A 288,358-nucleotide genomic window follows, 5' to 3' on the forward strand; every position below is an offset into this window, starting at 1 on the left:
AGAGAGAGAGAATTTTAGTGTTTATTTTTTAGTTTTTGGTGGACACAACATCTTTGTATGTGGTGCTGAGGATCGAACCCGGGTCGCACGCATGCCAGGCGGGCACGCTACCGCTTGAGCCACATCCCTAGCCCCTAAAATATATTTTTAAAATAATTTTATTTCCTCCCAGCAATAATACAACAGATTTTCAAATGTATTGGCATTTTACTTAATATTTGGGTTGTGGGGAAATTAACTTCTCTGTGTTATGTAAAGAATAAGGAATAGTCACAGTAAAAAAAAAAAAAATAGTCTTACAGAGACTGTACTAGATGACTGATCAGATCCCTTCCAGGCTACAGTACTGCAGAATGTAGGTTGTTTCTTGTGAGCCTGATCCACCAGCAATGACAGCTTTGGATACCAGACCCAGCCAGACCCAAATGCTACCCAAGTTCTCACCATATTGCTTGAATTACCTAGCTCAGTGATTCTCAACCATTGTGTCCAGAGTTACTGGATGTGTTCTGAAGTACCTAGATGCCTGGACTCTACTCCAGACATGACATCTTAGAGTGACTCTAATGTGCAGTCACGGTTAAGAATCATGACATCATCCGCCCCAAACATGGCAGCTTATGTTCCTCTCAGACTCTCTCACTGGCTTGCCACCTTCTTCAAATTAAGGCCCTCTGTGTTATTCCAACAGCAAACCTTCCAAGTATCCTCAAGCACTTTGCAGCAGGTACAGGGACACTGGAGCCTGGAAAGGACTTAAGCCATCACTTAGTACAAACTTTAGAAAGACTATTTATTACCATGGTTATTTCTTATTCTTTATGTAATGCAGAGAAATTAATTTCCCCACTACCCAAATATTGAGTAAAATGTCAATACATGTGAAAATCTCTTGTAATATTGCTGAGAGAACGGTTTGTTCACATAATTATGAGATTGCAAATCATTATTATGTGCTTAAGTTCCCTGAGGGCCAGTGCTGGGAACTTGATTAGTTTCATTAAACATGTGCAAGAAATATAACTGAATTTATTTTAAAACATCATATGATTTAGAGGCTTCTGCTAATTTAGATGTGTTTTCCCCAAGTTATACCAAATCAGTGAGGCTGAAAAATAATAGTAATTTGTAAAACAAATAGTTTACTTTTATCAAAGATACTTAGGAGTATATTTGTAATAGTCTAAAATGAAACATGGATAACTCTGAGCAGGAATTGGTTTTCAGATAAGATGTTTGAATAATTATTCAGATGAATCATCCTACTTGAACCAAAATTCTGAATAAAATATTATTTCTTATAAGTATTGAATAACAGAGTGTTCAGGATGATATGGACAAAAATCTAAACAAAAAGAGACAGACACTTGGAAAAATGCCCAGAGCACTGAAGCTCTGTTGCGCGAGGGCATTTGCCAAACAAGCTTCCCTTTTGGTTTGTTGGCTTCCCAGAACAGGGATAAAAAGTCAAAACCTAGGACATGCCCAAGGTGGAAGGACTTCACCTCTGTGAAGCTCAGACCTCTAAGTGCTTCAGCTTCCAGAGTAAGGAAAACCAAGGGAACATCTCCTAACTCCTCGTCAGGAGACACACACACACATATACCTTGGGCACACTCCGTGAGCACACACCTCAAAGTGGCTAACAAGATTTGACCACATGCCAGCCACCCATAAAGTCACAGCCAGTGTTTGCATTACCTGGGGGCGGGTGGGGGGAATAGGAAATCTGAACAGACCTAGAGTTACTTTCAGAAATTCATTTCAACAGAATATAAATGCCCTAGAAATTAGGTACAGGCCATATCCACACAATTTCAATAAAACATTTCTCTAAGTGTACCTTCAACCATGCTAAAACCTATTAATTACATTATACTATGCAATTCTTTCATTCCTTAAAATATGTTGAAGATGTCTTTTTCCTCTAATTCTATCTAGTCTTCTATATTGCTCACTCACATCATTGATTGCCATTACTCTTACGTTATTTAATGTTTGAGCATTTTAGAAAATGTTGTAAAATCTATAAAGTATTTACTTCCAAGAATCACAATCACAGTATATCATGATTGCCAAATGATGATAAGTCCCTTGACTATAATAAAATAATAATTTAATTAATACTAACATTTTAATAATCATCATTTAACAACTAGTCTGTCTTATTGGTAATAAAAATTATTCAAGTCCATTTTTCTTTGACTTATCCAAAAGACATTTTAGTTTGCATCAAATTATTAAAAAGTATGCCAATTCACAATTCTGGGTTGTTTACCAATACATGTAGTTAATGCTATTTGCCACGTGGTCCTTTTTTTCCCATTAGTTACATTGTGTTTTAAGATTGGCACTAAGGAAACTTTCATAATTATCTACATGCATATTTATAATCTGTGCCTGTAGAATCCCAGGGAGCGAGGTGAAGTATGTGACAAATATTATTAGAATAAGTAATATGATTAAAATTGGGGCTGAGCTGTGGCTCAGTGGAAGAACACTTGCCTCACAAGTGTGAGGGATGGTTCCATCCTCAAGCACTACATTAAAATAAAGGTATTGTGTCCATCCACAACTAGATTTTTTTAAAATGTTTAAAATTAAGATTTTTACATTGTAGCAAGGCAAGTTTCCCCAAATAAGTACATATTTGAATGAGTCCCTTTTTGAAGGCCAAAGTTAAAGAAAAATACCCAGTACAAAATTATACCTGAGCACTCTAGGTCAAAAAAATAATAATAATAACTAAAGTCAGAGCTACTGCTGTATGGAGGGAGTTTAAGTTGTCTTGATTATATAAGATGATGTATACTCAGTGCCAAGGTCAGCACATCAGCACTCCATTTTAAGTATTTCCTTTTCGTGAGTGGTGACAGGCTATATAGTTTTGCCTGTTGTGTATGTGAATGAATGCACGCGAGCGCGCACACACACACACACACACACATACATAGAGCACTTAATGAGTTCCTTTCTATGGTGGAAGGACAAAAGAAGGGCACTTTTTAAAGGATGACATATTTAATGACCTGGTTTCATGGAAGGATTGTTGCTATCAATAGAACAAAGAGCAGAGCTGTTAAGTAAAGCAATAATGAATGGAAATGGCAGAAAGAACCATTAGTAGTAAGTCATAAATCTATTATCATAAGTTTAATGTAATTTGAGAGAGGCAAGTGCTTCAAAATTCTAAGGAAAATGTATAGTTAAGTGAGAGAGATAATTATGCTACTGTAACTAATCATCAGGAAACAAAAAACACATAGTAATCTGAAGAGTGGAGTCTTAATAAAAAGAATTTTGTACTAAAACAGAGAAGTAGACTCACAAGGGATTGGCTGGTACTTAAGTTAATAAATTTTCCTCTACTTAAGTTAATAAATTAACCTGTTATTATTTAATGGATGACATCCATGGGTTAGAGACAAAGAATTTTTATCACCTATGACCCAGAAAGCAATAGAGGTATCATGTTCAGGTCAATTCTCCTAGCATCTTAAGTCTCACAGGAACAATACAGAGAACTCCACCCAGGTGAGAATCCACTGAGTCAGGAAATCTACTCCTTTGTAATCAGCAGTAGGTAACCCTGCTCTTTGTTCTCTGGGTTTCTTACTACAAACACAACCCTGGGAAATGAGCCAGGTAAATTTGTAGTGGACCTGTGGCAAATTGCCTCTGTCCTTCCTCCTGCAATTCCTCCAGCACCATCTATTGACCATACATTGTGCTAGCTGCGAAGGAGAAAAGGACCCATATCCATTTTCACGGAGCAGGTGATAAAGGTTGGATACGGAGATGAGAAGCAATAAATTGAGAACTGGCAGATATGATTATCAGTAATACAAGGCACAACTGAGTTAAGATATTGTCTGAGAATATAGAACAAAAAGGAAGAGTGATTCAATTCATTTTAACACACACACACACACACACACACACACACACACAGCTGCTATATTCTGAGAGTTAAAGTAATAAAAGACATGGTCCCTAACCCTAAGAGACCTTAAGGAGCTCACAGCCTAGGGCACAGAAAACTAACCATAAAATAATGTCTCAGGTAGTCTTTTTTTACATCAATGATTTCCTTTCATAAAAAAGAGGTAAAGAAGGGAAACACTTTAGTAAAAAAAGAAATGTGCTGTAGATAATTGCCCTACAAGAAGATGAGTAATAAATCAGATTATGAGGCCTTAGGAGAATTCAGAGGAAGAAGTATGATAACTAAGATTTTAAAAATATGACTCTCTTCAACAATCATTGAACCCCAAATAATGTATTAAGATTTATTACACAAACTTAAACTTATATGGGTAGCAAGCATTTTCATAAATTAGTTCAGTTGGACTGAGGCTGTAGCTCAGTGGTAGAGCCCTTGCCTAGCCCTTGTGAGGCACTGGGTTCAATCCTCAGCACCACATAAAAATAAATAAATAAAATAAAGCTATTTTTAAAAAGAAATCAGTTCAGTTAAGGTTAGTAGACATTTATTGAAGACCTAGAAAATAACAATTAAAAAATGCAATAAATTTTGTTAAATGACTAACAAATTTATAATCCTTTTCTCCTACATTTTCTGTTGCTCACTTATTGATCACCTCTTCATATGGCAGCAGATTTCTAATATTTTCCACAGAGAGAACGGGAAGGTAATTTACTTTCTTCTAGCATGGTTGATCATAATTTATTATCAACAATTTCAGCTTCACAACCTGCTATTGATAATGTCTTGTCAATTTTAGAACTATTACCAAATTGGGGGGAAACACATTCCTTTCACATGTGAGCGCTGTTTCTCCTCTATCTTCCCATACTGCTCTGCTTTCTTTACTTTTAAGGCATATTGCTATCAGGATAACGACCCCTGGCCCTGCACCTTCATGCCATTACCTAAGTCAGTTCAATAGCAATAACTTCATGGTACATGAAAGTAAGGTACTGACAAGGGACCACTGATTTTTGTCAATAGGCAGTTTCTACAAAGCAGAAACTGTTGTCTTGGTAAATGCTTGATGGCTGACTCTGTGGGGATAAAAATAATCTAGGATTTTTACCATCTGCTAATTTTAATGGTATAAATACTACCCCCAACACTAGGCCCAATTTCCAGCTATCAATATGATATCACTAAATGCAAAGTTGGGAGGTGACAGGCACAATTGGGGGTCCTGAGCCAGCGCTCCTGGGTTCCAGCCCACCAGGGAGTAGGAGGATCAGCACACCATGGCTCTGCACTGAGGACAATGGGGAACAAGTAACGAGAGCGATTTCTCCAGAAAAAAATAATAATAATAATGAATCTAAGTTCTGATGAGACTGTAATTTTATTGATCCTCACACATACACACAATAACTTCAGCTTTCTTTTTCTTTTTTATTTACTCTTTTTTAGATATACATGACAGTAGAGTATATTTTGACATATTATAAATACATGGAGTAAAACTTATTCTAATTAGGATCCCCTTCTTGTGTCTGTACATGATGTGGAGTTTCACAACTTACTTATTTTTAAAGCATCTGAAAAGCAGCTAGATTTTTTTCCCCTGTTAAATCATGAGTCATGCATGCTGTCAACAAAGCAAAAAGAATTTAAATGCTAAAAAATTGTTTTATCCTTTAAAACATGAAGCAGTCTTCTGAGAGTCACAAAAACATGACATGTGAAAAAAAACATGCTGGGTTTGATCATTTCCCTTACATTTCCAGAGAGTGCTAGTAGTTTCTGCCCCACTTTGATATTCGTCTAACCAAGTTGACACCTCACTGCATCAGGGAGGGAGTGAACTAATGCTGCTGCCCAATCCCAGGGCATAAGAAAGCACCCTCCTCATGATTTACATGCAGTAACCCAATTTAAAAGTGGCAGAGACTTGAAAGCAACTAACAAAAAGGAATATCAAAATAGCCAATAAAAAATATGCAAAAGGAGCTCAAAATCATTAATCAGTAGGTAAATGCAAGTTAAATCTGTGACAGCACCAAACATCACACTAAAATAGATAAAAATTTTAAAAGATTGGTAATACCAAGTATTGGTGAGAATAGAGCAATTAAAACTCTTACGCATTAGGGTGGGAAATTAAATCAACATAATCACTTTGTTTAAAAAAAAATGCTTTCTAGAACCTACTGATAATTTTACTCTAGATATATGCCCAGTGGAAATAAGTGCCCATCAAAAGACATGAACAAAAATGTTCATAGCAAGCCTGGCTCAGTGGCGCATGCCTGTAATCCCAGTGACTTGGGAGGCTGAGACAGGAGAATCGCGAGTTCAAAGCCAGCCTCAGCAATTTAGTGAGGCACTAAGCAATTCAGTGAGACCCTGTTTCTAAATAAAATACAAAATAGGGCTGGGGATATTGCTCAGTGGTCAAGTGCCCTGAGTTCAATCCTTGGTACAAAAAAAAAAAAAATGTTCTTAGCAGTTTAAAGTAGAAATAAACCCAATGTCTGTCGACAGGAAAAAGAATAAATAAACTGTGGTCTTTCCCCACCCCCAGTACTGGAGATTGAAACCCAGGACTTCATTCATAGTAGGCAAACACTCTACCACTAATCTACATTCCCAGCTCTTTCTATTTTATTTTGAGACAGTGTCTTACTAAGTTGCCTAGTCTGGCCTTGAACTTTAATTCCTCCTGCCTCAGCCTCTCAAGTAACTCCCAAAGAAATATAGGCCTGTGCCACCACACCAGGATCTTAACTGTGGCATGTTGATACAAAATGAATTACTACTTATCCATAAAAAAGAACCAACTGCTAATTTGTACCAAAACATGATGACTCTCAAAGATATAATGCTCGATGAAAAACACACACACACACACACACAAAAGAGTACGTGCTTATATGTTTTTTAATGCTTCCATGGATATAAAATTCAACAAGAAGCAAAACTGACTTTTACTGTTGGAGAAGGGTGTGTGGATGTGGATATGAAAGGGAAAAAACTAAAATGTGGTATTGAATCGGAATTAGTATAAACTCATGACTTTCAAAATAGATAATAGAGAAATAAGTGTGTGTATATGTGTGTGTGTTTGTGTGTGTGTGTGTGTGTGTGTGTGTGTGTGTGTGTGTGGAGAGAGAGAGAGAGAGAGAGAGAGAGAGACAGATATATGATAGACTAGCAGATATCCCTAGGTCCATCTAGTGAAAGCCTGGTAACCACCTTATGTTAAGGTGTTGTCTTCTAAATATCATTTTCTACCAAAAGGAATGAAAGATCTTGGCAAAATGGCTGATTTCACAGCTGGAGTAGGGAAAATGAAAAGCAAACACGTAACAACCAACTATGCCAAAAAAAAAAAATGAAATTGAGCTCAAAGAATGATAAAGGTAGGTCAGAAGGTCACAGAATCCACTTGGATGGGGCTTCCACAGGCCAAATTGGAGATAATATTGAGAAATTGCTGTGACACCATTTTTGAGAAACCAGCCTCTACCTCAGAGCAAAGCCTGTCCAAGGAAGGGGGCGTGACCCTTGTCCTCGGAAAAACCCACAGAGCACTCCTAGGCACATACCCACCCTGCTGAGTTGTTTGTCTACAAAGAACAAGAGAGATCTGCGGAGCCAGGTGTCCCTGACTCATTCAGGCTAGGTGAGGACCCATAGCACCCCCTAGCAACCTCCAATCAGCATGAGACAGGGAAAATTCCTGGGATGCCAGATGACCCCTCACTAGTTTATGGTGGTTGATAACATGTTGGGAAACCATGTAGTTCAGCATGTACTCCCTTCGCGGCCTAAACCAAACAGGACATTTATTGTCCTGTAAGTCTTTGAAAATATTGTTTTAATGATTCTTTGTGCCAAAGTATGTTATAAAATATTATTATCATAATATTTCAAATACTATTTTTTAAATATTGTGGCCTAAACCACAGTCCCAGCCCTCTTGTACTAACCAATCACCCCTACCCAACTTGTTCCCACCAGTGAATGTGCTAATCAATGTTAAGAGTTATTGTTTGACTTTCCCGTGATGTGAAATGATTTGCTGTGTGATGTTGTGACACACAGACTATCCCCCAAAAAAGCCTATAAAATCTCACTGAACAAAGGGCCGGGGACTCACTCCCTGGGACCACTGTGTTGGAAATGATTGTGAGTCCAGGCTTGAGCTTGCAATAAAGACTCTTGTGTAATTGCATCGGATTCAGCTCCTGGAGGTTTATTGGGGTCCCATGAACCTGCATTACAATATCAGCAGATAAATTAGAGTAATAAACTATAACAATTTGAATAAAATAGGAATTCATACAGATTAAAAGTTTTTCTGTGGACCAAGATGTTTATACATCTCCCCTTCAAATATTTCTTTATTCCAAAGGTCAAAGAGCAACTCTATTATTGAGAAGACTAACAGACACCTCTTTAATCAAGTGATCAAAGTGAATTCATCACTTTGTAAGTGAATAAATAAAAATCTTATGTCTAAACTACAGAGACAGTAAAAAAGATATCATTTCCCTAAGTACACGTATAAAGACACGAATGATGTGAATATCCTTTGTATACAACCAGAGATATGAAAAAATGTGCTCTATATGTGTAATATGAATTGTAATGCATTCTACTCTTATTATATAACAAGTTAGAATTTAAAAAATAAAAATAAAAATATATTTGAATGCCAGGAGTTGGGGGTTGGGAGGGATAAACAGGTGGAACACAAGGGATTTTTAAGGCAGTGAAACTATTCTGCATATTATAATACAGAATATATTATATAAAATATTAAAATATAATATTATAAAGGTAGATATAGGTTTTTTTGTTTTGTTTTTAACATGTGTCCAAACCCACAGAATGTACCACACTAAGAGGAAACTCTAATGTAAAGTATGGACGGACTTCTGATGAACTTGTCAATGTAGATTCATCAATGGTAACAAATATACCACTGGGGCCAGGGATGTGGTAATGAGAGATTTGTGAGCATGGGGAGCATTATAAAAACTCTCAAAACCTTTTGCTCAAATTTCCTGTCATCTCTAAAAAAGTATCTATAGTATCTATTTTTTAAAAATCTAATCCACATGATAGGATGAATGAGAACACAGCAACATTTTCATGATATTCTTGCCAAATATGCATCATCTGAATCTAATCATGGGAAAAATCAGACAAATTAAAATGGAGGGTCATCCTAAAAACCAACTAACTTGGGATTTTCAAATGTGCAAAGGCATGAGAGTTGAGGAAAGATTGAATAACGTACTACAGGGATACTGCCACATCAATGTTCATAGCAGCACAATTCACAATAGCTAGACTGTGGAACCAACCCAGATGCCCTTCAATAGATGAATGGATAAAAAAAAAATGTGGCATTTATACACAATGGAGTATTACGCAGCACTAAAAAATGACAAAATCATGGAATTTGCAGGGAAATGGATGGCACTAGAGCAGATTATGCTAAGTGAAGCTAGCCAATCCCTAAAAAACAAATGCCAAATGTCTTCTTTGATATAATGAGAGCAACTAAGAACAGAGCAGGGAGGAAGAGCAGGAGGAAAAGATTAACATTAAACAGAGACATGAGGTGGGAGGGAAAGGTAGAGAAAAGGGAAATTGCATGGAAATGGAAGGAGACCCTCATTGTTATACAAAATTACATATAAGAGGTTATGAGGGGAATGGAAAAAAAAAACAAGGAGAGAAATGAATTACAGTAGATGGGGTAGAGAGAGAAGATGGGAGGGGAGGGGAGGGGGGATAGTAGAGGATAGGAAAGGTAGCAGAATACAACAGTCACTAATATGGCATTATGTAAAAATGTGGATGTGTAACGGATGTGATTCTGCAATCTGTATTTGGGATAAAAATGGGAGTTCATAACCCACTTGAATCTAATGTATGAAATATGATATGTCAAGAGTTTTGTAAAGTTTTGAACAACCAATAAAAAAAAAGATTGAATAACCTCACCACACTGAAGGCACAAGAAACATCACAACTTTAACGTATTGAACCCTTTGGATGGAACGCAAGGCCTCATGCATGCTCAGCAAGTTCTCCTCCACTGAACTACATGCCTGGCCCATGGAACTAATGCTTTGCCTTCCTCAAGATGCCCAAGGAACATTAGTGTGGCTGAAAATCACCAAAAAAGAGATAACCACTGAAAACAGCACATCTAGTCTCGGACTTGCCAATGTCAGCTTCTCTGCATATTAACCCTCAAATCTTCATCTCAGGAACAGGAGATATGAGCTTATGAGAATGATCCATATTTGAGATATTGCAAATGAAGCAGACAAAAATTTAGTCTCCATTTTTTCCCTTGGGGAAATTCTTAGAAGAAAATTGATACCCTTCCATGGGGAAGAGATAAGCCAAGGTGAGCACGTGGAAAAAAGCGTTAGATGTGCGAAATTACCATTTTTATGAGTTTGAGGAGATGTTCGCATTAAAATATCTTGCTAGTGTTGAGACAAACGAAGAGAAAGCTTATTTTTCATATAGTTATGGTTTCCAGGGCAGAGGAAATGTTAAAAGGAGCTGGGGTCAAAGGAGGTGCGAAGATGCACAGAACTTTTTAAAGTTAAAACCTGAAAAAAAAAAATCAAGAGACCAAGAAGAGGTTAATTTATGCTGAATATTCTATTTCCCTAGCCTACCGTCTACCTTGTTCCACTTAAATAAGTCTCTATCCCTGACCTGTATTAAATATTCTGTCCTTGGCATCATTTCTTAGCCTTTAGAGCATGTTGATACTGGGAGCAGCCACATCTGCCTACATGAAGTCTCCCATGACTCAATCATGAGAGCAATTTACATCTTATTTAGAATTTTGTGGGCAAAAAAATTCCACATTTATTGTCCTGTAAGTCTTTGAAAATATTATTTCAATGATTCTTTGTGCCAAAGTATGTTATAAAATATTATTTTCAAATATTATTTTAAAAATATTTTGAACCACTAACAACCATCTCCACTGTTCTTTCTAAGAAACCTTAAGTTCACAAGTCAAAGAGAAGTAGCTACTTTCTGACAGCATCAAGATCATTTCAGAGCAATTAGAGAAACAAAATATCTGAATACAGTATTTCAAATCTACATTTAAATTATTTTTTCTTAGTTGTTGATAGATCTTTATTTTATTTATTTATATGTGGTCCTGAGAATCAAACCCAATACCTCACACACGACAGGCAAGTGTGCGTTACTGCTGAACCACAGTCCCAGCCCTCAAATCTACATTTTAAGAAAAGAATCTTTCCTTCTCCCTTTCCCTTAAAATGTTTATTTATTCACGGAAACATGGGCAGCTTCTTGGAGAAATTCAATATTTCTTAAAGGGAATATTTTCTTCTCTCAAAATCCTGTGTATACCATAGAAAATGATTTGATTGTTCCTTTCAACCCTAAAAATGGATTACGATCCATTTTGGCACTCTTGGTGTTACTCATAGTGTCCCAGAGAAATGAAGACTTATTTTCACACAGGAACTTGTACGTGAATGTTCACAACAGCTTTATGGACCAACACTGGAAATGACCTAAATGTCCTGCAATTGGTGAACAATTAAACAAACTGTGATACATCCATACCAGGGAATACTACCCAGCAATAAAAAGGGACCAAGTCTTGATACATGTAACAACCTGGATGAACCTCAAGGAAATTATGCAGAGTTAAAAGAAAAAAGCCAATCCCAAAAGGATACATATGATATGGTTCTATTTATGTAACCTCCAAAAAATAACATAATTATAGAGGTGAAGAACAGATCTGTGACCACCAGAGGTTAGAGATGGTGGGGAGGGGAAATATGGGTATAAAGGAATGATGACAGAGTAGAGGACCTTGATTGGGGTCGGGGTCACACAAGGTTTTGTATGTGATAAAATTGCATCAAGCTACCCATATGTGCACGCGCAAATGTATATGTAACTAGTGAGATCTGTATAAACAGTACGGATTATATCAGTGTCAATCCCTACCGCTATGATATTTTCTTACAGTTGTAAGATGTTACTAGTAAGATGTTAATGTTGTAGGAGGCTGGGGGAAAGTACATTTCTTTGCAACACTCTATTCATCTCTAATTATTTTAAAATTAAAAGCAACCCTCCCCCCCACAAAAAAAAAAAAAAACCATTGCACAAACATTAAATCTTTCAGTTTAATGTGGTTTCTTAGAAATACAAAACCAGCAGGAGAGCAGGAAGGGGACTGCTAGTGTGGTCATGCACTCCCTGTGTTCACCATGGCAACATGGTAGCACTTCCTATGTGTAAGGTATTTTGTACACATTAACCAGGATTATACAATGTGTTCTGTATTTAGGTCTAGCCTTAGGGCTTAAAAGACCTTATGTAGCCTGGGTGTGTTAGGGCCTCAGGTGTGGTTCGTACCTGCTGTCTTCCTAAGGCTCTTAGGATAACTGAACTCTAGGGACAGGTCTTGGGACTTCTGACCACTTGGTCCCTATGAGCCTGTGTGTTTATGACAGAATGTTGTCATTTATCTGTTCTGCTCCTTACTTACTATTTTCACTCTTTCAGAAGATGTCCCTCAAATGGTAACAACTTTGTCCTAGGTTCCAAATAGATCTCATTATTGGGCATTTTTTAATAACATAAAAGCAGCATTATATATTCTTTTTTAAAAGAAAAAATTAAGTTTAATTCATTGTTATATATGCATACATCACACAATATAACTATATAATTTGGTCACTATCAGTTCCCAGTATTTCTCCTAAATACTCGTGACAGTTTGCCTATCTTTCAACACTGACTTTTTTCCCTGCTCTTATTTTTTTCTACTCCCTTTGGCATGCTTCTCCTCTGCACTTTTCAAGAGAGGAATATCTTTAATTCTTTTTAGCCTTAGAGGACAGAGTCAGAGGTTTTAAAATTATTAACACAAATTACTGGGACAAGGCATAGCATTTGGTCATTGTGTGTTTTCTAGTGAAGGCAAGAGAGGTTTTTTTTTAAAATCAATTTTCAGATAAAGTATGTTCTTAGGTGTGAGCAAAAATAACCAAAACAGGTTTTGGCAGCACAGTGAAATCATAAATAACCAGGACAGGAGCAGACTTCATAGATCAGCAATGCTTTTACTCAGCAGCAGAGTCAGGCATCAGAGGGGCTTACTTTCTGGGTACAAAATGGCTCCTGGTTACAGAAGGGGTCTTGGTTTTCATAGGTTACATTGAGAGGTGACTTAATTATTGACATAACGTGTCGGTTTGGGCACTCAGGGAATAGATTGTGAGAACCTGAAACTTGTTTTTACTGGGCAAGGATGGAGGGTCCAGAGGTCAGCATTCAGTGCTTATTTTTTTCCTTGGGGGTCTATTGTCACTGGGAAAGAATTTACTGAGAAAGGATTAATATTTGTCCTGTTCCCAGGGATGTCATTTTAGGATTTATGTTCACCTCCTTCCCAGGGATTATCTTGTCACTGGGAAAGGATTTATTGGGGAAGAATCAATGTTTTGCCTTCTTCTTCCTTTCATCATCCTGGGTCATACTACTGTCTTTGGAGGTTGTCATTTTCCATATCCTTCATTAGGTGTATTCAGAACACAGGTAAGTCAGAAATTTTACCTAAGGCTATTTATGAAACAAAGAAAAAACTTTGATCACATAAATAAGTAGATGTAATCATGGTTTTATGATAATTTTTAATCAAATTTTCTGAAATGTTAATCAAGAAAATCGGACTAAATGTAAAAATGAATGTGCATAGGTTTATTGTTAATTGAGGCAAAATTCATATAACATAAAGTTAACTATTTTAAAATGAACAATTCAGTATTATTTAGTACTAATAATGTATAACCACCTCCTCTATCTCATCATCTGGTTCCAAAACATTTTCATCAACCACAAAGAAACACCCACACCCAGTAAGCAGTTACTCCCCATCCCTCCCACCCTACCCCAGCTCCTAGAAATTGCCATTCTACTTTCCATTTCTATAGATTTGCCTTTTCCAAATATTTCCTATAAACGGAACTTCAGACTTCTTTCACTTAGCATGTTTTCCAGATTCATCTGTTATAACATGTATGAAGAATGAAGTATTCACTTCATTCCTTTTTGTGGCTAAACAATATTCCATTGTACATATATAACACAATTTGTCCATCCATGGACATTGGAGTTGCTTCCTTTTGCCTATTGTGAAGAGTGCTGCTATTGTATTCTGAAATGAGTACCTGTTCTCAATTCTTTGGAGTCTCTATACATGAATAGAATTGCTTGGTCATATGTTACTTCTATGTGTTTTTAAAAGAACCCACCAGACTGGTTTCCAAGAAACAGAGCTGTTTTACATTCCCATGCATGGGCTTTTAAATAAAAGTATGAATCTTTTAAAATGAAACATGTTTCCTATCTGCTTCCTTGGGTTTGGCATCCTCTAGGATAAGTCAGTGGTTCTTGACTCTGGACCTACAGCACAAAAAGTGTAAAACAAGAAGAACAAGAGAATGAAGATGATGGGGGAGAAACAGGAGGAAAAGGAGAAGACAGAAGAGGTAATTGGTGGCCATTGCCAGGCTCCAACTCTAGAAATTCTATTTATATTTAATAAATGTGGGTTAAGCCCAACACACCTCAAGTGACCATCAAGTAATTCTAATGGCAACCAGGACTGAGAACTATAGCTATTCTATATGACCTCAGAATTAGCAATGCAAAGTTTCCCCCTAGAGAATAGGAACTATTAAATTGTCATGAGACCAGAACGAATTTTAATTGCTCAATTTCCTTGGTTCTTGAATCATAGCCATATAACTGAAGCTAGAATCTTGATTGGCACATAACTGGGCAAAAATACTGGCTGATGTTGAATACCCAATTTTATTTAAAGCTTAAAATCAATCAACATATCGCCAGGCAGTGGCACACACCTGTAATCCTAGTGGCTTGGGAGGCTGAGGCAGGAGGATCTTGAGTTCCAAGCCAGTCTCAGCAACTTAGTGAGGCACTAAGCAACTCTGCAGACCCTGTCTCTAAATAAAATGCAAAAAAGGACTGGGGATGTGGCTCAGTGGTTAATTGCCCCTGAATTCGGTCCCCGGTACCAATAAATAAATAATCAATATAACAGCAATTACTAATTATTAAACGATATCAATAATTTTAGTCACCAATATTAAGTAAGAAACCAGAGGGGAAAATGGAAACCTTCTGATCAGATAATATTTTTAACATACTGTCTTTCTTTTGTTAATAATAGCTATGTTTATTCGACTTTTTGTATAATATTGGGAGACAACTATTTTTTCAAATAGCTATCACTTTAACATATGCAAGCCTAAATAATAAGTTGAAGGCAAAAATATAAGATGATCAAACAATATTGGCATTCATTAGAATTGTAGTTGTTAGACCACGATGCAAGAAAAGACCACTGATTCCAATTAAGATCAAATTAAAGCAAGCTTATTATTTCGACTGGCTGGGCTGCCTCTCCCAACAAAAACTGTGGGAACAAGACAGACTGCAGTTTCTTGCAGCCTAGCTTTATAGCCCAAAAAAGTTACACAAAGGGGGGTTACAGATAACAAAACTCTGACAAGCATAACACAAATGCTAGTTTCCATTTTTGCCTGCCCCGACATCAGAATTTATGAAGGTAATTAGAGCCTCAGAGAGGGTCGTTATCTGGCCAGGGAAGGCCAGGATTTATGAGGCGTCACTAAGGTTTAGGAAAGGGTTGTAATCTGGTCAGGGAAAACCGGGCATGGGTGAATTCAGGGCTCGGGCAGGCATTCCAAGCAGCTTTACAACATCAACTTATGGCCAGGCTATACAGACATCCTAATGTTTTTACAGGAAACTGTGACAAGCTGGCTTCTGATCTAAAGAGAGAATTAGGCTAGGTATATCATAGTATACAACAAAAAATTTTTCTGCATTTACATTCGTTTATTTTTAAAATTGATAATTCTACCTAAATTTTCCAGTTTTGCGTTTAGTTTTAAATGTCATTATTCCATCCCCAATTTTACACCATTCTGTTTTCTCTTCAATCTTGGAAATTCTTCTTTCTCTCTCTCTCTCTTCTCATTTTTTCCCGACTTGCAGCAAACTGTTATTAATGTTTCAGTATCTTTCTGTTGAGCTCCATGCAGTCCTTACCAGTTTTTAGAGCAGATTCTGGCAAATACTTCTTCATGATGTCATCCTTTTCCAATTCCCTCTGAGAATTGCTATCACAGATATTTATTTATAGGTAAAATAAGCAATTTTAACTTATTTAACTTACAAAAATAAAAGCTCTGGGTTCTATAGAATTACTTCCCACCCCGTGTGTTAGGAGCTGCTCTGGAAATACAGGCTTAAGTCCTAAGCAAGAGATACTGAACAATTATTGCGCCCCACAATAACTTGGGCTTTACCTACTAGAATAATGAGGTGTGGCTCCAGGAGTAGGCATCAACCAGTGGGGTTGAGTTACACTCACCTGTTCCTTTGTCATCCTACCCCTTGCCCTTTTTCAGATAGAATGGTCTAAGAAACAGTGTCCCCCAATAAAAGCCAGCTCCAGCACCCCCCCTCTCTCTCGTCAGCCTCTCATGACTTTTTCTTGCCCCTCTTGTGGGAGCTGGGGAAGCTGTCCTGAAGCTCATATAAAAAGGTATTCCATGTCTGCGTGGTATTTTATGTCACCCCAAATTCACACGAGTGACTGTGGTTCAGTTGCCCGCGCTAGACAGGGGTGCACCCATGCACATGCACATGCAGGTTGTATAATACCTTGACTAACTCTTTAGTGACTACATTGACTATCTCTCGTAAATGGACACCAGACCCTTTCCCAGTTGGACAGGCTTCATCGTGTACCTGGCTCTAAAGTTTTAGAAAGGGAAGCTGGATTTCCCTTCTTTTCCCCAAATTATAATTACAAAAGGTGATATTGGTAAGTAAAGACTCAAGCATTTCCCAAAGAGCATCATAAATAAAAATATCTTTACTAACAAGTTTCAAATTAAATTTTTTCACATAATTAAAATCTTCTTAAATTAAAAAAAAATAGGGGCTGGGGCTGGGGCTCAGTGGTAACACACTTGCCTGGTAAGTGTGAGGCACTGGGTTCGATTCTCAGCACCACGTATAAATAAATCAAAATAAAGATCTATCAACAACTAAAAAATATTTTTAAAAAATAACTGGCCAAAATCTGAAGAGATTTTCTGCAGTTAAAAACAAAAAGCTACATATATTCATTTGTTAGAGAATCTAAAACATGTATCAACAAAGACTGGATCATCAGGAAATACTGGTGTCTAGTGTTTTATTACAGGGAGAATATGAAAGGAAAAGAGGAAGAAATGATATTAGATCTAGATTATTCAAATCTTTAGCTTAATTTCACAGGGTTGAGGCCACATTTGCTGAAGTAAAGATTCTGTCCATTGAATTTCAGTGGCTTCTTCCCATTTTCCTTTTCATAATAAAGGTAACATACCCCCAGTGGCTCAGGAGGCTGCAGTAGGAGAATTGCAAGTTCAAAGTCAGCCTCAGCAATTTAGTGAGACCCTGAGCAACTTAAACGATATCAGTAATTTTAGTCACCAATATAATAAACATAACTACTTAAGAATTCTAGCAGTTTAAGAGTGGATCTTGATGACCTCATCAAGGTCACCTGTATCTTGACGCCTCAACTGTTAAATAGTGGGTATTATTTGCCAAACAAACAAGGAATATGAATGAATGAATAAATGACCCTAATGTCTCATTCTAGGACTGTCCAGCAATGGTGGCACATGTAGACCACAGGTAGTCTGTAAGGGTTTAGCATCAGGTGCTAAACAGATTTCTCAAATGCAAGATTAACAGGGACAATGACCAGTGTCTAGTTGGGTGAGGAGGGTGTAAGCCACCTGAAAACTTAAAGTCTAAAATAATTAGTGACGAACAAAAGAGCCAGAAATATATTTGCAAAAGAAGAGCCTCTGATAGATCCAGTCCACACTAGAGCAGGAACTAGACAAAGAAAAGATGGCTCTGGTGGTTGATTTAAGGGGGTACATCAAAGGCAGGGATGAGGTTTCAAGGGAGGAGTCTTCCCTCGTGATGTCTTGCAGTCAGCAGGTTGATTGGCATCTTGGCAGGTCACACCCACCTCAGGTGCTGTGTGGGACATGGCAGAGTGGGACAGAAATTCACAATGTCTCTGGGCAATTGACCAGGAAAATTGACCACTGGTCATTCCCAGAAACCAGATGTTTCTATCCACTAGGGTTTGATCAGCAGTGACCTACACACAACCCTTAGACGGCTCCTGACAGAATATGGCAGGGCGGGGGGGTGACAAGACACTGGCATCTCCCCAGATCATGAATCTGAGTGGGAGTGGTGATGCTGGCCTTGACCATGCCACAGGCTAGGCGGGCATCAGATATGGTACTCACGGTGATGGGAAGGAAAACAGACTCTTGGGGTGTCAGACTGGACTTTAGAATTAGAATACTTGGATTGGAAATTTGTTTTCTGAAACTTAGCAACAATGGACAGAGCCTAGATATTGATAATAACTACCCACTGATTATCAGACAGTGGAAGAAAAGTACAGGAATGCACCCCATATCCCTAGTCTCTGAACTGACCACTCAGGGCTTTGGGCATGCAAAGCCAAGAGGCTCAGGTTTCCATCTTGAATAAGGAAAGGAAGAAAATGTAGACAGCACAGCACCAGGCACTAGGAATGTTCCTCAAAAACACTTAATCATATATCAGGGATAGAAAGGAACCAAAATCACTTAATCCAGCTCCCTCTGTATGAGTTAGGATTTGTTTAACTAATAGTGATTTAACAAGATATTGGTTTGTTTTTATATATATCAAATGAGCTCATATAAATAAATGGCTCTAGAAAATAGCCATAACAACAATAAATTGTTATAATTACAAAAAGATAAGGGCAGCAGCACAAAGAATCAAACTCAGCACTGAAACAAGCAGGGGAAACTTCTGGATCCATGACACAATGGTCCAAAGTTCAGAGAGCTGAATATTTCTTTATTATAATCCTTTTTTTTAATATTTAGTTTTTAGTGGCAGTTGGACACAATACCTTTTTATTTTTTTATTTTTATGTGGTGCTGAGGATCGAACCCAGGGTCTCACACATGCTAAGCGAGTGCTCTACCGCTGAGCCATTACCCCAGTCCCCTCTTTATTCTAATCTTAAAAGGTCTTGCTATGAAAATTAGGGTTCAGTTGGGAGCTGGGAGAGCAATAGCCCTCATCTCCAATGTCTGTTCAGTTATTATATTAGATCTGCTTGGAAGAACTTTGAACTTTATGTTTAGTCCTCAAGTGTAGATACTTTGGACAAAAAAAAAAAATATTCACTTTGGATTAAGCATCAAAGTAAAATGAATTCCAGAAACCTAGCTCTAATAAGAGAGACAACTTTGTTCCATGGAGAGTGTAAAGGATAAAAGAAAAAAAAAGTTTCAGGTTACCAGTTTATGCTTTAAAATTACAAATTAGAGCAGGGCACAGCGGCACATGCCTGTAATCCCAGCAACTCAGAAGGCTGAGGCAGGAGGATCATGAGATCAAAGCCAGCCTCAGCAACTTAGCAAGGTCCTGAGCAACTTAGCAAGACTCTGTCTCAAAATAAAACATAAAAAGGGTGGGAGCTGGGGATGTGGCTCAGCTGTGAAGCATCCCTGGGTTCAATCCCCTGTACCAAAAGGCAAACAAACAAAAATTATATTAAATCAAAAACTAAACATAGAAGATAAAAGAAATTTTCTGATGATTATTCCCCTTCTCAAAACATGCTATTGGAAGGATTCAATTTTGGTTTTGCCAGATTGGGGCAAAGAGGAGACCTGCTTGAATGGGAATTTTACATTCTGACATGTTGTGTTAGTGTGCTTTGTCATTGTTATGACCAAAATACCTGACCAGAACAAATTAGAGGAGGAAAAGTTATTTGGGGCTCACAGTTTCAGAAGTTCAGTCCCTGGTTGATGGAGTCTATTGCTCTGGACCCAAGATGAGGTGGAGCATCATGGGAGAAGGGCCCGATGGAAGCAGGTGGTGGGGGTTGGAGAGGTGAGGAGAGGAAGCTGTTCAGTTTTCAGTGGGGTCAGGAAGCAGAGAGGGTGTGAAGGGACCGCAGGAAATATACACCCTTCCAGGACACATGCCCAGTGAACCCAGCCATACCCCACCTGCCTACAATTACCACCCATACCCAGTTAGTCCATTGAAACTAGGATGGACTGATTAGGTAACAGCTCTCACAATTCAATCACTTTACTTCCAAACATTTCTGCATTAACACTAGAGCTTTTGGGGGACAAGTTATATCCAAACCATGGCATGTGTCAAATGGGCACTCTGACCCACTAAAATTATAAACATGAAACAGTACTAGGCTCTAGGGGTAGTAAATATGATCATGATTATATCTACTTATTCCATGTCCCTCTTAAACCATGAGTGTAGCCATCACTTTCTGGGGTATTTCAGAAAGTGAAATGGGGATTTTCCAGTCGTGGCTGTGTTATGCCAGACATAGTTTCTCTGTTAGAAGATCTTTCTCAAATGCTCCTTGATGGGTGGGCGGTGACTGGTCTTTCCAACAAGTTCTTTTCAATACCATCAATTTGAGCTCCACAGCACAGAGCCTATGACTGACTTTTTTTTTACAATATTATATTTTTGGGACTCATCTATATTAAGATACACATTTTACCTGTTAAATAGTATTTCTTTTTTTTTTTTTTTTTTTGATAATAACTAGAGGAGTGGTTAGGAGCTCCATAAGACAGAGCCTGTGATTGTCCTGCTATAGAGATATTTATATTCTCTAATATGGATCCTAATCTAATAAGTAAGCATTTACATAGGTTCCTGTTGCTCCTTTCATTGGTGACAAGCTCATTAAGAATGATTCTGAAAGCATAAAGTTAAAAGATCTGTCTTCCTTCATTGTCTTCATGACTGAAAGAAAACAGGCCACTTAACAGAAGCGCAGAGAGTTAAAGTAATTTTCCTGTAGTGACACAGCTACTAAGCATAGTAATAGCATCAGGATTTAAACCCAGTTAACCAAGCTCTGGTGCCCTGGCTCCTAACTACTCTTATGTGCTGCTTGTGCAAATAAAAATGTACATTGTAAGCATTTTTTAATTTAAAGTAAAAAAAAAATGGTAGAAACAATGTACATCACAAGAATGTTTATACAAATTGTGATAGTCATACAATGAAATCCTATTTAACAGGTAAAATGTATATATTAATATAGATGAGTCCCAAAAATATAATATTGTGAAAAATAGCATGTTTTAAAGACATAATTCAGTATATATATAGTTTTATATATGTATATGTAAAAACATATATATATATATATTTGTATATATATGGTTTAGAATATATATATATAAAATCATATATATACTATAAAATATGTCAAACTAGTCTATATATATTATTTCCAGACATATATGACCATATACGTGTATGTTTTGCTATAAACACACACATACACACACACACACACACAAAAACTGTTCATCATTTACCATCCACACCCAAACTATTATTAATCCAGACCTTGAACTTGATTTTTTAAATGCAAGGCCCAAAATTCCTTACTACAAAATGATATTACTAAAAATTAGCCATGAGTTTTTTTAAGCCAAAGTAAATCAACATCACTTATATATTGAAAGAAATATGTCTCTATGAGTGGCCTATTACACATCATATTAGCCCTGTAGTTACTTAAGTACACACCTGTAATTGAACAAATTGGTTTCATTCATTCCAGGGAGAGAGAATGCTAACCCTGGGGCATCTCAGTAAGAGGGTTTTAGAACCTATTATAGGATTTGGATATTTTGGGGGTGATTGGGGGAGAGTTCAAGGAAGCAGAGGTTCATTGTAAATTGAGTTCTGGAAGAAAATGAGGACAAGTCTGTGACTAGCTAGCTCAACAAATCTTGTCTCTAGGGAAGGCAGAACAGAGCGAAGCTAAAGCTGAAATTGGTATTTAGTCACCAGTGCTTATAATAACTAGTGATAAAATAGCTGTTTGGAAAGTAATTGTAATAATAAAATATTTACTAAGTAATGTGCTTAAAGAATAATTATTTTACTGAGAATTTTATAAAACTCAACATAGCAATTTTAAATAAGAACTTAAGACATTAATATGACCCCCCCCAAATGATAAATTTTTTTCTAAGATTAATTATTGTTACTTTTAAAAGTTTTTTTTTCCTTTACTATTTTGGGGTATTAGGCATCAAACCCAGGGACTCACGCAAACTAAACAGGTACTCTACCACTGAGCTGTACCCCAGCCCTGTGGAGGTGACTTTCTGATAAAATATGAAATTCTTATCTATGTTTTACTTAGATTCACCAACTGTTTATATAAATTTAGAGACACTTTGTCTCTTTACCTTAAATACCTATATGCATTTTCCTGAGAACTTGGATATTTTCTTATATAACTACAACACAGTTATGGGAATAAAGAAATGTAACACTGATACAAAACTATTATCTTTTCTTTCTTTATTTATATATTTGGTAGTGGGGAGTGAATCCAGGGGCACTTAACCACTGAGCCACATACCCAGCCCTTTTTTGTATTTTGAGACAAGGTTTCACTGAGTTGCTCAGCGGCTCACTAAATTGCTGAGACTGGCTTTGAACTCCTGGCTTCACCTCCTGAGCCACTGAGATTACAGGCGTGCACCACCATGCCCAGCCACCAAAACTATTTTCTAATCAGTTGTCTATGTTTAAATTTCATCAATTATCCCTATAATGTTCTTTATAGGTACCATTTTTCACCTGCAGCAAGATCCAGTCCAAGATTATATATTACATTTCGTTTTCATGTTGCTTTAGTTTTTTTATTTTTATTTTTTAAATTTTGATACAGCTCCTTTGCCTTTTTTGTTACTTAGCCTTGAAATTTTTAAAGAAACAAAGTCAGTTCTGGTTTTTTGTTTCTTTTTGTCTTTTTGGTGGTGCTGGAGATGGAACCAAGGGCCCTGTGCATGCTAGGCAAGCGCTGTAACACTGAGCTGCACCCCCCAGGCTTTTTTAAAAACTTCATTTTGGACAGGATCTCACTAAGTGGCCCAGGCTGGCTTCAAACTTGTGATCCTCCTGCTTCAGTGTCCTGAGTAGCTGGGATTACAGGAGTGCGTCACCATGCCCAGCCTAGAAACTTCATGTGTTCATTAACTTTTTTTCTAAAACAAAGCATAAATTAGGGCCTCCTAGTGTCAGGGGAGTAAAGGAGGGAGGAAAAACAGAGAAACTCTACATAACAATAAAGGCTACATGTTGAGGAAGGATATTGGCCAAATTATATTGTTATATTGTGTGCCTGTATAAATATGTAACAACCAATCATTATGTGTAACTATAATGCACCAACAAAAAAAATGTGGAAAGAGAAAAACAATGTGGATCAAATGCAAAAACAAAGTTGCCAGAGATTCTTTAAAAATGCTACATAAACAGATTCTCTTATAAAAATATTTCTACATGCCAACAATATTTACTACCCCAAACATCTAATAAAATATGTTGAGCAATATGTTTTAAGCTTCAAATGCATAAAATTGTCTTAAAAGTTAAACCCATAAGATAATTATAATTTTACATACATGAGTAAGTCAAAAGATGGTAAGCTTTTCTTAAAAAAAATACAGGATTGTGGAGTGTATGTGCACATATGTACATAAAGAAGAAAGGAAAGAGGAAGGAATAAGAAAACAGCCCAGAAAACCTTTCTCAAAGCTGAACCACGAATCTAAACAAAAGATGCACAAGTTAGAAAAGTTGTCCTTCAAATGCTTTCAGATAAGCAGAAAAGAAAAATCCAGTTATTGCTATTTTATAAGCCTTGCAGCATTCTAAAAAGAAACATCCAATAGCATGGTGGGCAGCATCGCATTCGACTTCAATCCCAGGTCAAATTTTCTACAGAAAATACCTTGAATTTTTTCTGATCTTTTCATTTTTACTGCCAATACTCTGATAGAGCCCGTAAATTAGACCTGCAGGCATTCAAGGTCCCTCCAGCTTGAGCCCCCAAGGCCAGCATATTTGAAAAGGTATCAATCCTCAAAACCTGAGTTTGTTTCACTATGCCTTTGTTTTTAGACTGATCTGTCTGGAATGCCCATTCTAACCTCTTCTCTGTCATCCAAGCCTTCCTCATTCTTCAATGCCTATGTCAAATGTCCTCAATGTTTTAAAGCTTTTCCCGAGTCCCTTCTTATACCTCATTCCACTGATATCAACCCTTCCTCCTGTACTTGCCATTCATTTCCTTTATATTGAGTTTCAAGTCACTCTAGAGCATGGCACTTGACAAGGGCTCAAAGAACCTCAAGTGTTGAATTGAAGGGCTCATTATATTTTAAATAACTTTTTAATTATAGAAACTTTCAAACATAGTAAGACTAGACAAAATGGTGCTCTAATAAATTCCCATGTGACTATTCCTTGTCTTTCTTTTTTCTTTTTATTTTAGTAGAGCTTTATAGTTATACATAGCCCATCTTTAAAATTAACATTTTTCTGCACAAGCCAGAAACCTGAGTCCTACCTGATTTATAATGTTTTAAATTTGTTTCCTTCTGTTTATTATCTATGCAAGAGTGTAGCTTCTTGAAGACTGACCAGGTGTCCTTTGATCTCTGTACCTGGCATGGGGGAGTGTCTGGTATACAAGAAGTTAAACAAATACTTGCTGACTGAAAAACAGTTCTATACAAATGTCAATGTGGTCATTCCACTTCATTTTCAAATTGACAATAGTCATAGTCTAAAAATTGCTTATCACTTGCAACATTCCACAACCCCTCATCCCAAACTCAGAAATACAGTCCACTAGACTCTTGACATTATTGACTTTAGAGACCTTAGTGAACATGCTCTCATGAATATGTCAACATTTGTACAGGTTTCTAGCCTTCTATTTAATTACCTGTCCACTCTGATGCATAAAGCTGTTTTTTTTTTCTCCACTTGAGAACTATTTGCCACAAAGGAATAAATTTAACTCACTTATTAATTTATATGATAACATATGGAATAAAACAAATTCCAAGCGGGTTGCAAATGCCAGACAGAAAACTAAGCTTGCTCAGTAGGTAAATGACTTTGATGCCACACACCATTCTCAAAATTTATGATAAAAATACCACGTTCAGCAAAATTACTAATTCCCATACTTGGTGGCCTTTCAGAGTCATTAGCAAACTGCAGAGACTACAAATGTTAGATCTATAAATGTTAATTGGGTAAGTTTGCTTTTTTAAAAATTTTTTTAGTGGATGGACACAATACCTTTATTTGATTGATTGATTGATTGATTGTGGTGCTTGAACCCAGAGCTTTGTGCATGCAGGACAAGCATTCTACCAACTGAGCTATATCCCCAGCACTAATTATTTATTTTTATGTGGTTATGAGGATCAAACCCAGTGCCTCACACATGTGAGACAAGCACTCTACCACTGAGCCACAACCCCAGACCATGGGTAAATTTTCTTACATGTTAAAAGAAAACAAATGTACTATGCACAATAATGTGTCAACTTTTTGGAATTCTTCGTTGGAAGAATTCCAAAAACAATTATTTTACTGTTTAATTATCTTAATCATTGAAAATCAATTGGCCACAGATGTACAGTTTTGTTTCTCTCAAATTCATTGATCCATGTATCTATCTTTTTTTTTTAAATTTTTTATTGTTGGCTGTTCAAAACATTACATAGTTCTTGATATATCATATTTCACACTTTGATTCAAGTGGGTTATGAGCTCCCATTTTTACCCCATATACAGCTTGCAGAATCACATCAGTTACACATCCATTGATTTACATATTGCCATACTAGTGTCTGTTGTGTTCTGCTGCCTTTCCTATCCTCTACTATCCCCCCCCCCATGTATCTATCTTAATGCCAGTACCACATTGTTTTAATTACTAAAGCTTGTACTAAGTTTGAAATGTGAGAATGTTAGTTTTCCAAATTTGTTGTTCTTTTCCAGGATTGTTTTGAATGCCCTTGAAATTCTTGTTTAACTATGATGATCTATTGGATACCATTGATGAGTCTACACTGACATATTTTTATTACCCAAAGTTCTTAGTTTGTATTGGGATTTACTCTGAGTGTTGTACCTTCTGTGGGTTTTGACAAATGTATAATGGTGTGTATTCACCACAGCAGGATTGTATAGAATAGTTTCACTGTCCTAAAAATCCTGTTCTTGGCCTATTCATCTTTCCCTCCCCACTAACATCTGGCAATCACCAACTATAATGCCTGTAGCTTTATCTCTTCCAGAATGTCATATAATTAGAGACATATGATATAGAGCCTTGTCAGACTGGCTTCTTTCATTTAGCAATTTGCCTTTAAGACCCCTCCACATCTTCATTATTTAATCTCTCATTTCTTTTTAGCACTGAATAAATTTCATTGTCTGGATATACTATAGATTATTTACCCATTCACCTATTGAAGAACATCTTGATTTCTTCCAAGTTTTAGCAATTGTGAATAAAATTGCTATAAACATCTATGTGCAGGTTTTTTTGTGAACATAAGTTTTCAGTTCATTTTGGTAAATACCAAGAAGCATGATTTCTGGATCGTGTGGTAAGAATATGTGTAGTTGTGTAAGAAACTGACACACTATCTTCCAAAGTAGCCATATCACCCTGCATTCCCACCAACAACAAATGAGTATTCCTCTGGCTTCACTTCCTCATCAGCATTTGGTATTTTCAATGTTTTGGATTTTGGCCATTCTAATAGGATTTGTAGTGGTTATTTTAATTTTCAATTCCCAAATGACAGAATTTTCCTTTTTTTTTTTTTTTTTGGCACTGGGAGCACTCCACTGAGCCTCATCCCCAGCCCTATTTTGTATTTTATTTAGAGACAGGGTCTCATTGAGTTGCCTAGTGTCTCACCATTGCTGAGGCTGGCTTTGAACTCATGATCCTCCCATTTCAGCCTCCTGAGCTGCTGGGATTACAGGTGTGCACCACCGCACCCAGCTCCAAATGACAACATTTTTTTAGTCTTTGTCATCTGGATGTCTTCTTCTTCTTTTTTTTTTTAAAGAGAGAGAGAGAGAGAATTTTAATATTTAGTTTTTAGTTTTTAGTTTTCAGCGGACACAACATCTTTGTTTGTATGTGGTGCTGAGGATTGAACCCGGGCCGCATGCATGCCAGGCGAGCGTGCTACCACTTGAGCCACATCCCTAGCCCTGGATGTCTTCTTTAGTGAGGTGTCTGTTCAGGTCTTTAACACACTTTAAAATCAGGTTGTTTATTTTCTTATTGCTGGGTTTTGAGAGTTCTTTAAACATTTTTTATAACAATCCTTTATCAACGTGTATTTTGCAAATATTTTCTCCCAGTCTGTGGTTTGTCTTCCCCATTCTTTTAACATGGTCTTTGAGCAGAGTTTATTTTTTAATTTTAATGAAATCCAGTATGTTATTATTTCTTTCTTGGATCATGACTTTGATGTTATATCTAAAAAGTCATAATTATACCCAAGATCATCTAAATTCTCTCCCATATTATCTTCTAGGAGTTTTATAGTTTTGCATTTAACATTTAGGCCTGTGATCCATTTGGGGTTAATATTTGTGACAGATCTCTGTCTAGATTCATCTTGCTTGCTTGTGGATATCCAGTTGTTTCAGCACTATATGTTGAAAAGAATATTTTTGCTCCATTATATTGCTTTCATAGAGTTAACTATTCTGAGCCTTTTGCCTCTCCCTATTATCTTTAGAATTAGTTCATTCACAAAACAACTCCCTAGGATTTTTGATTGAGATTGCACTGAATCTCTAGATCATGTTAGGGAAAAGTGACATCTAACAATTCTGAGTCTTCCTATTCATGAACATGGACTCTCTATTTAGTTATTCTTTTATATCTTTCATCAATCCATTTTCTTCATATAGATCTTGCACATATTTTGTTAGATTTATAGCTATGTATTTCATTTCAGAGGTGCTAATAGTATCGTTTTTAATTTCAAATTCAATTTGTTCATTGCTAATATATAGGAAAGTGATTAACATTGTATTTTGAAAACTTGCTATAATCGCTTATTAGTTCAGGGTATATTTTTAGTTTTAGGGTTTTTGTTTTGGTTTGTTTTTTGTCCATTCTTTCATATTATCTATACAGACAATCATATCACCTGCAAAGAAAAACACGTATTTTTCTTCTTTTCCCGTCTACCCTTTATTTCTTTTCTTATTGAATTAGCCAGCACTGCCATTATGATGTTGAAATAGGGGGCAAGAGGAGACATCATTGCCTTGTTCCTGACCTTAGGAAAGCTTCAGGTTTCTCATCACAATGTTGACAGCTGGGGTGTGGGGGGCATGGATAACTTTCTTTATTAAGTTGGGAAATTCCCTTCAATTCCTAGTTTATTAAAAATTTTAATGAGTGGATATTAGATGTTCTCAAACACTTTTTTGGCATCTACTGATATTTGGATCATATGATTTTTCTTTAACCTATCAATATGGCTTAAATCAATTGCTCTCCTTTGTGGAATCAGTTTTGCATACCTGAGAAATTCCACTTAATTATGGCATATAACACTTTTTATACATTGTTGGATTCAACTTGCTAATATAGTATTGAGAATTTTGCATTTATGTTCATAAGAAATACTGGCCTGAATCAGGCATGGTGATATACACCTGTAATCCCAGCAACTCAGGAGGCAGAGGCAGGAGAACTGCGAGTTCCAGGTCAGCCTCAGCAACTTAGATACTCAGCAACTTAGTGAGACCCTGTCTCAAAAAATAAAAGGACAGGGGATGTAGCTCATTGATAAAACATCTCTCGGTTCAATCCCCAGTGTGCATGTGCGTGTGTGTGTGTTTCTTATTATGGTTTTGTTTGGGTTTCGTATTGGTGTAATGCTGATCTCTCGAATAAGTTTGAAAGAACCCCTCTATTTCTATTTCCTGAAAGAGACTGTCTTTTGGATGGACTGTGTAGGAATATTTGGCCCATGAGACAATCCTTTCCTATTAGCCAACATTTTGTTTCTCTTTTTCTTTTCTTTCTTCCCCGACCCTTCCCTATCCGGCTTTAACTTCTCTGCTCCCCTTCTGCATACACCGGGTTTTTAGCCACTGGCGGTTCAAAAGCAGCAGCATTCCAGGGCTCACAGAGCCCGCCTCCCCGGGACGAGTCTCTGGATTTCATCCAATCAGAGCCCAGGCAGGAAGAGGAGTCACTGCAAGACCCCGGGACGCCCAATTTATAGGGACTTAACTCCGCCCATGTCATGTGACTGAAGCCACGTCTCCCACCTTTCCCCCGAAGTGGTGGGCTCCTTCGAGTCCCCGCCCCTCCGGGCCCCGCCCTCATATGGAGCTCGGGGATTGGTCTCTGCTCGCTCGGTCTCCTGGGTGACGGGAACGCGGTAGCCCTCTTGAAGGAGACCCGGTGCGCCTGCGCACTTTCTAAATCGCGCGGCTGCTGGAGCTTTGAGATGAAGGTAAGTAACTTACAAATCCTGGGGGTGGGAAGACGCGACCACTGACCCTTCATCAGACCCTCTAAGCGTCCCAGCGAGGAGAGGGTCTGTGCCCCCTTCCCTTCTCTGGAGTTGTGGGGAGGGCAGGGGCGAAATTGAAGGAAGCAGGGGAAAGAAAACAGCAGAGAAGAAGGCGGGGAGAGAGGCCTCTCTTTGCTGGAACCGCGAACCGAGTAGAGGTGCGGGAAGAGGGAACCCCGCCACGGCTTGTAATGAGCAGACTGGGTCTGAAGACACCCGAACTTCACGGCGGAAAGAGGGGGCCACGGTGAAGTTGACTCGATCGGGTTTCATGATCTGCATCATTTCGTGGGGCTAATCCCCTGGCAAGCCGTGCAACTGCCCAGCGACCTAAAAAGAATGAAAAGTCTCCGAAAGAATAGTCTTAAATTGCATCGCCGGTGACTGGTCCAATTTACAGATTGCCTGGTAGCGAGAGCACTGTATTCACCTAGAAATCAGCACCCGCACGCGCACGTCTCGGGCGCATCATCCTCTGCACGCAGGTTTTCTAGTCTTGGGCTTCTCATAATCCCCATTCCCCAATCACTGGCTACAGCTGCCTCACCCTTCCGATTTACTGCAGCAATACCTCCCGTCCTCCTCCGTCAAAGACCTGGAAGGCTCAATTTAAAATTAATTTAGATGTCCAACCCTTCTTTGTGGCTATTAGCGTGGAAATTGGAATTGACAGATTGGTGATCATAACTCATATTTCTAAAGCTGATACTTTCTAATACTTCACAATTTATGAAGTATTAGAAGTAAGGAAGTATTCTCGATTTACAGTTGAGAATTCTATGCTTGAAGTAATTTCAGTGACTTGCTTTAAAGTCCCACAGTTAATAAGCGAGAAACAAAATTTAAATCTTGTTTTTTTGGTTGTGAAGCTAGTACTTTTTCCTCTGCATTGTACTTAGAGTATCTATAGAGCTCCACAGAAGAAAAATAATGTGTAAGATCACAGCCAGAGGCAGGTCTGCCATGAAGGTAATAAAATTCAAATTTAAGGACTCCTCGCTAGTATAAAGGGTTTTCCAGCTAATGCAGTCACAAATTGCAAAAGTAAGACTTTAGAAATACTCTTGTTTTCCCCTTCATGAGTCTCCATGCACTACCAAACCTGAATGATTTAGCAGGTTTCTGCTTTCAATAGAGATGTATTTCCTCTTGTCTTTGGCATAGGAAATGCTCACTGGTGTTTAGAGGATTGAAAATTTTGTGTTGCACTGATTCGTGTTTCCTGCAGTAGTAGTAGTGGTAGTGATAGTACGCCTAGATACAGGGCATCATTGTTTAATCTGTAACTTAGTATTAAAATCTAATTTTTTCACTCAAGTTTATGTTCCTAGATCAGCACTGTTTGATAGTAAGTATAACTTGAGTCAATGTAATTTCAAATTTTTAGTAGCCACATTAAAAATTAGAAAGAAGGGCTGGGGTTGTGGCTCAGCGGTAGAGCACTCGCCTCGCACGTGCGAGACTCTGGGTTCGATCCTCAGCACCACATAAAAATATATGTATAAAATAAAAGTATTGTGTCCAACTACAACTAAAAACTAAATATTTAAGAAAAATGACAAAGAAATGGATAAAACTAATTTTAGTAATATGTTTTTATCTTGCCTGGTATATCCAAAATGTTATTTCAGCATGTAGTCAATATAAAAATTATCAATAAGATAGTTTGCAATCTTTTTTCATACTCTTTGAAATCTGATGTGTATTTTAAACTTATATCACATGTAAATTTGGATTACCCATATTACAAATCCTCAATAGTTACCTGTGGTTTGTGGCTTCCATATTTGACACACCACTTCTAGATTAGACAAATGAAAATTTTTCATTTGATATACTGTCCACCCAATAGCCAAGTTAAACACTTAATAATGAAGTAAACAAAAGGTAGTGAGAGAATAAAGAAAGAAAATATAGACATTTTTATGTCTATCTTAAAAATCATTTATGTTTTTTCAAAAAGCAATTTTGTTAAATATAATTCCCAAGAGTTCAATGGATAATCAACTAAATTCAAACTTAAGTTATTTTGATCTCTATCAACTATAAAATTTAAATTATACATTTTTGTAAATTTAACATTCAAAAACATTTTTTAAAAGGCTATCCTGGTGCAGTGGTGCACTCCTGTCATCAGGAAAATCACAAGTTCAAGGTCAGCCTGGACAACTTAGGAAAATTCATCTCAGAAAAGGAAAAAGTTTTATAATAAGTATTCTCTTATACCTTGAGGCCCATACTGTATTAACCACTTGTGTTTGGTTGTGTTTTGGTGTTTTCTTTTGTGTTTTTATTGCTTTTGGCAGGGAGAAGAGGCAGGGATAAGCACTAACATAAGATTTCACCAACCTTTACCCTAGTGTTTTCATGATCACATTTTGACATATTTTCTGACCAACACTTTATTGTATATGTTTTAAAAATATAAAAATTGTGTTTATTTTTTAGCGTGTTTTCTCTCTACTAGAAAAGACATGGCTTGGCTCACCGATACTGTTTACCTGGCAAAAATCATCAGGAAACTATCTTGCAGCAACAGGGTAAGAATCAGTGAATGTTTTAAGTAATTCTATTATGCCCATATAACCAAACCACCTGTTCTACCAGTAGAAGTTCTTGTGTGACAGTAGTATGGTGGGAAAATGAATATTTTCTCTCTGTTAACATCACAGTTCATAGAACCTTTTCTCTGGCAATAACTTTTTAGATACAAATTATGAAAGTACCATGAAAGAATGCTGAAATCATTTGAGTGGCAACTTAATTTTTTAATATACTTAGATAAATAAAAGAAATAATCAAATCATGTCTTCATATTCTAATTGTTTCCAGAGCTGATCATACAGTAAAAATCTTTGATCGCCATGGCCAAAAAAAAAGTGAAATTAACTTACCTGGGTAAGTACAAGCTTTGTTGCCTAAAATATATATATATATATATATATATATATATATATATATATATATATATATATATTTTTTTTTTTTAATTTGCTAAAAATATTCTTTTAAAAAACATAGTACTTTCTTAAAACTATAATCAAATAAAATTATATATCCTATATATAACCCTCATCTTTTGCCTTCTCCATTTACAGAGCAATTTGTTTTCTTCTAATTACTGAATGCTAACTGGTTGCACAACTGGAGCCCCAAAAGAATTTATTTTCTTTATGACATAGTAGTTAATGAGATATGCAGAATCATAAATGAGTCCAAAATAAGGATTTTCAGATTAGAGATGCTCAACCTGCATCTATTTTAGTAATTTTCTCTCCAATAAGTTGGAAAATAGTTACTTTCCACATTCTTTTATCCATTTTCAGGAAATCATAAGTATAATTTAGGCATTTTTTAATATTTATTTTTAGTTGTAGTTGAACACAATATCTTTATTTTATTTATTTATTTTTATGTGGTGCTGAGGATCGAACCCAGGGCCTCACACATTCAAGGCAAGCACTCTACTGCTGAGCCACAACCCCAGCCCCCAATTTAGGCATTTTTAATGATTCACTGTAATCGTTACCTGTATCAGTTATTCTGCTGATAGTCTTGGTAGTTAAGATTATGTATGTATGTGTAGAGTCCTTCACCGAAATGACCTTTTGCTTCTATGCTTTTAAAATTCACATGTTTTCTGTGGTTTATTGACCATTTTTTGCAAACCAGGTAGTTTTATTTCTCTCGGTCTCAGCCTTTCACACCTCCTGCTCTGCCGCACTCACGTAGTGGGCTACCATTTTGGAATTCGCAATTCTCTCAGTTGTTGATTCTGATTTCTACAATCTGGGAAACAAGAGATCAGAGCAGTCACAGTCTTTATGTCTAAAATAAGGCACTCCGTGAAAAACGTTTTTGAGTAAATCACATGAATTTAATTGCCTAATCTCTAACATCAGGTTTGGTTACACAATGGCATCATTTCTTCTGAATTCTTTTGCTGTATTTATGATAGTTGAATTTGACCAAAATTATCTCCAGATAAATAAGTTGCTATTATACATTAAGTCTTTAATGGGCAGGTGATTTTATCAACAATGTTAAAGCTTCCCTCTTCCATTCTTCCAAGATTTCTAAGGATGTTATGGAAAATTTAAATTTTAAGGGGTTGGGATTGTGGCTCTGTGGTAGAGCACTTGCCTAATTGAGACATTGAATTCAAGCCTTAGCACCACATAAAATAATTAAAAATAAAGTAAAAGATATTGTGTCCACCTATAACTAAAAAAAAAAAATTTTTTTAAAGAAGTAATCCCCAACTTAAATGTAAATCAAAACATGGCTTGGCCAATACCCAAGAGCAAAGAGCCTCAACATGAAAAATAGCATTAGGGAGGAAAAGTTCTATTTTCTTAAGAATTTAATGAATTTCAAAGTTTTAAAATTATAGCAAATGGGCTGGGGCTGTAGCTCAGTGGCAGAGCACTTGCCTACCACATGTGAGGCACTGGGTTCGATCCTCAGCACCAAGTAAAAATAAACAAATAAAGGCATGCTGTCCATCTACATCTACAAAAAAAAATTTTTTTTAATTATAGCAAACATTTTGGAATAATATTAAAGAATCATTTTAAATAGAGCATTTACAGTTTATAACTCTGTTGTGACCTCAAGTGAATCACTATTCTTATTCTATCAAGATATAAAATGAAAATAACATTTCTTACTACTTCAGAATTCAGTCTTCACATTGTTTGTGATCTTACATCTGCATGACCTTGATCTACTTTATTTTCAACTTCTTTATACATAACTTTATTTCTTATCAGTATCTTTATCTCTTTGTAAATCTGAAACAAACTTTCAAAACTTGATTGTAACAATTACCTGTTGATTCTAGGCATGATTTGATGGAGGTGTTTGATGAGTATGTTTTCCCAGAAGGCCAGGTTCTTTATAGGATTCAAGAAAATCTGTTAATTCATTAGGTATAATTATATTAAATTAAATGGTATTAACAATAAAATTTAAAATTTTTTTCAACAAAAATCTGAAGTTAGTATTAGCTAAACAGTCAATAGAGAGTTACATTTCTCATTTTGGAGTTATGACCTGTTCAAAATAGATTGAATGGTTTTGTGGTAAACAAAAGTCACAAATAGGTCTTTCAATTTCTTTCCCCCTACTTAAGAAAAAATGTACAGAAATGTTTTGCTCTCTCTCTTTTTTTTTTAAAGTAACTGTGTTGCCATGGATTGGGATAAAGATGGAGATATCCTAGCAGTGATTGCTGAGAAATCCAGCTGCATTTATCTCTGGGATGCCAACACAAATAAAACCAGCCAACTAGACAGTGGCATTAGGTAAGGATAACCTACCTTCCTTTCTTTCTTTCTTTCTTTATTTTTCTTTCTTTCTTTCCTTCTTTCTTTCTTTATTTATTTAAGTGGTGATCTCAGTTCTTTGGTTTTACTTTATTTTTTGACTAACATCGATTAATTGAATATATAATTGGAGTATAGCATGAAATTTCAACACAAGCATACAGCATGCACTGACCAAATCAGGGTAATTAGCATTTACCAACATTTTTATTTTGTTAATATTCACTTATAAACATGATCATCTGTAAGTTTGATGCCAGCAGTTCATTTTAAAGATGACTTGAGTTACTTTCTTATAAATGAAAAATCTCATTTCATTCTGTTATTATTGTTATATAATCCTAACCTAAACCAGCTGTGTGTTATGGCCAGGCATGAAATTAAGACCTGAAGAAATGGTAGATGTTATTGTAATTGTCATTAAGATAAAATTTAGGATTTTTGCTCTTGGTATTAATATTTAATGTCTAAAGAACTTTTATATATACAAATATATAGCTGCTACTTTTTGATCTTTATGTAAAGGCAAATCCTGTGTATGTATGTATGTTAAGGTGAAACTCTTAAGTTGGAATATCAAAATTTTGTAAATTTTTTTTTCAACTTACATGCCCTTAAATATTTTAGATTCCATCTACAAATTTGATCTGAAATTATTCTTTTGAGCACTTCAAATACCTTAAACAGTATACAAAACATTCAAATAGGATTATTAAAAACTTACTATGATGCTACTTAACTAAAAAAACTGTTTTAACATCATTTCTTCATTCTTGCTGTCTATATTTTTATATCTTCTTAGGATTAAACCAGTATTTACTCTGATACTGGCCTACAGCAGTAATCAGTTAGATAATTGAGATACAGCCATCTTTCCAGAGAGAACCCTACATAAAACATCTGGTTCATCAACCAACCTATTCTTGGCTAGATCATGGCACATGGTTGCCTCTCCCAAGGCAACCCAGCCCTGACTACTGGTTATCTTGCTCAGTCTGTTTTTTGATTGATCTTCAATTGTCATATCATCAGTAAGATTCTTCTAAACCCACACCTTCCATAGAAGTTGCAGGGTTTTGTAGTCTGTGCTTTTCTCTAGAATTACCTGTCTTTTTTTTTTCCCCCTAGTACTGGGGTATACATTCTAGCCAAATGCTGTATCACTAAGCTACATGCCTCACTCAAGTGATTACTGTTTGAAGTTTTTCTTGACCATAGATAACATAAGAGTATTCTACATTGGCATGATCTGTTAATATTATTGGGAATTTATGTATGTTTTTCTTTTTATAAATTATAGGCCCCTCTAGAGACCTTATCTCCTAAGAGAAGAAGGACAGAGCCTGTTCAGTTAGCTCTTTGTTTCAGGACATCCAGTTCCTTGATTTTCTTAGAACTCCCTGTTTACCCTCTTTATCGGGGGTGGTTGTGTGATGGTTGGTTCTGATCGACTGTTGAATAGACCAGTGTTACATTACTCCTGATGCTGATCAGACCTTGGTTGTGTGATGGTTGGTTCTGATCGACTGTTGAATAGACCAGTGTTACATTACTCCTGATGCTGATCAGACCTTGTTCTTATTACACATGCCCTCTTGTCTGTTACTATTTAACTCGATCACAATTCTTTTTATTCATGTGATCTGAGAAACAGATTCCAAGATGTCATTAACTGGATAAGAGATTTACTAAGGGAACACCTATGAGAGGACCTGGGGGGCGGGGAGAGAAGACATTAGAAGAGCTGTGAGACCCCAGTGCCTATCTAGCCCTAGGGAAAGAGAGGGAAGGAAGGATGAATAGAGACATCTTTGACTGTAGCATAGTTCTGAGACAGTTCCGCTGGGCCTAGGGGGAATCTTTGAAGCTAAGGAGTCCTGGGTCTCCAGGAATGGGCCTTGGAGTATCCCTGTCTTGTTCAGTCATTATCTAGAAACAGTCCATGGCAAAGCATAGCTCCACTCATGGAGGTGATAGATTCCAGTGCTGAGCAGCTGGGGCCCTAGATCAGTTACACTCTGCAGCCAGAGATCTGAGAGACAGTCACATGGCTGCTACACCTGCTTAAACAGGTAGAGAAAAATTCATGTTTGTCTTTTATAAAATATATAGTTAATAGAAGAACCCAGCAGTCTGGTATATTAGCACTCCCTTTACTTACTGAAATTAATTTTTAACTAAACATTTTGTCATATTCACATGTTATTAAAACTAACTTTTCATATACTTATTCTTATCATACTTTTATGATCTTTTACAAACTTATATCAATTAAGTATATAATTTGAGGCGGGGGGCGGTACTGGAAATTGAACTCACGGGCACTCAACCCTGAGCCACATCCCCAGCCCTATTTTGTATTTTATTTAGAGACAGGGTCTCACTGAGTTGCTTGCACCTCCCTTTTGCTGAGGCTGGCTTTGAACTCTTGATCCTCCTGCCTCAGCCTCCCAAACTGCTGGGATTACAGGCGTGTGCACCCCGCCCAGCTTAAGTATATAATTTTTGATGCTCAAATTCTCCTAATTTAGCTTGAGAAGTCCTCTTTAAGCTTACTCTTTTAATTACTACCCTCAACATTCTTGGGAGGAGTGCTCTTCCTGAAAACAGGAGCATGGTCTGTCAGTGGTGTTCAAAATGTAGCTGCATCAGAGGGCTTATTAAAACACATATAGCCAGGTAACACTACCACCACCCCAGCCATGCCCAAGTTTTTCACTGAGTGGTTCGAGGTTGTCATCTGACATCTGGCATTTCTAATAAGTTCCCAGGTGATGCTGCTGGTTCTGGGTTTGAAAGCTGCTGATCTAGACCCATTGTGGTTTCTTTTCTCAATATGTGGAATGAGCTATTTCCCAAAGAGTCCTTGATTACCTTTCACAGGGAATTATATAAAAGTCCAACCCATGAATCTTAGATTGCATATTATAACTGGTGGCAGGTAAAAGTGCTGTCTACCTGCTTCTGAGCTATTCTTAATAGTGACAGAGCCAGCAAAAAGATATATCTTTTTTTAAAGTCACAAATTCCCAGTGATTTTTCCAATTCAGTATATCATGTTATTTTACTACTACTTTGTGAAAGCACAAAGTTTCATCATCCATTAAGATTTTTACAACAATTAATGGTAAACCCATCATTAGTGAAGTAATGTCAAGAGTCATTCCATGAAATTTGAGGTTACATCATAACCAACTAGAAGTCTATATTCATTATATATTTATATTTTGAGTCTGATCCTAAGATCATCTTATAGCATCTCCAAAATTTCTTTAGCACTCAATTTTTGTCCTTAAGCATTAAGTTATAATTTCATGCTTTAGCTTCTGAGCAGAGGTTAAGATTATTTCATGAAGTACATTTTGAAAGGATTATTTAGAGGTCATAATGGTGAATTGTTTAGTAATTTGTATCTTAATGTTACAGGGATCAAATGTCTTTCCTTCTTTGGGCAAAAGTTGGAAGTTTCCTGGCTGTTGGAACTATTAAAGGAAATTTGCTAATTTATAATCATCAGACATCTCGAAAGATTCCTGTCCTTGGTAGGTTGTAGCTGGAAACACTGCCGAATATTTGAGATGCTTTACCTAAATGTAAATTTTTTGCCTCATATTCTCTTGATATTGCAAAGGAAATTTTGTAACAGGAAGGCCCTCCCTGCTTCAGTCTCACAGCTAGTTAAACAAGAAAATCCTTCTTCACTGCTTACTAAGAATTTCCCAGGGTTAAGGTCAGCTGATGTCTTTGAGCAACAAGACAATAATGATATGGATTCCATTTGTCCTTTTCTCACCCAGCTTGTATCTTTCAAGGTGAACTTTAGTTATGTTATAATGTAACAATTTTAGTCCATGTAGTAGGTGAACCAAAACATTTGGTAATTGTTTAAGTGAAGTATATTCAGATTCCTAATTCTGACACCTCACTCTGTCCAAACACCAATTAAATCTAGATGTTGAGGGTTTGGAATTGTGGCACTTGCCTAGTAAGTGTGAGGCACTGGGTTCAATCCTCTGCACCACATAAAAAAATAAATAAAACAAAGGTTTGTGTACATCTATAATTTAAAAAAAATAATAAATTTAGGGGCTGGGCTGAGTTCTGTTTGCCTCAGGTATGTGGCTAGGAGTGTTTGTTTCTTGTCTGACCTAGTTTCAGGCTCTTTGAATCCCCCACCCTTTGGTCACCTGGCCTGTGCCCTCTGAATACCCTTGAAGATGCAGTATTGGTTCTTTTCAGTTAACATCATGCTGCTGACTTGTGGAACTATTGGGCTTAATGCAGGTGGCCAGAAAAAGTTATAACTTACTGCTAACAAAGGTATTAAACTCCAGAGGTAGTGGCACCTACAGAATACTTGAGTACCTTTCCATTAAGGACAGTTAATCCTTTCAAATTATTTTCACCTTTATGTATCTCTTTAATATTAATTTTAATCCTACAGCTAAACAGTAATGTCATTGACCTATTTGAAAGATTAAACTAAAATTTTTGAAGTTACAAAGATCAAATTTATCATATAAATTATCTGTTTGACTTGAGTAGGCATTTTTTTATTTCCCACTTATCTGCAGGTAGATCTCATCAGCTAATTTTTAAGCCCCAGAAATTGTGACACTCATGGTATAAGAAAATAATTGCCCATGATTATTTTTTAATAAGGCATTTGACATGTATACGTTATTTTGCTCTTCAATTTAATATGAATATTGATGCTGCTTACTTCCTTATTTAATAACTATGTAAAATGGACCTTAAGAGATGCAGATTAATTACAGATTTTGGGTCCTTTAGTTAAACTTAAACCTGCCTTTCTCACAGGTGACTGTGACTTGTGACTCTGCTTTTTTTTTCTAACTTGCTTTCTAAAACCCAGCCATCCCATTTCTAATAGCAGCTGATGGTTGCATGAGATGTCAACACTTTGCAGTAACTAAGGATCTATGACCTTGTTCCAAGTTGCACTTACTTTTCTTGAACTAGACAAGATACAAGCAGTTCTTGCTTTGCCTGGTTCAAATATGCATGAATCCAAGTTAGAAGAGTTTAATTAAATGATGCCAGTTTCCTGTAACACAGTTCCCATCTCAGTTACATAGTATGTTAATTGTGAGTTAATGTTAATTAAATGAGTTGATAATATGTAAAGTGCCCTGAGCACTACAAGTGGGGACAGAGGTTGGCTTTTATCGTAAGGCTAACCCGAGTTCTGAGCACTGGAAGCAAAAGGGCCTTTGGGTTTATAGGAAGAAAGAGGGAAGACCTTCTTCTTCCTTTCTTGCGTAAGGAAAGGAGTTTGTCTTGGGCATCTTTCCACCTTCCTCACATAGTCCTTTTCCCTCCCCTGTATACCAGAGTCCCTCAGTATACAATCAGCAAAATCTCTGTTTCTCCAGTCTGTTCTCTGAATGTTCTCTTCACGTCGGTGCTCTGGTCTCCTGATTTGAAATACTCCCTGTATCCTGAAAACTCCTTAACTTATCTCTCTTCCATACCACACATTCATACATCCAGCTGCTTCCTCAACATCTTCAAAGAGATGTCAAGTACATGCTTCAGATTTAATATCTCCAAAACCCTCTTGGCCCACAGCGTCCCTCTTCTTGCTGATGACATTTTATCATTTCAAATTGTGAGGCCAAACTTTACATTACCCTTGACCCTTTTCTTTCTCATACTTTCCATGTCTCGTTTATCAGAAACTCTGGTTTCTACCTCCAAATATCCCCAGATTCCTGCCTGTCTCATTACCTCTCCTGCTGCTATCAGGGCATGGGCCTTCGTATTTTCCATCTGAATTTCTGTAGTCTCCTCTTCTTTGGTCTCCCTGCCTAAGCTCTTGCCCTGCCATAGAATACAGTTGGCCCTCCATATTTGGGGGTTCTACATCCTCAGGCTCACCCAGCCACAAATCAAATATATTCAGAAAAAAAAATCTATCTATACTAAGCATGTACATATTTTTTTCATTTCATTATTCTTTTATTATTTCAGAGAGAGAGAGAGAGTTATTGTGCTGACTGGAAAGCTCAGAGAAAGTTTCTGATCCTTAGTGGTTATCTACTATTACTAGCTAAGAAACTCAGGTTCATTCATATTTTCGCCTTAGCATTACCATGAAGTATCATGAGTGATTAAAACTATGAGTGTTCTTTCTACTTCATGATTTACCAGACCATGGTAAATTGTGGAGCTGATTATAAGTAAAGATGATATCACTGCTTTGGGATTTACTTCTCTTAAGGACATTATTGTTACAGGCTTTATTAGTTGTAAACAAACAAAATTTGTCAAGGATCAGAATATCTTTTTATGTGCTTAAATCCAGATAAAAAGTTGGAAAGAGCATTAACCTTATGTACCTTTTTCTTGATTTACAACTTAGTAATAAACTGTTTTAAATAAGGTTGTACAGACACTAACTGCTTTGAAGATATTCTAAATTCTTTGTTATTGAATCCCATGGTATATCACCTAAATTTTCAGACTGGCGTCACAGATTCATTTATTTATTTATTTATTTTGAGAACTCCATGTGGCTATACAAAAATTATCTTTTTTTTTTTCCTTAGGAAAACATACCAAAAGAATCACATGTGGATGTTGGAGTACAGAAAATCTGCTTGCTTTAGGTGGTGAAGATAAAATAATTACAGTTAGTAACCAGGAGGGGGACACAATAAGACAGGTAATATAGTAATGTCTCTGTGGTCTGATATATTCAAATTTTTCCTCAAAATAGTTTGTCTATTGGGCTGGGGTTATGACTCAGCGGTAAAGTGTTCACCTAGCACATGCAAGGTCCTGGGTTCAATCCTCAGCACCACATAAAAATAAATAAATAAAATAAATGTATTGTGTCCAACTACAACTAAAAAATAAATATTAAAAAAAAAATAGTTTGTCAGGGCTGGGGATGTAGCTCAGTTGGTAGAGTGCTTGCCTCACATGAACAAGGCCCTGGGTTCAATCACTAACACCACCAAAAAAATAAAAATAAAAAAATAAATAGTTTGTCTATCAAACTAATCTATAAAATTTTAAAGTCTCTGTGTTGTTTATGTGTGCAATAATTTTATGTTTTAAGTGTCAAAAAACTTTCTCTTCATGTAATATTAGGACATTTTTCTTTAGTATGAATACTAATTCAGATATCCTCCTGTGTGTATTTCCCTGTTGTATTAGCATAGATTATCAGCTGTGGTTATAGTAGTATGTTCGTGAACTAACTCGTATTTTATATATGTGTATTGACAATATAAATGTGATAACTGGTGGATCTTAATCAGACTTGCCTGATTCTAAAGTCCATATCTTTACCAAACATGTTAAATTACTTCCAAAGTAATCCTGATTACATTTAATTTCAAGATTAAAATTTTACTACCATTTAAATTTCCCAAGATTGATTAGATTTTTAGAGGTTCTCTCCATGAGAGAATTTGGTTGCCAATAGGTACATAATCAATAGGAGAAATAACCAACAGGAAAATTTTGCTTTGGACTACTGTTTACAATTTAGTAATGCTAGAGAAATATCGACTAACACCTTTTCCGGACTATCTGTCAGGTATACAGTACTGCTATGGATAGAAGCAGTATAAAATATGACTCTGGATTAGCCAACTATTATACATAATAAATTAGTTCAAAATGAAGTAGCTTAAACATCTGTTATTTCATAGTTTTGTGGACGAGGAATCCAGACACAGCTTCTCTGGGTGCCTCTATGTCAAGGTCTCTCACAAGCCTGTGAGCATGTTGCCAGACAGGGCTGCAGTCTCCTCTGAAGGCCTTACAGAGAGGTGGGATCTGCTTCTAACCTCACTCATGTGATTGTTGATAGAGTTCAATTCCTTATGGGTTGCTATACTTGGGGTCTTAGTACCTCTTCACTGGAAGTCTTCCTCATTTTTTTGCCCCAAGGATCTCTGCATGGAATATGCTGTGATTTGAATGTGGTTTGAATGACCCTCAAAGGGTCATGTGATGGAAGATTGGTCCCCAGTGTGACAATGTTGGGAGATAATGGGAGGCAACAGAGTCTCAGAGGACAGAAAGAAATTAATGTAGTCCTCAAGGGACCCTGGTTAGCCCTCATGAGAAGGGTTATAACAGAGTTGCTCTCTGGCTTCCTGTCTCACCATGTGATTTCTCATCCTCTCCACATTCCCACCATGAAGCCAGAGGCTGCTGGCAATAGGGCCCCACCTCAAGAAGACGTCACTAATCATCTAAAACATGCATGACCTTACATTATGAGTTGTCAAATTTTGTGATATAATTTGCAAGTCCTATAGCATTTAGGAGATGGAGAAAATCAATGAAAGTTGGATTGTGAATCTTTAAAAGACAGAAGGCTAAAATGTTAACAAAGAGACCCCAAATTATAGAGACTGTAAGAATATGGCCGTTTGGGTGTTTTTTTGTTTTTTTCCCCCCTCTCTCTTTCTCTTACTCATGTAACAGCAGAGAGATGGGCAGGCCATCTAGGTACCACTGCCTCACAAAGTTGAGCAGAATCCCAGTTTCCTTCCATCTTAGTTATCTGCCATTTTGTAGGATGTCATGTTCTCTGTTAAAGCTGGTGCACCAGGATTATATCTGTATTTCAGTCACAGAGAAGGGAGAAAGAGAAGTGACATGCAAGAAATCTGTATAGGACTTAATCTGGAAGGTGCTTGTTTTATTTCCATTCATATTATGATGACTAGAACCTAGTTATATGGCCACTATCACTCTTGCCTGGGAAGCTGCAAATTTAGTCCACAGAGGACTGCTAAAACTTGTTTTAATGAATAATGCAAAGCATTTAGCAGTATCTGTCATTCCATCTGAGCAGAACAACATGAACAGAGATAGGAAGGGACACTTCTTATAGTTTGTCCTAGTATAACTGAAGGTGTGGGTTTTGACTGAGAAAGTGAGACAGAAGAAAGTTGGTTCTGTATCTGGAAAGCTCAAAGTTGGGCAGAAGTAAGTTCTATCATGCTGAGCATCACCATAGCATGATTAAAATGGATCTTCAGGAAGATTAATCTAGCATAAAACTTGTTTACTATGACATAATTTTATAAACCTTATAATTCTGATCATTCTATTTGAATGCCCTTTAGAAATAGAATGGAATACAAATGCTACAATGCCTCTGTCCCACCATGTACCCATATCAGACATCACGAATAAATAATTGGATTTTTTTCCTCCACTGACCCAATGCAAGAGCTTATTTTTTTCCACAGAGCATCCCAGTAATTCACTATGGTTTAGCCACTATTCACACAAGATAACTGTTTCACATTTCTGCTCCCTAAGAAGTCTCCTTCCAAATTTAGACATACTGCTTAAGTCATCACGTGGTAGGAGATGTATGTATAAGTATTGCTTCATCTGGTTTACTTCAGAACTTTGTTATTCTGCATATCACTCCATTATTACTTGTATGAATTTTTTTTATCCAACATTAGTCAGAAATAAAAGCAATATATCTGTTTTGTTAACATTCAGAATTTGTGCATGTGGTATTTTGTTTTGTATTTTGAGGTTTTGGGAATTAGATCCAGGGCCTTGTTAGATCCATAAGCCCCAAGTCCTCTAGAAAGAATTTGAATATTGGGTTTGTTCACAGTGATGATATCTTTATCCTTATAGACATCGGTGAGATCAGAGCCAAGCCACATGCAATTTGCCACGATAAAGACCAGCGACCAAAGTGCTGCTACTGAAAACACAGTAAGAATTCTAAATCAAACCCATGCCCAAGTCATTGTGGTAATTTTGTAGAATATAGCTATTTCCTTTTCTTGGATGGGTTTTGAAAAATAAATTATGTTTGTCACTTATTAATCCAAAGTAGGGCTCAGTCTCGCAGGCCTGAAAATTGCTTTTGCCTCTGCTGACCTCTGGTATCACAGAAAATGAGAATAACTTCCTGTTCCAGTTGGTGCTGTTGCTCTGTTCATTCATGTGGTAACAAAAACAGGGGAGATTAGTGATTTCTCTGTGACTTTTTTTCTTTACGAGTGGGTGAACAGATCTCAAAAGTTGTAATTTTTCATTCCTTAATACCTAGTTACATTTTCCTTTCTACATTTTAATATTCCAAAATCCAGATGATTTGCATAATCAACATGCATATATTTGATGAAGTAATGTGTCTTTATTTCCTATAAAGCAATTTTTATGTTGATATTGACTACTATTGTTGACATCTTAGAATCAGGGAATATATCAAAGTGTCACTCTTGATGAAGTCAAATAAACAAACATGCTCTTTTTTCTCCCCAACACAAATATACCTTCCACTGAGAATTATGTTAAGTGTTAACTTGTGTTAGTAGCAGAGGAATGCTAGTTTAGCCATGCTCACCTACAAGTGATGGAAGTAATGATATAAAAAGCCAGGCTAGATCATCCATAGAAGTGTGGGGATCTGTAATCCCCAGTGGCTCAAAAGCAGATTGGCCTCTTAGAATGGAAGACTCTTTAAACTCTGAATATGAAATAAGTTCAGTGAAACTATGTCAGACTTATACTCCCACATTGCATAGTGTTCCAAGGAGAGGTGTAGAGTTTAAGAGTCTATTCCAGCTGGGTGTGGTGGTGTACACTTATAATCCCAACAACTTGCGAGTTTGAAGCCAGCCTCAGCATCTTAGCAAGACCCTGTCCCAAAACAAACTCAGTGGTTAAGCACCCTTGGGTTCAATCCCTGGTACCAAAAGAAAAAGAAAAAGAGGCTATTCCACAAAGGTATTTTAGAATATTTCAAAGGATATGTTAAAGATGTGTAAAGCCAAGGACCCTTACCAAAATATACCTCACTAGATGTATTTTTTGTTAAGTCACATTATCATGCTAATGTAGCACATGGAAATTTGGTTTATTGTTTTCCTAAATTAGGTTCAGCTGTTTGGATTTGCTTATTGGTCTTTTCAAGAACTACTAAGTAATTTATTTCACAATCTCCTGATCTTTTCTGACAGATAAGTGCGGTGATTGGCAAGAAAACTTTGTGTATTTTTAATATAAATGATCCAGATTGCCCAATTGATCTAGAATTTCAGCAGCGCTATGGCAGTATTGTCTGCTATAGTTGGTATGTACCAAAAGCTCATTATAGAAAGAAATCCATTGTTTTTCCATACTAATTATATGTATAAAGTTTTGCCTGTAACATTCTGTATAGAGCATTTCTGAGTTACAATCTGTGATTAAGTATGTGAAACTGCCTAGCATATTATCTGATATTTAGTTGGCCCTTGATAAATTATATTCTTTAAGGTATTTGCTGATTTCCCATATTACCAGTAATACATGAGTCTCCTTTTTTAAAAATTTCTTTTTCTTTACCATATTTTTGCCTTTGTTGCTGCAGGTTTGGTGATGGCTACATCATGATTGGTTTTTCACGTGGCATTTTCGTGGCCATTTCTACATACTTCCAAGAAATTGGGCATGAGGTATTTCAGACTCGCAACCATAAAGATAATCTAACCAGTATTGCAATATCACAGACTCTTAACAAAGCTGCCACATGTGGAGATAACTGGTAAGTCATATTCTCATATCGCTAGGAAAGTTTATATAGAGAATACTCAAGAAAATCAATAAGACTTTGGTAACTGATAAATCTGACATTGATACTTTCTTGGACTCTGAGAATGTGTTTATAATTGCAGATTTCTAAAACTCTTTCATCCTCTGCTGCCTTTAACACCCAGGGCAAAAATATAATATGGAATATTCTAGAAAATCAATCTTAAAAATAGTATAGGCAATCTCAGGTAACCAGGTCAGCACTTTGCACCCTGTCTCTCCTACCGTACACAGCTGTAAAACCTAGAGAGAATGATGGAGCAGCTATTTAAGGTCTCTGAAATGTAAATATTAGCAGGTCAGAATTCAAAGTACCACAGAACCAACAATGAGGCTTCCTTTCTCCTCCACTCTCTCTCAGGCAGGACTCAAGGTAGCCCAAATCCTAGAAGCAGGCATCAGAGCACAGAGAGCTGTAAAACATTGAAGGAAAGGAAAGACCTAATGATCAGAGGCAATTGGGGAAATGTCCTGATTTTTGAGTTTTCATTCTTGTTTTTCTCTCCTGCCCTGGCCACCAAGTAGCCTGCAAGAGCATTAGCACCAAGGACCCACAGGCACCTCAAGCTTTGACGGAGGGTACCCTCCTTCATCTGTTAGAGGACCTGTGGTCCCAAGGAAGCGGAACAAATCCCTGTTGCTTATTTTTCTTTCTGCCCACAGATGCTGGTGCAGTTGTAGGGACTACAACAGAGTACAGGGTATCTAGACCCCCAGGGTTCCCAGAGGACCAAAAAGGGAACCCCAAGGAACCAGAAAACAAAGAGGGAGGGACTCAGGAAAGCAATCTGAAACAGATGTTTATTAACTCCTAGGTTTACCCCTCAGCTTGTATGTGTAAATCGTTTTTTTAACTTTATTTTATTATTATTATTTTTTTATGTGGTGCTGAGGATCTAACCCAGTCCAGTGCCTCACACATGCTAGGCAAGCACTCCATCACTGAGCCACAACCCCAGCCCCTGTAAATCTTATTCTAAACATTTACCAAAGACTTTGAGCATTGAACTGAGATCCAATACTAGCCACTGAGTGGGCCGTGCATGGACACATATAAATTCTACTGCAGAAGCTTAGAAAATAGAGCTGTCATTGAAGCCATAACCCTCAGTTATTGCCTACTAGAATAACCAAATGGGTTGATTGCCTACTAGAACAAAAATATTAACCCTCTCCAAAGGAATTAGGTTAGACACAGATTCTCAAAACATAATGTTTAAAATGTCCAGAATATAACCCCAAATTACCTGGCATCTGAAGAATCAAAAAAAGTTCCACTCACTTGGGAAAGGGCAATCAGAGGACAACAATGCCAAGAAAGTACAGAGGCAGCTATTACTGAAATACTCTCAAAGGGCTAATAATCTAAAATTGGATGGGGCAAAGAGAAGTGGGGAAGGGAGGCAAGAGGGTAAGAAAGATGGTAGAATGAGACGGACATCATTATCCCAGGTACATGTGTGATTTCACGAATGGTGTGACTCTTCTTCATGTACAATTAGAGAAGCAAAAAATTCTGTTCCATTTGTGTACAATGAATCAAAGACCTTTCTACTGTCATGTATAACTGATTAGAACTAATTTTTCTAAAAAGCATGATAGATAAATTAAAATGGAATACTAAAAAAAAAATCAAATATAAATGAAGAAAAGAAAAGGAGAACAGGAACAAAAGATAGAGGAGACAAACAAGACAAATGCCATAGATCTACATTCAAACCTACCTAGACTACATTAAATATAAACGATACAGTTATATCATTTATAGGCCGTTAGAATGGATTTTTAAATGACCATATTATATGCTGCCTGTAAGAAACTCACTTCAAATATAACTAAGAAAAAAAGTAAAAGGATGAAAAAAGTTAAAACCTTCCAATGCTAATCAAAAGAACTCTCAGCAATATGAATATGTAACAACAGATCCCACCATTATGTACTACTATAATGCACCAATGCAAACAAGAAACCCCAGCAAAAGAAAGATGGGGCTGGGGAGGAAGGAGGCAACATAAAGGGTCCTGTAGTCATGGACTATCTATATCCTCATTGTGGTTGTGGACCTCAGGTTTCTCACATTAGAATATTACATAGAACTAACACACACACACACACACACACACACACACACACACACACACACACACACTTCTACTGGGTACCAGTAGAACTGGGGACATCTAAATAAGGTTTGCGGAGTATGTCAGTGTCAGTAACCTGATTGTGATATTATGCTATAATTTTCCAAGATGTCACCACTGGGGGGAGGGGTTTTCGGACTCTTGGGATCACTTCTGAAAACTGCATGTGGGTCTATAATTTTCTCAAAATAAAAAGATTAACTAATGAAAAGAACAGGGGGGAAATGTAAGGGGAAAAACACTAGGAGGGAGGAGGAAGAGGGAGACACAGAGGAAAGAAATTTGATGCTTATTGGGCTCCAGTATTGTACTATACGACTTTCATTTTCATGGACCTATTTATTCTTCCCAGTCAGCTGAGGAAGTGATATTATGTCCCCATTTTTTTCAGCGCTTTCAACCTAGACCTTGTGATTCCAAATCTAATGCACTTTCTGTTGTACCTCCCCACTCTTTATATGAACCAGTTCTGGGCAGGGGAGAAAGGTGACCTGTTATAAAGAGCACTTGTGTCATCTTACAATAATTAAACTGCTCACCTAGGTACACGTATGAAGACACGAATGGGGTGACTCTACTTTGTGTACAACCAGAAAAATGAAAAAATTGTGTTCCATTTGGGTGCTATCAATCAAGATGCATTCTGCTGTCATATATAACTAATTAGAACAAACAAATAAATAAATATTTTTAAAAACTGCTCAGAAGAAGGTTCTCCTATTCAAACTTCATCAGAACAATATTAACTTCCCTTTGTAGTAGCTATATAGATCAGAGAATTAAGTGGGATACTGCTCCCCTTCCTGTGCCCACACATGCTCAAATAAGCAAACAAACCTAACCAGAAGAAAATTTTAATATTATCTTACCTTAACCCACTAGATTATCCTATATGTCCTATTTGGGAGACCTCTGATCTATTCCACAGTTTATAATTTTTTTGTGAACTAAAACAATTTTACATAGAGCTCATATATATTTAAAATATCCTCTTTTTTTTCCAGCATTAAAATTCATGACTTGGCAGAATTAAAAGACATGTATGCTATAGTCAACCTGGATGATGAAAATAAAGGTATTGATTTTCCTGAAGCAGTTGACATCTTCTCATTTCAATTATAGAGAGTAATTCTGTGTTTGTTATTGTGTAATATGCATTCATTGTAGGAGGAATAAAATTAACACCTTTCATTAGAGTTCCCTAAAATAGTCTCCTTATTTTAGTAATTATGTTAAATCATTCTACTTGACTAACAGAATATTAGCACACTTAAAACCAGAGATTTAAAGTGAATTGGATCCTGATCCTAGTTGGAAAATTAATATATATTTTCCATTTGAGCCATATTGGATGAGTTTGCACTCATATTCTTATGCTCATCCATGGTGAATTCCCTATTTTAAATAAATACTATATTTGAAAAAAAAATATATAAAGTTTTTTTAAGCCCCTGGTAGCTTAAGTAAAAATATGTGCTTACCATGCAATTTCCCTTCTCTCTCCCTTTCCCTCCCACCTCTCATCCCTACTAAATGTTAATCTTCTTCTCCTGCTCTTCGTCCCTACTCTGATCTTAGTTACTCTCCTTATATCAAAGAAGACATTTGGCATTTGTTTTTTAGGGATTGGCTAGCTTCACTTAGCATAATCTGCTCTAGATATGTCAAGAAATTTGTAATGTTTTGAACAACCCACAATAAAAAATAAAAAATAAAAAATATGTGCTTACTTGCCTGCAACTGTAAATTGTTTTTTTTAATTGTTTGTGTTGTGAATTTTTTCAGGGTTGGGTACCTTGTCCTGGACAGATGATGGCCAGTTGCTGGCATTGTCTACCCAAAGGGGCTCACTCCACGTTTTCCTGACCAAGCTTCCCATACTGGGGGCTGCCTGCAGCACAAGGATTGCATATCTCACCTCCCTCCTTGAGGTCACCGTAGCCAACCTTGTTGAAGGAGTATGAAAATGGTGTTATTTTTATTTTATTTATTAATAAAGCAAAACAGTTTTAACAGCTGATTTACCACTCTTACTTCTCTGTGTTATAGGAGACACCAATCACAGTCTCAGTTGATGTGGAACCCAACTTTATAGCAGTAGGTCTCTATCATCTGGCCGTGGGAATGAACAATCGAGCCTGGTTTTATGTTCTTGGAGAGAACGGCAAGTCGACATCCATTTGTTGCATTGTTATCTAGCATATAATTTCTGTATAACACTGGAAGTTTCTCTTAAGACCAAGTCTTTCACTCATTTTTGTCCAAACATCTCTTTCTTAACTTGAATGGCTTTGTGAATCCTCTAAAAATTTTGTGTGATTTTTAGAAAGATTTTCTTCTTTACCTTTGGAGTGAAAATAGCATGGTATAGTGGGTAGACTGGAATTAGAGAGGGGCTGGGTTCAATTCCTCTTCTGCTTCTGTAAGCTAAGTGAACTGTAGCCTATGTACTCTACCCCTGTGAGCTTTGGTTCACTCATCTGGAAAATGAGGCTACTCTATGTGTAAGGGATCATGAGGCAGATTTTTTTTTTTTTTTTTTTGCATACATGACAATAGTGGAATGCATTACACTCATTATTACCCATTCACAGCACAATTTTTCGTAACTCTGTATATAAAGTATGTTCACACCAAATTATGCCATTATACACTACATGTACTCTCTCTTTTTTTTTTCATTACAATTCTTAATACACATATATACCACAATTTATCATCTCTGTTTATATATAAGGTATGTTGACACCAAATTCAGATCTTCATACATGTATTTTGTATAATGATGACCATCACTTTTCACCATCCTTGCTATTTTCCTTCCCCCTCCCTTTCCCTCCCACCCTTCTTCCCTATCTAGAAATAATCTTCCTCCCATGCTCTCCCTCCCTATCCCACTTTGATTCACCTCCCCTTATATCAGAGAAAACATTTGGCATTTGTTTGGGGGGGGGGGGGTTGGCTAACTTCACTTAGCATAATCTTCTCTAATGCCATCCATTTACCTGCAAATGCCATGATCTTGTTCTTTTTTAGTGCTGAGTAATATTCCATTGTGTATAAATGCCACATTTTTTAATCCATTCATCCACTGAAGGACATCTAGGTTGGCTCCACAGTTTAGCTATTGTGAATTGTGCTGCTATAAACATTGATGTGATTATGTCCCTGTAGTATGCTGTTTTTAGGTCCTTTGGGTATAGTCTGAGAAGAGGAATAGCTGGGTCAAATGGTGATTCCATTCCCAGATTTCCATGGAATCTCCATACTGCTTTCCAAATTGGCTGTCCCACCAGCAATGTATGAGTGAACTTTTTTCCCCACATCCTCACCAACACTTATTGTTGTTTGTCTTCATAATAGCTGCCATTCTTACTGGAGTGAAATAAAATCTTAGAGTAGTTTTGATTTGCATTTCTCTGATTGCTAGAGATTATGAGCATTTTTTTATACATTTGTTGATTGATTGTATATCCTCTTCTGAGAAGGGTCTGTTCATGTCCTTGGCCCATTTATTGATTGGATTATTTGTTTTTTGGTGCTTAGCTTGTTAAGTTCTTTATATACCCTAGAGATTAGTGCTTCATCTGATGTGTGAGGGGTAAAGATTTGCTCCCAGGATGTAGGCTCCCTGTTTACCTCACAGATTATTTCTTTTGCTGAGAAAAAACTTTTTAGTTTGAATCCATCCCATTTCTTGATTCTTGGTTCTCATTTTACACAGTGGCTTTGTTAGGCACACCTATGCCTCGTAGCTTAACAAACTATGGGTCCCTCTCCCCTTTTATTCTTTGAGTAATGTCTAATATCATGTGAAGAAAGCTTTCCCTCCCTCTTCCTCTCCACTTTTTTCCCCCACTCTAGATCAGATAACTTTCAGGAAAAGACCTGAGAAGTAACCTGTAGAATAGAAAACCCCATTAAGCTTCTTGTGACTTAAGGTTTAATTCACTTATTTTCTCTTGTTTCATATGAACCATTATGGAATTCCCGAAAGCAAATTTATTTGGCTACTACGATTTTCTTTACAATAGCTGAAATAAGATTTAAGTTCAGAAGATTTTTACAAAGACACACATTTAAAAATTATTTGCAAATACTTGTATGAGGTAGTTTTGCCTAATTTCAGCATGTTCATTTTTTACATTGCTACAGGTGTAAAAAAATTAAAAGACGTAGAATATCTTGGAACAGTAGCTAGCATTTGTCTTCATTCTGACTATGCTTCCGCACTTTTTGAAGGCAAAGTCCAGTTACATTTGGTAAGTATAATTCTGATATCTTGGAAATCTGCTAGTTTAAGTAGTAATAATGAATAACCTCATGTCTCACTATCAAGAACCTTGGTCAGGCAGCAAGTATATAAAGCCTAGCTAGAAAGCCAGGTATGGGTAAGGGTGAACAAAACTCTTCCCCTTCTGTATGAGATGTTCAAGTGACATTTTAGCCCTGTTCTCTAGAACCTTGATAAATAGCAACAGTGCTCTTTACCACATTGCTTATAGTAAAAATAACTCAGTTGGTAAATTGCATCTAGAAGGAACTACAAATGAACCATAAACCTCTGGGCTTTCTGCAATGCAGTGACTCTTAGATTTGTGCATGTTACATGTGAGGATCCTCAAAATTATGTCCATTGACTCATTCAACAAATATTGGCACCTGCTATGACAGGACTTCTAAATCAGGGCATCTGCCACATAAATAACTTTTCATTCTTTTCTTTTCTTTTTTCTTTTTTTTTTTTTTTTTTTGGTACGAGGATTGAACCCAGGGGCAGTTACCTACAGAACCACATCCCCATCCCTTTTTTTTTTTTTAATATTTATTTTTTAGTTTTTGGTGGACACAACACCTTTGTTTTATTTTTATGTGGTGCTGAGGATCAAACCCTGCGCTCTGCGCATGCCAGGCGAGCATGCTACCGCTTGAGCCACATTCCCAGCCCCCCCCATCCCTTTTTTAAATATTTTATTTAGAGACGGGGACTCACTGAGTTGCTTAGGGCCTCACTAAATTGCTGAGGCTGGCTTTGAACTCACGGTCTTCCTGTCTTAGCCTCCCGAGCTGCTGGGATTACAGGCGTGTGCCACCGTACCCAGCACACATAAATATCTTGACTCCTCTCATCTGGGGAGCCAAAGAGGTTGGTGGGAACACCTCATGTGGGCCCTGCAGGCCAGCTGTGGTTGCTGTCAGGTATATTTCTAAGTAGGCTCAAGGTAGTCTTGAGATTCCAAATGTGTAGTTGAACTTGAGAAAAAGGACACTTTGCACATTTATGCAAACAATCTTTACATTTTAGATAGAAAGTGAAATCTCCAATGCTCAAGAAGAACGTGAGACTCGACTCTTCCCAGCAGTGGACGATAAATGCCGTATTTTATGTCATGCCTTAACTGGTGATTTCCTCATCTATGGGACAGATGTATGTATTGTCTTTTTTAATATAGAGCATAGAGGATTTCTAATTTTTACTTTGTGACTTAGACTTTTTCCTACTATTGTTTTTCTATGTATTTTTCGTTATTGAATTCCATATGAGGAACGAAGTTATCTGTGATTAATCATACACTTATGCAGAATATAGATGGTATGATCTGCTAGTATAAGCATCTTGTGATTTTTAAGCAATTTCTTAATTTATGAAATTGAAAGGGCAGACTTGGCATGGTGCCATCACTAAAAGCAGGTAAAAAGCTGATTCATGACAACTTCCCACAAGACAGAGAGGTGAATGAGAAATGACTTGGGACAGCTCTTCTCCAGGCTGCCTGCTCTGTCATGTCCCTGTCCAACTAGATTTGAGCCTCACCTCTGTGCCTGTGTGAATGTTGCAAAGTAGCCATGGTGTTATGGTGGAGCTCTCCCCCCTGGGCCTGGACTTTTCTTTACAAGACCATTTTAAACTACAAATTCAATGGTGTCAGTAGAAAGCAAGCTATTCAGGTTATCTGTTTTTATTCATTAGTGAACTTGGATACTTTGTGTCTTTGAAGGAATGCGTCCATCTAAGTTATGGCATGAAATTATACTATTCCTTATTATTCTTTTAATAGTTGTAGATCTGTAGCAATATCACTCGTCTCATTTCTGATGTCGTAATTTGTGTTTTTTTCCTCTGATTGGTCTACCCAGAGGTTTATCAATTGTGTTGATCTTTTCAAATAAATAGCTTTTTTGGTGTTTTTTTTTGTTGTTGTTTGTTTGTTTGTTTGGTTGGTTTTTCTCTACTGTTTTCCTGTTTCCTCTTTCATTGATTTCTGCTCCATTATTTATCCTACTGATTTGGGTATTAATCTGTTCTTTTTTTAGTTTTTAGGACAGGAGTTGATTTCATTTACTTGAGATCATTCTTCTCTTCTAACATAAGCCCTTCAGTGGGAGGAAATTTCCCGTATGTCCTACTTTAGCAGCATCCCCCAAATTTTGGTATATTGTATTTTTTGTTTTTATTCAGTTCAAAATCTTTAGAATTTCCCTTTTGATTTTTTATTTTATTCATGGGTTTTTAAATACAGTGTTGATAAATTTGCAGACAACTGAGATTTTTTTCAGACATCTTTCTGTTACTGAATTCTGATTTCATTCTATTATGGTTAAGGAATATAATTTGTCTGACAAATTATTTTAAATTTGTGAGACTTATTTTATGGTACTGAAAGTGATCCACTTGGTAAATATTCCTTTTGTAACTGGAAGGAATATATATGCTATTCTAGAGATGAAGTTGGTTGATAACATTCAAGACTTCTGTACCCTTTCTGATTTTATATTTCTTTATTCCGTCAATTATTGAGAGCTACAATTGTGAATCTGCCTATTTATCTCTTTGTGTTTTCTGTTCTCTAAGCGTTTTCTGTATATTGAAGCTCTCTTGTGAGGTATCTAACCATTCTGGATTGTTTTATTTTCTTGACAGATTAGCCACTTTATCATTTTGAAATGACCTTTTAAAATCTCTGGTAATAGTTTTGCTCTGAAATCTATTTTTCCTGATAGTAACACAGCCATTTCAGCCTTCCAGAATGTTATCCTGCTGTATCTTTTTCCATTTTTGACTTTTTTGTATCTTCATATGTAAACTATTTTCTTATAAGTAGCAGATAGTTGGATCCCACAGTCAGACAGTCTCTCTGCCTTTTAGCTGGGGAGTTTAGACTTTTAAGTATAATGAATTACCTACCTGTTTAGGTTTCAGTCTGTTATCCTGACATTTTCTACTTGTCCCATCTGCTTTCCGTTGCCGTTTTCTTCCTCCTTTACCTTCCTTCGGACTGTGTATTTTATTATTTTATCTCATCTGGTGACTTATTAATTATAACCTTTGATATCTGGGGTTTGGTCTATGCCTGTATTCGAGTGATGGTGTACCATGTAATGCTCCCCTCCAACCTCAGTGCCACTGCCACCGTCTTGCTTTAACAGTTATCATAAACCCCTTGGTGCTTTGTTATTAGTTTTGTTTAAACAATCACCTATCCTTTAAAGAGATTTAAGAAAGAAGTAGCTTAAATATTTATTCATGTGGTTGACATTTTTGGTGCTCTTCATTCCATTGTGTGAATCCATGTTTCCACCTGGTATCTTTTTCTTTTGCCTGAAGGTTTAATTTATCATTATTCATCATACTGGTTTCCTGTCCATGAATTCTTTTCGCTTTGGACTGAAAATGTCCTTGTTTCACCTTTATTTATTTATTTTTTTAAGGTGTCTTCACTGGGTGTAGAATTCTAGGCTGACCACTTCTTTCTTTCGGTACTGTTTCTGCCTCGCTGTCTTCTCACTTGCATTTTTTCCAACAAGAAATCTGTCATCTTGATCTTGTTCCTCTGTGTGCAGTGTTTTTGCTCTGTTTTTACTATTTCATCTTGATCACTGCTTTTGAGCAATTTGATTGTAATGTGTCATGATGTCGTTTTCTTCCTTTTTCCTGAGCTTGAAATTGTTGACCTTCTTGAATCTGAGAGTTTACAGTTTTAATCAAACTTGGAGCCTTTTAGCTGTAATATCTTTAAATTTGTGCTGCCACTCTCTAATCACAGGGATTCTACCTACCTGTATATTGCGGTGCTAAAAGTGTCTCACAGATAAAACTCTTTACGTTTTTAAATTCTCTTTCTTCTTTTTCATTTGCAATAGTTTCTACTGCTGTATTTTCAAAAAATCACTAACCTTTGTTTTATCATGTCTGAGCTGCCATTAATCTCATCCAATTGTTTTAAATTTTAAACATGGTGATTTTCATCCATAAAAGATCTATTTGGGTTTTTAAAATGTCTTCCATGTCTCCAATTAGCTTTGAAACACATGCTTTACAGTTATAATCATCTTTAATGATCTTATCCACTAATTCTAATATCTGGGTCCATTTTGGGTCAGTTCTGATTGATCATTCTCATTATGGGTCATATTTTTCTGTATGTCTGATAATTTTACCTTTTGGGGTTCTGGATATATTTGTATTCCCCTAAATATTCTTGAACTTTGATGTGGGGTACAGTTAATTTATTTTAAAAGAGTTTGACTCATCTGAGTCTTGCTTTTATCATTTTTTAAAATAGATTTTTAGTTGTCAACGGACCTTTATTTTATTTATTTGTATGTGGGCTGAAAATTGAACCCAGTTCAGTGCCTTACACATGCTAGGCAAGCACTCTACCACTGAGCTACAACCCCAGCCCTTATCATTTGTTTTTGGCAGGTATGAAATAGTGCTCAGTTACAGCCAATTATTTCCCATTCCTGCAGCATGGCTTTCCTGAGTACTCTACCCAAGGCCCCTGTGGATTTTAAGTTTTTAGAGTGTGGACCACTTTGTTTCTTTTGGATGGTTCTTTCCTGGCCTCAGTACCACCTGAGTCAAGATGGACCCCTCTCTATAGATCTCCAACTTCTCTTTCTCTTTGCAGCTTTGTCCTTTCTTGGACTCTATCCCGTCAACTCTAGCCACTGTTTTCTTCTCCCTGTGCTCTCAGCTCCATCTCCACAACTGCATGCTCCACCTGCAGCCCCAACCCCCTTGCCATGATTTGAAATCTCTCTGAAAGCAATAGCTGGAGTTGTCATAGGACTCGCCTTTTGCCCCTCTCTCAGAGATCAATGTCCTTTGTTGCCTAATTTCAGCATCTTGAGAATGGTTGTTTCATGCACTTTGTTTATATATGTATAAAAAAAAATACAAGTCGTTGTTTTGGATAGAAAAGAAAATCCAGTGTCTCACTCCGTCTTGGCCTAAGTGAAGTCCAAGATGTTATCATGTATTTTTATTTCAATTAATTTTTATTAGAATGATGTTAAATGTATATAGTTAGGAAAATTAACATTTCTACTATGGTGGTCTTCTAATACATTATGAATATAGCGTTTTGTATTTAATGTTTTGTAATTTTCAGCATGAAAATCCTATGCATGTTTTGTTACATTTACACCCAGATATATAAATGTAGATTATCCCTTATCCAAAATGTTTGAGACCAGAAAGAAATGTTTCGGGTTTTGTTTTGTTTCACTGGGGATATTTACATAGATATCACTAGTTGAGCATCCCTAACCTGAAAATCTGAAATCTGAAGTACTCCAATGTCTGAAAACTTCTGAGTGTCATGTTGGCACACAGAAAATTTCAATTTCAGATTTTCAGATTAGGGATGTTCAGCCTTTATTGTGTTTTCAATTTTGAGATGTGCAAGTTCATTGCTAATATATAGAAATACAGTTGATTGTATCAGGTAAGGTTTTTGTTTTGTTTTTATCTTAAAACTAATTTTCTAGTTTACTAATTAACAGAAAAAATATTTGAAAAAACACAATCTGAAAGTTTCTCTTCAGCAACAAGGGTATTTCAGCAAGTAAGAAATACTATGAATTAATTATTTCATGTCATTAAAAGCATATGAATTAATAGAATATTGAGTCACTTGTATATTCTCATTGCATTTATTTTTAGGGATCTGTACACTGCATACATACTAAATATTGTTAGGCCTCTCCTTCATCAAAAATAATGATGCAGGCTGGGCATGGTGGTACACGCTTGTAGTCCCAGCAGCTAGGGAGGCTGAGACAGGAGAATTGCCGAGTTCAAAGCCAGCCTTAGCAAAAAGCGAGGTGTTAAGCAACTCAGTAAGACCCTATCTCTAAATAAAATACAAAATAGGCCTGGGGATGTGGCCCAGTAATTGAGTGCCCCTGAGTTCAATCCCTGGTACAAAATAATAATAATAATAATAATAATGCTCTAAAAATTAGGAAGTGTATTTAACTTGAACATGGAAAGTCAGTATTTCCTTGACCACCCCTTACATTTCCATAACTGGATTTTTTTTTTTTTTAGACTGGCGTCATTCAATATTTTTATATTGAAGACTGGCAATATGTTAATGATTATCGACATCCTGTTGGTGTGAAAAAGATTTTTCCTGACCCAAATGGGACCAAATTAATTTTCATTGATGAAAAAAGTGATGGATTTGTTTACTGTCCAGTAAGTCTAGAAATTTTTTAAATGTTTGTTTAAATAAATGTAATATAAGAAAAAGGTGTTATTAAAGTAGAGCTCATGTAAAATTTTCCTACACAGTATCAAAGATTATGCAACTTGCTATCACCTATCGCGTTGTTACATTTCATTCAACTTTTAACCTTGTTACTGCACGGTATTATCATTACAGTCTACCTTCCTGCACATGAGTTTTCTCTCTAGATGTGCAGGAAGCCTCAGAAGGCAGAGGCTATACCCTGTCCTTTCTGCCCATCTTAGTTGATTCTTAAAAATGGATGGACCTATCCAAAAAGTCAGTTACTCCTATTTTTGGACATCCTTCACGTTTTTGAAAATAGATTTAGAAAGAGGAAATGTGTTTTATGATCATTACCATACTGGGGCTTTTTATTTATTTTTGACTCACCCTTAATGGTCTCCCGAATGCTGGGTCCCGGCTCACACCCCGCAGCGGCTCCTGGACTCAACTTAATGTGGCTCCCGGGTGTCTGTTCTGCCTAGTGTCTGCCCAGTGAAGGCGCTTTCTGTCCCTACCGTACCTTCCTTGGTATGAAGATTTCATTCCTCCTCCCTCCCTCCTTCCTTTCTTCCTTTCCTCTCCTCTCTTCTCTTCTCCTTTTCCTTTCCTTTCTTTGAAAAATATAACAAGAAGCCTGGATTATTTATGCCAGATTCCCATTGTGGACTTCCCACTCAACTCATTCCCCTCCCGTCCCATAACAGAGGAGGAAGAATAATATAAACATGAAGAGAACATCCTGTTCCCTCCACTTAACTGGCACAGGTTCCCCTGGTTACCAGGTGCCAATCAGAGCTGCCTCCCCCCACGCCGTCCCCATGGGCTCACCCACTGCTTTGACAGGGTATCTGGAGGTGGCAGGACCAGTGGGGTATCTATCAGGAGGTCAGGTCAGTGCCTGGCGATGACTGCTAGGGAACCGGTGGAGAGTAAGAACAACCATAAATAAGTGGATGCCATTTATCGTTCTCCTTTCATAGTTCTCTTTTCCTTGATCATTTATGTGAAAGAGCTGAGTAACTGGATTCCCAGTTTCCCTGTATTTCTAGATGGAGATGGTTCTAACACTCTGTGGGGTCATTGGATGACAACTAAATGGGATGATGTGTGTAGGTTTTTGTATATAATAGGTGCTACACAAATGGCTACACTTAAAAAAAAAAAATCCTGTATCCTCCATCTGCTGTGCTCATCCATGTAAACTGAGCCTCAGTATAACCTAGAGGTTAGAAGCATAGACTCTGGAGCAGGCTGGGGTTCAAACCCTGGCTCTTCAACTAATTAGCTGTGTGACTTTGGGCTGATTATTCTGTGCCTGAGTTTCCTCATTTGAAAAGTGGGGCTAATTACAGTACCTGTCTTGGAGAGAATAATGTTACAATTAAATGAGTTTACACATATAGGTATATAATTATGAGTAGATAATTTAGTACCTTTTAGTAGTACTGTCAAATTGGAATTTAATGTGAACCACATAGAGAATTTTTAATTTTCTACTAGCCAGATTTTTTAAAAAGATAAAAAGAAATAAATGGAATTTTTTTTTTTTTTTGCAAAGCAGGGGATCAAAACATGAATTTAATTTTCATGTATTTAATATAACCTAACATCATTTCAATATGTAGCTAAACATAAAATTATTAATGAGATGCTTTACATTTCTTTTTTGCTTTGAGATCTAGTATGTGTTGATTGGTTTAGGCACATTTGAGTGCTCAATAGCTTTAGATGGATATGTTATCTAGGCCCAGGTTAGAGGCTACTTGAGTTCTGACTAACTGGGTTTAGTTGCCTGCCCACATCAGTGAAAAGAGAAAGCTATATAAAAAGGAAAAATGAATTAATTGCAGTTTGGCCCAAACTAGGAAGACAGTTAATCTACTTTCCTCGTGCTACAGAAATGTCACAATTGGTAGGAACAAAAAGCCAGGAAATATGCATACATAGATTCAGCCAGGCTGTGCTAGCCGGAGGTAGATTGCAGTTCCAGTTTTCTGATTTTCACCAGGGCTTTGGGGGTGGTTTCATCTCCCATTCTCAGCATGAGATGATGGACTGTAGAAAGCTGGGGGCAGGAAATGCTTGCACAGATTAGTAGGAAATGGATAAGAAAAACAATTTGGAGCTTCTGATTTTAAATGGGCCCATTACAGATATTATAATAGCAGCTATCATATCATATAACACAGCTCTGTAGTATCAGTTATTATTTGGAAGAATCATAAATATCATTCTCATTTTGAGAGAAGATGGACTAGGAAGAACACACGGTTCTCCATTTAAGATGTATGTAACCCTATCTGCTTAAGTTCACAGAAATTATGTGGATTTTAAATGTTTATGTCATTATAGTATTATATTTATAGATTTTTGAAATAAAGCATCCCCAGTATAATTTTTGTAAATTTCAAATCGTGCATGAATAACTTCTGTTTCTTAACACCTGTGTTATTTACTACCCATTATTATTTAAAAGTTCCTGGGGTTATAGCCTAGCATGGTGAGGCCCTGGGTTCTATCACCAACAACACACACGTGCGCGCGCACACACACACACGTCTGGAAACAGGTGTGTTTGTGGTGTAAACTTCTGCATCTTGAGCAGCTTCTACATGTTATTCTTAACCTGAAGCCATTGTTTTTAGACTTGTAGTTTCCTATAAATTCCCCATAGTTTAGATCAAACCCTTGATTTGCCAGATAGCTGGGGTTTTTCCAAGTCTGCTGTGGTATAGGACTAGGAAGAGGAACTTCCCTTCCTGCTGTGGTTGGAGTAACTTTGGGTCTAGTTGGGGGTTGGGGAAGCTCTGCCAGTTAAGGCTGTAGATAGGCTCCTGCCAAGGCAAATGATAATGATCTAAACACAGACGTGGGTGACTCTATAAACCCTATTTTGTAGGTTAATGATGCTACCTATGAGATTTCAGATTTCTCACCAACCATTAAAGGTGTTCTTTGGGAAAACTGGCCGATGGATAAAGGCGTATTTATTGCTTATGATGACGATAAAGTGTACACTTATGTCTTTCATAAGGACACCATACAAGGTACTGAATCACTTTTTTGTACGTTCATTGGTAAATCAATTTCCATTGCAAAGAAATCAAAACCTTCCTTTCTGATGTTTGTGCTAAGTATTCACTTTTGTCATTAAGAGGTCTGCTTTATGATATAGGATCCAAGGTTATTTTGGCTGGTAGCACCAAAGTTCCCTTCTCTCATAAACCTCTGCTGTTGTACAATGGTGAGCTGACCTGCCAGACAGAGAGTGGAAAAATCAACAGCATCTTCCTCAGCACCCACGGCTTCCTCCACAGTTTAAAAGACAAGTCGCCTAACGAACTGAGACAAATGTTGGCCCAGACTTTAATGCTCAAAAGGTAGGGTTGCAGACACTTGGCTTGGAGCTTCTCATGTGCTTTTGTGATTTTTCAAGGTCAAACCCAATTCAGTAGATATGTTATAACACTACTGGCTTACTTCACAAGGCTGTTATGAGGCTCAGATATAATAATGAATAGAAAAATATATATAAATTCCAAGGAAGTACCACTATCGGATGTTATAGCTAAAAGTATTGTTTACAAGAAAAACCCTTCAGAATAAAAAAGTTTCTAAGGATCTATGTAGCCCAGGTGTTATGAAATTCTAATAAACTGAATTATTTCGACAATATCGACTTTATCATAACGAAGTCTGACTTTGCCTTGCTTCAAGATTTCCTTTTCCTGCTGTTTTCTTTTATGTCTTGGGACCACCGTGAATTCTTTGGTGGTTCTGTTTCTTCTAACCATCTCTGAAGTGGTGCTGTTTTTAGCATCCCCATGAGCTCCTTTATTGTCTTCTCACTCTGTTTCTCCTGAGCAAATCATCTCTTACTTCCAAAGCATCAATACAGTCCATGTGAGGCTGATGTCAAAATCTGTCTTCATCTTAAACCTGTGTTTACAACTGCTTTCAGATCTCCACAGCTCCTCAAACTTGCCTGCCTAACACCGAGCTCTCCTTCTTCCCCCATCCCTGTCTTGATCAACTTGTCCAATACACACACACACACACACACACACAAGCACCTCGACTTCAAGATCATCTTCTCCTCTCGTTCTCCTATGTCTTCATTCAGATACTGACTTGGAACGATGTACAATATGACCACTTGCTAACTGGTTCTTTCCAGATAGCCTCATGAAGATCTGTCCTGTTTGCACACAGTTTTCTTTTCTTTTTTTCTTTTTTTAGTTGTTGATGGACCTTTATTTTATTTATTTGTATGTGGTGCTGAGAATCGAACCCAGTGCCTCACGCATGCTAGGCAAGCGCTCTACCACTGAGCCACCACCCCAGCCCCTTCACACAGTTTTAAAAATATGAATCGGATCCTCTCGTTCCTCTGTTCAAGATCTTTCAGTGGGCATGGCTGTGTAGCTCAGTGGTAGAGCACTTGCCTAGCATGCACAAAGGTCCCATGTTCAAATCCAAGCATGAAAAGAGAGAGAGAGAAAGAGAGAGACTGACTGACTCTTGACTAAACTGTAAAATTAAAAAAAAAAAAAAAATTCAGTTGACTTACAATTGTCTTTAGGAAAAAAAATCCAAATTCCTCAGGGATCCCAGTATGGCACACTCAGCTCTTGATTTAATCCGAGCCACAACTGCTTCAACTGGCCCCACTCAGCTCCCTTTCTGTTCCACTGGCAGCTTAAATTAATTATTTTTCATGCTTCTTCCTGGAATGCCCTTCCCCCATCTCTGGAGGACAAAACTCGTCATTCTTTAGCCACCAGGCAGCCATCTCCTCCAGGAAGCCTTCCCTGACTCCCCCCCACCATGAAGTCCCAGCTGGGGGTTTTGTGGCATGTGCCTCAGGGCCAGGATGAAGTGCCTCTAGTGCTTCAGAACACTTCACTACTTACCACCGCTGTGTGACTTGAGCCAGTCTCCTAAGGCGCCTAAGCTCACTTCTTCATCAGTAAAGGAGAAGTAACAATTTGTAGTGGGTGAGGTTGTCGGGGTGGTATAATAGAATGTGTGCAAACAGCACAAAGAGTCACGTACCCAGAGCACTTGGTTCCTTCTGTCGCACCATGTGGGGCTCATTTGTTCACTTCCCTGTCTCTTCCTCCTTCCGGGTCATAGCTGCCCTAAGGGCAGTGACTGTGTGTTTGACCTTGTATCTTGGTTCTAAGCACAGTTCCTGGCACATAGCACAGAGGTGCTCAGTAAATGTGTGCTGGATAGAAAAATGGACAGGCGGGCAGGTGGATGGCTGAGTAGGTGGGTGCGTGTGAGGTTTTCACTGCGGCAGATTCTATGAAATTGAGTTGGCATGTGTGTTCATGTTTTAAGCCAGAGATCAGCAAACGTTTTCTGCTATGGGCCAAATTGTAAATATTTCAGGCTTAAGGGCCACAGGGTCTCAGTCACAGCTGCTCAGCTGACTCTTGGAGCACAGAAGCATCCAGAGAGAGTCCAGACAGGAGCAGACTGCCAAGTCACCCTGTTTTACTCAGACTTTACACCAAAAGCTAAAAGCAGATTGGGCTTATCCTTTTGGCCAGTTTACTGACCCGTTTTCCCCTTCTAAATTTATAGGACTTTATTAGGTTTAAGTGTAAACAAAAACAATTTTCATCTATGTGTGAAATAAAAGTACAAAAAAAAAAAAGAATTAGTTTAGTTAATTGAGGCAGAAGGGCTGGTTACAGAGAGTTGATTCAAATTAATTTTTAAAAAGGCAAGGGAAAACATTTGTCATACAAAAAAAGAAAGTTTATATATTTTTTCATTAACAAGTGACAATTATAGGTTAAAAAATGTTTTGCAAAGTTTATTTAGCACATGATAATAGATGATATGTAATCTGTAAATTGCCAAATAGGTGGCAGTGGCGCTCTCCAATTAAGTGTGTATACTCAAATCCCAGGTTTTCTGATGCTTGGGACATATGCAAGATTCTGAATGATCATGCTGCCTGGAATGATTTGGCCAAAGCTTGCCTGCATCACATGGAAGTGGAGTTTGCAATCCGGGTTTATCGGGCAATTGGAAACGTCGGCATGGTGATGTCCCTAGAAGAAATAAAGGTATACAGCATTTTATGAGAATTATCAGATTAAGATTTAAATGTTATTTCTTCAAATATTTTATTTCCTTAAGTTAATGTTACCTAACTCATAAACAAGCAAATAGAACATTGCCACTTCCTACTGAGCACAGTCTTTTTAAAAATGGAGTTAAACCTCTGTATTTCTTCTTATCAAAACTGCTTTTCTTTGCAGGGAATAGAGGACTACAATCTTTTGGCAGGACATCTTGCCATGTTTATGAATGACTTCAACCTGGCTCAGGACCTGTACCTTGCATCCAGCTGTCCCGTGGCTGCCCTAGAGGTATGGCTTTAAATAAGGAGGGAAAGAATGTGCAGAGAAGGAGGTCTCCCCTTCTTTCTGGTTAAAACTTCTTAGTTCCAGACACCATATGCCTTCCCCCTCCTAAAATGTAAACATTTAAGCTTTTAAGAATCCCTGAGTAGCCAGGCACAGTGGTGCATGCCTGTAATCCCAGCAACTCGGGAGGCTGAGACAGGAATATCACAAGTTGGAGGCCAGCCTCAAGCAATTTAGCAAGGCCCTAAGCAACTTAGTGAGACCCTGTCTCAAAAAACAAAAAGGGCTGGAGGATGTGACTAAGAGGTAAAGCACCTGTGGGTTCAAGCCCCAGCACACACACACACACCAAAAAAAAAAAAAAATCCCAAAGTACCATTAGCTTGAAAATATTTTCATTCTTCATTTGGGAGCAGCATAAAAGGCATGGTATTATAACATTACTAAATAATTTAAAGTCTAAATGTGCCCCAAGAAAACAGATTGTATAACTTACAAAAATATTTGCAAAGAAAAATAGCTACCATTTCTTGAATGCTCACAGGTGCCAGGCAGTTTTCTAAGCACTTGACATTTATTAGCTCATTTAACTCTCACAAAAATCCTATAAGATGGTACTATTATTTTCTCTATTTTCTGCCTGGGAGAACTAAGGCACATTTATCTTTTATCTGTTTATGAAATTCTCCTATGTATCAAGAGTTGTAGGAGAGGAATTGGAATAGAATGAAGGACCAAGTTCAAGGGCAGAGTGGAAGAAGACATAACAATATAGAAAAGTGATCAAGAGCACAGACTCAAGAGAAAAACACTTCTGGGCTCAAATCCCAGCTCTGTATGACCTTGGATGAATTATTCAACCTTTTCAGCCCCAGGTCCCTCTTCTTTAGAGTAAGGATAACTATATCCAGCCCGCAGGATACTTGTAAAATATCTTCAAAGGGAATTAGATCTTTTAGCACAGTGACGGATCAGTAGACACAAAATAGTAGTTATTGTAATTATTAATGTTCTTCCAGCCCAAAGCAGCATTTCTACAACTATATAAAAGGGGTAGTTTTGAAAATATATTTGTTACTAATTTCACAGCTTTTCTTTTTCATATTGTTCTACAGCAAATTTTCATTTTTCTTTTATGCAATGCTGGGATCCATCCTAGGGCTTCCTACATGCTTGGCAGGCACTCTACCACTGAGCCACATCCTCAGCCCTAAATTTTTATTTGCACTTTACATTGATGTTTCATTTTTATTTTTACAGCAAATTTTCATTTTTGTTTTCATTATAAGTAAACTAAATTCATTCATTTTAAGAAAAAAAAAAAAAAAACTAAGGTTATATTACCCTATTATTTGAGATAACTGGGGACACCCTGAGAAATTTTCAAAGCTTGGATGGGTACTGACTTAAGTAAGAATGTGACTACAGTGAGTAAAGGCAGTGCCGTCATCTTGGCTCTTCTGCATTTACCTGTGGACACCTGTGCCCCTAGCTTTGTAAAGGATTTGAGGGATGGCTTCAGAATGAGGGGTAATTGCAGTCTGTTATTCTTTAACTTCATTCTGAGTGGTAAGTTAGCCAGTGGAGAGGGCAGGGGCAGAGCCCTATTACTGGCTCTGTCACGAACTGGCCGTGTAGACTGTGTCAAAACTAGTCTCTCTTTGACTCAGAGTCTGGATCTCTAAAATGACAAGTTGATTGTGAAAGGGTAGAAGTGAAAAGTAAAATAAGCTAATGCCCTAGACCAGTGTCTGGCAAAGAATAACACTTGAAAAATGTTAGCTATTCTTAATTCTTCATAAAGTGTACATAGGGCGAGGAACAAACTTTTTTAAAAGATTCTGTAATGATAAGTTTGTATTTGGAATTGTGTAACTGACCACAGGAACCACAGACACTGGTAAAAGATAAAAGGAACCAGGAAGGAAGAAAGTTTACATTTTACTTACGTTTTCTGTTATTTCTGTTGCCATGTAGCTTGAAATTATCTAATAAAATAACATTAATTCCTATAGTAAAGTGTTTCCCAACTTTTTTGTCATTGCCCCTCAAAGATGAAAAATTAAATTTAATTGACTGCATTAATTTTTATTGGTACATTATGATCATACATAATAGTGGGATTCATTATGCCATACTCAAACACATGTATAGCATAATTTGATCAATCTCATTCCTCAGTACCTTCCATTTCTATCCCCTCCTCCCTCCCCAATCCATGTACTCTACTGATCTCCCTTCTATTATCATTTTTCAACTAGTGCATTATAATTATATATATATATATATATATATATATATATATATATATATATATATATAATATTAATTTTAATTTACCCCTACTGAGAAAAACCAAATACTAAGGAATAAGGTTTTTTTTAGGTAGGATTGAGTATGGGGAGGGCTACAAACCACTGTAATAGCTAAATTTAGGGCTCTGTTACCACCATTGAGACTGCAGAAAATACTAGTTATCCTTGTAAATGCCAAGTTTCACTGTTAAAAAAAAAACAAAACTTTTTTTTGAAATTACTTTTATTAAAACTGGCACTATATTATAACTTTGCAAAATAGTTTGCTCTTTTGAAATCAAGGTCTCTTCCTAACAGATGAGAAGGGATTTACAGCATTGGGACAGTGCTCTCCAACTGGCAAAACGTTTGGCCCCAGAGCAAATACCATTTATATCAAAAGAATATGCTATTCAGCTTGAATTCACGTAAGTCCTCCTTGTTACATTTTTTTATGGGGGTGAGGGCACCAGGGATACTTAACCATTGAGCCACATCCCCAGCCCTTTCTTTTTTTTTTTGAGACAAGGTCTTACTAATTTGCTTAGGATCTCACTGAATTGCTAAAGCTGGCTTCGAACTTGCAATCTTCCTGCCTCAACTTCCCAAGCCATTGGGATTATAGGCATGTGCCACTGCACCTAGCCATCATTATGTTTTCATAGGTAGCTTATTGCTACATATTTTCATTTTTTAAATATTTTTTAGTTGTAGATGGACACACATATCTTTATTTATTTTTTAATTTTTAATTTTTATTTTTTTTAAGAGAGAGAATTTTTTTAATATTTATTTTTTAGTTTTCGGTGGGCACAACATCTTTATTTTATTTTTATGTGGTGTTGAAGATCGAACCCAATGCCTCACACATGCAAAGCAAGCACTTATCAGCTACAGCCCCAGCCTCTACATATTTTCATTTTAAACTGCCTTTAATTATAAGGTTCTCCCTTGACTTAATAATTGCTTTTTAGAGAGAAAAAAATGATGCTTACCATATATTCAAAAAACATTTAGCTGTGCATGGTGGCACACACTTGTAATCCTAGTGGCTCCAGTGGATGAAGCAGGAGGATCACAAGTTCAAAAACAGCCTCAGCAATTTAGCAAGGCCCTAGCAACTTAGCGAGACCCTGTCCCAAGATAAAAAAAAAAAAAAACAGGGCTGGGGATGTTGCTTAGATTACACACTGAAGGTTCAATCCCTGGTACCAAAAAAAAAAAAAAAAAAAGTTTTAGCTGACTAATGATATCCTATCCATACATTTATCCACTTTGATTTTCAGCATCAAAATCTAAGTTTGGGTCTAAGCCTTTTCAGCATGGAGAGTGATACACTGTTTCATAACCTGTGTGCAGGAGCCTGACCTCCTTTAACACTTTGAGGATTTGCAATGTAATTTCAAGGCAGAATGAAAAATGCTGAATTTTAGTCTATGTCTTAGTCCATTTGTGTAGCTATAACAGGATACCTGAGACTGGGTAACTTATGAAGAACGGAAATTTATTTCTCACAGTTCTGGAGGCCAGGAAGTCCAAGATCAAAGAGAGTTCTCCCTTCTACCTTTGTCCTGATGACTTTATCACCTCCCAATACCATCACTTTGGCAATTAAGTTTCAATATATATGAACATGTGCCATAGCAGTCTGCATCTCTATTAGCTTAAAATTATAGATTTTTCTTTTTAAAATTGAATTGCATATGGATGAAAAATAGTATTGAAAGTCAAGAGAAAAGCTTTTCACAGAGTGATGCTCGGTGCTTGAGTAGTAAACCTTTTTGGTACATCAGTAGGCTTTGCAAATCTCTCCTACCTTTGGAAATTCCATAATCTATGCTGGGAAATTTAGAATTTTCTTATTCTCTTAATTGTTAGCCCATCTTATTTGCCCTAAATTTTGTTTGTTTGTTTGGTACTGGGGATTGAACCCAGGGGTGCTTTACCATTGAGCTACATCCCCAGTCCTTTTTGTTCTGAGACATGGTCTTGCTAAATTGCTGAAGCTGTTCTCAAATTTAGGAAACTCCTGCCTCAGCCTCCCGAGTTGTTGGGATGATAGGTATGTACTATCATGCCCAGTTGTCATAGTCTTAATCAATAGACACTACATTTTTATTTCAGTGCTGTATAAAACTGTAAATGTAGAGGCACTCAGCATCTAGTTTTAAGTTAACATTCAGTTGTGGTTATTTCTACCAACACAAATAGCTACAAAGACTATAAATGAATAACGTATTTGCAAATATAAGTTCACACAGTTCACACATGCATGTGTATGTGCAATGACAGTATCACAACTGGGTAATTTCTCCTGACATATATTATAAGATACATTCAAATTTCAAAAATATTAGAATGTAGAAAAATCCTGGTCTTTGACAAAGAAAGAAAATATGTTTTAACATTTGACTATTACAAAAATGTTATGTAGTTACACTTTTATTTTCATACAGATTTTGGATTGTGAGACTATTGACCTCCAAATTTTGGTTGTAGAAATTATTTTATCAAAAAGTATTCATTTTTGTTCAGAATAACTAATTTTAAATTTTCTTTTCTCCAATAAAAAGCTTTTTGGAGGCGTTATTTCTTCAGAGTCAGTCTTGATTTAAATTTGCCTCATTTCTGTCCTTAAGTTATTCCAGGGGTTGGGGGTGTAGCTCAGTGATAGAGTCTGTGCTTTATCAAGTATAAGGCCCTGGGTTCAATCCCCAGCACCACCCTGCCCCCAAAAAATCCATATACCAAATTGTATTAGAATCTTAGAATCAGAGACAAGGCCCTAAATGCCTTGGCCCTCCATCTCCATCCTAAGAGTGTATCTTAGAGTATAAAACTTCTGCACCGAAGAGAAAAAAAATGATCCACCATTTCCTGACAGAAAACAAACAGAAAGTTTCCAGAAGCCTCAGGAAATTGATGCTCTTGGAGCAAACTCAAACGAGCTAAGGTCAATTGAAGGCCTAAGCTTCCTTGTTTTGAGTGGTGGTCGTGGCAGTTGCTTTAATCCTTTCTGCTTGACAGTTGACCCTGGATCTACCATTCTCAAAGGCTTCACTGCTAATTTATATGCAGACCTTTTGACCCTGGTCTCATACATTCCAGCCCCCAACCATCAGAATAGTTTCTCTTGTGTTAATAGTGACTTGCCCCGTGGCATGAAGGTGCATGCCTAGAATCCCAGCAACTTGAGAGGCTGAGGCAGGAGGATAGCAAGTTTAAGGCTAGCCTCAGCAATCTAGCAAGGCTCTAAGGACTTAGAAAGATCCTGTCTCAAAATAAAGCATTAAAAAAGGCTGAGGATGTGACTCAGTGGTTAAATAACCATGTGTTCAATCCCCAGTATCAAAAAAATAAAATAAAATAAAATCATGACTTTCCTAAGTGTGTCCTATCATGAGGTATCAACTACTGATTTTGAGGCCTACAGCCCAAGGCCTGTGCTCAGTTCCCAGTCTATTTCATTATTATATCCAAGACATTGATTAGGTCAGAGCAAGGCCAAATTTATTCAGTCTGGAAGAGATTTAGCTCTCCAGTGTGAGATTAGACTAATGAGCTAGATCCATGTGAGAATAAAATAATAAAGCAAGGTAACTAATATAACATAAATCAGAGTTCCAGAATCTCAATTTAGCATCTACTAATTGAGCAGGCTCCCCGAAAAGGAACTGTCATTTCTCTTGTCCCTAGGTGGGTTGATATAGTTGGACCCAAATTAGAAATTTCTATTCAGGAATATTGCAAAGCCCTGGGCTGACCAATAGAAAGTTCTCAATCATCCTTGTGTATCAGTAGTTGAGGAAACTGAGTGAGGCCTAGACAGGTTGAATAACTTGCCTAATCTGATAAAGTGGCGCTAAGATAGATCCCAAACGATGCCATTTTCAGAGATGATTATACAAAAAGAGATGGTTTCTCAGAGGAAGACGGGTCTCAGCAAAAAGGTCTTAAGCAAATCATCGTCCTAAATAATGAAAATTAATTGATATAATAAATTTGTCTTCTAGATATGCAGATCTATGTTAGTATTCGTCATGGGAACAGAGCCTATATTAATTATTGATATGGTTAGGATCGTAAACGTCCCCCAAAGGTCATGTGGTAAAGGCTTGGTCACCAGCCTGTAGTGCTGTTGAGAGGTGGTGGAACTCTTAGGAGGTGAGGCCTAGTGAGAGGTCACTGGAGTGTGCCCTCGAAGGGGATATTGGGGCCCCAAGGTCCTCCTCACTTGCTTCCTGGCTGCCGTGAGGTGAGAGGCTTAGCTCCGCTGCACATCCCCTGCCACGACACTCTGCCTCACCACAGGCCCGAAGTAAAGGGTCCAAGGGACCATGAACTGCTCTGAACTGTGAGCCAAAATCAACTTTTCCTCAGGTTTCTTATTCTCAGCTATTTTGTCATAATGAAGGAAAACTGATTAACACAATTATATCAAGAATGATACATTTTATTAAAGTAAGAACCAGCGCCCTCAATATTGTAATACCCAGGGTGTTCTTCCATGTCTATCTTTAATAAACTGATGGTAACCCAGATTCTCTCAATACATATTCTTCTTATGAATATTGGGTCTTTGGAAGAAAGCATTAGTTTTTACGGTCACATGATTTGTCATTTCATGCCCTAAAGGAAATAATTAACCAAAGGTAGCTCATAAAATTTGCTGTACCTCTCACAAATGCCTAGCAAGTCCCTTACAGTGCAGCGTGATCCATTTTAATATTTTTAAAGTGACAAAATAATGATGGGCTGCGCTCTGAAAGAATGCTTGCATCTATGTTGTTTATCACATCTTTCATGAACTTAAGCAACTCAGAGATTATCTTTTAAGTTTTGTACATATAAATAAGATACATAAATATGAATTGAATTCACTCTGATTTTTCTTTCAGGGGTGATTATGTAAATGCTTTGGCTCATTATGAAAAAGGAATAACAGGTGAAAATAAGGTAATCTCAAATAAAGATCTTTATCCTGCTCTTATTTGCATTGTACTTATTCAATATCTAGTAGGTGACCTGTTTTTCTGTTCATTAGCACATTTGCAAAAACATAGTTAAATTATTTTAAACACTTTTTAAACTCTTAAAAACTAAAGATGGCAATATTTTTACCCATCTAAAAAGAAATGTTTTCTACTACAGCCTAAATATAAGCTTCTAATTAAGACTGGAAGTTAAAAAGTGGCATATAACTTTCCCATTTATAGGCCAATATAATTCAATAAGAAAATGAATGAAAAAATTAGAGTACATCCTAACAATGTAACATTAGAGGACTAAAACAGATTCATATGTATTGACGTGGAAAGTCTCTGAACAGGCAAAATGCTTTGCACAGAGTAGATACCAACTCAAGAAGCTCAATTTTGGAATAAAATTAGTGTTTTTTAATTTAGTTGGTCTTATAAAGATTGAATCTTTTTTTTTCTATTTATATCTAAGTTATTACAAAAGGAATGCAAGTTCATCATACTCAATTTTTAAAAATCACCCAAGGATGTTAATGTGAGAAGTGAGAGTCCAATATTCACTCCTCCGTCTACACCCTGTAATGATTCCATATGTTGACACCCTGAATCTTATGGAGCTCACAAATATGTATGTCATACAGGGTTTCTGCTAAACATAAAATCACTCCTTCAACAGCAAAGGGTAGCTGTTGTCCACTCTGTAACATAGCATTTTGCTTGCTCCCGATCTTTCCAAGTCAATATATATGAATCTGTTTATCCTTTGAGAGAGTTTATGTTCCATTTCTTGAATATACCATAATATTTCATCTACTCCATGTTAAATAGGGTTTTCTTTCCCTATTTTCAAAAATACTGCAAACACTACAATGACTGTCCCACCCTGTACATATTTTTTTAGCTACCAAAAATGGTATTTCTGAAGGATATATTCTTACAAGTGAAATTTCTAGGCTATAAAATGTGCTTTTAATTTTTGATATTGCTAAATTGCTCTCAAAAAGAAATTATAGTAATTCATGCATATATTGTTCATGTATGAACATATTCTCAACATCAGTGAACCATTTAGTCAATTTGATAAGCACATATATATATATAATTTTATTTTTTGTGTATTTGAGTGAAGTTGAGCATGTTTTTATTTATTTATTGGCCAGTTATATTTTTTATTAATTACTTGATCATATCCTTTACTAATTTATCTCTTGGGTTTTTTATATTTTTGGGGGCTACCTCTGCTTTACTTTATTCTTTATGTGCTCTATCAAATACATTAACCACTAGCTACATGTAACTGTTCGAATTAATTATCTAATCTACAAATTGAAAATTCAGTTCCTCTTTCACACTCGCCATATTTCAAATGCCCAATAGGCACTTGTAACTATTGGCTACCATGTTGGACAGGGCAGACACAGATTCCCATCCTCACAGAATGTTCTACTGTACATCTGCTTCAGATGAAATAGGATCTGACTCGTTAGTCTTTGCTCCATCATTTCAGGAGCACGATGAAGTGTGCCTGGCTGGAGTGGCCCAGATGTCCATAAGAATGGGAGACATACGCAGAGGGGTCAACCAAGCCCTCAAGCACCCCAGCAGGGTTCTTAAAAGAGACTGTGGAGCCATATTGGAAAATATGAAGGTAGTCCTTTCTCTGCACAAATGTTCACGTGGTTCTTACACGTAACAAATTTAGTACCTTAATGATCCTGTATTATTTTAGCAATTTTCAGAAGCAGCTCAACTGTATGAAAAAGGCCAGTACTATGACAAAGCAGCCTCTGTTTACATCCGCTGTAAGAACTGGTAAGAGCTGGTGATGGTTCGTTTCCAGGCAGGTTTGGAAATTAATGTGTTGGGGTTTTCCCACTTGTCTCCTTGTCAGTCTTCCTACCTGACATTCTGTTCATACCCCAACTGCACCTGCCATCTTGTTTTTACTACTTATATTTAAGTTTACATGAATAGCCTTTGCCCAAAGAACAGCACATTTTGCTGATTTTGTATGAGAATGTCCCTAATCAGATAAATTACAAGGAAAAAAAAACAAACAAAACCCAAGAGAGTTAATTAACTAACCTTTATCTTCCCACATAGGGAACTATCAGGAGGCAAAGCAATTAAGTTTACTTTTTCCTTTTGCAGCCAAGATTTTTGAAAGATCATAACTGTTTTTTCGTTTTTGTTTTTGGCACCAAGAATTGAGCCCAGGGGCAGGGGTGCTCTTCCACTGCACTATATCCCCAGCCATTTTTGTTAGCCCAGACTGGCCTCAAACTTTGCGAGGCCACAGCCTCCTGCACAGCCTCCCAAATCACTGGTATTACAGGCATATGCCATTGTGCCCAGCAGATAATTGTTTTTTGAATCCTAAAATCTAGCATTTGTTTGTATGCTGCTACTTGAGGGAGCACAGTGCTGACATCATTCCTTGTGTCTACTTCTCTAGGGCAAAGGTTGGCGAGCTTCTGCCTCATGTTTCTTCTCCTAAGATCCACTTACAGTATGCCAAAGCTAAAGAAGCAGACGGAAGGTTTGTACGATTTCTTAAATTTATACAAACTTAAAGAAGTTTGATAAATTCATCATTAACATTTATAACGCTCTAAGAAAGACAAAGCAGAGAAAGAAAACATCCTTTATATATAACCTTTGCAGGTCTGAAATGACAGTCTTCAACATCTTTCTACATCTCATACCTCATGCCTTTTTTTATGTATTCAGATATAGACTGGGATATCTTTGTATTTGAAGGTAAATGGAGGAAGTGGAAATTTGGCCTAATGAGGCATGAAAATGGAATTAAGTGATCATCATTTTATTAAGGAGGATAACTTAGAGATATAGAAGGAAAGAAAAGTAAAGAACCATGAATTCCACACACAAGACTGGCTGTGCTGTTTAAACCATAAAACAGTATGAAAAGCTAGAAATGAATAATGAATATTAAATGCGCCAAGATCTTCTCCAGCTTAAAATAGTACAAGAAACTCAAAAACACTAATATTGGAAAAGAGGCTCAAGACAAGAAGGCAAGTCTCGGAGGAAATACAGTTATGAAATCGCATGTGTGTAAACATGAAAAAGTTTCACCCCATGAATAGTAATAAAACTGACACCGTATTTGGAAAATGTATTTTAAACTAATAACCATACTGTGAAAATGCACTTACTTTACATGACTGATGGAAGTGTAGATTTCACTTTGGAAGTTTAAACTAAGAGACTTTTAAGTGTTAGTGATACCCTTCACTTTTTGAAAAGTAACTTAGGAAATGGAGAGATACACTAATAGTCTTGTTGAGATGGAAAGAGTTGGAGAATTAGTTCAAGCCGAAAAGAAGTCCTGAGCGCCATCTAGAGGTCAACACACAAAGACTTTATATCATTGTTAGGCATATATAATTGTGAAAAATTATTATGTTATCTAAAAAAATCCTCTATTGCTATTATAATATTCTCACTCAAAAAGGAAAAAAAACAGTAACATATAAAGAAATTATATAACTTTGATTCAAGTGAAAAAATACAATTCAATATTGGCCTTTTACTGTTTATCAAACCCTTACAAAGAACATATTTTAGTGGGAGAGTTCCTGCTGTTTTTTCTGATGAAATAAAAGGATGTTTAAGGAAAACAAGCAACGATTGCAACACAGTAGGAAAGTGACCCAAACACTTATTGTTATTTCCCTCCTAAACTGACAGTGTTGGGAAAGTTTATCTCAACCAAGTATTTCTTACAGATACAAAGAAGCTGTCCTGGCTTATGAGAACGCCAAGCAGTGGAACAGTGTGATCCGCATCTATCTGGATCACCTCAACAACCCGGAGAAGGCCGTCAGCATCGTCAGAGAGACCCAGTCTCTGGACGGGGCCAAGATGGTAGCCAGGTAACATAGCACATTCACACTTTTGGACTTCCAAAAGCTAACTGTAAAAGAAGGACCCTGCCTCCACTCGTCAAATACTTAAATTTGAAAAGAATATTTATTCTTTTTGATTTTTTAAATCAGCTCTAGGTATTTAAATCCAAAGGTTATTTGTGAATGGTCAGCATGAGCATTTGATTGTCTAGTATCATAAGCATATAATGAGGACTGCAGTTTATGTAATAAAGTTTTATTTTTAAGTGATTTCTCCTGATTAAAAATGATTTTATTTTGTAAAGCACAGACTTATTTTATATGAGGGTCAAGCTAATTGAAGTACTTTATTCTAGGTTTTTTCTACAGCTGGGTGACTATGGGTCTGCCATCCAGTTTCTTGTCATGTCCAAATGTAACAATGAAGCTTTCACCCTGGCCCAGCAACACAACAAAATGGAAATTTATGCAGACATTATTGGTAAATATCATTGTTTCCCTATGTTCTCTAAAAGCTTTTATCATAGAAACACTTTGACTCTTACCATCTAATTATCAGAATGGTGTAGGCCTAACCACACTGTCGTAAATGTGTACCACGTAGACACACACGTGAATGTTATTGCTAGATTTCAAGATTCCTACAACTTCAAAGTGAGATTGAGTTATAAGACTATGTGATTATTGCAAGGTGTGGTGGTCTACTCCTATAATCCCAGAGGCTCAGGAGGCTAAGATAGGAGGATTTCAAGTTCAAATCCAACCTCAGCAACTTAGGGAGGCCCTAAGCAACTGAGTGCGACCCTGTCTCAAAAGATGAAAAAAGGCTGGGGATGTGGCTCAATGGTAAAAAAAAAAAAAAAAAAAAAAGAAAAGAAAAAAGAATATATGATTACTAAAGCTAGGCACTGAAGGCCTGTAGTCCCAACTACTCAGGAGACTAAAGCAGGAGGACTGCAAGTTTAAGGCCAGCCTCAACAACTTAGTGAAATCCTGTCTTTAAAAGAAAGAAAGAAAGATATATGAGTGTATATGATTATTTTGATGAAAAGTAATATTTTTTGGCATGCTTGTCACTGTTCTTAGAAATTATTGAAATAATTTTTAGACCTTTATATCATGAACCATATAATTTATTTGTGTTGTCTTTCTTTAGCCTTTTTTCATTGTGGTAAAATAGACCTTACCTAAAATTTCCATTTAAAAAGCTCGGTTCTGGGGCTGGGGATGTGGCTCAGTGGCACTTGCCTTGTGAGCACTGAGCACATGCTTTACCACCCACTGAGCTGCACCACAGTGCTCAACCTTGAAATCTTGAAATCATTTCTCTCCACACCTGTCACTGTCACTGTCTTCCTTCACACTTGCAGGTGTGAGGCCCTGGGTTCGATTTCCAGCATTAAGTACATTCACATTGTAGTGCAACTGTCACTACCACCCATTTATGGAGCTACTTCATCATCGAATTCTAAAACTCTGTACCCATTGTACTCCCCCCCACATTCCCCTCCTGGTAACCACTTTCTACTTTGTGAATTTGACTATTCGTGGTACCTCATGAAAATGGAATCAGAAAATATTTGTCTTTTTGTGTTTTTTTCTTTTTTAAAATTCACAAAATGACCCTAAATTGTTAAAACTCATGAGAAATTTTCTGTCTCCATCTTTAAGAGAACATTTGTTGGGAAGTCATGAAGATAATTGGTGGAAATAAAAAGCTAAAGAGAACAAAGAAGTAGAGATAAAAGCAACTTTAGACCTGCCAGTGTTTCACTTGACGCATGTTTGTCCTAACATTATAAGTGACCATTGCACTAAATCATCTAAGTTTTCATAGATAGAGAGATAGAGATGTAGATAGATAGAGATGGAGAGAGAGAGAGAGAGAGAGGATCCTCCCATAGGGTTCAGTGTCCAACCTTTCTCTTGGAAACTCTGTATCTGCCTTGGGCTGGACTTGTAGGGCTATTGTTACCCACTGAGCTGCCATGGGTAAGTGTATGTAATGAGTTGGAACCTGTGGAGCTGTGGAGCCCTTCTTCCTCTGTGCTTAATAAATTTAAAAGCCCTAAACCAAAAGAAAACAGTAAGAGAAGAACAGTAATAATGGTAACTACCCTCATTGGCCATTTTGGATACCCTCTTTCCCTGCTGTCTGGCACACACAGACTGCTGTTCAAACCAGTCCGTGCTGGGAAAGGGAGGTGGGTCACGTCTGTGTTGGGTTGACTCGGCCTCTGAAACTCTAGGCAGATTGTGGTCATAGTCATCGTGGTTCCTGTTGTTTTAGGAATTGAGATTTCAAGACTCAAAGAATGACAAAAAGCTCAAAGGCTAATAATGAATCATAACCTGGATTCATCATTTTCTCTCCCAAGTCCTGTTTAGAGTGAAACAAAGATGGAGCAGAGTTAATATCCAGGGTGATGATGATGAATGTCTTCTGATGAAAACAGACACTAAGGGGTTTAGTCTCCAGTTTTTAGACCACTTCTTAGAATTTTTTTTTCATAGCAATAAAAGGTAAACAAGTTCTGCTCACGTATTTTACTCAACCAACTTATGTTGTAGGTTCCGAAGACACGACTAACGAAGACTACCAAAGCATCGCCTTGTACTTTGAAGGAGAAAAGAGACATTTTCAGGCTGGAAAATTCTTCTTGCTATGTGGCCAGTATTCCCGAGTTAGTATTTGCCAAGAACACATTCCTGGACTCCACAGGAATGATTATGGGAGTTGTTTTAAAATGCTAATATGCTTCCAAACACCCAGATTTGGGATCTGTCCTCCTTTTTGGTTGTCCTTGGCCCAGGGGTTTGTACCCAGGGCCTTGTGCACACTGAGCACATGCTCTACCACCCACTGAGCTGCACCACTCAACCTTGAAATCGTCTCTCTCCACAAACTGTCACCCTCTTCCTAAAATCTCTCACATCTGTCCCTTTCATTCTAACTGCCATCAACCCAGAGCCCAGATGATCTTTCTTCTGATTATTCTGATAGTTTCCTACTTTCCCTATTTTTAGTTTCTCTGCCTGAAACTCATCCTTCATTTCATTACTCCCCAAACCTTGCTTTGCCTCAGGCGGGGAAACTGTCCAAACAAGAGACACCATGAGTTCAGCTCGGGGGTGAAGCTGAGTGTTGACTGTCAAGGCTGGCTGGCACGTAGCTTGTCTGAAGGGGACAGCCGCTGCCCACCTCCAGCACATCAGGGCCATTCAGGAGTCTGAGTCCAGCAGTATACCAGATCATATGATGCTTCAAGAGAAACAGAAGTCTGGGTCTGCCAGTCTTAAAATCTGGGTCCAGATATTTGCAGAATACCTCACAGGCCAGAGAAAACACGTGTGTGAATTTCGCCTACAGGCCACAGTTTACTATTTCTGCCTCTTAGAAAAAGGCCCACCTCCTCAGCTGGCACTCAAAAGGAATTTCCAGAATTTGACCAGCCAGCCTGAGCCTCCCAATCTGGCTCCAGCTGTTTCATGGAAGCACCACACTAGGTTCTCACAGCCAGCCCTTTACCAACCCCCTTCTCCCTCTGGCTCCTCTCTGTCCCTTCACCAACAACCACACACCCATCCATCCTGCAGGCCTCTCCCACCTCTGCCACCTTTGGACTGTCCCCACGCAAAACCATCTTAGCTTCTCAGAGCACTTAAAATACCAACTGGCCACACCTGTCTTTTAAGCTTTTTAATTTCTTTATGGGTCTGATGTTCTGGAATTGGGCAATTGGGACTTAAAATAATTGGTTCCTTTTATTATCACATCACACAGATCTCTCCCCAGTTAGATGGTGCCTAACATAAGAAGCGGGGCCGCACACACCAGAGCATTCCTGCTATACACCGATCTCCCACAGCCCCACATAGTTACAAGTGATCAATAAATATTTGTTGAAAGAATGAATGAAAGTCACTAGATCTTCCTCCTACAAGAGGGCATAGTTTGCATTTGCATTTCATCAAAAGTCAGAATAAGATTCTTCAGAGGGTTAACTGGATCCTTCCATTTCTTTTAAATTCCACCCAATCTTTGAAGTTTATATTTAAGATCCAGCACTGTGCAGGCCCCTGGTGAGATGAAGATTTTTTTCACAAACTAATTAATTTGTATGTGGAAATGTTGTTTTTCCTATTGTGAGCTCAGTCTAAAAACGTTTAATTGCTGTACGTTTCCCATTTTAGGCACTGAAACATTTCCTGAAATGCCCTAGCTCAGAAGATAATATGGCAATAGAAATGGCAATAGAAACTGTAAGTAAACTCTACAATGAAACCTTCAAGAATGCCAGTGTTTTTAAAAACTCTTTGAAGAAATTTCCAAATATATGCAGAAGGAGACCAAACAGTGTAACAAACTCCCACACCCGACAGCTGCCCACACATGGACAGTACTATTTTATTCATGCTCCACCTTCTTTCCTTGGATTATTTTAAAGTAGATCACCGTCATCACATCACTTCCATTCTGGATAAAAATCTTTGTCTAAAAGATAAGAACCTGGGCTGGTCAGGTAGCTCAGTGGTAGAGTGCTTGCCTAGTGGGTCTGAGGCCCTGAGTTTGCTCCCCAGCATCACAAAAAGAAAGACCCTGTGGGTTTTCTTTAGTTGCAGTTTGCATAACAGTGACGTTCACAGAGCCTGTGTGTACAACTTGATCAATATTTTCCTACATGTCAACCTGGGTGACCCTCACAGATCTTCAGTTCTACTACAAAAGGCGCCCTCATGTCACCTCCCAGTCAGCACCCTCACCCAGGGCAACAATCCTGACTCCTGTCCTTATAGTTTTACCTGTGATGAACTTCATACAAATGGAGACAGGCATGTGTATCCTTTTGTGTTGAGTTTCTTTGAATCAGTGTTATGTAGGGGAATGTGTCTCCTGTTGCAGGTAGCAATGGGCCATTCTTATTCACTGCTGTGTAGTAGTCTACTATATAACTATGTCACAATTTATTTATCCCTTACACTGTTAGTGGGCATTTGGGTTATCTCTAGCTTGGGCTTATTATAAATAAAGCTGCTGCCTTAAGCAGTTCATACCTTTTGGTGGACATAACACTCAGTTTTATTAGGTATGCCTCCAGGAAAACTATCAGTTATAGGGTATACATGTTTTTAGCAATAGTGGATACTGCCAAGCAGTTTTTTTTCAAGGCGGTCATACCAATTTACATTCTAGTGAGATGTTTTAGTCACTCCTTTACCAACACTTATTGGTCTATTTCAGTTTAGCTCTTCGGATAGATGTGTAGTGATATCTCATTATGGCTTTCATTCATTTTTCTAATGACTTATGATATAGAACACCTTTTCATATTTATTGACCATTTGAATATCCTCTCTTGTGAAGTATTCTTCTGTCTTTTTTCCAATTTTGAATTGTATCTACTCATCCTTACTGATTTGTAGGATTTTATCACATATCCTGCATATCAGTCTTTTCACTACACACACACACACACACACACACACACACACACACACAATATAAATCATTCAAGATGTGGCTTATCTTTATTTTCTAATGGTGTCTTGAACAAAAATTCTTATGTCTTGATAAAGTCCAATTGGGAATCTTTTGTAGTTAATGCTTGTTTATTTAAGAAATTTTGTCCATTCTGTGGTCATGAAGGTATCTCCCCTGTGCTTTTATGTACAAGTCTGATCATTTTAGCTTTCTCATTTAGGTCTATGCCTACCGAATTCATTTTTGGGTATGGCATGAGATGGGGTCAAAAATCTTTCTTTTGCATATGGTTATCCAGTTGACCTAGTGCCACTTATCAAAATGTCATTCTTTCTCCACTGAATTACCATGGAGTGTTTGTCATAGATGAAATGACCAATATGTATAATTGATTTTATTTTTGATTTTTGATTCATAAGTTTCTTCTGTTATTTTAGTTATCTTTTCACCACTACCACACTATCTTACTTATTATATGTAGTCTATGTTATAATCCATTTTAAATTTCTATGGATTTGCCTATTCTAGACATTTCCTACAAATGGAATCATGCATGCAACATATGGTCCTTGGTGTAGTCTTCCATTTAGCTTAATGTCTAACACTCATCCAGGTTGTCGTATGTATCAGGACTCCATACCTTCTTATGGCTTAATGAAATTCCATGGTATGACTGTATCACATTTTGTTTATATGTTTATCAGTTGGACATTTGGATTGCTTCCACTTTTGAGCTTTTATGGATAATACTGATGTCAACACTTGTGTGCAATTTTTTGTGTGAACGTGTTTTCTTTTGGATATATTACATAGGAGTGGAATTGCTTGGCCACATGCAAACTGTTTAACATTTTTGATGAACTGCACAGCTGTTTCCCAAAGCAGCTGCACCACTTCATGTTCTCACCAGCACTATATCAGGATCCCAATTGCTCCAACAATGATTTCTTGATAATGTCAAATGCCCAGTTAGGGGTCAAATTTCCCAACTCTCACATAAATGCTTTTTTACAGCAGGTTAGTTCACATCTGTCTCCAACAAAGTCCTTGTGTTACATTTGGTAGATGTACCCTATGCCTCTTTTAATCTCCCTCCCCACTCTGCTCTTTTGCTCTATCTCCTAACCCCACCTCCTGGCCCCTGCCATTCAGTTGTTAAGAAAATGGGTCATTTTTCCTGAGGAATTTCTGACATTTAGATTTAACTGATACATCTTTGTGGCATAATTTCCCTGTATTTCCTACTAAGTAGTAGTTAAATTTAGATACTTGATCAGACATAGATCTGACATATTTTGAAAAATGACTTCTTAGATGGTACGTGTACTTTCTATTTCATCGTTATCAGTAGGCTCATGTCTTAAGTCCAGTTGGGTTGCCGTAGCCTGAGTGCTTAAACAACGAATCCATTCCCCACAGTTCTAGAGCCTGGGAAGCCCAAGATCAAGGGGCTAGCTTCCCATTCCTGTGTGAGGGCTCTCTTCTTGACTCGTGGATGGCCTCCTTCGCACTGTAGCCTCACGTGGGCTTTCCTCCATTTATGTACACAAGGAAAAGAGATCTGCATTATATATCATCATACCTTCCAGTATGGCACACTGTTTTCCTGATCGATACCCCCCACTTCAGTGGTTTCACTCTCAACTTTGTGGAGATGATTTCTAAGAGATCTGTAAGCCAAGGTCCCCACCAGAACCTCATCCAAGTTTCCCAGCTGCCTACCCCCTCTGGGCTCTGTGGCTGCTCCTTGACACCGAGCCCCGCCTGCAGGGGTGTCTTCAGGGAGCCGCTGCAAGGGCCAGGCACTCAGTAGGGTGATGTTGTGCAAGCTGAATATCGCTTATCCAAAATGCTTAGAACTAGAAGTGTTTTAGATTTCAGTCTTTTGGATTTTGGAATGCCGGCATAGATTAATTAGCATACTAAAATCTGAAATGCTCCAAAATCCAAAACTCTTTTGGGCATCATGTTGGCCCTCAAAAAGTTTTATATTTCAGATTGTTTTGATTAGGGAGATGCACCCGTGAAAGGCCCAGGTCTTGTGCTCAAGATGCGATGCTTTTTTGCCAGATGTTGCTACACTGATCTTAAGATTTTTTTATTGAAACCTAAGAAGCATATTCTCTGTACAAAGAAACATCAGCTGAGTAAAGTTACAGTTTCTAAGAATGGATTTTTATTGGCAACTAAAGACTCTGAGTCTATGTTTCCAGCACTTTACTATAGATACTTCCATGTATTCTTTTATTCCACATCCACAGCAAATGATTGTCTTTCTCCCCTCCTGCTAGGTTTAAGGTGCTGATTTGCTGGGGGTTTTTTCCTTTACAAAACAGGTTGGCCAAGCCAAAGATGAACTGCTGACCAGTCAGCTGATCGACCACCTGATGGGGGAGAGTGACGGCCTGCCCAAGGTAGGGGAGGCTCTGCTCTGTGGGTGCTCATGTCTTCATTCGGCCCAGCTTTCACCTATCAGCTATCAAGGCTTTGGAACACGGGCTTGAAAATTTGTCTCTGAAATTAGCTGCAGCTCATCTAGACAGACCCAAGTGTTGAAGGATGTTATGGATGTTCACTCTTTTTTGGTGGGTGGGTGGGTGGGTATTAGGGATTGAACCCAGGGGCACTCAGCCACTGAGCCACATCCCCAGATCTATTTTATATTTATTTAGAGACAGGGTTTCACTGAGTTGCTTAGTGCTTCGCCATTACTGAGGCTGGCTTTGAACTTGCAATCCTCCTGCTTCAGCCTCCCGAGCCGCTGGGATTACAGGCGTGAGCCACCGCGCCCAACATGTATATTTACTCTTTCAAGTTAGCGGTCCACCTGGGAAATAGCTGCATCCCTCCAGAAAACAGTCCCCAGCACCTTGACTTTTGTTTTAGTTTAGTTTAGCTGGGAATTATGAAAACAATCGCTGTTTCACTGGTCCCTAAAAATCAGTGTGCTTTGTTCAAATTTTTTAAATTATGGACATTAACAAAAATCATATTAAGCATAAAAACAACTCACTTTAAAGTAGAAATTAATTGCAAAGATTATCTTTTCAAAATACTCCCTGAGAGTTCCTGCAGAAACTGGTCTTCTCCCTGTCCTGGTGAGAACAGACTTGCTAGCCTTTCAGAATGCCAGGAACCGGTTCTCCCTCTTGCTTTTATGGTCAAGGAATGCTGCTTGACCACTCAAGTCACTGATTTAAAGAGGGCTGTACATCTCACAGCTGGAGAGCAAGTAGATGCCTGAGTCCATTTCCTTTATTTTACAGATTAAGCCACTGAGACCCAGAGAAGCTAAATTGACTTGCCAAAGGACACAGGTCCTTGGTCTGATCCAAACCACCTCCCACTATGTCCACTTATTCCAATAACCTGGAAAGCAGCATCAAATACATGATGAAAGGCTCTCAAGCACAGGCCTGTAATCCCAGCAGCCTGTGAGGCTGAGGCAGGAGGATCATGAGTTCAAAGCCAGCCTCAGCAACATAGGGAGGCCCAAAGCAACTTAGTGATATCCTGACTTAAAATAAAAACTAAGCAGGCTGGGGATATGGCTCAGTGGTTAAGCACCCCTGGGTTCAATCCCTGGTACCAAAAAAAAAAAAAAAAGAAGAAGAAAAGAAAAAGTCTCAAACTAGGATAGGAATAAAGTGATCAAAGGCCAAAGAAAATTTTTATAAAACAGAGAATTTATATGAGTTTTAAATTTTTTTTCAATCTTGGAAAACTGGTATATTGTGTAAGAATGCATTTCCCTCCAAATATATGAAAGATCCTCTGTGAAGCAGGGTTGGGAACAGAGACTTGGAATCCAGACCATGATGGTCCAAACCCTGGCTCTGGCTGTCTCCTATGGTGTCAATTTCTCATCTATGAAATTAGAATAATAACCATTTCTCCTGGGGTAGGCCAAAGGACTTAACAGAGTTAATATTTCTTAAGTACTTAAAGGGCTACTGGGTACATATGAACCTCTGAACAAATTCCTTTATTGCGTTTTTTTTTTCTAATTATTTTTTATTTTTTCCTTTATTGGGTTTTTAAAAACAGCATCAATTCTCAGTTACTGGCAGATGAATGTGATTGTAAGTGTAGAATCATAGGTGTTTTTCCCCTTAGCTAATGAAGAAAGTGATGTTTCTCTAACGGTTTGTATGATAGGACGCCAAATACCTGTTCCGCTTGTACATGGCTCTAAAACAGTACCGAGAGGCTGCCCGGACCGCCATAATAATTGCCAGAGAAGAGCAGTCTGCTGGTAAGTGCCTCACATGTACATTTTGTTTGTTTTGGTTTGGGCTTTTTATAGTGCTGGGATTTGAACCCAGGCCTCACACATATTAGGCCAGTACTCTAGCACTGAGCTGCCTCTCCAGCCCCAGTCCCTAACAGTTCTTTTTCTACCCAAATAGATGGTAGAATCAAGCCCCAAGCCCTTTTCTGACAGAAAAAAAAAAGTAGGCAGATTCTAATTTAGACTTGCTTTGAATCCGAAAGAATAAGGAAATAGCCAGGCACGGTGGTGCATGCCTGTAATCCCAGCAGCTCAGGAGGCTGACGCAAGAGAATTGCAAGTTCAAAGCCAACCTCAGCAATTTAGCAAGGTGCTAAGTAACTCAGTGAGACCCTGTCTCTAAATAAAATACATAATAGGGCTGGGGATGTGGCTCAGAGGTTGAGTGCCCTGAGTTCATTCCCTGGCACCAAAAAGAAAAGAAAGAAAGTAGGAAGTAGCCATTTCTAAGTTTCAGAGAAATGAAATAATAGCTGTCACAGAGGGACATAGAGTAACTGGACTGACCCTTCTCCTGTGGGGTACTCGTTCAGCCGTCCTTTGCAATCTTACAGTTCCTGACTCTGGACGACTCCTCTGACCTTCCCAGCCCACAGCCCCCTCCTACAATGGCATTTCCTTTCAGTTCCATGTGTTTGACCTTAACCGTGTAAGAGATATCAGATGGTAGAAGATAATCATACTGTATTACTATGCACCTGGTTCTTTGTGATCTACAGGACTACTTATGGAAACTCCAGAATGTTCTATGGTTCCCTTATATGCTTTGTAAATAGTTATTGAATAAGTCACAATTCTTCACTAGTTTTTGCAAGCCAGTTCTCTTAGATATTAGATATATATATATCTTAGATATTAGATATATATATATATATATGGAACACAATTCTAGGAAATATGCAATAAACTAACAGAGTACTTTATTCACCTTATGTTAACTTCACACCTGTCAGATGTGTGCTAGGAGCTCGGGATACAGAACTGGGCCACAGTTCTGCCCTCGAGGGTTCACAATTCAATGGGAGAAAAAAAGTGAATTCTGAGTTGTTATTCAGGCTGACAAGTGCTAGACTAGAAAAGAGAAATATCATAAAAAAGACACTAGAAGAGGCGGTCCAGGGCATCCCAAAGGCTAGGGTGGTGACAGTTGGAGGATGGTAATGAGGGTGGCAACAAGGGCTCCAGCTGAGTTGGAAAGGAGAGAGATGAGGAGTAAGGGGATGTGCTGGGAGAGGGGCAGCCAGGCTATCACATCCCCAGGTGGGCAGCAGCAGGAGAAGGCAATGACCCTGGGCGTGGGGGGCAGATCTGCCGGGCTCAGGTCCTCTGCTCAGGAATTTACATTGGAGGGTTTTTGCAAGGGTGTGACCTGGAGGTGTTAGGCTTCTGGGTAGGCATGAAGTTTTGGAAAGACACTGACATCTGAATGAAGCTCAGGAGAAACACTGGTTAGCACACTACTGCCCAGAAGAAAATGAGAGGCACTCAGGGCAGGCAAGGAAGGGAGCCGGACGGAATCTGAAGGCCTCAGAACTCAATGACCCAGCAGACTTTGGGGTCAGGTGGTTGCCCTGAGGAAGAGTGAATCATCTGGGAGGGCATCTTCTCCTGAGGGACTGGCTGGATGTTAGTAACATGGAACAGGAAACACTACTAGGTTACTGTGTAGAAGAAAAGGTTAAAATATTACTAAAAACAAGATTAGCAATTTCACTTATAAAATGAGGGCCCACAAAAGTCCTCAGATGACATCCTTTACAGTAATGTCATTTTACTGCCTTTTTTCAAGGAAACTATCGGAATGCACATGATGTTCTCTTCAGCATGTACGCAGAACTTAAATCCCAGAAGATCAAAATTCCCTCTGAGATGGCCACCAACCTCATGATCCTGCACAGTTATATACTGGTGAAGGTGAGGCCCTTGGAATGACCCAGAATAATGCTACAATACGCTGCCTTATGTGTGAAATGAAAGAATGCCTAGCTGTTCACTGCAGAATAATGAGAGACATACTGAAGAGACTGGTAGAACTGGCTTGCTAAAGTGGCAGGGCGTGAGAGGACCCAAGCCCCAGCCAGACGGGAGGGAAGAAAGGAGCAGGCTTTGCTGTGTGCGTCTTTCTATATTGTATTTATTTGGAAGCATATAGGTATATTAGCTGTGCCCACAAAACAAATTTACTTAAAACATTTTTATTTATCCAGTAATTGTTAGTTTATTAATTCTAAATTAGTAGAGTTTACAAAATTTCACTGCTTTTAATATTGTTTCATTTTCAGCTACATAGAAAAATAATATGCATTAAAAATTTTTGAGAATATAGAAAGTTTGGTGAAAACAATCATTCAGGCTTGAAGTCTGTCACTCAGATATAAGTGTTAACATTATGTTGTACATATCCTCTGTGCTTCTTCAAATGCATGTACATACATTTTCAAATGTTTTACCAAGTTAGATCATATTTATTTCCAGTTGTACATTGGTTTTAATCAGCAATTTTCAATAGAAACAAAATAGATCATGCAAATCTCAAGTACTTATTCATATAATATAAATCACTGTTGTATGTTTGCATGGGTATGTCCATATGTACACTCATATCTCTGTAAAGGTACAGACAGAATCTAACTTGTATTTTCCCAAATTTTCACTTAGGTCAAAGTACCTTGCATATTAGTAATAAATTGGTTCTCTGGCCAGTCCACAGGACCTCATGTAACCTTGAATTTAAACCGATTTAAACCCTGATTACTATGTCAGCACTGTCCAGTAGAATTTCCTGTGGTGATAGAATGTTCCATACCTGTGCTGTCCAGTACAAAAGCTGACAGCCTGTCTGTGGAGCTTGTGTAACTGCTAAAACTCAATTTTTAGCTTCATGTGATTTTAAAGTTTAAATGCCACATGTGACTAATGGCTACCATATTAGACAGCTGGGTCCTCAGCGCTGATTGATAGGAAAAGGCATTTAGAACTCCAACACGCAGCCCCCGGGGAGTCCACTTCCCTTCAGAGCAGCAGGATCCTTCTTTCCTAGAGAAAGTGGCTGCAAACAGGGAGGTTTTCCTCAGCTGCCAACGTGAGAGGTGACGCCAGTGTCCTGGGAGCACAGATAAGCAAAATGGAACCTTAGGTGTTGAGGGAGGCTAGAAACAGTTGGAGCTGAGGTGCAAAAAATAGGGAGGGATTCCTCCTCCAGGCTGTCCACCACCATACGCCATGGAATGCTGCTTGAGTCCTTTTCTTCTCTGGCCCCCAGGGCTGACCCATCCCTTCCATTCCATCCAGACATTCTCCTCCCTTCTCGCTGGAGAGCACCCTTGTGACTCTTCCCCTCAGCTCTAATCTCTCACCAAGCATTTCCAAGGCTTTCTAGGTCTTTGACTGCTTGTAGTATCTAAAGCAAACTATCAAACCCCCTCAAGGAAGAATACATTGATGCACAAATGTCACAAGTATCTTTGACACAAAGGACTGAAGAAAGATTCATCCACACACATTTAAAGAGAAATGTGGACTTGGCTTTGGTGCAGCTTTCTCCTCAGAGCTGGGATAGGGAGCGTGGCTTAATGACAGCCTAGGACATTCAGGTGTCGGTGGCTCGGCTGAGCAGTGTTGAGGCCCAGAGTCAGTGGAAGGTGGTGGAGAATAAGCAGGAAGGGCTTCCCCTGCTTCAGATAAGAGATCAACAATAGCTAATAAAATAGAACATTTATAGCAATATATTCTAACTATGTTAATGTGGTCACTCAAGAGTAGACAAATGTGCATATTTTTGGACCAAGGTAGATTACAAGTAACTAAGACTGTAGAAAGCAAAGCCGTGGATGAAGGGGACTACTATACTTCTCTCCATCCCCACTCTCCCACCTCTAAGGGCCCCCTCACCTCACACTGGGTGACTGCAATGGCTTTTTGGCCAGGCTTTTGCCAATTCTGCAGCTTTACCTCAACTTATCCACACCCCTCCACCTCAGACCTTCCATCTGCCATTGCCCTTTCCCCCGCCATGAGCAACACCCTCTACCTTTAACAGATTCCTTCTTCCTTCCCTCCCTTCCTTCCTCTCACACCAACTTGGCAAAGTTGGTATTAATAATGTCCAGTAAGAGATGGACCAGGGATGTGAACTCATGTCAAGGGTCTAGGGCAGAGTAAAATGCAGAGCATAGAAGAGGTGAGACCTGAGGCCACCGTGGTAGGCAGCAGCCGTTTGAAGGACAGGCAGTAAGGAAGAAATTGCCAGTGGTATCATCCAGGAAAGGCTGCAAGGACCTCGTGATGGCCCTATCTTGGGCCACAATTAAGAAGTTATTTGGGCCAGGTGAGGTGGCGCATCACATTCCTATAATCCCAGTGGCTCAGGAGGCCGAAGCAGGAGGATTGTGAATTCAAAGCCAATCTCAGCAACTTATCGAGGCCCTAAGCAACTCAGCAAGACCCTGTCTCTAAATAAAATATAAACAGGGCTGGGGATGTGGCTCAGTGGGATGAGGCTCCTGAGTTTAATCCCCAGTACCAATAATAATAATAATAATAATAATGTTGTTGTTGTTTAGGGGAACAAAGCATGATTTGGGACTGCCTGTAAAAATAAAATGTATCATTTATTTCAGATTCATGTTAAAAATGGAGATCACATGAAAGGGGCACGCATGCTCATTCGGGTGGCCAACAACATTAGCAAATTTCCATCACGTAAGTACTGTGTGAAGAGCTCACTATCCACCCGTCCACCCTAGTGCAGTTTGAGATCTATGCTCACAGACTCAGCTGCCAGCCAGTGTTTTATATACTATGTATACAGGTAACCCCTGCCTGGCATGTACCAAAATTTCCAGCCTCCTAAGAAGCAAATATCCACATAAACCACATTGTTTGTACAAAGATTTTTAGGCACCCGGAGCCACTCATCAGTTCTGGAAATGGTGGGATCTCTCACTAAATCCAATTTCCCAGATACAAGTCAAGGGCCAACCATTCAAGCAGGTCTAGTCTAAGGATAAAGTCTCCAGCATGAACACGTGGCTACTCTTCTGTACACATGGGGATCATTCTCCACATGTTATAGATAAGCAAACTGGGGCAAAGAAAGTGAAAAATAACATCCATCTGCCCAAGATCACATTGTCAGTTAAAAAGTTTGATTCTGTGTTCTCAACCACAGTAGGACATGGTCTCTGAAAAAGGTTCTGTTATTCTAAAAGATATGACATGACAATATTCTTAAATGGATAAGACTTTGTACCATAATAGGACAGATATCTACCTATTTTTTTCCCATAAAGGATCACATGTTAAATGTTTTAGGTTTTGTGGGCCCTTTGTCCCTCACTACTATTCGACTCTGACATTTTTTGCATGAACAATACATATATGAGTGAGCAGGGCTGGGTTCCAACAGAACTATTTTTTAGACACAGAAATCCTGGAACCTCATAAAATTTTAACATGCCACAAAATATTATTCTTTTGATCTCTTTTCAGCCATTTAAAATGTAGAAACCATTCTTACTTCATGGGTTATACCAAAGTCAGAGGGCCAGATCTGGCCTATGGGTCACAATCTCACCAACCCGTTCTCTAAATGTATTTTTGTTACAGAAAAGGACTTAATACCATTTGACAAAGGGTAGGACAGAACAAGCCCTCTCATGCATGTTGGTGGGAATGAAGCTGATGTAGCCTTTCTAGGAAGCAGTTTGTCTACTAGTAGTGAGTCATTTTTAAAAGGTCATGTTCTTTGAGTCAGTAATTCTGATTATCTGTCCTAAAGGAAGAATTAGGTGCCTGCAGAAAGATTAGTGCATAAAGTTATTAACTTCCCAGACCCATTTATCAGCAATCTTGTCAGATGCAAAAAAATCTCAGGTGTGGAAGGAGCCTCACCCCAGTGTCACCTCAAGGGTTGTTGGTCCCAGTGTCCCATATCACATGTGGGTCTTTGCAGAAAAAGCTAAGCTTGGGTGAGTGTGATCCTGTTTTTCTAGCAACCAGGGATGGAGTCACGCCCGTGCCCTGAGAACAGGAGCCATGTGCTTTCTCTGTTGCATTTGTATTGCAGACATTGTGCCCATCCTGACGTCTACTGTGATCGAGTGTCACAGGGCAGGCCTGAAGAACTCTGCTTTCAGTTTTGCAGCTATGCTGATGAGGCCTGAGTACCGCAACAAAATAGATGCCAAGTACAAAAAGAAGATCGAGGCAATGGTCAGGTAGGCAGAGACAGCCATTTCTACTCTCTAATCCCATTGCCCAGAGGTATTTTTCAAAATGGAGCTGCTAATGCGCAGGCTCAATAAGAAAGTAGACAGCAGGTAAGGGATTATATTCAGCTACAAAGCACAGAAAACCCAACGATGTCTTGAAACAAATCAGGATTTATGTGACTCTTGCACAAGGCTTCATGGTCTAGGGCTGGTGCCACTGTGTCCTGATACCACCAAGCACAGATCCAGCTGTGCTATCTACAAGACGGAAGTTTCTTCCTCTTGGTTGCAAGATAGCTGCCACACCTACAGACATCACATTCCCATTCAAGGAGGGAAGAAGTAAGAGAATTAAAGGAAGGGCTTTTGCCTGGCAATTCAGGAAGGCATCGTCCTCAGGACTCCCAGTTCACCTCTTTAGCTAGCTCTGCCACACAGCATATTGCTGAGTGGAAACAAGTTCTCTTACCAAGGAAGGAGAGAATGAATGGCTACTAGCAAGGAGCATCTGCCAGGGGAATAAATAAACTAGTGGACATTCTCAGTGTGAGAAACTCTGTAACAGCCCTTTGCCAGTCGAGTCCAAATCCTGTGCATTTCCAAAGGCACATAAGGCATGTCCTCGCTTCAGAAAGCAGGCTAGTGGCCTGGTCAGAAATCTAGGAAAAAGTAGCAATACCGTCTACAAAAGGAAAGATTAGTTGCAATCATGCAGCAGTTCTAAACAACTTGTCCAGAGTAGTGATGACACTTAGGATACCTATTAGTCCCAGTTATGACCAGGGACCCAGCTGTACCGGAAACGTGACCCAGGCCTCAGCCAAGGAAAATGGAAGCAGGTAACACTTCAGTTTCAGATGGCCCTGGGACCATCCTCATGGCAAAGAACTTTTAAACTGGGTGGGCCTACCTGAACACACCCTTTTTTAAAAGCTAACAAGTTTAATGGCTTCACACCAAATCAGTCTGACCCAGTACGCTTTCCAGCGTGGAAGGGGAGAACTGCAAAATGAGGACAGGTAGAGCAGGCTGGCCAAGGCCCTGGCTTTGAGGAGACGATTGTCATTCTCCACACATGAGTGAGTGGTCCACAGCTGTGTGGTCTAAAATGGCACCCACTAGCCACATATGGCTCTTTAAATTTAGATTAATTAAAATGGAAATAAACTTTGAAACTTAGTTCCTCACATATATCAAGTATATGACTCGTGGCCACAGTATTAGACAGCACAAAATTAGAACTCTCCCATTGTCACCAAGTTCTGTTGGAACAGTGCTGGAAAGCCGTTAAAAAAACCCTTCAGCTACACAAAAAGGAAAAGAGGGAAAATATCAAGCTCACTGCTACAGAGACACAGCAAGTCCTCCCTGTGTTTTCCGCCATTTAAGTGCTGTGAACTCTTTAACTCCTGAACCTGGGCAATCCTGGGTTCTCTCTCTTCCCTACAGCGGGATCAAGAGTGGCAGGAAGCTGAGAAGCATCTCCAATCTCTGAGTCTGCCTATGAAGAAGCTGGTAGTTACACAGTCCTTTCCAAGTGTGCTTTTTGCTATCCATCTTCTATGAAATGTGTTTGTAAATGACATGTGATGGTTCCTCCACAGGAGACCTGATACATCTGAGACAGAAGAGGCCACGACCCCGTGTCCATACTGTGAATTTCTTCTCCCAGAGTGTGAACTCCTCTGTCCTGGATGTAAAAACAACATCCCCTATTGCATTGCAACAGTAAGTTTCTTTATGATAATAGTTTCCCTTTTCATTTGAATACTTGATATACTTCTGCATTTTCTTCATTTCTGAAATAATCCTATTCTTCCAATTTCCTGCCACACTTAGCATACAATTTCATGGTCAGCAAAGTTGGAAGTTATGTTCAAAGCATATGTAAGCTAGGGCACTGGCCAGAAGGCACTGCAGGGCAGCTGGGCAGATGAGGATCAGCAGCTGTGGGCTCAGAGTTTTTCTTGACACTTATTAGACTACAACATGGTGCCATTTCCTGTACCTTGCTACACGCATCTGTAATAAGACTTTCCTACTGAGATCGACTAGACTGAAAAGATAACATGTCCTAACAAGGTCTTACAACAACATCTGACATGCTGCAGCATTTCATAAATGGTAGTTCAGAGTTGTTGTTGTTGTTGTTTTAATAATTGTGGGGTTTTTTAGCCTTTATTTTATTTATTTATTTTATGTGGTGCTGAGGGTTGAACCCATTGCTTCACACGTACTAGGCAAGCGCTCAACCACTGAGCCCCATCCCCAGCCCACTGGTAGTTTTTATTACAACCAACTGTCAAAAAATTATTTGTTCATCACTGGACTAATGTAAACTCTGTTTTAAAGGAAAATAAATTCAGGTAATGATGTAAAAAAAAAAAAATGAAGATTATTCTGTCTTTAAACATGAATCTGGTAAGTAAAATTTAGCTTTAGTACTTCTGATACCATCTCTTTCTAGGCAATTATAGGAAATAGCAATAATTTCATAATTTAGAGACCTGGCTTTAATTGTAATTGTTATAATTTAATACTGGGATTTTTAAAACAAAGATGAATTTTACTCTTAAATGTACTGTTTCCAGGGCCGGCACATGTTGAAAAATGACTGGACAGTGTGTCCACACTGTGACTTTCCTGCACTATATTCAGAATTTAAGACGTAAGTGTGCATCCTTTCACAGTCACAATTTTATACAAAAACAGGCCTTTTGTTTTTCACTTCTTTATTCTGAAGTCTCCTTATGTTTCATGTTCCTAAAGACCCAAATTGTCTTCCTGAAAGAAACTTCTATGACCTATGGACCATTATCTTTAAGAGGATCTTTCAATAGGCATGGTGGTGCCCACCTGTAATCCCAGTGACTCAGAAAACTGAGGTAGAGGCTGAGGCAGGAGGATTGCAAGTTGAAAGCCAGCCTCAGCACCTTATCGAGAATCTGTTCCAAAATAAAAAATAAAAAGGACTAGGGATGGGATGTGGCTCAGGAAAAAGAATAATCTTTTATTATTATTGATCGACACAGTATCTCAAACTTCACCTACTGAGTTGCTTAGCACCTTGCTTTTGCGAGACTGGCCTTGAACTCATGATCCTCCTGCCTCAGCCTCCCAAGCCACTGGGATTACAGGTGTGCACCACCACACCTGATAAATATTTCTAATTCTTAAATTGCATGAGTTATGAGGTAAAGATAGAAAATAGCTGCTTTTTACACTAGAATACTCAAAGGTAAAGGAATATTGTACAACTATCTTACTCTGAATTTCCCTCCCCAAAACAGCATGTTAAACCATGAAAGCACATGTCCTATGTGTTCAGAAAGATTAGATTCTGCTCAGCTGAAGAACATTTCAGACTGTACCAAGTACCTACGAACAGAGATGGAATAGTGGGCAGCACGTGCAGGTAAAGACACCATTCTCTCATGTTCCAGAGCAGCCGGTACTTGGTAATGGCGTTCACTTCTTTTTGTGTATCATGTATTTTTAGATCTGAATAATTGGACAAGAAACCTTTGATGTATTTTTTTAATGCTAAAATGCAGGCAATGTAGTCGCCAGTGACAAAAGTTATTTGGCCAAGGAGAATCACGGAAAGCAACTGGAACTCGCTGTATCAAGTCACATAGAATTCTTTCTGATGAGTTCATTAAAACTAGAGCCACCTAATGAAAGTGGATATTACTGATATAATTCAGGAGAATATGCTCTAAAAAGTTTTGGCTTCCAGAGATTTGAAAAAAATCCCATTTGTTTTTCTTTCCAAGTCTCAGTTTTGTCAAGTGGAAGCTACACATACTTGTGCTGTTCTCCATTGACAAGGATTTACTCACATGGCTACATAGTGCAGAAGGAGGAAGGAAAATGTAGTCTCTAGATTGGAAGCCAAAAGCCCTACTAAAAATTATGAGATTCTTTTACTAAAAGAAAATATTCTTTTATTGTAATTGACACAGAATCTCAAACTTAACCTTAGGAGGAAACTCCAGGTCTCTGACCACAACCTGTTCTCTCCAGGTCTTCCCTACCTTTCCCTACCTCTGCCAGTGGCAGCTCCCTCCACTCAGCTGGTCAGGATGTGAACTGGAGAGGTGACCTTGATTCATCACACCCTTACCCCACCCCCATCAGTCCACCTCCAGCATCTAGTTCCCTTCCTAAACCCATCAGTGGCTTTAGAAGAGCCTACAGGTGGTGAGCCGGCCCCAGCCTCCTCCTGTCTCATCTCAGATTATTCCTCTTGCTCACTATGCTGCAGCCCATTGACCTTTCTGCTGTTCTCCAATACTCCAGACTCTTCACAGGGGATGCACCATCTTCCATTCCCATCATCGATGGGAATAGTTTCTCCACATGCTCACTCATACCTGTTACCATCTGCCCTTTGATTGCAATCATCCTGCTGGGTGTAAAGATCTTGATTTGCATTTCCTTAATGGCAAGTGTTGTGGAATCTCTTTTCCTGTTTATTTCTTTGAAGATATACAGGTCCTTCGCCCATTTATTTTGCTGTTGAGTTATAAGTTCTTTTAGAATATATTCTAAATACATTTTATCAGATATGATTTGCAAATACTTTACTCCTGGGATGGTTTGTTTGTTTTTCACTTCTTTAATATCTGAGTCACAAGTTTATTTTGTGAATTCCAATTTATTTCTTTCTTTGACTGCTGTCATATCTAAAAAACTATTATTTAATCCAAGGTCATGAAATTTACACTTATGTTTCCTTTTAGGAATTCATAACCATTACTCTTACATTGAGGTCATCTTTGACCCATTAAGTGGTATGGATCCTCCTCCTTTTCCGTGTAGATAATCCAGTTGTCCCATATATTCACTGAGAAGACTCTTCTATCTTCACTAGCACTGGGTTATCTGTCTTTTAACTTTTTACTATAGTGAAACAAATTGACATCTATAATCATAGGGGTTGTTATCTTTTTGAACTGTCAAAATTATTTATTCTAGTCACAAATTGTTCATCAAACATGTTTGAAAATATTTCCTCCCACTCTGGCTTTCTGCTTCTGAATGGGCATTTGGATAGCAGATATTAATGAATTTGTTTATCAGTTATTTAATTTCATAGTTATTCTGTGTCCTACCCTTATTTTTAATTGCTCATTGAAGTTAGGAACACATTTTCCTGTTTTCTTATAGAAACTCTAGATCTGTGACTCATCTTGAGAGGATGTTTGTCTATAATGAGGAGGGGCTGTCCCACCCCCCCAACACACACCAAGTAGACACAGATTCAGTCTTCTAATACCATCTGTTAGCAGGTCTTTCCTTTCCTCATTGAACTACTTGGATGCTTTTACTGAAAATCAGTTAGGTTTTAATTGTGGCTGTTTTTAGACTGATGGACTTGTTCATTATTTTAACACTACATTGTTTCAATTATTTTAGGTTTATAGTGGTATATTAAAGTCTTGAAATACTGTGGATGCTCCAACTTTTATTGTTTTTTCCCAAGATTATTTTGTCCAGTCTTGGTCTTTTTATCTTTATAATATCTTAATCAGCTTATCAAATTAAGATTAGGATTTCCTTTAGTTGTTGCTGCTAAACAGCATCCTAAAACAACATACACTTATTATCAGTGAGTCAGTGTCTAAGCATAGCTTTAGCTGGGCCTTCTGCTCAGGGTCTCACAAGACTATAGTCATGGTGTTGGCTGGAACTCATGGGCTTCAAGTCCTCTTCCAGGTTCACCACTAGCAGAATTCTGTTGTACATGATTGGAGAACTGAAGCCCTAAGCACTTAGAGGTAGTTTCCTGACACATGAAATTATGCTTCAAAGCCCAGCAAAGGACATCTCTCCAATGTACAACTTCCCTTCAGGGAAAGTCTAAACCCTCTTAAAAGGGCTTACCTAATTAGGTCAGGCCACCTAAGTTAAAGTCCTATTGATTAATTCAGTCAACTGACTGGGGACCTTAACTGCACCTACAGAATCCCTCATGTAATATAGACAAACATTGTTATTTCCACAATCACAAGACCTTCCCCGCACTTAAGAGCCAAGATAGGACGTGTACACTGAGGGTGGGAATCTCGGGGGTCACTCTAGAATTCTGCCTGCCAAAACTACATTGATTCTGTAGACCATTTTGAGAACTGACATCTTTAATGTACATTTATTTCAAAATCTTGAAATTCCTTTTGACAATGTAACTTTAGGTACAGGAGTCTTTCATTAAATTTATTCACAAGGACTTTGATATGGAATTTTTTATTTTCCATTGGTATGGAAAAATGCAGTGGATTTTTGTATCCTGACCTTGCATCTTGCAGCCTGCCTCCTACCCTAGTACTAGGGATTGAACCTGGGGCCCTCTACCACTGTACCCCAGCCCTTTTATTTGGAAACAAGGTCTACCTAAATTGGCCAGGCTGGCCTTGATTTAGCAATACCCCTGCATTAGCCTCCCAAATAGTGTGATTACAGGCATGTGTGCCACCATGCCCAGCTTTTTCTAAATTTATGTTTTATGTCATAGTGTATAGTCCTTCAGATTGTCTATGTAAATAAGCATGTCAACAGACAAAAAAAAATTTTCTTCCTTTCTAATATTTATGACTTTTATTTCTCTCTCTTCCCATATTGCATTAGCTAGGATCTCTAGTACAATGTTGTATGAAAGTAGTAAAATCAACATCTTTGTCTTATTGCGGGTATTGGGAGAAAGCATTCAGTATTTCACCATTGTGATTAGTTGTAAGGTTTTTAAGAGAGGCCTTCTATGGGGCTGGGGTCGTAGCTCAGTGGTAAAGCATTTGCCTAGCATGTGTGAGGCACTGGATTCAATTCTCAGCACTACATATAAATAAATAAATAATAAAGGTCCATTGACAACTGAAAAAAAAAATTTAAAGAGAGGTCTTCTATCTTAATTACAAAAGTTTCCTTTTATTCCTAGTTGGCTGAGTTTTGAATTTTGTCAAATGAATTTTCTGTATTAACTAAGATGATAAGTTTATCCCCCTTTATTCCATTAATATAAATTATATTGATTTTGAGTGTTAAAATCAACTTTTACTTAGGGGATATATTCACTTGATCATGATATATTTCCCTTTTTATGTACTTCTGGATTATTTTGCTTATACTGAGAATATTGTGTCTAAGTTTATGAAGGATACTGGTCTGTAATTTTTTGTTCTAATTTCTTTTTCAAGTGTTATGTTGAATTCAGGTATACTGTTTCATTATTTTTGTCTTGCCTTCTATTCATATAATCCAATTCTTTTTTTTTTTAAGTATTTCACTTGATTCCTCTGTTGACCTTTTTATCTATATACTTTTGCAAAACTTGTTACTTGGTCAGTAGCCTATGTCACAAATATACATATATATATAGAGATACATACACACTTATAAACCTCATGATATTATTTTCCTTTATCATATCTTAGAAATTACAAGAAAAAATATGGATATAACCTTATACTTGCCGACCTATTTTCCACTTCCATGATATTCTTGCATTTCTGAATCTAGATTTCCACACGGTATTATTTGCTTTCAGCCTAAAGAATTTCCTATAGCACTTCTTTCAAGTTCAGGTTTGTTAGTGATTATTTCTCTGTCTTTACTTTCCTTCAATTTTGAAGGATATTTTCACTTGATAAGGAATTCTGGTTTGGGGGGTTTTGTTGTTGTTTATTTCTTACAGTACTTAAAAGATACTTGTCCATCGTTGTTCCCTATGTATACCATTTTCCTCTGTGGCTGCATTCAATACCTTCTCTGTTTTTAGAATTTGACTAGGTGTGGTTTTTTTTTTTAATTTTTTTAGTTGTAGTTGAACACAATATCTTTTTTTTAATACCTTTATTTTATCTGTTTACTTTTATGTGGTGCCAAGGATCAAACCCAGTGCCTCACGCATGCTAAGCGAGTGCTCCACCACTGAGCCACAACCCCAGCCCAGTGTGTTTGTTTTTATTCACCTTGAGATTTTCTAGGCTTCTTGGATCTGTTATGTTTATTTTTTCATCAATTTGGAAATCCTGGGCCATTATTTCTTCAAATAGTTTTTCTATCCCTTTCTATCTTTTTTTTCTAGGACTCCACTTGTACCTGTATTTGACTACCTTATCAATTTGTTTCGATCTATATCCAAGTTCACTGACTGTATTGGTAAAAGCACTTCAAATTTTGTACTTTCAGTTCTAGATTGTTCTTAGTTTCCATTTTTATGAACTCCCACACCTGTCATTCCTTATGATAAATGCCTTTGAACATATAAAATAACTGTTTTAAAGTCTGTTATTTCAACATCTGTATAACCTCAGGATTGTCTTCTATTTTCTTCTAGTTACCTGTCACATGTTGTGTTTTTCTCACCATTCAGTAATACTGTATGTTGGACATTACAGATATATTTTAGAACTCTGTGATTCTTTATTTGCTCTTAGAAAATGATGATTATTATTCTAACCAGCAGTTAAATTCAAATTCCAAACTCAGTCCAGCAGCTAAACTTTCCACTTAATTATTTCAGATCTTAAGCTATTGCTTTTCACTAGCTTTTTGAGAACCTATTTTAAACCTATAAAACTTAAGGATTTGTGTAGAGTTTACAGATTTTGAGGCAACCCCATTTTTTGAATATGCCCCTCAGATTCCAGTAGCTCTGGCATCCACAGAATCTATTCTCTGACTCCAAGCTAATTTGTACTAGCCATTCCATGCCTTGTGTACTTACCCTCAGGTGAAAAGCCATGCAAATATGACACTTAGCCAGCAGCATTCAAGAGTTGACCTTTCCAAGTTCTGCCTGTTTCTGGTGGTTCTCCAGGGCCTTTGAATAGTTGTTTATTATATTTTGTCTCAGGTTTATAATTGTTACCAACAGGACGGCTGATTTACATCTCTCATACTTCTGTTTTTAATAAACCTCCACAGAATCTCTCCAAACACTGTCCCTACATTAAAACTGAATATATTTTATAAAAACTTTTGAGTCCTTAAACCATGCTAAGTCACAGCTCCTGGCAGTGAGTGTCTTCAGTGAGTTATGATCATGCACTGTCTTTTTAAAATGTCACTGTTGTCTTTTAAACAATGAATATTGGTTGAAGCCATGGTTCACTGGTTCCTTTAGATAAGCAATCTTTAACTGTTTAATTTCAGGAAGAAAAGAACAGTATATATGTTCTCTGTAGTTTGCTGAGGATTCACTCTGCATTTTCTCATTCTTCCCAGTATGGCTGTCATCAGCATCATTCTCAATTTACAATAAAGGCTTAGAAGCTTGCCACACATTAGTCAGTCACAAGGCCAGCATTGAAACTCAATACTGATTATAGACTGGAAATTTCTAGCTTGAATGTAGTGTTCTTGTTCCATAGTTCAGAAATAAGCAGAATGTGGCTTGATTATTAAATGCTAGTAATTACCTGAAACCCTTCTGAAGGCATGTGTTTGTCTTTTCTAGATACAGTGTTCCTGAGAAGATAGTAATTTTTCCACAGGAGACTGTTTCCACCCCAATGGACTTAAGAGATGATTCTTCATAGATACACAAAAAAGAAACAGAGGTGACCTCTCCAGGTCAGCACTTGGCAAAAGTGACATATAATAGTGTTGTTTATTATACTTTGTATATTTCCTCTTCAAAGTTTACATTTTAATAGTAACCTATAACGTAATTGTAAATACTTAGTTTTTGATTACTTTTATATTTTGAATATCTCCTTTAAAATAAAATTATTGACTAGATATTTGTACTGTTTTCTTGGAGTTAAAGACAGAAAAAGAGATGATGAAGGTAGCTTTCAAGCACATTGTGAAGTTTCGATAGTACATATATATTAAGTGTAAAAAATCTTGAAATATGTTCATACAAATCAAGGCTTTTAGCAGAATCAGTCCCAGAATCAAAACACAGTAAAATTTTTGTCATTCTGCACACTACGGAATTTGTCACAAATTGTTTGACTTCTCCTAAAAACACCCATTACTTGGAATCTTTCCCAAGGCGGTGTGACAGTTCCTTCCTCGTATCATGTACACCACACAAATAGGCTGCAAGGGACCATACTTTTCCTGCAACTTCAGTATATGCTTCCTTGCCATCCTAGCCAATGTCACCAAAGTCTAAACAGCTAACAGAAATGAGTCACCTCTGAATAAATCACACAGTTTTACATTTATGGCACTCCTAAGCTGAGGCGAGGGCCCACAGGGCCAATAATGTTTTATAGCATCTAAGCAGCCTGCCTGTATGATGCTTCCAGCTTTATCACCTGTCCTTCTCTCCTAATGGCCAGCAGAACAAGCCAGAGGCCTTTGGCCAAAGTGATTCAATACAATTTACTAACATAAAACCCACACATAATCCCCCACTTATGAGGACAGCAAAGAAGATTTAGACCTACACTGTCATCCTCATATATTAAATAGCACATTGATCATTTCTAAAATAGATGTTCTTGTACACATGTTTAGAACATTCATAATGAACAGTAAAGGACACTACTTGTTCTGGCTCCAAAGGGGCCCTTTCCAGAGTGTACAAAATAACTGGGCAGACATGACTTGCTATTCAAAAAGAATAGAAGTGCAAGAAGAATATGCATGAGAAGACCATCTTCACCCTACTAGAGAAATAACTTTCACTGAAACTGAAAAGTTTCAAGCCTGGCTTTAACAAAGAAGAGCATGGCTCAGTGGGTAAAGGCTTAAGGCAAAATTTTATTTTCATAATGAATTAATCTCCATGAAAGATACTTCAAAAGTCTCCAGAACTTTGTCCAATCTCCCAAACAAGATTATCAGTCCTTGAAGGCAAGTTAACACTATCCTTATTTTATATTCCTTTTAGCATATACCTCACAGAGGCAGCACACACCTCTGAGCATTTCTGACAAGATCAAAAAAATAGCTAGAAAACTAAATTCCAGGTTAGATCCATAACCTTCAGAGCCACTGGCAAGCATATCTCTAGGTACAGCCTGAAGTTCCAACAGATCCATCACAGGACAGAACCCCATCTACAGCCAAAGTAAGCCTAAGAAACCCTGCCTGAGCCCTGCTGGTTTGAACCTAATGAGATGCACAAGGGCGGGCACGCCTGGCAATCCTATGGCCCTACCCTCTACTAGCAACAAAGAGGGCCTCTCCATGAGAGAGGTGCATGACTGTGGTCAGCACTGGAGGGAGGGAAGCTGGAAATTCCAGCTCTGGCTCTTCAACTGCCAGTCATGTTTCACACAACTGGTTAGCACGGAATATAATGAGCTTTTAATCCACTCATTTGCAAACTAATAAGGAAAGTAATACACCAACATACTATTTTGCTGTACAAGATGACAATCTTGAGAAAAATTTGTACATGTATCATGTGGAACATTTTTATTCCTAATTTATACTTTGTAAGATGCTTGACAATGTACAAAGAATACCCAGTTCTAGGTGGTGAATGTTTTGTATTGATTTATTTACAAAATTTCACCACATAATAAGAACTACCTTTAAAAAAAATCAGCATTGGTCCTATAAAGGCCATTAGGATAAATTCTTAAACCTACAAAAGACACCTTCGTATCCCTGCTCTCAGATTTTATCATTGTTAATGAAAATCTGGCACGAAAGCCCACATGCAGTTTCTGGTTCTAATTATACACAGTCATCTGAAGTACAACAATCTAATTAGATTGGCAGGGGACAGTGGAGCACCCACATAGTCCTACAGACCTCTATGAGAGGTGTGCACGAGCCTACCAGTTACATCCCAGCTGTGCTGCCTTTGGAATGGGACCACCATGTCATCCCATTATGCTAAACATGGCTCCCCTGGAAAAAACGAGGCTTACTCTAGACCAGCTGGACTGGTCAGGAGGGTAGATAAAAAGTGGCTGTTGGTGAAAAAATGGTTTCATTTCTTCAAACTTTTTCCTTTTCCTTTTTTGGACTCCTTATCTTTTTCTTGTTTTGAAGGCTTTGGAGATTTTGTCTTTTTCTGTTAGAGGGAAAAGATGCACAAAATAGTTAGTAGCTGTGTTCATGAGTAAATGAAACAAGCTTCTCTCTACAATAAATCTCATCTTTATCTGCAGCTGAATTTAAAAAGAAGAGAGGCTGCAAACATCTAGATCTTGAACTACTGCTGCCTCTGATGAGCTTGCCTCTAAGCAACAACTAGGCTAGTTAAACTTTTCAAAGACAGCAGTAAAAACTGAAGCTATCCATCTAAAACTAAGATACATTCCCCATGGAAGGCAAAATAAGCAAAAGTTAATTTACAGATAAGTTTTTTTGTTAGTTTTTTGGTTTTGGTACCAGAGATTTGAACCCAGAGGCACTTAACCACTGAGCCACATCCCCAGCCTTTTTTTTTTTTCCTTGTGAAAGCACCTCACTAAGTTGCTGAGGCTGGCTTTGAACTTATAAACCTCCTGCCTCAGCCTCCCAGGTCACTGGGATTACAGGCATGCACCACCATACCAGCCAAATACGGTAACGCTTATATGAAGAATTTCCTTTTTAGTTTCAGACTTGAGATCTAAACACACTCATTTTGTAAAGGCGGAAGAGGAGAAAGGAAGACTACATCTTATGTCTAAATAAGGCAGAACAAGATCCATGGAAAAGATCACTATTCCTACTTTGCATATACAACACAAAAATAAGAGGCAAGGAGCATACACACACCAAAGGACAGAGGAGGACACAGACTAGATTCCTTTGCCTTGGTCAGCTGTCAATACTGAGCTGATACCATGACTAATTGTACTCTTTGCTAGCCAATGACAAGGAAAGATCAAGTTAGCTCTGAGAAAGTTCTACAGGCAATTCAATGACTACAGCAAAACACATAACAGAAGGGCAAAATGCGTCTGTTAAAAATGTGTTTCCATCTGCGGCAAAAATGTGTGTGTACAGATAAGAAAGCATATACCAATGGCCAAATACATAAAAATCCAACTTTTCCTTAGAAAATATATGACCATCCATATAAATGGCCTATTTTCTTAGCATTTGGCTCTTCCACTATGACAAGGAGCTATTTATAAAAATAAAATCTATCCCTTCACCACTCTAAGCCACAACAAACAAAACATTGGAAGCATTTTCAGCTTACTCTGCCACTTGCTATAGGCTCTATTATTTACAAGGCAAGTGACACAAAGAAAAGAACATCTTTTTTGAAGTTCTCCCATCTGTTACTCAAATACTACCTTGATCATAGCGTCAGTCTCTATAGCATCTTGGTCTTTCTCCTCAGACTGAGAGTCATCTTCATGTAATTCTTCATTGTATTCAGAATCTAGTGCTGAGCTCGTGCTGGGTCTAGATGTCTTTATTACCTGAAGTGAATATGGGGTGAGGTGGGCTTCCTTATTGTAAGCTCTTGTGAAAGCTGCTTTCACCTGCATAAAAGGAGCAGAGGGAGACTATTAAAAATCTAATTGCCAAACAATTCCTTAAACTCCATAAGCCTAAATGCTTGCAGAGGTATTGGAAGCCCCTTGAAATTATCGGCAAAATATTCAAGTGAGTGTGTAGATGGAAATATATGTATTTTTCCATGAAGACGGTCCACATTTTTCATGATATTCTTAATAGAGCCCTAATCAGTATCGGGAACTTTAGGCAAAAAATGACTTTAAGTCATATTTGAACTATTGAACACTCTCCACATTTCTACTAAGTATCAAGCAAAGTTAGTCTATGAATCAGTAAATCAAAAAAGGCTCATTGTAAGGTTCAAGTTGGCCTTTACTACAAAACACTGAAGTTTCCTTCAGCAGAATACTACAAATACTGGTAACTTAAAAAGCCTTAACTTCAAGCTTCTAAACAATTCCAGAATAAATCCATGAATTTAGTAATAATTAGATCAAAATTCTAGAGAAAACAAACCACAGAGTGTGTGTTTTCTAAAACAGCATCAAATAAACAAGAGAGAGAACTAGATATTACATATTCATGTTATATCACTTGAGCTTTTTCATCCTCCTGATACAAAAAAAAGAGCTAGGGATATGGTTCAGTGGTTAAAGTGCCCCTGGGTTCACTCCCCAGTACCAAAAAAAAAGAAAAGAAGGGGCTATATTTATACATAGCAGACTATCCAACCAGAATAAATACAGAATCCACAAATTAGGGAGACTAAGAAAAAGGAAAAATCATTCAATCCTCAACCAGGAAACCCACCTTCTTTTTATTTTTGGGGTACTAGGGACTGAACCCAGGGATACTCTACTACTGAGCCACATCCCCGGTCCTTTTTATTTTGAGACAGGATATTGATAAATTGCATAGGGCCTCGCTAAGTTGCTGAGCCTGGCTTTGAACTTGCTTCTGCCTCAGCCTCCTGAGTCGCTGGGATTACTGGTGTGCACCACTGCACCTGGCCACTCTTCTTTTTATGACCCGTTACTACCACCTCACTTTTACTTCTTCCCTCCACTCTTATTAGGAGTATGTTCATGTTTGCTCCTCAGATTTGACTTTTTTTCTGTTCAGCATGAAGCTAAGATAAAAATACAAATTGCAAAGTTAAATCCAAAAGTTTTTTTCTAACTATGGTAAACAAATACTATCTTTAGAAAGCATAGGCCATAAAAGAGAATAAATTTTAAGAGAATATACAGTAAGTCTTTTAAAAAGCACTAAAAACACCACTGAAGTACTTCTAGGACAAACCTGGTCATCACAAAGTGATGAAGAACCAGGAGGTTGTATGATTTACCTTAGGGTCCAGCTTGGAAAAGGGACTAGGTTTGCCACCCCAGCTGCTAATTTCCATGATATTCTCAAAGTCTTCTTTCATCAGATAATATGTGTCCATAAGTGCAACAACATCCTGTATTCCTTCCACCCCTTGTGAAGTCAAGGGTTGTACAAGTGCATCTCTTATGTGTGACAGATAATCCATGTTCACAGTCCTTTTGCTAGAGTAAGTTCTAAAACCAAATAAAAGACACCATTGTGGTTGATGGCAAACTATCACCAATTCAAGTCATATTGTGCATATCAAAAGAGGCAATCAGGTGGAGCTTCATCCAAGTTTACTACTGTCTGGGGGAATGCCTACTATTTATTTAACAACTGGCAGGAAAGGCCCAGGGCTCCACACCAGGGAAATGGACATATATCGCTGTGCTCAAAGGCAGTTTCTCCTCACTTGGAGCAGTGACTACAAACCAAACATACGTTCTATTTCTATCCTACTCTTAAGATCCAGGCAACAACACTGTTTTTCTGTGCACATATTTATTATAGCCACAGAGATTACTCATTCAACTTCCAAAATACTAAAAGTATCAGTAAAAGGTGGTGAGATCTGAGATTCTATCTCACTCTAGTCAGATGACAATTATTAAGAATACAACTAAAAATAAATGTTGGCAAGAATGTAGGGAAAAGAGGTACACTCATACATTGCTGGTGGGACTGCAAATTGGTCAACCACTTTGGAAAGCAGTCTGGAGATTCCTCAGAAAACTTGGAATGGAACCACCATTTGACCCAGTTACCCCATTCCTCAGTATATAACCAAAGGACAAAATATATTACACAAAGGACAAAATTAGCATACTATGGTGGCATAGCCACATCAATGTTTATAGCAGCTCAATTCACAATAGCTAAGCTATGGAACCAACCCAGATGTCCTTCAACAGATGGATAAAGAAAATGTGGTATATATACACGATGGAATATTACTCAGCCATAAAAAAAAGAATGACTTATTATGACTTTTGCAAGTAAATGGATGATCTGGAGATTAACATGCTAAGTGAAACAAGCCAATCCCAAAAAACAAAGGCAGAGAGAGTTGGGGTTGTGGCTCAGTGGTAGAGCGCATGCCTAGCACGTGTGAGGCACTGAGTTTGACCTCAGCACCACACATAAATAAATAAAGGTCCATCACCTACTAATAAAATAAAAATTAAAATAAAATAAAATAAAAAACAAAGGCCAAATGTTCTCTGATATGCATGTGCTAACTTACAATAAGAAGGGGGAGGAAGAACAGAAGTTTAGTGGATTAGACAAAGGGGAATGAAAGGAAGGGAGAGGAGATGAGAATAGGAAAGACAATAGGGTGAATCATAAATAACTTTCCTATGTTCATATGTGAACCACATATATACTCCATGTATGTATATATCAAAATACATTTTACTGTTATGTGTATCACTTCCTCAGAGCCACTTTCCACATGAGGGTGCCTAACACCTTCTGTTCTGATTATTGCATTTGAAATGATACATGAATGCCTCCTTTACACACTCTGAAATCTTCAGTTCTACAGCGGTATTTCTGAGATTTTCCCCAAACCTCAGAAAACTGAAGAGAATATCCTGCAGAATCCAAAAGTTATCCACACCCTCCAGTGAAAGATAAGGAATCAATTCTGATTTGCTGAGAACTGGGATATCATCAGGAAATGACTTTTCCTTTTTCTCTCAAATGCTGTCACTTTTTTTTTTTCAGTTGTAGATGGACACACTATTAATACCTTTATTTATTTATTTTTATGTGGTGCTGAGGTGAGGCAAGCGCTCTATGACTGAGCTACAACCCCAGACCTGCTTCATTACTTTAAAACAGAAAATACATGAACAAAACAGTATTTCAAATGTCACCATCTTAAATCTTTTCAACTTAGATGCCTCTGTATGCGTTCTTTGAACAAAAGCCCTCTAACACCATTAGTATCAGAACCCACATGTTACTAGATGGGGCCCAGCTGGAATGTTTTATCTCCCTGGTCTCTCTCTCTCACATGCTCTCTCCTTCCCGACAGCCATGAGGTGAACAGCTTCTGCCCTGGAGCCAGCCAACCATGTACTGAAATCTTTGAAATCATATGCCTAAATAAATCTTTCCTCTCTTAAGTTGATTTTCTCAGGTATTTGTTACAGTGATGAAAGAGCTGACTAGCACAAAATAGAATTAGAAATGACTGTTTAAAAATTAGGGTCCTATTCCTGCCTTCACATAATATCTGAACCCCAAGAGGTAGTAGAGGTCTTCCTCAGTCAGAAACCTAGAAACTTGCCCTTGTGACTGTCTTATTGCTCAGGCGAATTTCAATTTCACCCATTTCCTGTAGATTTAGTCTTTTATAATTAAGGACACTAGTGCCTGAAGAGAAGCACAGTGAGTCCCTAAGCCACAAAACCCAAGACCATGAAACATTTTCAAAATAACTCTCCTGAGCTGTTGAATTGTCATCTTCTAGTAGAATCAGAGAATGTTAAATCCAGAAAAGTATAGAGATGACATCTATGTACCTAAAATCAGGGATTCTTAACTTCAGGAATCTGTACTTCCCCTATGATTGTATTATTTGAGCATCTGTGCATTTTTCTGGGGAGAGGGTGGGGGGAATAAAGGTCAAAGCTTTCAGATTCTCAAAGGCACTTAGGACCCCAAAAAAGGTTAAGAATAAAAAAAAAAATCACACTTCCATTTTGAAAATATGGAAAGAAACTGAGGCCTCTAAGGGTTCAGTGATTTGATCAGGATTAAAAGGTTAAGTGGGAAGGTCTTAACCTAACCATAAATGTCCTTGATGATAGTGTCCCATGTGTGATTCACTAGGAAACACTTATGAGCTGGATGAGTAAGCTCAATTCCTAACCCGACAAATGTTCATCTGAGTGGGGAAGGGAACAGCCACAAAACAACATGGAGGTCAAGGGCTCTAAATCCATATGGAGTAGGGCGGGAGCCTCAAGAAAGGACATCCCTAGGGCAGAGTGATGCAGGACCTTGAAATCCCTGGTGATAAATAAATCCTGAAGTCTACTTAACATCTGTTATGTGCACATTTTTTTAGATTCTGAGTGGCCTCCTTCTGTTACATGCTAAACTGTGTTTTCTATCTCAAATGAGGTCCGGTCACTTCTAAAATAGGCAAAAACTAGTTCATTTCTCTGAATAGTTCAATTTTTTCCAATTAATTATTCTGAAGCTGAGACACTATTCCTACTAGTAACAGGCATAGTCACAATATCAGCAGTACTACCGCAGATGTATATAGTTTTCAAAATGTATTTTGAAGTTATGACACATCTACCATCTGTCTTTATTGTCCAAAATGTCCTCCTAAGTGGTAAAGCAAATCTTGTATGGGCCCACAAAATATAAAGAACTTATCCACGATCATTTTAAATGTTAGTAATAAAATCAAAACTAAAGCTCAAATCTTTACACTCATGCTATCTTACTGGATAAAGGCTAATACCCTCACCATAAAATGTCAGAAATGGAGTAATTCTGCTTACCTGAGACTCATATGCAATGCTAGTTCCTGAACAATACGATCATGTTTGCCGGTGGATGAGTGCTTGCCCAGCCAGCTCGGAAAGGTGGGAAACTGGGTCATGTACCCCCTCATCAACTCTCCAGGAAGAACACTGGCATAAATGGCCTGGGGGGAAAAATCAATTGCAGTCCAGAATTGAATTCAGTGCAATGTCACTTCGGTAGCAGTTGTTGGCTTCCCAGAAGGCTGCTATGATTTAGATAGGATTTGAGTGTGTCCACCAAGCCTTCATGACTTAGTTTTTAAGTCCCCACTGTGAGGTTTTAAGAGGGTAGAAACTTAATGCAAGTATACTGCTTAGAGGTGAGGCCCTGGAAGGTGATCTGGACTAGAGTCATTAAGGTGAAGCCCCATGACTGAATGCTGGTGAGGGAAGAGAGATCACACACACACACACACACAGAGACATGCATGTTCTCCATCTCATGCCACATGATGCCCTGTGCCACCTTGGGACTCTACCAGGAAGAAGGCCTCACCAGATACTGGCCCCTAAACCTTCATAAATGTGAGCTAACTAGACCTCTCCTCTTTAAAACTTACACAGCCTGTAGTATTGCATTACTAGTAACTGAAAATGGACTAAAACATAGTCTACAGAAAATGAAGCAGTGTACCTAATTACAGGGCTGCCAGGCCCTTTCCCTGTCTCTGATCTGTAGGTGAAGGAAACTTCTAGAGAAAACAATGAATTGCAATCAACACCTTGTTCCATAACATGTGACAGCTCAGAGAAAGCTTGTATCCTCAGCCAGATGACCTCAACATACCCGTTACCTCATGGATGCCAATGGCACAGCACAGAACTAGCTGAAGTGGAATGGGATTATCTTTACACAAGCAATTGACAGCACAGGTAGATTAATATATGGAAAGTCTAATAATTAGAGAATTGATTAGAGTGGCACTTGACAAAATTAAAAAGGGAACTTGACACACCTTTTAGGGTCAGGGTTTTGCTTTTTTAAGGTTGGAATTATACCCCACATAAACGTTGTATCCTGCTTCATTCTAGTAATATTCTCATGTTTTTTCATATTAGATAATCTCTACAAATAATAAAGGGTATAAAATTTTTCATCAAGGGATTACCAAAAGTAATCCTCTTATTACTGGACATGGAGATTTTCTCAAAGTTTCTGCTATCAGAACTAAAAAGTTAGGGAATATTTTTATACATTAAGATTTCCCTGGGCTGGGGTTGTAGCTCAGTGGTACAGCACTCACCTCACATGCAGGAGGCCCTGTGTTCAATCCTCAGCAACACATAAAAATAAAATAAAGGTATTTAAAAAAAAAAAAAAAAGATTTCTCTGTGTGTGTTTAAAATTATTTAAGAGAAATTCTCAAAGGTACAATTATTAAGGAGGGGGTAGACACTTTTAAAACATAAAAGATTCTGTGTCTCCAGAAAAAGTCTTTGTTTTCTATTTCCAAGCAACGTGTGGGAAGAATTAAAAGAAAATAGGCCTTCTGAAAGTCTCATGCTTATCACTCAGGCCACTAATCCTAAAAACAAAACTCAAATAGGAATTAACAACTCTCTTAAATAAAAATGTCTGCCAAATTCTGCTTTCCCTTAAAGATATCAACTTATGGGCTGGGGTTGTGGCTCAGAGGGAGAGTGCTTGCCTAGCATGCGTGAGGCCCTGGGTTCGATCCTCAGCACCACATAAAAATAAAGCATATTGTATACACCTACAACTAAAAAATAAATACTTTTTTTAAAAGATATCAACTAAAATACAGTACCCAACATAAAGCTGCCTTGTTAGCAAAAAAGAAGGAAACTGGAATTCCTGCATCAGAGATGACTGCTGACCTGACCTGACTCATTCCTTTGAGGAGGAGCTACTTAGTGACCCTCTAGGAGGACCACAAATAACAAAAAATAAATAAATTCTTAAGGTAGAACAGGGCAAACAAATTTTTTTATTCACATCTTTGGTTATAACCAATATCTAGCCTTCCTCTTTCCGAGCATACATTTAGATAAAAAACATTTTTTTAAAACACTGAAAAATAAAGACAGATTAGTAAACAGACAATAGTGATCACAGTGTTTTCATCTATAACAGATCATAGTTTTTCCAGAAAAGCCATATTATTCACCTGGTATCTTAAATAATGTAGGAGCCCAAAACTATTTTGTTCTCTTTGGCTAAAGCAAAATCCTTATATGCATATTATTGTCTGAAATAAGTCAACCTCAAAAGTCTATATACTATGTAATTTCAAAGTCCACTCTTGAAGGAGAGCCCTACACCTACCTGTGTGGGCAGAAGACTCCAGTTTTGCTTACTCCGAATCTGACTGTCCACTAAGTCCCCATCACAAATGCTGTCTGCTGCTCGGCTCAAAAGCATCAAGTGCTTTTTCATGTCACCCCTACAGGAAAGAACCAGTCTGGATTACACCACTATCTACACCCCAGGACACTCCCTCCCAAATCTGTGGCCTTCACAGCTCTGTCCTACCCCTCAGAAGTCAGAAAGCTCACCCTGCAGCTACAGGCTTCACATGCACATAGTTCTCCTGGACAAAGAGGGGTGCTATTGAATAGTCATGAAAAAAGAGATCTGATTTGTCCATAAGTGACATATGAGCAGTCTCCTCTCCAACTGCAAACACTTTCCGGGCAACATCAAATGGGCCCTGAAAAGAAGAAAGGACACACCTGTTAGAATGTTCAAAATCTAAAACACTGAACACAACGAATGTTTGGCAATGATACAGAGCAACAATGATACAGGCACTCTCACTGGTTGCTGGTGGGATTGTCACAAACACTTTCAAAGATAGTCTGATTCTTACAAAACTAAACTAACTTTTACCATCAGCAGTCATACTCCTTGGTTATCTACCCAAATGAACTAAAAACTTCATCTACACAGAAACCTGCACACAGATTTTTATAGTTGTTTTATTCATAATTGCCAAAAATTAGAAGCAACCAAGATTGTCTTCAGCATCTGGATAAACAAACGATGGTAATCCACATAATGGAATATTATTCAACAAGTAAAAAATAGAAAGAGCTATCAAGTCATTAAAAGACATAAAGGGAACCTTATATGCATATTATTGTCTGAAATAAGTCAACCTCAAAAGTCTACATACTATGTAATTCCAATTATATTACATTCTGGAGAAGGCAACACTACAAAGACAGGAAAAAGTTTAGTGGTTGTCAGGGCTTAAGTGGGGAAAAGGGATAAAGAAACAGGATTTTTTTGGACAGAGAACCTACCCTACATGACACATCAATAGTAGACACATACCAAAAAACCATAGAATGTACACCAATTTCACAATTTACAAATGGGCCACTCTGGAGGGAAGGCTGGCAGGAGGGGAGGCTAGCAGAGGGAAAGGTTGTGCCTACTGGGGAGGGAGTGGTACAGGTATAGGAGAAATCTGCACCTTCCACTCAATTTTGCAGTGAACCTAAAACTATATCAAAAAATAAAATATATTAATTTCTTTTTAAATCCATTACTTAAATTGTGGAAAGAAAAAAAATTACTTAATCAACGCTCTAACATAATAATAAATTCTGACTAGTTAAATGAAGCACAGAGGAAATTGATACAGACCTCTGGTTTCATAGAGATTAAATTAAACCATTTGAAACAAATTATTCCAAATAGTACAAAACCATTCAAAACATGAAAGCTACCAGGTGGGTCACATTGGTAATCCCATTAATATGGGAGCCTTAGGCAGGACAATCATAAGCTCAAGGCCAGCCTTAGCAACTTAGTAATAATCTGCCTAAAAATAAAAACTTAGTGAGAATCTGGCCAAATTAAAATTTATATTGTTATATTGTGTGCATGTACAAATATGTAACAACAAATTCCATCAGTAAGTAGAACTATAATCTATTGATTAAAAAAAAAAGGGAGAAAAAGGGACTGGGAATATAGCTCAGTGGTAGGGCACCCAAGTTCAATCCCTAGTACAAAAAAAAAATTAACGCCATACATAAGGGACTCTAGGAAAGCTATTTTGTAACTGTTGAAGCATGAGTATAAGTTAAAACTTATCCCTTTCTTAAAATTTATCATAACATTAACGATCCTTGAGGAAAAAATGAACTTGAATTAGAAATACTTCTAGCCACAGTGTCTTATTATAAATATCCATGGGTTGCACAATAACTCAATACCACTTCTATTAAGCTAGTACCTATGAACAAAAAGTGCTGCGCTTGGGAAGAAACTACAAAATGGATAGGTATTTTACCAGTTTGATATCCTTCTTGGCCCTATGAGAGTCGGCCTTGGCCTGGTCGTAGGTTAGTGCCTTGCTTCGTGCACACCACATACTCAGATTGTGCAAAACCTGAAAGAATCATAAATTAAACAATGAAAGATGGGAAAAGACCGCTGCTTCCACTCCCAGCAGGACAGATGGATGGAACTACAGAATATCATGCTAAGTGAGATCAGTCAGTCCCAAACAACCAAAGGCCAAATGTTCTCTCTGATATGTGGATACTGGCCCACAATAAGGGAGGGTGGGGAGGGGAAGAACAGAAGTTCATTGAATTAGACAAAGGGGAACGGAGGGAAGGGGGAGGATTAGGGAAGACAGCAGAATTAACTGGACTTAACTTTCCTGTCCTTATTTATGAATACATGACCAGGGTAACTCCAAATCATGTACGACCCCAAGAATGGCATCCTAATAAGTTATACTCCATGCATGTACAATATGTCAAAATACTCTCATGTACATCAAAAAGAGAACAAATCAAAAAAGAATGAAGGCATTAATGAAAAAGAATCAACAACTGCCATAAGATATATTTCATTTACCTGTCTGATATCTTGATTGGCTCCTAAAATTATTTCATTCATAGCAGGAGGGGGAATCTTTAAACCCTCTTTAAATGCAATGGACATCATAGCACCCTGGAAATCAAAAGGAGGGAAGGATCTTTAATAATTTTTTATAACTCATAATCTAGCTTAAATAAACAAGACAGTTTGGTTAAAAAAAAAAAAAAAAAAAGAACCTTAATACCTTTATCTGTTCAACCCGAGGTCTTTGAAAACGAAGATCAAAACAATAATGAACCAAAGAGCGAATCTTGGGATGATTTCTATCATTACACATACAAATAATGGGTATTTTAGTATGTTTTATCAGGCCAATTAATTCCTAAAAGACAAATTTGCAAGACAAAAATAATTATTTAAACAACAAAAATATCACACAATATATTTTAGGTTTTAAAAACCTCCCTAACGATATGCTTTAATTATTATAAATATCAATGCATAATAAATATTTTCTAAAAATCTAAAAATCAGCAGTAAAACTGAAAAAGTATATGCTTCCATTACCTGCACTCCGCCCCGGTCTTCACTGCCTGCCATGCCGTCTACTTCATCCATGATGAGCGCGTGTTTCATGCTTATGGAAGGGGCTGCTCCACCAGAGCCTGGGTGAGACGCAATAGAATGGGACAAAAACGAAAAACAAAGTTCAAAAACTGCTACTTTACAAATAATTATATAACGCATTTTAAACTTCAAAAGCTTTAAGAGTAAGCAGTAAAAGGAAATTCTTTCACCCCTTCTGTAGGGTTTCCCTTCCCAGAGGCAAACAATAGTCTCTTGAATACCCCCCCCACTCCCGCCTTTTTTAGGGTCTTTTAAATTTTATTTATTTATTCTAATTAGGTATATAAGACAACAGAATGCATTTTGATTCATTGTACACAACTGCAGCACAACTTTTTCTTAAATACCCTTTAAGAGAAATTCTATACATGTTAATAATGTACATTTAATATATTTTTGGTGATGCTTTCCCTTGTCTATAGATATAGAACAATTCCTTTGTTGACACTGGGGATTAACCCAGGGAGGCTTTACCTCTGAAATACATCCCCAACCCTTTTTATTTTGAGATAGTTGCTTGGGGTTTCACTAAACTGCTGTGGCTAGCTTCAAACCTGTGATCCTCCTGCCTCAGCCTCTCAAGTAGCTGGGAATACAGGTGTGTGTCACCGCACGCAACTAGAACACTTCATTTTTCTCAAGACTATTTAATATTCCATTTTAACAAAGGCATCATAATTTACTTACTCACTATCTACCAATGAAATATTAACATACTCCCAAGCTTTTACTATAAGTTACACTTAATATCCTCATGTGTGTGCACACACGTCATTTAACAGTCCATAAACCAGTATAGTAATAACTGAATACCAGGAACTAGAATTTCTGGTTAGAGGTGTGTATAATTAAACTCTGAGAAACACAGCCAGGCAACTCTCCCACCAGCCATGAGTGACATTTCCTGAGCAACTTCATTAAAGAAAGATTTTCTGCCACTGAAAACACCAAGAATGCAGGTGAGCAGCAGTACACCTCCGGCTCTCAACAGTTAGTTGAGTCCTTAATTTGGCATCTTAATTCTCCCCGTGAACTCTGGCTGTTCAGAACCACCAGCCACAGCCTAAAACACAGTGAACACTTCCACACTGTGTTTTTTCTTCTCTTCTACTATTTTTGCCTGAGATGACATTTTCTACCTCCAAATAGATCTCTCTTTCTTCAGGCCTTTCTAATAAATACCATCCTTTCCCAGCTTGCTAGCTTAGCCAGAACCCCAAACACAATCATTCCTCATCTGCAGGCCTTATTACCTCATTCATCACATGGAATTATATTTATTTTTCTGTGAATCTCCTAAAATCATATGAAAATGCAAAAATTTTACCATAGTCTCAGAAACCTCAAAGCCTAAAGCAGGGTAACCATTATGCTATAAGGGTTATGCTAGAGGACTTTCTTACTTTCTTGTTAGCCCCAAGATTCAGCAGGGTGCCTGCTGCACAGCAATACTGGTTACAAAACAGTAAAATCAACTTATTTTTCTTATATAACAATAACAGTTCAAAAAGCCACATACTTGAATAAAAGCCTTTAATGCTGGTGTTATTCAGTGATTCAGCAACAAGTGCCTTCAAACTGTTCTTACTCCGAGTGTCACTTGCATTTAGTTCCACGTAGCTATATCCCAATTCCTAATCCAAATATCAGACATCATTACTATCACAATGCAAATTAATTTCTTTCCCACAAACAAAAGGGAAAAGTTCATTAAGAAAAGAATGCAAAAATCACATAAAGAACCATGGGTAAAAATACAAAGTATAATCACAAAAGACAATGATTTTAACTATGTCTCAAAATATTAGTCATTTTTTAAAATATCACATATAGACAGCACACCTATATATATAAACACATGAAAGTTCTATCTTAAGGCCTCAGCTACTAAATCACTAATCTGGAAGAATATATTTAAACAAACAATTTTATAAAGTTTGCTTCTTAGAGCCCTAAAATTTTAAATATAAAAATCCCAAGAATTCAATACCAGATAAAGAATTAATCTATTATAAAATACCAAAAAGTAATTCTTGCCTAGGATAAATTATAAAATTAGAAATTAAGTCATTCTTTGCCAAACTATCCCAAAATACAATTTTCCTCTTTAATCAGGAAAATCCAAGTTATTCTGATTCATTTTCCAAAACTGATTAGCTTTAAAAATGCCTTATTCTTCATTATAAACAAAAAAGGAATGATACCAAGGGAGAAAAAATAGTGCTCATAAATGTAGATATCAGGAAAAAAAAATTGCTTTGCTTTTTTTAAAAAATACAGTGAAAAATATATAAGCACTTATATTTAAATTTTATGTTCTGATCCATACAACAAAGACCAAAATAAGTTACCAGCTTATGTGGCAAAGGACTGGGAACCCAGCAATAAATTTATAATCCCTTATTACTCTGATAACACAAGAACTCTGATATATTCTAGTCTAGTGCCTCTCACTGTCTAGAGAGTTAGCAGTAATAGACACAAGAAATTAGGCATAATCACGTGGTGGTAAAGAGCAGGAACCCGAGTCAGACCACCCAGGTTTAGATTGTGCCCCCACGTGTTTTACCTGTCACATGAGGTTAATAAGAGGACATATACTGAATACACAGAATAGTCACAAAAGTATATGAGTTATTTGTATCTTTCAGGGTCTGTAAAAGCTATTTACATTATAGGTTGAGTACCCCTTGTCTGAAACGCTTGGGACCAGAATTGTTTCAGGTTTCAGGGTTTTTCAGATTTGGGAATATTAACATACATTTTACTGGATGAACATGCTTAACCTGAGAACCTGGAATCCACAAATTTTCCAAAATCTGTAACTTTTTGGGTGTCTCAGCAATGCTCAAAAAGTTTTGGAGTTTCAGAGCATTTTCAATTTCAGATTTGCATATTAGGAATGTTCAACCTGTATCTAAGATAATGTACCCAAGTGCTTTAATAACAGCACAATGACTGGCTCAAAGGTAAATTTTACTTATTAGTTCCCCCCTTATCCACAGTTTTTTACTTTTTGAGATTTCAGTTAATCAACCATAATCTGAAAATATGAAATGGAAAATTCCAGAAATAAACAATTCTTAAGTTTTAAATTGCATGCCATTCTGAGTAGCATGTTGAATGCTCAGGCTGTCTTGCTCTATCCTGCCAGGACGTGAGTCAGCCCTTTGTCCAGAATATCCATTCTGTATACACTATCTGCCCATTAGTCACTTAGCAACTGCCCTGTTTATTAGATCAAGTATAACAGTATGGCAGTGCTTGTGTTCAAATAACCCTTATTTTACTTAATAATGGCCCAAAGAACAACAGTAGTGATGCAAAGAAGGTAACATGGTATAAAACTTGGAGGACAGATTGCATGGCAATGGTATTATGTGGCAAGCTGTAGGGCATATAGGGAAAAACAGTATATGTAGAATATGGTACCATCTGTGTGGCTTTAGGCATCCATCTGGGGGTTTGGGATGTATCACCCACAGATAAGGGGCACTAGTGTATTTATCTCAAAAAGGATGAAAATAACAAATATCACCAGAACCAAAACAGATTTTAAAAGTTGGATTTTAGAAAAATACACACCGCATGTTTATACACACATCTTATACACTAGCATTTGTCTGATACAGGAGGTTATTTCCAACCACAGTGACAGTGTACCCACCTGACACACCAGAGAAGCTGTGGTGGTTTTGCCAACACCAGGAGGGCCTGAGAGCAATGCTGCTTTAAAACTAGAGCCATCGTCTTTACCGGCAAATTTACCAAACTTTGCTGCCAGAGAAAAAAAAGTTTCAGAGTGTTACCTGGGTCACCCAACAGAGATTCCAGGAATGGCAGGAATAGGTTATGTGTGAACTATCCACAGAAAGCATTCATCCAGGTTAGTTCTAAATTTGTAGAACAAAACTAATTTGCTTTCAAACTCTGACATGAAACAATAGTTTTATGAGTTTCCTTTTCTACAAAAGCATAGGCCTGACTCCACCCATCTCCAGCTGGGAGAACTTGAGTCAAGACTGAACCCCTCCATGACTATCTTCTGCTTTGTAAAATCAAGATTAATAACAGTGAAGTAGCTGATACTGTGGTATGAGGATCAAAGTGCTAAGCACAGACTCGGGTCTGCCTCAATAAATGCTAACAACCAGAATCAGTTATAGGAGCACAAGGAGAAATAACAAGTTAAAGATGCTAAGTCTACAACTATCTTGCACAGCTCAAAGCTAGAATTTCCTTCCTACCCTTACTATATGGGTGCTGGAACATATAGAGACCCAATGGACACTCAATAACAGAGAAATGATTGCACCTGCTATCCATGGACATAGAAAAAGAGATTACAGTTCATTTGTAGTCTTAAAGTCTTCTCCAGGCATACAAAATACTTGTTCCCCTTTTAAGGTAGGTTTTATACAGTTTCAGGAAGAGAAAATAAAAATTTAACTAAATCTTAAACTATGTCATTAGAATTACATTATTTAACGGTTATGAATAAAGTAAACTGGCATTGCTTGCAATGTCAGGCAGCCATGCAGACATTAATGACTCAGTCAGTTACCACTTTGGGGATTTGCTATACTGCTCCTAAAGTTTGTCTTCTTATTTTTCATGAACTGTCTTCTAGGGCTATGGCTGAAACTTAAGAAAACACTACCAATATCATGATCTGAAACTTGAGTTCCAAAAATACTTTAGACATTAAACATATATTTTGACTTTTCATTTTTCATGACAATTACATGGTAAACAAGGATAGAAACTACTGAAGTACATGTCTATCAAGCTTACCAAAAGCAAATCACACACTGCTGGGATTTTAGGTTGCCTACTCTGTGTGCATGCCTCAGCCACTTATTCACACTTTTCACCATACGGCTCTGGGCACTCTTCTCTCTTTCCCACCCCAAATCCACCCATCCCTTTATCTAGCTATCTCCTACTTGGATTCCAAGCCTTAGCATAGCCATCCATTCCTGCAGGATGGGAGCACACATCTTCATCCCTGACCCCACACTTCCACCCCAGAAGCACCCTGTACTTACCCCTCTAACAGTACTTGGCACAATGCATTTTAATGGCTGGTTCATATGTCTCCCCTACCACCTGTGAGCTCCTGAGGGGCTTTGTTCACAACAGCACCACAAGGGTCTAGTAGAGCACCTAGGCTTAGAGCAAGACTCAATAAGAGCTTGCTGACAGATGAATGAACCAACCATTAACCTTTTGCATATGTGTGCAACTGAGCAATTATATGCTGACAGACACACAAAATGAGTGAAGTTGTGAAATCACCATGTTTCTTCTCTTCAGGAGAACTCTTGTGCCAGTTTCGGAGCCAGCGTAGCAGTTTATTGGCACAACTCTGGTCACCTTGTTGTCCAATTATAGTCTTGAGTGAAGTTGGCTTGTATTTATCTACCCAGAGCAAATTTTCCACTTTGCTTTCACCGCTGTCAGCCAAATCCCTAGCCTTACTGTCACCCTGTGTGTCCTGGGCCACCTGCTCCTTAAAGTCCAGGCCTTTCCGAGGCACTTTTGTTTCCTGTGTCTCCTTTTTTATTGCCTTTACAGAACTGTCCCTTTTAGGAGTTAGCTTGTTCCTTTTAGATTCTGATTCCTTCTTGGTTGGACTACTTTTTCTTTTTCCTTGATTATTTTTTTGGGGTGTTCTCTCCAATTTGGATTTTTCTTTCTTCATCTTAAAAAGCAGAAAAATTAGAGAAAAAGAAACCTGATGAGACACAGAAAATTTCAATGCTGCAAAATGTACTCAAGAGCAACCTGAGATACCCAGGTTACTCGATTATTGAGTTACTCAATCTGGGTTGGTCTTTTAATGATGGACCCTGTGGTTTGTGGAAATCACCACTTTTCAAACTTTCAAACGTGACTCAGTGGTAGAGTGCTTGCCTAGCACGTGTAAGGCACTGGATTCAATCCTCAGCACCACATAAAAATATGTAAATAAAATAAAGGTGCCGTGCCCATCTACAACTAAAAATTTTTTTTAAAAATTAACAAACATACTAAAAGTAAGAACATGCTGTTAAGTAATAAGAACTCCACCCAATTTCACTTTGAAAAAAGAGTAATGATTTAAAAGATTTTTTGTTTTTAAAGTTTCCTGACTAGTTAAAAGCTAATGCTCCACAAAAATTTGTACTTAAATGTTTACAGCAACATTATATTAAATGACATATATAATATAGCCAAAAAATGGAAACAACTAAATTTCCATCAACTGATAACCAAATAAACAAATGTAATCCATATCCATACAGTAGAACATTATTCACCCATAAAAAGGAGTAAAGTACTAATATATGCTACAACATAGGTGAACGTTGAAACCATTATGCTAAGTAAAAGGTCAACATGTTGTATGATTCCGTTTACATGAAATGTCCAGAATAGGCAAGTCCACAGAGACAGAAAGTAGATTAGTAACTGCAGCGGTGGGTATGATGAGTGAATGCAACTGAGTTTCAGATCTCATTTTGGAGTAATGACAATGTTCTGGAATAGGCAGTGGTGAAGTTTGCACACTTGTGTGACTATACTAAAAACACTTGACTTACACACTTTAAAAGGGTGAATTATGGTATGTACATAATATCATAATTTCTAAAATAGTTAAATGTCTTCATCAATGCCTGCTAAAACTCATGGACAAATATTTAAGGAGAAATCGAACACTTAGCATCATCTTCAAGTATCTACCTCAGATAGTTATCAATTACAAAGGGGAAAACAGTTTTTCTACTAGTGCAGAACCAGGCAGGCACCATGTCAACCAACTAACTGAACAAGTCATGCCTGCATTATATACATGTCATGCACTAGGAATCATGTACATATCATACCACTCCTGGGAAACTCCTGCCAAAACAATTAAACTCAATCTAATTAACGGAAAACATCAAAGAAACCAAAACTGAAAGATTCTCCAAAACAATGTTAACTTCCTGTTTTTAACAACTTTACTACAGTTACACAATACAAATCATCCCCTCAGATTTTTCTAACTGTCATAAACTGGGTGGATCATCTTGCCACATTGGTGACAGTGCTAGGGTTGTTAATCTCAGGATGCTAGAACTCCTATGTCCTGCTTTGAGAAAAGCAGCTATATAATGCTGGAATGAATGAGGGTAACACTAAAAGAAGCAGAGACAGAAAATCAAAGGGTTCTGAAAGCACTGGACCCTGAGTTCCTAACTCAAGACCCACTCGGCTCTTAGTTTAGCTTAATTGACTACATTTTTTGTTTTTTTGCTGAAACCAAGACAAGCTGAGTTTGTGTCTCAACAGAAAAAGCCCTAATAGTTCAAACTAAGCACTAATCATGCTAATGCCCAGAACATATCCTTTAAAGAACTCCTAAGCAGTAATTTCTGCTGTAAAGTCAACACAAGAATATGAGATACGAGGAAAGTTTAACAAGTCGATACGTGTAATACACTGCCCTCTCTCTGCCTCTCTTTCTCTACATATTCTTTTGAGAAAGCCAAGGAAATACACCGTGGAAGACATCCTGAAGAGAGTCCTCCAAATCAAAAGGAAATAAGGTTAAGTTCATTTGTGGTAAAAGAACAGTTAATCTTCTAGCCAATGAACCTGTATCCATATAAGATATGTCTGCATGAAATAGGAAATGTTTCTACGTTCTGACTTAAATAAATCAAGTTCATTTATACAAACCTCAGCTTCAACTGCTATTTCATATTTAGACTTCTTGCCTGGCATAGTTCGAATCAAATTCAACAGTCCATCTTCATCAATAATTTTTGTCCCCAAGGCTGCTGCCTGTTGATTAAAAATGAGAATCATCAGGGGCTGGGGTTGTGGCTCAGTGGCAGAGCGCTTGCCTAGCATGTATGAGGCATTGGGTTTGATTCTAAGCAATATGGATCAATAAATAAAATAAAGGTCCATTGACAACAAAAAAAAAAATTAGAAGAAAAAAAAGAAAGAAAGAAAAGAAAATCATCACTGCTAAGTGAAGTTAGCCAATCCCAAAAAAACAAATGCCAAATGTTTTCTCTGATATAAGGAGGCTGATTCATAGTGGAGTTGGGAGGAGGAGCATAGGAGGATTAAACGAACTCTAGATAGGACAGAGGGGTGGGAGGGGAAGGGAAGGGGCAAGGGGGTAGAAAAGACAGTGGAATGAGATGGACATCATTACCCTAAGTACACGTATGAAGCCATGAATGGTGTGAATATACTCTGTATACAACCAGAGATGAAAAATTGTGCTCTATTGTAATATGTGTAATATGAATTGTAATACATTCTGCTGTCATATATAACAAATTAGAATAAAATTTAAAAAAAAAATGAGAATCATCAAAACTGTACCCTAACCATTCATTTTTATAAGGGGGGGGGGGGGAGATTTCAGGGCCTATTTGTAAATTAGGTAACATTAAATTTTTTTTTCAGGGGGTGGTACTAGGGGTTAAACCAAGAGTACTGAGTTACATCCCCAATTCTTTTTTAATTTTTATTTTGAGGCAGGGTCTCATTAAGTTGCTTAAGGTCATGCTAAATTGTTAAGGCTGACCTCAAACTTGTAATCCTCCTGCCTCAGCCTCCTGTGCCATTGAGATTACAGGTATGTGCCACTACACCCAGCAACAATGGAATTTTTAAAAAGCAAAAACATTCACTGAAAAAGCACTATTAAAAAGAAAGAAAGAAAATACCAAGCATGGTAGCTCATGGCTGTAATCCCAGCAGCTCCTGGAGGCTGAAGCAGGAGGATCATGAGTTCAAAGCCAATCTCAGGAATTTAGTGAGGTACTTAGCAACTCTCTAATAAAACATTTAAAAAGAGCTGGGGGCACTGGGATTGTGGCTCAGTGGTAGAATGCTTACCTAGCATGTGTAAGGCACTGGGTTCGATTCTCAGTACCACATAAATAAATTAAATAAACAAAGTTTTAAAAAAAAGAGAGAGCTGGGGATGTGGTTCAGTGGTTAAGCATCCCTGGATTCCATCCCCAGTACCAAAAAGAAAGAAGGGGGGTGGGGGTAGAAAATGATAGATAAACTCCTTAAGAGTGATATGCTAACAGCTGAAGTATCACATTATTATTATTTTTTTGTGTGTGGGGGGAGACAGGTTCTCACTAAATTGCTAAGGCTGGTTTAGAACTTGGAATCCTCCTGCCTCAGCCTCCCAAATTGTTGGGTTTACAGGTGTGGGCCATCACACCCAGCTAACATTACTACTTTTGTGAACTGCTTTATCTTTCCTCCCAGAAAAGGGCAAAGCCACCAGGATCTAGGTCCAGTTCTTCACACCCTCTCCTATGTTTGACTCATACTCATCTTCCACCACCTTCTTCCCTGCTAGCACAACTGCAATGTGTCCATCTCCAAGTGATGGAGTATGTCTGGTCTAAGGCAATCAGAGAATTCCTGCTCCTCCCCAACCTCCATTAGAGCTCTGAATGTCCATGTGCCAGCTCTTGCCAATGACGCTTGGGTGGAACTCTACAGGAGATGTTTCTGGGAAGATGCCTGTCAGGCCACTCACAGCTATTATGACATCTTGCCCCTGTGTCCTTTGTCCTGCTTTGAATGCAGCTACCTTGCAATCACAAGGCGACAGGCATGAGGACTAAAGGAAGATGGCAATGGAAGGTGGCACTACCCTGGCTACACTGCCCAGCTACTGAGCCAACTGCTGACCTCTGAGATTATTGTCAGGTGAGGAAAATAAGCAGCAGTTTGTCTGAATCACAAGTTGAGTTGGATACTCTTTTACTTGGAGCTAAATACAATCCAACCTAACAGACCTCAATCTTCCCTTAGAGATTCCAGTAAAAAAAAAAAAAAAAAAAATTAGGATGGAGTATATCACGACATATACAGGAAAACTTAGAGCTAGAGAAAAAAGAAAACTGCATTTGTTTCTCTATCTTAAAAAAAAAAAAAAATTATTAACTAGAAGACACTAAGGAAGTCAAATAAACAGGAACTATGCCTTCAATTGGAAAACCAAGAGCCTGGAGTCAAAGCCAACAGCACCTATACAGAGAAGAAATAACAAATGAAATTACTTTTCCTTTATTTTCCCTCATTTAACTCTCTATATAAAGGCATTACTTAGTACGCACAGTCACACCAAGAGCATGCCAAGGAAGTAGGCTCCCACACTGCGGGGGGCACAGCAGGACCCACCTTATCACTCTTGGACTGTCCACTATCACGACCCATGACAAGGTAGTTGGTTTTCTTGCTGACATTTCCTGTTACTTTTCCCCCATAACGTTCAATTAAAGACTTGGCTTCATCTCGTTCAATGGACTCCAGCACTCCTGTGATCACAAATATAAGGCCTTCCAAGCAATTTTCAGCTCCCTAAAAACCAAAAATGTTCACACAGTGAAGAAATTACATGGTAGCTTTCCAAAGAAATATTTGGCATCAAAAATGCAGCAAGCTGATTTTTCTCATTTGACATCATAAGTAACCTTGGCATGAAAAATTGGCTGGAAATTTACAGCAAATAAGCAGAACCTGAAACTAAATCCTGAGAAATTCTTATGTAGCTAACGTTTTTCAATTTTTTTTAAATGAGCTCCAAGAAAAACAATTCTCTTAGCAAAACTCATTAAAATTACCCATTCATGCAATTTTCCATTTTGTTCTTTTATATTTCAATTAGTTAATCAACTTGCATAACTTCAAACAACCAAATGCAATCCACCCACAGAAACTCTTGCTATTATTAAAAAGGGAAAGTTAATTATGAAAATCTTATGAGGTTGGAACCTCCCCTTCTCTCTGCTGACTATGCTAGGACAGTAAATCCAACAATTGGCAGGAGCTTAAAGGCAAGATCATATTATTCCTTGATTGGAAAGATAACTGATAATCTAAGGCATTTTGGCCAAAGGAAGCTGGATGGAGAAGACATAATCATATTTGCAACTATATAAGTCTATATATGTTATAGACTTTTATTTTAACAATATATTAATGAAATTATACAACCAAGCAAAATGAAAATCATACATGACACGCCAAATTACTATTACTCTGTTTTATCTTTTTGTTATTAACCATGGATTGAACCCAGGGGTGCATAATCACTGAGCCACATCCCCACCCCCTTTTTTTATTTTGTATTTCAAGACAAGGTCTCACTAAATTGTTTAGAGCCTTGCTAAGTTGCTGAGGCTGGCTCTGAACTTGTGATCCTCCTGCCTCAGCATCCCAAGCCATGGGTATTACAGGCGTGTGCCAACATGCCAGGCTACTATTACTCTTTGAGTAAAGAACTGAGATCAACACAAACTTAAAACAGGCTTGAAAAGCAACTACACAAAATTCAAAGACTACCCTACCACAAGATCAATCCTTCCCATCTAGGTGAAAATTATTTTTTAAAAGACAAAAAAAAATTAGCTATGAATTTGGCTAGAAAGAAAAAGTTTGACTAATAAAATCTCAAGGTCCCTTCAAGGCCCACAGTTCTAGGATTGAAATGAGCCAATGCAATACTACAGGTACTTCCTTCTTGACAGATTCAAAATAATCCTGGAACAGACCACATGGAAGCCCCTATAACTCAAACCCCAATCATCTGCTATTTCCTAAGCAATCCCCCACAATGATTCTGAATGTCTCTTTGCTTATCAACCTCAGCACTTCCAGCCTCCTTACCCAGCCCTTCCATTCTAGGACTCCTCTGTAGGCCTTACTCCAGGAGCAGCAAACCTCTTCTCAATCTCTTTTCCAACATTCCCTCCACAGTCTTTCCATCACTGAAACCCACTGTCACCTAAGGACACCAGTTTTCCAAAAGTCCTCTCAATTAGTGGCTTATTTAGTCTTTCAGTGACATGCCTGGGCACTAGACTAACATCTTTCTATCGCTTCCTGTACAATCCACAAGCCCCTCCAGGTTTACCCCTTTCCCCTTGCCACCCCACAGCTGTACCATCCTCTGCCCCTCTTTATTAGGGGAACTACTAATCTCCATTTGTCGTTATGTATACAAAGCTACATGTGCTATCTCCATTTTGTCTCCCACACTCACTCCTTAGCCCACTTTCATCAGGCACTGCCTCTATCAATCCAATGAAGCTGCTCTAGCTAGGGTCACCAAGGACCACTATTCATGTCACTAGGTGAAATGACAAATTCCCATCTCATTTTTCTTAGAATCTTAACATGACAGACTTAATAGCCACCCTTATCATTTTAAAAGTACTCTCTTGCCTTTGCTTCTGTAATACCACCCTTGAAAGACTTCTCTCTTATGTTAGTGGTTATTTCTTTTTTGTCTCCTTTTGATTTTCACCCCCCTCTACTTCCCAAAGATACTGGGGACAAGGCCCCCTACTCCTCCCGTTCAGTTCAACTCTCAGATAATATTAATCCCTTCAAATATTACCTAAACGAATAATGTCCAAGTTTACATCCAGTCTTGACTTCTAAGCTCCATTGCTACATACATATTTGCCTACTCAGCATCTCTGCACAGACACTGAAAACAGCACGACCAGCAATGAACTCATCCACATCTTTCTAAACTGGCTCTGCTCCAGTAGCACCAGTGTTCACCTAGTTGCTCATAACCAGGAGACCATCCTTATGCTCACTCTTCCTCAGTTCCCTCTTCCAATTACCACAAAGTCCTGCAGATTTACCTCTTCCCTTGAAACCACTTCAGGTCTACCTTCACTGCTCCCTCAGACAGGCCTATCATTTCCTACCACAGCTCCTAACTGATCTTCCCCTTTCTATTCCTGCCTTGCCATAGCACCCCAGACTCAGCAGCCACAGTGCTATTTAACATATGCAATCTGGTCAAGTCAGTCCCCACTTACAACCTTTTTCTTACACAGAAGCCTGAAACATGGTGCCCCACAAGATATAGTCCCTCTCATTCCTTGGTCACTTTGCTATAACGGTATCAGTTTTCTTTTGCTTGTTCAAACATGCCATGCAAGATCCTTCTGCCTTCAAGCACATCACACATGCTGGCCCCTCTGACCAGATCACCATGCCATCACAACCCCGTGACACCTGTGAATCCCCTTCATTCTTAAAGCCCCCATGTATAAATGCCATGTATTCTTCATGTCCTACCCAGGTCCTACTTCTTCTATTATATTAAGAGAACCCTGGATTTTTCCATCATGGCCATATAATTACAAATAAGTAATAATCTATTTAATCTTTCCCCTTAAACTAGAAGTGCATGAAGGCAAAGGCATTTGTCTTCTCACCAGTGTATTCTCAGAGCCTAGCCCTTCTCAGGCTACTTGTTATTTAAAGGAATTTAAGTATCAGGCAGAGATTCATAATATGAAAAAACATCACTCATTCATAAAGTTGTGGCTTAGTTTTCTATTTTTAATTTTTCATTATTACTCTGCTACTGTAAGCATACTGAATGCACACATGGACCCACAAGGCAGAGGTGGCATACTCGCTCGATACTTTTACCTTTGGTATTTCTTTGGAGCCCAGAGCTTTGGGACCTTCTCGATTTAAGTAGCTTCGATAAGCTTGATAATTAGTTCGTTTCTTTTCAGAATCTTCTGGACTTACAGACTTTGAGGAGCAGAAAAGGAAATTGAATAAAGTCATGCAAAATTCATGTAAAATTAAAAATACATACCTAGAAATAAACATTAAAGACACTTCTGTGTTTTATCCTGAAAATAACAATTTGAGTTATGTAAGTACTCCAGGATGCCTGACTTACAAACCCTTGCATCGGTCCTTCTCAAAACAGTCTACTCTCTCTAAAGGCACATACCTCAGGGCAGATCCAGGGCATAAGCCAAGTTGCCAGTTCTAAGTAAGGAAATGGAAACTATTTTATTTTAGAAATTCATGTGGATTTTAAATTCTATTCCATGTTAAATCCATGATTATTTACAGAAAGATAAATTCCTTTACAATTAAATCTGTTAACCCAAGAAGATATCGTGTTTACCTACGGCCTTGTTTATTCCTAGATAATTCAAAGAACACTAAAATTCTGTGTGCCACCATTATCCCTTCTGTGTTTAACCTCTCCTATCTAGCTCTCTCAAGAGCTCTTACCATTTTATTATAGCTCAGAATATCCTGGGGAATGGCTAGGATAGGTATACCTGAGGGGAGGGGAGGGTCCTAGGTTCTGATTTAAGAACCACTACTAGATGGTCTTTATTGATTTTTCTACTTCCTATTTTATATTATTTTTAACTTATAAGCAATCCAAAATCCCTTTGAGAATAGAAAAAACATTTCTATATAAATAAGTGATATAACTAATAAAATAGTTAAGCTCATTTGGTTATGAGTTAAATAAGCCAATATAGAATCTAACCCTACTTTTTAACAATGGCTCCACACATTGGTTATTAAACTATAGCTGCCCACACCACATGCCCTGGAAACCATATTTTTAACAAGTTTCACAAGGGAGTCCAATGCATACCATCATGGGAATGTTATTCATTTATAACAATAATTCATTAGGGAAAAAATCTGAAATATAAACAACTTATAAAATAACTTTGAAGCATACCCATTTACAAAGTTAGATTTATTTGAGATCAACTGAATTTACTAAACATTGATGTTCTCAAAACTACTAAGTAAAAGTTCTGAGTTCTTTCTAACTTTGAAAACTTTCATAAAGAGTAACAGTTTAAAAAAAAATAATAATATCATTAAAAATTTCCTTTTATTTCATAAAAATACACATCCTCTGTAAACTAAACATGTTTAGTGTGCCTGAAGAAAAACATTCATCTACCAGATAAGTATTTAGTGAAGAAAAATCTGAGACCAAAAAGTTAATTGCTCCTTTAAGCGTATTTATGAGCACTACCCACAAACAAAAGCATTTCAAAATCATCACCATTTCATGGTTTTGCACTAAAAAGCAATGATGATGAGCAGTTAAAATAGACAGTATTCTGCTTTTAATGATAAGTGCCTAGCATGAAGGAACAATGGTTTCTCATTATGAATCTAAAGTGTTCCAAATTGGAGATTCAAAAAAGAACATTAGCTTCCCATATATATATATAAAAAAAACTTTTGAAAAGCATTCATTATTTTACCATTTTTCCTTTGGAAATGATTTCAGTACTTCAACACTATCATATGAGAACAAAAAAGGAATAACTTCAGGACAAATACAAACAAAAATTCTTATAATTATACTAGCTACAACTTACACAGCACTTACTATATCCCAGGCACGGTCTAAGTGGTTTTACAGATTGAGTCATTAGGTACTCTTATTATCTCGAAGTATAGAGAGGGGAATCAACCAGATCAAGGTCACAATTCTGCTCAGTGGTAGGGCTGGGATTGGAAACTTGCTCCAGAGCCTATGTTTGGAGCCACTATGTTGCACTGCTATTTTTGTCTTGAGTTCTCTGCCACTTAACTATGTGGTTAATCTTATAAAAGTTACTTAAATTCTTTCAGCCATTTCCTCACCTTTACAACTTGAATAATAAAAGAAAATATTTCACAGGGTTATTGTAAATATTATGAGATACCATATATAACATATTAGCAAAATACCTGTTACATATTAACAATAAATACTGGCTAAGTTAACTATAATTATGTAATAGTTTAAAATAAAATAGTACCTTCCGGGGATCAAACTCAGGGCCTGGCACATGCTACACACCCACTCTACCACTGAGTTACACTCACCACCGCCCTTAAATAGTATCTTAAAAGATCTGTAATGATTGGAAGTTGAAAATAAAATCTGAAAGCAATCAAACTCAGATCAACACAAAGCCCCAAAATAAACTTTTTTTGGTACTGGGGATTTAACCCAGAGGCACTTTATCACTGAGCTATATTACTCAGACCTTTTTTTTTTTTATTTTGAGAGAGGGTCTCGCTAAGTTGATTAGGGTCTCACTAAATTGCTGAGGCTGCCCTCGAACTTGTGATCCTCCTGCTACATCTTCCCAAATTGCTGGCATTACAGGCGTGCACCACTGAGTCCAGCTAGCCGAGATACACACTGTTCAGAAAGTTCATACCTCTTTTTTAGCTGGAGAACCTTTGGTTTTCTTAGGAGTTTTCTTCTCTCCTTTCAACTCATTGGCACTGTCTTTTCTATTTGAGGCCACAGGCTCTGTTTCTTTATAGGAACTCTCTTCTTTTGCTTTCATAAGTGCCAACTTAGAACTGGCCTTTGGAGAAGAGGATTCTCCTGATGACTTGGAATGTTGCTGAGATTCTTTCGAGTTTTCACACTTAGTTGGCTTATTAGGACTATAGCTCTTTCTTGCATTTGAAAATTGTTCTGTTTAAGAAAAGATTATGATTATTCTTTTTGGAAAACAACACCCAATATCAACACTCCATTTGTTTATTTGTTTTTTTTCTTTTCAACTGAATGATCTTAGTAGTACATAGTATAACACAGTGATTTCAAAACATTAATATTTTCATTTCTTAGCTTATATGGCATATCTATTTTTAAAAATTAAACATTTACATATTGCTTCTTTAAAAAACCAGTTCAAATTAAGAGATTTGTCTGTCATTTTAAATACAAACTACTCATTTCTGGCTATAATATTGTAAACAACATCACACCACAAATGTGCTCTGAAATTTACACAGAGAAACTTACTGACTAGAATATGCCACATAAAAATTCTATGGTTGGCAAGCTCAAAATTCGGAGGTGTGAAGACCAAAAGATACTTCATAAATAGATTTACTCATAGGATTAAGATCATCTATGCAGTAAGTCCTCCACATCTGGGGGTCCCACATTCATACATTCAACCAATCATGAATCAAAAATATTTTTTAAAACTGTGTCAAGTGATTGTAGCTCAGTGGTAGAGCGCTTGCTTTGAATGCATGAGACACTGGGTTCGATCCTCAGCACTACATAGAAATAAATAAATTAATATATTTTTTAAAAAACTGTGTCAATAACACAGATGGACTAGACATATTTTAAAACGTTTAAAAATTGTGTCAATATTATGATATATGCATGTATAAATATACCACAGTGAATTCCACCTTTATGAATATCTATGAAACACCAATTAAAAATAAATAGATAAATAAATAAGAGGAAGACCAATAGAATAGAGGAGGGAAATGGGGGAAAGGAGGAGGCAAGAGGTGGCCCAAGGGACTGAAATGGAGCAAATTAAATTACATGCAATGTATGATTATATCAAAATGAACCCAACTATTATGTATAACTATAATACACTAAGAAAAGCATTTTTAAAAAAAAATTGTACAGAATGTGTACAGATATTTTCTTGTAATTATTCTCTAAACACTGTATAATTATGTAGCATTCCCCTTGTGTTAAGTATTTTAAGTAATCTAGAGATTACTTAAAGTATACAGGAGGCTGTGCATAAGTTATATGCAAATTCTATTCTATTATATATAAGGAACTTCAGCATCCAACGATTTTGGTATCCTCAGGGGTCCTGAAACCAATCCTCCACTAATAAAGAAAGATGATTACACTAGCAGTTGGTTTGATATCAAGGCCATTAAAGAATAAACCCCAAAACAATCAGTAGAAGACCTTCAGATGACCTGGACAATTGTAAGTCAACTCTAAAACTATAACATGAAAAGCTCAAAGCATTTAGTTGTCTTCATATACTGAAGTCCACATGTAATATATTGGAAATTAACAGGAAGCCAAGAGCCATAACATATTTATCATAACAGTCTTAGAGCAGATAGGCATACTCCACCAGCTAGTATCCAAAGAGCTCTCAAAATACAGATGATCCCTGACCTATGATGGTTCAATTGATTTTTCAGCTTTACTCTGTGCAAAAGCAATTATGCGTTCAGTAGAAAATGTACCTGAAATTTTGAATTTTGAGCTTTCCCTGAGTTAGAAATATGCAATAAGATACTTCCTCAAGAGGAAGCAGCTATAAAATACAGTGTACTGTGTTGCTGAGCTATACTTTTGGAAAAGGGGTGTATTAAATGCATTTTCAAGTTATGATATTTTCAACTCTAAGTTAATTGGGATGTAACCCCACCATAAGTCCAGGAGCATCTGTAATAGTTTCATGAAATAATGTCTACCTAATACAATTATCAAAATGTTTAAGAGAATTCTAAGAATTCTCTTCTACAAAGATAAGCATTCTTACTTTCTTCTGGTAGTATTACCTTTATGAGAATATTTATGTTTTTCTGGTTTACTTAAATTGGCTTGGGCAGATGAAAACGTTTCTCCCTCTTCAGTGTTCTTTTGGGCCTAAACAGATTTAAAAAGTGTCAAGTGTGACAAATATAGGAACATTATTACCACAAAATTCACTGTGAATTAAAGTTTTACTTTTAAATTCAAGGGTCACCTTCCAAACTAGGAAAACACTACAGTAAACTGTCATTTACTTAATTACAACATTTCTACAGCAAATGAAGCATGTTTTCTAACCTCATTTTACAGATAAAATGAAGATAAGGAAACAGATGAAAGATTGTAAAAATACATCTATAAAACATTATTACGTTACATAACAACCTGCCAAACTGGAAATGGAAGCCTATGTTTGCTTCTTTTATTTCAACTCTCAAACTGTATTATGCAGTTCAAAACTAAAATGTAAACCAAAATAAAATGAAAACACACTAAAGCTTAAAGAAAAATTAAAAAGCACTTTCTCAAAAGAGAAAAATATCCAATATCTCCACTGCTCCCTCAAAATTTCATTTTATAAATGGGATAATATAGTATTTGTTATAATTTGAATATCTTTATGTATAAGGCTTTCCTTTCTTTCTTTTTGTACCAGGGATTGAGCCCAGGATCACTTAATCACTGAGCCACACCCTCAGTCCTTTTATTTTATTTTTTTATTTTGAAACAGAGTCTCAAATAAGTTACTTAAGACCTCACACTAAATTGCTGAAGCTAGCTTTGAACTTGCAGTCCCTCTGCCTTAGTCTCCCAAGCCACTGAGATTACAGGTGTGCCCTCTGTGCCTGGCAAACAGTCAGATATTGGTACTGACAATTATACTGATTCATCAGAAATAAAACCAAAATGTGATTGATTAGAAATAAAGCTAATTTATTAAAGATCCAGTGCTTTTAAAAGAAAGAAAGAAAACATCATGAATAGTCCCAGCCACTGAAGAGGTTAAGGCAGGGGGATTGTGAGTTTGAGGTCAACAAGGACAACAGCACTGATTCTTACTTAAAAAAAAAAAAAAAAATTTGATGCCAAAAATATACTGATTATTTTTTAAGATTGCCCTAATATAGATCTTACAGTCAGCTTAAAAACAGCAAAATTATGCTTGCTGAAAAGACAGTGATTAAAATTAAAGTTACTAAATTTATGTCCTATCAGCATTATTCCCTGAACAAATACATAAAAGCCCCCTGTAAAGATTCTGGATTTTTGTGTTCTTGCACTCTTCTTTTAGGAAAAACAAATTTTCCAATGAGTTTCTCCAAAAACATTTTTATAAATTATAAAAATTTAGCTTCTTTCTGGAAAAGTCACTCATGGCTATATCTCCAGAGCCTAGAATATACAAAACACTGATCTATAGTGTATATTCAGAATGCAAACAGCCCATTATAATGCACCTTTTTGGTCTTGGGTTCCTCATCCAACATGGCTAACGTTCTGGCGAACTCTTCATCTTCATGCAATTGCCTCTCCAGCTGTAAAAACAATCAACATACTGAGATGTTTGTGTTCTTTTGTATTTGAAACACTTATATTCATTCAACATTTATTAGGCATTTACTCTGTGCTAAGTGTTTGGAGGTCAAAAGAGAACTCTGTACTGGAGACAGATTTAGGGGTCATCAGCATATAAATAATAATTACAAACACAGGAATGGATGAGATTGCTCATAGTAAAAACAGGAGATATGAGCAAATTAAGTTATTTTAAATATATTAAAGGAGCTTCCCACTAAAGAACTCTTAAGAGCCGGGCATATGCCTTTAATCCCAGTGACTTGGGAGGCTGAGGCAGGAGGATCGTGAATTCAAAGCCAGCCTCAGCAAAAACAAGGCACTAAAGAACTCAATGAGACCCTATCTCTAAATAAGACACAAAAAAGGGCTGGGGATGTGGCTCAGTGGTCAAGTGCCCTTGAATTCAATCCCCAGTACTTCTCCAGCCCAAAAAAAAAAAAATTCTAAGGATAAATCTTAAAGTAAAATTATCCCTTGGTCTCATAGATATTTAGAGTTTATAGATATTTAGAGTTTTATATGTTAGATTTTAACTTACTTTACACATAATCTCCAATAAAGCTCAATTCAAAACTAAACTAGAACTATCTTGACTGTTTGCCTAGCTACGGCACATCAAAACATCAAGTTATTAATGATACCTAAGTAAAATGCCAATACCTCTGCATCTTCATCAAGTTGCAATTGCTTGGCGATGACTTCATCGTTTAATATGGAATCATTTGTATTCTGTGAAGGCTGTATTTCAAAGAAAATTAAACAGTATCAGCATAAAACAAGTTAAAAATAAGGTGTTTTTTCTTGACTATAATAGCTGATTAAACACACCAATGAGATAAGTATATCAGTAATAGTTGTAACCCATACCAGCCAAAATGTCAACTTTACTGGCAAATCAACATAAGAATGATCACATTGTCCCATGGAAGCACTAATATGAAATCAACAAACACACACTACTGGGCAGGTTAATTTAACTCAGGAGGCTGCTTTGACTAAGTTATAATTTCTATACAGCCAGAAAAAGATGAATCTAACTCCAGTAGAGAAGGTCAAATATAGCATATTCATAAGGGATGTATTTATGACTTCATTTGGGAACAAATCTATTATCTAATTTTGTCTGGTTGAAGTCACAAGTAAAATGAGTTTGTATTATGAGAAAACAATTTAAATTCTAAGAACTATAACTTTTTCTAATAGTCTTCATACCTTTTTCCTGTTTTGAAGTATAAAGAAAAATTATGTAGTATCTTATTTCTTTGTCCTCTAAAATGAGGGCAACACATTTTATCCTAATCACAGGAAAATTGTCTTCATTAATAAAACATGCTGACCCATTTATAACATCCTAATTTCTCCTCTTATTAACATCAGTACATGGCTATCATCTGAAAATTCTTTCTTGCATGTGGAACACTCACTTGTTTTCTTTTGCTTGCTACCATCTTCTTATCCGATCTTTGGACACTTCCAGTTCCAAAATAATCAAGCACTGAGGTTGGTGTAAGTTTTATTGGTGATAAAGGCTTATTCTTGGTCTTAGTGTTTTCTTCATTCTTTTTCATGTTTGATGTTCCAAGATAACTATTTGTAGATCTTCCATTTTCTTTTGATTTAGAGGCTGCTTTCTTACACATAAAGTCGTCATCTTCATCTTACATGGAATATAACCAAATATTTTTTGATAAATATCAATTTCTAAATTATATAAGGCAACTACTTCTACCAGCTTTAGAAAAAGTACAAAAAAGCTTTGGGATGCTAGTAATTCTTTTTCCTTTCCATCTCCTGAACTCAACAGTCACCCCCCTGCATTTACCACTGCCAGGCCTGTAATACACCAACCCAACTACACAAATATTTACTGAGCACCCATTATATGCCAGGTACTGATGATACAAGAGAGAATTAAAAAAAAAAAAAAAAAAAAAAAAAAACCTGCGCTCATGCAACTTCAAGTCTACAAGCGAAAACAGATAACAAATATGTACTATTGAGTTATATGTGCTATGAAGAAGAAACAGAAGTGGGGTGTAGATCAATGGTAGAGTACTTACCTAGCACATGTGAAGCCCTGGGTTCACTCCCCACCAATGAAAAACATTTTAAATTAAAAAAAAAGAAAAGTGATGAAGGATGCTCTTTTAGAGAGTAATCGGGGAAAGTCTCTCTGATAAGTGAACTTTCACAGAACCCTAAAATACAGATACGACCAGCAAGAAGGCTCAGACAACGAAAACTACAAGTGCAAAAGCTTAAAGTAAGTGTGCTTTGAGGTCAATGTGGCCGCAGCACAATAAGAGGGTATGTGCTGCAAGAATCCAGGTGAAAGAGAGAGAAGTCAAATCCTGCAGGACTTTCTAGGTCACACAAAGAATTTCAGATTTTACTATAAAATGAGAATCAACTACAGAACTCTAAGCAGAGAATTCCAACTTAAGTCACATCCTTTGGAGAAGACACTGTTCAAGGTTGAAAGGAAAGCAAGGAGATAACTTAGGAAGCTATGGTAGCTCCAGACAAGATGCTGTGTACAGTGGGTTTGCAGACATGGTGAGGAATTGTCAAATTCTAGCTATATATTAAAGGTGTACTATCTTATCAATATCTAACCATTCATTTAAGACTTTAAAATTTTGCTATATTTTATATTTTTAAAAAAATTCCCATTAAAAATTGGTCTTAAATGTCTTTTTAGGACTGGGTATATAGCTCAGTGATCAAGCACTTGCTTAGCATGTACAAGGCCATGGGTTCCATCCCTAGCACAACAAAAGAATTTCTATATATTCATAAGGCTTAGATAGCTAGAAACCCTAAAAATGTACTTCAAAGGGGTCTCAACAAATTTTTATTTGGTTCAGTGACTAACAAAAGAAAAGGCTTTTCAATTTGGTCTATTAACAAAAGAAATTTTTTTAAAAAATCTAAAAGATGACCATGAAGATTAGGTCGAGGGAACAGGAAGGTTTCCTTTATAAACTCAGTATGCAAAACCACATGAGTGGGTCTTACTTCCTCTCAAGGACTCACTCATTTGACTACCAATATTTGTTAAGGCCATATGATCCAGGAGTTGGGCTATTCCTAATTGGTTCCCACCGAAAAATAAAAGTAATCAATGCTATGTTAAAAGGGAAGAGGGGAGGAGATTTAGCCTTACTTTCTATAAATATATTAAATTGAAATTATAAACTTTACAACATGTAACTTAGAGGTTCCTGGTTACAAATATAGCAAGTAAGCCACTATTTAAAGCAAGAGGAGGGATCTCTGAGGATGCCCATACCATTCACTATAGGCTCATTTTCTCTACTAACTGACGGCTCATCCAACCTTTCAAGGGCCTCCAATGAGCACAGATATGTTTATTAGATGGCTTCACATTCTTGGCTATGACCAACTAGGCCAGCCGTGGGCACCTGATCAAGTGGGGCCCATGATCAGTCGGGTTTATTCCTGCACTCCGTGAAACAGGTTAAAGGCCTCCTAACAAATTCCCCATCTTGTTTACTCCAAGCTAGTTTATTTTTATTTTTTTTAACTTACCTGAAACAGAACAATTCTAATTAAAGCACACTTGCTTAACTTTAGTGAAGTCAAACTACCTTTGAGTTTAAAAATTTATCCATAAACCTTTCTAAAGCACACCCAGGGCTTGATATACTTAAATTTCAGTTCAACCATGTTAACAAGAGTCAGCAGACAAGTTAGTCGCTCATTCATCTATTCTCTCATTCTCTGCCTATTTGCCAGGTAAAGGAAAGGGGTCTGATTCACAGAGGTTTGGAAAAGCTGGGCAATATTATCACCATTCCACTTAAGTAAATAGCCTCGTGAATCACCCATAGTAAGTCTGATAACCACCGAGAATATAATCTAAAATACCTTTCGTTTTCTCTAAAATAACAATGAATTATTATAAAAATTCAAATATTTTATGATTGAGAGCTATTTTACATGCACACCTTCACTCAGTTAAGCTAGAGCATAACCAATCAGTAGCACAAAACAACGTATTACTCTCTACAGTCACATGTCACTTAATAACAGAAATATTTTCTGGGAAAAGCATCATTAGTTGATTGCACTGGTTGTGCAAACATCATAGGGTATCCTTATACAAACCTACATTATACAGCCTACTACACACGTAGTCATATGGTACATATATATGGTATAGCCATGATGAATAAAACATACAAGATTAAATAAAACATAAGATAAAATGATACAGTAAAAGACATGCTAAACAGGATGCTGCTATTGAAACATGTGATAGTAAACTTTAATTTTTGAAAGTGGAACGAGTACATTCTAAACAATAAAAATATACTAAATATATAAACCAGCAACACAGGTATTTATTAAAGTATATTCTGTACTATACATATTGTATGTGCTATAGTTCTATACGACTTTGCAGTGCTTTAGGTTTCTTTACAGCGCCTCACCACAAACATGGACAACACAGTACACCATGACCTTAAATCAGGTGCAATGTCACCAGGTAATAAGAATTTTTTTCAGCTCCATTATAATCTATGGGGCCCCTGTTGTATATGCTCTTTATCATTGAAACATTCTGTTATGCGGTATGTGACTATATCCTACTTAGCAAGCCAAAAAAATATGCAAAATAGCCTTAAAATTTTAAACCAAGAAGAGCATCGCTTATATCCTGGCTTTAATAAAGAAAGGAAGAAAAAAAGGGCAGGAGGAAAAAGGAGGGGAGTGGGAGGAAAAATAAAAGGGGAAAAGAGCAGGGGAAGGCAGACTAGAACCTTCCAAGTACAGAAAATCAAAACATCACCTTAAGCAATACCTGCCAAATTAAAAGCATAACCAGTGTATGTAAGATAAGACTTCTAATCTTATCTTAAGTTTAATTATGTTTATATGCTTCATGCATGCTAGGCAAGCACTCTACCACTGAGCCACATCCTCAGCTCATATTTATTTGCTTTAAGTTCAACAACCACAGGAGGGAGGGGGGAGGCAGGAGGGAGTCCCTTAATGGAGAAGAAACAAAAATTAAATTGTCTATGAAATGACAGTGGCTATTCTAGCTTTACACCCACATTAAATACGCCAAGAACAGCTGGGCACAGTGGCACACACCTATAATCCCAGCTATTTGGGAGACTGAGGCAGTAGGATCGCATGTTCTAAACCAGCCTCAGCAATTTAGCAAGACCCTGTCTCAAAATAAAATTTTTAGAAAGGCTGGGGATATAGCCCAGTGGTAGAGTGCTCCTGAGTTCAATCTCCAGTACCACCAAAAAAATAAAACCCAAAACACTAACATTCCATTTCAACTACACTTCAACTTGCTCATAAGTAGTATGACAGAAAACACCAGAATTGAGTGGGTAAGGTCAACTACTATGGGAACAGACTATGGGCAAGAAAAGATGAAGAAATTAGGGGACTAATATAAGATAGGCAAGCAAAATGGCCTCACCATAATAATGGCAGTAGAGATTGAGAGAGGAATGAGTATTGTTTATAATATTGGAAAACAAATAGCCTAAATATCTATTCAAAAGTTCAACCATGTGATGGAATTCTATGCAGCAATAAAATATCTTAATGTAGATCCATATTTATTGATATAAAGATATCCATGGGGCTGGGGTTGTGGCTCAGTGGTAGAGTGCTTGCCTTGCATATGGTGAGGAACTGCGTTTATACTCAGTACCACATAAAAATAAAACAAAATAAAGGTATTGTGTCCATCCACAATTTAAAAAATATTTTTAAAAAAGATATCCATGTCAGGGCTGAGGATGTAACCTAGTGGTTAAAGTGCTCACCTAACATGAGTGAGCCCTGGCTTCAAACTCCCGGCACTGGGAGGGGGGGGGGAAAAAAACTTCTCTATAATTTTGTGACTCTGAATGACCATATAAACTTTTGTTTTACTATTATGCTCAACATTTATGAAAATGAGCTATGAAAATGTAAATTAGTATGACTTCTAGAAAGTAACTTGGAAGAACATATCTTTAACCTTAAATTAATTCATATCCTTTAGTGTAGTATTCTTGGAGATATTAGAAGTGTGGAAAAATATATATTACAAATATATTCATTAGGGATGCGAATGTAGCCCAAGGGTAGAGCACTTGCCTAGCATGCACAAGCCCTGGGTTTGATCCCCAGGCACACTATTAGGAACGTGAACAGTGTAGGCAATCAAAATAATCAAAACTGGGGAAAGGTTTAAATAAATTGTGGTCTAACCAGTCAATGGATTCATGCAGCTGTTAAAGATCAAGCCAAAATTTCAAGGTTCAAAAAACTGATGACAACAGTTTTTTAAAAAAAAAAAAAAGCAGAATGCATCAGTTCTTTTACATTAGTCCTAACATTCTAGGTCTTACACCAGTTTAAAAGGAGGGCTTCTTCATGAGCCTCCCCTGCTAGTAACCTTTACAAGATTGAAAAGCAAAGAGCTACTCTCTGAATACATGGGTTTAAACTTAACAAATGTCTTCAAGCTACAGGTCCCAAAAAATGTACTATTCCTAACACAGACACAGTTTTATAAACATTTTCATAATTTTTCAATAAGAAAGTAAATCACACATGGATCTCCAAGAAAAAATCATGGAAGTGAAATTTCAAGTATATTTTCACTATATTAAGCAAAAATTACATACAAGTCCCACAAAATAAATAGCTCTCCAGACCCCTTGGAAAGTAGGAGGAATTCTGGGGAATGAAGTTATAAAAGAGAAAAGAAGAGACAATTCTCAAGGACAACTCTCTTGCTTTGACACTTCTTCAATGTCTCCTGATTTGTGTTCTTTCCCACACTCCTTACAGTTGTGGGAGTGATTAACAACAAAAGGAAATTCATGATCCTAAGAAAAGTGATATTTGTGACAAATATAAGGGTTTCACAACTAGAGTACGCTCTGTCACTAATATCTGAAGGATCCTGTCATGTGGCTTTGATGAAACCAGAAAATCTGAAGAAAGAGCAGTCCTACTGTCTACACACACGATGACTGTTGAAAAGGTTGTTGTAAAGCTCCTTAGACCTCAGTATTCCAGGGTTACACAAATATATTATGGAGAAAAAAGGCAGAAGAGGCCAAAGATGCAACCAGCTGCTTGCAAAGACACAGTCATTTAACAGGTGTTGCTGTGACCATCCTCACATAAAATCAATATTTGACAATCCAATACATTGTGTAGAGATGAAACACTCCTCTTTTTTCACATTTACCATTTGCTAACAAACCTAAATTTGTTTCTGCTTTGTCAGAAGCCAAAGGCAAACTATGTTCTCATCTCCCTAGAAACTTATAATAAAATAATGATAAATAGATCTAAGTCAAATTTCTGAGAACTAGGTGAAAATCATGGGCAACTGAACACTTAAAACTTCCCTCCAGGATATCTGTTTCCTTATGAAAACACCATTTATTTTCATTAAAGACAACATAAACTCAAATGTGGTAACAACAACCAAGTAAACTAGCATTATCCAACACACAGCAGAGGAACTGCCTGGAAGAGAAGATTGCTTTGCCACTCTGAATTAGATACATTCATTTATTTAGACAGATAACAAATAAAAGAAAAAGAGAATAATGTGCAGGTCCATATGAAAATCTATTTACAAACCAAAAAGAAAAAAAATCTCATCTGGAGTTCATACTGCTGAGAATATGACCTTTTCAAATGGATCTCTGAATATCCTAATTCTGACTTTCTTTCCTTTGGTCTGGAACACATCAAAACCAAATTAATGGAGAGATCTCATTATAGAAATTAACAATAATTTACTCAGCAACAACTCAAAAACTAAAAAGAGGACCTAGACATTTAAAGCCTGTTTCTATGAAGTTCCTTTTCAATACTTCTTTGAGTTAAAACCCTAAATTGTCCTTTTGGTTTTGGAGCTAGAGAAAGGTTCATACATTTGTCAAGCCACCAGTAAGTATTCATTAATTAAATAGAAGAGAAACTATACATAACTTCTTTGTCTGTTTATGTGGTGAAACATTCTATACATATCACTGTAATAAAAGTTCTGAGACTGTTCATCTTTAATCAAGAAACCAGATCTCATGATTCATTACCAATGAATCCTCTTAGAATCAAATGGAATCCATTATACTTTTTATCCAATTTGTGGAGTCTTGTAAGGTAGTTAAGGAATAATAACAGAAAAATTGTAAGAGCTTGAAATATGACGTTATCCACCACACAGGTATCAAGCCCACTGGATCTCACAGAAAAAGTAAAAAGAGGGAGCACACCTGAACATCTGGCCAAAGTACATGACCCAAAACGTCTTACAATTCAAAGTCTTCGAAACAAACAACAGAAGGAACCCTTACTGGCCAGAGTTAAGGCAGTGATTCTGCAATGCAACTCCCCACACACAAGAGGAGGAAGGGAATAGTGCTGGGCTCAGTATTAAAGCAAAGTATAAATCACCTGCATGTTAATTTGATAAAGACAGCCAGACACTGTGGCACATGCCTGTAATCCCAGCAACTGGGGAGGCTGAGACAAGAGGATTGCAACTTAGCAAGGTCCTAAGAACTTAGCAAGATCCTGTCCCAAAATAAAAAATACAAGGACAGGGGATGTGGCTCAGTGGTAAAGCACCCCTGGGTTTAACCTACAGTACAAAAAAAAAAAAAAAAATTCTGTCCCTTAAAACAAGCTTAATAATTTTGCCAATGATTAAGAAAGAAATTAAAAGATAAATCTATCAAATATATAGAGGTGGTTTTGGGTCATAGCTCAGTAGTAGAAAGCTTACCTAACACGCTCAAAACCCTGGATTCAATCTCCAGCATCACACAGAACAACAACAACAATATATGCAGAAGATGTGAAATCAGATTACAGAAAAAATGTAAGTAGATGAGGGACATTCAAAGATCTACTAGAGTCTTCCACCGTGAAACTTGTGCAACCTTAGATTAAAAATTGCTTCTCTAAGAACATGTTTTCTCAATCAGCCTTAATATTAGGTAGTTTCAAAGATAAAATTAGAAAAATATGAAAAATGGGCTATACAATAAATTCTATTTTATTCCACGAAGGCATTAAAAAGCATTTGAAAAAAGTTATAGATCGACATACATAGTATTTAAAATTCCCCCTGTCTTTTAGTCTGGAGACACGAACTTCAAATAAAATAATAGGTTCCTATGTAAAAGATAACTGTAGTTAAAATACAAGTAACAATCTAATCTGATATAAATCTGTGAAAGTTTATGAACTAAAATTTTAAATTAGACTCTCAAAACGTATAATGGAAAAAACTATAAAATAGAACTACTAATTTATAAACTATGTATTATTCCTTCTAGTATACATACACAATACTAAATTTCCATGTCAAATCTTACCAAAACTTTTCACACTTAGCTCAAATTCCCTCTCCTCCAGGAAATATTTCCTGAACTTCCAAAATTTAAGTTACCTCATTCATGCCTGAAAATCCTTCCAAGATATTTCTATCACTGTTAATTTTCCCCCATAACTATTATGTAAAAGTATTATCTCCCCAATAGACTTTTTAAAAAATATTTACTTTTTATTTGTAGTTGGATACAATATCTTTATTTTACTTATTTTTATGTGGTGCTGAGGATCGAACACAGGGCCTTGCACTTGCTAGGTGAGCAGTCCACCACTGAGCCACAGCCCCAGCTCCACCATAGACTTTAATAGTGTACTTTAATCCAGAATACAATTATGCATACAGTGTATACATCACTTTTATTTAATAAATAAATTAGTAATAATTTAATATTATTAAATAAATGTATTATTATATTATTAAATAAATGTATTGATCATTCCACAATGTATATATTTATGTGTGTATATATATCCAAACATCACTTTGTAACTGACAAATAATTATTATTTGTCATTATTATTTAGAATTGAAAATATATGCAATATATTTAAATTTTTTTTAAAAAAAATTTAAGTATTGAAATTTAATATTAAAAAAACAGATAACACAATAAGGATACAAAACCTGAAATCAGCCCAGAAACTAAGAAGATGAAAATGTAATACAGTTAGTTGATTCTAGAAAAAAATTAAGGAGAAACTGAAAACTGGAAAAGAAAAAGCTAACTTAATAGCAGCCCATGGCTTTGTTTTGTTTTTTTAATTTTTCAGGAGTGTTTTGACCTATAAGATAAATAGGAGTCGAAAGGAAAAGGAAAATGGTTGGGGCAGAAGGACCCTAATAAAAACACTGTGCCCAGAGCATAGCTTTATGAAAATAAACCCTGTGCTATTACTCATAATACAGGTAGATAAGCTACACTCTTAAAAATGCTACATAGCTTCAAGAAACACTACTCCTTTTAAAGTGGTCATATTCTTTGTGAACTGCCAATTCATAAAGTAATGAAGCACAAACAGGCTCACATCAACAATACAATATCCAAAAAAGGAAGAGAAAGAAAAATTGAACTCATACTATTAAATTCTATGCAGAAGTTTAAAAGAATGAGACAGAGATCTTTTAAAATTGAAAGAGGTAGACTGAGGAAGGGGGCAGGAGGAACAGGAAAAGGGAGAAGAGAAAGGGAGGAAGGGAGGAAGGGCAGACTAAGACATTAAATTATGAAAAAGCAAGCTAAATATGCATATATACATACAAGTACAAGTGTGTTTAATATAGCTATGTAAAGCAAAGGAGTTACATGAGGGAAATGGAACATATACTCATTTGATTTAAAACCATGTTAAACTAAATACTTCATCCATCCTCAAAAATTCTCAGCTCAGTTTCTTTTATACAGAATCTTAATGTATAAATTAATATTAATCTTTAGCAATAATCAAACAATATACAGTTCTTGGTTTCTTCTCCAAGGAATCTTTCTGCCTCAAAACATCTAGGTTTCTCTGAAAACATGTCTAAAAGGCTCCCTATCATACACAGAATTTATACCCATTTGTTCATACATAAAACTATGTCTGAAAATTAGCAAAAAAATACTATAGGAACCTCCAGTAATATTTTCTGCTCTGTTTTTCCAAATCGCAGGTCACTGGTGTTACACAGTAACCCAGAGAACAAAACAACACCAATTTTTTTTTCCTCACTTAACACCCACAGAATAATTATAACATAAAGAACACTAACTGCCTCTGGGATTATGAGCTCAATAAAATTAGCAGTCATAAACAATTCTTGAGTGAGGAAAACCCCCACCTTTTTGGATCAAACAGTGGCCCAATGAAACTGCATATTGAAAGGTCATCTTTACCAAACAAAACTCAAGGCCTCTCACTTCATTAAACAGCTGAAAGTAAATATATTTACCCAGTACAACAAGTATTTGGGTTTTTACCAACCCAGAAGAACATTTTACTAGTCAATGGTTAGCTATGAAAAGATTTACAAGCAATTTTTTCCTTTTCCTATAACATGGAAAATTAATGTAATTAAATTAGTCTTTAAAAAAAATCAATAAATCCTAGAAGACAGATTTAATCAAAGAGATGATCAAAAATATTTGTCATCAAGTTAATGGTAAACCTAAATGCCTGTATAATAATATGGTCTAAAAGGCTATATAATAATATAAACAAAAATATTTGAAATCTACATTATTCCTAAATCTGTTTTGCACTGTTTAGAAAATTATGTAAAAGAAATAAAATGTAAGCCATATATGTGATTTTAAATACTCTCATAGCCACATTTAAAAAGTAAAAAGTAAAGTTAATTTTACCAATGGTTTACTTTACTTAATCAAATATATCCAAATTGTTATCATTTCAACATGGGATGAATACTAAAAAGCCAGTAAGATAGTTTACCTTTTTGTAGGAAGTCTTTGAAATCTTTTTTTAAATAAATTTTATTGTGTATAGTTAAGGCATACAAAAATTATGTGATTCATACCGTCAGTAAAATGGATTTTACAGTGAAGCAAATTAACATATCTATCATCTCACATAGTTAGCCATTTTTTTTTTATCTGTTTTTGTGGTAAGAGCAACAAAAATCTACTCGTTCAGCAGTAATCCCAAATACAATTTGATTAGCTGAGTTCTCTTTTATGCATCAGATTTCTAGACTTTGTTCATAGTACACATCTGCTACTTTGTAACTTCTGACCTGTATCTCCCCGTTTTCCCCCTCTACCCTCTTGGTAATTGCTGTTTTATTCACTCTGGGAAATCATGCAATATTTTTCTTTATGCACATGGTTTATTTCACTTAACATGTCCTCCAAGTGGCATATGCCCATATCACCTTCTTGCAAAGAAGGCTGAATATTCCATTGTATACGTATATACAATTTCTTTATCTGTTTGTTTCCATGTCTTGGCTATCATGCATAATGCTTTAACAAATGTGGGAGTGCAGATATCTTTACAAGGTGATGATTTCATTCCCTTTGGATATATGTCCAGAAGAATGATTGCTGAGCTAACTGGTAGTAATATTTTTAATTTCTTTAGCAATTCCCAAACTGTTTTCCATAAAAATTGTACCAATCTATATTCCTACCAATAATGTAAATGTATTCCCTTTTCTACACACTCCTTACATTTTTTTATCTCTTAACTTTTAGATAATAGCTACGTTAACATGTAGGAAATGATATCTCACAGTGGTTTTGCATTTCCTTAATGATTAATGTTGTTGAGTACCTTCATAATCAGTTGACCATTCTTAGTATTCTTTGGAGAAATGTCTAGTAAGGTCCTTTGCTCATTTTTTTAATTGGGTTATTTGCTGTTCTACTACTGAGATATATGAGTTCTTTATAAATTTTAGATATTTAACACTTATTTAGATATGCGGCTTGCAAACATTTTTTCCAATCAGTTAAGCTGGCTTTTCGTTTTGCTGATTATTTCCTTTGCTGTGCAATGTCTGTATTTTACTCTCACAACACACACATTTGAGAGTAATCACATTTCAAGTGATCAAGAGTCACATGTAACTAGTAGGTGCCATATTGAACAGTGCACATCTATAACAAAAGTGAGTCAAAGACCATTTCCAAAGTTCTAAAACATAATCGCATAATCAACAGAAAGCACTAAGTACCTAAACAAAAGTAGAATCTGCCTTTAAACGTAGACATAGGTTTATGAATAGAGTCAAAACATATTCAGAATTTACTATGTGTCAGTCCCTATTTTTAAGAACTTTTCAGGTATTAATCAATTGATATAACGCCACTCACTGATGTAGGTACTAGTAACATCCCCCTTTTACATATCTAGAAACAAAGACAAGATAAAATAGGTAAAGATTTAAGCAAGGTAGCCCAACACAGTGATGCACCCTGGAATACCGGCAGCTTGGGAGGCTAAGACAGGAGGATCACAAATTCAAGGTCTGTCTCAGCAATTTAGTGATACCCTAAGCAACTTAGTGAGACCTATCTCAAAATAAAAAATAAAAAGGGCCAGGAATGTGGCTCAGTGGTACATAGCCCCTGGGTTAAATCCTCAGTACCAAAAAAGAAAAAAGAAAAAAAAAATATTTAACCAAGGCTATGCTATACTACAAGAAAAACATCAAAGGTTGAGTTTTTTAAATGAGAATAAAAAAGATGAGCATAAAATAAAAGATACAGTATGGAATAGTAAACAAAAACTATATTTTGGAACTAACAGATTTTTATAACCAAATTATGTTATATAATACCTTTTTATAAGATGCTTCAAACTCTAAATAAATCATGTTATTTTAGATTAGAATTTGTATTTTTTTTTAATAGGGCCTAACTGAGTTGGTTAGGTCTCGCTTTTTTTTTTTTTTTTTTTTAATATTTTATTTTTATTTTCAGCGGACACAACATCTTTGTTTGTATGTGGTGCTGAGGATCGAACCCAGGCCACAGGCATGCCAGGCGAGCGCGCTACCATTTGAGCCATATCCCCAGCCCCTAGAATTTGTATTTTTAAGCTCTTATTACCACAAACATTTCATTTAACTTTAACTAGTAATGTAAAATGAATATGTTTAACATCTAGTATTGAAAATTAGTTCTAGCTTAAAGAAAAAATAAAGAATTGTTTTAAGATCATGGATTTTCAGGTAATTTGTTAGGCTCAAGAACTGTACTTTTCTTTTCTGAAACCCTTATTGTATGTCTGATCGTATTATGCTAATTTACTGTGGACTTTTTAATAGTCTCAATCTCATTCACTTATCATTTCAAAGAACAAAAAGTACAAGCCAGGCAAGGTGGCAATGGCGCAGGCCTATAATCCCAGCAGCTCAAGAGGCTGACACTGGAAGATCAAAACTTCAAAGCCAACCTCAGCAACGGCAGAGACATGTTAGGCAACTCAGTGAGACCTATGTCTAAAAAAATTACAAAAAAGTAGGGATGGGGATGTAGCTCAATGGGTGAGTGCCCCTGAGTTCAATCCCCAGTAACCCCCACCCCGTCCCCCCAAAAAAAGTACAAGAAGATAAAGGCAGGCAAGAATAGAGCTAGTTTCTTTCCTATATTTCAGTTCTAAGGAAAAAATAGAAAGCTGCATAATAAGCATCACATTAGATGGGTACAATGTACCCCAAAACTTTGCCCTACAACAAGCAGATAATGCTTACTTACAAAATGATACAAACATTACCTAATGGTCATAAAAAGTTCAGATAAAATGCTAGACATCTCTTCAGTATACACATTCAAAAATTCCTCTACTGAAAAACAGTCCTGTGTTAAAGAAAATCTCTGATCAACCCTTAAACTGTCTGACCCCTTTTGTGTACTTAAAATCACAAGATAACACTAGTCTGATCCACAGTTGAAGGCCATGGCAGTTTACACACTGCTTTTTCAGGGTGCTACTGCAAAGCCTGATCACACCACCTTCAGTTACATAACAAACCTACTGCCATTTGTTTTCATTATCCCACCCACACACTCAAAACTTCACAAAGGTGGCCAGATCAGAAGGGGAGGGGGGCCTTAAAAAAATAGACCTCATTTATACAATGTGTCTGAGCAAATTTAGCAACAGGAGAAGGTTAGAAGTTCCAATGTGCCTCTGTCATAACAAAGAAATACATCAGTTTGCTAAAAATGTTTCAAAAATATGTTCACATCATTTACATTCTGCCTTTGATCAATTTGAACAATTTCATCAATAAATGCCTCATATAATGTTCACGTGTATGCTTTTTTTTAGGGTTTTTTTTTTTTTTTTTTTTCCTTTTGACTGCCTAACAGTAAATGTGTCAGGTACTGGGCTTGGCTCTTACATATAGATCATGCCATGTTATTCTGGTTAGGGTCTCCTCTAGGAGTTAAAAATACTAAATCAAAATGACTTTACCACTAACTCATCTGAAGCCTCCCCCCACCATGAAAATATAATTCAGAGATTCTCATACAAATAAACAACTTTTCATGAAACTTTAAAATTAGTACACAATTATTTATAAATGTCTTTTGTTCTTTGATCACTCTTACAACTGATCAAATAAATTTAAGTACAAAAACCATCCTTTATAAATATATATATGGTTGTAGTTGGACACAATACCTTTGTTTATTTATTTATTTATTTTTATGTGGTGCTAAGGATCGAACACATGCACTAGGCAAGCGCTCTACCGCTGAGCCACAACCTCAGCTCCCATTGTTTTTTTAATAATGATAAAATCTTTAGTGTCACCAGAGAAAGAGAATTCAAATCACATCTGTGCTAAATTATAAATAAGGCTAGACACAGTGGTACATTCCTGAAACCTCAGTTACTCAGTTACTCAGTAGGATTTTAAGTTCAAAATCAGCCTTGGAAACAGTGAGACCTAGTCTCAAATTAAAAAATAAAAAACGTTGGGGCTGGGACTGTGGCTCAGTGGTCAAGCGCTCCCCTAGCACAGGCGGGACCTGGGTTCGATCCTCAGCACCACATAAAAATAAAGGCATTGTGTTGTGTCCATCTACATCTAAAAAATAAATATTAAAAAAATATATAAATAAATAAATAAAATAAAAAATGTGGGGCTGGGGTTGCAGCTCAGTGGTAGAGCATTTGTCTAGTATGTGCAAGGCACTGGGTTCGATCCTCAGCACCAAATATAATTAATTGTGTCCAACTACAACTAAAAAAATAATAAAATAATAAAAAAAAACTCTGGGGATGTAGCTCAGTGGTACAAAAAAAAAAAAAAAACAGAACAGGATATAGTGGCGCATGCCAACAATCCCAGCAGCTCAGAAGACTCAAGAGGATTGCAAGTTCAAGGCCAGCCTCAGCAATTTAGCTAGACCCTAAGCAACTTAGTGAGACTCTGCCTCAAAATAAAAAGGGATGGGGATGTAGCTCAGTGATGAATTGCTCCTGGGTGAAAGCCCACATATCTGTGTAATCACCATATTATTATGACTTTAGCATGCAAGATCAAAAAAAAAACTTACATAAAAAAGTAGTTCTAAAATAACCCATTAATAATTCAATATATAATTCAAGATAAATCTTCAAAATATGATTCAATATAAAGCATTTTTTTTAAATTCCCCTTTAATTGGCCCTTTAGCCCACAGAAAATGCCAAAGATGACCATTCCCCTAATAAATATGATTCAACAAAACAAAAAAGGCACTGGAAATTCAATTCAAAATGAAGGAGATACAATTTAACATAAATGAAAAGTTCAAGAGCCTAACACTGCATGGCTCCAAATAACTGAACGTATTTAGTACCCTTACCTGTTTCTGAAATGTATGTAACAGGATCCTTCCGCAAAATTTTACTAGGTTTAGAAGACAATGGCAATTTTTCTGATTGCTTTTTGGCATTTTTTACCTGCACTGTCTCCTCTGATTCTGAATCTGTAGGTGAACACAAAATAAAACTTTGAAAAGAAGTATTATAACATTCTTAAGTAGTTATTGTGAATCAATTCCTCAAGGCCCTTTTCAGAGCACATCTCTCTTGTAAACTGTCACCCGTTAGTTTTAGCCAGCAATAAGCCTGTATATTAGTTTCCTCTTACAAATCACCACAAAATTTATAACTTAAAACAACATAAATTTATCATCTTCATGGTTCTGGAGGTTACAAGTCTGAAATGGATCTCACTGGTAAAAAAAAAAAAAAAAAAAAAAATCAAGGTGTCAACAGGGCTGTTCCTTGCTGGATCACTCAGGAAGGAATCACTTTCCCTGACTTTTCCAGCTGCTAGTGGCTGCCAACATTTCTTGGCTCATAACCACTTCTTCCATCATCAGATCCAGCAATATCAAGTAGAGTCCTTCTCATTCTGCCATCTCTGATTCTCTGAACTTCCTCCGTAATCTCTCTCTAAATTTCTTCTTCTGCCTTCCTACTTCTTGTGCACACAAAGCCCACCTCAATCCAGGATTATCTTCCTATTTGAAGGTCATCCAACTAGCCTCTGTAACTTTTATTTCCTTCTGTCACTTAACCTAACATATTCACAGGTTCTAGGAATTAGGCTCTAGGTATCTTTGGGGACCATTATTCTGCCCACCACAGCCTAATTGCCCAGAACACTTAAATATTATAAATCAGGACAAAGTGTGAGCACTTAGCATAATGTTTCATAAACTAGCTGTCCTTCCTCTTCCTCTGCACCATGCATTTATAAGTCCTGACTCATACTGTCTTAAATTATATCAAACAATTATATTGCAATAGTTTTCCAAACAAAGGAAACTCCTAGAGAATAGACACACACTTCTATAAATTCCTTACAACACAGAGCAATATGGGATGGGGATATAGCTCAGTTGGTAGAGTGCTTGCCTTGCAAGCATCAAGGGTTCAATCCCCAGAGCGTGTTCGCACATACATACACATAAACAAAAAAAAAAAAAAACAGAGCAGTAAAAGGCATATAATAAATACTAAATACTTTTAGAACTGAGGCAATACAATTTCTATCACTGTCAAAATCATGATAAAAAGTCTGGGTGGAGTGACACATACCTGGAATCCCAGCTACTCAAAGAGACTGAGACAGGTTGATTATTTGAGCCCAGGAGTTTGAGAGCAAAGTGAGCAACACAGTGAGATCCCATTTCAAAAGATAAATAAAGCTACTAGGAGACTTAGTATCACAAGTTCAAGGCCTTTTTAAATGCAAGCAAAAATGATTACATCTTTTAATCAAACACAAAAAATAAACTTTAGACCTCTGTTTTAAAAACAATATTCTAAGGGCTGGGGATGTGGCTCAAGTGGTAGCGTGCTCACCTAGCATGCGTGAGGCACTGGGTTCGATTCTCAGCACCACATAGAAACAAAATAAAGATATTGTGTTGGCCTAAAACTAAAAAATAAATATTAATAAATAAATAAAAATAAAAATATTTTAAGACACTCTTTTTTAAATTCAACTTTCAAGAACCTCCAGCCCAAAGAAAAAATAATTATTTTTTAAAATATGGGCTGGGAATATAGCTAGTAGAGCTGATATAGTGCTTGGATAGTATGTATGAAGTCCTGAGTTTGATCCTCAGTACTGCGAATGAATGAATGAATGAATGAATGAATGCACCATAATCAAAGTAAATATGAGACATGCTACATGTTCTATCCCCATCTAAACAACCATAATACATTAATATATTTAGGTTCAGGGCTGGGGATATATGACATCCTGGAATTGATTCTAGAACCACAGAACACAACCATACATATACACATATACACACATATATAAACACATGTATGAATAGATGCATATTAGATATAACATTCATGTTCTGATAAATTCTGCAATCAAATAAAATTGTTTTAGAGGGGCACAGTGTTGCCTGCCTATAATCCCAGCACTTGGGAGTGAGGCAGGAGGTTCAAAACCAGCTGGGCAACATAGCAAGACCTCCATCTCAAAAAAAAAAAAATTACTTAATTAAAAAAAATTTTTTTTTGGGGGGGAATAGTGCTAAGGATTGAACCCAGAGCCTTGTGCATATGAGGCAAGCACTCTACCAACTGAGCTATATCCCCAGCCCCTAAAAATTGATTTAATAGCCAGACACAGTGGCACACACCTGTAATCCCAGCAACTCAGAAGGCTGAAGCAGGATTGCAAATTCATTGTCAGCCCAGCAACTTAACGAGACCCTGTCTCAAAATAAAAAATAAAAAGAACTGGGGATGTAGCTCAATGGTAAAGTACCCCTGGGTTCAATACCAGGTACCCCCCAAAAAAAATTTACTTGCACGTACAGCCCTATTCTCACAGTACTTATAAACATCATAGAGAACTAAGTGCCTCAGAACATCAGTTTGTAAAACACTGTTCTAAGAAATACAAAATAATTTTTAAACTTTAAAGGTCCTTAGAAGAACTATTACCTGAATCATAGATAATCCTCTTTTTCTTGTTTGGTTGCTTCTGTTTGGAGGCATCCTCTTTACAAGAGCTATTTACCTAAAAACATCATAATATAATTAGAACACAAAGAAGCCTATCATATAAGATCCCTTTATTTTTCCCCCCTGATTAGTCTTGGGCTTAATGGTTCTCAAGAGCAATTTTGTTCCCAAGGAGACATATGTCAATGTTGGGAGACATTATTATTTATCACAACTGAGGGGGAGGAGGGTTATGGGACATCTAATAAGTAAACCAGAGATGCTACTAAACATCCTACCATTCACAGAACAGTCTTCCACAACAGCGTTTCTAGCCCAAAATGTTAATAATGCTCTTACTAGACTAAAGAAAAAGCCACACAATAACTATATCAGGATGTAAAGAATTACAGAAAAAGCTATATTATTATTGGGCCCCTCTTTCAATAACAAAAATGCATAACAAAGAATAAAAGAATGTCAGATATTAAAAGACAAGGTGCTACAGTTTGAATCTTGAGTGCCCCCCAAAGACCCATGTGCTAAAGGCTTGGTTGCCAGGGTAGTATAGCACTATTGGGAGGCAGTGAAACTTTTTAAGTTATGAGGCAGATGGGGTGGGGTGGAGCTGTCCCCAAAAGGGGATTGTGAAACACTGAACCCTTTCTCTTTCTCTTTTGCCCCTTGGCCATGAAGTGAATAACTTTGCTCTGTTACATGCTCACACCATGATGTACTACCTCACCACCATACTAAAGCAATGGGATAAATCAAACATGGACTAGAACCTCCAAAACTGTGAGCAAAATAAACCTTTTCTCTTTGTAAGTTGACTATCCTAGCTATTTTATTATAGTAACAGAAAATTATCTTAACATTATATAAGGCATTACTTCCTAAAAAAATGAAACCTAAACTAAAATAAAATCTAAACTAGAAACCCACTACTATCCAATGCCTGTTGGAAAAATAAAACCAAGGCAAAAGGCATTATTCATATTTTGTAATTAAACATCACATTTCTAACATTAAAATTTTCCAAAAAAGCATCAAGAAAGCAGGCAGCAAAAAAAAAAAAAAACCTGTAAACAATTAAAAGGTAAAAATATATGCTATTTCTATTCATAATGAAACTTCAAAAACATAAAATCAACTAGTTTGCTAGAAAATGGAACAAATGAACCATTATAATTCAATCTATATCATTAAATCAGAGAACAGAGTTAATAGCAACTACAATAATTCAAAAGTCAAAGATGTTTTTCTCCCAAAGGAAAGAACTACAGAAAAGGAATTCCAAATTCTGCCTATTATAAACTTTGCCCCAATTTCTGGTTTTCTCCTGTCCTTTCTGGAACACCTCCAATCACTTAGCTAAAGTTAAACGAATTAAATAAAGATTTCTGCAGCTGCCTGTCACAGGGGAGGCAAGAATTTAGAGCTTAAATTCAGTCAAGTCAACTGCCTAATAAACCAAAAGAATCAACATTCTTTGGAATAATATAACAGAATCCAAAGTTCCTACACCATATCATTCACAATCTCCATGACAAATCCAAAATAACTAGACATACAAAGAAAGAAACAAATATGACCTATAATGACTGATTATATACAAACTTGAGTGGACCACAAGGTATGCCAGAAACAAAGTGTTTCTGTGAGGGTGCTTTTGGATGAGCTTAATAAATAGAATAAATCAATAATAGGCCAAGTTAAGCAGATACCCTCTGTTGAGTCGGCTTTTCATCACTGTGACCAAAATACCTGACAAGAACAATTTGAAGGAGGAAAAGATATTTTGGCTCCCAGTTTCAGAGATTCAATCTATGGTTGGCTGATTCCATAGCTCTGGTCACAAGTGATGCAGAACATCATGGCACAAGGTCATGGTAGAAGAAAGTAGCTCAGGACATGGCAACCAGGAAACAAGAGTTAGCTCTGCTCACCAGGGAGAGTTACACACCCAGTGACCTACTTCTTCCAGCCACACTCTGCCTGCCTGCAGTTATTGCCTAGTTAATCCATCAGTGGATTAACCACAGATTAGATCAGACCTCTTATACTTAATCATTTCATATCTGAAAATTCTTACATTGTCTCACACCATGAACTTTTGGGGGACACTTCATACGTAAACCATAACACTGCCCCTCACGTAGATGAACTTCAACCAAGTAGGTGGAGGCCTAAAAATAACAAAAGGCTAAATAAGAATTCTTTATGCCAGACTGCTCGCAGCTAGGACGTCAGTTTTTTCCTGCCTTTGGACTATAACTGGAACGTCACCCTTCCTTGGTCTTAAGTTTGTCAGGCTTCAGACCAGAACCACACTATTAGCTCTCCTGTTTCTCAGGCCTTCAAACTTGAGACTAGAACTACACCATTAGCTCTCCAAGTCTCCAACTTGCCAACTGCAACTTTTTAGCCTCTGTAATCACATGAACCCATTCTTTGTAATAATTTCTTTATACGTATATGTACACACAAACACATATATATACATAGGATATATATATATATATCCTATTGGTTCTGTTTCTCTGGAGACCCCAATACAAATTTTAGTACTGAGAAATGGAATACTGCTATAAATACAAATAAATATATATATAAAATATATATAATAAATAAAAGTATAAAATAAATATAAGATACATAAAATATGGAAGCATCTTTAGAACTGAGTAATGGGTAAGAGCTACTAGGGTTTTGAGATACAAGCTAGAAGAAACCTAGATTGCCACAACTGTTAATAGAAATATGGACATTAAAGTCAATTCCAGTAAAGGCTCATAAAAAAAGAGGAGTTAAATGAGTGCTATAGTAAAAACTTCTTTCATCTCAGAGAATATGTATATTATCATGAACAGAATGTTCATAAAAATAAGAATGTAGGGCTTGGGATCTAGCTCAGTGGTAGAGTGTTTCCCTAGCATGCACAAGGGCCTTAGATCTGATACCCAACACAAAAAAAGGAAGGAAAGAGTAAGAAATTATTGAAAACTAGAGTAAAGAACTTGGCTGAGTTGTGTTCTTGTATTTTGAAAGACAGAACTTCTAAAGAAGAAAATTAGATATTTAGCTGAGAAGATTTCAGAGCAAAACGTTGATGGTGTAGCTTGAGTCCTGCTGATTGCTTATAGTAAAATGGAGGAGAGAGAGATGAATTGAAAAGGGATTGTTAAGCAAAAAGGAACCAGAACTTAAAACTTGAAAAATTCTCAGCCTGTTTATACTGCAAAAAATGAGAAAGCATGTTCTGAAGAGAATGCCCAAAACATCTGAATTAGCACTAAAGAGATTATGGGATTCCATAAGCACAAACACTACCAGTTTGAACTGAAGGGGATGGAGACAGAACAAAGGAAGGATGTGGGACTTCTTAGATTCTATAGGACAGAATAATAGTTATATTCTTCAGGGAAAAAAGGAAGAATAACAGCAAAGGCAATTCAGAGGTCATCAGAATTGCCTCTTCAGTTTCAACAGTGTGAAACCTGAAGCCGCTTGGTTTCAACAGACCAGACATCCTCCACCTGTAGCCTTGAAGGTGAGAGGTCCTGGAGAGCCACACAGGCAAGACTGCTGCCTAGGGCTATGGAGACAGAACTACCACCTAGTAGGTCTAGAAGATAGGGCATAAACCAAAAAAAAATTATTCTTGAGCCTTAAAAATCTAATGTGCCCTGCTAGATTTTAGACTTGCTTGACACCACCCACTATCCCTTTCTTCCTTCTGATGACTCCCTTTTGGAATGGGAAGGTCTAGCTTATGCCTGTTTCACCATGATATCTGGTTTCAAAGATTCACAGTTAGAGAGGATGAATCATACTTCAGATCTCACCTATATCTGATTTAGATGACATTTAGATGAGACTTTGGACTTAACAGACAATGCTGGAATGAATTTAGACTGTTTGTGGCTACTGAGATGGAATGAATGTACTTTGCATATGAGGGCACAATTTCAGATGACCATAGATGAAATGTTACACAGACCAAATGATCTGTCTATTAAATCTAATTTACTCATGGCTCCCAGTATATCAAGTTTAGGAACTCAGTTTATTTAACATTTCATACAATAAAAAATTACATTTGGAAAACTGACCTTGATTTCCTTTATTCCTTTCTTTCCTTTTAAAGTTTCTTCAACAGACTTTGTTTTCTCATTCTTCTTTACTGTTTCACTTACAAGTTTTTTTCCACTTGGTATAACTCCAAAGAATTTCCGAATATCCTAAGAGAAAATAAAGACTCATAAATAAATAGTAATCATATAATATTCTAAGTTCAACAATAAATGGCACAGCTTTACTCACACACTGGTTTACCCTAAGTAATTTCTCCATACCAAGATAGTTCCATGCATGCAGTGACATCATTTTAATGTAGAAAAGCTACCTGATAAGATTACCTGCATTAAAAACAATTTGCGGGGAGGAGGAGGGGCTGAGGTTGTGGCTCAGTGGTAGAGCGCTCGCCTAGCACATGTGAGGCCCTGGGTTCAATCCTAAGCACCACATAAAAATAAATAAATAAAATAAAGTTTAAAAAAAAAAAAAAATTTTGCCAGGCTGGGATATGGCTCAGTGGTAGAGTACTTGCCTAGCATGTGCAAAGTCTCAGGTATTTATTGATCATAGCTGGGGAGAAAACAAAAAGTTGAAGAATATGATCTTTATCCATGGAATGTATTCTTCAGTTTAAGAGAAGTATAACTCTTTCAACCCTAATCTCTCTTAGTTGCTAGGAAAGCTTAAAGTTACTTTCTCCTTTATATGATTTTCCCAAATTTCTGAAGAAAAACTTGGGGTGCTCATTACAATATGTTCTTCTTACTCTACTCCATATTCATCTTTAGAATTCACACCAATCCAATGCAACTTTACAATTTATAATTAAAATTACTAACTTTTCTCTTACTTTGCATGCATTTTCCCTAACTTTCTAGAATCTGGTCTTGAAGAAACAATTATATAGAGGAAATAGACATCAGAATCAAAAAAAACTTGGTTGGACTCTATGATCTAGAGTTTTCTATCTGTGTGACCTTGAACAAGTTGCTTTAACTTGTCTGTTTTCTCATACACAAAGTGGAACTAATCAAGCTGTGCTTTATGAGAATTAATTATGAATCTAACACAATGTGACTCAGCAAAAAGCTTCATTGCTGAACTACTATCCCTTCACAACACCGAAACATCTCCATTTATAAATATGTTTACAGGCAAGGGTGTAAGGATCACAAAATAATAAGAATTCGAAATCTTAAATTCCAAAGAACTGAGTTCAAGAACCAGCTGTAGGGGCTGGGGCTGAGGCTCAGTGGTAGAGCGCTTGCCCAGCATGTGTGAGGCACTGGGTTCAATCCTTAACACCACATAAAATAAACAAATAAAATAAAGGCATTCTGTCAATCTACAACTACAAAAAAATGAAGAAAAAAAAAAAAAAAACAGCTGTACCATTTTCCTATCCTTCATGTTCATAATTTTTAACTTTTTTATCCCTCCAACTTCTCTCTTTATTCTTTGAGAGAAATGACTACAAAAGTACTTTTATAAGAAAAGATGGCAATTATTTGCTGGATCTAAGCAATAACTGTCATACTCATATGATATCAAAAACCTCAAAGTGTGTTTTTCAAGACACAAACAGCTTTGGTCTAAGCCAATAAACAAAGCAGACAAATGAGGCACAGAGGCATGTTAGCATAAGAGATGAGAGAAAGATTAAAGACTTCCCTGATTTTAAACCCTCTTTTGTAAATCTCCTAATATAGAAAAGTTATAAATCCATTAATTAAGTCTAAATCTTAAAAAAAAAAAAAACACTGCTTATAGAATGGATACCTCATCTCTAACACTGAAACATCTTGTGAGGTACTAAAGCAAAGAATAGAAAAACAGCCTTGGGGCTGGGGCTCAGTGGCAGCTCACTTGCCTGGTATGTGTAAGGCACTGGGTTCGATTCTCAGCACCACGTAAAAATAAATAAAAGTAAAGATCTATCAACAACTAAAAAATATTTTTAAAAAAGACAGCCTTCCTTATAACTTGCAAAGAATCAAGATTAAGGCTGACTACTTTATAGCTTCTGAAGGAAATGGGTTTCACATCAGTTTCACTTTTTGAAATTACACAGTGATTCTTCACTAAAATAGTGATGATTATTTAAACACACAAAGAGTTGCATCATGGAAATACCAAAACTTGAACCATCAGTGTACTAAGTTTTGAATAGTAGGTCTTTTTAACATCCATGTACAACCCGGTTTTGGACCACAAATGCTTAAAACTCCAAAGAAAACAAAATATAATTCAGAGAATAAAACTATCAGTAACTCTGAACACTCTGATTTTATCTCTACTGCCATTCTTAACACTGTCACACCCTTTCCTTCCTAATTCTTTCCATTCTTTCCTTACCTTTTCCCTAATTCTACCCACTCCCTCCCCCCACATCCCTATACTCTGAAGCATAAAAGAAATAAATGCATCCTGATCTCACTCAATATGTACTAAAAACCTAAACTTTTAGAAAAGAATTGTCATAAACAACTTCTTAGGATTCTTTCCAGTGTGAGCAGCTGTAGAACACAAACATGCAAGAAGCAAAGGTCAGCAATTAGGCTAATTAATTTATATAGTGTGACTTTACCTTACCCTTCCAATTAACATTTCCTTTCTAATACTCTACATCTTCAAAGATTTCATGCAATGCAGATCAATCCTAGTATCTAATCATATTACCAAAGAATGGCTCTCAACACTTCCCTTGCCTGCCAGAATATTTGAGTAAAAAGGAAGAAAAGGGAACAAATTTTAAAATTTACTTTTATAATCTTGGCAAGGGGAAAGCCTTCTAAGCAGAAAACCAAAGCTATAAACATCATAAGATCTGACTAGATAAAAATCAAAAAAGATGCCAAAAAGTTAAAATAGAGGCAACCAAAAACTGTCTACAACATTTGTAAATATATGTAATACATAAATGAGTTCCTACAAATCAACAGAAGATAAGCCAATGTAACAATAAAAGCTAGTAATAGACAAGTTAAAAATGAAATGCAAACAACCAACACACAGAAGACGCTCAACTTCACAAATAATAAACAGGTAAATTAAAATGTGATTGGTTTCCTCTAAGCTTTAAAAGACTGATAATGCTAAAATTCATCAAGGATGTGGGGAAACAGATGCTCACAACGCTGAGAGAAGTAAAAACTGGCATAACCTTCCTGGAAGATAATTCAGCAATACTTATCAAAATCTTTTTAAAAAATGACAAAATCATAGAATTTACAGGGAAATGGATGGCATTAGAGCAGATTATGATAAGTGAAGCTAGCCAATCCCTAAAAAACAAATGCCAAATGTCTTCTTTGATATAAGGAGAGTAACTAAGAACAGAGTAGGGTCGAAGAGCATGAGAAGAAGATTAACATTAAACAGGGATGAGAGGTGGGAGGGAAAGGGAGAGAGAAGGGAAATTGCATGGAAATGGAAGGAGACCCTCAGAGTTATACAAAAGTACATACAAGAGGAAGTGAGGGGAAAGGGAAAAATAATACAAGGGGGACAAATGAATGTCAGTAGAGGGGGCAGAGAGAGAAGAGGGGAGGGGAGGGGAGGGGAGGGGGGATAGTAGAGGATAGGAAAGGCAGCAGAACACAACAGCCACTAGTATGGCAATATGTAAATCAATGGATGTGTAACTGATGTGATTCTGCAATCTGTATATGGGGTAAAAATGGGAGCTCATAACCCACTTGAATCAAAGTGTGAAATATGATATATCAAGAACTATGTAATGTTTTGAACAACCAACAATAAAAAATTTAAAAAAAAAAATATTTTTAGTTACAGACAGACACAATATTTTTGTTTTATTTATTTTTATGTTGTGTTTAGGATTGAACCCAGTGCCTCACATGTGCTAGGCAAGTACTCTACCACTGGGCTACAACCCCAGCCCCACTTATCAAAATCTTAAATGTAGCCAGGATGTAGCATGCCTGTAGCCCCAGCTACTAGGGAAGTAAAACTTTAAATGTGCACATACCACTTGTCCCAGAATATAGTTTTTCTTTGACCATTTCTGGGGAGCAGAAACCAAAAAAGAGCAGTTATTAACTATTCTTTCTTTGAACAAACAGGTCAATTCAAGCGAGGCAAAAGATTCAGGCAAAGATCACATAAAAGTTAAATAACAAATTTTAACAGAAAAACTAAGTAAAATGCTTAGTTTTCATATTTGACTTACAGCAACTGGACACAGATTTATGTCTTTTGATAATTCTGTGTGGTGAATAGTGCAAATAAAATTAAAATGCATTCCCATTTTATAAATGAATGGAATGAATAATTAAGTCCGACAAACAAGTTTTCCACTTACTATGAGACTCGTGGCATGAGTTACTTCATTTCTCTGTCCTTTTTCGTCTCCTCATGATGCCACCTGCCTCACGGACCCCTATGAGGATTAGCAGTGGCACACCAAAAACCTCCGGAATGGAAACTGGTCCTCTCACTCCAAATCTCTATCCTAGTTTTCAACTTGACCATGGCTGCCTCCTCAGAGTGTTCCTATAACTCTAGGGACTATGCAAATGCAGATGTAGGCCCCAATTAGCTACGTGCACTTTCCCCTCCTACCATTTTTTTAAAATATTTTTTAGATGTCAATGGACCTTTTTTTTTTTTAATTTATTTTATGTGGTGCTAAGAATCAAACCCAGTGCCTCACACACTCGGTGAGGATTGAACCCAGTGCACTCTACCACTGAGCCACAACCCCAGCCTCCTCCTACTATTTTTGATACACTTGATCCTTTTAAGCTTACAGGTAGGCTCTGTGCCAGGGACTTAGGATGCAAAGTTGAGTGCTCCTTTATGAGAAAAAATGCCTTCATGAAGCTTCCTGGAAGACAAATGGGTACATTAGTACATAAAGGCTTAATACAGTACAGAGCACTGGGTTCAATCCTCAGCACCACATAAAAATAAAAAGCTAACCACAAGGCTATGAAAGCACGGGGAGCACTTAATACAGGACTGAAGAAGCAACACCTGAACTGAGGCTTAACAACTGATGCTCATAGAAAGTTAAGTTTAAAGACATTTGTTAGTTCCATACAGCAAGCTTGTCTATCTTACTACCATATCTCAAGTACAGGGTCAGTACACCAGATTAAATAGATGTTTGATTAATTTTCAATGACTACATAAATGGTTATTCCTAAAACCACTCACCTTCAAACCTGGGATCAGAAAAAAAGGCTCTGGATTATGTAAAATGAAACTGTGGTAGATTTCTTTTTGTTTTTGCAGTACTGAGGACTGAACCCAGAGTCTCACACATGCTAGGCAAGCACTCTACCACCAAGCTACATCCCCCTCAACCTTTTTTTTTTTTTTGAGACAGTGTCTCTCTAAATTGGAGAGGCTAACCTTGAATGTGATCCTCCTGCCTCAGTCACCAGAATCACTGGGATTAACTGTGTGTGGCTTAGATTTGTTTTGAAATATGGGGCTGCAGCCTGGGCAGCGGCAGCGGAGGCCCTCTGCCTCCCACCTCCAACCATGCACGTCCAGTACTGATGACAAATGGGTACATTAGTACATAAAGACCTAAATACAGTACAGAGCACTGGGTTCAATCCTCACCGAGTGAGTGAGTTTCAGGTCTTCCTGAAAAATGCGTGGGCAGGACAGAAGCATTCTGCATGCAGAGGAAATACAAAGTACACTTCCTGAGGAAATAGGGAGGGTGTGGCAGTTACAGGGTCACCTGCTACTCATAAATCTAAATCAGAAGAAAATATGGAGGAAGAAAAAGTAGAAAGAAGGCAAAGAAAAAGAGGCAGGCAAATTATTGAGGGAAGTAATCTAAAAATTTACAGCGAAGGTGCAACTGAACCAGACACAAACAACCTCAAGAAATGGGAGATGGAAATGTAGCAATAACGGAGGTGATGAGAGGCCAGGCAAGAGAGGAGAAAGGGGCTGCCACTGCAGCCCTAAATGATGGTGGACTAAGCATAGCCATTGACCTGTTCACTGATGCCATCATGCCAAATCTCCTGGTGGCCATTCTGTATACTAAGAGAGCCAGCATTTTCAAATTAGAACAGCCAAATGCTGCCATCTGGAACTGTGACAGAGCCATTCCAATACATCCTGATTCAGCTCAGTCTTCCAAGAGGCAAGGGAAAGTACATATTCTTCTGGGACACTGGGAAGTAGCAGCCTATGATCTTGCCTTGCCTGTGTCTGAATTAGAATGCTAGAGCGAATGCTGAAAGAAGTTCAAGGGAGGGCCTGGAAACTTGCAGAACACAGAGAAAGTACAAGTAAAAGCAGGAAGATGAGAGATCAGTGAAAGCCTAGAAAGGGTTAAGAAGGCTTGAGAAGAGCACAAAGAAGCCAGCTGACAATCAAAAGCTCAGAATGGCTCTTTTCCAGGTTGCTTTCCTGGAGGAATGCCTGGAATGGGAGGAATGCCTGGGTTCAGTGAAATTCTTAGTGACACAAAGGTTCTTGCAGCTATGCAGAAGCCTGGTGTTATGGAGGACTTCCAGAATGTGGCCCAGAATCTGGCAAACATGTCAAAATACCTGAGCAACCCATTCAGCAGTAAACTGTGAGCCAAATTTGGAGGTAAAGCATAATGCCCTCCTGACAGCCCTTCCTGAAGGAAAAGCAATCTAGATCACCTAATGGATGCCACAGTAACAGAACAGTGAACCTCTGATGTCTCACCTCAAGACAGCTGAGTGCTGTGAAGCTAATCCCACAGCTCTGCACCAAAGGCAGCTGAAGCTTTCAATAGTGGTTTGCCAGGGGGTACTCACTCAGGTCATGTTTTCCTACTAGAAATTACAAATACTTTTTAAACCTTGTATTTAAAACAAAGTAAAAGGGTGCATCAATTCCTAAATTTAAAAATAAATTTGTATCAAAAAAAATCTTTAATTGGAGTTCATATTTCGGTATGAATTTTAAGAAGTTAAAACTGCATTATTTGTGAGCTGAATTATTAAAGTTAACTTTCTATATTTGATCTTTATGTTACTCTCCTGTCTTAAAACAATACTGTGGCTAAGGGAAAAAAAAAAAAACACTTTCATTTTAATAGGGTACTTCCTCTTCTTCAAAATTTGTTTTAGCCAAACAAGTTACTTTTTTAAAAAATCAGAAATATCACTACATACAAAACTGATGTTACTGATACATCAAAGTGTGGCACCTGCCTCAAGAACTTCCCTGAGGAAGACACCATGAGAAACAGAAGCGTTATTTGAGAAACCTTTGAACATTAACAGGTTCTAAACAGGAAGACTTGCAAGGTCCTGAGTCAGTTTCCTTTATTCACTACTCATCTATTCATTCAAGAAGAAATACTACTGAATCCCAGTGGACATGGGAGGCTGAGGCAGGAGGCTTCTAAGTTCAAGGGCAGCCTCAGCAACTTAGCAAGGCCCTAAGTAACTTAGAGAGACCCTGTCTCAAAATACCAAGGAAAAAAAAAAAAAAAACGCTGGGAAGTAGCTCAGTGGTTAAGCACCCCTTGTTTCAATCCCCAGTACCAAAAGAAAAAAAAAAACTTATTGAGTCCAAGAACTAACTATTCTTAGGGCTTGGTATAAACATAACAAGCAAAAATTTGTTCTCATGGAACTTAATTCTACTTTCTGCTCTCATCTTTCTGGCTTTAGAAAACAAAGCTGAGCATAGGAAATAAAAAACAGATGCCATAAAGCACAGTACAGGAAGAGAAATGGGGACTAGAAATCATTCTCCCAACACAGCCTAGAATCTACTGACCATCTGGTAGGCTCCTTCCATGACAATGAAAAGATTCACTTCCATTTTTAGGTGTGTGCAAGAGGACAGGAAAGACTGAAGTCACATTCAATATCATAGAAACTTAAGACTACTCTCTCAATTAAATAATATAGAGCAAAAGTTTTCAGGTATCTGACCCAAAAATATAAACCAACACTGGCAAAATTCAACAGAATTTGAAATAATTATATAATTCAGGTTTAAAAACTAAGGTCCCCTTTCAAACTTGCATAACTAGGATAACTGAAGCATTTGAGACGGCTGTGCCTGATCTAACGGTTTATTTCATAAGTTTAACATTTCCACCAGGGCTAATATTGTATAAGTCAACTTTTCAGAATTGAGTTCTGATCCAAAAAAACAAATATTAACTACTTGAATGAGCACAATTCAGATCAAACCCAAAAGAGACCTACAACATAATATAGCACAACAATGTAGTTCTCTAGGTTACCTTATTCGTTGTAATGAAATGTTTTGATAGCTTACATATAAAGTCATGTAGAAAGGGCTAGAGAAAATGTCTTCATACCAACAAGTTTTACCTTCTAGTTTTTTTTTTTTTATTGGAGATACAAAGTTTATCTGTACTTATTCACTCATCAAACATTTCAGAAAATGCATCATGTACCACTCTATACAATAGTTCCCTATCCTTGTGGTCCATCCCCTTGCAGAGCTTGTAAGCCACTGACAGAGGTACCCACTTGTTAAAATATGCCAAAGCACATGTCAAGGAAAAAAAAATGAATGGTTTTTTCACTAACAATACCAGCAGTGTTTGCACTTTCATAAATCTGGTGAAAGGTATGAATACATTCCCCAAAAATACACAAAAACAAACATGCACAGAAAACTCTGTATGGAGGGTTAGGGGTATAGCTTAGAGGTCCATCACTTGCCTTGTATGTGGGATTCCCTGGGCTCCATACCCAGCTCTGAGGGGTTTTTTTATTTGTTTTAATTAGTTACACAGTACAATGGCCTTGACATATCATACATTTGTGAGGTTTGTTTTGTTTTGTTAAATATGGAATGCAGTTCTGGGGATTTTCCCAAATCCTATCACGAAATCCAAGTTAACAACTTTGAACCCACACTCATATTGTGTGAGCTAACAGGTACCCACTTAACCTCCATACAACTTAAAATACACACCTTCCAATCTTGCCCTCCACTCCAAACCTCCTTTGAGCTCCATACACTTCTGTCCAAATGCGCAAAGGGGCCTCCAACTCATAATGACCATCTTCTTCTGGCACTTGCTTCTGTCCTTTGATCTCCCATCTCCACACACTGTACTTCTGTTCACCCAAGAAGGTACAAGCACATTGTCTTTCCTCCTCATTCTGACTCTCCACCTACTCCTCTCACCTAATCTTGCTCCCAAATACTGCTGTATTCTCCCTTCCATTCCTATTGCCACTGCCCTGATTCAGAAATTCATTTATTTACTTATTTAACAAACCCTTATGTATTGTGTCCATCTACAACTTAAAAAAAAAAAAAGGTGAGAAAATTGAGAACACCAAGACATTCTGTAATAAAAGGCCGGGCGCTGTGGTACATCCGTAATCTCAGCAGCTCAAGAGGTTGAGGCAGGAGGATCCTGAGTCCAAAGCCAACCTCAGCAATAGCCAGGCACTAAGCAACTCAGTGAGATCCTGTCTCTAAATAAAATATAAAATAGGGCTGGGGATGTGTCTCAGTTGTTGAGTGCCCCTGAGTTTAATCTCCAGTAACGCCCCTCTCCCAAAAAAAGGTTTGAAATTTAAGATGCACTTAAATATAAGAAAAGGCTACTTGCATTTTTCTCATTTAAGGTATAACTAACAATCTACAACACTATTAGAGAGAAGTATTGCATATCAGGCAGCCCAAATACAATCTGAATATACATAGGCTAAAACAAAATATCTGATTTTGTCAAACTCAAACACACACACACACACACACACACACACACACACACAAATAAATAAGGCATTTAGTATGTCTTCAACCCATATCAAGATGTTTCCTCCTTGGTTGGTTGATTTCAAAACTATTAATACAGGGCTGGGGTTGTGGCTCAGTGGTAGACCACTTGCCTAGCATGTGTGAGGACCTGGGTTGGATTCTCAGCACCACATATAAATAAAAAAATAGAGGTCTATTGACAACTAAAAAAAAATAGAGATTAAAAAAATGTTTTTGCAACAAACCCTCCTAAACCCACAGAAATGAGTACCACAATAACCTTTAAGCTTTAGAATGTCAGAGTACAAAAGCTGATATATATTTACTTTGAGGTGTAACCAAAGGAACTCTAATTACTGCTAATGGGCTCAACAACATGCAAGTAATACTTGCTTATGAAAAATGTGAACAGAAACAAATTATGTCACTGTGGTCATTTATCTTCAAGAGTATAGTATTTTATGCAAAATAAGTATCACAGTGCTCTGCAGAGTGATTTCCAAAATACTGTCTGTTGGTCTCACTTCTCTATTTTGACAGTATTGATGAAATATAAATATTTCTGTTTAATATTTTTAAATAGCCAACCAGATTCACAAGCAGAAACAGCAGAAATTGATTATGAACATACATCACCAAATCTCTAAATATAAAAATCTCTTATCTTGAACTAATCACTAAAATGCAAAACTATATTTCTGAATAAAATATACACTGAAGTAGCTGGTGACAGCATAGCAAATAAAATTTGAGATAGTTTAACAATTTTAAAGTATTTTAAATTTTATTAAGATCTTTGGAAGCAAAAAGTAAGCTCGAAGAAGGCTTTCCCCCTAAGATCCCCCTAAGACCATTTGTATTTAACATTGTGGCAGTTCTAGTAAAGAAAAGAATTTGGCAAATGCCAGGTATGGTGTTGCTCACCTATAATCCCAGCTACATGGGAGGCTGAGGCAAAAGGATCACAAGGTTAGATTAGCCTGGTCAATTTAATGAGACACTATCTCAAAATAAATTAAGGGCTGGAGGTATGGCTCAATGGTACAGCCCTTGCCAAGCATGTGTGAGACCTGGGTTTAATCCCTAGTACAGCAAAACACACACAAACACAAATAGGCAAGAAAACAAAATAAAAGATACCTAGATTGGACAAGACTCTCTTTTCACAGACTAAAAAAATAAGTCTTACACATTGGGGTTCGGGGCATGGCTCAGTGGAAGAGCACTTGCATAGCACACTTGAGGTGCTGGGTTTGATCCCCAGTACCACACACAAAAAATAATATTTGTCTGTAGATCAGCTAAATCAATGAGTTATGGACCTATGTACATTTCTCTGGGCAAAAATTTGCATACAATTCACATTTATCAAAGGGAAATGTGAGCCAAAGAGAAGTTACAAACTACCATCCTATAATATAACTTGTGCACAGCTGTTTCAAAAGAAAATTATGGAATGGAATTTTAGTCTAGGTTTTTGCTAGATATATTTTTTAATTTGTTTTTAGTTGGCAATGGACTTTTATTTTTATTTATATGTGATGCTGAGAATCAAACCCAAGGCCTCACACATGCTAAGCAAGTGCTCTACCACTGAGCTACAACCCCAGCCCCACTAGATATTTTTGTACTGGACATTGGAGGGCTTAACTAAATACCAGAAGATGCAAAATTCCTACTACTTTTTAGAACCTTTTCCCATTAACAAACAGTAAAACTGACCAACTTGATCATTTCTTTTCTTCACAGCATGCTTTATTTTATTTGTTTATTTTTATGTGGTGCTGAGGATCAAACCCAGTGTCTCATACATGCTAGGCAAGTGCTCTGCCACTGGGCTACAGCCCCAGCACTTCACCATTTATTTTCTGCAAAGAGGGCTGTTTTTCATCTTAAGTTTCTCAAGTTTATATCCAGAGTGTCCCCCAGAATTTCCTGAGTTAAAGGCTTGGTTGCCAGTCTGTGGCACTACTGGGAGGTAGCGGAAATTCTAGGAGGGGGGCCTAATGGGAGAATGGTAAGTCTTTGGGGATATGCCCTTAAAGGATACTGGGACTCCAATTTCTCCCCTTTCCTTGTTTCCTGTGGTCAGGAGGTAAGCAGCTTTGTTCCACCATGTACCCCAGGCACCATGATGTTCTGCCCTGCCATGGGCCCAAAAGCAATGGAGCCAGCCAACTGTGGACTGAAGCCTCTAAAACCATGAACCAAAATAAATGTTTCCTCCTTGGAAGTTGTTTATCTCAGGTATTTTGTCACAGTGATGGAAAGCTAACCAACACACTCACATAGAAAATCATAAGAAATCCTTTATAAAACTATCAGAATAAATGAGTTCAACAAGAATACAAGATCAATATACAAAATCCAACCATATTTATTTATTTATTAGTTTTCGGCAGACACAACATCTTTGTTTGTATGTGGTGCTGAGGATCGAACCCGGGCTGCACGCATGCCGGGCAAGCACACTACCACTTGAGCCACATCCCCAGCCCCAACCATATTTATTTTTTTAAATATTTTTTTTTTTTTTTTTTTAGCTTTAGGTGGACACAATATCTTTATTTTATTTTTATGTGGTGCTGAGGATCGAACCCAGTGCCTCACAGATGCCAGGCGAGCGCGCTACCACTTGAGCCATATCACCAGCCCTCAACCATATTTCTATACTCTTGCAAATGAACAATCCAAAACTGAAATGAACAACTCCAAAGGCTGGGAGTATAGTTTGGTGGTACAGCACTTGCCTAGTACCTATGAGGCCCTCAATATGAGGCCAAATCTCTAAAAAGGAAAAAAAAAATTCATTTAAAATATTATCAAAAATAATAAATTATAGGAATATATTTAACAAAAAGAAGTATAAGCCAGGCATAGTGGCAAACACCTATATTCCAGCAACCTGGGAGGCTGAGGCAAAAAGACTGCAAGTTTGAGGCCAGGTTCAGTAATTAGGCAAGGCCCTAAGCAACTTATCAAGACAAGACCCTGTCTCGAAATAAGAAAATCAAAAAGGCTGGGGATGTAGCTCAGTAGTAAAGCACCCCTGGGTTCAATCCCCAGTACCTACCACCCCACTGCCAAAAAAAAAAAAAAGAAAAAGTGTAAAATTCAAAATGTTATTTGAAAAAAATCAAAGATCTAAACAAATAGGAAGACATTACATGTTCATGGATCAGAAGACAATATATTTAAGATGGCAATATTCCCCAAATTGATCTACAGTTTCAACACATTTCTTATCAAAATCCTAGCTACTCTGCTTATTCTAAAATGCATATGGAAATTTAAGAGACTGGAATAGCCAAAACAATCTTGGAGGAAAAAAAAAATAAGTTGGAGGACTCTTACTTCCGAAAGATTTCAAAAATTATCACAAAGCCACATTAAGAAAGATAGTGCACTGCAACATTAGAATAGACAGAGACCAAAGAAATAGAATTTAAAAATCCAACAAATCTAAATCACATTTAGAGTCAACTGATTTTTGCCAACTGTGCCAAGATAATTCAATGGGAAATGAATAGCCCTTTCAAAAGATGGTGCCAGAACAACTAAATATCCACATGCCCAAGAATAAACTTTGATCTCTATACTTCATACCACCCAAAACTGAGATGTAAAATCAGAGAGACAGGTAGGGGCCTCATAGACCAAGTACTAGGATATATGACAAAATTACATTACAATGGGATCACAACACTGTCCAGGGAAGCAAGAATTTCACACAGCAAACAATGACAAAGCAGCTGAGATTACAATGTATTTAAAGTGACCTGACAGTCCTTCAAAAATGCTGCCCCTTAAGTTTGATGTATTTAATTCAACCTTATGTATATTTTTAATTATGCCAACCAATTAATGACATATGCTGATTCCCCACTCCGCCCACCCAGTACTGGAGAATTGAATCCAGGGTCACTCTACCACTGAGCTACATCTCCAGCCCTTTTTTTAAACTTTTATTTTGAAAGTCTCATTAAACTGCCTGCCTGAGTCTGGCTTCCAATTTACAACCCTCCTGCCTCAGCCTCCTGAGTCACTGGGATTACAGGTGTGTGTTGCCATGTCAACCTATATGCTGATTTCTTAAAAGTAGCATCTCTTGGGTTTTATTCACATTTTGAGCAAACTATTAACTCTCATAGCAATTCAAATTGTTTACATGACTCATTTCTTATTCCTTTTAGACTTCATTTCTATTCCTTTTATATTCACATGGTTCAAAACACATATCTTTCAGACACATACTTCCCATCTCTGACAACAATTAATCTTATCAGTTAATTCCTTGTATTTCTTTCCAGAGGAATTTATATCTTGGAGATTATTTTATATCAGGGTATATAATTTTCTTATTTTTCTAGTGGCTGAACAGTATTCCATTATGTGGACACAGTGTTTTATTCCTTTATTAGTAACTTCTGATTGGAAAATATCTGGGGGGAAATGGAGCTCCCAGATTACCTTTTGTCTGTGAATAAGCTAAGATGATATGTTACAGGCCTATGTGTATTTCTCTGGGCAGAAAAGTTGCATGCCATTCACATTTACCAAAGGGAACTGACTCAAATAGAATTTAAGAACTACTGTCCTATAATATAACTTGTACACAGATGCATAAAAAAAAAAAATTGTGGAATAGAATTTTAGCCTAGGGTTTTGCTAGACTTTTTTGTACTAGAGGCTGGAGAGCTAAGTCAAAAGCCAAAATACAAAATTCTTACTACTTTCTAGAACCTTTTCCCATTAGCAAACAGTAAAATTGACCAACTTGATCATTTCTTTTCTACAAAAAGGTTTGTTTTTCAACTGCATCAAGAACAGAAGTTCTAAAGAAAGAAAGAACCAAATTTAAAAGTACCTAAATGATCAGAAATTAACCATACAAGCTGTTGGTTCATTGTAATTGACATCAGAAGCATCTACAATTTCCCTTAAAATCTTATGTATTTTTTTCAGAGTCCCTTCTGAAAGAAACAAGTTATTGGAAATTAAGCAGTTGTATATTACCTGCTACATACCATGCTCCAAAATGGAAGATAGATAGATAGATAGATAGATAGATATTATCTTGTTTAATCCTAAAAAAAAATTGGAGGGATAGCTATTATCCCCCCCACACCTTTTTTTTTTTTAAACAGATAAAGAAATAGAGACTAAAGTTAAGCCACTTAACTGGCTCAAGACCATATAACTATAAACTACTAAACTAAAACAACATCTCATTTTCACCTTCAAGACTTCAAATCTCATCAATTTTCCACCCTACCATGATTCCCCAAATCCAAAGTGTAATGATAATCATTTTAGGGAGGTAGTAAAATGCAGTAGCCAGAAACACCTAGGTTCTAATTCTAGTTCAACCATAGTTGTATGACAAATTGTTTAAAAAGTCTCTTTACCATCTGTAAAACTGAACTGCTATGGGTCAATATGAAAAGAAAGTATTTAAGGGCTGGGATTGTGGCTCAGTGGTAGAGTACTTGCCTAGCATTTGTGAAGCACTGGGTTCAATTCTCAGCACCACATATAAATAAATGAATAAAATAATGGTTCATCAATGTCGAAAAAAATATTTTTTTTAAAAAAAAGAAAGTATTTAAAAGCAAAACAGCTCACATATTGACCTGAAGATGATGGTTGGTTCAGGGTGGCTATTATCATCATTTTTATATCCTTTTTTGAGAAAAAACACAAAGGGCTGCAAAGTTTCCCAATTTGGCATGAAACTTTTTTCCTCAGAATGCTGGCATTCTGACAAGGTTAAGAATGACTTTAAAAATTACATATGATTGGTAAGTATCTTCTGTCTTAATAGAACAGCTTAATTTACCCTTTAGAAATATTTCAAGCACATATTTGTATCCACTGCCATACCATGATGAATGTCTCTTGCCGGCTGCTATTGTACTCTCAATTCGTTTGAAATGCTTTATACAGAATTATGCACTTAAGTTTGGGGGGGTTTAAGATCACTGTTTTAACATCAGGTGATAAGGGATGACAGCTGTCAAATACAGTACATTTGTTTCTACTCTTTGCGTTTTTGTTTTTTTCCTGGTAAACCGTGCTATCCGTTTAACTCCTATGAACATTCAAACAAAATGAACCGTCTTCCCCTTATAGCCATTGAGACTCAAAAAGACTGAGAAGAGAGTTGCGGGGAGCTGCTCATCATGAAACTTGAAGGCCTCAGGCAATTTACTCTTAAGAAAGGAAAGTTTGTTGCATTCTTCCTCCTGACCCACATCTTGAAATCAGCGCTCCAGGAAGCACTTAAACGGAGTTTTGGAGCAACAGTAAACAGGAAATTAACTTTAACGCTCCGTCCCCAAATCATCACCACTCTTCCTTCTTCCCTTCCCCCAGAGTTGAAAAAAGAGTGAAAGTGCCGCGTAGCACCCAAATCCCCGCGCATCGGGCGACGGAGAGCGCCGCAGCCCGCATTCCCAGGGAAGTCTGCAGCCAGAGCAGGGTGTGCGGCCCCGCGGGTGCCTGGGCTCCCCCGCCGAGCACCCACCGCCGTCCTCCCCCACGCCGCACCCAGGAGCACTCCATCCGCCCCCGGCCTGCAAAGGCTCCCAGGCCCCCGAGCTGCACGGCCTCCCCCGGGGGCTCACCATCGCAGCCCTAGGACTAAGGAGCAGGCTGGAAGGCCGGCGGGCTGGGGAATCCGTTATCGGGACTCGGGATCCATTGGCGCCAACAACTTCTCCCGCGAAGTGGCAGAAGCGGAGGCACCGGCGCCCGGCAATGACGTCAAGAGCGCGCGCTTCCTCTTGACCCCGCCCCGACGCGGGAGGTGCGACGCCGTCCAGGTGGCTCCCGGGGCTGGCGGGGCCTGCCCTAGAGAAAGGTCATCGGGTCGTGGTCAGCGCGTGGGTTCCCCTCCGCGATTTCTTGGCCGAGGCGCCCAGATGGGCGATACAGGATGGGTTTCCTCTCAGTCCCGGGTACCCAGGTTCCTCCCAGTGACACCTCTGGAAGGTGCGCTGCTCTGCAGTCTTCCAAAAGTTTGTACTATCACCGGTAGAAAGAAACAGTGGGCCGGCCGGGCGGCCCACGCCTCCAGTCCCAGCACTCCCGAGCCTGAGGCTGGAGGATCGCAAGTTCGGGCCGGCCTCAGCAATTTACATCACAGCGAGGCCCTAAGCAACTTAGTGAGACCCAGCCTCAAAAAGGGCTGGGAACTAGGCTCGGTGGTGAAGCCCCTAGAGGTTTAATCCCCAGAACCAAAAAATAAAGAAACACCTTGGGTGTGTAAATATCTGCCTTAGCCTGAGGGCAGTAGCCTCACTTCTAATCCTGAGCCAAATGACAGAAATTCGCCAATTCAGACCGTCTCGAATTAAAAGAACTGAGGCTGGAATTCAGTGGTTGAGCAGCCCTGGGTTCAATCCCCAGTACCAGGGTTTGGGGTGGGGGAATTTACTCCGAAGCAAGCAACATCTGATATTTTGTTGTTGTTATTATTTTAATGTTTGGTCCACTGAATTGGAGTTTTTGTTTGTTTGCCTATTAATAAGAGAACACCCACAGTTTGAAGACCACCAGGCTAAAAGACAACTTTAATATTGTATACTTCAAAAAGCATTTTGTGAAATCATCTGGTCACCACAACTCACCCCATTTTATAAATGAAAAATAAGAAACTCAAACATGTTAATGGGTCTAAATTTGTTCCAAAGCTGCCAGAGGAAAAAATCTACACCTAATTTGGAATTTCCTTTAATTCCAAACCTGCACTGCTCCTGCTCTGCTGAATCCCACCAAGAGCAGTGGTGTGTATGAAGCCAGGGCACACCAAGGTGCATCCCCATAGAAGAGCCAATTATAGAGCCTTATGGCCAAAGGTAAAATTAAATTTTTGTATATATTTTGAAACAGAAAAACGAGACACAATAAACAAAAGAATTATAAGCCAAATAAAGTATTAACTAAGATGAAAGGATATGGAGAAAAATGGAATAGCTATATTGGTTTCATGGGGGAAAAGAATAGAAAGTGAGTTTGTTTACATATTTGTATAAATGGTTGTTATTGTTTTATATAGCATCGGGTACACATCAAGAGTGGCATTACTGAATGAAGAATTGTAATGCAAAAATAAATAAAGTAACTTAAAAAAAAAGAGTGGCATCACTGTTTAATAGTGCCAGCACTTATAATGCATGGGATGGCAATCTTTAAAACTAATTAAACTTATGATGGGAAAAAAAAAAAAGAGCCATGATGGGAGAGCTTTGACAGAAGCCAGTTTTATATTCATAAATAAGTATTGAGTTGTGGAACAGAATGCAACATTTACATACAATTTTGAGAGAAAAAGGGAGACCATCAGAGTGTATAGTGGGGTGAGCAATATCTCTGCTTAGGCCCCAGGTTTTCAAATCTTTTTCAACCCACCCCTTGTTGGGTCTTGCACTTTATGACACCAATGTCTCTGCAATGAAAGTTAGCAAATTCCCCTGGAATAGAAGAGCTAGTATATATTAAGCACCTATTTTAAAATGTGCCAAGTTTGCAGCTGTGGACCAGCCTCAATTAGTTCATTTTTCCCCTATAGCTTCTACTATTCCCAATTTATAAACAGGTCAACTGTCACCAATGAACAAAGCCTCACTGCTTGAGTCCCTCCTATGCTAGTATGCTAGGTTCTCAGCCTCACTACATGCTAGTTATGTGATCATAGACAAGTTATTGTGCCTGAGTTCGTCATCCGTAAAATAAGGTAATCGTACCACTTTGTAAAGTGTTACAGAACTGTTTCTGAAACAAAAGTAGGTAATAATTGTTTTTTAAGTCAGCAATTATTACCATCATTGTTACATGATGCTAGGTGTTATAAAAAGAGAAAGTTCCTGAAATAGACATCTCCTGCACAATGTTGCTTAGGGAAAAACTTGATTAAGGAGGAGGCCAATGTCATTAGATCCTTTGAGAAATCAATTTAAAAAAAAATCTATGAACCAACTTGCTAGAAAAATATACATAGCATATACAACACATAAATTTTTTGCCTATAATTTCTAGATCTAATCTAATTTACAAATGTTCATTGTCACTTCTGAAAGATACTTTGTAAATTTGTTAGATCATTTTCCTAGGAATGTTTCCTTGAAAATACCCTCAGAACTGTGTCAGATTAAAAATTATACTTCTCTTTTGAACCAGAACTGGCCTATGATTGATTTAACCAAAGAACAAAGTGGAAATGACCTTAACCAGTTCCAGAACTAAGCCTTAAGAAAATGTAGAGTTCTTACCTTGCCCTCTTGGAGCCCTGAGCTGCCAAGTAAAGTAGGAAGGGTGCAGCTGAGCCCAACCTCAAGCCATTTCCACCAGGTACTACACCTGTGAAGGAAGCCATCTTGGACTCACCATGCCAACAACTGCTGGAATTCTGCTGAGTAACCCCAGTCAGCAGCTCATAGAGCAGAAAAATCCCCTAGTCAAGGCTCATTCAAATTTCCTGTCTCACAGGTGATAAAATGATTACTCTTTTAAGGTCTTCAGCATTAGGGTGATTTGTTGATAAAGTACTGGATAACTGGAATAGAAATTATTTTTAGAAATATTTTTAAAGACCAAAAATGCAATTTTTAAAAAAGCATGCATGGACAAATGAATGTTTTTTTTTCACTGCAGTAATTCTTATTGGTGCATTCATTCAACAAATATTTTTTGAGCATCTACTAAGTGTGAGCACTTTTTATGTGCAAACTGGATACCTGAGTCAATAAGACAACCTCAACTTCCCTAAAATTTATGTTTTTAAAAGAAAAGATTAAAATATGGAGACAAAATAATGATATGCTTTCAGATAAGGCTATGTACTGTAAAGAAAATAAAGCAGCATAATGAGATAGAGGAAAAGTGGGGAGAAGAATGTGAAAGTATTGTAAATAAGTGATCAAAAGCCCCTAAGGAGATACTGATCTGAGACATAAGTATTAAGAAGGCAACAGCAAATATAAAGCCCCTGATATGGGAATAAGTTAAAATGTTCGAGGAACAACAAGTTTTATGACTAGGGACCAGTTAAGTGGGAATAAGAGATTAGGTTGGGCTGAAGGGAACGGAGAGATTCCCATGAGCCATATACCCCAGCAAGGAAGTTTAATTTTATTCTAAATGTAATGAGAATGTTTTACAAGATTTGCTTGTGTGTGTGTGTGTGTGTGTGCGCGCGCGCCCATCAGAGACTAAAGTGGGGAAGGGGTTAACTACTGAGCTACATCCTCAGCCCTTTTTTATATATTATGTTGAAACAAGGTCTCAGCCAGGTTGTTAGGGCCATGCTAAGTTGCTGAAGCTAGCTTTGCACTCGCAATCCTCCTGCCACAGCTTCCAGAGCTAGCAGTTTTACAACATTTTAAACCAAGAAATTACTATGATTGAGTCATTCTGATACTTTGTATTTTATACCCAAAAAGAAAAAAAAATGATTACTATGTGTTTTATGGTAAAATATGATACCCACTTATTTCCCATGGCAAAGAAATCTTTAAGAGTGCTAAAAATATTTCTAAATATTTTTTTTTCACTTGTCAATAAGGGAGCAGCTGAGTCTCTTATTAAGTTTGTTTCTACATAAATAGTGGCATCTGGATTTTAACCTTTATTTGGCACTGTTTCATAATAGTGTCTAGTTTGAATTTGTTCCAAGCAAAAGACTAACCAAAGATCAACCTGGGTGCACCTTGCATTTCTACGTGACTTTTCACTGGCAATGAAAATAAAACTATAATAGATCATAACTGCTTTCATGTCTTAGTATTAACATAAAGACTTCAATTATGCATCTCCAGGAAATTGAATATTCGCAAAAAATACAACAGGCCAGGGCTGCTGATTTTTATATGGTTTTCCAAAGAGGCACAGAAAAGTCACTTATTGCTAATGTTAAACATTAGCTAAAGATTCTTTGCATGTTTTCTTAAGTGTTTTGACCAAAATGTTTTCCTTGTGTTCCTTAGTCATCTGTTAAGCTCTTATTAGTATAAATATTTCTCAAACAAGCTAATGAATAAATAGGATGGATTATTCATTTGTAGAGTCAATTTGCTAAAAGATACTACAGCGATTGGATTAGCACTGAAGTTTCTAAAATTAAGGCCCTCTATCCCAAAACTTAAACCATTTCTTGAAATGTTTTTTCTTTTAATAATGATTTTAGACCTAACACAGAAAAGACACTTTAAGGGAGATATTATATATTAGATCTGATTACATAGTACTCACTGGCCTTGTCTTAATCCTCCAAAGAAAGGGCTTCAGGAAAAATTTTAACTTTATCAACACAGCCAATTTTGTGACAGATCTATTCCTCCCCCACCCTTTTAGAAATATATCCCTGGTGGAAATATTGCTTACATCCATGAAAAGCTTTGTCCCAAAGATTAGAATATGGACATCAGCATCTTTATTTGTATGCTTCTAAACTTTTGAATAGTTGAACTGTTCTTGTAATAATTGACTCTCTTTTCTTAACATACACAGAGAGAGAAATCACTGTCCTCCTGAAATGACAAAAAAAAATTTGTTCAACTAAGAAAGTGTATGCCCAGTACCCTGGAGCCCGCCTGTAATCCCAGTGGCTCCGGAGGCTGAGGCAGGAAGATCTGAGTTCATAAACCAGCCTCAGTAACAGCGAGGCCCTAAGCAACTCAGTGAGACCCTGTCACTAAATAAAATACAAATAATGGCTGGGGATGTGGCTCAGTGGTCGAGTGCCCCTAAATTCAACCCCTGGTACCAAAAATAAAAAGAAAGTGCATGATCTGAATTTTGGTCCTCTTTTATGGTCTAACTACTATTGTGAGGAAGTGGAAAACAAGTGCAATGGTCAAAATAAATTCTCCATGTCAACACCTTTGTCTCAGTTAACTTATCTAAGTGGTAGGATTAACTCCTTTCTTAGAGTTACTTTTAAATCATTTTCAGAAGCACAATAGTCACATTGTCTTTCACTAGACTTTTAAAAATCAACAGAAATCAATTGAATTTTCACTGTGCAACAACAAAAGTGACCTTCTGCCCCCTGGATAAACATTAGCATGTCCTGCTTTGTCAGGACTTATTGGAACATTTTCCTTATAGAAAATAGTCCATTAGGCAGCTTGTCCTTTCTTTCTGGTAGCTGCAGAGCCACACCAGTGATGTTGACCTTGTAATTCATTTAGGAACATAATCATTAAGTCATAATCTGTCACCATTAAAGTGTACATATTCTAATTTAGGAAATCAGGCACTGTCAGTTATCTTAATTCTTTGATGATACCCTATTAATCTTTTTAATATCATTATGTTTGAGTAATCTAGGTTTATATAAACTTGCTGAATGATTTTTATATCCTACAAATAACAGAAAATTTCTACCAAGTGTCTTCACTTAAGAACATTTACATTTAAAAGAATACATTTTAAAAAGACATATAACTTTACTATTGATCTACACGTTTGATTACATATATAATGCATCTGAAATGGTGGACTCATTTCCTATGATATTCATTGGCAATTTTAAGGGTGCATATGGAGAGATCAATAGTCTTTGAATTCCAAATACTTTGAAAGTACTTTGTAGTCATGGTAGGTTTGATGATTAGGATAATCTTTTTCTCCAAGTTCTACAGGTTAGAATAATTTTACAATCCTTGTTGTTTAAAAAAAAAAGTGTGAGGCACAGAAAATGAAAGAAACTAACATCACTTTTCTGAGAAATTACCATAGCAAGAATGACCACAGACCTTGATATTCTTTACCCTTAGACCCTTAAAACCTGAAATTCAACTGGGTACAGTGGTGCAAGATATAGTCCCAGCAGTGGGGAGACTGAGACAGGAAGATCCATGGAGCCCAGGAGTTTAAGACCACTCTGTATAACATAGTGAGCCCTACCTTCTCAAAAAAAAAAAAAAGAATCTGAAATTTTATGATAAATTATGGCCAGAATATTCATATTTCAGCAATGTTTACATTAAAAAGAATTTTTGAACTTTAATGAAAATCTCACAGGTCATCTTTCTTGACATGAAGTTTATTTATTTATTTAATATTTATTTTTTAGTTTTCGGTGGACACAACATCTTTGTATGTATGTGGTGCTGAGGATGCAACCTGGGCCGCGCGCATGCCAGGCGAGCGCGCTACCACTTGAGCCACATCCCCAGCCCTTGACATGAAGTTTAAATAGAATTAAATATGATTATAACTGTTTATATAGAGTAATGTACATCAGAAGTTTGATAATTTTTTTTGCAAATGAATACAGATTGAAATAAAAGCATGGCAAAGGGAATTCTAATAGATTCACATCTTCCATGAAATACATGACAAAAATCTCACTCAGATATAAGTCTGGTTCACCAAGACAAAGAACATATAAATAATACTTTTAATATCCATTTAAACTACTGGTGGCTATGAGAAAAGCTAATTTTGTTTAGGATAAATGAGGTGAATTGCTTTGGGCTCTACATTTTTTAAGTATTAGACCTGATTTGATGCCTTTATTTATCATTAGTTCTGGAATGATGGTAAGTATTGTAATTGATAAAGTAAATACAGTATAAAATCAGTAGTACCTGGGATTCCCTACACGTTTTTTAATGTTTTTTAGCTTCAAAGTGTAATTTGCAAATTTTAGAATTACTATATGTTGAAACTCACTATTACAGTTGCATTTCACCTATTTTCTTTCTTCTACTGATATGCTTTAAGTACCAAGAATAGTTATTAAAATTGTCTAAAATGAAGAAGTGAATTCACAGTTTTCAATTTAAAGAAATGTTTTTTAGACATATCTTTTATTTAGACGTTGTTGTAGTTTCCCCACATATACACTTCCTACTTTATAGGTTTATGTTTATTGCTATTAATATTTCCATTGGAGTCTCAAGCTTCAAAAACAAAATTATAGGTGGAGAGGTAATTATAAATAGAAATCATCAAACAAGAAAGCAATATACTTGTGGGGTGGTAGGATGGGGATAAAACCCAGGGTCTTGCACATGCTAAGTAAGCACTCTGTTACTGAGCTATATTCCCAACCTATTCTTAACTCTAAATATAATACACTAAAATAATTTCTCTGTCAGATGCTAACTATGTCATTGCTACCTACTTCACAAAGATATAGACATTACTATTTTTAAATCTGTATAGTTTATTTCCATGCTTATTGACTTCTCTGAGTTTCCATATTTATTTCAGTTTTGATCTCATAATTCCTTACTATGTCACTTTTTTTTTTTTAATATGGATTGAACGCTGGGGCATTTGACCACTGAGCCACATCTCTAGCCCTTTCTTAAAATTTTTTATTTTCAGACAGCATTTCCCTAATTTGCTTAGGGCCTCACTAAAGTCCTAAGGCTGGCTTTGAGCTCTCAATCCTCCTGCCTCAGCCTCCTGAGCCAATGAATACAGGTGTGTGCCACCATGCCCAGCCTATGTCACCTCTTTAATGCTCTCATAAAAATTTTTAAATATTATCAACAGAGACTAATTCCAAATACTCCAGAGGCTGAGGCAAGAGTAGCCCTTGATTCCAGGAGTTTGAGGGCAGCCAGGGCAATATTGCAAACCACATCTCAAAAATAGATATGGAACTAAATATAGATGTGTTGCATGCATGGATTAATACATATGTTCCTTACCTCTGTCCACCTCAAGATTCTAGGAGCAATGATATCCCATTAGCAATGAGCACACACCTAAAATACAGACACTGGTTTCTAAATACCATTGTCCAATAAAAGGAACCTGAAGAAGCAGTTGATTCCATGGCTTGAAAAGGAAAAATACAAGTGCAGCTGGAACATCTTGTAGTGCTAGAAAATAAAGAAGTGATCAAAAAAGGGATGGGGGTATGTGAAAAGGACACAGTAACCTAACTAGAGGAGCCCTTATAAACAAAACTAGAACAATTTAAAAAACAAAATAACTAATGATAATTATTGTATGTGTGTGTGTGTGTGTGTGTAGATGTGTTTGTACCAAAACCCATATAATAGAATCAATGTGAATTCGTGATGAAATAAATAATAGAATAAGTAAAAAGCAATGAAGAGGATGGTCTTTTTTTTTTTTTTTTTTTGGTGTGGTGGTGTTGGGGATTGAACCCAGGGCCTTATATATGTGAGGCAAGCACTCTACCAATTAAGCTATATCCCCAGCCCAAGAATGCTTTTCTTCACAGAATGATTTCAATTGTTATATGTAGAAATGAGGAAGAAAATAAAAAATCATTATTAGGAAATCACCACAGTAATAATTATTACAGGCAAGATCTGCCAATGGGCCAGGTGCAGGGGTGCACACCTGTAATCCCAGCAGTTTGAGAGGCTGATTCAGGAGGATGGAGATTTCAAAGCCAGCCTCAGCACCAGTGAGGTACTAAGCAACTCAGTGAGACCCTGTTTCTAAAAAATTATCGTAAGTTAAATAAACCAGGAACAGAAAACAAGTACTGCATGTTTTCACTTACACATGGAAGATAAATAAGTCACAGAAGTAGAGAGTACAGTAGTGGTAACAAGATGCTGGGAAAGATGGGGAAATGGGAGAGAGAAAGTTTGGTTATTGTGTACAAAAATATAGTTAGGAGACATAAGTTTTAGTATTATATAGTACAGTAGGGTAACTATAATTAACAATAATTTGTCATATATTTTAAAATAGCTAGAAGAAAGAATTTTGAGTGGTCTCAATACAAAGTAATGACAAATGTTTGAGGTGAGAATTATACTAATTCCCTGATTTGATCCTTACACATTGTATACATGTATAAAAATATATGTTTTTATACTTGTATTCCATAAATATATATAATTACTATGTGTCAATTAAAATTTAATTTAAATAAAGAAAAAACATAATCCAACAATTTTTACCATCTCCTCTGCTACCATATTGGTCCAAGCTACCACCACCTGTTATCCAGTTATTTTCTCTCTATTAATAAACCCGATTTTGCTTTTGTTCCCCACAATGTACCTTGACAATGGCATCCAGAATGATACTTTTAAAATGTGAATTAAATCATGTCACTCTTTCTGCTGAAAACTCTCCAATGCTTCTGTTCTCACTAAAGGCATAAAAGAAATAATCTGTATAACCTCTCTGAATCTTACGTATCAAACAAGGGGTTTAATGTAGATAGATAGATGATTGGTAGAAAACTCCTTCTAATTCATTAGAAAAAGTCATCAAAAAGAACAAAATAGATAACAGAGATTATAAGGCAACTCACAGAAGAAGAAATAAAAGTATGAAAAGAAATCCAAACTCACTTAACAGAGAAAATCCATATGAATATAAAAATGAAATGCCATCTTTCCCTCACCATGTTGACAAAAATTAGAAGAACTCATAAAACCCAATATCAAGAAATGTAGGGGAACTACCTTTCCTGCACTAATGGTAGGAACTTAAATTGATACTGCCTCTTTGCAGGGCAGACAGGAAATATCCATGAACATAGAAAATGCACACACACTTTAATCCAGAAATTCTAATCTCATCAGTCTCTCATACCTCTCATATGGGCAAAATAATAAGTTCAACAATGCTAATTGCTAAATTGTAATAGAAGAAAATGGAAACTCAATGGTTAAATAAAATAGATGTGTCTGTGCTAAATTTTAGTATTATATAGTACAGTAGGGTAACTATAATTAACAATTAACATAATTAACAATAATTTGTCATATATTTTCAAATAAGTAGAAGAAAAAATTTTGAATGGTCTCAATACAAAGAAATGATAAATATATTATGCATCTTTTGAAAAAGATGAAATTAGACCTATTTTATCAATATGCAAATTCTTCAAAATAAATTATTAAAAGAAAAAGGCATGTTGTGGAACACTGTGTAAGGTGTGATCACATTTATGTTTTTAAAAAATAAACTGTGAGTTCCACACGGTGGTGCATGCCTGTAGTCTCAGTGGCTTAGGAGCTGAGGATCTCCAGTTCAAAGCTAGCCCTAGCAAAAGCGAGACACTAAGCAACTCAGTGAGACCCTGTCTCTAAATAAAATACAAAAAAGGGATGCGGATGTGGCTCAGTGGTCAAGTGCCCCTGAGTTCAATCCCTGGTACCCCTCCCAAAAAATAAACAGAAATAAATTGTGTGTGTGTGTGTGTGTGTGTGTATAAGGATATACACCAAATGTTCACAAGGGGGACTTCAACTTTTTGTTTCACATTGTTTTATTTTCACTCTTAAAGTTACCTCTTAATAACTTTTTACTTTGTATATTTTTTAAAATATGAATTCTAAACAAGAAGTACATCAGGTGTCAAATCTACTGATTCAGTCTCTGGAGGCAGCGACTATATATATATATATATATATATATATATATATATATATATATATTTTTTTTTTTTTTTAAATTCAAGAGGTGGCTCTGATATGAGAACATGGAAAACATAAGGCAGTTTCTCAAAACATTAAACAGAATTAACCCATGGTCTATATAACCCAAGTATATAACCCAAGATTTGAGATCAGTGTTTTTTCTCCCTTTGTAGCACCAGGATGGAACCCAGGACCTAAGCATGCAAGGCAAGCACTCTATCACTCAACAACATCTCCAAGAAATTGAAAGCAAGGACTCAAACAAATATTTGTACACTCATGTCAATGACAGCATTATTCATTACAGTCAACAGGTAAAAGCAATCCAAATATTCATTAGTGAATGAATGGATAAATAAAATGCAGTGCATAACTACAATGGAATTTTATTTAGTCATAAAAAAGGAATGAGCAGGTGCAGTTGCATGCACCTCTAGTCCCAGCTATTTAGGAGGCTGAGGCAGGAAAATGGCTTAAGCCCAAGAATTTAAGGACAGATTGTATAAAATGTCAGTTTGGGATAAGAAAAAAAGATTCAAAGATGGATGCTGATGATTAATAACTGAAATTTTTATTACAATTATATTGAATCTGCAGATCATGTTACAGAAAAAAATCTTTATAATATTTATTTTTCCTATTCATGTACCTGGAATATCTCTCCATTTACTTAGATTTTTTTTTAATGTCTTTCATCAGAATTTTGTAGTTTTTCTCATAGAGATCTTGTTCATATTTTGTTGGATTTATACCTAGATATTTCTTGTTTTATTTTTACTAAGATACATTCATAGCTGAACAATGATAGGGAAATGATAATAGATTAATGTAACAGGCATTGTCTTTTTAATCTCAAAGTTTAATTATTCATTATTCATATATAAGAAAGCAATTGACTTTTGTATATAAACCTTGTATCTTGCAACCTTGTTATAGTTGCTTATTAATGCCACAACTTTTTGATTTGGGGAGACTTTTTCATAGACAATTATTATCAGTTGTGAACAATTTTACTTTTGCCTCTTAGTCTATATGTTTGTTTGTTTTGTGTGTGTGTGTGTGTGTGTGTTGTAGTTTAATGTATTTTAGTAGCAAACTTACAGGAATAGCACAGAAGACAAACATTTAAAAAGCATGTAGGACAACCCAGAAAAGTATAGTGAGTGGATGGAATCCACTGTATGATAAAAATGCTACAAACAGGTGCTGGGGATATAGCTCAGTAGGTAGAGTGCCTGCCTTTCACGCACAAGGCCCTGGGTTCAATCCCTAACATTGCAAAAAAAAAAAAAAAAAAAATGCTACAAACACAATTTAGTTGCCCTCAATAAGAAACATACTTTTTTGCAAAAATCCAAATGCTGACATTATCCAGAAAAATTTAACAGTTTCATTTATAATTGTTATGAAATTGAGCTGCTGAAACTCATTCACTGAAACACTTTGACTTGCATTAATGCTCTATGTGCCTGCATTTATATTAAAAATTCACACACAAATGAAAATGGGAAAATGGCCAATACCTGATTTCTGTACCCTAGTTTTCAACTCACAATCATATACTTACGTACCTTTTGGAAAAAAAAATACATAACCGTCAAAACTACCAATAACAGGAAAAAAGAGAAAAAAAAATTTTTTTTGAGAATGAAATGTTTCACATGATAGTGAATTCTTAAGCACGTTTTCCATGTATGCAGCCTGCTAGTTGGATGTTTTTGGGCATAATTGTTACACGTTTGGCATAGATAGCACACAGGCTGGTGTCTTCAAAAAGGCCAACCAGATAGGCCTAACTTGCCTCCTGCAAAGCACCAATAGCTGCGCTCTGGAAGTGCATCTCTGTTTTGAAGTCCTGAGCAATTTCTAGCACCAGGTGTTGGAAGGGAAGTTTGCGCATCAGAAGTTCAATGGACTTCTAATACCGACTAATTTCACGGAGTGCCACAGTACCAGGCCTGTAACAATGAGGGTTCTTCACTCCTCCAGTAGAGGGGGCACTCTTGCAAGCGGCTTTTGCAGCCAGTTGTTTCCTGAGTGCTTTAGCAACCGTGTTTGCTGGCATTCGGCTTTGTACAAGCCATGGTAGAAAGGCCTTCTTACTTAACTCCACTTTTTCTTCGGCAGGAGCTTGGCAAGATAGAGGCCACGCAGAGGCAACTGCGAACACCCCAATCTGTATGTTTTATTTCCTTTTCCTGTCATATTGCCTCAGCCAGGATTTCCAGTATAATGTTGAATAGTAGTGATAATAATAGACATCCTTGCCTTACTCCTAATCTTAGTGAGAGAGTATCTACTTTCTCATCAAGAAGCTTGTATATCTAATATTGACTTGTTGCTTTTTATGTTTATTTTCTTATTAAAAGTAAAAAATTAAAAATAAAAAGGACTGGGATATAACTCAGTAGTAAAGCACCCCAGGGTTCAATTCCCAGTACCAAAAAGGGGGGGGGGGTGTAAAAAGTAAAATTAAATATACAAAAGGAGGGAAATTACTATAACCCATAGTTTGTCATCCAAACACAATATGGAAATAAAATGGGTATTTTTAAAAAATTCCTTGTTGGCTCCTGCTCTTATTATATCATTATAGTAATACTGATTATTCAATTTATTGTCCTGATTTTTTTCTCTTTCTAATTTTTGTTTGTTTTCTACAGTGCTGGAGACCGAACCCAGGACCTCGCACATGCTACGCAAGCATTCTACCACTGAGCCACATCCCCAGCCTTATATGTACTTTTAATTACCCATGACTTAAATATTTTTTCATTAATTATATAGTTACATTCATTTTTGTGTGATTGGATCCATGTTATATGACTATTTGTTAGATATTTATTTTTTCTTCTTGATTTGCAGAAATTATGACCATTTTGCTGTAGGAATTTGCAAGATACAGAGGAAAGAAGATATATTGAGTCTTAAAAGATAAGTGCCCATAAACCATTAGAATACAAAACAAACAACTTGGGAGCAACTCAGCTGTGTCCTGGTGTCCACATCCCCACCTGCAGAAAGTAGCATGATTCAAGGGCAATACACAAGCACAAGGAAAACTGGCGGGAAATTGTATAACCCCAACCTGATTTCACCCCTAGTCCAGCCCCTAGCTTCTGTCTCTCTATAAATATTAATAACCCAGACCAAAAGGTTGCTTCTCACTCTCAAAAGCAGCCCACACTCTCTCTTCCCCTTTGAGTGCTTCCTTGCTTTCCTAAAAATAATCTGTCTGTGCCTCAATATGTGACATGTGCTAAAATTCTTTTCTGACACATATGCCAAGGACCTTGTCATCCAGAGCTGAGATCCCCCTCTTGGGGACTGACTTGGACCCTCCTCTGGTGACAATTTCCCTCCCTTTGGCCATTTTCCTTCTAGATTTACCTTAATATTTTCCCAGTTTCTTATTTGTAATTTCTGGTTTCAAATTTAAATTTTGTTGTATATTTTAATTATAGTTACATGATTTACATATTATTTTTTTAAATATTTATTTATTTATTTTTTAGCTTTTAGGTGGACACAATATCTTTATTTTATTTTTATGTGGTGCTGAGGATCGAACCCAGTGCCTCACACATGCCAGGCAAGCGCACTACTACTTGAGCCATATCCCCAGCCCTACATATTATTTTTCTGTAAATATGATTGTATAGTTGTATATAAACTGTATATATAATTTAATGTTTACTTCTGTTTTGTTCTTGTGGCAAAATATACATAATTCAAAATTTAACTACTAATTTACTAATTTGTTACTAATTTTTGTGGCTATATAGTTTTTAATTAAATATATGTGAGGGTCTAAATTATTACATTTAGGGCTGGGGATGTGGCTCAAGTGGTAGCACGCTCGCCTGGCATGCGTGCGGCCCGGGTTCGATCCTCAGCACCACATACAAACAAAGATGTTGTGTCCGCCCAAAACTAAAAAATAAATATTAAAATTCTCTCTCTCTAAAAAATAAATAAATTATTACATTTAAGTTTTTATTTTCATGAATGGTAATTGTACTGACTCCATTTATTCAACAGGCAATTATAAGCATTTATTCTGATAAGCAATGATAGGAATTTAGATAAAAGCTAGGTGCAGGGGCTGGGTTTATGTCTCAGCAGTAGAGCGTTTGCCTAGCACAGTGTGCAAGGCGCTGGGTTTGATCCTCAGCACCACATAAAAATAAAATAATAAATAAAGGTATTGTGTCCAACTACAACTAAAAATATATATACATTAAAAAAAAAAAAAAAAGCTAAGTGCAGTGGTGCACACCTGTAATCCCAGCAACTTGGGAGGTTGAGGCAGGAGGATCACAAGAACGAAGTCAACCTTGGCAACTTAGTGAGACCCTGCCTCAAAAATAAAAAAAACAAAAGGGGAGTTGGGGATGTAGCTCAGTGGCAAAGTGTTTGCCTAACATACAGGAGGCACTGGGTCAATCCCCAGGACTGCAAAAAAGTAATAATAATAAAATAGGATAAAAAGGGCTCAGCATACCCTTGGATTCAAACCCCAGTACTGAAAAAAAAAATTAAAAGTAAATCTTACAGTCTAGTGGAGGAGACAAACAACTCCGGTATTAGGTGATAAATGCAATGATAGACAGGTACAGGTAGTATATACTATGATATATTCATTTATTCAATGTATACTTTGGTGATTACTATATGTCAAGTACAGTGGTAAGTCCCAAATATTTAATAGGAAACAAAACAATTATGATCCATTTTGTTTCTTTCACTCTTTCTTTCTTTTTCTTCTTCTTCTTTTTTTAAGTATTTTGGAGGGAAGAGTGAAATCTTATTTATTTATTTATTTATTTTATGTGGTGCTGAGGATTGAACCCAGTGCCTCACATGTGAGGAGCAAATGCTCTATCACTGAGCTACAGCCCCAGCCCCTTGGGTTTTGCTTTTTTTTTTTTTTAATATTTATTTTTTTAGTTGTAGTTGGACACAATATCTTTATTCCATTCATTTATTATTTTTATGTGGTGCCGAGGATCGAACCCAGGGCTAGGTGAGCGCTCTACCGCTGAACCACAATCCCAGCCCAGGTTTTGCTTTTTTGAGGTGAGGTTCTTCCTGCATTGCCCAGGCTGGACTTGATCCTCCCGCCTCAGCCTCTGGAATAGCTGGGACCACAGACACATGCCACCACACTCTGCTCCTGTTTTGATTTTTAAAGAAAAAGGGAGGGGAGGAAGTCTGTAGTCCAACAGAGGATATAGATAAATGTACTGTGTGGTATACTGTGTGATTTATTGGGTGATAAATGCCATAATAGAAAAAAACATAGGCTGCCATGGAAACATAGAGGAGATTCACCTAAATCTAATTGCATTTCGGAGTCAGAAAAGCTTTCCGGAAGAGGTAACTGGGTGTTAAAAAATAGACATGAGCTGGATAAAGGAAGAAACCAATTGTACACAGAGAGCACACACCAATGTACAGGGATATCAGTGAGTTGGATGTGTACAACTTATTAAAGTTATTTCTTATATTGTGTGTAGTCAATTAAGGAACAAAGTTCAAAATGAGCCAGAAAAGAAGTGTCTTCTATGCTAAATCTGAGCATCACTTCTCTGAATTTTTCCCTTTCAGATAGAATATATTTATTGAGCACTTAGTATGTGTCATTCTCTAAGTGCCTTAGATGTATTAATTCATTTAAACTTCATAATAATCCATGAGTAGTTATTATTATTATTATTATTATTACATAAGAGGAAATTGCAGTACAGAAAGTTTCGATATTTAAACTAGGTGGCCTGGCTTGAACTATTAACCACTATGCCTCATTAATACATAATATTTCAAGTATTTAAAACATTAAAATATTTAAAACATTAAAAAATTTTAAAGGTTATTTGAAAGCTAGAAATTCTGGACAATTTTTAACAATATTTTTGTAGTTGTAGATGGGCGCAATATCTTTATTTTTATTTATTTATTTTTATATGGTGCTGAGAATCAAACGCAGTGCCTCATGTGTGTGAGACAAGTACTGTGTTTGAGTTACACGTCCAAACAGTTGTCACCCATGCATTTTCGTCTAACTTTTCCCATAACAGGAGAGGACTGAACTACAGCCCCAACCCTCTATACAATACTTCTTTCTGTTTATTCTTGTTTCAGAATCATGCTGTTTAAATTGTTGTGGTCTGAAAGCAGTTATGACCTCACTATTTCTCTTTCAGGTTTTCTTCTTTACTTTTTGTAATTCTACCTATTTATTCTTCAAGTAACCTTTCTCAATAATCTAACTGAACTAAATTTGAAATTAAGGGATTTTGGTGAAAAGTACACTAAATTTGTAAATTAAATTGGAAAGAATTCATGTTTCATCTAGAAAGTGCTATATTTCTCCATTCAAATCTTCTTTCAAATCTGTTAATACAGTTGGTAATATTTATTCAGATTATTCTTAGTTGTGTTTATGATTTTTATGGAAGTATAATGTCTTATGTCTTATTTATTATTGGTATACAGAAATGCTATTGACTTGTATATAAGATGGTTTTTCCTGAAATATGAAATAATAAAATTACCATTCAAAAACTCTAAAAATAGCCAAGGTATATACTTATTCAATAATGTTCAAAAGATTTGCGTCAATGTGAAAGGCTACAAAGAAAATGCCATTCTTTATTCACTGTTCACATATGTTTGAGTTACACATCCAAACCGTTGTCACCCATGCATTTTCGTCTAATTTTTCCCATAACATGAGAGGACGAAACATGTGGGTGACTGCAATAGGGCCACCTCCCTCAAGTTACGTGGCTCTCCGGGACCCATCCTGAGTCTCACAGTTCAAGCTAATCATTGACAGAGCTTTACAATCACAGGCTTTTGCTAACGCGTTGATAAGACAGTCCAACAGTTAGTGGCAAATGAAGCCAGGCTGTGCAGCAGGGTCTCCAGGGAATGAATGGATTTTCTTCAGAGCCGATGAAAGACACATACGCTATAGGAAAACAATGTCCAACGGTGCGCTGCAAAGATCTGTCATCCTGTCAGCATTTATTCTGCTACAAGCTGTTACTGGCCTCTCTGGAGACGGAAGAGCTATATGGTCTAAAAATCCTAATTTTAGTCCTGTAAATGCAAGTCAGCTGTTTCTCTATGACACTTTCCCTAAAAACTTTTTTTGGGGTGTTGGGACTGGAGCATTTCAAGTGGAAGGGAGTTGGAAGAAGGATGGAAAAGGACCCTCTGTATGGGATCATTTCATCCATACACACCTTAAAAATGTCAACAGCACGAATGGTTCCAGTGACAGTTACATTTTTCTGGAAAAAGACTTATCGGCTCTGGATTTTATAGGAGTTTCTTTTTATCAGTTTTCAATTTCCTGGCCGAGGCTTTTCCCCGATGGAATAGCAGCAGTTGCCAACGCAAAAGGTCTGCAATATTATAATACTCTTCTGGACGCTCTAGTACTTAGAAACATTAAACCTGTAGTGACTTTGTACCATTGGGATTTGCCTTTGGCGTTGCAAGAAAAATATGGGGGATGGAAGAATGAATCTATGGTTGACATCTTCAATGACTATGCCACATACTGTTTCCAGACGTTTGGGGACCGTGTCAAATACTGGATTACAATTCACAACCCATATCTAGTTGCTTGGCATGGATATAACACAGGTCTGCATGCTCCTGGAGAGAAGGGAAATTTAGCAGCTGTCTACACAGTGGGACACAACCTGATCAAGGTACTGTACAGCTGACTTCTTGTTATATCTTCAGAATATATAGGCAGTAGAAGTTAAAAAGAAACACTAGGAAATTTATCTCTATTTAAATGATCCTCTTGATTGAAATCAGCTCAAGTACTTTTAGTCTCATTCACAAGTTCTATCTTCAAATTTTATTTTAAAATGGGGTGTGTTTTATTTGCCTAAGCTATTATTAATGCATTAATCTAATTAGTCTCTTCCAAGAGGAAACTGAGACTGTTTTAAAATTTACAATTATGCATTAGAATGTGAGAATGTGAGTTTACTTTCTTTCTGTGGGAAACCAGTATTTTGCACATTTAATTGTTGGAACCATTTTCTGACATGTCATTCGTTTCAGAATTATGTTAAAGGATGACCCTTTCAAACAGGCATTTGTTGTTAGCATTGCTATTCTTAGTGGTACTTAGCTATAGTGAGATACATAAATGTTAGCTAATGAATAGTACTAAATACAGAAACTGAAATAAATGTCGTTCACACTTAGTTTTGTGTTGTATGACAGAAAAGATGAGATTAATTGTACTGGAAGTTAAAATTAAACTGCTAATATAAAAACTGGGAAAAATGTGTTCTACCAAGTATGTTAAAGTGGTGTATTTCAAAAGCTAGAGCTTATCTTGGGAAATGTTAAACTTATTAAAACAATAGTAAAATATAACAAAATAAGAGCTAATAGTTATTGATTGTTATGTCCTACAGACTACATTAAGTACTTTACATGCATTGACATATTTGATCCTCATAACAACCTTATGAACTAGGTCCTATAATTGTTCCCATTTTAAAGGTGAGGAAACTTAAGCTTAGGTAGATTAAATAATTTGCCCAAGGTTACAGGAAAAAAAATGCAGCTCTTGTGAAGATGAGGTTCATAATTGATGACATAATTAAAACATCATCCTTATTAAAAGTCTTTTTTAAAGTAATCTTTCAGAAATTTTCAGGAGTTTTAGCCTCACTTGGAGACTAACATATAGAATTAGATTTAACTTTTGAGTCAAAGAGTTTACTTGAAAAAATAAATTATTCAATCCCTTTTACATTTTAAAAATGGGAAAATAAATTATTAATTGGATTTTATACTGTGCTAGGGGATGTACTTTGAAGGAGCAAATGTTAAACATGTAGAAATTTTTTAAAAAATTATTCAGGAACATAAAACTACTTCAGGCTAAACTTTCTTTTATTGGATCTTCTGGATATATATATATATATATATATATATATATATATATATATGGACAATAATGCTATGGTTTTGATTACATCAGCCCTTGTAGGAAATGGATTGTATGATCATTTCAAGGTCATTTGCATATATTTTAATAGAATTGATATAGAACATATTATTAATGTGTGGGTATACTATGACTTCAAAATGTAAGAAATTAAATAGGAGAAAATTTATATAGCTATTTAATAACTAAGATACACATGTTTTAAAACATTTTTATCGAACTCTTTTAATTATTTTTTAAATCATTTTTAGTTGTCAATGAACCTTTATTTTATTTATGTCCAGTATTGAGAATCGAACCCAGTGCCTTACACATGCTAGGCAAGTGCTCTACCACTGAGCTACAACTTCAACCCTAGCTCTTTTAATTATTAAGACAATCCATGCTCATGTAAACTTAAAAATATTAGATTGTACCAAAAGATATAAAATAAAAGTGTTAGCCCCTTTCTTCCCCTCTAACAATCCCAACCCAAGGAAACTGTATTCTTTTTAAAGTTTCCTATATAAACACATACCAGGCATAGGTTTATTTAAACTTCGTATAAGAAAAAATATTTTAAATTGTTGATAAGTTTCAGTTACCTGGAAAAGTGTTAATAATTATGATTTTCATGAAAAAAACATGTTCTAGTGATTAAAGCCTTAAAAACTGACAATCTGGTAAAAATAAAGAGGAAAAAAGCATTAACTTACAAATGGATATTACTTTCACACTTAACTAATAAAATACTGTATTTTCCATATGCTTTCCATTTTCATCTAATTTTAGATAAGCTCTGCCTTCAATGCAAAATTAGTATTTTCTGATGGGGACATAAATTTCATTATTTTTAAACTGAAGGATTCATTTTTAAATAATTGCTTCCCAAATAATTTCTTTTATCTCCTTAAAATTTCTAAATAACTAGACTAAGTAAATGTTGTAAGTGGTCCCTTGAAATCGGTCACAAAGTGAAATTCTCCACATAACCCAGTGACCTATCGTTCCAGAAAGAAATCTTGCAATGGTTTGGCAGCCTGGGTGCCACTTGTCCCCACTTGTCCCCTCTCTGTCCTTGCTTTAACATAGAAAAGATTCATTTGATATTTTATGTTGCAATGAAGTAATTTTTCCTTAACTTTTCCTCTTTTGACCCAGAAGAAGCATTCTTTAGCATTTGTTTTTAGTCCAAAAACATTGAGTTAAATAAGCCTCAAGTAAAACTCAATTCATAGGTAGTTAGTTATAGACTACTTTATTCCCCCATTCTCAGCTAATGAAAAAACTTCAGAGTGACTATTGGAGACCCTTTAGTTGTAGAATGATATTGAAGACTCCATCTTCGTTTAAAATGTCCTGATTTGGAGGGAACCTGAATGGTCTGTCAGGTCCAAGACTGACTTGGAATTTAGATGTCACATTATTACAGATCTGGTGATTATCTTGGAGCAAGTCTAAACCTCTGGTAAAAATTTTCAATAATCCCACCTACTAATGGATGCTCTGCTCTTGAGGTTTTAACACTGTCCAGAACAGAATGAGGGTGCATGTTTTGATTTGACTATCTTTGAGCACAGTAATCACCACTTTAAATACCTATAATCTCTGTGGCCACCTTGCCAGATAACTATTATTATCCCCCCTTAGAGAGTGCTGTTTCTAATACACACAATGTTGACCACCTGCATGAAATTCATTAGTGGCTCCCCAAAGATTCCAGGGTAAAGTCTCAATTTTTCACCAAGGCCGTCAAGACACAACCCCCAGCCTCCCCTTCAGTCTCCTTTCTGGCCACTGTCTCATCCCACTGCCAATGCCACCCCTTGCACCTCACATTTCATCCTAATTCCCTGCTGCCAAGATACCAAATTTACCTTACTGTTCCTTTGCACCCAGCCTCTTGGAGCATGCTCTCTCTGGCTAAACTGCCCTTCTTAGTGCCTGCTTCACCCACCTAGTGGCCTTTAAGACTCACTTTAGGGCTGGGGGTATAGCTCAGTTGGTAGAGTGCTTGCCTCACATGCACATAACCCTGGGTTCAATCCCCCATACCATAAAAAAAGACTCATTTTATTAGACAGTTACCACCTCTAGGTTATACCCTACCCATCAGAGTTAAGCACCCCTCCTGTGTACTTCCACAAGATGTCCTTGCTTCTGTGTAGCATTCACACCACATGGAACCTTTCTGTCCACATGGAACCTTTCTGTCCTCCCAACTCAAGTGAGAGTTCCTTGAAAGGGGAAACATGGTGTTGTTGTTTTGTTTTGTTTTTTTGGTTATTTTGGGGTTTTGGTTTTATTTTGTCTTTATGTTCCCAGCACCTAACACAGGATATTTAATATACATTAGGGTATAGATGTTGGTTGAATGCATGACTTAGGATTTCTACCTTAAACTTTGTAATTAAAAAAAATGTCAAGTTCAATCTTCATGTTTCATCACATTATTGCTAATTCTTAAAGTATATTAAGAATATATTAATATGCCTACATTAATCAAGTGATGTATTAGACACTGTTGGTTGCAGGTGACAGATCTAATTCAAGTTGGCTTTAGCAAAAAAGGGTAATTTCCTGACTCAGTTACCAGACTACAGGGATGAATAGACTCAGTAACCAGGATACCCTCAGAGTGGGCTTTATCTCCGTCTCTTACATCCAGTTCTTCTTGTGGTTTGATGTCAGTTTTTCCTTTGTAGAGGAAGGATTTCTCTCTCTTAAGTTCAGGTTTTTCAATTCCATAAACAGATTTGGCCCATTAGGACCAGGCTCTTGGCTCTCAGCAAAGCCCCAAGGGTTCACATTAGTAATGACAGTAATGATGTCTGCTTCCATTCTATTTTTAAATCAATAAATTCATATAGTAATTTAAATTTGTAGATTTTCCTCTTAAAATGGAATACTTGAGAGCTTCTGAGTAATCATTCACAGAAGTTTGGATAAATGAATTTGTTCATGAGACAATAAGTCATTCAGTTCATTACTCTACTAAATACTGTCAGCCTCCATGACAGTTTGAACATTTCATGAATTTAATCTTTTTCTTTTTTTCTTTTTTGAGATTGTGTCTTGCCAAGTTGTCTAGGCTGGTCTCTCAAACTCATGGGCTCAAGTGATCCTCCTGCCTCAGCTGCCTCAGCATCTGGGACTGTAGGCCTACACCAGAACATCTAGCTAACATGTCATCTTTCATAGATAGATACAGTGCAAGAGTTTCTCAGCCTCAGCACTGTTGACATTTGGACCTGATAATTCTTCATTGTAGTGGACTGTCCCTTGCGTTGTAGGATGTTTAGCAGCAGCCCTGGCCTCTACCTACCTCATCCCCATCCCCACTCTCCCATTCCTCCCATTCACATTCCTGCTTCCAGGTTTTTCACCTACTGGGTTTACTACCCCTACTGGCTTGGTATTATTTGTGAAATACTTGAGAGAGCTGCCTCAAACCATTTCTTCTTCTTTTTTTTTTTTTTGGGGGGGGGGGGGGCACCAGGGATTGAACCCAGGGGCTCTTAACCACCAAACCACATCCCCAGGCCTTTTTTATATTTTATTAGAGACAGAGTCTCACTGAGTTGCTTAGGGCCTCGCTAAGTTGCTGAAGCTGGGTTTGAACTCGCGATCCTCCTGCCTCATCATCTTTCACATTAACATACATTTATTTATTTATTTGTTTGTTTGTTTGTTTATTTATTTATTTATATGGGAGATTGAACCCAGGGGCAACTAACCACTGAGCCACAGCCCTTTCCTTCCTTCCTTCCTTCCTTCCTTTCTTTCTTTCTTTCTTTCTGTATTTTATTTAGGAGTCTCCCTGAGTTGCTTATGGCTTCGCTAAGTTGCTGAGGCTGGCTTTGAACTTTCTATCCTCCTGTCTCAGTCTTACAAATTGCTGGGATTACAGGAGTGCACCACTATGCCAGCCTGTTAGTTATTTATGAACAAAACATTATACTAACTTTAAAAAAATCTTGTTCTATTCTTGTAAACAAATTTCAAGAATTTAAATAAAATGCTATATAATAAATTTTTACTCATTTTCGATGCCATACAATGTTTTACAAAGTTTCTGGGTTTTTGTTGTTGTTGTTTTGTTTTTTGTTTTTTGGGGGTATCACTTAATGTTGAACCTTTTTCTGGTTTTTCGTTTGTTCACATATTCAAATATCACATGTACTATTTTATTTACTAAAATGCTTTTATTTAAAATTTTCTTTTAGTCTTTTTTTTTTTTCCTAAGTGTTTGGTGCTGGGGATTGAACCCAGGGCCTCACACATGCTAGGCAAGCACTGTACAATGAACTATATCCCCATCCCTTAAATTTTATTTTTGACTGGGTATGGTGATGCATACTTGTAATCCCAGCAGCTAAAGAGGCTGAGACAGGAGGATCAAGAGTTCAAAGCCAATCTCAGCAATTTAGCAAGACCCTGTCTCTAAATAAAATATTTTAAAAAAGGGCTGGATATGTGGCTCAGTAGTTAAGTCCTCCAGGGGTTCAATCCCTGGTACCAAAAAAAAAAAGTTTGGACACCTATAATACCAGAGACTCGGGAGGCTAAGGCAGGAAGATCACAGATTCAAGACCTTCCTGGGCAATTTAGTAAGATCATCTCAAAGTAAAATAAAAAGAGCTGGGAATGTAGCTCAGTGATAGAGTTCAGTTTCTAGTACCTCAAAGAAAAAAATATTCTGAAGGAAAAATTTATATCCTACAATAAATGGAGGACCAATATTTTTAATACCCCCAAATAATACATAACATTTAAATACTAATTCCTCAACTTTGCTCCACCTAATGTCATCTACTATATAAAAAACAGTAGGTGTAATAGGCTTAGAAAACACCACTGAGGGTGGGGCTGGGGTTGTGGCTCAGAGGTAGAGCGCTCGTCTAGTATGTATGAGGCACTGGGTTTGATCCTTGGTTTTGATCCTTGGCACCACATAAAAAATAAAATATAATAAAGATATTGTGTCCACCTATAATTTAAAAATAGATTAAAAAAAGAAAGAAAAGAAAACACCACTGAAGGCTGGGGATATAGCTCAGTTGGTAGAGTGCTTGCTCTGTATGCACAAGGCCCTTGGTTCAATCCCTTACCCCACCAAAAAACAAACAAACAAAAACACTGAATTGTGTAAGTTTTACTCAGCACTTTAGTGTACACTTAGTACCAAAACCAAACACAGTATGTCATTTAAAAATGTCATAAAATGCTTTTACTTACATAAGTAGGAGAATTTAAATAATGAGCATTATTTTTAACTAAGAAAATGCCAATATATGTTTATGTATTACTAGCACTTTAACTATTCATAATTAATACTTTAAACTTGAAAATAAACTATACAGTCTTCAATAAAATAGGCTATAAACAATATATGTCAATGCTTTTTTGTATACCACACGCAAATGATGAAATTATTTTCAACATTCCTCAGGGATTCAAGAGATTGCTTAATATGTTCAAGGAAGCTCTTAAGACAAAAAACAATATTGGGAAACCCTACCTTAGGTCAAGGCCTCACCAAGCTGTTCCTGCACCACGGATTAGATTGGTATTCTTTGGAAGGGGGTGAAGCTCAGCTCAAGCATGCTTAGCATGCTTGAGGCCCTGGGTTTAATCCCCATCACCAGAAAAATAAGATTGTATTTCCTCCCTGTTTTCCCACCTTCCTGAGGAACTCTCTTTTAACATTTCTTGGCATTCCTCAAACACACAATGCTGGACATGCATCAGGTATTTGTTATATAAATTGATTGTTTTCAATTTGGGGGGAGATCTACCTTGTCCCAGAAAGGATTTAAACCTGCAATGGGCCAGAAATGAATTCCATATGTGTACACATGCAGAGGCATAAACATATAGTCTTTTCAACACACACAAATCAATTATGTGCATTTGTTTCTAAAAAAAAAAAAATTGTGTGTTAGGGATTAAACTCAGGGCTTTGCACATTCTAGGCAAGCACTCTACCACTGAGCTATATCTCCAACCTGTGAGAATATTTACGTTGAAAACAATCTTGGAACAATGAGCAGAATTTGGATAACTGTTAAAGCTGTATGGTGTATTTATGAGGTTTCATTATGTTCTTTCTATTTTCGTGTATTATGACAATTTCCATAAAAAAAGTAAAAAGTAAAGCCGGGACCAATGGCACACACCTGAAATCCCAGCCACTCAGGAGGCTGTGGGCAGAAGGATCTCGAATTTAAAGCCAGACTTCAGCAATTTAGAGAGAGTCTGTCTCTAAATAAAATGTAAAAAAAAAAAATGGGCTGGAGATGTGTTCAGTGGTTAAACATCCCTGGGTTCAATCCCTGGTACCAAAAAAAAAAAAAAAAAAAAGTAAAAATATCGTTTTATATTTAAAGATAATGAAAAATAAAACAACCATCTTTACATAGTTCTCTTAAAGGTTCTGTATTTGTATGATTACTAGCCAAGCCTTCTTTGTCAACATGTTAATGCAACTTTCTTTTCTAAAAAATATTTTTAGTTGTAGATTGTCAAAATATCTTTATTTTTTTTAATGTGGTGCTGAGAATCAAATGCAATGCCTCACACTTGCTAAACAAATGCTCTACCACTGAGCCACAACTCCAGCTTTGCAACTGCTTTCTTAAATTGATATTTAAGAAGACCCCAGGGCCAGGCATGGTAGCACATGCCTATAATCCCAGCAACTCAGAGGTTGAGGCAGGAGGATTGCAATTTCAAACCAGCCTTAATGGCAAGGCCCTAGCTAACTTAGTAAAACTCTGTCTCAAATTTTTAAAAAATAATTTAAAAGGGCTGGGGATGTGGTTAAGTGGATAAGTGCTCCTAGGTTCAATAAAACAAAAACAAGGAATTTTTACCAGGGCATGGTACTGCATGCCTATAATACCAGCTACTCTGAACACTGAGTCAAGATTGCATATTTGAGTTCAGCCTTTACAACTTAGCAAGACCTATATCCAAATATATGTATGTATGTACGGACTGGGGGTATAGCCAAGTGGTAGTGTGCCCTGAGTTCAATCCCCAGTATTAAAAAAGAAAAAAGAAGGATTTTTAAAAACTCCCTTGTTAGAGTTGGGTTGAAAGAGAATAATATACCAGGCATTATTACATCACAGGCACACATTACAGGCACCCACCTATAATCCCAGTGGCACGGGAGGCTGAGGCAGGAGGCTGAGACAGAAGGATCTCAGGTTCAAAGCCAGTCTCTAAGCAACTCAGTGAAACCCTGTTTCTAAAGAAAATAAATAAAATTATAATATACAATGTTTATTTATTTATATGGGGCTGGGGATGTGACTCAGTGGTAAAGAGCACCTAGGTTCAATCCTTGGTACCAAAAGAAAAACAGAAAGAGAATAACATAACAAAATTAACTTTTTCTAAGTTTTATAGCTAAAAAAAAAAAAAAAAAAACTAGCCAATGACAGAAAAATGAAGACAAAAAACCTTATTTACTTTCTATCTTCCACTACTTTCCCTTCCTATATCAAAAGGAGAAAAAAGAGGAGAGAAGATGAAAGAACACCAAATGATCTTGGTTCTTAAAAGGAAGGATTGAGACAATTATTACAGATAGCTTTTGACATTCCATCCTAATTGTACGTGTGTGAGGTGCTGGGGACAGAACCCAGGACCTCCCACGCTAGAAACGCACTCTACCATAGAGTTATACCTCCAGCCTGTTCATGTGATTTTAATTTTTATTTGCTTGAAACTTCAGCATCCCATAAAGTGATATTAAATCACATAAGTGTGCCCTCAACAATATCATTTAGAGTTTAAATAAATGAGTTAACACATTTCATTTAATTAACTAATGCAGAATTCCTATATTATAATCCCAACCATCTCCATTAGGACCCAAGATGTCTCTAACAAAATACAAGAAATATGACCAGACAAGTTAAAATTAGTACTCATATAGACAATTTTAATCAAATTTGAATAAGTGATAAAAACTGTGCATGGAGAATTGCCCAAAACAGTTTCTACAATCTAATTATCTTTTTTTTAGTTATAAGTCATGTAAAAAAACAATTTGCAGGCCAAAATTGGTATTAGAAAGCCTTCAAGAGAGCAATATTTACTTTTCTAACCATTAAGTAGAAAAAGTTATACTTTAGTGAATGATTAACAAGAGTTTAAATAAATGTAATTATAAATGCTTTTAGAATAATATTTTAATTCTATTTAAACAGCTTGATTTGATATAAATACTCTCATACATGGAAAATTAGGCCCAACAGAAGATCAAAAAATATAGTAAGTAATGGAAATGATCTGGATACAATGAAGCAATGAATTGAGGGAAAACTGACATTACTTTGTAACATGAAATAAGTCATTTAATTGCAAATATAAAGTCTGGTTGAGAAAACTCAACATTAGAAAACAGTCTATAAAAATATTCTATGTCAACAGAAAAAGATAGTATTACAATAGCTGAACATTAACAACAATTCTGTTACTATAAAGCAGCAGAGATGTTGAAAATAGACCAGAACCCTCTAACTTATTGTAGAGTGAATCACAGAAGTAAGTAAAGTAGTCTTTGGGTGAGCTATTGATGTTACTTAAAAGATGTTTTGGAAAAACTCAGAGATTGATGAAAGCTGGTATCTTTTAGTAGTTAAAAGACTTTGCTGCTTGGTTTTCTAGTGTCTTATCTTGTTCAGAGATTATGTGACTAAGTCTTAAATAAAGGGCAAGGGGTTACTGTTATTGATTCTTCTTTCAAGATAATGGCCTCCTTCTATCTTATTTTGAACATCAACAAATTATTATGGGGTAAAATATGTTCTTTTTTTTGGGGGGGGGGAGGCGGTGCTGGGAATCAAACCCAGGGCCTTGTGCATGCAAGGCAAGCACTCTACCAACTGAGCTATATCCCCAGGCCTCAAAATATATATATTTTTTTAATATTTATTTTTTAGTTATAGTTGGACACAATACCTTTATTTTGTTTATTTATTTTTATATGGTGCTGAGGATTGAATCCAGGGCCTTGCGCGTGCTAGGCGAGCTCTCTACAGCTTAAGCCACAACCCCAGCCCCTAAAATATATTCTTAATACAAAAATGGAATAACTGAATTTTATTTTTATGTTCCTATTTTTTTTTCTTTGAGATTTTGAGAATTTGGGGGAACCGAAGAGTATGAGCATAAAAAGCAACTGAATTTACTGACAGAGCCAGGCATAGTGGCACATGCTTGAAATCCCAGCAACTAGAGAGGCTAAGAGAGGAGAATTGCAAGTTTGAGACCTGTTTGGGTAACTTAGCAAAAAAACTGTCTCAAAATAAAAAAAAGGGGGGGGGGGCTAAGGGGTTGGGGGTGTAGCTCAGTGGTAGAGCATCTCTGGGTTCAATACCCAGTATCAAAAGAAGAAATATTCACTGACAAACTGTTTCAATCACTTCTCTCGACTTTTCTAAATTATAAAAATAATGCATTTTTATTAGAAAACAAATAATACAGAAAGATATTAAGATATATCATTTTTCACTAAAAATGAAAGGTCCCCTGTTTTCCTTACTCTTTAACTGCATACCCCACTGCTAATAACCTGTTCAAATTTTTGTCTATGTATACATAAACACATACATATTGTCATTTTTTAAATAAAATTTGATCATTTCACTTTAGTTATCATTTCTGGCTAATCAAAATGTAGAAGTATATTGCTTTTATTCTATTATTTCTGTGGGTCTTTATCCTATTAGACGTAACAGCCCATCTGAAGACAAAGCCTGTCTTATTAATCTTTTTTTCTAAATGTCTACTGCAGTACCTTATGTTTATTGAATAAATATTTGTAGGCTTGAATTTAAGCAAATGGACAAAAACTGAAAACAGGTTACTCTGAAACAATAGCCAGATAGGATCTGGGATATAATTGAGTGGTAGAGGGCTTGCTTAGCATGTGAGAAGCCCTCCTGAGTTTAATCCACAGCACTGCAAACAAACTTGTTTTTTGCTGATTGTATATAACTTTCTGAAAGGAAAAGAATGAACCAGAAGAAAATTCTGATGAGCTCCCCATTAGATAGTGAGGGGATGCCCCAGCTAGTGAAGCAGAGTGAAGCAGGATAAAGGCATCTATGAAGCTATGAGTTCTTAAGACCCTCTGCCAAATCTCCACCTCCGCAAAAAAAAAAAAGAAGAAGAAGAAGAAGCAAACTTGATGGCTCTTAATGCAGTCATTATTCAATTTGATCATCAAAGTCTTTAAGACTTTAAGAACCATTCCACTCTTATTTGAAGTTGGCACTGTCCAAAATGCTATGTAGGCAGAGCATCTCTGTCCTTCCAGTCTAATTACAGTGGTATAAACATCACCGTCCTCAGGGAAAGGCAGTCAATGTAGGGATGATCCCAAAGGAATTCAGTTAGCCTCTGACACCAGTAATACCAACCTTGCTGATTCTAGGAAAGAGGCATGTTACACGCTGTGCTGGGCACTTGGATAACCACATGGTTTTCTAAACACCCCAAATTTGCTGGCAGGTCCTCCATGACCTTTATGATTGTCCTGATTTCCAGTAATATATAAATATATTTTATTCTCAGCATGCAAGAGTGGGGTGTTGTAGTTTCTTTCTGGGACTATTTAGTTCTTTTAATAGCCAAATACATTTTAAAAAATAAAAATTTATAACAATGTGTTGTGGTTCATGTCAAATAGCCCTTCCCCAACAGCTTCAAAATTTAGAACTGGCAGACATACGGAAAGCAGGAGGGTGGGGAAAAGTGATTAGAGCCCTGGGTTCAAGTCCTGACACCATCACTGTTCAGTCTCAGTTTATTCTCTAAAATGGGACGTGTAAGACCTTTCTTGCAGAAGCTGTATTATCAACAACAGGTCATAGCTGATTCACCAGGAGCATTCATTCAACAAGTATTCTATGCCTGTGTACAACTGTGAATAAGATAGATAGTTGCCATACTTAAGAAGCTTTTAGTTAGGTGACCCATGTTCTGTAATTCAGCAACTGGGAAGGGTAAGACAGGAGGATCACAAGTTCGAGGCCAGCCTGAGCATAAACTAAAAGGGACTGAAGATAGTGTAGTGGTAGAGCATCCCTAGGTTCAATCCCTAGTACTGCAAAACAAACTAACAAAAAATAAAGGTCCTAGGCCAGGTGTGGATCCAAGTTTTGTGGGCCTGACACTTATAAATGAGAAAAATATCTCAAAAAAAATTACTTCAGACTTGAAAAGTCAGATATCTTTTTTTCCTAAGGTCCTTGCAGGAATACCAGAAATTCTTACCTAGAAATGCGTCCAATTGTAGCCTGGTTTTCCAATCCACATAGAATATCACCAAGGACCTGGGTCAGTGAAAGGCCCTGAAGCTTAGCTTCATTAGTCATGATAAATCTGCCTTTGCTGCAGGCCCTGAAAATGGTAGGTCTTATTTTTTATTATTATAATAATACATTATTTATAATTTCCAGGGTGGCTTCTATATTGACTATCTTTAACTCTTTGTTCTTAAATTCTGAGGAAAGGCTTCAAGTCAGCAACTCAGGCCATTTTAGCTTCAATTTTACTGAAGCTAACATAAATGTTATTATAGCTGTGTAATAACATTTATGTTACTTAAAATATTATTTCAGGCTTGGCACTGTGGCACAAGCCTGTAATCTCAGCTACTCAGTAGATTGAGGAAGGATTGCAAATTGGAGGGCAGCCTGGGCAACCTAGTGAGATCCTGTCTCAAAAAAAAAGAGGCAATGAGTGCTGGGAATATAACTTACTTATAGAATGTGTCTGAGTTCAATCACCAGAGCTTGGGCAGGAGGTGGGGTGAATAGAATGGGTACAATATTCTTCTTATGAAAGATAGCAATAATTGTATTTATTTATTTATGATGCTGGGGACTAAACCCAGGGCCTCAGGCACTCTAGGCAAACACTCTGTCACTGAGCCACATCCCTAGCCCAAAGGTGGTAACTTTTGTTAATACTGAATTGTCTCCTAAAATTAATGAAAGTAAAATATATTTTCCAAGAGAAGTTACGATTGTCAAAAAATTTAACTAAATAATGGTTACATAATGATGTACTTTAAGGCAATAATAGTCACATATGTTTTTAGCAATGAACACTAAAGTTTGCCTTCATTAACCAGTCAATAAATATGTGTGGAATTCAGAATAAATTAATGTTAAATAATCTGGAAGAGGAACATGTGTAATTAGCATAAAACTTGACACACACACACATATAAAGAAGTGCTGAATAGATGAAAACAGAATCAAATTGAGATTAATCCCAGTCCAAAAGGACAACGAATGAAACTCAAACCACTACGAATAATAAACAAGGACAAACGTCTACCCGCAAAAATGGGAAAGGTAAGGGCTTAGGAGCAACCTGCAGGAGACTCTTCATGCCCCATCACATTTCCATTGTGATTTTTCATAGCAAGTTGAATTATTTTCAACTTTCTATTTCAAAGTACTTCACGTTTACACTTTCATAGGGTCTTCACCTCTATGGTCTCATTAGATCTTCACAATAATTCTTTAGAGTATTTATTTTTAGCTCCGTATAATGAAGGAGGAAACGGAGATCTCTGAGAGGGAAATGATTTGTTTGAGATCATAAAGCTTATAAGTAGCAGAACCAGCACTAGAGCTCAGGTCTCCCGCTTGCCAGACCAGTGTCATTCATTTCCCCTATAGGACCATGTAGGTGAGTAACACCTTTATGTCATTCTCAAAGGCCATTTATTCACAAATAAAGCTATCAGTGTTTTGCAACAGATGGTCAAAGAACACTGAAACCAATGGGAAAAAAAAAGTATGGGAAGCAATTTGGGAATTTAATACAATTTAAAAACTAAATAATCCTGGGCTGGGATTATGGCTCAGCAGTAGCACACTCGCTTACCGCGTGCAAGGTCCTGAGTTCGATCCTCAGCACCACATAATAAATAAATAAATAAGATAAAGGTATTGTGTCCAACTACAACTGAAAAATAGGTATTTTTAATAAATAAATAAATAGTCTAGCTACGCATGGTGGCACATGCCTATAATTCCAGTGACTCAGGAGCTGGGGCAGGAGGATTGCAAGTTCTGGGCCAGCCTCAGCAATTTAGCAAGATCCTGTCTCAACATAGCTTAGTGGTAACTTCCACTGTGTTCAATCCCCAGGACAAAAAAAAAAAAAAGTCCATTCCTAGGATAACCAAAAGGAAATAATTCAAATAAATTAAAAGCTATATGCACAAAGTTAGTTATTACCATATTATTTATCACAGGAGAAAAGAATGAATAAAAACAAGTTAATTTTGGGCTGAGGATACAGTTCTTCTGGTAGAGTACTTACCTAGCATGCACAAGGCTCTGGGTTCAATCCTCAGCACCACAAAAAAAATAATTAATTTCTATTAAAAGAGAGATGCCCAAGTAAATCATATTTTATCAAACTGTTGAATTGTGATACTATTAAGATAATTATGAAACTAAAATAGTGGGAAATGTTTAAAGTGATTTTAACTGGGAAATGTATTTGGAAAGGCTGAACAGGAACACAGAAATATGAAAACATTGTTATGATTTTGGAGCTTTTAAATAAATTTTCTTTAACAGATTTTATTTAATACTTTTAGTAAGTAGCTTTTTAATAACAGACTAGTTTACAGTTCACATGAAGAAACGTGACTAAAATCATGCAAAGATATGGAAAATTTAACTTTTGGCAAAGTATTGAGAGTTCCTTTAATGCCCATGTGTGATGTGCTGAGTTTGTGCATTTGTCCTCACTCCATCCTTTCCACCAATGCCCCTCATGTTCTCCTGACCTCTAACCCTCTCCTCATCTCTTTCTTAAGTTGTGGCTGCTATCTTATTTGTTTCCTATCTTCCACAGAATTTATCTGAGTCTGTACTTCCAGGGGTATCAAAGGCAGCAGGCATGTTAGACTGGAGGAGGGAACCAGAAGAGATATTAGCCTCCCACCCCGCCTCACTGTCTCAATGACATGGGCCCCTGAGACCTGGCTCAAAAGGAAAAAACAGCTCACTTCCCTGTTAAGCTAGGGAATCTAAAGAACAAAGGCTGAAGCTCCCTTAACTCATCATTCCAAAGGTAGATGGCCTTGTGCAAGATAGTGGGTAACCTTGGGGAACTGTCCATGCCGCTGTGCAAGGGTGCTGGGCCCAGTTTGCATTCTACGAATCCTGTTTTAGTCTTTCCAACAGAACTCCTTTATGAGTGTAATTCAAATAACACCTGTAGATATCCCTGTTTCATCAAGATTTGTGTCAAATTCACTATCTCGGAGCAAAACATTTTTACCTTGTGACTTGGCAAAAGGACCAAGGTATAACCATATGTACCACAGAGAGAACCTCCCCCATTCTCGACGGAGAACGGAGAGGCTGTCTTCAACCCTGAGTAAAGATAACCTCAGATACCTTGATAGCCTATGCAAATAGCAGCAATGGTGAAAGAGACACAGTGGAACATGAAGGTCACCTTGGGGTATGATAATACATGCATATGGGTATCCAGAAAACAGGTGGGAAAGGCCTTGCTGAGGTATAATATGCCTGTTGTTCTCTATGCTGCTCTGTGTTTCATTTAAATTCTTATGGAACCAAGATTTTTATCACAGCCTAGGTCATCTTTCGTATAATTTCTGAAGTAGGTAACTATTACATCTCTTTTGAATAAATTCTTCTGCCCTGTTTTTCCCTATTAGGCGTGCTGATTCCAATTAGGACTAGGTTAATACATTGATGCTGATTGTACCTCACCCTCTCTTTAGCATCCCGTAGTATCTTATTTGCAAGGCAGCTAGTTTACACATGTGTGGTGCTTTTCTGGGTACATATCAGAGGCACATGACAGCCCTGAAGAGAGCTGCTGGTCACTGTGTTCTCTATGGATGAAAGCACTCAAGCTACCGAGAGATGAAATGAGAATAAAGCAAAGAACACCCCTGCCCCCACCTGAATCCTAGTAATGCGCTTTTTATTTTGAAACAAAATAAAAAGGAAAGAAAGAAAGAAAGAAGGGGCTGGGGTTGTAGCTCAGCAGTAAAGCGCTCACCTAGCATGTGCGAAGCCCTGGGTTCGATCCTCAGCACCACATAAAAATAAAATAAAGGTATTGTGTCCATCCACCACTAAAAACTATTTTAAAAGAAAAAAAAACACTTTTCAAGATTTTCCTCAGTGTTTCTAGCCCCAGAAAATTCCACAGAGTGGCTAAGACCATGTAAGGCTGTATGCCATGTGTTCCCTGCTCCTCTGTGATTCCTTCCAGAAGCTCTGACCTCAGGTCAGAGGAAGACAAGAGGCTAGAGTCTAAATTATTCTGAGAGAAAATGTTCTTAAAGATTTCCAGGGCTGTGGTTGTGACTCAGTGGTAGGGTGCTCGCCTAGTGCACTGAGGCCCTGGGTTCGATCCTCAGCACATATAAAAATAAATAAATAAAAACAAAGGCATTGTATACAACTAAAAGAATTTTTAAAAAGAAAGAAAGAAAAAGAAAAAGAAAGAAAAGAAAAAATTTCTAGGTGTTTCCAGGATCTCCCAGTGAAAATCTAGTAAGATCAGAGATGCCTCAAGGCATCCACCCCTGTAGAAAATCTTCCAAGGAATGATTTAAATTAGCTTTCCTTGCATTAAGGAGGATGGCACCAGTTTTGGAATCCTCACCCCTTACATCAACACAAACTTTCCCCACCCTAACAGGATTTATAGAACATTTTCAAGCTCATAAGATCTAACCAGTTTGAATTCATTGCTCATATTTTATTATTTTTGACCTACAAAAAGGCAGTTTCAAATGGTTTGTCCTGATATAAACATCACCTTTGAGCAAAAGAAAAGCTAAGGAACAAAACTAAAAGGGCATCATAGGTTAAAAATAATAAGGGTTTGGCCAGGTATTGTAGTGCACACCTGTAATCCCAGCTACTTGGTAGGCTGAGGCAGGAGGAACACTGGCTCCTGGCCAGCCTGGGCAACTTAGTGAGACCATGTCTCCAAATAAAATAAAAAGGGCTGGAGATAGAGCCCAGTGTAAAGCTTCTTCTTGCCTATCATGTATGAGACCCTGCATTCAATTCCCAGTACCACAATAAATAAATAAACAAGAGTTTGCATTTGTCAAATAGATAAGAAATTGAGAGATGTGGGGAGAGACATCAGGAGACAAGCAAATGGGGCTGAAGTTGCGGCTCAGAGGTGCAGTGCTCGCTCACCTAGCACAAATGAGGCCCTGGGTTCCAGCCTCAGCACCACATATAAATCAATAAAATAAAGGAAATAAAGGAACTGTGTCCACCTACAACTAAAAAAAAAAAAGATTAAAAAAAAAGGAGGCAAACAAGTCAAATTCTGAGGGGAAGAGCAGTAACTATGGTATAGAGAAAGGACAATTCCATGGTTGACCAGTACAGAGAAGTGGCTTTGGGCATTTAATGGGCCAGGAATCCTTAATTTGAGTCCTTAACATTTGTTCCTCCTTCAGCCATAGCTCATGGCTCTTTACTGAACTATATCTTCTAGCTTTTGGTTAAATTTTCTTTTAATGTTTTATTTTATATATTTTTATATGTTTCTCTTCATCATATTTCAGTCTTATTTTCCCAATGAGTAGTTTCCTGAGAACAAGTTCCCATGTCATATTTCAGCTTCTTAAGGCAGGGCACGCCACACATTCAGTAAGTGCCAGTTAGTATCTATTAAATAGACTTGAAACTGATCAATAGGCTCTATTACAAGAGAGCTCACCTGGAAATGTAAACTCTAGGAGGACCAGTAATAATAAGATCCATCTTTTGGTGGTACTTCTATGTGCTGTATTCTATGCCACAAATTTTTTTTATACCTTAATTTTATTTATTTTTATGTGGTGCTAAGGATTGAACCCAGGGCCTCACACATGCTAGGCAAGTGCTCTACCACTGAGCCACAACCCCAGCCCTATGCCACATATTTTATACATGCATTAGTTCTAAATCTGACATCAACCTTACAAAGGATATTAGTATTATTAATCTCATGCTATATTATCAGTCTCATTCTACAGTTGGGCTGTAAGAGATTTCAGAAAGGTTAAGTGACTTGCTTCATGCCTCACAGTATGCATGAACTTCAAGCCCAGGTGTGCTGCCAGAGCCCACACTCTTTCTATTGGTTTTCTGCCTCGGGCAATACCTGCCATCCTTTTATAATAATGGAAATAATACCAGAGACCTGTAGAGTGTTTACTCTGTACCAGACACTGTTCTAACGCCATTCACATATGTTAAATTCATTCAGCCCTCACAACTATTTTCTTAGGTGGTGAGCTTTACTATTAGCCATTTTACCTTGTATCATCAGTCGTTTTACAACCCTTGTAAGGACAATAAAGGTCAATGATATTTTCTTCTTATTAGGCTCATTCAAAAGTTTGGCATAACTACAACAGAAATTTCCGCCCACATCAGAAAGGCTATGTATCGATCACATTGGGATCCCATTGGATTGAGCCAAACAGGTCAGAAAACACAATGGATGTGAGCATGTGCCAAGAATCCATGGTTTCTGTGCTCGGATGGTTTGCCACCCCTATTCATGGGAATGGCGACTATCCAGATACCATGAAGAAGTCGCTCTCCATTCTACCCCTTTTCTCAGAAGCAGAGAAGGAGGAGGTAAGGGGCACGGCTGACTTCTTTGCCTTTTCCTTTGGACCCAATAATTTCAAGCCCCCAAACACCATAGATAAAATGGGGCAAAATTTGTCACTCAATTTAAGAAAAGTGCTGAACTGGATTAAACTGGAATATGGAAACCCCCGAATCTTGATTACCGAGAATGGTTGGTTCACGGATAGTTATGTGAAGACAGAAGACACCACAGCCATCTACATGATGAAGAAATTCCTCAACCAGGTTCTTCAAGGTGGGTTGCACATTAGCTCAAATTTTTAAAAATGTTGAATCCTTATAGGATATTTAAAGTCCCCTTTGAATGTGTAATCATTGTTGTTGTGGGTTTATTTCATATTGTACAATGTTGATAGAACTTTTAAGTATTATTCCCATGCCCTTTCTTTTTTTTTCGGGGTGCTGGGGTGGTGGAAATCAGGGATTGAACTCAAGGGCACTCAACCACTTAGCCACATACCAGTCCTATTTTGTATTTTATTTAGAGAAAGGGTCTCACTGAGTTGCTTAACACCTCACTTTTGCAGAGGCTGACTTTGAACTCTCGATCCTCCTGCCTCAGCCTCCTGAGTCACTAGGATTACAGGCATGCACCACCATGCCCAACTTTATGTCCTTTCTTAAATAAAAGTTTAAGGTCAAAATAATTTCAGACTACAGGTTGACCTTTAATTGTTGGGAATATGATGTTTTATTCTTTATAAATGATACAATGCTAAAAGAGATAAGTTTAAAGTTCCCTATTAGGTTGTACTTTATTCTAAGATACTTCTTGAAATTATGATCCATTTACTCTTTTATTATGTGACTGGATGATAAAAGGTCTGAAGACAAAACTGAGAAATTTCTATTAATCCTAGTGATTTCCTCTGACCTCAACATATCTCCTCATTCCTTTTCCATTACTCAAGCAGGACATCTTCAGGTGACTGAAACAATGGAACCAAAGTCAAGCTCAGGTTATGATGGTTTTATTCCCTACAGAATTGGGCTCCTTTCATCCAATAAAGGAATTCTCTGTGGATCTTGCTAAAACTCTGTAGCTCTTTTTAGAAGTCACTAGTCTACAAGAAAACCCCAGCTTCTTCAGGGAGGGTCCTCAGGGAGAGCAAGACTGCCCCAATTCTGCTGTTCCAGATTGCAAGAAGGAACAGCATGGAAGAGCTATACCCAGTCACAAGCCACATGCACAAGAGGGACCTCAGAGCAGAGGATACTGCCCACAGGTCCTGGGTCAAGTTCTCCGCACTTGGGCAGAAGAGGTGTCCACTCTACCTCTTGGAATCTTTTGCCATGGATTTTCCACCTTTTAGGGAAAGAATGTCAGTGATAAACCCCCAAAATGCAAAACTGAGGCATTTCTAAAATAGAAATGAAAGCTTTTAAGGAAAATGATTCAGAGTGGGCTGGGGATGTAATTCAGTGGTAGAGCACTTGCCTAGCATGTGGGAAGCCCTGGGTTCAATCCCTAGGTACTGTCAGAAAGTAGAAAGAAAGAAACAAAGAGGGGGGGGAGGGAAAATCAGGGCTAATATGGGAATTTGTTGGTTTTGTTGCTTATGTTGATACTCACAATTTATTTTTACCCATTCCTGCAATTTATTAATTCAGAGTTTTAAAGCTAGAAAGGCCCTTAGAGATCATCCTTTCCAATATATTCTGTTTGCAAATAAGGAAACTGAGGCCAAGAAACTTGCCCAATAACACCCTCCCAGGAACACAGCAGGGCAAGGCCCTGGGCACCCTGCCCTTGGGCCCAGTCAGAGCTCATTCTCTTACATCACTTTGTCTCTTTTGCCTCCTTATATCTACACAGACTTATGCTACTTCTAAGAATTGACTTTTCAGTCCCTGGAGAACAGTTTCTCTGTCCACAAATGGGAACAAAACCAAATTTGAAGTGAGAGAAACTCTTGGTCACTAGCAGACATCTGCATTAGTCCCAGAGGGTTGTAGAAATTATCATGCCCCCCGTCACAGATCTCCACACTAAATCTCAGTAATATTTTTCATTTGATCCTTTGTGCCATTCAGTTATGAGGGGTGATGTGAATAGGGGTACCATTCTAGATTAAAATAACTGCCATGTTTCAGGAAGGAACATGCATTTTCTATTTGATATAACTGGCCCGCAAATCAAGGGAAAGGTTGGTTTCACAATACACTGTCCCCTGCCATGTTGTTAGTGAAATTGTAAATTGGAGTGTTTACCTTTCTGAATGTCTCTGCTTTTTTTTTCTTTGTGCAGCAATAAGGATTGATGATATTCAAGTGTTTGGTTATACTGCCTGGTCTCTCTTGGATGGTTTTGAGTGGCATGATGCTTACAACACCCGGCGAGGATTATTTTATGTGGATTTTAATAGTAAACAGAAAGAAAGAAAACCCAAGTCCTCAGCACATTACTATAAACAGATCATACAAGAAAATGGTTTTATTTTGAAAGAGTCCACGCCAGATATGCAGGGTCAGTTTCCCTGTGACTTCTCCTGGGGTATCACTGAATCTGTTCTTAAGGTAAGTGGCTACCTCCAAATCAACCATAAACTGGAGAAGATAGGACACCATGTTTTATTTCATTTACTCAATGATAGCTAGGAAGATAGGTATTAGGCAATGTCAAATACCATGGTTATTTAGAGGTAATGGAGCAGAGTTGAAGAAAGAGGAAGAAGGAGATGAGTGCTGAGACATTTTCATGGGCCAGAAGGTTTACTTGGTGAGGGAGTCCAAGTGACCAAGAGGCTGCCCTCTGGAAGTGTATAGTTCAGACAGAACTTAAGACCATTTCTCTGTGAGAAAAAACAATTTTATATATTTTTGTTTGGCCAAAAGCAAATCATTAGCAGTCCTTTATTTAAGCAAATAGTAGATCTGGGTAATTTGCCTTCTGAGATCTCCATAACCCCGTGGAGCACCCCCGACATCTCATTATTCACCTCTTTCCAATGTTTGCTCAAATGTCTCCTTCTCAATCAGACTTCCCTGCAATCAAAAACCCTAAATCCACCCTATTACATCTCTTCCCTGCTCTGTATTTCTATACAGAACTCTTCACCATCTAACTTACTATGAACCTTATACATTTTTCTTATTTATCACTTGTCTTCTCTTCTACCATGCAAGGTGCGTGAGGGCAGAGATTTTTTTTTTTTTTTAATTTTTTTTATTATTTTTTAGTTTTCGGCAGACACAACATCTTTGTATGTGGTGCTGAGGATCGAACCCGGGCCGCACGCATGCCAGGCGAGCATGCTACCGCTTGAGCCACATCCCCAGCCCGGGCAGAGATGTTTAATTATTTGATGTCTGCTGTATGCTTTAGTAGGGCAGCACCAGGCACATGGCAAGTCCTCATCTCTTAGAATCAGGAGAGTGAATGAGATCACCTTTTAGAGCCAGGTATGGGTGTAGAGACTTTCCATTCCAAATTCTTTATTTTACAGGCCAGGAAAATGAGACCTATCAATTTTCCCAAGGCAACACAAGTAGTGGCAGAACTATTATCAGACAGTCTGGAAGCCTTCAGATACACAATGCTCTTTCCCAAATAACTATTTTTATTTTTTTTAAAAAATTTATTATAGTTATAGATGGACAGCAAGCCTTTATTTAATTTTTTTATATTTTTAGGTGGTGCTGAGGATTGAACTCAGTGCCTCACACATGCTAGGCAAGCGCTCTGCCACTGAGCTACAGCCCCATCCCTAAGAACTACTTTTATTTTTTTTTTAATTTTTCCTAATAACTATTTTTAAAGCCCATACTTTTTGCCAAGCATGTAACTATTACATGCATGCACATTCTATTTAATCTTAAAAATCTCATTTTACAGACCAGAAAGCTGAGGTTTAGGGAAGTTACATAACTTGTCCGCAGGTTACCCAGGTCTGTCTCCTGAACACTATGCTATAGAACTTCACAATAACATACAATTTCCTGTACTCTAGAAGTGTATGAAAAGACAATGAGTTGTACAGGAATGGGACCAGACAAAAGGGTCCAAACCACAAGTGACCAAAGTTCACAGGTTATTGACAGGCATAGTGGCGCACACCTGTGATCCCAGGAATTCAGAAGGCTGAAACAGGAGGATAACAAATTCCAGGCCAGTCTCAGCAATTTAGTGAGGCCCTAAGTAACTTCGTGAGCCTCTGCTTCAAAACAGAAAATAGAAAGGGCTAGGGATGTGACTCAGTTGTTAAACATCCCCGGGTTCACTTCCTGGTGCAAAAAAATATATGTAATTTTTGAGATTCACAGGTTATGAATCTCAACCCCTGTGGCTACTAAAAGTAACATAAACAGTGATTCATCTTCTGCTTGTGTCCTCTCTTAAACCACCTATTTATCCAGTTCCTACTTCTTCCTTCCTATGACCATCTTTTCCCTATGACTTCAGTAGGTTGATATTTTTCACAACTCCAGACCTGGCAGGTAAAGACCTGAGGGGATATAAGAGCTACTTCTCCCACCTGTATGGGAGATCCAACCTTCAAGTTCCTGCTTTAGCTGAAGACCCAGCAGCTTCCCAGTGATTGACACTGTGATATCTGCCCTACTCCTAGTTTTAGGAGAAAGAACTGATCCTGTGTACTCACCCCTCAGAGCCCAGGAAAGTCAGCTTCTGTTCATCAACTTGGACTAAGAATGGGGATGAATGATTTGCCAAAGAAAATTATGTTGGTTTTTGAAAAATCAGCCAAAGGATATATGACTAGATGCTATGTGGGCAGAAAATTGGATATTGTCTTCAGAAAGACTAACAAAATGAAATTAACAGTTCAAAAATATTACTATACCTAACCCCACACATTCCCATCTTACTTTCCTCTAGTCTCTAGTATCCTTTGTTCCTTCACCATTTTATTTTGAAAAATTTGACACTTGTACAACAAAAACACATATTCTCTTCCTCAAGACTGACCAATTATTCATGTTGTCACTTTTTTTTTTTTTTTTTTTGGTACCAGGGATTGAACCCAGGTGCTCATCCCCAGCCTGTTTTATTTTTTAAGATAGGGTCTTGTTAAGTTGCTTAGGGCCTTACTAAGTTTCTGAGGCGGGCCTTGAACTTGTGATCCTCCTGCTTCTGCCTCCTGAGCCTCTGAGATTATAGTTGTGCACCACCATGGCCGTCTAACATTGTCACATCTACTTTATCTCAGCCCCTCTCTTCTATGAACCATGGATAAATTGCAGACATCATTATGCTCCACCCCGAAATATTTCGGCATGTATCTCCCAAAACAAGGACATTCTCCTGTATCACTCCATCATCAAGAGGCCCAGAACATTTAACATTGATTCAATCCATCTTATATACAATCTATATTCAAATTTTCTAAATATTCCAAAAATGTCCTTTATAGATTTAAAATTATTTTTGGATCAAGAATGCAAAGAAAGGTCACACGTCTTTCATCTTTTTATTTTATTTTATTTAAAGAGAGAGAGAGAGAGAATTTTTTTTAATATTTATTTTTTAGTTATCAGCGGACACAACATCTTTGTTTGTATGTGGTACTGAGGATCGAACCTGGGCCGCGCGCATGCCAGGCGAGCGCGCTACCACTTGAGCCACATCCCCAGCCCACATCTTTCATCTTTAGCCTTCTTTAATTCAGAACAATTCCTTCAAAGTTGATGGTATTGGCAATTCTGACAAATTCAGACCAATTGACTATAGAATGTCTCATGCTTTGGAGTTCTCTGATTATTTCTTTATTAGATTGAATTTACCAGTTTTGGAAAAATGATAAATAGATGATATTGTACACTATCAGTGCATCCCATCAGGAGGTACCTGATGTCAATTTGTTTTATTATGGAAAATATCAATGCAGTTGAAGTAGTGTCACCAGATTTCTTGGTTAAGGTGGCACTTGTCAGATCTCTTAATTAAATGGTACCTTTATTTTTAATTAAGAAGTGATTAGATGAAGCCAGGTGCAGTGGTCCATTCCTGTAATCCCAGTGGCCTGGGAGGCTGAGGCAGGAGGATTGTGAGTTCAAAGCTAGCCTCAGTAACTTAGCAAGGCCCTAAATTTCGAGACCCTATCTTGAAATTAAAAAAAAAAAAAATTAAGGGGGTCAGGGGTTGTGGTTCAGTGGTTAAGTGCCCCTGGGTTTAATTCCTGGTACCCCACCAAAAAAAGTGATCTGATGATGATACCCAGAGAATATATGAATATCCTGTTCCTGAACAATAATTCAAACAACTGTTTTAAAATTCATTCATGAAACTTGCCTCTCATAGATAGCAAAATGGAGAAATTTGAATTAGACTGTTCCTTCTACACTTATTAGCTGGGTTCTCTGAAGTTCAACTTTTTGTAATTCATTATTATCTTTATAACATTATTTATTTTTATGCACAACTTGTCACACCGGGACCCCTTCAAGCTGCTCATATATCTTTTGACATTTACCTTCCAGTTTTTAAGCACTTCCTTGTTTTCCAGCACTAGATGCCCCAGCATCACCTCATTCTTTTTCTCTCCCAGACCTGGAAAAAAATTCTCCAAGGAGCCCAGGATCCTTTTAGTGGGGAACACAACTTTAAAAACAAAATCTGGGAATTGGGGCTGGGTTAAGGGTTCATCATATTTAACTAGATTTCTTTGCAGGCTAATCAAACCCACTTGCTGCCTAAAACTAATACTTTCTGAAGATACTTTACTTTTTAAAGTAAAACCACCAGTCGCAATGGTGTACATCTGTAATCCCAGTGATTTGAGAGTCTGAGGCAGGACTCTTTAAGGTTACCTTAGGCAATTTAGCAAGCTCTTATCTCCAAATAAAACAATAAAAGGACTGGGAATATAGGTCAGTTGTAAAGCATCCATGGGTTCAATTCCCAGTACCACAAACAAACAAAAAAGTAACAGATATTTATTTGATCTTGCCTTGCCGCATGGCAGGATTGTCTTTGTGAATACCTTTTTAATATCATAATGTCGTCAGCTTTTCTACACACTGAAACTGACCATATAGGCTAGAAAGATTTCATTCAAATAATTAATTATATCCAGATTAAACTTCATGCTCACATGATCAATGTTCTCTAGTTTAATGTTCTGGATAACTGGTTGGCAGATGGCAAGTGGGCAGTAATATGGTTTTGTAATTATACTATGAAAGATGACACATGAGAAAACAATTAGAGGGAAAATATTTACCAAAGGCTAATTATCATTTTCCCTGGTGCATTTAAACTCAGTCATGAAAAGAAAAAGTACTTTAACATAAGTACAGAACATTTATTTGCCCTTTTTAGTCTTAAATTTAGAAATCCCTTTTTTAAGTCCTTTGTTTTAGTTTAGACTCAAAGGTCTACAAGACAATTATTGCATCCAGGGAAAACAAAACCCAAGTCATGACTACCTTACATTTATACAGTGCTTTAGGGTCGACAGAGCCCTTTTGCAGGGCATCAACTCCTCACTGCACACCTGGGAGGCAGGTGAGACAGCTCCATCACTATATAATTGCCAAGCCTAAGTTTCAAAGGTACAGACTAGGACAGACTGTAATGAGACACTACCAGATCCAAGCAGCAACCCGGGGAGTTTTATGGGTATTTTATTTTATGGGTATTCTTTCCATTCATAATCCAAGTTCTTTGCATAGAGAAAGAATTCAATCCTCTTCTTTTAGATGAATAAATCTGTGTTCTGACAGATTTACAGGTGGGGGAGATACAGTTGTATTTTGACAGGCACGTGAGTAGGGGGAGATACACCTGAAGCAAAGGTAATATCACTTGGACTTTTCAAATAGAAAAAGTTGAGAGGTGCATTCAGCCAATGAAAGGAGTCATTGCCTACCCCCATCCTGCCGTCTCTTTTAGGAACTGGAGCTGTTGTCAACCAGTCCCCTCTAAATCCAAGTGCGGTCTGAGAACTCCTTTACACCTTTGTTTTCAATTTGTGACAGGGTTTAGAATCCATCTTTCATAATTGCTTTTAACTGAGGATAGCAAGCCAATTTCCTGATGCATTTGAAGAGAATCACATGAGACCCCACTGTATAACCTGGATTTTTAGGTGAAATGAGCTGGAAAATGGCTTCTCAGTCTTTTCTCAATTTGTTTCCAAGCCATACCCTGGGTATGGTTCCTTCCCTATGTTTCCTGGTTTCCCTGGAGATGCCAAGGGCTGGAAGGGAAGATAATCAATTCATCAGGCCTTTTCTCTGCATCACCAGGAGAACAGCCGGAACACAGAGGTCATCATGAAGGACATATGCATAATGTATTTTCTCTTGTCCTGAGAGGCCCCATAAGATCAGGCCCTTCTTCCTCTTAAAGGGTGTATTGCTGAGAGCCTCAGTTAGCCAGCATGTGCTTTATTTGAATGTGCTTCTTTTCCCACAGCCCGAGTCGATGGCTTCCTCCCCACAGTTTACTGACCCTCACCTGTACTTGTGGAATGCCACTGGCAACAGACTGTTGCACCGAGTGGAAGGAGTAAAGCTGAAAACGCGGCCCGCTCAATGCACAGATTTTGTCAGCATCAAAAAACAACTTGAGATGTTGACCAGAATGAAAGTCACCCACTACCGGTTTGCTCTGGACTGGGCCTCAGTCCTTCCCACTGGCAACCTGTCTGAGGTCAACCAACAAGTTCTGAGGTACTACAGGTGTGTGATCAGCGAGGGGCTGAAGCTCAACATCTCCCCAATGGTCACGTTGTATCACCCCACCCACGCCCATCTAGGCCTCCCCACGCCCCTATTACACAGCGGGGGCTGGCTGAACCCGTCGACAGCCACGGCCTTCCAGGACTACGCAGGGCTGTGCTTCCAGGAGCTGGGAGACTTGGTGAAGCTCTGGATCACCATCAACGAGCCTAACCGGCTGAGTGACATCTACAACCGCACTAGTAACGACACCTACAGGGCAGCCCACAATCTGCTGATCGCACATGCCCTGGTCTGGCACCTCTATGACCAGCAGTACAGGCTGTCCCAGCGTGGCGCGGTGTCGCTGTCCTTGCATTCCGACTGGGCGGAACCAGCCAACCCCTATGTCGACTCTCACTGGAAGGCAGCGGAGCGCTTCCTCCAGTTCGAGATTGCCTGGTTCGCAGATCCTCTGTTCAAGACCGGGGACTACCCCACCGCGATGAGGGAGTACATAGCCTCCAAGAATCGGCAAGGGCTCTCCAGCTCTGCGCTTCCTCACTTCACCGAGGACGAGCGCAGGCTGGTCAAGGGCGCCGCCGACTTCTATGCCTTAAACCACTTCACCACTAGATACGTGATGCACGAGCAGCAGAACGATAGCCGCTACGACTCGGACAGGGACGTGCAGTTCCTGCAAGACATCACCTGCCTGAGCTCCCCGACTCGCCTGGCGGTGCTGCCCTGGGGAGAGCGCAAGCTGCTCAGGTGGATCCGGAAGAACTACGGAGACGTAGATATCTACATCACTGCTAATGGCATCGACGACCAGTCTTTGGAAAATGATCAACTCCGAAAGTACTACTTGGAGAAGTACGTTCAGGAGGCTCTGAAAGGTGAGGTTCGGGGCCAGCTTAGATACAGTAAGGTGTGAGGTTCATGTTAACTGACAGGAACAAAACAACAAGGGGAGAAGGCTCATTAATGACCTTGTTGGCTTTGTTTAGAATTGTAGGATTAGAGCTGGGCACTGTGGCGCAGGCCTGTAATCCCAGGATTTGGGAGGCTGAGGCAGGAGGATCGCGAGTTCAAAGCCAGCCTCAGCAACAGCAAGGTGCTAAGCAACCCAGTGAGACCCTGTCTCTAAATAAAATACAAAATAGGGCTGGGGATGTGGCTCAGTGGTTGAGTGCCCCTGAGTTCAATCCCCAGTATCCTCCACCCCCCAAAAAAATAGAATTGTAGGATTAGGACAGTAAGACTTTATAGAATTATAGGAGCAAGAAAGTAAGAAAAGAATGAATGCTTAGGGAAACCCAGTGTGGTTACTGGGCAGCACCAAGAGCATATCTGAGATTCACAATGAGAACAGACAGGCAAGATTTTTCTGCTTGTGATTCTTAGAATAAATGTGATAAGAACTATTGTGTTCATGGCTCTGCTTCTTAAATTTGCTTTTTAAAATATTTCTGGATGATTTATATATCAGTTTTACTTCAAATCTTTTAAAACTTAATTATTTTCATAGATTGTAAAAAAAAGTTTAAAAAAAAAGCCTTTAATGAGTGAGAATCAAGACATTTTATTTTATGGATATAAGTTTAGCTTGTTTCAATGAAAACTAAATTCTTATTCAAAGATACTTCATTGTAATTAATGATTTCCATTTCTGGTATTTTTCAGCATACCTTATTGATAAAGTCAAAATCAAAGGCTATTATGCATTCAAACTTACTGAAGAAAAATCTAAACCTAGATTCGGATTCTTCACATCTGATTTCAGAGCTAAATCCTCCATACAATTTTACAATCACCTGATCAGCAGCAGTGGCTTCCCTTTAGAGAACAGTAGTCCTAGATGTAATCAGACTCAAGAAAAAGCAGAGTGCATTGTCTGCTCATTTCTCCTGCAGAAGAAACCACTGATATTCTTTGGTTGTTGCTTCTTCTCCACCCTGGTTCTACTATTATCAATCACTATTTTACATCAGCGAAAGAGAAGACAATTTTGGAAAGCAAAGAGCTTACAAAACATACCATTAAAGCAAGGCCACAAGAGAGTCCTTAGCTAAAGTGATCTGTCTTCACAGCTTAAAAAATTCACTCCAGTTCTATATACTGGGAACTTACAGTATTCCTGCATAGTGTAAGAAAGAAGACAATTTGAGATACAGCAGTAATCAAGGTGATGACAATCGATGTCTCTGCAGTGAGGTTTAAATGAGCTTTCCCTTAGGTGTTGACATCAACAAATTCAGTTCTTGGAGCTGAAGAATAAGACTTCAATGACTGTAAACTATGAGGATTACCTGTTAAATTGCTTCAGGAAGCATTTCCATCATTATTCTCTAAATATCAATATCTTCTCATGGTTAAAAGAATTATTTTTAAAAAGTGAAAGTTTGTCAGACTCCATAGCAGAGATTTAAAACTATTCTTTAAACTGGATAGTTGGTGACATTCTGTCACTTCTAACAAGGTGCTTTGTCCTTTAGGTCAGGGTGGTTCTCAAATGAAAAGTAAATCTCAACAAGGTAAGCAGTGCTTGTCTATAGCCAGTTATGGCAGACTCTGAAGTGCATCAATCTGTTTTCTCAAAAAACCTGTCAAGTATTTAAAAAACATCTAAATTTGTGAGACAGGTTTTTCTCAAAAACATTATCAAGCATTTCTAAAACATCTAAATTTGTGAGCTCTCTTATTAAATGATTTGTGAATTTTAGAAAAATTCAACTTCCATAACTGATATCATGGCAAAATCACAGGATAAAGATTAAAAGCTGGACCCAACTGTCTATGAAGACAGGAAGTCACTCAACCTGACTAGTACAGAAATTTCACCTTTAAATAAATTGAGCATTTCTTCTCCCCAATTTTCATGAAGTGATAAACAAGATTTGGTAGACTTAGTAAAGCTAAAAAGATGTAAATTTTACTTATTGGTTATCAATAGCAAAGTACCATATTATTATTCCATAAGACCCGCTCTTCCCCCTAAAGAGTTTCACTGCTTTTTACATGCATACAGCAAAGTACAAAGTGTGGCCCTTTCTGGACCTAGCAATGTGACTCTGGATGAGTTGAGTATTACTAGTCTAAGTGTGTTAAAATTATTTTGTTTTATTTACCACTTTGTAAGGCTAGAATTAAGTAAATTCTTAAATCTGAACTGAGTATTTTTTTAATGAACCTGAATGTACACCAATTTATGCTTATAATTTTTTAGATTAGGAAATTATCCTAAATTAAAGGTAGTTTTCATTGTATCCAGAATTCATTATCAACCCATCAACCTCTTTTAACATCAAGGTATTGAAAAAATGTGTGGTCAGAAGTCAAATATACACAATTGGAATTCTAACTGATCATGAAGAGCAATTTATTTCAAAGATGGTGTAAAGAGAAAATTGATCATGCAAATGCTGAAGGAATAGGCAATAAATTTGCTATGTGGCTGGTCAAATACAAATGGTAAAATACTGCTTTTGTCTCTTCTTTCTCCCATTATACCCATTCTCCTAGCCTTCTTAGTCTTAAGCATGTTTTGCAAGATTTTTTTTTTCCCTTTGAGATCTTACTGTGCCTAATACTATGCATAATTATAATTGGTCAATTGTTCTAACATGTTGACTATGTAAAAAAGTTAAGTCATTTAGAAGAATCACTTGGATGGGCTACAGCTAAGTGATAGAGCACTTGCTTAGCAAGCTCCAAGCTTGAGGCCCTAGGATTCCATGCCTCACACCACCATCACCACCATCGCCACCACCCCCTCAAAAAAAAACCCCTTGGCTTCTCCCCTTTTATGCCACATAGGCTCACCCTGACCCAAGAGTTACAGTGAAAATCTTTGGTGTCAATTGAACAATTCATTATCAACTCATCAACCTCTTTTTAACATCAAGGTGTTGAAAAAAACATGTGGTCAGAATAACAAAGATTTTCAGGTTTTGTTTCCTAGTCTTCAAATATTTTGTGCCCTGATTCAAGTATCTTGTTATTTATGATTTCTGAGTTTATTAGACTTTCTTTTCCCCAGTCCTTCTTATTATTTTGAGACAGAGTTTCACTAAATTGTCAAGGTTGGCCTTTAACTTCAGATTCTACCTCAACCTTCCTAATAGTTGAGATTACAGGCATGCATGTACACCACATCTGGCCTATTTTTCAATGTTTACATTACATATTCTTAAAAACATGGTTTCCCTTTTCAAATTACTTTGCCATAAACTCCCCCAAATAGCCAAGTTCCTTAGCTTAAAGCCTAAGTCTTACCTTACTGCCACTTTGGGAGTATTTAAGTCATTGTCATATGAAAAACCCTAAATATTTAATATGGGGCTGGGGTTGTAGCTCAGTGGTAGAGGGCTTGCCTCGCATGCTTGAGACCCTGGGTTCTATCCCCAGCACCACATAAAAATAAAGATATTATGCCCATCTACAACTAAAAAAATATTTAATATGGCTCATGATCTACCAAGCTTACTAAAATAGTCAGGTTTATTAAAAAAAAAAATCAACTTAAGTTGGGTACAGTGAGGCACACTGATAACTCAAAGAGGCTGAGGCCAAAGAATTGCAAACTCAAGGTCACCCTGGGCAACTTAGATCTTGTCTCAAAGAGCACTTGCCTGCCACACAGTAGGATGGGGTCCAAGTCCCTATACCTCAAAAACCAAAAACACCTCACTGGGTTTATGCTTACTATATATTTAGCTAACATTCTGGTGAGTGGATTTTGATTTACTCTGCCCCAGCTGGGTAAGTTACCTCTGGGAATGTGTATCCATTAGTAAGATGTAAACACCTGACCTAAAAGTTGGGTTTGACTGTCACCACACCCTAGTTTTGTGGAAATTACTCTTCTAGTTACCAGGTCATACCTAGCATCAGTTCAATCCTGGAAGAATCTATTTGCACAGCAGCAACTACCCACATATTGCTATTTCATTCCTAATGTCTCTAGCTTACTATAATACTGCCACTTTGAAATTTCTCCCTCACCCCTCAAAATTTCACCAATAGTTTCCACTCAGCAAACAATGAAATGAAGCAGTGCAGAAGATTGCATCCCCCTAAGAGTTGTGTTCTAACAGAAGAAAGCATACAATCAATACTCAACAAGGTAAACTGTAAATGTTTATAAATGCTACGGACAGAATCAAGTGCAACAGGAGCAAGATGACTGGATGAGTTAATGCCATGTTTTTAAATAGGGTGATCAAGGTAGGTTTTACTATGCCATTGAAGGGGACTGCCACACTTCAGCTGTAAAACCCTTTTTAAAGGGAAACTTGCTTGACATTGAAAATCAACAAAGTGAACTGAAGTTTTGAGGATATAGCTAAGTGGCAGAATGTTTGTCTAGCATGCTCAAAGGAGTGTTCAATCTCCAGCACTGCAAAAAATAGTAATAAAAAATATAAAAGAACATCCTTCCCTGTAGCTCGGAAGGATTGCAAGTTCAAAGCCAGTCTCAGCAACAGTGATGGATGCACTGAGCAACTCAGTGAGACCCTATCTCTAAGATACAAAACAGGGCTGCAGATGTGGTTCAATCCTCAGTACAAGACCCACTACCAGAGGGAGTGTGAAGAACCAATAACCAATAATCAAAGTGAAAGTCAAGGTTGTTTCATTTTCTACCATTTTCAAATACTGTAATAGTATAACAAAGCCCTTTCAGCTTCAATAGTTGTCAATTTATGTTACTTCACTCAGAAACCAACATTCAATGCCTGTAACCCTACCTCAAATGTTTGACTTAACACTTCATCCTTTTCTTAAAAAACCTAACTCTATAATCAAGCTTAACACTACCTCCATGAAATCATACACCATCAGTACACTTGAAAAAAGTCTAAGATTGAGAGGTTCCAACTGAGTCTCTTCCATTTAAATAGTTCTGATAGACTCTGAACATACCAAGTAGTGAATATATGTATATATCAGGGTTGGATGTATGGTGTGTAAAAAGAACTCAAGGTTTGATATTAATTTTCTGAAAGTTTAGGATGGCCAGGGATTAACACTGACCAATGCACACAAGTATAATGCACCATTAAAAAAATTAGGGGGAAAAAAGGTGCTATAATAAATAAATAAATGTAAGTCTAGTAAAATATTATTACATAATACTTAAAAACTCTGACAGGGAATGAAGATATAGAAAAATAAAAAGTGCTGGGGGTGTGGCTCAGTGGTTAAGAACTCTGGTATGTAAAAATAAAGGTCTCGGACACACTAGTAGATGGCTAAGAAGACAGGTGTGGTGGCTCATGCCTATCTCAACAACTGAGGCAAGGTTGCAAATTTGAGGCCAGCTTCAATAACTTCATGAGACCCTGTCTCAAAACAAAACAAAAAAATCAAAATACATAGTACTGGCTTGAGGCAGAGGACAAGATTATTGAAATCTTGGAGCACAACAGTAATATGGTCAGCAATATTTCACAAATTAACTGCACATCTCCATCCTGAGTATATTAATATTGTTTCATTTCTCAGAACTTTTTTCACAAGTGACTAGAGTGCACCTACCTCACTAAATATTCAAATTCATGCCTCAAAAATATTAAAACCCCTTCAGATCTTCCCCAAAGCTCTCTAACCATTGAAAAACTAGGTAGACGTTGCCTGTCACAGGTACCAATTTCTTTTTGCTTGAGATTTACCTGGTATTCAAGAACCAGATTCAAACCACTTGTTCCCAAGAAGAAAAAAATAAATTAGAAAAAAAAAATTTCTGTTCTGTTCCTTTGAAAGGACACTAAAGTTTATTCAACCCGTTGGAAAGGATTAAGTCCAAAGTCAATAGAGATCTTTTATTGCATCAGTGAAAATATCAAATTGACTCCAGGACGTGTTTCTGTGACTGGACAACTGTAAAAAGAAATAAAAATATCTCCATCAGTTACCTTTGTCCATTAAAGTTGTAAATTATCGTTAAATATATTGTTCATAGTAAACTGTAAACTTAGAATTTACTGTGCTCCATTCTCTACCATTAATATAATTTCAATTTAAGTCTTCTTTCTTTTTGGAGAATGAGGAATGGAGCTTAGACACGTTGCTCATGCTATTTAAGTCTCAGTATATTAAAAACCCATCTAAAGAGTAATCAATCTTACAGACATTAGCAGGCATGATAGTGCTCACCTGTGATCCCAACTACTTAGCAGACGAGGATAACAAGTTCTAGGCCAGCCTAGGTAACTTAGCATAAATAGCTGGGGATACAACTTAATGGTGGAGCTCTTGCCTAGCATGTGCAAAGCCCTGAGTTTAATCCCTAGTAACACAAAACAAAAACAGACACTAAAGAACCTACTTCTTAGATCTTATTCATCAGCCTGCTGAACTGTTCCTTTTTCAGAAACATAAATACCATCCAAAAATTTTCTGATATCCTTGTTTTTCACTGTTGTGGCTTGCTGAATCAAAGCGGCTATAGGAATAAAAAAAAAAAAGTCAATTATTTCATCATAAAAAGCAATCAGGTACAGCACATTTTGGTTAACAATGAACCAAATATACAGCAATGATTCCATAAGGTAATATCAGAGACAAAAAATTTCCTACATCTAGTGACACTGTACTAGTGAACACATCACTCACATTTGTTCTTGGTGATGCCAGCAAGAACAAACTTTTTTCACAAATGTGAAAAATATTGTGTTGCCAGTCAAAAGTATACAACACAATTATACACAGGATGCTTGATAATCAATAAACAACTACTTACTACACTTTTTAATCTAAATCTTCTATCTACTGAAAAAAGGTTACCAAATAATATGCCATGTTTTGCTGGCAACTTGTGTATATACACTTTTCTACGTGGTCTCTTGACTGTACCAAGGACCATGTTCAGTGAACAATCTGTACCATCAAGTTTTGTGTACACTTTGACATTCACACCAACAAAAATGCCTAATAACACATTTCTCACACTGTGTCCCTGTCCTTACACAAGACTGTTTTAAGTGAAATACTTAAAACTCCCAGAGCATCACTGAGTCAACCTTTTTAAAAAATATTTATTTTTTAGGTGTAGATGGATATAACACAATGCCTTTATTTTTATGTGATGCTGAGGATCTAACCCGGGTCTCGCCCGTGCTAGGCGAGCGCTCTACCGCTGAGCCACAATCCCAGCCCAGAGTCAACTTTTTATTTAAAATTTAAACAAGATTTTGCAGGCATAATTGGTATTGAGAACATACAAACCTGAATTTGAAACAAGTTCAATATCATTTCCTTCAAGGATTAATTCATCTTTCTGAGCTTGAGACACTGAACAAGCAACACCTGAAAAGGGAAAAAAGCATTTGCATGGTGTTAGAATAAACAAATACTTAAATCCCACTAGTAATTAACTCCATTTAAAATTCCATACAACCAATTTTCTCTTGAGGTTTTTGCTTTATAGGATCTGGCTTATATCAGCCAAAATTTTAAAATTTGTGTTCTGGCTGGAATGAATCATAGTCAGACTCAATTAAATCATGTAGACAGTACAACTTAGTTGGCTCTATACCAAGCTAGGCATAGTGGTTCACACTTGTTATCCTAATAACTTGGGAGGCTTTGAGACCAGCCTCAGCAACTTAGAGAGACCCTGTCTCAAAATAAAAAAGGACTAGGGACGGAGCTTAGTGGTGGTTACACACCCCTGGGTTCAATTCCTGAACCAAAAACAAAGTTCTGTACCAACTCTTTGTACATATTTTATTTATACATATTTAGTATAAGTTTATTTTTTACATGGGGATTCTCATTAAATGTTGCAGAAAACAGCTATTACATAGAAATTGGCACCGATCTCCTTTCTTTCCCCTCTTCCCCACCCTAACCAAGAGCACACTGGGAAAAAAAAACCCAAAACATAAAACTAAAGGTTCAGTGTTTACTATGTATTAGACAAGCACTATTTTGAGTGCTTTTCAATTTTAAACTCATTTAGTCATAATATAGTTCCTACTAAACAGATGAGTACAATAAGCTACAGAGAAACAAAATGCTCCAAGCAAGAATTGAAATTTAAACCCAGGCAGAATGTAGGCTAGTAACTACTACTCCACAGATTTTTTTGGAATCTAAAAATTTTTATCACCAAGAAATAGGAGATGAACATGTTAAATATCCTAATTTGATCATTCTACTTATGCATAGGTCCATCAAAACATCACAATGCAGCCAGATATGGTGGCACATGCCTGTAATCCCAGAAATTTGGGAAAGAGGCAGGAGGATCACAAGTTCAAAGTTATCCTTAGACAATTCTGAAATACTTATAGTCACAACCAACCCAAAAAAACAGGCTTCAAAAGACTTACAATTTCTGAATCATATCTGAGGGCACATACAACATACCTGTCCTCATCCGAACCCTGCGGATGTATTTTTCACCCAAGAAATTTCGGATTTCAACAAGAGACCCATTCTCCTGAATAACAACGTTGATGGGGAAGTGAGCATACACAGACCTCATCTTGTAACGGAAGCCCTAGTTAAAAGAAATTCACTTTAAAATTTAGTAGGATGCTTATGTTACTTATAATTTAAAAACTTAACAGTTACCATATAGCATTCATTGTCAAGGTTTCCTAACAACTGACACCTGTATCAACCCTCCTACAACATTTTTATTACCGGTACACCCTAGGTACACAATTTTATGTTTCCTCTCTGGACAGCAAAGCTTCTTAAAGAAGCAATTATTTTGTTACCTTTATGCCCACAGTAAACAATGCTAACACCTTTTAATGAGAACCCCCCAAATCCGGCATTTTCAGACTAACATTTACTAAGACTAATGGCAGAACTGAGAATATCAAGTATGACAGGGCTTCTACCTTCAAGGAACTTAGTCTGGAATCAGGGATACACAGTAGAAATATTTAATAGGTCCATAATAGAGGTTAAGCGCAGGATTCCCTTATTAAGTATAGTCTAGAGGGACCAGGTTTTAATGCATACACACAAGTCAGCACAAACTTTACTTTAGGGGTGGGAGGCTTCAAATCAATAGTGACATCAGACATGCATTTAGGGAAACAGGCAGGGTTATAGGGTCCTAATGGTGGCTTACCATTTAGTAAGCAAAGCCTATCTATGTGCTATAGTATAGCAGATTTTCTATTAATAATAAATAAATAGGATGTGGCTCAGTGATAGAGCACTTGGCACCAGCATGGGTTTGAGCTCCAGCACTACAGTAAAAAAAGTTCCACACCCTCAGCCTACTCGTACAGATAATCCATTTTTGGCCATAGACATGTATCTATCTATCTCTATTTATGAAATACACACACACACATATTACAGCTCAGAAAACTTTCAAAAGTAAAATAAAGGAGTGGGGGGAATGTCTTTATCAGTCAGCTTACCAGTGTAACACCCTTGATCATGTTCTGTACATGACTACAGATGGTGCGAACAGTGGCCAGTTCCTTTCTATTTCCCCACCATTTGTCAACCCGTAGCTGTAACACAACAAAAACTTCCCATAAGTAAGTAGACTTGAAGGAGAACAGTTCATTTCTTTCCCCAATGAATTACTCTAGATTCTAGAATTAACCCCAATTAAAGAATAGGATTTTCAACTGGGAAAATCCAACCACATACAAAGTCTCCTACATTTGACAAATGTTTTTATTGCTATACACCAAAGGCACGCAGATTCACGTTGAAAACTCCCAAACAAGTTGCAACAAACTTCACCACTGGAAAATAAAATCAAGTCCAAAAAAATCCCCATTACTGGTTTAAATTCTTACTTTTTAAGCAATCACATAAATAAATTTAACTTGTATTAGTATTAAAACCGCTTTGAGAATGACTACTAGATATTGAGCTTTACAGTATATTGTATTCAGAATCTGATATTCCAACCTCATTAAAGCAAAATTTATTTTGGACGCTAAACTTAAAAGCCAAACATTGCTCTTAATTGGGAAACTTTACAAGCAACCAAATTTAATGCTATTATAGATAACTACCATCGGAACGAGAAACATAAGTTATCTACACCTTACCCTCTTCTTTTTCTTTCCAAGGAGGCTGAGTTCCACATTGATATGATTGAAATCCCTCCGGAGGGTTCCTCTTGGGCCCTTCACAATAACTGTGCGTCCCTTCAGAGTAATGTCGACTACGAGAGAGAATGAATTCTGAGATTACAGAAGGCTTGGAACACGTAGTAAACACCCATCAGAAAAACCGCAAGTACCGTACCATTTTCTGGAATGTCGACAGTCTGATTGCTGAGAATGGTCTTCATTCTGAAACACAAACACTTGGAGTCAGGCCAGTGCAGGGAGTGTTTTCGCCAAAAAAGAGTTCCACTCCCACAGAAAAGTGCCGGGAGACGTGGGAGGATATAAGATGACCCAAACTAAGAGTGGCCTCCGGTGCGTCCGGGCCTGGTAGGTGCAGCCCCCAAAGAGGTGTTACGAAGCCTTGCTGGCTAACACACTGTCGGCCCAACCCTGGAATCCCAGCCCGGCGCGCCATCCCGGCAAGGCAGAGCGGTAGGGTTAGGCCTAAAGCCCCAAAACAGAACTCGCATCTCGCGCCAGCAGATCCATACGGCACTCGCCGCGCCGGGAGACAATCAGGGTAAAAGCTGAGAGCGCAAAACCCATGCTGTTAGCTTTCCTAGAGCCGATGGCTTCAGATTCCCAAGGCCCACAGAAAACAGTATCCTCCTCACCTCGCAGTAGATACGGGAAAGAGAGAGCGTCTTTCGTCATCACGTATTTGTAGCCCGTAAGGACTCTGCGTATTGAGTAATGAGTGCGCGACGCCACTAAGACTAAAGCAGCCAATTGCGGAACAGTTCAAGCTACACGGGCTTAGTAGTAGTTCTGGTGATTGTCATAAGCCGAGCGACGGTTTATCGATCAGTCTTTTCCCTGGCATTGGTGATCCCTCGACCCTGCTAGGTCTAAAGAGGCGATGTCTCTACGCGGCGGGGACGCTGCTCGCACCCTGGGGCTCCGGGTGAGCAGCGGGGCGACAAGCGTGCAGGCGTGGGGTGAGGGGTTCCCATCTCTTCAGAGCACTCCGTAATGAAGGCCAACGCTTTTGCTTGCAGCTAGGCACTTTTCTAAACGTTTATCGTGTTATCTCGTTTAATTCTCCTGACATCCCCATAAAGTAGTCCCTGATCTTGTTTTGTTTGACGGTCTCTCTGGGTCGGTGATGAGGGGTTTTAGTTTTGTCTTTTTTTTTTTCTGCTTAGAGTGGTTTGTTCCTTATATTTAAAGGACCACAACAGCGCTCAACCCACATCGTTGGGCTCTTCCTATATATTAGACACCACTGTTGCAGCTGAGAACACAGCCTGCCCTCTGTAGACGTGGATAAGTGCACAACCAATCATGCAGTGCTCTAACAGATATTTTTTTCTTTTGAACTGTTGAAGATCCCTTTAATTTTACAGTGTTTTGCCTGTCTCGTGCATGTTTGTATTCGGATCTAGAAGTCAAATACTGTGGTTTCTTACACTTGACAAATGCGCACTGGTTAACTGCCATGTTCTAGCACAGAAACAGGGATGGGGACTGTAGTTTAAAGGGAAAGTGAGTCCTTCGCAAGTGTGAGTGCTGGGTAATTCAATTCCAGCATCACCCAAACAAACAAAAACCAAGAAACCAGCATAAACTAGTGCGAGAGGCTGGTGGGCTTAGGTTTGGTTTTACTACTTCCAGTTTTCTGGAACCAACTAGATATTAGCACTACATTTTAACATGTTTACTTTACCCCAAACACAAACCTAGAGGGATTTATTGCAAATTTCCTTTTAAACATATCTGACTCAAGTCAGGAATAGAAAATGTATAGCCTTGGCATCTTCAGTTACTGCAGTTTAAGTTTGTTGAAAGACGAAGTTTTAGTACTGTGAACCTGGCCACCTTAGCCCACCCTTGTAATGTCAACTATTTGAGAGGATACCAAGTTCAAGGTCAGATTCAGCAATTTAGCAAGACCCTGTCTCAAAATGTAAAGTAAAAAGGGCATAAAAGTGTGATCTATGATAGATACTTCAAAGGTTTTTAAATCTATTCTAAACTTGGTTTTCAGAAGTTCATTCCTATTCTTCTTTGGGTTTGTTTCCTTCTAGATTCTTCTTTAATCTTAGATTCCAATTTTGTAAGCAGTAAACCACTTGATATGATTCCTGTGTCACTTCTTTGCTTTTACTCTCCCTTCCTTTTAGATTTGTTCTATTGTGGGGTTTTTTGTTGTTGTTGTTTTTGTGTTACTGGGGATGAAAGGGGGGGGCACTCTTCCACTGAACTATATCCCCAGTCCTTTTAAATTTTTATTTTGAGATGGGCTCTCACCAGATTGTCCAAGCTGGCCTCAAACTCAAAGTTCTCCTGCCTCATTCTCCCTAGTCTCTAAGAGTACAGGCATACACCATAGCACCAGGTATCTTTTAGATATTATAATGGGTTAAAACTAAATTATCCCAGAACCCACTAAATGAATGTCATAATGAACTCTTTCTTTAGGTATTTGGAAGATATTTATACAGTCCAATCAGGTCATTAAGTTCCTTGCCAGATAAAAAAAAAGAATTTTTACAGAATGGACCAGATCTTCAAGATTTTGTGTCTGGGGATCTTGCAGACAAGAGCACCTGGGAGGAATATAAAGGAAACTTAAAACGCCAGAAAGGAGAAAGGTAATTGAGATAATTTCAATGTCCCATTCCTTACTGTGCATTATTTTCAGATGTAACCAAGTCCTAGAGTATATTTTTAATTTCAGGCTTGTTTAATTTAGTGAAAGGTCATTAGAAAAAAGAGAGAACATGTAAGTTGATGAGAATGCTGAAATCTTTTCTTGATTTTCTGTTTTTTTGTTTTGTTTTAAATTAGGGATTGAACTCAGTGGTACTTAACCCCTGCCCCTCTTTCTTTTTTATTTCAGAGAGCTACACCCTCTGCCCCTTTTTGTTTTTATTTCAAGACAGGGTCTCGATAAATTGCTTATGGCCTAGCTGAGGCTGGTCTAGAACTTATGATCCTTCTGCCTCAGCCTCCTGAGCTGCTTCTGGGATCACAGGTGTGCACCACCACACCCATTTAGACCTTGATAAAATTTTCATTGTTAGTGGGTATTGATGATCTAACTGCTCCCAGTCAATTTACATAAGATCTATGTATACCTCACCTTAACTAATTAATTTCCTCTTTTCTCCCTCCCTTGCTATAATTTAAAAGAATAATGAGAATTTAATGCAGATGGCAAATTGTTTTGAAAAATATTTATCCAACAACTTCCAGATCATAAGTAAGTAGTAAAGTCATGGTGAAACCAAGTATACTTAATTCCATTTCAAATATTAGAATTTTGCCATTTAATCACCACCATAAAATCAAGAATATAAGCTGATAGTGCACAGTTGGGATCTCTCCTTACTGTGAATTAATATTACTTTGGGTAACCAGGCGAGGTGATGCATACCTGTAATCCCAGCAGCTTGGGAGCCTGAGGCAGGAGGATTGCAAGTTCAAAACCAGGCTTGGCAATTTATGGAGCCCCTAAGCAACTCAGCGAGATCTTGTCTCTAAAACAAAAAGGACCAGAGAAATTATACTCCATTATATATGATATATCAAAGTACATTCTACTGTTATGTATAACTAATTAAAACAAATTTAAAATTTTTAAAAATATATAAAAAGGTCTGTTAGATTCCAATATCAGTGTTTTCTAATGTGATTTGAGGAATCCTAAATTTGAATCTTTGTTCTTATGCCCACAGCAGAAATTAATAAGGGTTAATCCAGGATTATGGAAAAAAAATTTAACTAAGAATTATAATAGAACAAAGTAACTTCAAAGCTGTGTGATTACTTGTTTGCCTGTTTGTTAATGGATAGTTATCTTTGGCTTTCCTTAGGTTAAGACTACCTCCATGGCTAAAGACAGAGATTCCCATGGGGAAAAATTACAATAAACTGAAAAATACTTTGCGGAATTTAAATCTCCATACAGTAAGTTGTCAATCTTAATCCATGGTTATAAATGTTTATACATATTTATAACTTAGAAATTATTAATTCATATATAAATACAGCAAGGAAAATGAATGAAAAACGTTAAGTAATGCATTATTACCAATGATAAAAATACATTGGGGGTAGGTATGGCTCAATGGTAGAGTATTTGCCTACCATATGCAAGGCCCTGGATTCAATCCTCAATATTGGGGGTGGGGGGATTATTTAGAGGCTGAGGCTGTAGCTCACTGATAGAGTGCTTGCCTAGGCATTTTCAAGGCTCTGGGTTCCATCCCCATCACTGCCCAAAGCAAACAAATAAAAATCATTGAAAATAATTATTCCTGCAAAAGAAATAAAGGGTGATTATATTAATGTCTCATTTAATAGTACAAAACAAGATTTTTCCCTGCAACTAGAGAAACAAAGGTTTTTGTTTTGTTTTGAGACAAGTAAAAACTGTTCCCAGACTAGCCTCAGACTCCTAGACTCAAATAGTCCTCCCACCTAAGCCTCTCAAGTGGCTGGTACTATAGGCACATGCCACTGTACCCAGCTTGGTGTTTTTGTTTTTTTTTGTCACTGGGAATTGAACTGAGGGTTGTTTACTGAGCCACATCCACAGCCCTTTTTTTTTTTTTTTACATATATATATATATTAGCTGTAGGTAGACACAATACCTATATTTTATTTGTTTACTTTTTTATGTGGTGCCAGGGATTGAACTCAGTGCCTCATGCATGCTAGTCAAGTGCTCTACCACTGAGCCACAACCCTGGCCCCACAGCCCTTTTTTTATGTTTTATTTTGAGACAGGGTCTCGCTAAGTCCTTAGGGCCTTGCTAAGTTGCTGAGGCTAGCCTTGAACTTCCAATCCTCCTGCCTCAGCCTCCTGAGTTGCTGGGATTTAGGCTTGTGTCACCACACCCAGCTTGTATCCAGCCTGTTGGTTTTATAATAGAAATTATATGTTTGTTGGAAAGAGTATAAAATTAAATATGAAAAATCTCAACTATTAACCACACCCCTTAACTGTTTAATGTATATCATTTTAGACCGATTTCTTTTTTTGGTACTGGGGATTGAACTCAGGGGCACTTGACCACTGAGCCACATCCCCAGCCCTTTTTTGTATTTTATTTAGAGACAGGGTCTCACTGAGTTGCTTAGCACCTCGCCGTTGCTGTGGCTGGCTTTGAACTCGTGATCCTTCTGCCTCAGCCTCCCTAGCCACTGGGATTACAAGAGTGGGCCACCATGCATGACTCAGACCAATTTCTTTAAACATATAAAATATTTATATTTGTATACTTTTCAATTTAAAAATGAGATCTTAATATATGGTTTGGCAGTTTAACAGAATTTTTTTTTTTTTTAGGTGTAGATGGACACAACACAATGCCTTTATTTTTATGTGGTGCTGAGGATCGAACCTGGGTCCCACCCATGCTAGGCGAGCACTCTACCGCTGAGCCACAACCCCAGCCCCTTAACAGAATTTTTGAATAGTGAATTTAAAAAGAAATATGTTGTAAACAATGGGCGCCTCAATACTGAACCACTATTTGTTCAATTGGTTGGTAGTTTCAACCTGATTGTATTCTGTTCCCTTTTACTTACAGGTATGTGAGGAAGCTCGATGTCCCAATATTGGAGAGTGTTGGGGAGGTGGAGAATATGCCACTGCCACAGCCACAATCATGGTAAGACAAGCTCAACCTTTGAAACTTTAGTCTAGAAATGGAAACGGGATATTTTGTGTCCTCAGTTAAAAGCAATTATGAAAGAGTCATCTGTCTGCTTGACTTAAATTATAACATCTCTATTCTAGTTAATGGGTGACACATGTACAAGAGGTTGCAGATTTTGTTCAGTTAAGACTGCAAGAAATCCACCTCCCCTGGATACCAGTGAGCCCTACAATACTGCAAAGGCAATTGCAGAGTGGGGTCTGGATTATGTTGTGCTGACATCTGTGGATCGAGATGGTTAGTGTGTCATCATGGTGTCTAAAGATATTGACTTTCTAAATGGTGACATTATCCTGAGCAGATTATTTTCTTTCTAGATATACCTGATGGGGGAGCTGAGCACATTGCAAAGACTGTATCATACCTTAAGGAAAGGTACTTGTTTCTGCATTTATTTGTGTATTTTAAAGACTCTTTTTGGAGCTATATAAATTCAGTTTAAAGCCTTCACCTTAAAACAGTGGTTATTAGGGGTTATTAGGGCTGGGATTGTAGCTCAGTAGTAGAGTGCTTACCTTGCACATGTGAGGAACTGAGTTCGATCCTCAGCACCACATAAAGATAAATAAATCTACAACTAAAAATTTTTTAAAAAAAACATCAGTGGATATTAACCTTTTGGGGGATTTTATACCCTTTTGATAATCTACTGAAAAGTATGTGACCATTTCTCCAGAAAAAGTATATTGGTGCTGGATGTGGTGGCACACGCCTATAATCCAAATGGCTTGGTAGGCTAAGACAAGAGGATTGCGAGTTCAAAGGCAGCCTCAACAATGGTAAGGGGCTAAAGCAACTCAGTGAGATATGGCTCATTTGTTGAGTGCCCCTGAATTCAATCCCCGACACCTGCCCCCCTGCCAAATAAAGTATATTGGTGCTTACATATACATATTTACTGGACATTTTAGGGGTTCAGTGGCATGAACATAGCCCTGGACAATTAGTATATGAGACCCCCACTTTTCATATTTGAGCATTGGTCTGAATGTCAAGTGATACTCTTTAAAAAGTATTAAGCTGTGGTCTTCTGAGCACTGACTTTGAATTAACAATCATTTAAAAATAGTTAGGGATGTTGGGCATGGGGGCGCACACCTGTAATCCCAGTGACCTTAGAGGTTGAGTCAAGAGAATTGCAAGTTCAAAGGCAGCCTCACCAACTTAGTGATGCCCTAGGTAACTTAACAAGACCCTGTTTGAAAATTTTTAAAAAAGGCCAGGCATGTGGCTCAATGATGAAGTGCCCCTGGGTTCAATCCCCCGTACCAAAAAATAAAAAAGCACTGAAAAGGAACTCTGACCATTTTCTATAACTCAGTGCTTATCTAGCATCTAGCATACTTAATAAATGTTTTTCTAATGATTCCCCAGTATTTTCTATTTTACATCTATTAGAGTTCCTTTTTTAAAATATTTGTGGTTGGGCACAGTGTCATATGCCTCCAATCCCCACAACTTGAGAGTCTTTTTTTTTTTAATTGATTTTATTATTTTTTTTAAATACACGACAACAGTGGGACTTGGGAGTCTTGAGGCAACAGGATCACAGGTTCAGAGCTAACCTCCATAACTTAGTAAGACCGTGTCTCAAACTAAAAAATAAAAAGGGCTAGGGATGTAACTCAGTGATAAAGCACCCTTGGATTCAATCCCCAATACCAAAATAATTGTTTAAATTCTTTTGAATAAAAATATGTTTGCAACCCACTAAATTTCTTTCTCAAGCCACTAATGGGTCTCAACTTGAAGTTTAAAAACAGTGAGTTCTGGGATATATTCTTTCAACATTTCTGTATTCATGAGAGGGTATATGTGTGGTCTTTTTTTTTTTTAATCTGTTCTTTCAGGGAACAATTCCAGACACTTTGCCATTGGGTTCATGAAAAAATTTGTCAGCTGTCTGAATCATTTCTGCTAGTGTCAAAGGAAACAGCTCTGTGACCTAGTTCACATTATAATGCTTGAATGAATATACATAGCCACAGTATAAATAGGAAGATTAATGTTTAGCTTGTCCTTCATTTAAGCAAAACTCAAGTCACAGCAACCCAGAAAATAGTTTTTAAAATCTATAGCACTTGTGAAATATTTGCCTAGAGGAAGATGGGAAGACACTATTTGATAAATTATAGAAAACAGAATTGAATCAATCAAGTAATATTTGTGTTCACATAAGAAATATCCTAATTTTCTTTCCAAACAAGAAAATATATTTAATGTTTTAATATTTCATATTTTATTTTTTAAAAATTTACTTAAATTAGGTTTAAAAGTCTTATCTAATCTCAAGGTTTTTTTTAATTTTTTTTTTTTTAGTTTTTTTTTTTAGGTGGACACAATATATTTATTTTATTTTTATGTGGTGCTGAGGATCGAACCCAGTGCCTCGTGCATGCCAGGCGAGTATGCTACCACTTGAGCCACAATCCCAGCCCTAATCTCAAATTTTATTCTGATTATTATTTGCATGAAGGTGTATTTTAACCATTATGAACATAATATTTGATGTTCTGGATATTTTTTTTTCTTCATATGATAGCTCATATATGGACATTTGTATGTCCATGCTTTTTTTTAGCCAAGTTCTAAATATTACTATGTTGAAACTGATACTGGATAAGTATTGATAATTCATTTTGAGTAATAATTCTTTCATTTCTTTTCCTCAGTTTGATATTTATCTTTTTCTCCCCTAGGAATCCAAAAATTCTTGTGGAATGCCTCACCCCTGATTTCCGAGGAGATCTTAAAGCAATAGAAAAAGTTGCACTGTCAGGATTAGATGTGTTTGCACATAATGTAGAAACAGTTCCAGAATTACAGAGGTGATTACATGTACTGAGTAATGTGGGAGAGTTAGGAGGATCGAAATATGCTTATATTCTCACTTTTCAGGAGCCAACTTGCAGTTGACTTTTACAAAATAAACTTGCCTTCCCTCCCTCCCTCCCTTCAGTCTTCCTTTACTGCCTCCCTACCTACTACCTTCCTCTACTCCCTCTTTGTTTGTTACAGAAAGATCAGAAAATAAAGCCAACAAAAACAGCATAAGCTGTTTTAATAATATTTTAATAATATTAAAATAAGCTGTTTTAATAATATTTCCTCCCAGTAATATCAGTTACTATCAACTTTGTATTTATGTTTACATGTTTCGTTTGTTTGTTGTTTACAGTACTGTAGATTGAATCCAGGGGTGCTCCACCACTGAGCTACATCCACAGCCCTTTTTTATTTTGAGATAGGGATTTGCTAAATTGCTGAAGCTGGCCTTGAGCTTGTGATCCTTCTACCTCAGTCTCCCAAGTAGCTTGGATTATAGGTATACACCACTGCACACATGTAATTTTTGATATATGCGCTCATAATAAGCATATTTTTTCTTTTTTAAAAAGTACTATCATTTTGCAAATGCCAATGAGTATTACTCTTTTCAAAGAAGAATTTTCAAATGGAAAATAATTACACTAGAGCAACTGCCTTGGCTGTAATTCTAAAGAAAATACTTAAAAGTACATTTGAGGGACTGGGGAATGTAACCCAATAGTATAGTGCTTGCCTAGCATGTACAAAGCCCTAGGTTCAATCCCCAGCATTGGGAAAATAAAAAAGCCACTAATTCACATAGTAAATAAATAATGCAGCAGATAATGTGGTATTGTTCAGATGTACTTTAATTCTCTCTTTTTTTAAGCTATTTTGCTATCGATGGACACAATACCTTTATTTTATTTATTTTTATGTGGTACTGAGGATTGAACCCATTGCCTCACACGTGCCCAGCAAGCACTCTACCACTGAGCCACAACCCCAGCCCTACTTTAATTCTCTTTTAAAATATAAACACTATTCTTCTTTACTTTTTTTTTTTTAGAGATAGAGAATTTTTTTTAATATTTATTTTTTAGTTTTCAGTGGACACAACATCTTTGTTTGTATGTGGTGCTGAGGATCGAACCTGGGCCGCACGCATGCCAGGCGAGCACACTACTGCTTGAGCCACATCTCTAGCCCATCTTCTTTACTCTTCCTAGTTAATTTTAGTTGTTAGTACTAATTAAGAAATGTTCCACATAATGACTATATTCAAATTTCAGAAAAATTAAAATTATTTTAAACCTCAAGAAAAATTAATATTGTTCATTTTCTTTACCTTAAGTGTTGGCTGTGATTTTATTAGCTTTGTATATTATTTGATATCATAGAACCTAAAAGAAGTTATAGTAAGCTGAGCATGGTGGTGCCCCTGTAATTGTAGCAACCCAGGATCCTGAAAGAGGAGAATCACAAGTTTGAGGCCAGCCTGGGCGTATTACCAAGACCCTCAGACTCCATCTCAAAATTTTAAAAAAGGACCCGGAATGTAGGTCAGTGATAGAACACCCCTGGATTCAATCCCCTGTACCGCAAAAACAAAATAAAACCCAAATAAATTCTAGAAAAGAAAGCTACATTCGAATTCAAACGAATGCTGGTTTAACATCAGCAACTTTCTGACCTTTTGGCATTCTTGACATTTAAACTAGGATGGTGAGGCCATTGTTGAAGTCTAGCACACAGTTTTTATCAACCCTGTCATGATACTGCCAGCAGTGGGTGCCAGTTTCCCTGGTTTCTCTTAAGAAACATTATCCTTTCCAGTGAAAATTCCAGAATCGTACATTTCTTTACCTAAGCGATGGCAATGTTGTGTACTTACCAGCAGAGGGCAGCTTAGTCTTTAGAAAAGAAATGAACATAAAAGTTTCAACCTTCTGAAATGTGGGTTCAGGTTAGTTTTTTCTTTGTTCATTGCCAAAATTGTTTTACTTCTGTTCATCTTCTTTTCTTTTGACTGTCTCTTATAATTATTATAATCTTGAGTTTCAGAATTCTGATTTCTCAACGCATAAAACTAAAGCAATTTCTTCTGTGTTTTTAGTTTTCTCTGCCCTGGGCTTGAGAAGCCTTAAGTTAACAGAGGTAGGGAGCCCACTGAGGCCTTTTTTTCTTTCCTAGGTTATCAGACTTTTGTATACAGATGTTATCATTGAACCATATAATGTAATATCATGTTCAGAATGTGCTTTCCTGGTCTTTCAGGTTGCTTGCGTAACTATGTATTTGGTTGAACTTGTGGTTATTCTTGCTGACAACAGCCCTACTGTTTTCCAGGAAAGTTCGTGATCCCAGGGCCAATTTCGACCAGTCTCTACGTGTACTGAAACATGCCAAGGAGGTTCAGCCTGATCTTATTTCTAAAACATCAATAATGTTGGGTTTAGGTGAGAATGATGAGCAAGTATATGCAACAATGAAAGGTAAAGAAATTTAAAAATAAAAAACTTTCCTGTTTAATTTGAGTAATAGCAAGAACCCCACTTTGAGGCTTGTTCAATTTATGTTTCTTCTATAGTCTCAATGCAAATGCCAGTAAGAACTAAGTATGTGTGACTGCAAGTGTAGCTCACATTGTATACATGTGGGTAACACCCACTCTCAACCTCTCAAGCTGTTGGGATTATAGGCCCTGGATTTAACCCATAGTGCACATATGATGTAAACAGCAATATGAAAAGGAAAATGTTTTCTTAGTATTTCATGGAATTATATGTATAAAGGTTGAGATATGAAGTCATGTCCCATTTCATTCCTCACCCATTCATCCAATGAACACATGGGTTTTTGGTTGTTTTTTGGGAGGGGGTACTGGGGATTGAACCCAGGAGTGCTTAACCATTGAGCCACATCCCCATCCCTTTTTTATATTTTACTTAGAGATAGGGTCTCACTGAGTTGAGAAGGTCTCGACAAGTTGCTGAGGCTGGCTTTAAACTCACAATCCTCCACTCTCAACCTCTCAAGCTGTTGGGATTACAGGTGTGCACCACCATGCTTAGCCCGTGTTTTTTATTCTGTCATTAGACAGTTTTTGAGAGCCAGTCATGTACAATACACTGACAATTCATAGAATAAGACCAACCCAGGCCTTTGAGAAGAGCTTACTTGTAATACTGTCATAAACATGCTGGGCTTTGGAATTTGCGAACCTTACTCTCCCATAAGCCTTTGTGATTCTTGGCCTTTTTAAACTTTGAAATATAAAAGTTGTTATTTTTCCCTGAGTCTTTGGCCTACTTGTAGTCATTCAGTGGTTCAAAAAATAATAAGTTCATATAGTAATTAAAAGCTGCTTTTTATCACAATACATACAGTTTATTTACTAAAAGTTTTCTAATAATATCAGAGGTCAAATCATATCCTCAAGAGCATATCTTAAAAATTGAGTAAAAGCCTAATGCAGGATGTTTGGTCTGTAATATGGGTGTTTTCAGGATTTTGCATGTTCTGTTTCCTTTACCTTTTCTGCATAACAGACTTCTGCTCTAAAACACCCTCCACTCCTATTTTAGTATTTAATCCATAGTATTAAAGTCATTTGTTTTTATATCTATCAGCCCCATATGATGATCTTAATTATTCCTATGCTTTCAGTCCTTATGGTTCCTGACATAAATATTTTTTAATGAATAGGTATCTGTTTGCCATCATGAGGATTATGGACTAGCACAGTATTCACACTGTTTTGAGATACTCCTCAGGAAAATTATACTTAGGTCTATAATTTTAATATTATAAAACATCTGCTAATATAATTCATGCTTTTTTTTTTTTTTTTTTCTTTCCCTGTAGCGCTCCGTGAAGCAGATGTAGACTGTTTAACTTTAGGACAATATATGCAGCCAACGAAGCGCCACCTTAAGGTATAGATATCTTGAATTGCCAAGTGTTTCTTAGTATTTTGAATTAAATCTTCACTGTCCATAGGTAAAAATAAGAAACTATTGTTCCATGTATATTTATAAGTTCCAGTTTCCATTTATTTATTATTCATACAAAGCAGCTACACTGGTGCTTATTTGCCACTGCCTGAATTGTCTGATTCAAGTGAACCTACAGAAAAAGGATTAACAACTTGGAAGGTGCACTCATTGACACTTGGTGATCCTGTGACTTGTTTTAGAATTATGTGAGAGCCACATTGAAGTAAGAAAGAGAAGCGCTGTTTCTGTTACTGTAATGGGTATTTATCCATTGGTTCAAGAAAGTTGTGTTGAGTAAGTCTTTGTGATTCTTGGCCTTTTTAAACTTTGAAATATAAAGTATGCCAGTCACAATGCTAAGCAGAAGACATAAGGTAAATAAGAGTCTTCCTCAAGAGGGGATTAGTTTGTTTTGTTTGTTTCATTTTATTTTTATTTTTTTCTGTGCTGGGATCAAATCCAGGGCCTTGCACAAGCTAGGCAAGTGCTCTATTATTGAACTATACCTCCAGCCCTCTCGATTCTACCAGTTAATCAATGAAGGAAAAATATAGCTAAATAATTACTAAAGATAATGTTATTTTCTTTCTCCATCCTTTGGAACAGCTAATGTAATACAGAATTGATATGTTTTCCTTCCTTTTTAATTTCCTGTTATTGTGGTCTGATAGAGTGATCAAGTAATCACTAGACACATGGTTAGTAAGGAAGGGGGAGGGCAAGGGCTGGGGAGAGTACATGTGTATAAACTTTATATAGAATCAAAATTATTTTAGGGAATTCTAGAATCTGATCTGAAGTCATTATTTAAGTCTAGGTTGAAGAATATATTACTCCTGAAAAGTTTAAATACTGGGAAAAAATAGGAAATGAACTTGGATTTCATTATACTGCAAGTGGTCCTTTGGTGCGTTCTTCATATAAAGCAGGTAAGTTAAACTATAGGGAATGGTTTTATTTAGGCTGATAACTTCCCACCCTAAGTTCTACCCTAAATCGCTAAAGCTGTAAGGCAAATTGTAATAGCTGTGTTTGTCTTTTGTCAGAGGGAAAAGAGTGTTTTTTTCCTGGACCATCCTTTAGAGCTTTGCTCCATAGGGATCATATATTAAGAAGTTTCTCTTAAACCTAGTTTGTTCCTTTAGCAAATCCCTCAGCCACTCTGATGAAAATAAGAACAGTTAGTTTATTTGATTATTCTGTCTGTGGATTTCAGTAGTAGATTATTCAGGAATGACAAAGTATGTCAAGCATATAATATGGTTTTCTGAAAAATGTATATTCATTTGAAAATGATGCTTGCTGCATCCCCAGACTCCCAATTTCAGATCAATTTAAGCACTGAAATTTGATAGCATTGCTGTTTGCACTATTAATTTCTTTGTGCTTCTCCCTAGAGGTAACAACAACAACAACAATTTGTACAATATTTTTCCTTAAAGAAAATTTTAATGGCTTTATTAGCTACAGTGCAGTTTTTCACCTGTGTAATTCTGCACTTGTTTGATCAGTTGCTAAAAATGATTTATGAAAATAAAAGCATTTTCTAAGGGATAAAAAGTAAGTTGACACCAGGTACAGTGTGAGACATATGTTATCTCAACTACTTGGGAGGCTGATGTTAGAGGATCACAAATTAAAGGCCTGCCTGGGCAACTTAGAGACTTTTTTGTCTCAAAAAAAAAAAAAAAAAAAAAAGTTTGTTTCTTTTTAAAGAAAAGGGCTGTTGACATAGCTCAGTGGTAGAGTGCCTAGTGTGCCTAAGGCCCTGGGTTCAATCCCCAGGACTACAAAAAAAAAAAAAAAAAGTTATTTAATAGTGGCCATCAGTAAGTCCATAAGTATGTATCTGAAGACTGAATGTAATCTAAAAAATGCAGATGTTTTTCCTGTTAGTTGGGCTTAACAATTATAATTGTTAAGAATAAACAGCATGGGGCTGGGGATGTGGCTCAAACGGTAGCACGCTCGCCTGGCATGCGTGCGGCCCAGGTTTGATCCTCAGCACCACATACAAACAAAAGATGTGTCTGCCAAAAACTGAGAAATAAATATTTAAAAAAAAAAAAAAAAGAATATTCAGCTGAGGGCTGGGGTTGTAGCTCAGTGGTAAGCGCTTGCCTAGCATGTATGAGGCCCTGGGTTTGATCCCCAGCATCACATAAAAAATATTAAATAAAGGTATTGTGTCCATCTACAACTAAAAAAAAAAAAAAAAGTTTTAAAAAAACTGCTGGTGTTTTTTGAGGTCTAAAATATGTTATTACTATTAATGTTCTTTTAAATGAGTATTTTATAAATTGAGGTCTAAATATAGATATGTTTAAATTAAGCATAAATTATATTTGAAAAAATTGGTGTTCAAGTATTAGTGATATCAGTGTTCCTATAAAAAATTAAGACATTTTCATGAATTAACAGTTTATCCTAGTGATTAAATGCAAAAGTTTGATTCAACAGTGACTGACAGGATGGGCACTTTGAAAATCAGTAATTATGTGATTTAGTCTTCAACCAAAACTACTGGCAAGCTAAAAATATGTATAAAGGATAGAACTAGCCAAGCATGGTGGCACATACCTATAATCCCAGAGACTCAGAAGGTTCAGATAGGAGGATCACAAGTTTGAGGCCAGCTTCAGCAATCTAGTTAGACCCTATCTAAAAATTAGAAATTTAAAAAGGGCTGGGGATGTACCTCAGCGGTAAAGCATCCCCCACCTCACCCCCCACCCCCCACCCCCGTTCAATCCCCAGTCACCAAAAAAAGAAAAGAAAAAAAAAACTACTATCAGCTTCTAGAGTGATTAGAGTAATATAATTTAAAAGGTGTTTTTCTTTTTTTCTTTTTTTTTTTAAGGGAAAATAAAATTTCTAATATTTGAGGGAGTGAGTAAGGAACTTCTTTTTTCAAGGTGTTTTTTAAAAATTTTTAAAATTTTATACATGGTGCTAAGAATAGAATCCAGTGCCTCACACATGCTGGACAAATGTGCTACCGCTGAGCCACAGTCCCAGCCTGAGTAAGGAACTTTTAAAATGCTTTTTAAGTTGCCAGTAAAAGATTTGAGTTGTGTTATCTGGAGCATTATACTCAGGTGATGGATGAGAGCCTGATAATGTTGGTTCTTCTACCAGATTTAGATGAGGTATGGAGCAGCATTGATTACTTGGCTGGGTTGAATCCTGGGATTCCTGGTGATTGAGTTTGAATATGGTCATCGCAGTTCTACTCATATATGTTAGATGACAAAGACATGTTAATCAGATTCCTCATAAAATCAGACCTCCAGTGCTGAGCTCTGCTGATAAGCATTGAGTTCTGCATAAAAGTGATAAACTAAATGGAACCCTAATGGCCTGAAAAGTGAATGTGCCCCTCTAAACAGCTAACTTATTATACAGGCACAACTCAGGGGGTGGGGAGAAAGCTCATTATAAATGAAGAGTGCTCGCTTCCCTAGAGGGGAATAAGCTGAAGAGATTCCATCAGATGAGTGTGCTCAACTGCAACAAGGTCTGTTTTAAAAACATCAGATCCAGGCTAATAATGTAACAAAATTGCTCTCTGAAATGAATTTTGCCAACAGCAATTCTTTGTCAGTGATGAGGAATAGATAGTGCACACAAAATGGAATAAATATACAGAAGCAGACCCATAGATACAATAGGGTCACCCTTTATAATATTGAGTTATTAGAAAGAGTAATAGTTGAGAGGAAAGCATGGTGGCACATGCCTTTGTAATCTCAGAAACTTGGGAAGCTGAGGCAGGTTTGCAGGTGCAAGGCTAACTTGGGCAACTTAGCTAGACCCTATCTCAAAATACAAAATAAAATGGCTCAGGGGGGAGATAGCCCATTGATACAGCACCCTTGGGTTCAATCCCCAGTATCAAAAAAAAAAAAAAGAAAGAAACAATGATAGTTAAGACTATATGATATATTAAAATAAAAAAAAAGACTGTTCTTTGTTGTTGGGAAAAAGAGCCAAAAATATAGGGAATACTTAGATTTAAAAAATAGTTTCTTTGAGATTGAAGAAGAGAAAAATGCTGGTAAGTACAAATCTTCTTTATAATTTGTAGGGAAATCATAGAAGAATAATTCTGAAATAGTAGTCTTACTTTTATTTACTTTAAATTAATATTAATGTATTTTCATTTTCTTAAATAGGTGAATTTTTCCTGAAAAATCTAGTGGCTAAAAGAAAAACAAAAGCCCTCTAAAACTTGGACAAGACCTTCAAGATCACAGAAATTTTATTTTATTTTTTGTGGTGCTGGGAATTGATTCCAGGGCCTTGTGTATGCAAGGCAAGCACATACCAACTGAGCTATATCCCCAGCCCTTGATCACAGAAATTTAAAAAATATATTTCCAGTTGGATCCTAAGTGGTGCAAGAATGCTTAAACTTCAGCGGATGCACCTTGATTTTTTTTTTTTTTTTTTTTTTTTGGTACTGGGGATTGAACTCAGGGGCACTCAACCACTGAGCCACATCCCCAGCCCTATTTTGGATTTTATTTAGAGACAGGGCCTCACTGAGTTGCTTAGTGCCTCAGCTAAATTGCTGAGGCTGGCTTTGAACTCACGATCCTACTGTCTCAGCCTTTCAAGCTGCAGGGATTACAGGCGAACCTTGACTTTTTTCTGTTTCAAGAGAAATGTTAGCAATCTGTATGTATTTAATTATGATAATTTATTTGGTTTTTAGCATACTTTCTTTATCTTAATAATTTCCTGCTAAATGTAATCAAAGCATTCTTGAAAGGGTTTGCTGCTAACCTTGTAATTTAAAAATACATTAAAAACGTTCAAAAGATATTTTTAAGTCACTGATAGCCTATATGTCATTGTTGCACTTCATTATGAAGAATGAATACATAAAATCTCATTTATGGTACTGTAATGAAACAGTAAACATAGATTGAGACTGTGGTTAATTTACTTATGAGTAGCATATGACCTTTACCTAATATAATATAAATAATAATCTAGCACCAGTGGAATAACTTAGGAAAGCTTTAGAGTTTGAATGTTTCACCTTGATATGGCTACTTCAGACCCTGTAAAATAGTTATGTACTGACAACTTGTTTAATACCTGTATGACACTAAGACCATTTTTGTCAGAGACACAGAAATTTAATCTAAGAAATATTAACCCTTATTATGTATAGTAACTTGCTACATCTGCATGTACTGTTGTATTTATTCCTCATACTACTTTGATGAAGTGCTTGTATTAAATAATAGTAATGACCTGAAGAAAGAATTCTTTCCAAAATACTAATATATAATTCATCATTGGACTGCTTTTTGTTGTTTTCTTTTGGTCTTTTGCAGTACTGGGAACTGAACCTAGAGGTACTTTATCACTAAGCTATCCTCAAAATTTTTTTAATTTGAGACAGGATCTTGCTAAATTGTTCAGACTGGCCTCAAACATGTGATCCTCCTGCCTCAGTCTCCCAAGTCACTGGACCACCATTCCTGGCCCATCTTCTGCAGTCCCAAAATATTTTCCAGTTAAACCTAATCCAGAAACTTGAATGAGGAGTAGCAGAACCAATTTTATTTTGTACCAGGGATGCTTAACCACTGAGCTACATCCCCTCCCCTTTTCCATATTTTATTTACAGACAGAGTCTCGCTAAGTTGCTTAGGGCCTCACTAAGTTGCTGAGGCTGGCTTTGAACTTGGTGATCCTCCTGTCTCAGTCTCCCAAGCCGCTGGAATTTTAGGTGTGCACAACTGCACCCAACTAAAATGTTTGTTTCAAAATGGAATCACAACTGGGCTCGGTGGTGCACGCCTGTTATCCCAGCAGCTCAGGAGGCTGAGGTAAGAGGATCTTGAGTTCAAAGCCAGCCTCAGCAATGGCGAGGCACTAAGCAATTCACTGAGACCCTTTCTCTAAATAAAATACAAAATAGGGCTGGGGATGTGGCTTAGTGATCAAGTGCCCCTGAGTTCAGTCCCTGGTACCAAATTTTAAAAAATGTAATCATAGATAGTATTATTTTGATGTATTATTCATTCACTTTTTGTTGTATTATTGACCATTATACCATGACTAAAATGTGTATGACCAAATGCCTGGGTCTTGCTGGACATTTAAGTGTGGTGAACATGTGCCGTAGAGGTGTACTCCCTTTCACAACTATGTGAGGATAGTCAGACTTGAATTGTACAAAAGGCCAGGGCAGAGCTTTTGACCTTCATAAAAAATGACACATGAATGCATTTATACAAAATGCATTTAAATGACCAGACTTGGCAGGAAGTCCATATGAAAATCTGGCAGCACACGTTAATGCCCTGGTGCTCTCTAATCTATTAAAATTTGGTATATGACGTATTTCAGTATGTATGATTTTTTTTAATTTTTTTAAATTTTTCTTTCCATAGGACAATGACGTTTTTTAAAAAAATTAAAGTGATAAGTACATATGGTTTTAAAAAATGTGATGCAGAACAATACTTATTGCTCTAGTTCTCTCCATACAGCTTTCTCTATTTCTTTAGAGAAAAAAACACTCCTCATCCTGCCTTTTTTTCTATCCTGGGGCTAAGAGATAGAGTTGCATCATGGGTATAAATGCCAGGCTGCTTGACGTCACCCTGCCTACAGGGTTAGGTGAGATGACTGTTCAATTTAACCACAGCTGAGCCCCTCGTTTATGCCTCCTCTCTGCTTTGGGAACCTGCTGTTCTGCTAGCCAGGTCCTCCTCTGTCCATCACACCAGTTCTGGAAGCAGCTTCCTCAGCTCTTTTTTAGTAAACACATCCATGTATCTGATGCTTTCCAGAAATGTCTTGAAATCTCCTGATCATCAGTGGCCCACTCCTATACTTTGTTTTATTGAATTATGTTTTCCCCCACCGCCACCTCAACCCCTTGCTATCTATATTTGTAATGTGGTCCTTCAAAGGAAAAGGCTATAAATGTGCTCAGTATGCCATATTGATTACCAAGAACTCCACTTGTTGCCTTTTTAATATTAGCTTTGTAGATAGTTTTACATATATTATTATCTGTATGTGTATATATGTATTTATATTTAAATCAATCATTTCAGGATTCCTGTAGTAGCACCTCTTGTTGAGCTGCTTGAATCACAGTTTGAAAATCATTATTAGATAGCAGGTGACATTTGAGTATGTTTTGTTATGATGTAGGCTTGGGTCACTAGTCTCAGTAAAACTAAAATCCCTCGTAATTCCCTAAGCTTTGTGTTACTACTTAAAATAATGTCACCTACTACTGTGTTTCCTAAATTCCAGTTATTCACGTACAGCCTTCATAGTATTTGCTTAATTTGGGTGGGAACTATAGTATTATATACTCCTTTTTTAAAATAATTAAAATTTAAAACACTTTAAATCCCTTTAAAGTGAAACTAAATGAAGCCCAAATTCAGCCGAGAGATAAAGCCCTTCACAATCTACCCTTTCTTCACCAGCTCTTCCTCCTCATTCTCCCTATAACTCCAGACAAAACCAGCCTGAACTTTCCTGTCTTCATCGTTTGGCTCCTATTGCTTCTTCCACTGATGTGCCCATTCTCCTCCCACTGCCCTATTAAGATCTGTTCAGATCCACCTCAGATGCCTTCCTGCCTCCATAAAGGGAAATTTGCTAAGGGCATTATCCTTGACAGAAATAAGCCCATTCTTGGATTAGAAGGTTAGATTAGCAGGTGGGGATGCATATCTGACTACCAGGGCTATTAGGAAGATTAGGAAAAAAATGTTGCAACCAACAAGATCCCCCTCACCTTTGTTTAGTGTTTACTGTGTACTAGGCCCTGTGCCAAGGGTGTTACATGCATTACTAATGTAATCCTCACAAATTTCTGAAATATGTACTATGTTATCCTTGAATTATATATGGAAAAATGGACACTTGAGAAAGGTTGAATGGGTCAAACTTTCATTGCTACTAACCGTCAAAACCCAGATTCAAACTTGGGTCTCCAACTGGCAGCTCATTGTCATAATAACTGATACAGATAGGAATTATCAGAAGCTGATATCAGTGGATAAAAGTTTGAAGAGTAACAATTTGATAGTCTCCAAGTCTCTGCTTACCACAGACGTAATTACAAAGGGCAAAATCATTCTGCAGCAGAGAAACCTGCCAGATACCACCCTAAATGACAAAGTAACATCACCAGAATGGAGCATGTTGATCTCCTGTACTTCTTGATATGGAGTGTCAAAGACAGGAGATCACTTATGTGAGCCAGATGGCTTGGGAGGCTGAGGTAGGAGGATTGCAAGTACATTCTTTGAACTCAGCAACTTAGCAAGGCTATAAGCAACTTAAAGACTGTTTCAAAATATAAAAGGGGGCTGAGGATGTAACTCAGTGGTTAAGCAAACCTGGGTTCAATCCCTGGTGCACACATACACAAAAAAATTTATTTGGCTTTTTATCACGCCCATGTATTATTTTCAATTTTAAGTATTAGTTAATAATCTCACCAATATCACTCTCACCAAAATAAATTTTTAAAAATCTAGCTAATAGAAACTTTGTGTCATTTTTAAAAAATCATCTTAATTCTCCTAGTAGGGGACAAGAAGGCTAACCCTAACCTTGCAACTTTTCACACACATTGCTGTGTTAAATAACATGCCCAGTTACTGGGTTTTTTCCCTCCCCATTACAAATAGCAAGCTTACAAGGCTGTGTCATCTCTCTCTCTCTTTTGTAATGCTGGGAATTGAACCCAGGGCTTTGTGCATGTGACACAAGCACTCTACCAACTGAGCTATATCCCCAGCCCCTCTATCAGCTCTCTTTTGCCCATTTTCCTCTACTTATCAATTCTTCTACCTTTTAATCAGTAACTATATTTCACATGTATTACTTCTCTGTTCTAGGCACTGAAGCATCCTGCAAAACAAGTGCTTGATCCTATCTGCTTTAGCAAGATATCTCTAGGTTTATAATCCCTTTACTAGCATATAAAATCATTAAGCAAGATACATGAATATTTTTAAGCAGAAATGTAAAGCAAAATTCTAATAAGCTTTTTTTTTTTTAATAATTTTTTTTTAGTTTTCGGCGGACACAACATCTTTATTTGTATGTGGTGCCGAGGATCGAACCTGGGTTGCACGCATGCCAGGCGAGCGCGCTACCGCTTGAGCCACATCCCCAGCCCTCTAATAAGCTTTTAAAGCCTTAAGAATAAAGGCTCATCTTATGGTCTTCAAACTCAACTGATTGTCTTTCTCAGAGGTCTACAAACTTTCCCTTCCTTCCTCTCTTTCTCCCTTCATCCCTCCTTCCCTTCATTCCTTCCTTCCTTTCCTTTTACTTGTGGTACTGGAGGAACTGGGGATTGAACCCAGGGGTGCTCTACCTCTTAGCTACAGGTCTCACAAAATTGCCAAGCCTGGTCTTGAACTTGCTATCCTTAGCCTCCTGAGTAGTTGGGATTACAGGAGTGTGCTACATACTTTTTCTTAAAGGGCTAGACAGCAAATATTTGTATGCTTTGTGGGCCAAGAGGCAAATTTGAGGATATTACGTAGGGACTTATATAACCATTTAAAAAGTAACTGTGTAAAACCACTCTAAGCTCCCATGTGGCTGGCCCGATTGTGATTATACTTTGCCAATGCCTGCTTTATTGGTAAATCCCCTCCCTTTCTTGCATCATTTGAAAGAATGATGTAATTCCTTTTTCTTTAAAAAGTGATGAGTCATTTTTTTCTCACCTGTTGAATCACCATGACTCATTTGTTCTTCTACCATGACAAAAATTATACCCACACGGTAGTTGATGTCTAATTTATATATTTGTTATCTGTACAGATGTTTCTGTCCTCATCTTTACATTTGACTTCCTCATCTTACTGAACCCCCAAATGTTCAGACCTATGTATGTTTAACACAGTTTGCACACTCTGAGCAGAGCACAAATGTATATGACATCAAATGTATATACTACATACTTTCATAATGATCAAACATAAGCAAAAACAACCATTGCAGATATAAAAGTCAACAAGAGACAGAAAAAAGCGGATAGGAATACACACAAAAATTCTTGTTTTTGAATGATGCTATTTGTAATTTGTAAAATCTTTTCATTTTTATATATGAAGTTATATTTTTTTTACTTAAAGAAAAATTAGAATTAAGAATAGAAAAATGCAAAATAAAGGTAACAAACATTTTTGACTTTTAGACTACGAAAGTAATATTCAATAAGGAAATCTGACAAATAGAAATAGACCATACTACTGATTTTCTCATGTTAAATTTAAGAGAGATGGATAAAGAACTCCTCAAGTTAAAGACTATATGGAAATGAACAGCGATGATCTTTTGGGGTGAAAAAAAATCAATGTTATTCTCATTGAAACAAAATGAACAAGGAACTTTTAAACAGACCATACTTATCAAGGCTACTTAGCATAGTAATTTGATGGCTTCAAAATACACAACGACAAGCACATAAACCAATGCCTAGGAAAACCAGGTTGACTTTACAATGTGATATTAAAGTGCTGTCTGTGATAATCTGTAAAATAAAAGGTGTTTGAAGTTTAATTTTTATTTTACAAAAATTGACACTGTTAAAACCAACATGATTATTTTCCATTCATCCAATAACTGAGCTAATAATATAAAAATATGTAAAAAATATTATAGATTCATAATTACCAGATATGCTAATACTCATATAACTAGTATAAATTTGATGATTAAAAAAATAAGTTTGTTTCCTTAAAAACGCTTGATTCTTTACCATTTAATATCAGATATTTGCTATCCTGAAGTACCAAAATAATCATAAATAAAAATGGCAATGTCTATACTTTAGGTTTCTTATTTGGTGGATCCTGAAGACTAAACTTTGGAATTTCACCAGAAGGAGCATATGGAATTCTCTTTGAAGATACCTTCTTGCCAATTGTTTCAATCTGAAGAGAAAAAAGATTTTAAAAAGAGAATTATTAATGATTATAACACATAAATGTAAGAGTTCTATAATGTAGTATCATAAGGAAGAAAACCAAGATTATTATTCTTATTACAAGCAGAAAAAGTTTCTCAAGTTGTCTGAGTTGCTGTGAGAGATCTTTGGTTCCTTCTTTATTTTCTGTTTCTAGAATCACCTCTACTCCATGTCTCATATTCATGTCTAGACACTCTCATTCTGCCACTCCCCACACAAGGCAAGGCATCAGAGCAGAGTCACATGCCTCTGTCGTTCTTAGTAGCATGTACGAAAGCAATGAACACAGAGATTCTAGTTAGTTCATATTCTCTCTCATGCTCTGCTCATTTCCATTTCTCTTACATGGAAAAAACTTGTGAAAGTTATAATAGCATCGTTCCTAAGGGTGCAGGCTTCAGATTCTGAAAGGGCCCAGCTGGAATCCTGACTACACTTGCTATCTTGCTAAACGTTCTAGATATTTCTTCCTCACAAATGGTGTTATAACCATTTACCTCAAAAGGTGTGGCAAGAATTAAAGTGCTTGGCTTTTAATACAAGTCAGCTTTTAATAAATGAGTCAATTATTATTTTGCACATAATATTTTTCATATATTCCATTTATTCAAAATAATCAGTTTTATCATTAAAAAGACTACTTCTTTAATAGTCATAAGTTTATCTCCCCTCCATAGCAAAGTATAAATATACTACTCCATTTTCATTTCTTCTGAATTAAAAATTGATATTTGTGACTATAAATAAAAAATTTCTGCTTTATATATTTGTTTGCTTGTTTCTTTTGGTATGAGAGATTGAACCCAGGGGTACCTTTCCACCGAGCCATATCCCTGCCCTTTTTGTTTTTTTATTTTGTGAAAGGGTCTCGCTAAGTTGCTGAGGCTAGCCTTGAACTTGTGATCTTCCTGCCTAAGCCTCCCAAATTGCTGGGATTACAGGCATGCACCACTGTCCCCTGCTGGCTTTTTTAGTAATTCATATATTTTGTTTATTTAGTGATTCCATTCTTGTGTTGTTGTTTTTTTTTAAACTAGGGGAAATTAGCTTTTAGAAGAATTTAAAATCATTTTAATTATGTTATCCTTCTACATATAGTAAGTGAAAATATGTCTGTCTTGAAAATAACCTTTTATAAAGAACATTTCTAGGGGCTAGGGATGTGGCTCAAGCGGTAGCGCGCTCGCCTGGCATTCGTGCGGCCCGGGTTCGATCCTCAGCACCACATACAAACAAAGATGTTGTGTCCGCCAAAAACTAAAAAGTAAATATTAAAATTCTCTCTCTCTCTCTCTCTCTCTTAAAAAAAAAAAAAAAAGAACATTTCTGAGTTTAAGTCACAACTGGGAAAAACAGTCATGTTGTTACTCACTAAGGAGGGGTAGGATAGAGGAGTCCCCAAGGTCCTTGCTGGGAGAGTTAGCAGACAGTCACCATCTGACTCTTGCTTCAATTCAATGTCTCATAAATGAGAAATGGCACTGAATTCTAAGTAAGAAGGCCCTTCAACAAGTTGGCAAAAAGAGAACCAGACCTGGTGAGGTTTTTCTTGTTTTTTGTTTTTGCTTATGTGTGTGTGTGTGTGTGTGTGTGTGTCTACGTGTACACACAAACACACACTCATACACACACAATGTTTTTGTAGTTGTATACAAAATCTTTATTTTCATGTGGTGCTAAGGATCAAACCCAGCACCTCACACATGCTAGGTGAGCACTCTGCTGCTAAGCCACAACCCCGGCTTTATTTTTGTTTTTTTTGTACCTGGAATTGAACCCAGGGGCATTTAACCACTGAGCCACATCCCCAGGCCTTTTTTGTATTTTAGTTAGAGACACAGTCTCACTGAGTTGCTTATGGCTGTGCTACCATGTCCAACAGATCTGGTATTTTTGAATATCATACAAAGTCTTACTGGTACTTTTCCAGGACAGCTGGTGCTGAGAAGAGACACACAGCTGGCTATCAAATACTGCCCCCCCCTGCTCTGCTTGAGCACTAATGTGGACAGCAATCCTGTACCCTCCCTAATTAGCCCACCTCCCCAACCTCCCAACCCCATGTACACACTACACTGAGAAAGTGGAAAGTAGCTCCTTTGTATTAGTACTTTAGGGATCCCCAGTGGAATTCAAACAGATGGAACATACGAATGCACTGTTCTGGGCAGAAGCATCTGTCAGCTGTCCAGAAGTTCCATGACAGACAAACTTTGAGATGAAGGCTGATACCACTGAAGCTTTTGTACTCTTCATTCAGACCTCTCACAGCACTGGGACAGTGCCGAGCATTCAAAAGGTATAGGATGAGCACCTGTTGACCACTCCTTTCCTTCTCTCAGCACCTGGTACTACAGATGGTAGCTACTCCCACATGAGGATGGACAGAGTTGCCCTCAAGATAGAGTACTTCCTCATTCTCCACCACAATCACACCCCAGCCCTTGCCAGATCCTCAGAGGTTAAGAGAAAACAAGAGGATGGGGTCAGCTGGAAGCAATAATAGACAATAATAATACTATATACTGTGTTTTGCAGTTTTCAAAACACAGTCATGTATTTTCTTACTTGATCTTTATGATACAAGGTAAGTCAGGGCACATTCTTTTTCTATATAATAGGTGACTGATGTCTGCTGTGTAAAGGAGACCAATACTGAATGTGATGTCAAATGAACTTTACATCACAAACTTTGGGAGTGGAGTAGTTACTTACAAAAGTCCCATAGAGAATTCCCTAGAGAACTGACGTATTGCCCCCAGAGTTATTTTATTGCTAAATAAGAAAATATGAACCCAGTTTGGGGGCATACGCCTATAACCGCAGCAATATGGAAGGCTGAGGCAGGAGGATCCCAAGTTCAAGGCCAAACTCAGCAACTTAGCAAGACCCTTTCTCAAAAAGTAAAAAGGACTGGGGATATAGCTCATTGGCAGAGTGCTTGCTTAGCAAGTATGAGACCTTGGGTTTGATCCCTAGTACTAGAAAACAACCAAAAAAAAAAAAGAAGAAAAGAAAAAGAAAGAAAAACATAAAAATTGTAAAACCCACACAATAGGTTTAAAAAGAAAATAACCACCAGGTGAAGTGGCAGACACCTATAACCCCAGCAACTCAGGAGACCAAGGCAAGAGGATTGCAAGTTTAAGGCCAGCCTCAGCAACTTAGCAAGACCTTGCCTTAAAATAAAAAATAAAAAGGGCTGGGAATATAGCTCAGTGGTAAAGTGTCTTGTGTTCAATCCTTCAATACCTCCCCCAAAAAGAAAGAAAGAAAACAAACAAATGAATAGGATCATGGGCTGGGGTTGTGGCTCAGTGGTAGAGCACTTGCCTTGCAGGTGTGAGGCACTGGATTTGATCCTCAGCACCACATAAAAATAAACAAAATAAAGGTATGGTGTCCATCTACAACTAAAAAATATATATATATTTTTTAAAAGTAGGGGCTGGGACTGTGGCTCAGCAGTGGCACACTTGACTGGCATGTGTGAGGCACTGGGTTCGATTCTCAGCACCACATATAAATAAATAAAGGTCTATCAACTTAAAAAAATATATTAAAAATAAATAAATAAATAGTAGTCCAGGATCATGATTACCTGGAAGCCAATGGTTTGTAGTTCATTGTGCAGCCCATCCAGGACACGTCGTCCATCAAAGATAAAGGCAGGCTTCAGCATTTTTTTATGAATTCGTTCATAATCCAATTCCTGTAAAAGATGTATGGACAGAACAATTAGTACACATGCACGAAAACATACTCAACCCCACTGATACTAGAACACCTCTAGAATTCTCCTTAATATGATTTCTGTCACCTTACCTTAAACATGTCCCACTCAGTGCAAATAACAACAGCATGAGCACCATCACATGCTTCATATGGATCCTTAGAAATGGTCACAAGTCGGGACACTGTAACAGCAACAACAATAAACCAGGAACAAGAGTTAGGTGAAACCATGTATTTTAACACTGGAATATAGGAGCTTAATGTCTGATAGAAGTGGAACTTTATGGTTGAAGTGAAGGGGTGATGGTGGGGACCTGGAGCACCCCCAAACCTTGTTCTAGAAGCATCTAAACATATGTCTCACCTGTACCTGGTGTCAACTTACTTTTTATATTGGAAAAATTATTAGACTAACCCACAAATGAGGACATAATATCTGTTTAACTTTAGAGAAATAAGAATTGAATTCAAGGCATACCAATGATATAAATGGTAACAGACAATGGTTTCTAGAGAACAAACAAGTTTTGAGCACTGCACTCAAGATGATTCATGAGACTCAAAGCCTTACCTTGGTCATCCTCTGAAACACCTGGGTGAGAAAGATCCACAACTATTTGTTCCCTGGGTACTTTTGGATCGTATATATGGAGGTGTGCACCTTCATCCATCAGATATTTACTAATATATATACTGGAGGATTCTCTGAATGAAAAAAAAAATATACTAGTATTGCTTTAAATGACTTTATATTCTAATACTAGGAAATTTAAGATACAAGATTCACTGTCTTTCAGCTGGCCAAGTGGTAAGGATATGTTCATTTTTATTCTTTTTTTTAAATTGGTTCTTTTTAGTTATTCATGATATTTTTGTTTGTTTGTATGTTTTGTACTGTGGATGAAACCCTGGGGCACTCAACCACTGAGCCACACCCCCAGTCCTTTTTAATATTTTATTTAGAGACAGAGTCTCACTGGGTTGCTTAGCACCTCACTTTTGCTGAGGCTGGCTTTGAACTCACAATCCTCCTGCCTCAGCCTCCCAAGCTGCTGAGATTATAGGCATGCACCACTGTGCCTGGAAATTCTTTAAACTATGTGTGTACATGTATTTCACATGCAAACCCACCAAGCAAAGGATCACTGTTAAGATGAGAAGTTAAAAACATTCTCAAAGGGTTTGAATTGTGTGCATAGGTCCTGCTGGGGATTAAACCCAGGGCCTCGTGCATATACTAGGCAAGTGCTGTACTACTGAGCTACATCCCCAGCCCTGAAATGTTTTAAAGAACACATACCTCGTATCACCAGTGTCCTTTTTGAATGCAAAACCCAAAATTGCTATCTTCTTATCAGTCACTGTATTAAATAGACTATCTATGATCCGAGAAGCAAATCTCCTCCTCTGGTAGTCATTCATGTCTATGACCTGAAATAAATGTATAATTATGCAATATTAATTTAAAAAAAAGTATAGCCCATGACATGCAGTACTCAGAATTATGGTGGGTCCTCCTATATGAACATTAAGCTTATATATTTACAGAAGACAAAGATTAACCAAACACTTTGATGTCTATAAATTTAAAAATAAAAAGAGGGCTGGTGATATAGCTCAGTTGGTAGAGTGCTTGCCTCACATGCACAGGTCCTAGGTTCTATTCCCAGCACCACAAAAAATAAATAAATAAAAAGAACTACCCAACCCCTTCCTTAAAGCCTTACTGAACATTTTCATTTTTACTTGGCTTGATCTGACATGCATCAGGATGGGATGGACACAAAGATGGGGTGCATAGCTAATTTTAACTGTGAAGGCATTTGAGATCCAACTATAAAGACGGCCTAAATAAAACAATATTCTCCATAACCACTTTCTCCAAACCCTGTGGAAATAAGGCTTTAAGCAATCAAATCTGAAAGTAGGTCTCTATGTGCTTATGTCTCACCATTCACCAGAATTTAGTTTGAGAGGAAAATGGTCAGGGTATAGTCAACATGCAGACTTAACAGCTACCTCTGGACAAATCAGGACACCACAAATACTTTGCAAGGTTTTTAACTAAATGTTATGAGACTAATAGTATCTGATCACCCAAAGTGTTAAAATTTAGACTGGTGACAATGCTCATAAGGAAAGAGACTTTTTATTTAAGGTTCTAAGTTTCTAGGAGCCATATCAAACCTTGAGAACTTGGGAACTGAGCCCAAAATGTTGGAAAATTAAGACTTGATCTGTATTTTGCTGGATTGAGTGACATGACCCAGAGTGTATATTTTCCCTAAAAAGCAAGCATTTCCTTAGGTTCCTTCCCATATCTTTTGCTGAAATCTGAAAAATTATAAACTCGGGAAAAATATAGTATCAAATATAGTGGCCAGTACCTTGGACAAATTATTTAACATCTCTGTGTCAATTCTCCCATCTGAAAAATGGTATAATGTTAGTGATGAGGATTAAATGAGATACTGCATGAAGAGTGCCCTACAGAGTACACAGAACAGGGTAAGCAAGGGTTTCCAACATTAGCTCTGTGAATATGAAAGGGACAAAGCCAAGTGTCAGTTGATGCAAGCCACTCAAAAGCATCACAATACAGGTTCCTCCTTTAATTTGTATTTATGCCTTTCAAGATAGAGAATTATCAAGAACTAGATAGTTTTTTATTTTCTCTGGGAGCATATTTAGTTATGAAATTAGAAAAAATATTGGTTTATCAGAAATTTCCATCACAGTTGACTACCAAAAAAGACTAATTAAGAACACGAACATCTAATAAATAAACCTAAAATAAGTATATTGAGTTGAGTTCTTAGGATAAATTCCATCAAAAACACTTCACAAAGGGTGACGTGTTTAATTATAATCTAATCAAAAGTTAAAGATTATTAATACCTGCTGCCAATAACGAGCTACTTCAGGCAAATTCAGAGCCTCACAGAGATAAACCAAATTTAGGACATCCTTTTGGAAGCAGCTCCCACCAAAACCTGAGGGCAGAAAAAAATCAACAATATTTTCATGTAAGAACCAGAAACTGAATCATGTGACAAATTCTATACCACAGAGGATCCATACTAAGATTTTTAATAATATAATTCCAATGTTAGAAAATTAGTGAGTTTGTAAATTGTGTGAAATCTATCAACCCCTTAAGTAATTTCCAAATAATTTTCTAACAAAAGTTTCAATATGGGTACATTTGACATTTTGTTTTATTTTTACCTTCTTTCTCTCTCTTTTTTTCTTTCTTTCTCTCATTCATTGGATATGACTACCCTATATCTCTTACTCTTCAGTAGGGTGAGCAAACTCACAGGAAAGGGCCAGTTGGTAGATATTTTGTGGGCCACACAGTCTGTTCCAACTATTCAATTCTGTCACTATAGCTCAAAAGCAGCCATAGACAATAAATAACATGTGTTCCCATGAAATTTATTTACAAAAACAAGCTATGGGGTGGATTTCAGTAGAGGGACAATTTGCTCCCTCTTGATCTAGTGTAATTTAGGATGCAATGAGGGATGGTATGAGCTTTGGAGTAAGACACACTCGGCCATTTAGTAGTTGTATGATTTTTGAGCAAGTTGAAAAAGCCTGAATCATCTCTAAAAAGGAAATAACAACACATTCCTAACAGGTTATAAAGATTAAATGAGATATAAAAAGTGCTGGTACAGAACCTGGCACATAAAAATGCCTTCAGTAAATTGTAGATATTTTTATTAAAGTATAGCTAGAAGAAAACATCAAAAAAGATATAAAAGGCCAGTGAAACTAGTATGGGAAATGACAGATAGTCCCTTAAATACCAGAATTTCTGCCTATAGCCCAATCTGTAAAATATCCTATTGAGTGTTATACCAACCTTATCAACTTAATCCAAAAATATAGTCAATTCTCATTATTTGTGTAGTTATATTCGACAAAGTCACTACGAACACTGAAGCATTGCTCCTAAGTAAAATACAGGGTGAGGTTGCTGCAAGTTTCCACTCATGTTTTTTTTAACTGATCAGTACAGCACCTGGTTTCACACATGCTCATGTAATACATACAACTGGTTCACTAATGCTGAACTCATGGCCAATGGTTCTATAATTCACACATATTTTCTCCATAAGACACATCACAACCTTCTTGCACTTAGAACCACTAGACAGCACTTGGGCACTCCACTTGGGGGTCATTTTAAATCATAAAGTCACCAACAAAAAGCACAAGTATGGCCAGGAGCAATGGCGCACGCCTGTAATCCCAGCAGCTCAGGAGCCTGAAGCAGAAGGATTTTAAGTTCAAAGCTAGCCTTAGCAAAAGTGAGGTGCTAAGCAACTCAGTGAGACCCTGTCTCTAATAAAATACAAAATAGGGCTTGGTGGTTGAGTGCCCCTACCCTCCCCGCAAAAAAAACCCACAAGTATGTGAAAAACTGCACACAAAGGACACTTGTTTACAGTATAAGAGCTGGAATATGAAGGCAAAGCATTGCCTTATTCAACCTTGCAGACTCAGATGCCACACAAATTCTTCACTGTTCCTCTTGTCAGAGAATTATGACAGCCTTAGTATTGATTCTGAGATCACCAAAAAGTTTTAGGGAGTAGAAAAATTCATAAAACAGATTCCACGAATAAGGATTGACTATATTTCACCTGGACACATTTCCCAAAATGTATTAGTAAGAAAAACAATAGTGAAATTTGTTTCCTACTTGCTTGAATAAGGTGTTACTTAGTATTCTTATGTGGCCCCCAAACTATTAATTTTTTCCTCCAAAACGCTGAACTATATTTATCCTATAATCAATCATTACTAAATAATATAGGCAATTTTTGCCTCACTTAGGAAGTCCAGGGTAGGCTGAAGGACAAATATATAATAAAATCTTTTATTTTCTTAAAGGATATTAAGTTAAAAAAAAAGACTTCCCTGAAGTTAAACAAACCCACATTGGTAGAGGAAAACGTTAATTTACCAACACTGGCTTTTAGAAACTTATTTCCAATTCTCTGGTCCATTCCAATGGCTGTTGCTACCTCTTCCACATCAGCTCCTGTTGCTTCACACAGAGCACTTATGGAGTTAATGCTGCTGATTCTCTGGGCAAGAAAAGCATTTGCTGCCTTAAAAAGAAAAAAGAAGAAGGAAAAGTATGGTGAGGGGAATAAGTGATTTTATACATCAGTACCATGCTTCATTGAGTTGATGCAAATGTTGTGGAGATACAAAAGTTACTGATGACCTAAAGTCAAGGAGATAATGGATGGTCTGGTAAAGAAACATGTTTTAAATAAGAAAAGATGATTTTTAAAAAATATTTATTTTTTTTTAGGTGTAGTTGGACATAATCTTTATTTTATTTATTTACTTTTATGTGGTGCTGAGGATCAAACTCAAGGCCTTGCACATGCTAGGCCAGAGCTCTACCCTGAGCTACAGCCCCAGCCCCAAGAAAAGATGATGATTAAGGAAAAAAGGGTAAAAGAACGGAAAGAGTGATTAAAAAATACTATCTCAATATAGCTTCCATGTTATCTTACATCTTATTAAAATTTTTGAATATTACAAGAATATTTTATACTGATATTTGATCCCCTTAGAAAAATTAGTTCATAATCCGAATGTGCAAGAACATTATCTTCAAAAGGATAACATTTTATTAAAATTAAGAGAGTATCTGGGGCTGAGGCTGTGGCTCAGTGGTAGAGTGCTTGCCTAGCATGTGTGAGGCACTGGGTTCGATTATCAGCACCACATATAAATAAATGAATTAAATAAAGGTCCATACATCTAAAAAAAAAAAAAAAAAAAGAGTATCTGTGTAGCTTATCAGATTTAAGAGAAAAAAACACTTGGCTTTAAATTTATGGAAGGTAAGTGGGGTATGTGGCATGTAGCTGTAGCCCCAGCTGCTTGGGAGGCTGAGACAGGAGGATGCTCAAGCTCAGGAGTTCCAGGCCAGCCTGGGCAACATGGTGGGACTGTCTAAAAACAACAGTATTTAATGGGGAGTTGAAAGCCATGCACTAACCAGCTTGGAAAGCTCTGAAGACCAAGTATTGGTGGTAAGAATCTTTTCCCTGGGAACCCAGTGCTCATACACAGCACACAGCGCCTGCACAGCTCTCTGGCCCTCTGGGGTCTCATCCCCTCCGATCAGTACTCTATCTGGGTTCTTAAGGTCCTTGATGGCTGTTCCCTCTGCCAAGAACTCAGGGTTGGACAGCACCTAAAATCCAGATACAAAGCAAAGGTTTAAGTTAGAAATAATTATGGGCAATCCAAAGCCATCAATATCTACATAAGAAGAACCAGACTCTAATGCTTCATTTTTTTATACCTGTAAATTCAGGTTGGGTTTTGTGTTCGCGTCAAAGATGCGACGAATACTTTCTGCTGCTCGCACTGGGACTGTGCTTTTCTCAGTCACAATTTTGTACCCGTTTGAGTTTTGCACAATGCGTCTAGCACAAGCTTCAATATACTTCAGATCTGCTGCCCGGCCTTTCCCCATTCCATAGGTTTTTGTTGGAGTGTTCACCTGATGAAAGTATATGGGACAAAGAGTGATTTCAGGATATTCCTCAGATTATCAATTCATGGTCAAGTGGGAAGGTCACTACATCAGCAGTCATGATTGAACTCTCCTTACCTCCATGGAAACAGTGCATTTTATAAATACAATCATCAGAAGAAAAAACTTGAAACATCTGGAGAACTCATTCAGTAAATTTTTGTTGAGAAGCTACTACATATGTGCCAGATACTAAAGTAGGCAGGTTCCAAGCTAACCCTTGGAGATACAAATGAATGAGAAAGTTTTCATTCTAAAGAAGTTCAAGGTCTGAAAAGAAACATGTTTCCTCTTCTTTCATTTTTTTTTTTTTTATTGTATGCAATATATTGTCATAGTCTCTAAAAATAAACTTTGAACTCCTTTTTAATTCCATTTCTATAGCCCTATATCAACAGCTTTTTGAAAATGTTTGCAGAGTCGGTGGTGGTTCATGTCTGTAATCCCAACAACTATGGAGGCTGAGCAGGAAGATTGCAAGTTAAAGGCCACCCTGGGCAATTTAGGGAGACCTGCTCTCAAAACCAACAAATAAAAAAGAGCAGAGGATGTACCTCAGTAGTAAAGTATCCTTGGTTCAATCCCTAGTACAGCAAAAAAAAAAAAAAAAAAAAAAAAATTGCCATTTCATTCATGTATGATTCCTTAGCCCATTACAGCCAGATATCAGCTAGCATCTTCAGAACAAAGGATACTACATGCACAGGACTTTCAAATGGCAAGAAAAATAAATCATACTCCAGAGTCTAGGCATTTAGTCTTGGCTTAGCAATAACATACCACTTTGGGCAAGTGTGGCTGCTTCTGCCTCAACAACCTCAATGGTAAATAAGTACTCTATAAAAATTAACACATGAGTCTAAAATACATAAATAATAAAAATGAATGTGCTATCAAAAGTTTAAAATTTAATGAGGAATAATTTTTTAACAGGTAGTAAAAAATTAAAACCTCTTCTCTTGACAAGATTATGATTATGACCTAGAAGGAAACTAATAAAGGAACCAGGCAAAATAAATCAAAACTTGAGGATTAAGCTGAGGTGTAAAAAACAGGAGTCATTTGCATGCATGGAACAATTTAGGATACCTCTTAGACATGGAAGGCAGGGAGCAGAGAAGGGCAAAGATGGCTGATGGGGGAAGGCAAGATGGGCTAAAGATGGGAGATGATCCAACAGCTTCCCCTCGTAAAGTAGCTCTGAGATAACAGTTGAAAATTGATTCCTATGAACCAAGTGCACTTGAACATGCCTATAATCACAACCACTTGGGAAGCTGAGGCAGGAAAATCACAGTGTAGGCTACTTAGCAAAACCTTGTCTCAAAATAAAATAAAAAGGACACTTTAACACTGAGCTACATGCCATTTTGTATTTTTTATTTTGAGACAGGGTCCCTCTAAGTTGCTAAGGGCCTCGCTCAGTTGTTCAGGCTGGTTTTGATCTTGTGATCCTCCTGCTTCAGCTTCTTGAGTCGCTGGGATTATAGGTGTGTGCCACTGTGCCCTCCTTATTATCAATTTTTTTATATAAATTTGATATTTTTCATGATGAAAAGCATACAGCAAGGAAACAAAAACGATCCAGAGAACAAAGAGAACTAGAAATGTAGACCATGAGTTAGACAGTACTAAATTCACTTATCAGGCATACAGAATAATAGTTTAGAAAGATTCAGGGCAGCTCAGTCTGGATCACCAAAAAAGCAAGTATAAAATTGGCTATTTGTGCCAGAACTACCCTAAGATAGCACTCTATCACCAGAGAACAGATTACTTTTAAATGTCCTTTTTACAGAAAATTCCCCTATTCCCACTCCAAGCTACAGTCATCTAAAAGTGGAACTAAGGTAACTTCTTGATTTCCTCCTAAAATCTAGTTTATATTTATAACTCTAACTTTCTGTGTATTTAAATAAAGGATGTGTAAGTGAGTCATAGAAGCTACCTCAGTCTTTCTGAAATGATAAAGAAGGCCGAAAACAGGGCTGGGGTGGTTGGAATTCAGTGGTAAGGCATGCATGAGGCCCTGGGTTCAATCCCCAGCAACACACACACACACACACACACACACACACACACACAAAAGGAAGGCCCAAAACAGACATTGTTTTATCACTAGCTTCATTACCACTTTTCTTCTAGAGTTCACATATTCTCATAGTACTGCTTTTGTCTCATCAGTCAGAAAACAACCCCTATCTAACAATGTATAACCATTAACAATATACATTATCAGTTCAACAGCAGCTACCTCTCTGGACCCACGTGCTCCTTCACTTTAGCTCATGGAACACTGTCAAATCCCATACTGCTGACTTTCTACTTATCCCTTAGGTACAAAAAATCATAGCTCACCTACCAATTGGTGATAGCTACACCATCACATACAGAATATTTGAGTAGATGGTAATACGGACAGCAAGAAATTAGTTGTATTTGTTCAAATACTGAATAACTAGAATTTGAACCCAAGTGTTCATTCCATTTTTTTTTCACTATAAGGTATAATAGTTACACTGCATTCCAAGTTGAAAGTATCTGTGGACTATCCTAATGATATAAATAACATATGCCAAATAATTAATTTAAGATGACTTTTGCAATGCAATTTATGGAGATAGGAGATGGCTGTAAGTTTGCAAACTGATTCTCTTCACTTCACCTCTGCCACTCAATGGAAACAACAAATGATGACATATATACAAACATCATGTGTGCTTATGTGCTATCAGCATTTCCTAATTCTAGATCTCAGATTAGAACTTTCTCTGGATTTATTTGTTCAATGATTTGAAATGATATACATGATCATATAAGTACAGGGTTTGATTAACTGACAAAGTGTCATCAAAATTCAATTGGACATCTCTTTATTAAGCAATGTTGTAGCTTAATAGCAATGAGAAAGTCAATGGAACTTTTATATAGATGAGAATACGTTAGAATTCACACAGCAAAGAATAACACTTACAGATATGAATACCAGATCAGCTTCTTTGATGGCATCATCAATGTTTGTAGAAAAAAACAGATTTTTTCCTCGACAGGATTCTACCACTTCTTTTAGTCCGGGCTAGAAAAGAAATTACACATACAGTTTACTAGTCATAGGAGATGACCTAATACAGTGAGCTGTGTTTGTTAAAGGGGAAAGTTATAATGTAATATAAAGGTCTAAACTGGCTTTCAAATAGCACCTTTATAGACAAGCCAAGGCTCATACACGAAATGCCATTCAATGTACAGTACATGTTATCATCATTAAAGCAAAATTGAACTTGCACAATCAGAGCAGAAGCTCTAATGTGCTTTGTCATTGTTTACTGTGTGCCTGACTAGTTCATAAGTTAAATATTAACTCTTGAGTATCACCTTGATTTTCAGAAAATTCAAGGCCTTTTGTGATTTCAAGTTAGAACGATTTTGCACTGTCATCATGAATGAAGCATTTTACTCCCAATAACTCAGGCCAATTGGGTGTGAAAGGCAATATTTACTCTGTAAATACATACCTAATTCAATCTTAACTAAACTTTTTTTATATGTAAAATCTCTCCCTTTTACAAAAAACACCTTGAAAATTTTTGTTTTTTTAAAACTTTTCCCCATACAATTTAACAAGAGATATACTTATGCTAAGAATGCTGAAGCTGGGCACAGGGACATGAGCCAGTAGTTTCAGCTACTCAAGAAGCTGAGGTGGGAGGATCACTTGAGCCCATTAGTTTGAGGACAGCCAGGGCAACCCAGCAAAATTCCATGATGAACAAAACAAAAGAAGACTACTGAGATGTACAAAGCCACTTGACAAGTATTTTTGCAAAAAAAAAAACCAAAGCCTATCTAATCAGACCTGTCTTATAGATCTAACTACCAATTTACATGAAATAAAGGATATAGAAAAATAAAATTATAAAACCCCACGGGAACCGGGCATGATGGCACACCCGTGTAATCCCAGTGGCTCAGGAGGCTGAGGCAGGAGGATCTCAAATTCAAAGCTAGCCTCAGCAACTTAGCAAGACCCTAAGCAACTTAGAGTCTCTAAAATATAAGAGGGTTGTGGATGTGGCTCTGGGTTCAATCCTGGGAACAAAATAAAACAAAACCCAGGGGACTCAGGACTCAAACAGCAAAATCAGAACAAAAAATTCTACAAGATAAACAAACCAGTTTCTTCAACCAATTAATTTAAGAGAAAAATAAAATAAAAGGAGAGGGAAGGAAGGAGACATTAAATATTGTGGACTTGGGCTGGGGCTGTAGCTCAGTGTCAGAGCACTTGCCTAGCATGTGTGAGGCCCTGGGTTCGATCCCTAGTACCGTATAAAAATAAACAAATAAAATAAAGGTATGGTGTCCATCTACAACTACAAAAAAAATAATAATTAAAAAAATATATTGTGGACTAAAGCTGGTAGTGACTCATGCCTGTAATCCCAGCAGCTAGGGAGGCTGAGGCAGGAGGATCATGAGTTCAAAGCCAGCCTTAGCAAAAGTGAGGTGCTAAGCAACTCAGTGAGACCCTGTCTCTAAATAAAATACAAAATAGGGTTGGAGATATGGCTCAGTAGTTGAGTGCCCCTGAACTCAATCCCCAGTACCCCTCCCCCAAATATTGTGGACTTAAAAGATACTTTGGTATCAGTCTACTGTGAAGTATAGATCTTACTTGGATCTTGATTCAAATTAACTATGGGGTAAGAACATATATAAGATTTCTTTGGTTACCAATAGAAAAATATGGAAAATAAATAAATGAAAGAATTCTTTGTTTTTGTTTTTTTTTGGTGCTGATTGAATCCAGGACCTTGAGCATGCTAAGCTCCTTACTCTACCACTGAATTATACCCTCAGCACCCCCAAATTCTCTCTCTTTTTTTTTTTTTTTTGGTGGTACTGGGAATTGAATCCAGGGCCTTACGCATCACATAGTAGACAGCACTCTAACACTAAAGTATACACCAGCCCTTTTTATACTTTTTTTTAAGTCAGTTATTAACTTTATTACATTAGCAGTAGCACATTCATTTTCATTATTGATCTGGCCTATATAATTATACCAGGCAAGACTTCTTGTATTGGCAATAAGCCAAATGGAAAGGGTTAGAGAAAGGGAAGGAAAGATATTCTGTACATCAGTCTGACTTCTTCAGTCTTTGGAATGAAGAATTTCACTTCTCATAAACATTAAGAGCTCTGTGGGGCTTTTGTTTGTTCATTTTTTTTTTTAATACTTTTTATACTTTTTTATTGTGATACCAGATCTTGCCAAATTGCCAAGGTTGGTCTTGAACTTATAGTTTGTCTCAGTCTCCCAGTCTCTGGGAATACAGCATGTGCTACCATACCCAGCTTCTACCTTTTAATTGATTATGTAAATATCATAATTAGGTTAGAATGATACTTTCTATGAAAGAATTTAAATGCCAACGGAGCTACACCCCCAACCCTAAACTATTGTTTTTTTTTTAAATGAAGAAAGTTAACAAAAAGACAATGACTATTCAGTTGATATGGTAACACATAAGAAAGATGTCAATATTAAATGTTAAATGTTAACATTAGATGCTGTTGGTTCACAAAATGGCTCTACCAATTTACATCCTCACTAACAATGTATAAAATTCCAATTATTGTACATTCTTGTTAACATTTGGCATTGTTGGTAATTTTATTTATTTATTTATTTGTTTGTTTGTTTGTTTGTTTATTTATTTATTTCTGGGGGTTGAACCCAGGGGCACTTTACCACTGAGCTACATCCCTAGCCCTTTTATTTTTTATTGTGACAGGCTTTCACTAGGTTGCTGATCCTCTCAAATTTGTGTCTTCCTGCCTCAGCCACCGAAGTTGCTGGGATTACAGGAGTGTACCAGTTTATGTAACTATTCTGATAAGTGTACTTTATTTTTGAAGACTACACTACCAGCAAAATTAATTATGAATATTTAGATATAAGTATGGATGTACATGATTTCAGGTGACTTGTGGCTCTTTAATGGATATCAGAATTAGAAAACTCTCTACTAAGTTGTCTTTATAAAATATTTTTAAAAAAAGAAAGGACTAAGCCAAATATAGTAGTAAGTTTCTTTCAACAGGGAGAATGCTATAACATGAAGTTAAAGAACTATTATGGCAGGTGATCTGGTTAGGAGAAAGGACAAAGCACAAAAGGGGTAAAGGTAAGAGGGTAAAACCACACACATGAAGAACTTTTTAATTCTAAATCTGATTCAGATATGAGTAAACTTGGAATGTTGAGTGGCTACTACTCTGTGAATGCTTTTTCATGGGCTCATAAACAAAACTACTTGAGACTTCTCTTCAAAAAAGAACTTGTGATCCTCCTGCCTTTTTTAGTTTTGGAACAGGGTCTTGCTAAGTTGTCGAGGCTGACCTCAAATTTGTGATCCTCCTGCCTCATCCTCCCTACTTCCTGGGATTATGAACTATGGCTAAATAGAGTCTCAAAAACTAAAGACTATGGCTGATAGAGTTTAAAAAATAACTCAACTTTTTCTGGGGAATAAAAAGGAATATATTTGTGTTGGATACAAAATACTACCATCAAAATTTCAGATACTTTCCTGCTGGGTTTCAAAAGCATATCATGAATTCATTTTATGGTGAAATAATAAAGGGACCTGGATAGTTCATTTAAATAAAAGCATATTTTCCAAACTATAAATTCTCCAAATTCATGAAATTTTGAAATTCTAGGTAATTCTTGGTAAGAACTCTATGGAAGGCTCTGTTATATCCATCTAAGTTTTACCTGATGTTAAGTACAATAATCTAAAAATATATCGGACTTATATTAACATTATAAGTAACTAAAGTTTTTATTTTAATAGGATACCACCTTTTAATTCCACTACAATATGGTAACCATATTAATAGAGGAAATTAAAACACAGAGCCTGGCACAGTGGCACATGCCTGTAATCTCAGCAGCGAGGGAGGCTGAGACAGGAGGATCAGGAGTTCAAAGCCACCATAGCAATGGCAAGGTGCTAATAAGCAACTCAGTGAGACCCTGTCTCTAAATAAAATACAAAATAGAGCTGGGGATGTGGCTCATGGTCAAGTGCCCCTGAGTTCAATCCTTGGTACTCAAAAAAAAAAAAAAAAAATTAGAACACAGAGAAAACAATTACCATAATCTCACTGCAATTAATACCAACATTACTAATATTCTGATATACTTCTTCTTTCTCAAGTATACTCATTTTTTCTGAGTATACTTGACATACTTCTCATTTTAATATACATGACTTCTATTATTATTATTATTATTAATTTATTTTTGCAATGCTAATGCTAGAGCCTGGCACATGCTCTACCACTGAACTATGCTCCCAACCAAACATCCATGACATTTTGTATCCAGATTTTCTCACTAAATTTCTTATCATCTGCTGCAACCATAGATTTTTATGTTAATAGTATATACAAAATATTGAACAAATAGTAAGAAAATAGAGTCCAGTGCAATGGTGCAGGCCTGTAATGCCAGCAGCTCAGGAGGCTGAGGCAGGAAGATCTCAAGTTCAAAGCCATCCTCAGCAACTCAATGAGATCCTAAGCAACTTAGCAAGACCCTGTCTCAAAATAAAAAATAAAAAAGACCTGGGGATATAGCTGAGTGGTTAAGTGTCCCTGGGTTCAATCTCTGGTACCAGAAAAAGAAAACAAATAGATGTTTAATACATTTACCTCATAAATAGGAAGGATAGGAGAATTCCATGCGTTGATTCTTGATTCATTGACATCAACAACTGTTACTCTGATTTCGGGGCACATATGAGCAATGACACTACATGTGGGTCCTCCAACATAGCCAGCACCAATGCAGCAGATCTTCTTAATTTCAAACATGACTGTACTAGAAGGGAAACAGTAAGAATGTTCATTCTGCAAACAGAAAATTTCAAGAAATCCCATTGCACATTCATTGCACTTTAAAAACTATCAAAAGAGATATCTGGAAAGATTTTCTATATTCACTCATAAGAATTATGAAATAGTGATTTAAAAAAATAACATTCCAGTTGGATGACCTAGCATGTTCTCAGCTATGAAACAGATGGAAAAAATTATAGTAACTGATATTACTAGAGAAGAGTCACAACAATTATGACCTAATATTTAGAAAGTCATGAAGCAGTCAAGCGTGGTACGTATTCGTAACCCCAGTCTGTAGGGAGGATGAGGCAGGAGGATCACAAATTTGAGGTCAGCCTCGACAACTTAGTAAGACCCTGTTTCAAAAAAAAAGAAAAAAAAAAACATGAAGCAAAATAAGGCCTCATTTAGGCCTCAAATAAACCTGGAGAACTTTGCTGAGGGAAAGCTCCAGGGTAAATTTACACACCAGTGCAATTCTTCCTTAAGCTGTGGTGTACAAAGGTGAATTATACAACAGGTTTGACTAACATGAGAGATGTTAAGATTAGTTTCACAGTCCAGAACTGGGCTCTGAGATTATCCCCCTGGCTGTGGTTTAAATGTCTTCAAAAAAAATGTGTTGGAAACTGAATCCCCAGTACAACTGTGTTAGGAGGTGAGGCCTAATGGGAGGTGCCTAGTTTGTGGGGCTCCAACCTTATGTATGGATCAGTGCCTATTATGAATGGGCTTAAAGTTTTGAGTTTGATCTCTTGCTCTCTTTGCCCTTCTGCCAGGGAATGACGCTGCAAAAAGGCCTTAGTCTTTAACCCCTCCATCTTAAGACTTGCCAACCTCCAGAACCTTGATCCAGGAAATTGCTGTTCATTATAAATTATCTACCTCAGATATTGTTATGAGAGAGAGAGAGAGAGAGAGAGAGAGACTGAAACTGACTTTGAGCAGGGCGCAGTGGAACATGGCTGAAATCTAGAAGCTTGGGAGGCTGAGGCAGGAGTATTACCAAGTTCAAAGCCAGCTCAGCAACTTAGCAAGGCCCTAAGCAACTCAGTGAGGCACATACGAGCAATGACACTACATGTGGGTCATGTGGCTGGGGATGTGGCTCAGGGATTAAGTGCCTCTGGGTTTAATCTCTGGTAAAAGAAAGAAAAGAAAGGAAAGAAAGGAAGAAAGAAAGAAAGAGCAATTATGATACTCCCTACATACTTAGTTTGGCTTCTTAGATTATTTTGAGGTATACTGGGCAATGACTTTAAACTCTTTCTACTCCACAGAAGTAATGAGATGGTTAAATAAACTTCTGTGGGCTGGGGATATACCTCAGTTGGTAGAGTGCTTGCCTTGCATGCATAAGGCCCTGGGTTAAATCCCCAGCATCACCACCAAAAAACAAACAAACATAAAAACAACTCTGTGTTACTAAAGCTGTAACACAGATTTTGATAGGCTTTTAAAAGTCATTAGATGAACTGATTCATACTACTCAAAATTACAAAGAGCTGGCCAGACATGGTGGCCCATGCATGTAATCCTAGTAACACAGGAGGCTGAAGCAAGAGGATGGCAAATTCACATCTACCTGATCAACACAGTGAGACTCTGCCTCAAAATAAAAAATAAAAAGGGCTGAGGATGTAGCTCAATGGTAGAGCCACCCTGGGTTCCATTCCAGTATTTCAAAAATAAAATAAACATGAACAGAGTTTGGAATCATATGATTCTATTAAGGGAAGAAACACTATTAGTGATATACATAAAAATTTTAAAATATTTTTTTGTTTTGAATAGGTAATATATTCACATGATTCAAAAATTAAATGTTATAACAAGATATACACTGAGAAGCCTCAATTTACTTTTTCTCCTCTACTGTTTCCCCAGCAGCTCCTTTGTTTCTCGTATATCCTCTCAGTGCGTTACCTGAAACCACAACTAATACACATACACACACATGCACACACATGTTCTAATAATCTCTTCTTTCTAAACTGAGGAAACAGAATACCATAGAATACTATCAACACCTGGCATTTTTCACTTAATGCATTCTGAAGGCATCTCCCTTTCTTCCTGCCCCATTTTGCATGTGTATTTACAAGAGATATTTAAGCCATGTTCTAAATCTGATAAATTCTCTCATTAATAATCTGAATGAATGAGTTAATAGTTCTCTATTATCACTTGTGAAGCCTACTTACTATTCCTATTAAGCCTTTAGGATTCCAAGATTCACCTTGGGAAAAATACCAAGCCTACCACAGTTGACTTGTGGCATCCATTCCTCTTTCCTTGCTTTACCCATCTTCTACTTTCACTTCTACCCTTTACCATTTTTCAGGCTTCTTGTACCTCACACATGGAGAAAGAATCTACATGGGCAGAAAGACTATATCGGAAGGACTAGGTGACGAAAGCTCAGAGGAATGTTCTGAAAATCTCCGACTTGCTCCAGTCTATTCCCTTCTTCCTCACAAAAAAATTAATATTCCCAATTTAAAGGCACAGCAGAGAATTTGGCTATGGAGAGATCCAGGTCCTGACATTCAAGTATTTAACAACTGATTTGGAGATAAACACCCCACCAAGTAATGGACACCATTGTTCTATGTACTGTGAATACAATAGTGAACAAGACACACCAGCTCCTCCTCTTTCTTGCACAGCTGCATTCTGGTAGGGAAACACAAAATAATGGCAGTTGTGAAAGTTTCACATAAAGGAAACACACTGGTGAAAAAGTGAGAAACTGTGGGGAAAAGGGGTCCTTTAGATAGGGTAGTTAGAGAAGGACTTTGAAAGGTTGACTTTGCAACTGGTTAAAAAGATGAAAAAAAGTTGCTCACAACTAAATAAAATGGTTAAATTATACAAAGAATATAATCAATTAAATGACAAAATGAGTGTTAAAGTCCAGAGGAAAACAAACATTTCAAAAAAGAAAAGGAAAGAAAGTTTCAAGGTAGATGTAGAACTTGACTTTGGTCTAAAGATTGGGTAAGATTTAGAAGGAAAAAGAAAGCAGTGAAGAACATTCCAGATGAGAGGAAAAAGAAATGAATAAAGACAAAGAAATGAATTCAAAGAAATGAGAAGATCTTCTCAGTTGAACAAAAAATGGAGAAGGTATTAAGGAATAATAATCAGAAATACTTATCGCCCACAGTGGAAAGGAATTTTAAGTGGGTCTTGAATGTCCCTCTCAGAAAAGTCAGACCATAACAATCCATAAGGCTATAATTTAAAAACAATGTAACATAGCAGAACATAACCATAATAATCAAACATGTTAATGTAGCTCAAATTTACTCCACTGAAGGGGATGAGGAATGTTAAAGGAATAATAAACCTGAAGTCTGGAAAAGAGGAATGAAGTCAAGAACCACATGCTATTTGATGCAATATTTATTTTAATACAGCAAAAGAATAGTGATGTGGAATCTGGAGGTCAGACCTTTTCTGGTTTCAGAGAAGCAGGGACAGGAACAGGCTTTTCCATGCTTCCCAAAGATTGTTTTTGCTTTAATTCATTTAATTGATTATATTCTTTGTAAAATTTAACCATTTTACTTAGTAAAGTACCCCAGGTTCAATCCCCAATGCCAGTACTTTACCCCTGAGCCACATTTTTATTCTGAGAAAGGGTCTCACTAAATTGCTTATGGCCTCGATAAGCTGCTGAGGCTGGCTTTGAACTTGGATCCTTCCGCCTCAGTCTCCCAAACTGCTGGGATCTTAGGTGTGTGCCACTGCACCTGGCTGCTCTGATTTCATTCTGATTTATGAATTCAGATTCCCAGAAACCAGGCTACTAAAAAGTAATAACCTGGATCTGAGACACAGATACAGTTGGCCATCTGAATCTGATAGTTCTGCATTCAGATTCAACCAAGTACAAATTGAAAACATTTGAAAAAAATATTTTCTTGTTATTATTCCCTAAACAATAAAGCATAACAACTTACACTATATTAAGTACTACAAGTATCTAGAGATGATTTTAAAGTATACAGGAGGATTACCTAGATTATACACAAATACTATACCATTTTATCTAAGTGACTTGAATATTCTTGGATTTTGATATTTCGTGGGTGCCCTGGAACCAATCCACCACTGATTCCAAAGGATAAATGTATTCCAGACACTGCAACAAATCTCCAAGCTGCATACAGTGGCACACACTTGTAATCCCAGTCACTTGGGAGGCTGAGATGGGAGGATTGCAAATGCAAGGCCAGCCTAGACAATTTAGCAAGACCCTGTCTCAAAATTAAAATAAAAAGGGCTAGAGGGGGTAGGCACACCTGTAATCCCAGCAGCTTGGGAGGCTGAGGCAGGAGGATCCCAAGTTCAAAGCTAGCTTTAGTAATTTAGCAAGACCCTGTCTCAAAAACTAAAAAGGGCTAGGGGACGGGATTGTAACTCAGTGGTGGAGTGCTTGCCTCGCACATGAGGCACTGGATTTGATCCGCTGCACCACATAAAAATAAAATAAATGAGGGTATTATGTCCATCTACAACTAAAAATATTTTTTTATTTTTTTAAAATTGTTGATTGACCTTTATTTATTTACTTATATGTGGTGTTGACAATCAAACCCAGGGCCTCACACACACGGTAGGCAAGCACTCTACCAACTGAGCCACAACCTCAGCCCAACAAAAATATTTTTTTTAAATTTTTATAAAAAGGGAGCTAGAGGTGTGGCTCAGTGGTTAAGCACCCCTGGATTCAATCCCTAGTACCAAAAATAAAAGTGAGGAGGGGGTCTAAAGGGACCAAAGTTACAGCTCAGTGAGACAGCACTTGCCCAGCATGTGGAGGTCCTGGGTTCATGCCTAGCACTGTTAAAAAAAAAAGGAGAAGGGGGGAACTGGGGTTGGAGATGTAGTTCAGTGACAGAGCACTTGCCTGGCATATCAGAAGCCCTGAGTTCAATCCCCAGTACTGGGGGGAGAAAACCCTCCCCTACTGAAATAGTAATAGTTCCATTCTAGTGTATATACTAGTATAGTCTTCCATAGTGAAGACTACAATAAATCAACATCTGGGACCAATGAGTGTATAGAGTGTTTACTTTCTAGAGCTGCAGGGATGGTGATCAGATCCTGAATTGTGATGATTTCAAAGAATTAACATACTAGAAGACTACCGAACAGCTAGCTAGCCTCCCTTGCTAATTAAAACCAGTTTGCCTATAATATCTACAAAAGATAATTTGAAATTCTGAACCAGAGGATCTTTCAGGGTTACCACTCAATCCTATAGCCAAGAGGTTATTTGGGCGTTTTTTTGTTTTTTCCAGTTGTACTGATGGTTGAACTCAGGGATGGTCTACCACTGAGCCCACATTCCCAACCCTTTTTTATTTTAAAATTTTTAATTGTAGATGGACACAATACTTTTATTTTTTTAATGTGGTGCTGAGGATTGAACCCAGTGCCCCACACATGCTAGGCAAGCAGTCTACCATTAAGCTACAAGCCCAGCGCTTTTTTATTTTGAGACAGAATTTCATGAAGTTGCTCAAGCTGCCCTTGAAGTTATAATCCTCCTGCCTAAGTTTATGGAATCACTGGAATTACAGGTGTGCACAATGGCATCCAGCTATTAGGAATCTTAACACAATCTATGACTTCAATCTCAACAATGATAGGTTCTGTTAACATTCACGTAATAAACATAGATTAAATATCTACTTGATGCAACTCTTAGGCTTAAGGAATTCGTAGTTTAGAAAAGCACACTGAGGATAACAGTTCTTATCTGCTGCTATTCATGGCTATATCCTCACACCTAGAATGGAAGCCCCTCAATAAACTTTCATTGAATAAGTAACTTTTCACAAGGACCTCTTAAATTGCAGGCTTGTGTTTAAACAGCTTAATTTAAATGGCTAATTACAATATTTTATAATAAGGAACCAGAAGCATGCTACCATGTTTTTCTTTTTAAAAAAAAAAACACATTTTTTGTTGTTGTACTTGGACACAATGCCTTTATTTTATTTATTGTTATGTGGTGCTGAGGATCAAACCCAGCAGCTTCCATGTGCTAGGCAAGCACTCTACCACTGAGTCACAACCCCAGCCATGTTTTCTTTTCTTTAGTGGCCCTAAAGAACAGTAACATTTTCTCCCATTTTCTTTTCTGAATTGTAAGACCATATTTCAGCTTCCCTTACATAGAGCAACTGGGGCAGATAATTGATGGTAGGTGGATCAGTATTATAGAACTGAATATGTTTTAGGACTTCATTTTGGGTATGATTCTCTTGCTACTTCATATGAAATATGGTTTGTATATGATAATGGGAAAATTATTGAAAAAGCCAGATGAACAATCCGTACAAATCCAAATAAATATCACTTGAAATTTCAATGACATCCTCAATAAACTTTAATATGGAGGTTGATACAGTGTTAGTGATGCACTTTGTATAACATTTTCTGAGTCCATTTTTTTATTTCTACTTGTCGGTATCCTCTGGTCCTCTATTATGCTATCAGAAAAATGATATTTGCTTACTGAATAGGTCATTTTGAAATGAGTTCTCACCTCTGTCTTTTGAAAGTTGCAACACCCAAGCCATTCCAAAACTACTCTTCATGTAAAAATTTCATAAATTCAGATAAACATTTCAACCTAGAAGATGTCACTAACAAATAACAAATGCCCCACAGTGCAATTTAAATAAAATATAATCCTTCTGCCCACAGCCTTCTTCAGCACTCTTCATAGATAACCAGGAGCTAAACAATGGGCCTTAAAGATGGAATTCTCAACTTCACATTTCATTTTCAGTTCCAGAAATTAAATATTAAGATATTTGATCCAATAAAAATATTTAACCAGTGAGAAAATGTTAACATTATCTCTAAAGGGCATTTTGCAAATCTGTGTTAACAAGTAGAGGAAGATGGAGCATACTTATCAGGTACAGATTTTATGCTAGAGGAAGGAGAACATGAATGAAAGAAAATGGGATCCTTTCAACCAGGGTTTTCTAGTGCTTACCTTAAACTAGATGCTGTGTACTAAAAAAGCACATCTCAGAGCAGACAGTTGGCTCTTTCATTTTCAGAACCCCTCTGAAGAAACAGACCAGACTACTGTTCTCCAATGTTTAGGGGATTTTAAGAAACTCAAAGACTCACTGTGTCTTTGAGGCCAGTCTATGGAAAGCTACTTCTCTGAACATCATGAATAGCTGCTTACCAGTCAATCCCTCTTTCTGTGTATCAGAAATCTCAACTCTACTTAATTATCTTCTTATATGTAGGACGTACAATTTTTTCAAGATCTCACACAAACATGGTCTCCTGAAGCACGCAGGAAAGGCCCCTTTCCCGATAAGAAGTAGTACAATTATATGTGTAGCGGTCAACAATGGATTGCAGGCAGCCTACACAGCCAACACGATAGAATGTCTTGGAATTTTGCCTTCAAAGGGGTTTTGCGACTTCGTTTCTCTTTGATTTCAAGTGGCGGCCTGAAAATAGCGGCAGCCCCCCCTCAGGTGAGCATACTCTAAACCCAAACAAAAGACTAGACTCAGACCAAACTGAGGTCCCCAATGAAAGGACCGCTTCCTTCGGTGGACGCTCGGCTTTCAGAAGCGGAGGGGGAAATCTCGTTTGCATCCAGCCAGAAAGTGGATAAAAGCAGAAAGAGAAGAGTCTTAGAGGCGCACGAATCTTGAGTAAGGCTATCCCATCTCCAGGGAAGTAAATGCAAAACGCGATTCCCGCCCGGAGCCCAAGAGACTGGCAGCCCTGGACCCAGCGCAGCTAGAGACCAGGAGCAGGGCACACACCCCGCCCCGCTCCCTCCACGTCCAGCCGCGACCCGGGAGCATCCTGACCCGGCGGCGGGGCTAGCTGGGGAAAAGCGCTTACCGCTTCCAAGCCCCGAGCTCCACGGCCGCTTCTATTCCGAACGTTCGGACAGCACTTTTCTCCCGACCCGGTTGCAGCAGCTTCTGCACCCGCAACCTACTCCGCCAGATCTCCCTTCAGCGCACACCCCTCCCTCAGGCTGCCAGGCGCCGCACCCTGAGTCCCGGGCCAGCGCCTGTATTTAAAGGCTTCTGCCCGGGAAGGCGGAGGCTTCATTCCCCCAGAGCCAGGCCCTCCAGGACTCTGCCCTCAGCCGATAGCCTGCTCCACCTCCCGCCGCACGAGGCCTAGGGCAGGGCCCCGATTTCCAGCAGGGCGCAGGGGCGGGGCCAGGCGGGGCGGGAGGTCCCGCCCACGACAGCTCGGGCGAATCCGCACAGGCCAGCTCAGCGGCCCCACCCCTCCCGCGACTGTGCTAGCGCGCGGCGGGTCTAGGCTGCTGCGTGTAGGAGGTCTAGTGCTCTTTTTGTCTTCTGGATAGTCCGGAGGCCGACCCTCTACCCCTGCTTCGCTGTACTAGCAGTCGGCGCTGAAGCGGGAGACTGTGTCAGCCAAGCAGTGGGCTGCCGGGGACTCCGGGGAGGGGGGAAGAGTGTTGCGGGCCGAGGCGACCGGAAGGTCCTGCCCCCTTTCCGGTCTCCCCTACTGCTGGAGCGCTGTCCTCCTGTGCAGCTTCCTAGACCGTGTGGCGTGGTCCCAGAGGGTGGATTACTCCCCTTCCAACCCTCCAGGCCCTGGGTCTGCTGCGCCCTCTGGGCCCGCGGCCCAAGGTTTAGTCACGTCCCGCTCGACCGCCGCGTCTGGGAAGGAGGCGCTGAGTTCCGTAATGACTGGACCACTTAGTGTCCCCGCCCAGTCCTTGGCAGGCGAAGCCGGACACCCACGCCCTCCAGGCGAATTTTCCATACAGCCAAACTCAGACCCTGGGGTGTCTGTGCATGATACATAGCCGGCAGTAAGCAATGTGTAAGTGTCTGAGAAAGAGGAAAATTAAAGTATGGAGCCCGCCCACTCTTAATGTGAAGGGCAGTTCCTGTTTCTTTCGCTACTCCGAGATCATTTTAAGCCTCAAATCTTAGAAGGGAAAAAATCAAGCATAGTCATAGTTTTTTTTTTTTTTAATTCCCTAATTAAATGAATTACATCAGGTGACGTAATCTGTACTTGGAAGTCGAAAGTGGTTTTTAAATACAGTCATGCATCCGATAACGATGAGGATACTTTCTGAGAAATGTGTCGTTAGGCACTTTCATTGTGTAAACATCATAGAGTGTACTTAGACATACTAAGCCGGCTGTGTCAGTAGGCAATATAATCTTACAGGACTACCATCCTGTATGGGGTCAGTCCTTGACTATTGTGAGAGTTAATGCAGCGCATGACTTGTAACTCATGAGAAGAGTGATTAAAAACTTATGAAGGATCCCTTCATGAGACCCTGTCTCTAAATAAAGTAGGACTGGGGATGTGGCTCAGTGGTCCAGCGCCCCCCCCCCCAAAAAAAAAAAAACAATAACTTATGAAGGTACATTAAACTATCATGTGGATTGTGATTTTCTTAATGGGATCATGGTGATAACTTTTAAGAAAATTGTTGAATGTTAATTATAACTTGCTGCAGATTGTAGAAAGTGTGATAGGCTATGTAGGCTTTGTACATTAAATCCAGTTCATTCATTCAATAAATATTTATTAAGGGCTGACTACGGGTCAGACACTATCCTAAAGGCAGAAGATGCAAAATGGACTGATTCAGTTCATTCTTCCAAAGCTCATGTGCTTACAAGCCACTGCAATGCATGAGACAAATAATATAGTAGAGGTATCTTTTTGAATTTAGCATTGATTTAATTTTGTGTTGTTAGAATAAACCTATTCTTCCCTTTATTTTGAAGACAACGTTTTTTAGTAGGTGTGAGACCCTGGGTTCAATCAAAAAAATATTTTTTTGCATAGTGTTCACCTAACATTCTTTGCACACACACACACACACACATATATGTGCGTGTGCATATATATATTTATTTTAGTTGTTGATGGACCTTCATTTTATTTATTTATATGTGGTGCTGAGAATGGAACCCAGTGCTTCACACATGCTAAGCAAGCATTCTACCACTGAGCCATAACCCCAGCCCTCTTTGTTGTTATTTTTTTTTAATAATAATTTTCAAAACAGTCAATAGAATCTCAAATTAAATTAGAATATCAATACTAGCTAGAATGGACCATTGAATCCAGGACAGTACTTCTCAAACTCTAAACTAGGGATTCCCTAACAGTTCCCGGGGCCTTTTTAGAAGATCCACAAGGTCAAAACACCTTCTTGATAATAATATACTATTTGCTTTTTTCACTCTCATTCTCTCACAAGTGTACAGTGGAATTTTTCAGAGGTTATATTGTGTTGTAACAGATAAATACAGCAGCAGAAATAAAAATCCAGCTGTCTTTTCAGTCAGATATTAGAGATCTAGAAAAAATACAATGGTCAGTCTTCTTACTAAATATTTTTGAAGAATATAGTAATTTTGCATAAAACATGTATAGTTATTGTTGATTTAAAGGAGTTTACGTGGGGCTGGGGATGTAGCTCAAGCGGTAGCCCGCTCACCTGGCACCACATACAAACAAAGATGTTGGGTCTGCCGAAAACTAAAAAAATAGTTCTCTCTCTCTTTTTTTTTTTTTTTTTAAAGGAGTTTATATTTTTCATAATTTGTCACTTTTCATTTTTAATATGGTAAACAGATACAGCTCATCCAAAAAAACCTTTTTGTAGTCTTCAGCTTTTAAACTTGAGATTTCTGAGACCAAAAATTTAAGAACTGCTGATGTAGTTTGTTTGTTTTTGTTTTTTGTGGTACAGGCGATTGAACCCAGGGTCTCACACATGCTAAGCACATGCTCTACCGCTGAGCTATACCTCCAGCCCCAAACCAGTTTTCAAATTTTGTTTCTTAGAGCCTTAAATTTCTCTGGAGGTTTGTCAGAGTCTGTTAGAAAAGAGAAGAAGTGGAAGGTTAAATGCAGGGCTCTGGGTCTCTCTTATCCCTCTCCTTCTAATCAGAGCTGTTCTACTTTTATCTTCTTTATATGTAATCCTTTCATGTAGGATTTCAGTTTACAAATGGGTTGTTCTTACATGAAATTTTAAAAACCATTGATTCATTCATTGAAATAAGTATTTCCCCAATTGTTGATTACATGGTATGATTGTGCTATTTAATGGGACTGTAAGTGTGAGTAAAGGATGATTTGTTCCCCACCTTTGTAAATTTTACTCTATGGGGGAACATCAAACAATCATCTAGAAAAATGTAAAATTAAAACTACTAAATGATGCAGTGGTGCACACCTGTGTAATCCCAGAAATTCTGGAGGCTGAGACAGAAGGATTGCAATTTCCATATTGCAAATTCCAGAGGATTGCAAGTATTGAGACCTGAGCAACTCAATGAGACCCTGTCTCAAAATAAAAAAAGAGGGCTAGGGATGTAGCACAATAGTAGAGCACCCCTGGGTTCAATCCCCAGTACCAAAAAATAAAAATAAATATTTTATTAAAGAAAGGTGCTTATGGGGGTTGGGGTTGTGGCTCAGTGGTAGAGCGCTCACCTAGCATGTGTGAGGCCCTGGGTTTGATCCTCAGCACCACATAAAAATAAATAAATAAAATAAAGGTATTGTATTCAAATAAAACTAAAAAATAAATATTAAAAAAAAGAAATGTAGTCATGGGGGTGTATATAATATTTAGCATAGTAGATCATAGATATTTCCTCAAGTTATGATGATTTCTAAAGGAAATACAGGCATTAACTAGAAAGAAATGAAGAGGGTAATTAGAGGAATACAAAGAGTGAATGTGGGATTATCAATTCATAGGATAATTACAGTCATCTGATTGAAGGTAGCATGTCTAGGACAGTAGCAGTGAAGATTCAGAGAAATAACAGATTCAAGAGATGATTGGGAATTAAAAGTAATAAAGGCTTTGATAATATCCCTTCTTGCTACTTCACGTCACACCAAGGATGACACTTTTCTGAATTCTGACAGTAAAGGTTAGTTTTAACTTGGACAAATATAGTTAAAGGAATCCTAATTTCAGTTTCTCAAATTCCACAGGTACCCTTTTCTAAAACTGATCTGAGAACAGTCCATTTCACAAAAGAAGGGCTTACCTTTCAAACAAACAAAACATGACTATGATCTATTACCCAGGTGGAAAATTCTTCCTGGTGCCAAACAAAGTGATATTTCTAAAGGAAATATCATTATTACCACCTATAATGAGTAATCAAAGATCCTCAAATTTGATGCATATTTTTGTTAAGGGTGAAGTTCAGAGTAAGCAACAGAACATTTGGGGGACTGAGGGTATAAGCTTAGGGGAAGATTTTGTGCTTAGCATGCACAGGTTCTGGGTTTGATACCCAACTGCAGAAAGAAGGAAGAGAAGAAACAGTAAATTTTGGCTTATGTTGGTAGGGTCTGAATGTCAAACAGAAGATGCCAAAATTAGTGACCTTGATTATTTTAAAAACAACTTGACAAATATTTGAACTTATATCCAATCTCTCTGTCCCTCCCCTCCTCCTCTCCCTCTCTTTTCTCCCTCTCTTCTATACTGGGCATCAAATCCAGGGCTTCATACCTGCTAGATAAGCATTTTAGCACTGAGTTGTATTATCCCAGCCTTCAATATTATAATGAATCATTTTTTCCACTTATTTTCCCCTTATATAATGTTTAATATTTTCTATTTTTTTATTAACAAAATTAGACCTGGAAACATAGTAAATGCCAAATTAAAATGTGCACACCATTGGCTGAAGTCAGAGACATTCTTCAAATTTCCAAGATGTGTAGTCATGTTGATTCTGACACTCTGAGCAGGAACTGGGATTATAGTTATCTTTCTACTTTGAGCTAATCAATTTGGTTGTATGTCTTACAAAATCCTTTGTAAATTTCTGCATAATAGTATTGCTGACACTAGTGGCCTTACCCAAAGATTGTGTTAAGACAAGCAGAGATAAGTGGTTTGTTTATAGATGGAGCCAAATGAGTTTAGGGGAAAACACATGAGTCAAAACTTAGGGCTCTTTCTCTCTTCTGTGTATTTTGGCCAAAAAGAGGAAAAATAAATGTCTCCAAAAGTTTGATTAGTTAAACCAGTAATTGAGGTGGAAAAAGAAGGAACACATAAGAAACTTTATTAAAGAAGAGCATAAAAAATGATTTGCATTACATTTCTAAAATGAGAAAAGAATGTTCAAGATAATATGCAGCATGAATATGTGATTTTTCACAATTCTTTTGGGAGTATATGAATAAAAATGTTAGCAGTTACAGGTCTAGGATATGCCAATAGGAGTGGATAGCAGCAGTTGTGTGAAAACAAGATTATTGAATGAGAGATCAGGGAAATGATTATTGGAAGAATTGTCTACTTGGATATTGATAGCACCAATAATCACAATAGGGAGAGTATTGAAAAGAAGAGCAGAAAGTCAAGAGTTAAAATCTCAAAGAAATGAGGAGAAGTGATTCAGAGGTCTATAGATGAATGTTAGAAGATGGATATCATCTGGAAATCTCTGACAGCATGAGCTTCAAAGTGTTGGAGAATTTTAGAAAAGGAGACAGAGATAAT

At 37.3% G+C, this 288,358-nt stretch overlaps 6 protein-coding genes and 1 pseudogene across 12 annotated transcripts; 4 read left to right on the forward strand and 3 right to left on the reverse strand.

Moving 5' to 3' along the window:
* Positions 1-29,542: 29,542 nt before the first annotated feature.
* Positions 29,543-102,458, forward strand: Wdr19 (WD repeat domain 19). 2 transcript variants are annotated; one of them, XM_027938643.3, is made up of 37 exons: positions 29,543-29,556; positions 32,065-32,156; positions 32,449-32,514; positions 34,797-34,922; positions 38,370-38,485; positions 41,516-41,631; positions 44,595-44,675; positions 45,929-46,041; positions 46,321-46,494; positions 49,687-49,757; positions 50,468-50,640; positions 50,732-50,846; positions 52,838-52,944; positions 53,988-54,110; positions 59,019-59,168; positions 62,105-62,252; positions 62,381-62,585; positions 65,129-65,288; positions 65,484-65,594; positions 68,204-68,313; positions 72,784-72,841; positions 74,372-74,512; positions 74,594-74,676; positions 75,320-75,403; positions 76,617-76,763; positions 77,093-77,217; positions 79,308-79,420; positions 80,931-80,999; positions 84,555-84,632; positions 86,377-86,473; positions 88,299-88,423; positions 91,129-91,210; positions 92,577-92,727; positions 94,326-94,449; positions 95,313-95,389; positions 96,012-96,136; positions 102,182-102,458. In XM_027938643.3, the coding sequence occupies exons 1-36, from the start codon at positions 29,551-29,553 to the stop codon at positions 96,118-96,120; spliced, it is 4,026 nt and encodes a 1,341-aa protein (XP_027794444.2). In that variant the 5' UTR covers positions 29,543-29,550; the 3' UTR covers positions 96,121-96,136; positions 102,182-102,458. The 2 variants fall into 2 exon arrangements, with proteins under 2 accessions (XP_027794444.2, XP_071470320.1); XM_071614219.1 differs by lacking the exons at positions 29,543-29,556; positions 32,065-32,156; positions 32,449-32,514; positions 38,370-38,485 and having other exon boundaries at positions 34,842-34,922.
* Positions 102,459-103,420: 962 nt separating this feature from the next.
* On the reverse strand, positions 103,421-176,072 carry Rfc1 (replication factor C subunit 1). Its single transcript, XM_027938658.2, has 25 exons — positions 175,951-176,072; positions 159,625-159,753; positions 155,510-155,585; positions 152,890-153,012; positions 137,608-137,840; positions 136,844-136,921; positions 136,063-136,140; positions 134,632-134,719; positions 132,492-132,757; positions 129,925-130,032; positions 126,646-126,825; positions 124,156-124,260; positions 121,747-122,152; positions 120,116-120,225; positions 117,968-118,082; positions 116,389-116,486; positions 116,066-116,203; positions 115,858-115,953; positions 115,283-115,381; positions 113,535-113,689; positions 113,305-113,422; positions 110,994-111,139; positions 107,444-107,657; positions 105,927-106,118; positions 103,421-104,707 (listed from the first exon to the last, which is right to left on the reverse strand). Exons 1-25 carry the CDS (start codon positions 175,951-175,953, stop codon positions 104,624-104,626), a joined length of 3,438 nt encoding a protein of 1,145 aa, XP_027794459.1. The 5' UTR covers positions 175,954-176,072; the 3' UTR covers positions 103,421-104,623.
* LOC114093951 (hsc70-interacting protein pseudogene) lies at positions 165,125-166,188 on the forward strand (annotated as a pseudogene).
* A 17,452-nt stretch (positions 176,073-193,524) lies between the features above and the next one.
* On the forward strand, positions 193,525-225,485 carry Klb (klotho beta). Its single transcript, XM_027938001.3, has 5 exons — positions 193,525-194,429; positions 213,106-213,613; positions 215,627-215,895; positions 221,756-222,899; positions 223,687-225,485. The coding sequence occupies exons 1-5, from the start codon at positions 193,605-193,607 to the stop codon at positions 224,073-224,075; spliced, it is 3,135 nt and encodes a 1,044-aa protein (XP_027793802.2). The 5' UTR covers positions 193,525-193,604; the 3' UTR covers positions 224,076-225,485.
* A 3,260-nt stretch (positions 225,486-228,745) lies between these two features.
* Rpl9 (ribosomal protein L9) lies at positions 228,746-233,419 on the reverse strand. Its single transcript, XM_027938631.3, has 7 exons — positions 233,242-233,419; positions 233,043-233,158; positions 232,395-232,490; positions 231,379-231,511; positions 230,233-230,313; positions 229,334-229,450; positions 228,746-228,885 (listed from the first exon to the last, which is right to left on the reverse strand). The coding sequence occupies exons 1-6, from the start codon at positions 233,285-233,287 to the stop codon at positions 229,344-229,346; spliced, it is 579 nt and encodes a 192-aa protein (XP_027794432.1). The 5' UTR covers positions 233,288-233,419; the 3' UTR covers positions 228,746-228,885; positions 229,334-229,343.
* Positions 233,420-233,850: 431 nt separating this feature from the next.
* Lias (lipoic acid synthetase) lies at positions 233,851-257,329 on the forward strand. 6 transcript variants are annotated; one of them, XM_071614220.1, is made up of 11 exons: positions 233,854-234,009; positions 235,527-235,699; positions 236,924-237,017; positions 238,647-238,727; positions 238,856-239,012; positions 239,093-239,150; positions 241,475-241,603; positions 243,933-244,078; positions 245,451-245,521; positions 246,399-246,510; positions 254,654-257,329. In XM_071614220.1, exons 1-11 carry the CDS (start codon positions 233,965-233,967, stop codon positions 254,773-254,775), a joined length of 1,188 nt encoding a protein of 395 aa, XP_071470321.1. In that variant the 5' UTR covers positions 233,854-233,964; the 3' UTR covers positions 254,776-257,329. The 6 variants fall into 6 exon arrangements, with proteins under 6 accessions (XP_071470323.1, XP_027795512.2, XP_071470321.1 ...); XM_071614221.1 differs by having other exon boundaries at positions 233,856-234,009; positions 256,431-257,329; XM_027939704.2 differs by lacking the exon at positions 254,654-257,329 and adding an exon at positions 249,757-251,940 and having other exon boundaries at positions 233,857-234,009.
* Ugdh (UDP-glucose 6-dehydrogenase) lies at positions 255,381-282,997 on the reverse strand. Its single transcript, XM_027938608.2, has 12 exons — positions 282,697-282,997; positions 274,603-274,771; positions 269,852-269,953; positions 266,644-266,844; positions 266,335-266,532; positions 265,279-265,426; positions 263,199-263,293; positions 261,601-261,731; positions 260,872-261,005; positions 260,391-260,482; positions 260,167-260,277; positions 255,381-256,530 (listed from the first exon to the last, which is right to left on the reverse strand). Exons 2-12 carry the CDS (start codon positions 274,762-274,764, stop codon positions 256,420-256,422), a joined length of 1,485 nt encoding a protein of 494 aa, XP_027794409.1. The 5' UTR covers positions 274,765-274,771; positions 282,697-282,997; the 3' UTR covers positions 255,381-256,419.
* Between the last annotated feature and the right edge of the window lie 5,361 nt (positions 282,998-288,358).

This window comes from Marmota flaviventris, chromosome 7 (genome assembly GCF_047511675.1).
Source record: "Marmota flaviventris isolate mMarFla1 chromosome 7, mMarFla1.hap1, whole genome shotgun sequence".
Taxonomy (NCBI): domain Eukaryota; kingdom Metazoa; phylum Chordata; class Mammalia; order Rodentia; family Sciuridae; genus Marmota; species Marmota flaviventris.

Coding starts and splice junctions, on each gene's coding strand:
- Wdr19 (XM_027938643.3), top strand. Junction 91,211..92,576: donor CATTAGCAAATTTCCATCAC/GTAAGTACTGTG, acceptor TTTGTATTGCAG/ACATTGTGCCCATCCTGACG. Junction 94,450..95,312: donor TCCCCTATTGCATTGCAACA/GTAAGTTTCTTT, acceptor TACTGTTTCCAG/GGCCGGCACATGTTGAAAAA.
- Rfc1 (XM_027938658.2), bottom strand. Junction 134,720..136,062: donor AGGAACCCAAGACCAAAAAG/GTGCATTATAAT, acceptor AAATCTGTTTAG/GCCCAAAAGAACACTGAAGA. Junction 122,153..124,155: donor AAATAGCAGTTGAAGCTGAG/GTTTGTATAAAT, acceptor CTGCTTTTTAAG/ATGAAGAAAGAAAAATCCAA.
- Klb (XM_027938001.3), top strand. CDS start 193,605: ATGAAGCCAGGCTGTGCAGCAGGGTCTCCAGGGAATGAATGGATTTTC. Junction 213,614..215,626: donor CCTCAACCAGGTTCTTCAAG/GTGGGTTGCACA, acceptor TTCTTTGTGCAG/CAATAAGGATTGATGATATT. Junction 222,900..223,686: donor CGTTCAGGAGGCTCTGAAAG/GTGAGGTTCGGG, acceptor GGTATTTTTCAG/CATACCTTATTGATAAAGTC.
- Rpl9 (XM_027938631.3), bottom strand. CDS start 233,287: ATGAAGACCATTCTCAGCAATCAGACTGTCGACATTCCAGAAAATG. Junction 232,491..233,042: donor TTGGAAAGAAAAAGAAGAGG/GTAAGGTGTAGA, acceptor GTTGTGTTACAG/CTACGGGTTGACAAATGGTG. Junction 230,314..231,378: donor CAGGGTTCGGATGAGGACAG/GTATGTTGTATG, acceptor TTCCCTTTTCAG/GTGTTGCTTGTTCAGTGTCT.
- Lias (XM_071614220.1), top strand. CDS start 233,965: ATGTCTCTACGCGGCGGGGACGCTGCTCGCACCCTGGGGCTCCGG. Junction 235,700..236,923: donor AAACGCCAGAAAGGAGAAAG/GTAATTGAGATA, acceptor GGCTTTCCTTAG/GTTAAGACTACCTCCATGGC. Junction 246,511..254,653: donor GCGTTCTTCATATAAAGCAG/GTAAGTTAAACT, acceptor ATTTTTTTTTAG/TTTTCGGCGGACACAACATC.
- Ugdh (XM_027938608.2), bottom strand. CDS start 274,764: ATGTTTGAAATTAAGAAGATCTGCTGCATTGGTGCTGGCTATGTTGGA. Junction 265,427..266,334: donor CTTCAGAGCTTTCCAAGCTG/GTTAGTGCATGG, acceptor TTTCTTTTTAAG/GCAGCAAATGCTTTTCTTGC. Junction 263,294..265,278: donor GTTTCTAAAAGCCAGTGTTG/GTAAATTAACGT, acceptor TTCTGCCCTCAG/GTTTTGGTGGGAGCTGCTTC.